The sequence below is a fragment of the Cyanistes caeruleus genome, chromosome 5 (assembly GCF_971803275.1).
Source record: "Cyanistes caeruleus chromosome 5, bCyaCae1.hap1.1, whole genome shotgun sequence".
NCBI classification, from domain to species: domain Eukaryota; kingdom Metazoa; phylum Chordata; class Aves; order Passeriformes; family Paridae; genus Cyanistes; species Cyanistes caeruleus.
This window is the reverse complement of record NC_141705.1, coordinates 32,215,385-32,492,359: the sequence shown is the minus strand read 5'-3', so window position 1 is coordinate 32,492,359 and position 276,975 is coordinate 32,215,385. Positions and strand designations below refer to the sequence as shown.

General features: G+C 40.4%; 5 protein-coding genes, 3 long non-coding RNA genes and 1 other non-coding gene across 29 annotated transcripts; 5 read left to right on the top strand and 4 right to left on the bottom strand.

Moving 5' to 3' along the window:
* Positions 1–7,456: 7,456 nt before the first annotated feature.
* LOC111927946 (uncharacterized) lies at positions 7,457–36,011 on the bottom strand. The gene is made up of 6 exons (XR_015287008.1): positions 35,075–36,011; positions 23,133–23,228; positions 18,763–18,958; positions 17,272–17,357; positions 10,412–10,501; positions 7,457–8,828 (listed from the first exon to the last, which is right to left on the bottom strand). It is a non-coding gene; the product is annotated as an uncharacterized LOC111927946 (long non-coding RNA).
* Positions 35,971–40,974, top strand: CDKN2AIP (CDKN2A interacting protein). Of its 2 annotated transcripts, none has more exons than XM_023925022.2 (3): positions 35,971–36,297; positions 36,395–36,494; positions 37,266–40,974. In XM_023925022.2, the coding sequence occupies exons 1-3, from the start codon at positions 36,292–36,294 to the stop codon at positions 38,858–38,860; spliced, it is 1,701 nt and encodes a 566-aa protein (XP_023780790.2). In that variant the 5' UTR covers positions 35,971–36,291; the 3' UTR covers positions 38,861–40,974. The 2 variants fall into 2 exon arrangements, with proteins under 2 accessions (XP_023780790.2, XP_023780789.2); XM_023925021.2 differs by having other exon boundaries at positions 35,977–36,297; positions 36,395–36,525.
* Positions 40,975–41,864: 890 nt separating this feature from the next.
* Positions 41,865–42,131, top strand: LOC147653025 (RNase MRP). Its single transcript, XR_015287630.1, has one exon.
* A 9,230-nt stretch (positions 42,132–51,361) lies between these two features.
* Positions 51,362–56,179, top strand: ING2 (inhibitor of growth family member 2). The gene is made up of 2 exons (XM_086889876.1): positions 51,362–51,630; positions 54,912–56,179. Exons 1-2 carry the CDS (start codon positions 51,441–51,443, stop codon positions 55,580–55,582), a joined length of 861 nt encoding a protein of 286 aa, XP_086746002.1. The 5' UTR covers positions 51,362–51,440; the 3' UTR covers positions 55,583–56,179.
* A 5,668-nt stretch (positions 56,180–61,847) lies between these two features.
* On the bottom strand, positions 61,848–71,649 carry LOC147653024 (uncharacterized). Its single transcript, XR_015286995.1, has 2 exons — positions 71,554–71,649; positions 61,848–61,997 (listed from the first exon to the last, which is right to left on the bottom strand). It is a non-coding gene; the product is annotated as an uncharacterized LOC147653024 (long non-coding RNA).
* A 15,856-nt stretch (positions 71,650–87,505) lies between these two features.
* Positions 87,506–94,880, bottom strand: RWDD4 (RWD domain containing 4). Of its 2 annotated transcripts, none has more exons than XM_086889878.1 (7): positions 94,733–94,880; positions 94,391–94,471; positions 92,245–92,354; positions 91,992–92,136; positions 91,103–91,217; positions 89,843–89,892; positions 87,506–89,675 (listed from the first exon to the last, which is right to left on the bottom strand). In XM_086889878.1, exons 1-7 carry the CDS (start codon positions 94,754–94,756, stop codon positions 89,517–89,519), a joined length of 684 nt encoding a protein of 227 aa, XP_086746004.1. In that variant the 5' UTR covers positions 94,757–94,880; the 3' UTR covers positions 87,506–89,516. The 2 variants fall into 2 exon arrangements, with proteins under 2 accessions (XP_086746004.1, XP_086746003.1); XM_086889877.1 differs by having other exon boundaries at positions 87,506–88,530; positions 94,733–94,877.
* Positions 94,809–118,085, top strand: TRAPPC11 (trafficking protein particle complex subunit 11). The gene is made up of 29 exons (XM_086889875.1): positions 94,809–95,477; positions 96,441–96,610; positions 97,031–97,101; positions 97,971–98,085; positions 100,130–100,229; positions 100,957–101,030; positions 101,261–101,357; positions 102,164–102,297; positions 102,612–102,759; positions 103,214–103,307; positions 103,658–103,737; positions 103,833–103,911; positions 103,996–104,050; positions 105,124–105,269; positions 106,312–106,373; positions 106,469–106,601; positions 107,216–107,346; positions 107,859–108,014; positions 108,492–108,679; positions 108,884–109,032; positions 110,411–110,532; positions 111,196–111,315; positions 111,681–111,746; positions 111,846–112,002; positions 113,620–113,728; positions 113,978–114,069; positions 114,955–115,088; positions 115,466–115,633; positions 117,106–118,085. Exons 1-29 carry the CDS (start codon positions 95,271–95,273, stop codon positions 117,148–117,150), a joined length of 3,402 nt encoding a protein of 1,133 aa, XP_086746001.1. The 5' UTR covers positions 94,809–95,270; the 3' UTR covers positions 117,151–118,085.
* A 16,044-nt stretch (positions 118,086–134,129) lies between these two features.
* On the top strand, positions 134,130–270,832 carry STOX2 (storkhead box 2). 19 transcript variants are annotated; one of them, XR_015287596.1, is made up of 7 exons: positions 238,368–238,822; positions 249,966–250,037; positions 250,361–250,494; positions 256,889–257,041; positions 264,028–266,293; positions 269,323–269,453; positions 270,530–270,832. XR_015287596.1 is itself a non-coding variant. In XM_023946710.2 (6 exons), the coding sequence occupies exons 3-6, from the start codon at positions 250,422–250,424 to the stop codon at positions 270,723–270,725; spliced, it is 2,688 nt and encodes an 895-aa protein (XP_023802478.1). In that variant the 5' UTR covers positions 238,383–238,822; positions 249,966–250,037; positions 250,361–250,421; the 3' UTR covers positions 270,726–270,832. The 19 variants fall into 19 exon arrangements, 13 of the variants coding, with proteins under 13 accessions (XP_086747747.1, XP_086747751.1, XP_086747748.1 ...); XR_015287599.1 differs by lacking the exons at positions 238,368–238,822; positions 249,966–250,037; positions 250,361–250,494 and adding exons at positions 170,661–171,084; positions 178,851–179,026; XR_015287600.1 differs by lacking the exons at positions 238,368–238,822; positions 249,966–250,037; positions 250,361–250,494 and adding exons at positions 170,672–170,875; positions 178,851–179,026.
* LOC147653023 (uncharacterized) lies at positions 235,521–238,628 on the bottom strand. Its single transcript, XR_015287602.1, has 2 exons — positions 236,560–238,628; positions 235,521–235,918 (listed from the first exon to the last, which is right to left on the bottom strand). It is a non-coding gene; the product is annotated as an uncharacterized LOC147653023 (long non-coding RNA).
* Positions 270,833–276,975: the final 6,143 nt, after the last annotated feature.

Sequence of the window (276,975 nt, the reverse complement as noted above, 5' to 3'; positions counted from 1 at the left end):
GAAAGCAGTATGCAATACACAGAACATGGAAGATGACCAATGGCTGGAATACAAACTCCAGTCTTTTTCTTAATTCCTATAATGGATATTACTTTTAAGAAGCAATTTAACTACATTTTCTGCAAGTACTTCATTTTCCTTCATCTAAAAAAACTATTGCACATTTAAGGTGTCCAGAAAGAACAAAATAGTTACTGTGGAAAATACTTGTACAAGAAGCAAACTAATTCTGCTTATTTATAAGGCAAATAATTTCACTTTCAAAAGAAAAAAAGCTATATTGGAGGAACATTTTAGTGCACAGTACATTTAGCAATAACTCTAGCAGTGTCAGTATTCTGATGAGGAAAGTGGTCCTAAGGGTAGATACATCTAATGACTATAGGAGAATTGATAGCAGAAGAGAATTCTTTGATGTTTTATTTAAAGGTTTTGCTCAATAATTCAATAAAGAGATCCATTATAAATCAGGAAAGAGTAAGAACATGCCACAAGTACAATCCAGTAATGAATAAAAATCAAACCTACACAAGGATGGCAAGTATCTGTAATTTAGGCAGCATATAATTCACTACTTAACCCTACCAAATTGAGTTATGCTGTGTATAAACCAAGCTGGATCTAAACAGTGATCCAGCTGTAAGTGCAAGAGTGAATAGATGAAAAGTACACAGCAGCTCCAATATTTTCCTTAACAGACTTACAGTGGTCTCGTTTTTGGATCACCTATTGATGCCATATTTTTTTTCAGTATTCCAGGTGAGGCAAATATAAAAAGGAAAAACAAGGGGTATTTGCTTTGTTTCTTATGTCTTTCCCTCTCATCTCTGACCAAGCACTGTCAGCTCAGATAGGTATCCAGTGCATAGTAATAAATCAAAACTATGTTGTGCATGAGTTTCAAGAGCAGGATTCAACAGGATTCATCCCAAAAAGGGCATGTACCTTTACTTAGTAGAAAAATTTGTTGCTTTATTGCTCCTAAGCCTCAAAAACAACATGTGGCATAATAGGATTGGATTTCTAGAATCTCTGGTGGACACCTTCACAGACAACTCATTTTCCCCCTATGCTGTCTACGTTTAGTCTCAAATGCAGAAGATTAGAAATACTAATTTCTTACATTCCAACATACCTAGCCATTCTGTACATTCTAGCAGGAGCTACAAAATTACTTTGCATAACCTCACAAGGAATCTGCTAGCATCAAAGAAACCAAATCAAATTAGGAAATTAATTTCCACGGAGTCTTCCATCAAAACACAGTAAATACGGACATTTCCAACAACTCAGCATGTTGTTCCATTGCCATTTGCCCATAAATTCCAGTAATACATAGCTCTGGGATCCCACTAGCATCCTAGAGAGTAAATAACAAGTGAGCTATGAATCTCAAGCCCCATAATCACAGTCATTTTGTTGCCCATCCCCTGTCTTTGAATCCTAAAGATTTTTTAAATTGCATTAGCTATTTTTTATTTTTGTGCCAAAATAAGCAATTCTGAATGAAATTACATGTTTTGGTGTCAACTTCAGGTGTTACCTTCTCATCAAACGTCACTCTCTGTAAACAAGAGCTCCAGGTAGGGAGTGAAAAAAAAGGAGAAAAATAATGACAACTTCAGTGTCTATTACAGCAGCAACATCTCAATTAGATATAGAGGGGTAAACACTCAGTGCTTCCTTCCTTCCCACAAAATAATATTGCCAATATTTATTCTATTCCAGATAGTCCTGATTGTCCCTTTAGAATAACATCATAATTGGTCCCAGAAGCTCCTCTGTAGGTATTGATTAATAGTAATAATAGCACCTTTCTTTTTGACTCAGGTACCACTGAAGCACCCAAGGTCAATATCAACACCAACCAGAACTCAGAAGGACATGACAGTGGTAACATTTGCAAGGATACAATATTTTGCTTTAATCAATCTCCTACTACTTTATATTCCTAATCTGAAGGCAAATGCCACTAGGTTGATATGTCTTCAGGTAAAGAATTGCTGCCTCCGTTTTATTATCCTAACTGGATTGTAAAAAAAAATCAATTAAGAAAATCCATGTCTCTAAAAGATTACTTAGGAAAAAGCTCTGAGAATTGTATAAACCTTCCTTATGCTACAATGTCAGGCATAACTCAGAAGCCAGATAAAATGAGAAACATAAGCCTGAAGAACTAAATGGCAGTGATGCAAAACTAAACCACCTCCTGCTAGATCTCTACTTCTTTCTCACTTCTGTAAAGCTATAGTAGAAACCTGTTCTGCTTTCATATATAGATGCTAGAATTTGTTATACTTGCCATTACCTAAATTCCTAAAAGTCAGATCTGACAGTCATCTAAATTATGCTAGAAGTTGGAAAATAAAAAGTTTTGTGTTGTAAAGGGTTGTGACATCACCTTTGAGCTTACTATAACTGTAGAGTTGGGGGTTTATGATAATGTTTTTATTGTCTCCAGATATTAATTTCTGTAAGGTTGGAATAATTTACTGTACCATGAACTGGCCTTGACTTGCCAGATTTATTTCTTCTCAAGTAGGGCTTGTTCTTTTAAACAAATCACGTAAAAACATCATTCACATACCCAACATTTTCTGTTGCTACATATTTGAATAAGCAAAGTGTAAAGGCATATTTTGCAGAACCATGATCAATCAGTAGTGAAGCGATGAACAACCATTCCAGGCGGTTTGCCCACAAATAAGTTTCCTCTCCACTTAAATAAGAGACAGTTGGGGGTTATTTCCAGATATAGTTTATATGTATTCATAAACAAAACCAAATAGTTACATACATCAGAGAAAGTTACAACTGATATTAACATTATACTTGCCTCTCCTACATTACAGTTTCTCTTATGTCATGACCTGAGCTGAGTGTTTTCAAAGATTTTCAATTAAATGCAGCTTGACTTCTTTAGCATCTGTGAGACCAACACCTGAACACCTTTATTATGTAGCTTACAAACATTTTATTGCTAGTGCAATAATGTGCCATGAGCTGATGTTTATAGCTCTAACATGAGAAGGGGCATATGGCTCCTGTCAGACTATTCTGTTTATTTCATCCTTAGAGCTGTTATGGAAGCAAACAGAAATTTTAGGTGGAACTCTCAAAACTTGAATTGGTTTCTGTATGCATAGCTATTTATGCTAAAAGCTTTCATTTAAACAAATACCTTAGTGCAGTTGGCACAACCAAAAGCAATTGAGAGTCATTCACCATTTGTTTTCCCTTTCATGATATGACTGCTCAGTGATCCTTCACGCAAATGCAGCAGTGCTCTGAGACATGCTATGACAGCATACAAAGTGCCAGTGCCTGATCCTCAGGACTTTCAAAAACAAAAGATTAAAATCTTCTGTAACAGTTTCCCTGCGGGCCTGATGGAAAAAGCCACAATTAATATCATTGCCAGAGTTCACTGGGGCTCCAAACAGTGCACAATAAAACTAGATGCTGTGCTAAGTAACAACACTTGCCTCAACTTTCTCTGGTCTTAAGCTAGGTCCTCATTCCTACCATGAGCACAGCTCACAATCAGATGGGAAGCCTGGGGCTACTTAAAGAAAACATTCATTCTCATCAACTCTCTGACAGCTTTTAAACAAGCAGATTAAAACTGCTTCCAACTTTTGAACATTAGAAATGGTCTCAACAAAAACAGATCTGTAAGGCACAGAAGGCTGCCAGCAATGAGAAACAAGTTGAATCAATGAAATTTACTGCCTTGCCATCTGATGGAAGATAACACATCTCTTCAGACTGTAGCAAATACATGCAAATATGTTCTATTCTAGCAAAATATTTGTTCATCACATCTGGAAAGATTATAGAATTGGTCCTTTCCTTACCAGCAAATAAAAGCAGCAGCCTGGTAGTACAGGCAGAGTAGATTCATGCCTGGAGTGCCAGCTTATGGAATCCTGCATTTTCATCCAAATCTGTGCCTCCAGTTTTTGATCACCAAACACAGCAATGCATGCTCAAATGTGCAGAAAGCCTAATTCAATTGCTTGGACAAACACATATCTCTTTTTCTCTGTACTGGGTTGTAACCTCAGGTCCACTGCTAGACCTACAGGACACACACGCCTCCCAAAACAGAGCTGTACAAACCCCATGGGCTCAACCAACACTGTGGCTTTTTAATCCACACACTATGTTTATTTACAGTAAAGCCTGCTTGCTATTGCTCCCAGCACCACTCTGCAGGGGCATTTGGATACATGGAAGGGCTTCACAGCTTGGTGTATGATCAAGCTTTTAGAACAGAATGCTCTTACCAATTGAGTGTGCCCAGCAAGAATCTGGGTGCATTTGTCATCAGCACATGTCTAGCAACCAAACATATCCTACAAAAACACATCTGCACCCAGAAAGGAGTATTAATAACCAGAAGGAATAAATATGCTTCACATTTCTATTAGAAATGTATTAACTTGCTGTAAATATTGAGTTTGCTGTAGTTTAGACAGCTAAATGCAAATTAATGGAAAGCTTATGGGAACATAAAGAGAATATGCTCTTAATGATCTTCTTAATACTATCTTTCAGCATACCAGTGGGAATTATGGAGAGATGCATTGTGAGGTAGTATTTCTAGTACCATTAGAGCATTAAGACATACAGATATAAGTATGACATAAGTATGCATAAGAAAGTATTTTAGTAACTCTTAATAACTTCTTAATCATAAAAGTATTTCTAATACAATTGTTTCCAGCATGTAATTTAAATTTAGTGTGTAACAGGAATAGAGGTAATGAACCAGTTTTATTAGGATTCCTTATTAGAATATGTTAGTTCTGAAAATTAGCAGAAGCTAATATTTTCAGTATCATACACTGCTGTGGTAGAAGACAAATTGTTAGAAGACATCAATGATTCATTGTTCAGCTATTATCTGTGAGAGAATTCAAGTACCTTTTCTAATATATGTCACTTAAAAACACTGAGAGTGAAGAAAGAAGAAAATTCCTATTTATAAATTAGTTGGGAAAAAACAGCTGAGTAACTTTATATTGTAAGACAAAATATGTGCCCTAGCTATAAGGGAGAGCATTTTGTTTTTGCAAAAGAGACTGTTGTTCTAGACAAGAGTGGGCTAGATCATCTCTAAGTAAATTAAATGCTTCTTTTTTAAGTTACTTCTAAATTGAACCAGAACAATCTGGCAAATTGCACCTGATAACGTGCAAGCTTAAAACATTAGCCTCTGTGATTACCTAGATTTCCTAAATTTAGACCTGTCCCATGCAAGAGTTTTGTGACAAGGCTCAGCCCTTACACCACAAAAGCATGATGAAAGACATGCTCTGTGTCATCAGTAATGAACTCAACAGCTACAAAAAGGTCTCAGGGAACCAAGAGACTTCCTCATGATGCCATTCTAGATTTAATTCATTTGCTTAGAAGAGAAAACTTTACATCATTTTTGTCTCTTTTTGAGAGTTGAAGCTAGTTAGAAGTATGCAGACAAAAAAAAATCCAGCTTCCTTACTTGCACTGACTGGTGGGTATATGGGGAATACACCAACAGAACTTTTAAGTTACGAATTCCAGGTTCAAATAGGCCTATGAAGCAAACAAGCCAAAAGTTCCCAGTGGTAATGACCAGTCTGTCAGCAATACTTCTTGTATCACTTCTGGAAAGCAGAGTTTCAGAAATCTCCATCTGAGGCATTAGAAATCCCTAAGCACTCATTCCACATACTTGGGTGGGAACAGAGAGGACACCATTTATGAATGCCAAGAAATAACTAAAAAAGATCTGTCTCAGAAATATGAATACCAAAGCTATGTAGGATCCACTGCCCTGCCATAGGCATGCACGGATCTTGCTACTTTTTTTTTTTTTTTTTTTTTTTTTAGGAAGGATAAAATGCTTAATAATGTTTGTGGGGCAAGTCATCCAAGGTATCAACCTCTTTCCAAGAAACCACTCAACTCTTCCATTTGTTCAATCTAATCTCGACGTGTAAACAAGTTTCCACACAAGTTCTGCCACACAAATCCTGCTGGACAGTGCAAACTGGAGCCTCAGTCAGGATTTAAGCACCACCAAAAAAAAGTGAGCCTCCTTCCAGGTGCCTACCAAGGCCTTGCTGCAACAGCTCTCACAGGGAGCACAGACTTCTAAACTCTCACATCCCTTGGCAAACACCACTGCAGATCAAGTAGGTCTGCCTCTCTCCTGACACAAGTCTCTGCAGAGCTCTCATTTGAGCCCAGCCTTTCCTAACTCAAAGAACAAACTGTAAAATTCCTGCCCTCAGTTTGGTTCCTCCACGTCCTTGTTTCGTCTCACTTCATGTGGATTGTGATTTTCTTGCAGCCAAGCACTAACTCCACTACAGGAGTTTTCTTCTGCCATAGATCTTTCCTGCCCACCTCCTCAGTTGTCTCCTGGTTCCTCAAACCTCCATGCTCAGCTGAGAGCTAACTAGGCCATCAGGCTTCATTAAGCTTCCTTCTTGATAATTAAGGGTTACACCTCTGCAACTTCCCATCTCTGTCATGACAAGAGGGCAAACTTCAACCCCTAATGTGTACAGATGACATTAAGGAATTTTTAGGTTGCATTTTACATGGAAGAATGCAGGAAACAGACTGCTTTCTGCCATTGCAAAGATTTGCATTGGTTTCAGAAAAACAAGTTTTTTTAATTTTTTTTTTTTTGCTTTGAGATGGACCCTTATGCTTTAAAAACTTACAGGAATAAAATAAGATTGACCTGTTCATTCCAGAAGAATAAATAGTTTTGGTTGTTCAGTTAAGATCAAAGAGACTCTGTTCAAACTGATGTTGACCTCTGGAGAAGCTTCCAGTGAACAGGTATGTTCTTGTGGAACTGCTGAGTTACCATACTAACCCTCCAAATAACAAAGAAAACCACTTCCCCCCGCAACAAAACCTAAGGTTTTTGTCTTAAATGCTGCAAAACTGAACACAAAGTACTTTTGCCACCACATGTCACCAAGTTCAGGAACAGCAGTGAGGAGCTGCTCCTCAACCCAGTATGGAAGTACACAATTGAATGTCCCAGTTCTTAAGTTTTGCATGTAAAGAAAGTAACCTCTACAGCCTGGTGCTTAGATCTGCACAAGAGTGGGCACATGGATTTCAGTCCTTCTTTTGGCAACTATCCTATATCAACTATTCATAAGAACCAAGCTCCCCCATCTTCCCTTTTCTTAGGGAGTCCTCTCACCAGCAAGTGATAAACTCACTCTTGCTGATCCAAAGCATACTTAATCATTTCATGCAAAACTTCAGTAAAGGGAATTCAGTAAGCACTATTCTTGAACATTTTATAGCCTCTCAATTAGGGCATTGCATTTGGAATTCCTGCAGGCAGTAAATTAAATGGACTTTGTGCACCTATTGCCTGCAAATGCTCTAATCATTAAGCCCTTGGATAAACAAGGAGAGGGTACAGGCCACTCTTTCCTTTTTACTAGTCTAAAAAATAAAACATTTCTATATCAACTTCATTTTAAACACAAATAAAAAATATGTGAAGCAAGTCAACCCAGCAAGCAGCAGACATTTTTTCTACCCTTTCTCTACCTGACCCTTCAGACCACTGTGTAGGAATGCCCTATGTCACATAGGCTCACCTGGATACCCACAGGTATCTGAACATCCATCCTTTCCAGAGACATTTGTCTTTAGACCACCCACTTCTCTTCGTAGACTGGTATCAAAATTACACAGTTAAGTATGAATTAGACACCCACAGATTGTTTTATTAAGTATTATGGCTGTTCTCTCCCAGGTCTGTAGAATACCCCTTGCTCCAAATTTCCTCTCCTAAAAAGTACCACTGTTCCTGAGCTACTGTGCTTTACAAGGACCCTAAGCTTGTTACATCCATAACAGTAACAGGATTAATTTCCAGTTATGAAGAGTTACCTCATTGTTGAGCATCATTGGGACCTATATAGATGAGAGAGGTCTCCAGCACCATCAAATGAGACACCCTTGGGCATGGCACATGGTCTGTGGTAACTTTATTGTCAGAGAAGCAGCACCTGTGGGTTACTGATCCTTCAATGCAAAATTTCAGTTGAGTGCAAATTTTAACATCACATACATAAATATGTAATACATACATAAATCCATTGGTGGGTCTAACCTTTGGGCCTTTAACAAAAACCCCGAAACTTAACCTCAGCATGTATATTCTCTTTTTGCTATGGTTCTCTTTCCCATCTCACCTGTGAATTAGCCAACTAATTTACAACTGAGCTGCAAACCACAGTTTGGGAATTAAAAAGACAGAAGACATATTTGCTTAATACCACTGGAATGAACCCCAAATTTGTTCAGCATTTATCCTTAAAGTAAGCTTGACAATGGGGCAACATGAGACTGAAATGCTCAAAGGCAAAATTGTTCTGAGATAATCGGTTTATGCTCATTCCCAGAGTGTGCCAGTCATGGTGTGCCCAGTACAAACTCCCTTCCTGTGCTAAAGGACAGAAGGGCTCTGGATGTTTACTGGTCATAACTGGAAGTCTCACTCCATATCATGATAAAAGCTAGCAAATCTATAATGAATCCATGCCAGTTCATTACAATGAAGGACAAAAATTAAAAAAAAAAAAAATGCAGACTATAAATTCATAGGATATCTGCTTCCCAGATACTGAAAATATCTAACTAAATGCTAGTTTCAAATCTGTGCAGCAGGCTTCTTGACTAACACTTGGCTCTCAATAAAGAGATTACTGTAGGATTAAGCCTTACCTTGGGAGGTAGAAAAGAAACAAATCTCTAATTATCTCTACTCTTGTACTCTGGCCATGATTTGTCTTTCTCTGGGGAAAAATAAGCTTTGAACAGTCTAAAGTTTAAGGTGTGTATTCTTTCCATTTATTTTAATATATTTTAAAGTTTTAATAAGATAACTTGTAACTTTTATATTCTAGTTTTCACATGTACTTTCTAACTGGAGTGTTTTTTGTGATTGTTCTTGCAACATATACACATGTTCATGCTAAAAAGCCTTTTTAAAAATATTTTACTCCATAACCTGAAATTCCTTTTTATGTGCAGCCTAAACCACTTGAACCACTGCAAGAGAAGGAATTTTCGATTTGCAATCACACAGTTTACTTTTTGTTACTATTTAACTAAATTATTGACAAATATTTGCAAGGCAAACTGTCTGTTATTGACTAAACACCATCAAGAACAAAAATAACCTTACAAATTTGGAGAGGAATGCCATCCAAGAGGCAAAACTACTATCTTGTTCTTCCTCCTAGGGGCAAAGTAGAAACTGGAAGAAAAATAACTGAGGAAAAAACCCACAGAAGTCTTGATCTAGAAAAATAAAATCATGGCTATGCTGAGTGAAGAGAGAAGGAATCTCAAGGACCTGCTTTCTAATAATGTGAGAGAAAACTCAGTATGTAATTCTGAGACAGAAAATGAGAAGTTAATGTCAGGCTGCAAATGGAGTTTAAAATAACATTAGAAAAACACATGAGAGATTACTTTTGGTCAATTTGATGAAGAGGAAAGAGAAATGCAGAGAAATGAAGATAAAAAAAATATAGAGAAATGAGGAAAACTAGTAAGGGATCACAGCAAGGTATAGGAAGATAGTAAGGAAAAAGTATCAAGAAGATGTGAGAGAGAAGCATGGATTGTTGCATGAGACAGATAACCAGATGCTGCACATGTAGAAATTAGAATCACCAGGAAAATTCACTAACCTACACTAAAGAAACAGAAGCTAGAAAAGGAAAAAAACAACATGAAAAATGAAGAAAACCTTAAGTTATCTGCCATTTTCTCATTTGTATTAAACCTAATCTAAATTATACAGAATATAGTTTGATTTAGAGGCAGTTGGGACAGTTCTACAAAATATTTTGCTTTTTTTTTTCCCTGGAAAACAAAGTGTCCAAATCACAATTTTCCTGAACTATTTCTATTCTGCTAGGGAAAGTTGAACAAAATCTATTATACTGGGTTAAACTGAATTGATGTTTAGTTTACCTAACCAATCAATCCCCTTATCTGGGGTTAATCTATAACTAAACTTCTCCTGGGTCAATTGTTGTAGAATTTCTGGGGAGTTATTGTTCAACTACCATGCTCTTTTCAATGGATTAGCTTTTCCAAGGAGAATTGCAGCTTTCCATCTGCCAAAACTGTTACGTTATACAGTACTTGAAGTAAATCCTTATGTCATGGGAGACATCACCTAAACAGACACCTAGTCTAGAGATGAAAATGGGAATAGGGCACAGAACAGTTTCTTTCATGAATGTCCCCATTTCCAGATGTAGTCATTATTTGATTCCAGTCTACAGCCTTATTATGGTTTTCTATTTCCTACCCTCACTTCCTTTCACATCCAAAGATATTTTTCTAGGCTCCATGCTCTTACCTCTACTACACCTCTTTCTACATTTCTGCTACCTTCTCTCTGTTCCCTCCTTTATTTACTGCACACTGCCTGCTAGGCATCCTAGTATGCCTGCAAAGAAAAGTAATATGTTCTCCTTGGAATTTTGGGCACATCATTCTGTCCAGGAATCTTCATTCTCATATGATTGTCACTCAAACCCCTTTCATGACCCCACAAAAAAAGGCCTCTTGGCTGATGAAAGGGTTAGTTAAAGGGTCAATAGAATAGGTGAGTAAAACATTAAGTCCTTGGTGTATGCTGGCACATAGCACACATTTTCATAGGGTTAAAAAAAAAATAAAAATTCAATGATGTGTTGTGATGTATATCCCCAGGTGTGTAACATGTATTTATATCTGATAGGTATGTTGATAATAAGAAATGCTTTCAGTTTCCACTGATTATTTTCCTTGTCACTAGGACTAGCTACAGAAGTAAACAGATTTCCAAAAATCCATTGCAAAAAACATAGCATGTACAAAAGAAATTAAGTATTGGATCACAGATCAATTGTAACTGGATTTCTTCTGTTTTGTTTTGTTTTCTTTAAGACAGTAACTTCATGTATTTTACAAACTAAAGAAGCTTATACGTAAAATTAACTTCCATGTATTGCAAATGTATAGGTCATTTTAGCCCTTCCTTCTGGAATCAGCTAACCTCACAGGAAAAACCTTTTCAAAGCTTCCCTCCAAAGAACATTAGTCTCTAAATTATGAGAGACCTAAAGGATGAACTAGTCAAATGTTCTCCAAATCCTGAGCAAATCAGCTTTGTGTTGGGGAGGAGTTGTCTTCCACCCCCACAAAGGAATTTCAAAGGTGTGAGTTACTCAATGTACTTGTATTTTTCAACAGAAATAACAGATGTTCTCAAGTTTCTCCAAGCTGTGACTCCAACTGTTGTGCTGAAAAAAGTCATGACCTAGCTCCTACAAACATATTAAAACTGATTTTTTTCACTTTAAATTTTATTAGCCAGTTGCTTTGCCTATTTATACCTTTAAACATGATGATTACAACTACAAAGAGACTCATCACACACTAATTGAAACTAATGTCAGCACTCCAACTGAGTGCCAGAGTCCTTTACAAACACTGGCAAGCATGCTCAATGAACCCCATGTTTTAAAAAAGTCCAATCTTTGCATCAATTCTAATGTCTCGTGGTATTCAGAATACCAACACAACAGGTATGGGAACTACAGAATTTAATCAAGGATCTGTCCCTTTCTAATTACACCTCAAAACTGCAAGGTTAGACACGCCTTCTTATTTTATAAAAGAGGTATTATTGGATGACATTGCTTGAATAAAGCACATATGAACTAGTGATGCAATTATGGTATAAATCTCATTAACTGCTAATTTAGGACTGGACTAAATCAAGTTCACATAGGATAAAAACTCTTTTAAAAATACACAGCTATCATTTCATGTACATTTTAGTTGACCATGTCCCCTACTTGTGAGCATGGTAAGACATAGCACATGATGTGCAATTTTAGACAGCAGCTGACAGAATGAGAGGACACAGCGTTAAGCTGCACCAAGAGAAATTTCGGTTGGATGTTAGGAAAAAGTTCTTCACGGAAAGAGTGATAAAATGCTGGAATGGTTTGCCTGGGGAGGTGGTAGAGGCACCAACCCTGGATGTGTTTAAAAAAAGACTGGATATGGCACTTGGTGCCATGGTTTAGTTGGTATTAGGGCATTGGTTTGACTCGATGATCTTGAAGGTCTCTTCCAACCTAGTCATTCTGTGATTCTGTGAATCTGAATTAGGCCTATACCAAATGGTCACCTAGTGTATCTAAGGAAAATGGCAATAGCTGAGCCCTTTCCAAAACCTTTGCACCATGAGAACCATCATGTGAGCTTCTCTCTAGCCACCTCTCCATATTCACAAAACTTGTAGGAGTCCAACTGGTTTTGATATTTAAAAACAATTTTCTTCTCAAACTTGACACATAAAACTGGCAACAATGGATGAGAAAAAGGCTGTTACTCAACAACATTTTTTTCCCTCAGTCTTCAATGGCAACCTCTTTTCCTACACTTCCTGAGTGGATGGACAACTGGATGGGAACTGGGGGAGCAAAGTCCCTCTGATCAAGTTCCTTCCAAGGAACCTGAATGTGCATAAGCCTGTGGGACCCAATAAGGTCCCACATCCCAGAATCCTGAGGGAATTGGCTCATGTAGCTGCCAAGGCACTCTCCATGATATTTAAAAAGTCATTGCAGTCAGGTGAAGTCCCAGGTGACTGGAAAAGGGAAACAATAGTGCCTAGCTTTAGAAAGAGTAGAAAGAAGGACCCTGGGAATTACCAACCTGTCAGCCTCACGTCTGTGTCTGGGAAGGTGATGGAAGAGATCATCCTAGAAACTGTGCTAAAGGCACATGGAAGACAGGAAGGTGATTTGAGACACCTAGCATGGACTGACCAAAGTCATTGCATGACCAGCCTAGTGGCCTTCTCTGCTGTAGTGACTACTACACGTGGACAAGGGAAGCTCTACAAATGTCATTTATCTGGAGTTTTGTAAAGCCTTTTACAGGGTCCCTCACAACATCATCCCCTTTAAATTGGAGTGAGAAGGATTTGATGGGTGGATTAGGAATTAGTTGGATGGCTGTAGGAGTCCCTTAGGAGTCCATCCTGGAACCAGCGCTATTTAGTATCTTCATTAATGACACAAATTAAGGGATTAAGTACACCCTCAGCAAATTTGCAGATGACACCAAGCTGAGTGGTGCTGTTGACACACCTAAAGGATGGGATGCCATCCAGAGGGATTTGGACAAGCCCCAGAACCTGGGCCACGGGACTCTCATAAGGTTTACAAGACCAAGCACAAGATGCTGTGCCTGGGCTGAGGCAATCCCTCATATCAAAACAAGCTGGGGGATGAAGGGATCAAAAACAGTATGGCCAACAGAGCAAGGGAGGTGATTCTGCTCCTCTCTTCTGGTCTTGTGAGATGCCAAGACCCCACAGGGAATGCTGCATCCACTCCTGGGGTCCCCAGCACAGGAAGGACATAAACCTATTGGAGTGAGTCCCAAAGAGAGATGCCAAGATGATCAGAGGAATGGAACCCATCTCCTACAAGGAAAGGCTGAGAGAATTGACATTGTTCAACCTGGAGAAAAGAAGGCTCTGGGGATACCTACTGGCAGCCTTCCAGTACCTGAAGGGGCCTACAAGAAAGCCAGAGACCTTTTATATGGGCATGTAATGATAGGACAAAGGGGAATGGCTTTAAACTGAGAGAGAGTAGGTTTAGATTAGGTATTAGGAAAAAAATCTTTACTGTGAGGGTGATGAAACATTGGAACAGGTTGCCCTGAGCAATTGCAGATGCCCCATTCCTGGAAGTGTTCAAGGTCAGGTTGGATGAGGTTTGGAGCAACCTGGTCTAGTGGAAGGTGTCCCTGCCCATGGCAGGGGGGTTGGAACTAAATGATGTTTAAGGTCCCTTGCAACTCAAACCATTCTGGGATTCTACGATAAATTGGTCCATATATTTAGAACTTGTTATGGACAGGTTAATAGACAAGGAGCATGAAACCAAGTAAAATAGTAACGTTGCACAAAACTGATGCAGCCCATTCTGCATACATTAAAACTGCCTGACTGACAGACCCTAGAAAGTAATTACAATGGTGAAATCATTAACTAGTACTGTGTTAACTCTGGGGAGCTCTGCAAACAAAGATTCTCTTTTAGTTTGTCAGAAACACAAGAGAATAGTATCTTTCTGTTCAGGATTTATGGGCTGAAATACTAAAAGAGTTTGTTATCCAAGTCAGACAAGCCTGTAACAGTAAAGCCTTCACTTAAAAGCTCTGTTGATAATACTAGTCACTTGCTGTGGACATATTCATAAGTTAAGAAACTTTCTTAAACACAATTCGGGTTGCACTTTGTAACTTTAGGAGATATCAGATTATTACAAGCCACTAAAAAGTGTATTTAATTTTGTCTCTCTCATAGCAAATTGCACCATTTTTAGTTTAATAAAGTTAAATACACAATGCCTGTCTTCTTACAGTATTGTCTCAATCAAAATATACTTTTGAAGAAAATGGAAGGTTTTGACTGCTGTCAATTGAATAGATCTTACAAAAAGTAATTTCTCTACTGCCTTGTTTCTTACGCTCATCAACCAAATATTCAGGGCCCCAGCTCTCTATACATTCATAACTAAAAAGACAATAATGTGTAGCCTGTGAGACATTTTCAGACAAAGGAGAGAGCCTTCCTCACCTGTATTCAGAGTTTTTGTCTGTGTGATTTACTCATACAGTAATGTTATTTGAATGACTTAAGTCAAAGGTCTTTTCACCATGTACCTGGTGGAATCAACACTTATTTCCCAGATGAATAATAGGGTTTGCAGCTTGGGAATCAAGTTTTCCTGAATACTAGAGTCTGCTATCTATAGGTGATTACTGGGTGTATACTCCACTTTTTAAAAGCATAAATACTCTGAAACTTCATGGCACGTCACCTTAATTAGTCAAACTACTAGACAAGTAAAGACACATTTTATTATCAGTGCTATTTGTTCCTGAGTGCCAGAGAAAAAAAAATGGTTTTGCCTTTCATTGCCTGCATGGAGAAATTACTAAGACATCTGCTGAGAATTGTGCAGAGAATTGTACTGACATCACAGATATTAAACTTTGTATAACTGAGTATCAGTGAATGGCATCAGGGACTCATCAAGCTTCAGAGGAGCTGAAGCTCTCTTTTCTCATCTGGCATATGTGTTCACACTACTGAGGGCTCACTCTTTCTCGGGGCTTTGAGAGAAGTTTTCACCCTTTCACTATTCAGTCCACAGATTCACTAAGTCACATAATCACTTATCTTGTGATTAGTCCAACAACATGAAAATGATATCTGGATATTTTTAAAGGTATATTTATCCACTGTGCACTGGATGGGGTCATGCCCTGCACTGGGCTCAGCAGTTCATGAGCTTTATTGCATGGTTGCATCACTGATTCATTCAATTAAGAACCTGATAATACTTATTTTATAAAACAGAGAAGACATGACTACCTTATAATTTTGAGATGTAACTAGAAAAGGATAGACAGATCCCTGACAACCTGCTTTGGTTCTTGTGCCCATTGTTTGGTATTCTGAATACTTCAAGATGTTAGACATTATGCAAAGACTGGACATTTTTAAACTAGAAGCATTATAAGGCAATAAAGTAAAAACACAGAAAGGAGGCAGGCATATTGCAGGGAGCTGTGACATGGCAAACCACCACATAGAAAAACAGTTTTTAATTTTTTTGCTTCCCATGCATCTCTTTTATGTAGGCTGCCACACAGAATAAAACAAATGCCCTACACAAACTAGTGTATTATGTCAATAGAGTCATCTTTATCAAATGTACTTGTAATCTTGCCAGAGAATGATATCAAAGCTATTTGACGAGTTTCATTTTTCCTGAATAAAACAGGCATTTTGTGGTCATGAATGAAAATGTGATCTTCTAGCTGCTTAATATTGAGAGCATGTAGATCTCATTTCTCTAGCTTTTTGTCCACCTCTCAGTGATATCTTAAGATACCACTGATCTTTAAGAATCTTAAATTGCATACCCTGACTATTTTTCTAAATTCTGCTCCAATCTTTACCCTTTTATTGGTTTTTGAAAGCTATAACTTACAACAGAATATTCACTTTAACTACACATGAGATGATAAAATAACAGAATTTCCAAAAGGAACAGAAACAGGGGTGAAAAAGCCTTTTTATATTAGGTCTTCATAAAACAGAATTTTCCAGAACCACTCATAGTTCCATGTTAAAAGAAATGTGGCCAAATGTTTGCCCAGTCAGCACTGTGGGTGAATTTGACTATGATCCTGGTAAGGGACCTGTAAAACACATCACCATGCCCCCACCCCACCATGCTGAGCATGGTTCTCACTGAGTGATTCTAACAGAGTGACTACAGCCCCTCAGGGTGCATTCTGGTAATTCTGCTAAGCCAGTAACAGTCATCTGTCAGCAAAGGCACAGTTCCAGTCCCCCTCTTTCTGTCTTAGTCCCTGCGGCAAATTTATTCCTGGAATCCACAGATTTAAGCAACTTTGGTATAGCAAATTAAACAGCCTGTGTTGGAACTACTACCTGGAAGTATCTTACAGACTTAGAAACAAGATAAATAATTAGGTTTACTGTATTTTTATTGTTAATACTACTCTTAAAATTACACCTAAACCCACCCTCACTGTAGCTTGCACTGTACAGACATAAAAACAACGAACTTTTTTGCCTCTGAAATGCCTTATAGAGAAAAGATGAGCAGGAAGAAGTTAGAACTGGTTCGTATGAACAAGCATCTCTAGCAAAACAGTTATGCTATTTGGACTCTGACAAAGTCAGAGCTATGCTTGGACTCTGACAAAGCCGAGACAGAGACTTGATGCTTGAAAAAGCAGAGAAAATTGCTCTAGGTTTAGGTTAGGAAAACCTAAAAGATTTCCTTAGGGAAGGTTTAGGGGTATAACATGGATATTTTGCTATGCAAAATCAGCAGCATGGTGAAAGCATGAAAGTGAATGTACAAGTCTTCCTTAAAATACTGGTATACTGGTTTGTATAGTGGCAGTGAAGGATCCTTCCTGGTGATGTAGATTAGACATTAGGTTAGGCTTGAAAAGTAAAGAAAAGTCATTTGTATTTCACACAGTGAAGAAAGGGAGCCAATGGCACTGTGCAAAAGAGGAGTGAGGGGACTGGGACAATGAGCCGAGAAAATGACCTTTACAATTGGGTTGAAAGACAATGAAAGCATTGTTAAGTACCTGTATGTTATGCATATAGCTCCCAGCAGTTGGTTTTCTAGGGAGGTAGAGAGACCATGGGAGCTGAGAAGGTAAGCCAAGCATACCTGAAAATGATAAAAAGCAGTAATGGGAAACATCAGCTCTTGAAAACAAAGCACAGTCCACAGATTAACAACTTGAACAGCTGTTTTGGATGAGAAAAGAGACAGCACAAGTGCATCTACCATTAAGTGAACTATAATTAAAGATTAGAAATCCTTGTAAGAAATTTATACAAATCTGAGACAGCAGTCTGGAAAGCAGCAGTAATGAAGACTATCTCAGAAATAGTCCTGAAACACTTAAGCACATACTGAATTTAAGGTAACCTGGACAGTTATTGGTGTTTGCTTTCTTAAAACAGAAGTGAATCTCAAATAAGTTTAAAGGAATTACAACATATTTACTGTCTTTCTCCCAGTGTCTCTGGAGTTTTTCCACTGGGACTTAAAAAATGTGAGCAAGCAGAGATGAAGGGCAAGTCTTAAGAAAAGGCCTGTCTTCTGCCAGAACTCTTGAGCACTGATTTGGGGATACAAAGAAGATGTGGATTTGGATTAGCAGGCTACCCACTGATTCTCCCAGCATACTGAGTCCCCCTGTACTGTAAGGGCCTGGATATAGTATAAAGTGTAAAGGAGTTCTTGCTTTGTCCAAGAAAAGAACTTTTATTTTCTCATTCTGTCCAGGTGGTGTTCTGCCATGAAAAAGGGATTTGCTGTAAGCCTTTAAGTGTTGTACACTGACCAAATTTTCTATTAAAAAGTTCCATGTGGACAAATCAGACTACAGCACACATTTAGGAAGACTCAGGAGACCTACAAGAGTACTTTTGTGCAGTGATAGCAACAAATACTGTGACAGCTAGCAAAATTCAGCTGTGATCTTCTAATTATTGTGTGCTCCAAACACTTTTCACAGACTAAAACCCTCTGCAGTTGGAGCTCTGCAGTCTCTGAAAGGCTTATCTGGAGTTTATCCTCTGGAGGCTGTGGGGAGAAAGGGAGTGACTCTTTCCTGACTAATTATGCAGCTTTATCTGCCTTCTCAGACAGAAGATGAAATGTCAGTTTTGAGAGCTTTTATATTTTTGGTGGGTTTTTTCTTTTTCATATTTAAAAAAATAGTTACTTGGTTTTGCACTTACTTAAAAAAAAAACAAAAAAAGCTTTCTGACATATAGGGCTCTAAGAAATGGTCCACCATTGTTTTCCCAGGAGGAGGAAAAATTGCCTGTGGGATAATGAATGCCTCTTTCTGCACTTGTATACAACCTGGTGGTGTGAGCCCAAGCTGTATCCAATCTTGGAAGAAATTATACCCCTCCAAGGCTGCCTTATAGTGGGGACAAGTGCCATCTTTCTACCATGGCCTGTAAGGAATCAAAGACAGGATTACCCTGTGATAATAGCTCACAGCACTAGTAAGATTAAATACTCCTGTAAAGCTTTATTATTCTACATACTATACCTTGTTAGGGTATTCCTCCTTTCCTCTTCTAGGACTAGAATCAATTTCTGTTTCATTCTGATCTTCAAGTCTGTGAACTTCCAAATACACAGCCATCAGGTCTTGTAATTAGACAGCTCTTCATGGCACTCCGTCTGGGTTGTCTGGCAGGCTTTCACATGGCACTGTCTTCTCAGCATAGTAATGCTTCATCTGTCTTTGGTGGAACACAGTTACTTGCAATATCTTTGTTTTCTACCTGCTAAATTCATCTACTGACCAACATCTCTTACCTAAATAGCACAGCTCAGTATTTGGCCTTCATTCCTTGCCAACAGATTCTCTTTCACCAATGGAATTGTTACATTGTTTTAAGTCTCTCTATACTGTTTCCAAATGCAATGTTTTTCTTTATGAAAAGGGATTTGCTTCCACAATCTTGTCTAGGTTAAATCTCGTAGTTTTTAAGCCACAGTTCTGCATTTAAATATGGGGACAAGAAAAAAAAACCAGACCCTTCTACAAACTCATCAAGAGTTTTTGTCTTGGACAAGTTTTACCATATTCAGCAAATAGAAAACCACAAGCTTGGGTATCAGCAGTCAAGTCTCTTATAAATGGAATTAATAACATCATAGCCATAAGTTTAATATTTTGCTTGTGTTGTTGCCAGCTCCCTGATCTCTGTGCACTCACTGTAGAAACAAACCCCTGGTGCTGGCCCAGAATAAGAATGTATTTGATTTTTGCCCCAGTGTTAGGTTTTCAGTTCCTGTCTGCAATAATTAATTATAAACCACTACTCCCAGGCCTTCCTCTCTATTACTGTTTTCTAAAGAGCAGCTCCTGATTTTGTATGTAGGATGATTACTATTTCTTCCCAGGTGTATTACCTTACATTTATCTATATTAAATCTCATTTCTCTTTCCTCTGTCCATCTCTCAAAAGTTGTCCCTAACTTTATTCTCCAGTGAGGAGAGATTCTTTCTCAGAGCTGCTTTGTTTACGCAATGCATTGCTAGAAGTGAATAATAGGAAAAATAGTTGTATATCTCTTCTAGACTTTTCATTTCTTCTTTTCTGCATTCCAGTTCTGCTCCCTCTGATGTAGTCATTGACTTCAATTCAATCAAGAACAAGCATTTAAAGAGCTGGTCCATTGTTTTGATAATGGCAGTAGTCCAGTTATTGAAATTTCTTAATCCTTTGTTTGGATTAAATTTCTTGTTCTCTTCTGAAACAAGCATGGGGGATGAGAGAAGAGATTAAACTATATTACACTGCATCCCAAGCCTACAAAAAGTATTTCATAAAAGTGATTTGTAAATAATCTCAGTGTCTGCTGGTTTTCTGCACCTGAAGGAAGTTGTGTAATTTCATGCCAGCACTTTCATTTTGGCATGTTTGGATTCATTTGTGTCTCTGCTGGATCCAAGTTTGACTTTTAGCTGACAGATACTTGGTTCTGTGCTAGCTTTTGGCACAGCAACCTCAGTACTGTACATCACCATTGATTTCTACCCTGATGTCTCTCAAGTCTTCTATAATTCTCTCTACACTTCAGCAAAATTAAGATGAATTAGCTGAGAGCAACCCTTTGGGTTTTAGATAGCCTTTGACAAAATCTTGCCCGGGAAGTAGATTTGCATGGTCCCAGCCAGCAGTCTAACTCAATCTGAGAAAGGCCCTCATACAGATGAGAAAGTGAATCTTTTCTACAAGTGTCACTTGAAATGTTCTTGAAATGCTCTACAGATGACAAGAGTTGCTGCAGTAGCTTCTCAGGGGTTTGGGAGTTCAGGCTCCCTTCCTGGCTTTGGCACTAATGATCATGCAGTCCCGCAGGGAGTCGGCTCAGCAATGAAGCTAATTAATTACTGCAGACAGGAGTTCAAAATCTAACATTGTTGAAAAATCAACTGCCTGTGCTGTTTTGTCTGCAGCTGGTCTCTAATGGCTGCATTTAGGGAAAATCTTTAGCACAACTAAGAGTAAAAATGCTCTCTTTCTTTCACTCTACTGTAAAAAAATTACATCAGTGAAGGATGGAATAGTACCAAATGCAACAAATTAGCAAGTGGCTAACTAATGTCAAATTCAGAAAAATTAGTTCTCAACAGTTTTAACACTAGGGTACTCTTAACAAGGGTACAGCTAAAAATATAAGACTGGAAAAGACCACCTGGGTCACTGAGTCAGTCCCTGCAAACACAAGCTGTCATTCAATCACTGAGTCCAGAATGATCCACAGAATATTGACCCTGCATGCTTCCATACAAGACAGGTCTCTTTCATCATCTTACAATAATCTTAAGACCTACTGTGAACACAAAAAGTCACATCAATAATATGCTTCAGGAAAAGAGCAAATGAAATCATGGACATTGTCCATGTCTGAGGACATAGATTCCCAATCCAGCCTTTCTCCCTTTCCCTTCTCTCACTACATGTAGCAGCACACCAGCATCAGGTCAGGTCACAAATTTAAAACTCACTGTATGAAAGAGCGATTCATTTTCAGATACATCAACTCCATTAAATCAGTGGAGGACAAGCAGGATTTTTTGGGGTTTAGTTCAAGCTTAGTTCTTGGCTGCAAAGCTCCTTGGACCAGCCTCCTGCTCAGCTGCAAAAATACCAGGACAGACCATGATAACTCCGACTTAGATAAGGATAAATTGCTATGGAACTGTACTTCAGAGATGAAATTTCTCATTGCAGCAAAGCCAGCTAAATGGGTAGCTGTCACTGAAAAGAGCAGCTCCATACAAGTCTGTCCCAACTGGCACTGCTATTCAATAAACTATTCAGTAATTACTTACTTTTTATGGTGAGGTTTGTTTTCTTCTAGTTCAGCTTGACATGGCTACCAAAAAAATGGAAATGCATGGCCAAGGAGGAGGGGGAGAAGCAGAATGATCTCACTTTTTTTTTGCACTGGCAAACTGCAAGCATTGTGGTTATATTACAAAGCTGTGCTGCATAAGCAGTTCCCCTTGAATGCTCCTATCTGCTCTTGTACCATTTGTGTGCTAGCATCCACAGTCATACAGCCTATGTTAGACAGGATCATTGCCTAATTAAACTCAAGAAATCTTGAGAAGTAAAAGAACAGGCTTTCTTCTTCCTGACAGCAGTGTTCCCTGACTGAGTTCATGTTAGAGTTGAATAGGATTTGCCTCTCTGATAGAAGAATAAGAAAAAGGTGTGGTAGATAAGGAGTCAGAGGAGTTGTGGACAAAATTTTCAGATTTTCCAAAGAGGTCCATTCCTAAGTGAATGTTGTCAACAGCCTGCATCAAGCACAGAGCTGGACTAGTTGATTTGCACATATCCTTCCCAAACAACATTTCTGTGATTTTATAATTCTCTACCACAGGAGTTAAAGTCATACACCTGTACTCAGAGCAGTTTTTAAATGAGATAAACAAATAGAGATAAACTTGCACAAGCTATTAATGACATTTTTTTTCTTACCAGTTTTGTATGTGTCCAGACATAAGCCAGCCAGCTCTATTAAATTTCAGCTTTTCTTGGGTAGAACTCCTAACTGGGTGCTATTTTCATCCCCCCTGATGCCCACATAAACAGTCACTCAGAGCTTTCACAGAAATCTGCCACCGTGTTCTCTCAGTGCTTCTTCACCCTTTTTCTTCCACTCTGAGCACAGCAATAGAATACTTCTCTTCCTAATGTAGGATCTCTCCTACAGGAAGAACAAAATTAACTCTTTGCAATGTAGCCTTTCCCTCTTAATTTGGAAAATGGGAACTACAATTTTTATGTATTAGTGGGATTTATGGATCATCTAAGTAGCTAAAAGGGACACTGTATGCAGAAAATCTGACAGACATTGCTCCTTGAATTCAGAGCATGAATTAGGTAGTGCAAACACACATTGCAAGTGTCAGACCTCCACAGTTCTAGGGACTTTATCTACCAGTCTATTGACACATGCAATGCATCAGCAAATGTCAGCTGTAATACATAATAACTGATTATCCTCTGTAGGAAAAAAGGGAGTAACTATTAGGATGTGACCTTGCTCTACACCCAGCATCAGAAAAAGCAGTGCCGATGATTCAGGGATATATATAAGCACTAGAAAAAAAAATCAGAGGGCAGAACAAATGATCCAGAGGTTGAAAAATAACACCTAAGGTATAAGGTTTAAGACATCTACTAAATCTGTCAGAGAAGAGTGGTGACTGGATCACTGTACCCAGATATACACACATGGAAAAGGCACTTGATTGTAGGGTGAGCTTTTCAGTCTTGCAGACAGAAACATAAAAAGATATAATGAATGGAAACTAGAGTCAGACAAATTCAGGATTGAAATTAAGGGATTTCTTAGCAATGGGGGTAACTAGACATTGGAACAACTTACCTGAGGAGGTGGTAAGTCACCATTGCTTGGAATCTTTCAGGCAAAATGAGGTGTTTTCCCAGGAGACATATTCTAGTCCAGCCTCTAGGAAACCTCCTGAAAGAGATTAGGCAAAATGATCGCTTGTTTATAGCCTACCAGACAGGAAGCTTTTTCATACAAGTGTATAAATGCACCCCAACAAAGTGCCTGCTATGCTGTTTGAGCTGGGGAACTGAGGCTGGGCCTACAGTATCAAATTCATAATGTCCCTTCTGGAAGAAATAGTGCCCTTGTATCCCAGGCACAAATTTGATTTAAATATTTATCATCTGGTAGCAACAGATGGATTTTAAAAATAAATAAATAATTTTTAAAAGAACAGAAATCAAACATATATTGCTTATAAATATTTACATAATTTTCATGGATAATGTTGGCTTTTGTATTTCTCTCTTTAAAAGCATTTTGCCAAGTGCCATGACTTTAAAAGTCAGAGATAGCTAGCTGTGCATGCATATATTTTTTCTGGCAGGCACAGTGGAAAAAAACCTAATTGAAGATAACATCAAAAAGACTAAAAAAAAAAATTAAAATACCAAACTTTTGATTACTTACTCTGTGTATGCCTTTTTCTAAGCAATATTATTTTTTAAAATCTATGCTCCTGCTATGTAGTGGGCAATATCACTGCCATACCTTGAACAAGAAAAAACTGGTTGATGACATTATAAAGTTTATAAAGATCACTCAAATCTTCAGGGAACTGGATCCCTCTTTGTGACATTAAACAATTAACAAAGTGCCAGGATCAACCATACCAATATAAAAAAGCTATGAATTCTCATAATTTTCATCATTTCACAGGTATCATATTTTACTTATGTCCAAGTTGTCCAATTATGTCCATTATGTCCAAGTATATTATGCAGCACAGTTGCTAGCTGACTTGCCACAGGTCAGTTGCCATAGATTATAGCACTCTTCGGGTTGGAAGGAACCTTGAAGATCAGCCAGTTCCAGCACACATGCCATGCACAGGGACACCTTTTACTAGACCAGATATCTCAGAGCCTCATCCAACCTAATCTTGAACACTTCCAGGGATGGGGCATCCACAACTGCTCAAAGCAACCTGTTCCAGTGCCTCACCATCCTCACAGCAAGGAACATTTTCCTGATATCCAATCTAAACCTAACCCCTTTCAGTTCAAAGCCATTCCCCCTTGTCCTATCATTACATGCCCTTGTGAAAAGTCTCTCTTCAGCTCTCTTGCAGCCCCCTTCTAAGTGGTAAAGGCCACAATCAGATCTCCCCAGAGCTTTCTCTTCTGTAGGCTGAAAAACCCCAACTCCCTCAGTCTTTCCTCATCCATCCCCCTGATCATCCTGCTCTCCTCTGGACTCACTCCAACAGGTCTATGTCCTTATGTAGGGGACCCCAGAGCTGGATGCAGCATTCCAAGTGGTGTCTAATGAGAGCAGAGGAGAGGGGCAGAATCCCCTCCCTCACTCTGCTGGCCATGCTGATTTTGATGCAGCCCAGGACACGTTTGGCTTTCTGGGCTGCAGGTGGCACTTTTGTCAGCTCATGTCAATCTTCTCATCCACCCACCTGTCCAGCCTGTATTCATGCCTGTATTCATGCCTGGGATTGCCCACACCCACAGCCTTGCACTTGGCTTTGTTGAATTCCATGATGCTTGCACAATCCCACAGCTCAAGACTGACCAGATCACCCTAGTGCATCCCTTCCCTGCAGTGTGCCAACTGCACCACAGAGTTAGGTGTTGATGGCAAACTTGCTAAGGGTGCCCTCAACATCCCTCTCTATGTTACCTTGCAAAGGTGTTAAACAGTGCCTGTCCCATTACCAACCTCTGAGGAACACCACTTGTCACTCTTCCATTTGGACATTAGGCATTGACAGCAACTCAGAACTGAGTGTGACTATCCAGCCACATCCTTATCTGCCAAGTGGTCCATCCATCAAATCTGTATCCCTTCAGTTTACAAACAGGGCTATTGTACAGGACAGTGTCAGATGCTTTGCACAAGACCAGGTAGATGATTTCAATTGCTCTTTCCTTACCCACTGTTACCTCACTGTAGAAGCCCAACAAATTTGTCAGGCATGACTTGCTGTTAGTGAAGTCATGCTGGCGGTCACCAATCACTTCCTTATTTTCTATATGCCATAGAACAGTTTCCAGGTGGATTTGCTTCATGATCTTGCAAGATAACAAGGTGAAACTGACTGGCCTCTAGTCCCCTATATCTTCCTTTTCCCTGTCTTTAAACATGAGGACTACATTTCCCCTTTTCTAGTTAGAGGGAACTTCACCAAACTGTCACAGCTTCTCCAATACAATGGGTAGTGACCTAGCCACTTCCTCTGCCACTTCCCTTGGGACCTGTGGATGTATCTCATCTGGTCCTATGAACCTGGGCATCTTCAGGTTCTCAAAACCTCATCTTCTCCTAGAGCAGAATCTGATCTTCCTTCCCCAGTCCCTGCCCTTGCCTTCTGTAACTTGGGCACTGTGACTGGAGCACCTGTCAGTGAAGACTGAGGCAAAAAAGTTGTTGTGTACCTTAGTTTTCTCCATATATTGGAAGAGCACGTCCCATTTCCTTATAGAAAGGGTCCACATTTTCACTAGTCTTTCCTAGTTATTACTGATGGCTCACAACATTCTGATGAAACCTTTGTCTCATCTGTCTGTCAAACAGAAATGAAACAACAGAGAGAAGTTGCCAGAATGACTACCTGAGATCCTTTAAAAAATACAAAAAAAGGAGAAAGATCTTGTAATTCCCTTTATCCCACAGGTCATTCTGAACACTGCCTCTTGAAAAAAGCTTCTTCAGCTTACTTTGTTCTTACTAATAAGCACTAACCTTCCTACAAACATCAACTTGAACATTTCAATTTTGAAAGAATGTTATATTTATAGATATATGAAGCAGTTATGTAAAAAGACAGCAATTCTGCAGTCAGTGCTTTGGTGATATATTTGCCATCCAGTTACATAGATACAGAATTTATGTTGTAGTCATGATCGTATCTCCAATCTGAAACATTGCTTTGTCTCACTGAAGGGGGAAGGCAGGTCTCCTGATAAATGTACTGGAGAAGAATGTGCTTGGCTCTTTGTCATACTGCTGTCTGCCTCCATGACCTTGCAGCAGATATGCACAATTTCCATAAACTTCTAGTGACTGAAAAAATTACCATCCCCTTCTTTCCTGCTCCTCTCAGTACTTACAGCCTTAATTAAGAAGTAAAACAGAACAGTTTTAAGAAGCAGCTGTGTTGGATGCCCATTATTCCACAACAACAACAACTCAGAGCCTGAAAAACACACTTAAAAGTGTGTCTTCTGTTTTTATCAAGAGGGAAGTAAACCTGGAACAAAGCCACATCTGACACCTGTATGTGGAAAATGCATGTTACTGAAGCTAAACCCTACAGGGGTAATGAACAAGTGGCCAAGAGCAAACCATTTCTCTCTCTGGATGCACACATATGGCCTCATGCAGCAGTTAGTGCAGAATGCTCCAGCCAGGTCTGAGCTGGACGCACAGGCTCTGTGTATTTGCATGACCACAGTGTTGTATCTAACCTAATTAGCACCACGTCCAACCTAATTAGCACCACCTACCACAGGGTTAAGTACTTTGGGTGCAACAGCACTCATACACAAGTCTACAGCTGCTGTCTCCTATTTCAAAAGTAACTCGATGAATATATGCTAAGTCTTATGCTCTGTTGCATGGTGTAGAGGTGCCCCCTGTCATGTTTGTGTTGCTTGTTTTTTTAAATAGCAAACACAGATAATTTTATTTTATTGCTTCCAAGGCAATATGCTGCTCACTGCTGTTTTTCTATACAGTTTCCATTTAACTGAATAGGAAAAAGAATGCTTAGCACACCAAGATACTAGGATGAAATATGTTTAGGATATGCTTCTACATGTGTCTAAAAAGAACCCAAACAGTAAAAACAGCTAGGTGAAAAGAAATCCCTAAATCTCTATGCTCAGCTGCCCATATAAGTGCTGACTCTCTACTATCATGTCTCTGGGGCAGTAATTTACAATTCTGTAAGATGTTATTGTAAACTGCTTAGTAGCAATGCTATGTCCATTTGCACAAGCATGAATGATGACTCAAGGTGTGAAAGCAACAGGAAATAATCCTCTGATATTTATATATGACCTTAGGGAAGTACATCTCCTCTAGGGCATAGCTTTGGGAATTTTTGCTCTTTTAAAAAAAAAAAAAAAAAAGAAAAAAGGTTCTGTTTAATCCCTTTTAGCTTCTCAAATAAACTGATAGACTATGCCTGTTTCAAGGTAACACATGGTTACGTTAAGTGTTGTAATGAAATCCAAAATTCCTACAAGCAACTAAACTGGGCATTATCTGCTGGCAGTTTACAGTATGTGTCATGGTAAGAGAAAATCTTGAGAGATTTGAAAGATGCAGCAATTGCTCCAGAGAGTGTATTCCATATGTTGAGGGTGACCAAAAGGACATCATTAACACAGCTATGAGAAAAACAGATGGAGTAGATACGGAGACTGAGAGGGAAGAGGACAAGCAATGACAGGAAAAGACAAAGTTGTGAAGCGCTGTGGTGCAACTGAGGCCAAAGTTGAGCTGACAGAGCTGCTGCTGAGTGGGTGGGTGGGCTCCATGGGCTCTTGAAACAATAGCCAGGAAAGCCCTCAGAAGAAGCAAGTGCTTCTGTGCTGGGTTAGCTCCCACAGCTGGCTCACTTGGGTGAGATAAGCACCTGTGTTGGCACAAGGGAATGGACAGGAACCAAGCTGTGCTGAGAGTGAGGAAGGAGGTGCAGCACTACCCTGTCAGCAGCAGGCAGCTATTAGCTTGGCTTATCATCAGAATCAGGTCACCTAACAGCTGGCAGCAGCCTACATAAACCAGCACAGGGCACGGCTGCTCTGCAACCCTGCATCTCTCACTGCTTGTCACTGCTGCAGACCCAACTGCCTCATAGCCTTGACTGGAGAAATAAGCTGGTTGTAAATGGCTCCTCTCCTCCCTTCCCCGTGCTATTTTTCAGCCAAATCAGGTTCCTAATCTGGTTTATCACACAGCTGAACAAAACAACTGTGCCAGCAAACCAGCGGGCATATCAAAGAGACAGGCAGGGATGGCTGGGAGCAAAAACTGTCTTAGGCCAGCACAGCTGCCAAAAAAATTGTCAAACTGCACTCTCAGAGGGCTACAGTTTGCAGAGACAGGGAAATCTATGGAGATACACTAAAGAGGTAAGTACAAAAAGGAACCACAGAAATAGGCCAGAGAGATAAGTGCAAGAATAGTGTTTCAAGGGACCTTCTTGACAGGTCAGGTCAGGCCTGGGAAAAAAAAGCTGTCATAAGCAGGATGAGAGATAACAAAAGCCTAAAAAGTATATCTGTGATGTGAAGATAAGAAGATACTTCAGAGAATAAAAGGAAATAAAATTCATATACATCAAGATAAACAGGTCAAAAAAAGAGTGAAGTCAAAGATGACTCCCATGACTCCTACAGGTCTGATTGACAGACTGTAATTGTGTGCCTTCCAGACAGGATCGCAAACTCCTTATCCAGGACAAAACAGGGGTCCTTGTGTAGGGACAGCAGATGGAGTTTCAGCTCAGGAGGTTCTCTGAAATAGTATACGACATTTCCTCAACAGGTGGAAGCTTTTAATCCTGAATGCCTTCCTATGTAGTTTTTTCAAATTAGCTTGAAAACTAAAATACTTTCATTTGCTCAGAAGGGTAGAAGTAGATAATATCAAAAGCATTGCCATGGAGGACAGGGGTCAAAATTTTTCAGGTGCTTTGTTAACCTTTACATAAGAATCCAGAGTGGGCCAAAGCCGTTTCTTTCAGTGTCTACCTTTGTTGGGGAAGAAGGGGTATTCAGATTCAGAAGCCTTTCCTCTGCCTCCACTGTAATTTTGCTACTGTCAAAATGTAGAACTGCAGCTAGGAGTGTCTAAGAGCTGATTTTGATGACAAATTATTACATCAGGATGGAAAATGAGTTCACATTTGTCTGTTTCAGTAACGGAATGAAAAAGTAAGCCACTCTCAATTTTTGGAATTATACCGAACTTCTAGACATATTTCCATGCAATCTTGTCTCCTTCAGTGCCATCCAGTGGAATTAATGTGAAATATCACTCTTATGCACAGGGAGATTACACAAAAATACAGCAGCACATGGCACACAAAACTGCTCTACATTTTCAGGAGGTGCTCTTCATACCAGGTAAATTGCAGGTTGTCAGGGATATTGGTATACAAGTAATGAAAAACAGAACCATGATTTCCAATAGCTGTAAGTCAAATTAGATCTGACATTGTTGCCTGAATTCTCAGGAAAGCTCCTTACATAATTTCTAAACTAGTTATTTGTGTCTGCAAAATATGTAGGACATACAAATGTCATACTAGTACATTGTGGTATAATGATTTAACAGCACCCATTTGCGTAATGCACCTATCCACAACTCAAACCAGCAAAATATAATTTGTAATTTTGCTTCTCCTCTGAGGTACAAATAACTTGACTGAAGGAGCAGGGATATCTGGATTTACAGATGCTCACATTATCAATAATACAGTATTTTTAACACATATTCACACACATCTAGATTGTATTATGTATGTGTGTATGCAGATATGCATACATGCTGTATACATATATATGCACACAGACATAAAAAAATGTAGGTAAGTTATAGCCTCACAACAGAGTCTCTTTATATAAAACCTCCTTTCCCTTTTAGTACTTTCCTGAATCCTCTCAAATTACAATGAACTTATTCCAGTATTTGCATTAACATTCCTAAGGCCATTTGCTTGCTTTTTCCAGCTCCAAGTTACAGCTGTCTGCCAAAGGCTTAAGGCTTCCTACCTAAAAATTCTTTAAAGGTGGCTTTCAAGATGGGTTTCTGCAAGCAAATGGAATTCTACCTCTTTTGTTCCTTTATAGGACACAGAAAATACAATAAAATATCTTTTACTAAATTAAAAAGAATATTTTCTTGGTTTCACTTACCTTAGCACATAACTATTGGAAATGGAAAAAAAGAAGTCACTGAAATGCTAATGTCTCTGTGCTTTTGAGTTTTACCTTTCCTTTCTCGAGGTCTCTGTTCAAATCCCAGTGGTTCCTCTGTCAGTGCTTCCCTTCCCATCATAGCTTGTCCCTTTTCTCAGAGTCAAGATTTGATTCTGTTTGACTTTGTGTGCTCTACCAATATGCTCTCATTCTTTTGGTTTCCTTACTGGCCTCCACATCTATTCTCGTATAGATTTCTTCTCTGTATGTACTTGTTCCATTGCCTTGAACTCATTCTCCTTCATTTCTCCTTGAGAATTTAGTTTCCTTCCTCACCTAATCCTGTCCTACCCCTATTGCTCTCATGTTAAGGTTTTCCACTTCCAGCAGTTTCAGTCTTGCCTCCATACTTACTGTTTCCTTCCCTTCTGTCAGGTCCTTGTTCCCTCACCATTCCAATAAGACACACTCAAACACCCATGAAAAAGAGAAAACAGCAGCCCTTGGGGAGCACAGGGGATGATTTCCATAGTCTGTCTCAGTCCACAAACCCACCCCAGCCCATAGGGGCAACCAGAGATCTCTTCTGGGCCCACAATAGGGGAACACTTGACTGCAATAGTAGTAAGGACGGTAGGGACACATGCTAATTCAGGAATGTGGAAAATTAATTTCTTTGAGGCTCATATATTATGCTTCATGAAGTCAGAAGAACAGACACCCCAATTCAGTTTTTTATGACATATTCTAAGTTTTCTCTATGATATAAAGGCATTTAAGAACCTCAAACATAAGATCTCCACAAAAAATGATCCTAGAAAAATCCCTTGTTTCTTAGATCATATTTGGTAGTTGTACAGTTGTCCTAAACTTCCATCCTCATTATGGAAAATTTCATGCCAAGCAGTGGACTTTTAGCAAGTGGCTTGCTACCTAAAGCATAGTTTAGCAAGACATTGATATGCTACCTTTAGCTGTAGTTAAGAAAACTGACAATGCTATTGTAGGCACTGTTATATATTTAAAGTATAATGCATTACTAAATGCAAAATATTTAAGTTAGTAATAAGAGCATGTATGTGTAGAGGAAAATTATTATGAATTTACCTTCATTTTCACCCTTATTTTTTATACTCTGTAATAACTCAATACATTTTTCTCAGCTAAGCAGTATCAGAAGAGTGGGTAATTTTGTCATCCAGAGCTGCTTAAGCATAAGAATAGTTGCACGACTGTAGTGAAACAAAAACACAGATCTACTCTAGCTTCCTTTGACAAGCCTATATAGTAACTAATGCTTTTATAGCAACTAATTTATTTTATTCCAAGGATTAGTTTACTGAATAGTAATAACAGGATACTTTGGCACATGCAGACACATCTCCCTGAAAATGCTGTCCCTTGCCCAGGTGAATTTCAATGATCTGCTCTAGCAGAACACATAACATGATATCAGGAAATGGCAAAACATCTCTTCCCCATCCTTCTTTGAGCTTCATTTCTAATAAACTTAAGACAGAGCTCTCCAGTAGTTTACTTATTACTTATAGTAGGGACCAACCTAAGATGGTATTCAGGGGATTTATTGTGCCAGGACAGTAAGATTCCACTGTTATTGCTTTTCTGTGGCAATAACTCTGAGCTCTCTTTGCATTGCGTGATGTTAAGGGCACAGTTCTCATATTAAGCTGAGTAGGGAATGTCACTATATATTAACCTTAACTGCACAGAACATAATTGAACTCAATGGGACATACTGCCCTCTGTGTTTCAGTGGGACTTGACTTTGAAGAAATAATAATTCACTGGTTTATAAAGGCACAAATAAACTTATTATACAAGGAGTGCAGGTGCAATACTGTGATTTATAGACACTGGTATGATTCACCTTGAGATTTTTGTTGTATCTTGCCAAAAGCAGCTATTATCAAACCCCAAATGACTCTTAACAACACTACTATCGACATGGCATTTAGAAGTTCCTTCCCTAGTGGGAACAAAACCATCTCTTTCCTTCCAATGTTGAAAATTAAATGCACAGCATTAGCACCATCAGTGAAGTGTTTAACTTCAAAATTGCCTTTCCTGGTGAGAATGAAAATAGTACTTGTTTTGTTTTTCAAAATTAACAGCAGTGTTTTTCTCTCTTTTCTAATACACAAACTCATCAAACTGAGATACAGTATGTCTCTTAGTGCTCATAGAGTACTACACGTATACATCTATGCTTGTCTGCACACCATCCCATACTCCAGGAGTAGGATTTATCCTGTTTCCAGTGGGATTCAAGCACACAGTAATAAAGTAGAAAGACTATGACTGGAAAAAAACAGGTAGGGAAGAAAAAAGGCTCATTTTTTAAAGTCATCTTTGTACCAACAAGGATACATTGACGCAGCAGTAACACCAAAGAAAATAACCCAAAATTAAAGCATAAGGTTCCAGAAAGGTATCAGACCAGAGAAGTTGTTCACTACAACCAAAAACTGTTATGAGCCATTCTATATGTATGCAAAACTGTTTCTGATTTTTCCCCAGCTGACACCAATATTTGTGTTTACACATATAGTCAGCGGGAAAAGAGGTGAAATGGTTCTCAGTTAATTTGTCCTCTAAAACTGGGCAGGAAGCTGTTCTTTTAATCAGTCTTTTAGCCACTCTTGGTCTAGATAATGTATTAAGCTCTGTAGCTCTGCTGGGCCTCCAACACTTCCTAGAACAATTATTTTGTAGGAACACAGGACTTACACGTGAGTCCATATAAACTTATGCACATGGGGTGACTGGAAACACTCACAAAGCTCTGAGGTGTGGAGTTCTACACCTGTGGTTTGGCTGTCATTAACCCACAACACCACAATACGACTTCTGGAGATCCCTCTGAGTGTATGAAATGTTCCTATCACCATCCTATGGAGTCTAACCCTCCCCAGCTCCACTCTTAACTGGTATATGAGCAGCTCAACATGGACTAGTCCTTAGTCCACTTGGCAATTCAGATGCTTGTGGAGGAGGACAGGGCATTCTTGTCTGTATTGCTTGCTCTTCCGCAAGAGTACAGACAGTTCTGCTGCAGCTACTCAGGCTTCGTTGAATTCCTGCTGTCTCTGAGAGGCAGATCTCAAACCTGGGTCAAGTCTCAACCAGCTTCATTAGAAAGAAAACTGGTTCATTCTTCAATGAGCAAACAGGCTGGCAGAATAGATGATCTTGGCCGAGGTACAAACTCAAACCTATGTTTGCTAAAGATTCCATTTACCATTCCCTTCTAAGATCTGTTTGGACCATGAAGTCAAGAACTGTGGTATCACAGAGGTCTAGGAGACAGGACCACCTCACCTCTACTAAGCAGAAACCCTAACGTGACAGATCATGTCTTTCCTGCATTTGAAGCTACATTACCTGACAACCACTCATGGGATTGATACAACTAATGACTGGAAACAGATGTGGTGACTACAGTTTCTAAACTTTCTGACACTGTCTTGTAACAAACCCATTGTTCCAAGACACCCACATCAGAGAGGGTACAAACTTTCTGCCCATTTCTTCCTCTATGTGCAAACACAAAACAACAGGGAGCCTGTCAGCCCCATCCCATTCATTACTGTTCTCTTGCTCTCTGTCACTGAACTATTGCCAGGACACAAGGTAACATTGTTTGGCCTAACCAGGAAAGCAAAGGAAAAGCACTTCCATTCTAGCAATAGATAAAGAGCAAAAGTACACTGGACTTCATTTTTCTGACTTCATTTCTTTAATCACCTAGTTTTTGGTCTACAGAGGTACTCTTTGTTAAGCCACTACATAACCACTTCCACAGAATAAGACATCTAAGTCAGTTAAGGAGAAACACTCCCTCCTTAAATGCAATCTACCCTGTAGTTCAGTTCATGATGACATGTAGGTGTTAAAAATTGGAAAGTCAAGCAAACCCAGACTTTCAATTCAGGAGGAAAAATCAATACAGCTCTCCAGGGACAGCCCTTCAGAATTCAAATTTTTTTCCTCTTTTGCACTGATTCAGCAAGCCTTATCTTCGCAGACTGAAACTTGTGATATTTTCACAGTGTGCTTATTACTTTTTCATAGAGAATTGTTCAAATGGTTTTGAAACAAATTCTTTTGCAAACAAAAGACAGCCTACAGAGCTGCAACAGCAATTAGCTGAACCCTTTAAATTCAGCAGTTCTCATTTAATGCTTCCTCCAAAATGCCACAACAACCCATGTACTTGCCACTACCTTCCTGTCATCCTTCCCGTCACATGCCAATGTTGTAAAACATGGAATATGTCAAGATTATTGTAAGTCAGGTTAAATTTTTGGTGCAAGCCATGAGGAAAGGAGACCTAATCAGGAGAACAGGCAGCAGCTAGCATCCCTTAGTCAAGGACATCCAGGAATTCACAGGCTTTAAGAACACAGCAAATCAAGATGCTGATGTACATCTATGTATACATTGCTAGCTTGGCAAGTACTCAAGGTCCATGTATCCTATACCTGAACTATCCTCATAATATTAAAATTTGTCCCTATAGGTCAAAATACCCCTGCCCAGGTGAAGACCCTGCCCCAGAGCTTGGATAGAAGTTAGCTGGGGTTACATCAATTCTATGGAAATTACTAACCAATCATAAGAGAGGGGCACCCCTTGGAAAGTAACTAACTCCAAACTTCTATGTAGCAATAACAGCACAGAAATTCTGGAGGGGCATATTTGTTTTGTGGAATACCACTGGGCACCCAGGCTTGTGCAACTCTGAAATAAATATTCACTGTCTCCCTCTTGAGTATGCAATTATTGTCCTGTTGCACATCAGGTAACAGAACTGATTGTGTGGACAACACTGAGGAAGAAAGAGGGGAGGACCTGAGGGTCTTCTTCCTTTCACCAGTGGAAGAGGATCTGGGGGTGCTGATCGAACATGAGCCAGCAATACATGAGCAAACGTTTTTCCCAGGTGGCCAAGAAGACCAGTGGCATCCTGTCCTGGATCAGAAATAGTGTAGCCAGCAGGAATAGGGAAAGGATTGTCCCTTTGTACTCAGCACTGGTGAAGCTACACCTCAACTGCTGGGTCCAGTTATAGGCCACTCAGTTCAGGAAGGACATTGAGGTGGTGGAGCAAGGCCACAGGAGTGAAATGAAGCTGATGAAGGGTCTGGAGCACAAGTGCTACCAGAAGTGGTTGAGGGAGCTGGGGTTGTTTAGCCAGAACAGGAGGCTCAGGGGAGACCTTATCACCCTCTACAACTACATGAAAGGAGGCTGTAGCCAGGTAGAGATCGGCCTCTTCTTCCAGGCAACCAGCGACTGGGTTAAAGGGCACAGTCTTAAGCTGCGCCGGGGGACGCTTAGGTAGGGCATTAGGAGGAGTGTCTTCACACAAAAGGTTGCCGAGCACTGGAACAGGCTCCTCGGGAAGGCGGTAAAGTCCCCATCCCTGGAGGTGTTCAAAGGAAGACTGGACGTGGCACTTAGTTCAGTGGTCTGACTGACAAAGTGGTGTTCGGCCAGAGGTTGGAGTCCATGATTTCAGAGGACTTTTCCAACCTAAGTGATTCTGTGGTAAAACGCCAACTGATCCCCCACGAACTCCGACCTCAGCAAGCCTGGAAGAATCAAACCTTAGGGCAGAACTTTTGTTCACGCTTTCACCAGTCACAATGCAGGGCTGGTAGCCGCGCCCAGAGCACCGCTTTTCCCCCAGCACCCCGCTATGTGCGGGCGGGACGGGGCAGCTCGGAGACAAGGCCTGAGGCGAGCTCTCGGCTTCCCGTCCCGCCCCGCCCGGCCCGGCGGATGTGAGCTCACAGCGCGCCGGGCGGAAGCAGCGGGGCGGGTGTTTCCGCGGCGGCGGCGGCAGCGATGGCGGGGAAGGCGGCGGCGGGCGAGCCCCTGGGGCGGACGGCGGAAGAGGTGGCCTGGGCAGAGACGCTGCGCGGGGCCTGCGAGCCTGAACACCACTGGCGGTACCGCCGGGAGTTCCTGCTGCGCAACGTTGGGGAGCTGCCGGCGGCGGGCAGCGCCCAGCTGCAGCGCCTGGTGTCCCTCTCCATGGTGTGGGCCAACCACGTCTTCCTGGGATGCCGGTGAGTTTAACGGGACGCGCCGGGGGACGGCGGGGGACGGCGCGGCGCGACCGTCTGACGAGGCCCCTTCCCTCCTTTGCTCTTGTCGCCCCTCCAGGTACCCGCCGCAGGTCATGGAGAAGGCGCTGGAAATGGCCGAAGGCATCCAAGTGACCAACGCGCCTGTCCGCACCACGAGAGACGAACTGGTTGCCAAGGTGAAGAAAAGAGGCATATCAAGTAGCAATGGTTAGCAGATCATAGCTGTGACAATACATAGGAGTCTAGAGAATGCTTGTTTCTGAATGTTCTCGGTTTGCCTCGGGCTTAGAAAGTAGTCGAAATAGTTTACTTTTTAAACTTCCGTTCATAGTTTCCTCTCTCTGTGCTATTCTTTTTCTAATATAATGTCTAAAATGGACGTAATGCATATGTAGTCCTTTGGTAATACAGAGCTGCTGTTTTGAATTGCTACAACTGGTGCACTTTAATCTGATAACTTGTGTGTTGCGATATGGGCTGCTGTGCTACAGCTTAAATACGTTCTTGTTACTTTGCCTTTGTTACCAGTTAGATGTTGTTGCTGTGTAAGAAACTGAATTTCTTGAAGTAATTATCAGAGTAATGTTTTAAAGATGTTTTGTGATATTAATAGGCAAAATACACTTCCTTTATTTTTAAATCAGATAGCCCATTTAATGTATGTTGGCCAGTTCTGGTTTGGACTTCAAGAATAGAAATACATACTTGCCTATGGGTCCAAACCAGCATCTGAAATCTCTCATGAGTATTTTCCGTATTTTGTCCAAAAACCCCAAAAATCTGAAATAGTAGGTTAATAATTGAAATGACTGTTTGAGGTACATTGCTAATATATGCCCCTTAAATTTACAGAGAACATTGCTATAAGGTTTTTGATGATTTCTCTCTGCGTGGATATTTTATAGTGTAGAAATCAAAGAGGATCACGTATTTTACTTGTTTTGCAGAAGGGGTAGAAGAGCCCTGCAAGAGACAAGCTATTGAGAAAAGCAGAGATTCTAAAGATGCTGGAAAGGATGTGAAAACAACAAAGGCAGAAGGAGTGAAGGAATCAGAGAGCACCTTACCCAAAAAGCAGGAAAAAGGTACTAGCAAAGATCCAAAAACTTCCCAGTCAACTTGCAGTTCAGATCAAGAAATGGTCATAGTCTCAGACATAGAAACAGAAGGAAAACCTGCTAATGCTGAAAGTACTGCTGAGCAAAAGCCACCTTCTTCTGAAAAAGAGCCAGGAAAGAAGCCTTGCTCAAGCCCACCTAAGGAAAGCAAGTGTGAAAATGTGCCATCACCTGAAAAGAAAACTACAGTGAGTGCAGCACCACTGGCTGCCGAGAGCACCCCTCAGCCAGATGCGGTGGTGGCAGCACTGCCACCAGCTGCCAAGAGCACTCCACAGGCAGCAGTAGTGCCATCAGCCTCCAAGAGCACCCCACAGGCAGCAGCAGTGCCAGCAACTGCCAAGAGCACCCCACAGGCAGCAGCAGTGCCAGCAGCAGTGCCAGTGACCGCCAAGAGCACCCCACAGGCAGCAGCAGTGCCAGCAGCAGTGCCACCAGCTGCCAAGAGCACCCCACAGGCAACGTCAGCAGCAGCAGCCGTGCCACTGACCACCAAGAGCACCCCACAGGTACCGGCAGTGCCACCAACCACCAAGAGCACCCCTCAAACAAGTGCTGCATTGCTGTCTTCCAAAACCCAAGTGAATGCCCCAGCATCAGTGTCCAAGAGTGGTGCTCAGGTGAGCAGCTCACTGCTTCTGGGCCCCAAGAGTGGCACTCAGGTGGGCACCTCGCTGCTACTGGCCTCCAAGGGCCCGGCTAAGGTGGGCTCCCCACTCCTGGCCTCTAAGAGCAGTGCGGAGGTGGCCGCCTCATTGCTGGCCGCTCGGAGCGGTGCGCAGCCGGGATCCTCACTGCTCGCTTCCAAGAGCAGTGCTCAGGTGGCGGCTTCGCTGCTGGCTGCTCGGAGCGGAGCTCAGCAAGGGCCCTCCCGGGGTGGAGCTCAGGCAGGCGCTTCCCTGCTGGCCTCCAAGAGTGGCTCGCAGGCAGGTGAAAGCCCCGCGAAGGCTTTGTGCAAACCACTAACTAGCGAAGATGCTAAAGAAAGACAACCTTTTTTCAACAGACTCTACAAAGCTGTAGCCTGGAAACTGGTTGCTGTTGGAGGCTTCAGTCCTAATGTGAATCATGCAGAACTTCTAAATTCATCTATTCAGTCTGTAAAAGCTACATTAGATGTTGCTTTTGTTCCTCTGAAGGAACTTGCAGACTTGCCTCAAAATAAAAGCTCACTAGAAAATATAGTTTGTGAACTGAGGTGCAAGTCTGTCTACTTGGGTACTGGCTGTGGTAAAAGTATGGAAAATGCCAAAGCAGTGGCTTCAAGAGAAGCTTTGAAATTATTCCTCAAGAAGAAAGTTATTGTGAAGATATGTAAAAGAAAATACAAAGGTAGTGAAATTGAAGATTTGGTGCTTCTGGATGAAGAGTCAAAACCTTCAAATTTGCCTCCAGCTTTAAGAAATCCTCGTGAGATCTTGTAGGGGAGAATCACTGTTTGTACTGTGTATAGTATTTCAACACAAGGACTGAAGGTTAATTTTGTACTTTGAAAATGTAGGCTTCCAGATATTTTGTATTTCTTTCTCAGTTTTGCAAGACAATGATAGCTCTTTCACTTGGTAGCAATTGTATAAAACTTGTTAGAGATAACAAGTGCACATTTAAAGGTATTGCCTTAATATACAGCACACTAGTGTGCTGTTGTATTTGCAAAATAGTCTACCTAACTCTTCTATTTTTAATTAAACTATTAAGGTACAATTTGCTGTTTAAAACCTGACGTTTTTGTAATTCTTACAATTTGATGGTAGTGTGCTCAATTGTCTACCATATCTTTTCTAGGCTCATAGAAGTGTGTACATAGGGACCATAATACTTGAATAATTGAAAGTTGTTTAAAAATTTCAGTCAAAAAGTTGAATCATCTGTTTCAGGCTTGTTGCTCATAATGTTCACTGTTGCTCATACTAGGAGAAAAAGTAGTTGGTTGACTATTTTTATGGGATGTTTTCATAACACTTGCAATATAAGCGACATCCTGATCCCATTTAACATTATACTATCAGGGTAGAGCCCATTTAATATCACATTGGAAAATTAGCAATTAGCAGTCAAGTCACAGCTATTTTGCCCACCAAAACTGTAAATTAAGATTTAATTTATATGGTGAAGTATAATTTACAGTTTCGTTTGGTATTTTTTTTCCCAAATGAACATGGATTTCTATACTAAGTATATTTTGACTGCTAGTAAAACAATAAAACCTCTGTGATAAGCTTTTATAGTACTTTGGTTTTGGCTACTAAATATTCCAGCCATTTCAATTACATTGCAACACTTTCAGTAAAGCTTTACTTTGAGTGGCTTCAAGGTGTAATCCCACAAGGATGAGTTGGTTTCCTTAGATGTGTAGCTGAAATACTGTAAAACTGATAGAGGAGATCTGTAGAATATCAATTTCTACTTTTGTAACACCAAGGTAAGCAAAATGAAAATGCTGTTGTCTGCTGGAGACAGTGAGTGTATTGTAAAGCATTCATTCTAATCAAGCCCTTCCTTTGCTACATTTTTACTCCCTGTACAGAATAGTTTGAGGCAAAGAAAGTGGGAGATTACCTTTTATTTTCAATGTTGCTGAAGTACCTGCACAAACTGCATGTTTTGGTATATTGGATAATGACATGTAATTGTAAAAACATAATGTCTTCAGTGCTATTTTGAATTAATCTTGTCCTATTACCGTAGTTAGCATCATTTAGTGGTGTCCTTACACTTGACTGACAGATCCATTAATCAAGTACTAAAGGAATGAATAGGAATTTCTGGGATCTCAGTAGTACATACATCCACTTCCAGTTATTTTGTAATTTTGGGACTAAACCACAGTGGTGTTTATGCTGTACCCTACGAGCTTTTGAACAGCAGTGGCTGTCCAGTCCACAGCACGAGAAGCCTGCGAGGCGCTCACACTTCCCGATGGTTGCTTGAGAACTTCCTCCACCTGACCCCTGTGCTTCTGTGCCCTCGGTAGTCCTTCGCCCTAGTTAGATTTCTCAGGAGTTCCCCCTTGGCATTCCTGGAGCACCACCCGGCGTTCAGAATGCAGAGTGCTAAATTGCTAATTAGTGCAAGAATTGGTGTCTGCTTCTAGCGCAGGGCAAGCTTCATGCTGTGCTTAGGAGCCGTGGTATTCATGATGGGAAGTGTGAGATCTGTTTTCAAGTCCTTACCCTGTTCAGGTAGATGGACACACATAAGAACTGTGCTTGTGGGACAGGAGTTGTATCCCGTGCCCTCTGTAGTACAGCTTTCTTTGCTGTTAGTTTGGTCATCTCCAGATCTCTGTTTCAGAATTGCAGCACGTGTTGTAATGTGAAAACCTGTGTTTCTCGTCTGTAAAGCAAAGCTCTCAGTATTCACTGACCTCAAGGGGCTGTTAGGGCAATTGTGTTAAAAGGCTGAGGTGCTAGATGCCTTTTTTAAAAGACCTGACTTAGGATTACTTTCTAAAAAATTTTTAATGTTATTCCTCTTTGATGTTTGGTTGTGAATCATTAAAGAACAAGTCTGTAGCTACTCTTAATAGAAACTAAAACCTGAAGCGTGTTATTTTTATTTCACATTCTGCATGGAAAGCAACTCAATACAAGGATTCACATACAAGTGAATAAGCACTATTCAAGTATTTGAATGAGAACTCATTAACATTTCATTAGCCCTAGAGAAAGGAAGAAAGAAAGAAAGAAATTGAGAGAACTGGCTGTGGCAAGAAGTGTTTATGCAGTCCTGTCAGTTGTAAAATCGCTGTGCCTCTCCTCCAGGTACCGTCCTGGTCTCTAGTGACTGGGCTGCTGGTCTTTACCTATCAGACCCCGCTGACGAGGGCCAGGGAGAACACCTGCACTTACACCGTAGGTGTGCAGAGTTGGCTCAGGGGGACAATGCAAACCAAGCAACCGAAAGGAAAACTGACCCCGTTTTTTCTACGGAAGTGTAGGAAATTGCAGCCATCAGAAAGTGCCTCTCGTTTCCTCCGGGGACTGCTAGCACAGCCTGGCACGCACGGCAGGGTCCTTGCGGACAGCCGCCCGCTGGTTGCTGTTAGCAGCTGTCGGGTGCGCACCAGCGCGGCGTGTATCGCCCGCCGCTCCCGCTGCAGCCTGCGGGCGCGGCGGCGGCCTCAGCGGGGCGGCCGCAGCCGCGGCCACAAGGCGAGGCTGGCGCGCCCACCCGGCTCGGGGCGGGGCCGAGGCGCTCAATTTGCATAGCGCGTTCCCAGGGCCGCTCCGTGCCACCGCGGCCGCTTTCCGCGGCCTCCCGGGGCTGCGGCGCCCCTCGGGGGGCGGCAAGGCCGCCTGATGGTTGTGCATCGCCTGCGGAAGCCAGCAGGGAGGCGAACCCTGGGGCAACACGTACTAGCCCTGACCGCGAAGTTGTCCTATCTGCTGACGTTTATATACCTTCCTCCGCTAGTAACGGAAGCCGGGATGTTCTGAAGACCTGCTCGCTAGGCCACGCACGGAGGACGTTGGTTCCTCATGGGCCCCGGGCCCGCCTAGGGGAAAGTCCCCGGACCGCCGGCAGAGAGTGCCGGGCGCTACCGCGCCCCCGCCCGCTGCCGCCTCACGCCATCCTCCGCCGAGACGCCCCCGGGCCGAGCGGGTGAGCGCGGGGCGGGCTCTCGTCACGGCCACAGATACGCAGGTAGCGCGGCAGGCGCGCCAACAGAACGGGGCTCACTCTCAGGCCATCCTCTTTTGCCGGGCGGGGCCTCCGCAGCGGCGCATCCCGCGGGACACTCAGGGCCGGGTGGTGCCTCCCCGGCGCGGCACAGCTCTGCGCGGGCACGGCAAAGCGTGTGCGGGGACACGCTGCTTCCCCGGCAGTGGCGCGCAGGACCAGCGGCCCCGCGCCCCTCGGTGCTCATACCCGCTGGACTTCAGGCGCCTCTTGGCGTGCAGGATCATTAAGGTTGGAAAAGACCATTGAGATCATCGACTCCAACCTTTGACCGGACACCATCTTGTCAACCAGACCATGGCACTAAGTGCCATGTCGTCTTTCCTTGAACACCTTCAGGGACAAAGGCTCCACCACCTCCCCGGGCAGCCTGTTCCAATGCTTCGCAATCCCTCCTATTGTCCAACGTGAGCACGTTCAATCGGGGAGGCACTTCGGACGGAGCACTTACCTGCCCGAAAAGGCTTTCCCTCCTTCCCAGCTCGAGGAAATAGCAAGAGGCCAGATGGCAGTACTCTGCCGCGAGCACTTGTACCACACAGGAGTTCATGGTGCACCAGCACGGGAGGCTTCGGTGGGTGTCTGGGCGTCGACACAAACACTGACACAGCACCGAGTACAAACCACACTCTTCAGCACCGCGGCCACTTACCCAGGCTGTGCCGTGCGGGGCATACCTACCCCCGGCATCCCCTGCTCCACCTGCTCTGCAGGGAAGGCCACTGCGTGCCTCCAGTGGTTTTTGCCCACTTTAATTAGATTCTCATGCTTAAACTCCCAGGTACTAACTATGCAAGATGCTGCTGCCTTGCTGAAAAACTGAACTAATTTCATAGGCAGTACCACTTTTGCCTCTAGTATGTCAAGCACATGGCACATCATCATGGTCAGCTGGAATAAAGCCCTCTGCTGCACTACAGTCATGTCTGCGTATGAAACACGACAGAAGAGCACTGGCAGAGATCCCCCAAACGACATAAAATTCGGGCATCTCAGACCCAAAATCAATGGTTTATTACCTTACCCAAATTATCTTTGTCGCTTTACCCTAAAAGCTCACAAGTGGCCCAGAGACAATGCTTCCTTCTGGTTCATTCCATCTTGGTGTGTTTGAAGTTCCTGTGGCGAGCCCAGGTCTGCTAAATGATGTCTTTCTCTTTGGTTGAGCGTCAGACCTGTGGCCTATATGCAGGCACAGGACAGTTTGCAAAGTTTGTTTAGTTTTAGTTTCAGTGCAGTGTTAGTTTCCAACACCTGCTGTTCCTCTTCCAGCAATATCCTCGTGGTGACCCCTTTCCAGCCATGCCAGAGCCCACACTAGGCAGAGGGGACAAGTGTGCAGAGCAGGGAGCACCTCTGCAGAACTGGTGGTGGCAGCTCTGACAGCCTCACATGAGAGCCCTGAAAGGGTGTGCAAGGGGCTCAGAAACCACCTGGCTTGAGCTGTTATTTTGATTGCTGTCTTAGCGATTTGAACTACTCATCTGTCTTTGTTTTCTCCTGTGATCCTGCATGGAATCACCTATACATCTATGGGGAAAGAGAGATTTCAAATTAAAATGCTGTCAAAGAACCCATCCCCAAAGAAACAGCTAAACTGGGGCACAGCTCTATGAAGTCTTGTTTTTTTGGCTGAGAAATTGTGATGAAATCTCAGTGTCCCAGTTTCAACTACTAAAAGGATATATCTAAAGCTCTGTGAAGCACCTGCTACAAAGGCTGAAGACCACAGTTAAGCTAGTGGAGACAAGCTGAAGCTTGTGCAGTGATTGATGTGTGCTTGTTTTTCTTTTTTGGTCCTAAAATTGCACTATAGCACCTTAATGACTTGAACTGGTTCTGTGCATGAGTGAACAAAATGGTTTCACCTGTAGGTAATGGTAAATGTTGGTGTTCAAATTTGTTAGTAGGAGAGAATGCATCAAACATCAAACTTCTCTTGCCTATAGGCTAAACTAAGCTGACACAACATGGTCTAGTGGTCCAGATGTTGCGGGGAAAAAGAATTTTGATGCTATCTCTCTTTCACTGGGCAAATCTGTCCCCGAGCTTGTAAGCTGCAAAATATAGAGAAAATAAAAGCAATATCTTTACTTTTAACGTTTTTCTTTCAGCTAGATGTTAATTTTTGCTATGTTTTTGCATAATGTATAATATGCCATGCTCTTTGTTCAGGTAACAACAATTAACTTGACTATGTGTATGTGCCCTCTAGATGGTTCTGTTAGTTGCCACTTCCACAGCAAATGTACTGCCATTAGGTAGGTTAAGCATTTTTAAGAAAATGCTGCCATTAAATCTGCTGTCAGGATGCCTCAATTTTTAGTCTGTGATTAATTAACATTCACTCACAGATGGGCATTTAGGAATACATGTTTTATGTTGATACCTGGTAACAATTTCAAATATGTTGTAGACTAATTATGAAAATAGTGCATGATAATTTCTGAGCACTACTGCCTGTTCCTAAGGTAATGGAAGAGTGAGTGACAGTGGTTACCACCAGTGTATTTTCCTCCTCTGCTAACATTCCTGCAACTAAAAAAGCATTATTCAGCTCCAACATCTGAGCTTGTAGCCTTTTAAAGTTTTCATTGCTACTGGTGGTCAAGTAACATTAACTGTTAAGCCCAAGTGGGCTGCAAAAGGAGCTTTCTTTTCAATATGAATATAGAGATTAATCACACTGGGCAAAAGATATTTTGTCACTAGTAGGAAAACTGGCCAATGGATTTATTAAATCCTCTGATGTTTTACATTTTACATTTCAAATCTTTCCACCTGGAGAAGAGAGAGCTGAGAGAGGATTTTATCAATCCTCTTTGTCTTTAAGTATCCAAAGGAAGGGTGTCAAGAGGATGGAGCCAGGCTCTTCTAGATGGTACCAAGAAATAGGACAAGAGTCAACATGCAGAAATGGATATATAGGAAGTTCCACCTGAATATGATGAAGAACTTCTTTACTGTGTAGGTAACCAAACATTGGAACAGATCGCCCAGAGAAGCTGTAGAGTCTCCATCTCTAGAGGGGTTCAAAAGCTGTCTGGACACAATCTGTGCAATGTGCTCTAGACCCAGCCTGAGCAGGGAAATTGGACCAGATGGCTCACTGTGGTCCCTTCCAGCCTCACCTATTCTGTTATTTTAACTGCAGCTAAGTTCTATGTTCAGTCAGATGTTGCCTATATTTTGACAGCAGTCTTCCAGCCTAAAGCCTGCTATAGTTTGGAGTAAATGCCACATTTCTCATTATTTTGAAGAAGAGGATGTTTGAGAGCCAGGAATCTATTCATATTGTTTAACCATTAATTTTTCTCACAATTACAACTGAATAATAAAACAAATGTAAACTCTGTCTGTTCTTGGAAAAAAAAAACAAACCTGTACATTGGTCATATCCTAATAGCAAAGGACAATACTTTTCTTTTTGGTAACTTGGAGTAAGTGATGGTACTGAAAAATTTGCTTAGCAGAAGCGCTACTAAAAAACCCCTAATGTGGGTGAATTGGTGCTACAGGGTTATTTTGAAGATATGAAATTACTCTCTGGTGCTATTTGTGGTGATTTTTCAGTTGCACTAGAAATTAATTATTTTTACTAGGCTAGGATAAGCAGGTTCCAAAGGAGAAAGAAACCCACACTAGCAGGGAAATAAAATGAGGCTTCCTCCTGTTTGTTGCAGAGTTTTAATGAGGAATGCCAAAACTCTGTCCAAGTTTTCAGGGGAACTCTGAATTTCATAAATAGTAATCATAGGCATGTAATTACCCCATTTTCGCATACAGAGTGGAATTCATTTCACTGACATCTGTGACAAGAGACCTGGGCTCCCCTTACAGTCAATGAAGACATTTTTAGAGCAAGACCTATTTATACTAAGATTCTCTCTCATTCCACATATTTAGCTGGATGACTCCCACTTTTATTTCCTGAGCTAGAAAGAAATAATAACAGCTGCATATGGGAGAGTATTATGAATGTCTTGAACTATCAATGACTGAAACTTTCTGCAGGTACACTGCCCACCCTCATTTCATAATCTTGATTACAGAGGTGCACTTGTGTATATTTGTTCCTCACAAAAGAAAGAAGTAAGAATGTGTTTTTCACATGACCTATGCTGAGAAGCAAAATCACAGAAATGCAGCATCCATCTCAGTATCTTCAGGTAAGAACACACCAAAAATCCTTTCTTTATTGTGTGCAAAAGGGTCTCAGTTCTTTTCCCTTAAATTCATGTGGATTCTTCCATTTATTAGGGTGGAAGAGGATCAGGTTCAGGGCTGAGGTAAAACAAGCAAGACAGTTGTTACCTTTGCAGTAAGATTACCTTGTTACCATTTCAAACTTGGCTTCCCTAAACATCATCTGCACACGTTTCGAGGTTTTTCACATGGTGATTGGTTCTAGAGCTGGAAACCAAAACCACTGATCATTTCTGCTTTATAATAGTAGCTGAGGAAGAAAGCAGTTTCCTGGAGAGAACGGCAGGGAAGTGTTATTTTGGACACAAGTGGACAGATCCATATTGTAAATGACAGGAAATTATCCATGTGGTGCTATCACTGCAGTGGCCAGATGCTGCCCCTCAGCTGATCAGCAGTGGCCTCTCCTCTAAGGAGCTGCAGTTCCTATGCCAGCCAAGCATGCTCCATAGCACCTGTGAGAAGCAGGTAGTGTCCAGCTTCCGCTGATTTCCAGAGGACATTCCAAACAGAGCTGATAGCCTCAAAAAGGAGCAGCGTGGCTCTACTCAAAACAAAGTGACAATGTGTCAGTATGCTCTGATGAATGCAATGAAGTCAAATGTAAGTGAATTTCTTAACACGTCATGCCTTGGGCCTAACAACTTCTCAAAACACTTTTTGCTGTGGCATTAGAGCATGGAAACTGAATGTGAAGAACCATAAAAAATAAATAAAGTTATTACAAAATAAAGCATGGAGTAAACTTAGTCTGCATTTTTTACTCCCTTTTTCAGTCCGCTCATGGTGAAATAAGCAGAATCTATCTGCTTAAAGAAAACATTGAGCAGGATATTGTGGCTGCCTGTGTTAATACAAGCCAACTGGTTACTAAGTCGGGTTCAGGAAGGGATTTTCTTTTATAGCATATTGGCATAAAACAGAGTAGATGTTGTAGATGAGGGACAATATACATCTCATGGTAAGTGTGGGATATTTATTACCTGGTACTGGAAAGCTCTTTGTAACAGTTGAGGATAAAGCTAACAGGGGAAAAAGCAGATACTAGTATTTTCAGGAAATCTACTCTTTAGTTTATCGTCTTATTGAAATGCTCTGATGTCAGTCCATGTCTTAAGTATTCAACACTTCTGTAAATGAAAGAGAAAAATAGTAATATTTGAATTAATATGATTTGTATTCTACCAGATAAATCAAGCCTAATTTTTAAGGAAAACAAAAAGCAATGTGTGGCATCACAGGGAATTTTTTGGATGACATGATGTTAGAGAAGCTTTTGAGAATAGCTTACCTGGTCCAACATAGTAGTATCTCTGGCAAGGATAGCCTCTTCCCAGAATATTGCCTGTACAAAACTCTGCTATGGCCTACAGCTTCCTTCAGCTGACTCTTAAGAAGCCCATACGGCTTGTACTCATTCTTTTTTTAATGGGTTTATTTTTGTGATATCTTGGATGATTCTTCATCCATTTAATCCCATGGAAGCCAGAGAAGCATTTCTGACAAGAAATACATATTATCAAAAATCAGTTCTTTTGCTTAAAAGAAGGACCCTGTTGTCATCCTTTGAGCATTTCTATTAAATGCTAAGAAGTTCTTTCACAATTACAGCCCCCCATGGACTTGTCCTCAACAATAATGCTGCTTTTTCTTTTTTCCACAGCCTGAAACACTTCCTGGGTTATCAATAGAAAGCAAGAAGAAAAAAAAAAAACAACCTCAAGCCAAACAAAAACACATAAACCAAAAAGAATCAAACAAAAAACCCAAAACAAAGCAAAACAAACAACACAAAAACCCAAACCAAAATAAAAAAAACCCTAACCAACTTGTGTATTGTTATGTGAAACAGGACAGGAATCATCTGTGTTTTGAGGATGTAAAATCAAGATGATGAAAGATGAGAGGTGAAACTTCAATTGGGGAAATTACTAGTTGAATTAAATCTCTGGTAATATTTTTATTGTAATAAAGTCTGTAATATAATGAAATAATCTTTCACAAAAAGAAGGGGAATACTCTGGTTGTGACTTTAAAAACCTACACTGATAAATTATAAAGAAACAAAACCAGTTGGGATCTATTCTCCACTCCATAAAAACTGGGATTAGTTTAGAGATATATATAAATAAATCTAAATAAACTGGGTATAGAACCTCTTTATATTCCTTACCCTTGCTGGACAACTATGGAGATATGTTTGATGCAATACACCCTAATACCACATCCCTGCATATGTCAACCTCAAGCTGACAGTTTCCCACTTAGCAGAGAGGGTTGGTGGAAACAGATGATCCTTCTGCCTGTTCTTCTCTACAATTAGCAAAGTTTTGCTCTACCATGCCTCTTCCTATCTCCAGATTATTCTCACATACAGACAGTGAAAGAAGGGACATAGTTGGATCAGTGAACTATCTATTAACCTGAAAACTTCAGCCCAATACATCAAAATTCTCCTGTGCTTGCTCCTAGCCATTTTGAGGCATGAGCAAAGCAGAGAATTTAGTCTACTCTTCTTGCTTTCCTTTTCTCTGAGGCTTCAATCATGCAGCAAGCTAATGCCACCTTTTTCCTAGGGAAATCTGGTCCAGTGCCATTGCTGCGTTCTTAAGATTCCTCAAACTTTAAATTTTTATTTTAGTGTTTGAAAGCAGCAAACAACACTTAAATTCAGAAATCATTAGCTGTTCTCTGTTGTACCTTAAATACTGTTCCCCCATAGTGACAAACAGCAAGCCTTTAGCACAGAAACCACTTGTAACAAATATTATGAATTATTTTCTTGGCTATTTCTTTACTGACACTGCATGCATAGTTTCTTGTGAGAAAGAAAAGAAGATTATGCCAAAATGTTTGGTTTAAATTCATACTTAATAGTAATTGACATTTAATTTAAAATAACATGTTAATTTTGAATTAACTTTTGTTTTATTTTTTATGCTCTATAGGGGAATCTCCTATTTCTTAGCTTTATTTCTTCATGAGATGGCAGAATGTTACACCCATTCAAACTTATTCTAAGCAGAAACACATTCCCTCAAAAGAGCCAGCACCTTTCTCAAGAATATTGTATCATTTATATTAATCCAGGTCCTTTTCACTGTCAAACAGTTAGTGCTTTTTGCCTGTACAGTAAGTGTTATCTGTTAATATTAGATAAAAAATTTTGATCTTCAGTTACCTCAGTTACTCATAAATGACAGCAATGAACACTACACAGTAAATTTTCAGTGAGTTAGTGCTGATGGTAACTAGGTTATGGCAACTTCCTAAATCTATTTGTGCAAAAATGAGACAAGTAGTGAAAAATTATCTGAGGCTTCATTAACCTCTGTTGTGACAGTGGACAAAAGAAGAAAAAAAAAAGCAGCTAGTTTTACAGGTGTTACACTGTAAATTAAAACTGATTTTAAGATGAAGGTGCCCTCCTAAGAACATGGACAGAATTACAGACTTCCTGTTTTTTTGGCCAAAGTGACATCAGTGTAGTGAAGGATGTTTTGAAAGTACTGCCTACAACTTTGTTTTCATTCATTTTATGACCTTGCCAACACATTGCTGACTTGGGCAAAGCTGACTGACTGCAGCTATAATTACTCAACAGCTTGGACATAGACATATGAAACTCCCTGCCATGTAGAACACACGTTCAGTGGCTGTGTGACTTGGAAGTTAGGAATGTTTAAATAGTTCTGTGAACTAGGGTCTTAAGAAAATAACACTTGCAGACTGCCATCATGTGAGACACATTTTCCTGTAGGACTAGCCCTGGAGCCATTTGGTGCAGACCACGTAGAGACGGAATCACAGGAAAAAAGGAGTCTGGATGGATCCTTGGGAGGCGATCAAAGCAGAGCCAGCTTCACAGCCAGATCGGTTGTGTCAGGCCTCATCCAGGGAGGCTCAAAAAATATCCAAGGATGGAGATTATGCAACTTCTCTGTGCAACCTGTGATGCTGCTTCACCACTACTCCAGGTCAGTAAATGCTATCTACAAGATAAGTATGGGTACTCTTTTAGTGCTGGCTACTTAACTACACATAAGAATGTAAGACAGAAGAGGGTCTGGGAATGTGAATTTCTTTCTTTTCAATTTAATTCCTGAATTCAATCATCTCTGATTGGTTTTTGTTTGTCTGCTTGTTTGCTACATTTACCATATGCATTTTCCCTGGATTTTTTTTTTTTATGCCTAAAATATAAATGAAACAATGCAAAATATACAGGTTTCCTCAGGGTGTTTCAAGACTCAACAAAATTAATTTTCTTTTCCTGATGCTTATCAATTACTATTCATGAAGTAAAGACCTGAAAAAAGTCTCAAAGAGGAGGTGAAAACTCGACATTTTAGTATATACACAAAAAGTATAATTTTTGTTTCCTTCTATAATTGTTGTGGCCAAGATTAGGGGGCATAGGAAAGAGAGGATACTCTCAAATTTTGGAGATTTGCTGTTTGGCGAGTGGGTTTTAAAAGGCCAAAGTTTCGTTGATACTTTATTTAAAGTACTTTATTTAAAGTACTCCTGAAATGATTTCTCAGGATTAAAACGTCACTCAGCTTCCCTAAATAGCAGCTCATCACAAATCATCACTGCTTTTCTTTAAAGATAAATCAGGTGGCTCTCACTGCGGGCAGGGACAGCCCGCGCTGGCTCTGCGCGGGTCGCGGCTCCGCCGGGGGGCGGAAGCGCCGGAGGCGCCGGGCGCCTTTAACGGAGGCTCCGCCCCCCGCGCGCGCTCCCGCCCCTCGCCGCGCGCCGGGCCAATGGGAGCACGCGCCTGGGGAAGGCGGGAGAATGCGAACCCCTGGCAGCGCCGCCGGCCGCGCCTTATAAGGGCAGGGCCTCACGCATGCGCGCTGCGGACAGGGGCGGGGGCGCCGAGCGGGGGTTTTGCTCCGGCGGCGGCACCGCGGGAAGGGGCGCGCGACCCGCGGGACCCCGCGGAGGGGCGGCCGCACCTGCCCGGCCCGGCGAGCGCTCACCGCCCCCCGGGCGCGGCTGCCCGAGGGCAACGGGGCGGCGGCAGAAGGAGGAGAAGAAGACGGAGAAGGGAGCGGGGCAGCCGCAAGGACCCCGTGCCCGGTGCGGGCGGCGCGGCGGCGGCGGCGGATGTGCTGCTGGCGCGGGGGGATGATGCTGGCGGGGCCACAGCTGGTGGCGGGGCCGGCGGCGCCGGGCGGGGAGCGGGCCCGGCTGCTCTCGCTCTATGTGCAGGACTACCTGGAGTGCGTGGAGTCGCTGCCGCTGGACATCCAGCGCAACGCGTCGCTGCTGCGGGAGATGGACACGCAGTGCCAAGGTGGGCGCCGCCGCGGGGCACCGGGCGGCGGGGAAAGGGGAAGGGGACGGCCTCCAACCCGCCGCACATGCGCCCGGCGCGGAGGAGCCGGGGCCGGGGTGAAACCCTGCTAGGGCCCCGCGGGGCTGAGCCTGCGGGGGCGCGGGGCTCCCGGCGTCCGGTCGGTCCCGAGGAAGGCCGCCCTGCCTTGGGGCCGGCGAGGCCGCGCTGCCCGCTCTAGGCCCCGGCTCCGCCGTGTGGGGCCGCTCCCGCCCCGCTCCGCCCCGCCGGGCAGCCCTGCTGCCCCAACCGGCGGCGGTGCCGCTGGAGGTGGCGTGCGGAAATCGGCCTCCCCGCGGCTCCTCCCGCCGTGCGGAGCCGGGGGGGCGGTGTCCCGGCGGAGCTCAGCGCCCGTCCCACGGTAGACCGCACGGTGGGGGCGGGGATACATAAAGCGCCAGCAGCGTTCCCTTGGCTCGTGGAGGGAGGCTGTGGAGCGGGAAGTTGCCCAAAACCTCATGCGAAGGCACGGTTCCTTCGGAAGGCAAGTTCAATGCCGATTAAAGACCCTGAGCCCCGCGGAGTTTGAGGGGCACATCGGTGCCCGGCAGCCGCCGGCCGGCCCCTGTCATGAGGCAGGAAGTTGATCCCGTGGAGTCGGCACTGGAACCGCATCTCCCTCCTTCGGCGTGGGCAGCAGGGGACCATGGGGACCGTCAAGGCCTCTTAGACATTGAAGGGCCGCCTCAGGAGGCTGCTGTTGTGAAGGGATTCTTTCAATTATCTTTCTAATTACCCGAGAAGACACATAAAAACAGGCTTTTGTAAATTGCCTGGGATTTAAAGTTTAAACGGCACAGACTTGCCTGCAGCATTTTGAATTCCTAGTCAAGGCTGGCTCTTTACCTCCTGATTCGTGGTGACTAGCCAGCACTCCTCACTCAGCCTTTAATAGATTAAATGTATTCTTTAGACTGTATCTCCTCTATGTATTTATCCAGCCACTAATACAATACTGGGCCATATAAGAAGTTTACTGATAGTTTTAACCAAAGCCTTATACTGTTTTAAAAAAGCAACAACAAAAATTCTTCAAAACCCTGAAAATGGGATAAAAATATTTTAGACCCAAGTCTGAAAATGTAAAAGCAATGCCATATTATTTCAGCTAATTTCAAAGCTAGTGATGGTCTGTGGAGAAGGGCAAAAGTCACTCTTGTTCTTAGAAAACAAATCGTTTTAGCATTTATTAGCTCCACCAAACTTAATCAGATTATCTGTAATGAACACTTGGTCCTGGTTTGGGTTGGAGTTTTTTGTTTGTGTTTTTGTTTTGTTTTTTAAACAGAGGTTTCAGAGCTGTTTATTCGGGGGTATGAATGCCTTGTCTAATCTTTGGGGATTCAGAAGAAGCTTTGTAAACTTCCATCACTGTCAGTCCAAAACTTCTTTGCTCTCTTTAGTGGATGTTGATCCATGTAAAGTTCAGCATATCTTTACAGGCTACATCCAGGCAATAAGCGATGTAGGATGAATGTTGTTCTCTGTCACAGTATGAACGAGAGAACAGCTATTGTGGATGGTTCTGGGTACGGCATTGCCAATACAGGAAATCTGTATAGCTGTATCTACACTCCTACCTCCAAAAAAATTAAGTAGGGGTGGGAGATGGTATGGCTGTACAATACTGTACTCTGGTTATGCCTTTTTTTTTTTCAACACCATACATAGTACCTTACTCTGTGTTTTTCAGGGGCTGAGAGTAAGATTTTTTTTTTTTAAATTTTATTTCTCTTGTCAGGGCAACAGGCAAGTGATGCAGCTGAAGGTACAGGGAAACAAAGTTTATGGTTTAAATAGTAGCTGGAATGCTGATCTTTAGAAAATACAGTTCGAGTTACTGGACAGGCAGAGCAGTGGTCTTTATCTTACCTTAGTGAAAATCTGGAACAGAACAAAATGCAGTTGGCTCCTGTTTTCATACAGGTTTCAGAATTTATAGTAAAAAGCAGCTGTTCATGCTTAAGCTACTGTTCCAAGATATCAGCAGGAAAAAAATCACTAGGAATGATGTTGAGATAACAAGCTTGAATCATTTCACAACAGTGCAGACAAAATCTTTTAAAATGAAAGCAAATTATTTATATGCACATCATTAGGAAGAGGTACATTTTACTGCATAATTTTTGCTTTAGAAGTAAATAATTTATTATCATTTATAAACTCCTTTCCTGTTCAAATAAAATCCTAAATTCTGACTAAACCAATACTGTACCTAACACTGTACATCAAGTTTCATGTAAGTTCTTCTAATTATTTCCTTTCCTCTTTGGAGCTCCTCTGTCCTTTATGTGTAGATCTAGTGTAACATTTGGCTTGGAAAATACTATTTTAAAATCCAGCAATATAGAACAATAGAGTACAGACTGATTTATAAGACACTTGCTGATCTTATATTCAGGTTCATTAAACTTGCTTCTTGGAACTAAATATAACGAAAGATTCACAGCAACTCATGCAGTTATTTTGCGTGACTTGGAAGGGGAAAAGCTTGGAAATCAAACTGTGAGCCACTCGTTTACTAGTTGCTTAAAAATATCCTATGAAGCACTGAAGAGAAGGTCACCTATTCAGAAAAGTTCAACCCTGATTTAAAATGCAGCTTGCTGTAATTTGTTTTGGTAATGGGGAAAGTATTTTGAGGGGTGTAAGTTGATTTTTATTCTGATTGTAAATTTGCTATTATGTAACTTCAGTTGTCATATTCCTTTTATAACTATGTCTACTTGAAAATGTAATGCCAAACCTTGATATGAATAAGAGGGGAAAGCAGAGGACCTGGATAAACTAATTTTGGAGTGTTATAGATCATGATACATGACAACTCTATGAATTCCAGGATTCTTCATGTGATAAAATAAGCTATTGCTTTGGTTTGTTGGCCAGGGTTTTGGAATTACTGTGGTAAGGACTCATAAGAGAAATTCCTCCTGTTTCAGGTGGAAGGAGGATTACCCATGCCTCAACAACTATGGTCTCCCCTCTCTTGGGTTGTCCTTTCTTTTTCCAATGGCTAAAATGAGCTTGCTCTTTTTAGAACATGAGAACATTTTCTTGCAACAGATTGTGACCTTAAACACTGATTTTATGACCACGTGCATTTGAATGATACATTCAATCCAACCTACTAGGGTATAGTATAATTAAGATTTGTCCTATTTCTCATCAGTTAGAAATATATTTGTTTTCTCGAGCATACTCCATCTTGTGTAATTATTCCTATGATTATCTTTATTTTATAGAAGCCTTAAAAGAAATAGATGATGTCTATGAAAAATACAAGTCAGAAAATGATCCTGTGCAGAAGAAACGCTTGCAGCAGCATCTTCAGCGTGCATTAATCAACAGTCAAGAACTTGGAGATGAAAAAATTCAAATAGTTACTCAGATGCTAGAACTGGTAGAGAATAGAGCCCGTCAAATGGAAACACACTCTCAGTGTTTTCAAGATCTGTCTGAGAACGAAAAGCCCCTAGAAAAGGCCAAGATGGAGTCCTGCCAGCCAGAGAGATCCTCCCGTAGACCTCGTCGCCAGCGAACCAGCGAAAGCCGCGACCTGTGCCACATAGCAAATGGTATTGATGACTGCGACGATCAGCCACCTAAAGAGAAAAGATCAAAATCTTCCAAGAAGAAAAAACGTTCCAAAGCCAAACAGGAGAGAGAGGTTTCACCTGTAGAATTTGCAATTGATCCCAATGAACCAACTTACTGCTTATGCAACCAAGTGTCTTATGGCGAAATGATAGGGTGTGACAATGAACAGTGCCCTATTGAGTGGTTCCACTTTTCCTGCGTTGGACTCACGTACAAACCAAAGGGAAAATGGTACTGCCCCAAGTGCAGAGGAGACAATGAGAAAACAATGGACAAATGTACTGACAAATCAAAAAAGGATAGGAGGTCGAGGTAGTGAAAGCAATTGTTTTAAAGATTTGGTCCTTTTATATTAAAATGTTTCATTTCCAGAGAACATTGTTTTAGGAAATGCATAAGACTATGCAATAATTTTTAATCTATAATATTAATGGAGTATTAAAAGCTGTTCTACCTTCTGTGATCTTTAACTTTCTGCACTGAATAACCAAATAATTGAAACAGGGTGGCTTCAGACCTTTCACAGAAGACATTACAAGCAGATGGCGCTTGGTTTCAATTTAACCCCAATAGTATTTTAAAGAACCTTGCGAATCCTGAAATAATGGTGATGGGAAAGATACTGAAGAACTCATGTTATGATAAAGGGGTTGAAAGGCCTCACATCTCTGCTAGCATTTTAACAACTACGTTTGTTCTTTATCCCAGGTTTTACATTTTCAGTTTTTGTGTTAACATCATGCATTTGGAGTTGGGGGTTTTGAATTCAGCTGTAACTGTAAAAGTCTTCCGAGCTATGAGCAGACCTCTCCAGTGACTTTCATATGACCCGTATGTTATTGCAAGGAAGAAAATACCACTAACTTAAATTTTTCTTTTTTGCCAACATTAAACTCTTGTCTTTGTGACTATACTTGGGAGTCAGTTTTTGGGTATGATATAATTATGGTGTGTATTCAGTTTTTGGTAATAGGTTTTGTCAAGCATCCTGATACGGTATTTATCATTTAACATGATCTCTCTATAAGCTTTGAGATGGTAGAAGGATCCCTTGAGAGGAGGGGATATTAACATTTCAGGGAACAGGAAATGTGATCGAATCTTCATTAGAATTGATCTGTAGAGAGCTGAGACATGACTGGTATTCTTTGGGGTGTAAACTTTGCCCTTCCTTAAGTAGTATTTGTGTGTGCATGTGGCCAAACCTGAGTTTAGGCACACCACCAAAGTTCTTGGACTTGGGCAACTATCTTAAAACCTGAAGGCAAAAGCTTTCAATAAAAAGTTAATGGATAATATAAAAAAACAAAACATAAGCATGCATGGCACAGAGCCAAACAGACAAATCCCAGCAAGTTTCTGACAGGTGATGTAATTGTGTTGTCCTGAAGTATGCTGGTAGTATCTGAAAACTACTTGGGTGGTACTTAAAAGTGAACTTCCTTACCCCCATGCCTTAAAGGAGAGGTGCAGAAAAGATGAAAACAGCTGTTGCTGCTCCTTTGCAATGGGAGATGCTAATGAAGTGAGTGGGGTACCAAAGCTCAGTCCTAGGGTTCCTGCTCTGTGGTGCTCTTGAGACTGAAACTGTGGGCTTGGCAAGGCAGGCAGCAGCTCTGCAGGGCTGGCTGTGGGGCTACCTGTGGGTAGGTTGCCAGTGCTCAGAAGTCCCTGTAGGTATCTCCCTTGCTGCTAAGGTTTCCCTTGACACTACAGAGGGAAAAGTGACACCAGCTCTGGCCAAGCCTGATTAGAAAGCAGTTGTGCTGAGTTGAGAGCAGCCCAGAAGGCAGGCAGATGAGCAAAAGCAAGCTGGGATGGATGAATGCCATCAGAACTCCTTGCATCTCCACTAGAGGGCCGTGCCAGCTGGGGCTTGAGGGTGGAATGTGCCATGCAGGATGCAAAGCCTTGGTGCTGTCGGACCAGATTGCACAAATCAATGCACAGCATGCTCGCTTTTATAAGGTAAGTAAAATACCAAGCCTGTTTCCTCAGGTATGATCTGACTCCTTAGCAGGATTGAGCATTTGCAAGTAGTTACCAGGTACTGGGGAGTATAAAGGCAGAGGTTTGGATTTTTGCTCTAAAATTGTAGATTTATGGAGTAGTGCTCCAGTAGGGACACTTGTACCACAGTGAGTAAACAGCTGCAGGAAACTCCTGTAAGGGCTGTGACCATCAGTAGGGTAGGACAGAGGGTAAACCTTGTCCCTACCTTGCTTTCCAGGCCTACTGGCTGATCTCAGGTTGCAAAAATAGTTTTGAGGGGCTGGATCGTGGCTATTGATGGAGAATGATCTGACCAGCTGTTGGAGATAAGTGGCAGTAAGTTGTCTTCTGAACATTTGACTCCTTTTTTATTTGTTATGGTTTAAGGATTCTCAAATTTCCTTCTTGAGAAGATTGATTTGAAGTCTTGAGAATTATATGAACATCTAATGTTTACCTAAAATGGACGTTCTCCCTAGTATTAAAAAATAAACATTGCTTAAGTAAGCACCAAAGTTGCAGAACAAAGTACAAATGAAATTGTAATTATTAATGTTACTGATTTATATGGAAAAGTAGCGCTTGAATTTGTACTGGATAAATCAAGACTACTTCTTTCCAATACAGAGAGGAAATCTGGGAGCCTTATATAATTGTTCATCTGAAATAATTGCTGAAGTAGGAAGTGTATGTTGGGGTGTTACAGAAAGGAAATTTTAGATTTTGAAAGTGGTCCAGATAAATATCTAATATAGGGATGCTTTCTTTTATGCTAATGACCCTTCTAGCAATGAATAGGAATTCTTAAGGCTTCCAGTGAAGGTAGTGCTGCAGAAATGGCATGTGCTTGCCTAAATACACAAAATTGCTTAAATGTAGCAATAGTTCAGTTTATATTGCAAATTATCAGCATCCCTCAAATATACTAGGTGCTTCTGCAATTACTTATTTTAAACTACCTAGCTAATTTGTTGTTAATACATACATGAGAAAAGATCTGATGTTATCTGGTATTTAGCCTTTCACCCCTTTCTTTTAACCAAACCTAAATTTTGTGGATTTCTATCCATTCCCAAAGAAGATCAATGGTAATTGCTGAAGATGCACATAAGATGCTTGTATGAAATCAGAAAGGTAAGTAGAGAATTCTTATGTTGCTTCTTAATGTTGAATTACTTTTCTTAAAGGGATGAACCTCATTAGTGAAGTCAAAATGGAAAGAAAATACTGTTAAACAGTTCCTTTTCAAGATACGTATTTGGTCTCATGAAGTAAGTCTATCTTTTTGCAAAAAAAAAAAAAATTAATCTGGGCAACACATACTTTGGAAATTGATAGAAGTATATGTGACTACACAGTTAACGGCTCTCTCTTCTGAAAATTAATGCTGAAAATTATTGCATCCTAATTCAGCCTAGTTACATCTTGTTTTCTTATAGCTTTTGAAAAAATGGTGCTCTTCTGAGTTCTTTTTGCCTTTCAGTTTTGAAGTACTGCAGGTTCATCAGCAGTAAAAGATCCCCATAAGCTATTTAAAATAAACCATATTGAAGCAAGAATGTTTCTTGATCACTGTCCTGTGGACTGGTTTGATTAATTTTGACAAAATAAGCTTTAAAGCAAAACACAAAAACACAAGAGAAAGCATATTGCTTTGAAAGCAAAACAGGCAATTTAATACTTGCCATCTATATTTATTTTAAGGCCATCTTGGTACCTGCAGCATTATGATAATACTTCTGTATTCAAACTAGTTTTAACTATTTTCCTTCCAAGATTTAACTGATCTACACATCCAGAAATGGTAATGTGATACTGACAGGTCTCAAAACTGGTTCAGAATAGAGGTGCCTCTTTCTTCCCTGAATTTATATGAGGGTTTTGTTTCGGTTACCCTTTTAGAGCTGAGATGGGCCTTTATAAGTTTGGCCACATCAGCAAGTTAATGGCTTGGAGTTATTTTTCCCTCTTGTCTAAATGAATATTTCTTTTATTAAGAGGTTTCATCTCCAGTATCTCTGCAAGTCTTTGATACTGACACCTCAGACTAAAAAATATACCACAAGTCTTTGCATTTGATCGTCTGAAGTTGATGAGCAGAGCTTTCACTCAAACCCACAATTGTTCTTCTGTCCAATGCTAGTTAGGTAAGACATTTTGCTGTCAGTGGTATAAACATATGTTAATGTGCAAGTGTTCAAGTCCCACACTTACATACTGTAGAAGGGAAAATATGTATTTTTTTTCTTTTCCTGTTATCATGCCTCTTTTATAGTACATGCCATGAAAGAGTTGAAAGGAGTTTGAAATTCTCTCCTGTGACAGTTTTCTGTTTACTCTGCAGTCTTTGGAACAGCTTGAGGATTATGCAGTGTCACTACAGCTGGGCAGTAAACAGTTTTATTTAATGAAAATTCTGGGAAATTTTTCATTCAAAGCTGTCATTTGCTTTTGAATCCAAGTCACAAGGTCAAGTTAAGATTTCATCTGAATCCTTTCTAATTTTTTTGGTGGGTAAGATTTCTAAAAGATCATTTTAAAAAATTCTGCATTTTTTCCACCTAGATCTGCTTTCTTTTAATTTACCTGGTATAGGGCAAGTTCAGGTTTAAGTCAACCATTAAGATTTAAATGCAAGTATTAAACTGAATTGCATTTCTGTTCTGCTGCAGCTGTGTTCCAGAAGAGCTTTACTGGCTATAGCATGGCCAATTTTGTACTTCTCAGAGATGCACTTCATGCATTGTGTGCTTTTGGGTTTTTTTCTTAAACACATCAAGGGAGTTATAAGTAGCACAGACATAGATTCAAACTGTAATTTCTGTTTCACAGGCCTGCTTTTCAGTATAGAGATTAGTGTATGCATAGAAAAATAAAATCTTCCCTAAAGCTTTGCTTTCGTATACTTACAGAATGCCTTCACTGCAAATGGAAGAACTGGTGAATGAATTTCACTGCAGTGATTAGCTGTGCACATTGAGATTAGAAGAAAGTTAGAGTTTACAGTTGAAGGAATAGAGGGGAACCAACTCAGGTACTTTTTGGGTTGAATGTAGCACGATCTAAGAATCTGGAAAGGAAACTTTCATCTCTTGAGGAAGAGAATAGAATGAATTCTATTCTTTGATAGCAATGTTCAGCAGAAAAATTAGGATTAAATCCTGCCCCAATTTGAATAAAATTCTATTGAGCAGGGTTCTACCCAGCATACTGATTTCCAGCTTGCTTTGACTAAAGCCTAAAAAAAGATTAAAGCTCCATGGCAACTACTATCTTAACTCCTGACAGCCATAGTATAAATTACATCTTGGAAAAACCTAATACTGAAAAGTTTTATTTAGGTCACCAGTCAGGCTCAGAAATGGAAGGCTTGTAGATAGTACCCAGAACTTCATTTTGTCCCCCTGTGGTATCAGTAAGGCAGATATTTTTGTGGGAGGCAAATTGGATGAGTGTGCAGTATAAATAAAAATCTGACCAATTTTAAGTGTGTAAACTTATTTTATACTTCTGGGGGAAAGACTGGCAATTGACTTGCAACTGTAACCTTCCAGTAAGGAATACAGCGAGGTTCAACTCAGAGACAACAGCCCAGATAGGGATAACGAGGTGGTCACAATAGTTGCATTTGCTGGCAGTGGAGGAACAGTACTGGGTTTGGATTTTTTGGGTTTGGGGTTTCTTTTTTTGTTTGCTTGGTTGCTCTTGGTGTTGTTTTGTTTTTTTGTGGGGCTTTTTGTCTGTTGTTTTCATTTTTCGTTTTGGTTTTGTTTTCACTTTCAGGTCTTTTTGTTGGTTTGGGGGTTTTGTGTGCATTTTGGTTGTTTTTTTCTTATTTGTTTTTAATGGATAGAGGAGGGAAATGGATGGAGGTTGTGAATTCATTTGCCCACAGGTGTTTCAGTTGTGCTGCAGAAGCAGAATCTCAGACTTGTATGGAGATACAGCTTGAGGTTAACAATGCACAGGATGTCAGTGATGGGAATGAATATAAATGGACATTAAAGTTTAGAGCAAACAGAACCCGTGGTAACCAACAACAGTGCAAGCCCCCAAATTTGTATTTGTATGAAGATTATCTGGTACTGCTATTTACTTAGTTCCATTTTCTTGTTCTTTGACCATTTTTGACCCTATTCTCTCTGGCCTATGTGTTTTTCAGGCCCTGAAGAATGCCCTTAATTGTCTAAGGAATGTCTTATTGGATCTAAAATAGCCTGGATAGCCTGGTGGCTGGCACAGGGGAGGGATTGGTAACCAGGATCATTGATTCAGTGCAGGGACAAAGCAGGGCAGATGAGGTGGTTTGCATACTCCCTAGCCTGTCGGCTCCCAAAGCTCTTTTTGACCACATCAGATAGCAAAGTTCAAGTCCTCAATATTCTATTTAAAAGACAAAAAAACTCAGTTTCTCAAATAAAACCAAGGCAATATCAAAATTAGATATGCACTAGATACGTACTACTTGTCAAAAATGTACTAGAGCTGCAGCTCACTACATTCCTACATTATTGCCTATGTATAAATTTTGCATTGAAAATGTTTAATAGTAACATACCTATTACTGGAGAAAGATGATAAAAAAGCACTGCCAGTATAATCAGTTTTATGTGCCTGCAAGTAGGATTGCTTTTGCCTTTTCCTCCAGCAGCTGGAGTTTGATGATCATTGTATAAGGTACTTCTTCATAAACTGGATAAATTTTATGCTGATGTTCAAATGGATCCCAAGCTTTTATCCTGTGAACAGATAACAAGAACATAAATACAGATAGTAAAGTGTATAAGAAAAAGGAAAACTAAAAATACTTTTTTTCCTAAGGGTGTAATATTGAGATAACTAACAATTGCCAGTTGAACACTGGAGTTGTAAAAGTTAACCAGTAGAGCTGGGACACAGGAGATAATGTCATTACTACATGGCTTTTGGGAGAGCTTTAAGATACAGTAAATGATTTTGTATTTCTGAGTATCAGATCATCAGAATTTCTTCATTGGTGAAGAAGTATTAATTTCATAAAACTTAAAAATGTTGAATAATAGATGAACTGATATGGAAACAGACAGTTGAGATTTTCTAAATAAAAATACATACTTTGCCTATGATTTTCAGTCCAGTAATCTGTAATCTAATGATTGTATGTACCAGCATGGCAAATTCGTCTACAGTATGATTACATTTCATGTAGCAATAAAAGGTAAGAATATTTTTTTTATTTTTTTCCCATCTTGCACAGTTAAAATATTTTTAGTAAACCATAACAGTTCTTCTGGATCATTTTATGTAAAGAACATGCAATAGATTTAGTGATTATCATACCAGAGTATTCTAGACTTGTGTTCAGAAGACTGACTTGTCCCTTCCCAAAGCACAGCCAGACTAGGTAAGTGAACAGAGATGTGTGTGACTTTTGGCTGTGCTCACTGTTGCAAATGGTCTTTAACGCATTATCTGGTGAAGCTTTACATTCACAAGATTTGTTTTCCTGTAAATATGCTCTGCACTTTTGAAACCTGCTTAAGAATAAAAGAGGATGCATTCTTGAAAAGTGACATTTTAAGTATGTAAACTTTTCTTCAGAAAAATCCCAAATGTTTTGTCACATGCTTGTGGCTGTTGCCACAGAGACAAAATTGGGTGAAGCAGGTCAGACATAAGTCTCATATTTAATAAATTTTTTTTTTTTTGCTCACAACGCTCTGTCTCGTATTTAATGTCTTGTCATCTGTAATTGCTGGCATGAGGTACAATAGCAGAGAAGAAAGCATCCACAGATTTTAAAGGCTTGACTTTGTGAAGTGTACCAGAGTAGCTGAACTGCAGCTTCAGTAACTGCCAACTGTAAAAGGCTGCTAAAACTTAGGAGAATTAAATTAACTGAAAAAAAATTTAAAACTTATAATAATTCAAATCTTGCAGATTCCTCAGAAGAGGAATGTCCTGAGAGTACCCAGAAACATTCCTGCATCAATTTTATTGCTGGATGAAGGATTTAAAAATAAATAAAAATCTCCTCCTATTTTTGGAATACAAATTTGAGACAGAAGTTTAGTCAAAAAACTCAGTAGGAAAAAGTTGTTAGTATGTTTGCCACTTGGTAGGGCACCTACTTGAGCTTTATGGCCAAAGTCAATCTGCATATAAAGATATATAAAATGTGCCCCAAGTATAGTTCTACTTTTCCTTTTTACTAAATTAGGCACAGATTTTTAAATGGAATCACCTGATGAATATAAAAATTACATTCTTCCATTCAAATCTTTGTAGCTGAAACCAAGTTCCTTAGGCTGACTGTGCTCTCGAACAACTTTTACTTTCCTACTTATGTTAACTGATATTTTCTAAGAGTTTGTGGCTTTTCACTCTGCCCCTTTCTCCAAAGGTGGTGTGTAGACATGCTCTTCATCAGGTACTTTATCTCCTATTCAAAAGCCTGTAACAGATAAGATTGAGGTGAAATTTTAAATCATGGCCTTGGCAAAATATGGAATCTGCATTTAGCAGCTTCTGTCTCTGATCAAAGACTAGCTCTATTTAAAAAAAAATAAAAACCATGAATGCTTAATGATGTTGGAACTGTTTTTGGTTTTTTTACCTTGAATAAAAAAAATCAAGAGGAAACACTGGCTCAAGCTCCTGAACTAAAGCCAGGCATGCAAATACTGAGTAATGAGAGGGTAAATTCATCCGGGTAAGATACTGCTTGTGTTTTCAGTAAAATGGCCAAGTTTCTACTGAAGGCTTGGTTGCATCCTAACTAAGGTATCCTAATTGAAGTCATCTAACTTAAGCTCTAAAACACGACTGACAGAATCCATTAGGTATCATGGGTTGCTCCATGGGAAGTATCTGAAGCAGTAATTGTGGTATTGCTATTTCTGCCATGCTTTTGAATGATGTAGGCAGATATTTAATGGAATATTATAAGTTTCAGTTGAAGGTGGTGCTGATATTAACAACTCCATTAGAATAGACTATATAGTAGTTTTGTCATAGTTTTATTTTAGTGTATCATTTCAAGCACTTCCCTGTTTAAACCCTAAATAAAACTCACTAGAGATCACCATATGAGCTGTTAGGCTTGGCAAGATCATGAGACAGTTAACTGGTCTTCCAATAGCTCTAAATACATGGCATGCATTATGTCTCTCAGCTGTCTCTCATTACTACTGTTCATGAATTAAAGACTAAATTTTTTCTAAGTATATTGTGAGATGAATATAGCCACTGGAATCACATCACCTTCTACTCAAATCTCACTGGGTAGCTGGAGATGGCTGGCTGCATTTATCACTACATTTCACTTGGGGTCTTTATTTTGGTTGATGCTTATATCTTCTTCAGTCCAGCGTCTCCCTGTGCTGTTTGTATCACAGTGATTAGATTTTTTTTTGTCCAGAGTGGAATGGTTAACACCTACTTCAGCTGGGAAAAGAGGGGGTCATTCACAAATAGTTATACCTAAAATGAGAGTCCTATGCACTGCTTGCTAAAGATGACACAAAACAAAGCCTAATTTCAAATAAATCATTCAACTCCTTATCAATGAGAGCCTGACATTCCTGCTCATTTCCAGTTTAGAAGATGAGAACATATAAGTAGATACTTACGCATTTGTGTGATGACTTAAAGTAGCAATAACCTGGTAAGATGACTGACCATGGTTTTATCACAGTGAAAGGATGCAAATGAGTGGACGAAAATGACACAAGAGTAATTTGAAAAGATCAGTTGAAGCAATTTTTGCAAACATTATAAATCCTTGCCTTATCAGCGGAAGCACAAAATCTATTAACTTATTCTTTGCATTTCATGAAGTTACCTTATCAGCACTAGCCAGCTTCCTCATTTTTTCTTTTTGACCAAGTGACATGGAGAAGAACTTGATGGTTCTGGAGTGTACCATTCATGTAAGAAAAAAGAGGAATATATTCAGGAGTTTACCCATTTTCCATCATGACTCCAAACCCAATTCTCCTGGTGTCATATGCAATTGACAAGCAGTACAAATCTGGCTCATTATTCAGTAATTTTTTAACTTGAAATTTAGAAAAAAATAGTAATTTTAAATGTCTGTCAGAAAAATGTATCTAATATTAATTTGATACTAGTGTTAAGGAACAGCACTTCAATGATTATTTAATATAGTACAATAATAATTTATAAAAACCCCTAGGATGTGAAGAGATTAAGATCAACATGTTGCTAACTTTGTGCCAATAGCGAAAAGAGTCTCAAAACCCCACCAAATCTTGTGAGATGACTAAATAGGAACTCTGTTTTCAGGTGTTCAGTAATTATATGCTATTTAATTTTAGAAATCACACTTAAAGGTGGAGGGAGCTCAAACAAACAAGATAGAGAAAAGATATATAAGACAATGACTTCTAATGATAGAGCCTAGAAATGAGAGGACTGAGGTAAGGAATCCTCAGTAATGTGAAAATTTGCTTTCAAGAGGTAAGGGACAATCTGTCTAAGTGAAAAGGACCATAATTAATGTCCCTTGGATGGAGCACTGGATGCTTAAATAAGACACTAGCGATAAAAGAAAACAAAAAAATGAGCTGTCTAATCATAGTGACAGTGAAGCACTGGAATATATTATTTTGGAAAGTAAACATCTCCAGTGACAACGATGCTACAAGTCAGACTAGACAACTGTGTTGACTTCAGTTTATTGTAACTGATCCTGTTCTTGGACAAGGGATCAGGAGCTCTTGAGCTGTGGGAAGACCGTGACATATCCTTGGAGGCCCAGGTAAAGTTCCAGAAAAATTTAATTTAGTATTTCTCTTTCTTCTAACCTTTTCCCTTAGAACTACTCTCTGTAAGTAATTTGAAGAATGTTGTACTTAGTCTCAGTCAGCAGGACAGGAAGGGAGCAGAGCCCTCAGATTCTCCCTCCCTAGGGGCACATTTTGAGCATTGCCAGTGGCCAGCTGTTCCATGTTCATTTTGTTCCCTTGGCAAAAGTGAACTGACCTGTGGGGAAGGTGATGCTACTCCAGCAGCAGAATGTGGGGGCTGACCCTTTCTTTCTAATGAAATTCAGATCCACTTCGGAGGAGCATTTAGAGGCATAGGATATGAGGAATGGTGTAATTTCCCAGGGTCATCAAAACTTGGGTTAGGGAGAGGAAGTTTCTATTGATACCTGGCAATTCAGGCAGTGGCTGCAGAACACAACTACCCAGGCACAAGATTCTAGCTATTGTACAGCAGTAGCACCCACATGCTGGACTGAAAATAGGGATGCTTGTATGCATCTATGCCATCACAGTAGAAAGATAGGCCCAATAATAATGAATTTTGGCAACATTGAAATAAATGACCTCCAGAAAGGATTTTCAGTTCCACTTTCTACTTGGTGCACCTAGTTAATAAATTAATAACAAAATTATATTCTTATAATTATATTCTCTGCAGTTCATAGAAAATCTGATGTTCAGGTATCTTAAGCAGAAATCCTTTGCTTTGCTTTGATTTTAACCTTTTCAAGAAACACTGGAATAACATTTCAAAGTATTTTCTTTGGTGTTAATTTTTGGTGAAGGGAGCTGGCAAATTGAGAATATGAAATTTTAGCAACTTACTCAGATAAGATAGTACGTAATCCTTACTGTGCTAATAATTTCTGAGTAGAAATGCAAACTCTTTTTTATGAATACAGCAGTCACTTTTCAACATGAAAAGTGTATTTAAACTTAGAAATAAGTAATACTTTGCATTCTAGTTTCTATGTTTCATGGTATGATACAACTGATTTTCTTTTCTTCAGTGTATCAGGAAAGCACCAGATAGGGGCAGTTGTAAATTAAGACAGTAATGTTAGAAGATAGATGGGCTGGTTTCAAGAAGGCAGAGTTGGCACAAGGCTTGCACACTGAACTCAGAGACATGGTGTACATGGCATGAACCCACTGATGTAAGGAGAGGCAGATCATGTGGTAAGTCAGTCACAAGCCCAAAAACTTTTCTACAGATTTGTCTGTACTTTTCTATCTCATTTATATCTAATTAAAAATATGTACTCTTTTTTCAATCTTAGCATATTTTCTTTCATAATTAGTTAAGTGGCACTGGTGGTGGTCAATGAACCTTAATACCAAATAAATCTCTAGACATAAATCCTTTCATATGGACATATAAATTTTTTTGTGTATGTACACACATGCACTGGTAGTAACTTCTTCAGCTGATCAGTCTGTTGACCAGATGCAATGATAGCTAAGAAAAATCAAAGTGAATCATGTCAAATGAACACAGGGCTGAGAATACCTACAGCAGGTCAGATTAAAATGCTCATGGTAAAGTCAAGCACAAGATCACTGGTGATATATGCAGGTGACAGTAAGTAGAAAAGATTATTAATAAAGTTTGCAAAGTTGTGAAAAAAGAAATTCTGCTTACAACAAAATAAAATTATAAGATTCTTAATAGAAACTATAGAATGAAATCAATACAAAAATACATGGCATAATAATTAAAAATGGAAGACAAAATTGGACAAAATAGCTTCTCAGATTTCTAGCAGTTGTTACATAACATATTCATCAGTAAACAAAACAATATTATGTGAGTTGAAACTGTATAAACTTGACCCATTAGGATATTGTTTTACATCTTTTCATCTTCACTAAGCAGGAAGGATGCAAATTTACCTAATAGGTCATCACTGCAAATGTAAGGCTTCTGGAAAACCTGCTTCCTTCACATCTTTTGTGTATTGTAAGCATGTGGTGGCAAACTGCACCTAAAGTAAGTACTGCATGCAACAGTGGGAGATTAAGTCAAAACATGCTGTCTGTAACTGCAGACTTCAAGAGGTGAATGGAAGTAGTGAGGAAAATTGTTAGTATGTTTACCTCCCATTAATTTGGGACTGCCATGTCAGTGAGGAAAAGTTATGCATGACAGATGGAAAAAAAGATTGGAAACTACCAATTTAGACTCATGTCTAAATGCTACTGAAATAGTATTTAAGTGAGGTCAGTCAAAATCCCTGCTTCCCATTTCTCAGGCAGCTTGAGTCTCTAATTCTTGCAGTTGAAGGAATATAATAATTGCACATCAGTCTGGTCTTCATCTCTTTGATCTCCTTGCTTCAATACAAAGACAGTCTGGCATTAAGAAAGGTTACAATGATCTCATTTAGTCATTCCAGTAATTCATATTTCAGTGTAAATCCATGGCCTGGATAACTGATGTTTCAGCTTCAGCTCTGCAGTGTTGCAGAAGTTAAAATTGTCACTTGTCTTTCTTTTGCTTTTTTGGGTGGAGCCTGCTGGTACAGCTCCCTGGTGGCCTTTGACTGAAGATGGCTTGCCTGAATGGGTTGCTCAGGAGTTTTCTTTGTACTGCAGCTCAGCCAACTCTTTGCAAACCCAGCCTCTAAATTCCCAATGACAAAAAGGTCCCTGGCAAAGCATCAGGATTCTTTGATATCACATGAACCATGTTCTGGGAACAGCACCAAAAGATCTTATCCAAACATTTCTCACAGACCTCACAAACACTACGGAAAACCAACTCAGTCTAACAAGCACAGGGAAGAATGAGTTGCATCTTTTTGCTCCAGTGAGGTCTTTATTGCTATTAGAAGGTTTTATCTCCAGAAAGCGACTTTGTCTCCTCCTATTTCTGGAAAATGGGGCCTTAGCTCTCATTTCAGATCCCACAGTAGCTTTAAAACTAAGAAGTAAAGCTGACCTTAACCAGTCTTAAAGTTTCTACTCAGTTTCACAATACACTATAAAGAATTGCTTATTTTCAGACTTGAACTTTGTTTAGAGATTTCTATGAGTATCTGATGGATTTTTAAACCCTTTATGCTAATAACTATTGAGACTCAAGAAAATAAGATGGTCGACTGAACAATCATTCTAATTAAAAGTATTTAGCAGTTAGTTGTAAGGAGAATGAACATATGGTCTGTTCTATATATAAAACTTTGTGGATGCTGTAGTCAGTGCCAGAGACAAACTCCTACCTATTCTCAGAGAGGCCAGGCAGTAGCCCTCCCTCAGGAATCCTGTACTCTTTACTTTGGCAAGGAACTATGTAATGACCTTGTTTCTTCACATACTTTTTCAAAAGGTCATAAGTTAAAGGAGTCTAGTAAAAACATATTTTAAAAATGTCTTGCCTGCTTTGTGCAATAAATTATCTAAAGACATATATTGTTTAGCTAGGTTTTTATAGAAATATATAAAAAAAATCCATAAGTGTGCATATCCCCTAAACTTGCTTTCTGAGTAAATTTGTGTTTAGTACCTGAAAAATGAGTATTAGAGAATCTGGGAGAGGCAAATCCCTTGTTTGTAAAGACAAAGAGTTTTGTATCCCTTATCAATACACAATATTGATAATATCAAATCAATATTACAATATCAAAGCTTTCTACCTTTTCCATTCTAACAGCATGGCATTCTGATTTCCCTGTGTAAAACCCTGTAATCACTCCAGCAATGAGATTCCTGCATACATCTCCAAGACAAAAATACCCCAAAACATTCATAATTTATGACTAGTAATTATTCTGCCTACAGTGTTGTCACCATTGTGTTTTAAAGTTTGAAGTAGCTTGGTTTATAAATCTTCTGAACCATTCTATGACAATGACTTCCAATTCCCCAGCAGAGTTGTATATGTATCCAGTTGCAACACAGGGCTGAAATCCTGGCCTGAAAACTGAAAAACTGAAAACCAGTGGGAATCAAGAGGTCACTTCTGGAGTTCTGAGCCTTCTTAATTAAGAAAAAAAATCCTTTGTTTTTTGCTATAATTTGGCTGAGACATGGACTAAAAAAGTCACCACATCAAGGTGTTACAAAGATGAGTCCTCTGGCTAATGCTATATGTTCAATTTGCTTTTAAAGGAGATGATTCCAGCAATGCTCACAATTTATGTAAGGTCTGAATCCAGCCCTTTGCAGTGTGTAAACAGGCAAGGCAATTCAGGCACAAATTGCAGAAAGTAGTACCTTTTTGTGCATCCTTTTTGGCAAAACCAACCTTTAAAGGTTTCAGTCATGTTTTCAAAGGCAACATCATGCTTTTCATGTTGTCTTGTCAGCTACCTGTCCTCACCTGAAAGGAAGGCAGTGCTTAAACATCAAATACCTATGTATTTTGAACTTGCCTGGAACAATTTGATATAGTCACAATTTCTCAAATTCTGTTTTGTATTTTTTGCCTTGTTATTGATCTTTGCAGCCAAGTTCCATTTGAAGGTAGTTTCTCAAAAAAGCAAATCACAAAAAGCAAAACAAAGAAGTTCAAGGGAAACACCTATATATTTGAGGTTAAACTGAAAAAAAAAAAGCATTTATAGCACAGGAATAGAATATTCTGCATTTAACATGTGTCTGTGGTTGTTCTACTGGGACTACTTTGGGAGTTTGCTTAACAGTTTACCTGAATTTTGCTGTCTGCCTTTTTGGTAAGTACACTAAAGCCAGATACACCAATGTTTGCAGTGGTGAACATTTCACTTTCTAGGTGAAATACAGGGTACTGATCACTATGTGTAAAGCCTGATGTAATGTAGCTTACAGAGAAAGTAGAAATCACCAAAACTTTCTCTCTTCAACTGTCTTACCACAACAGTTGTGTTCAAAAGGAATGTTTCCAGGTATCTTTTTCTTAGCCAAGCTGCACATGACATTATTTGAAATATGCCATGGTTTTATGACTTCAATGCCATCAAATACACTCATTAATCTCTTATTATTTATAAGATCTAAAATGTATATTCAATTATAAATCTTTGATATCAGTATTCAGTTTACTGGTAAACTATTGAGACAGAAACAGAAGCTTGAAGACGGCACTGAAAATCATACCTTGGTTTCCAGAATGTGGAGATTTTTAGGATTAGTATACATTTCATTGATCAACAGCATTCATAATATTTGGAGCTTAATTTAAATTATCTTAAAAATCCACATTAAATTTGGTTCATATCTCTTGTATTCTCACAAGAATGAATACACTTATTCACCACTTAAGCCCATCTCCTTTGTCACATGATTTATTCCAGGGCATTCAAATCACTTGGTATTAATTTCATTAATCAAATGGCACACTGATTTTCATTGCAACTTTGTTACAGATGTTCATCTGAAACGGTAGGAAGTGAAATAATGTGCCATGGTAAAGTGGAAGAGACTATTGAAATAGAATATGGAACAACAATAGCAATAGTTTGAAATTTCCATTTGCATGATCCTTTCAGAAATCAGAAACAATTCTCCTTTATTAAAAAATGGCAATAGAAGTGGAACCACTCACCTCCAGGATGAACTGAAAGTAACTGGGCCAGATGCCTATGGTCTTCACATTCCAGAGAATTATCTCAGTAGTGTCTGCAACATGGATTAATGCCATGAGATGATAACCCAGATGATTAATGAAGCAGGTGCAAATAAAGTCATTGCAGCAACCCTGGAGAGTGTGAGAGTAGACAAAGGTGCTAACACTGAAATATTCTACCTGCTGCTCTGTAAGGAACAGCAGAGCTGTTCATAGCAGGAGGGAGGCACTTTATAACAGCAATTGTTTTAAACTCTCTAAGACTATTTGAAAAGAAAACATGCTCCATCAATAATATTTTAGGGTCTACTTTACGTCAGGGTAAAGTGAAGTCAGCCCTGCTGACCCTTCTGAAAGAAATGGAGTACTACAGGATTTGCTGTTGGAGCAACTGCTGGGCATGATAGGATGCAGGTACCAGAATCTGGAAGGTTTCATGGAGGTGTAAAAGACCTGAAACCTCCTGCTTTCAGACAACATGGCTGGATGAAAAAATCTGTGGGTAAAAGACCAGACTTTTAAAAGCCCAGGAAGAATTAGACACTTCAAGTTGTTGAAAGGCTTCCAGTGTGATTTTCAAAAACTCCAGAAGAATTTAGAAAAGAAGACCTCATGGGCCACTGCCAAAATATTTTTAAAAACTGGGCACAAGTTCCTTTTCTGAAGAAGCAAGAATAAAGTTTCTACACATTTATTAGCTAAAGATCACAGGGAAGTAGTCATTAGTTACAGCTTCTCCCTGAACAGCGGCCACAGAATCCTAACATACTGATTTAACAACCACATCTCCTTTGCTAGCACCAAATACCCTGGCTTTTTTTCTATTTCTGTACAAAACAACAGTTAATTAAAACAGAAAAAAACATACGTGTAGCCTTAAAGTATCACACTACTAAATAAAACCTGAAGACTTAAGTGCATGTACGAGGAAGACTGAACTCCTTCCAGATGTGTATGCTCAACCCAGTGCAAGAGGTATGTGACAATGTCAGATCCTATACTGTCAGAATCAGCGCAATGAGCAAGGTACCAAATAACCCCCACATGCTCTGATGCAGCCAGATTTGCACTTTTCATAGCAGCTATGACATGACTGGAAAGGGGAGGACTGCTCTGGCAGTGACAGTTCAGGAATAAAAACTATCATATTGCTAAATATGTCAGTTAACTGCATGTTTTAATTCTATAAAAGGTTGTCATGTATGGTAGTTGGGATTTTTAATGTGGTTTGATTTTGCTATTTTCAAAATATTTTGCCCCATCTCCTGTCTCTGTCTGCACTGAATCTAGATGCAATGTTCATTATGATTTGCTGTCCTCTCAGTGTCATCACCATCTGCAAATCTAGTTTTATATATTTCAGATGTTCCAATGATAAAAGGACTGAATAAGGATACCAGCAGGCACTTTGGATGATTTCCTTTACAATCTCTTGTATGCATGGTCTATTGCTTCCTTCCTTTTTCATCCATTTCCTTTCAAACACTGTCTTAACTCCTAGCAATTAACTCCTGGATTTACTTTTGCAAATTATTTTTGTCTTTGATATAGAGTATTGCCAGTGACTTTTGAAAAATTAAATTAATGTGACAGACACTTGTCCTAAACCTCATCCTTCAAGTCCTGCATAAGCAACATACTGCATAAGAAATTATGACCATCCTTTCCTAGCATTATATGCTATAGAAGTGGTCACCCTTAGGAAACCCATTATTTTTTTTACATGACTACAGTATTTACACAGCAAAGATTTATAATGAACCCCCAGCTGACACTGGGAATATGACACCAACAGAGAGAACATTTCTGCATTAGCACAAATCTAGTACTCAGAATATTCAGTTTGACAATCTCAAGAAACATAAAGCTGCATGCCAGGAAAGAATGCCCTTCAAATTATGTTTGGAAGAAGTACTTGAGTAGCAGTTTGTTAGTGGAAGATATAGAAGGTTGCTGAAGAGACAAGAGAAATCATATGTACAAAATTTATCATTGGAATCCCTTATAAATTTGGAATTGGTTTATATAATGACAATATATCAATTATACAGCAATGGAGTAAATATCAAGAAATTATTAACAGACCTGACTTCTCAAAAATATAATGATGGAAGACTGATGTTCAATTGAATTATGAAGAGAAACTTTTTAATATTGAATTCTCAATGGTGAAAAATACTTTCTACCAGTCTATAAACACATAGAATATAAACTTTGACTGAATTTCCTGACATAAGTATGGAGAAATTCCTGTATATAGTTGTATCTGCTGAAGAAAGGGCTATTTCATGCATCAACTGACATGAATCCATCAGATCAAAACTTTGAAATAATAAAAAAAAAATACAGAGCTGAGTATATTTCCTGACTTTGTAGCTGGCATGTAGTCCTTTCCCTTTCCTGACTTCAGAATGAAGTATGAGGCAATAAAATTCTAAGGGGAAGAAAAGTCAAATAAGAAAACAGAGAATGTGAAAGTATAACCCACGCACAAAGCAAAAGAGAAAAATAAATCCGAACAAGAGAGGACTGAAACAGAGATTGAAATGACAGCAGGAATGAAGTACAGAGAGAGAAGTAACAAGCTGTCAGAAACAATTAGGAGGAACATAAAAAGTAATGAGAAAACCCCTAAAAAAGCAAAGTGAAGGGTCATTTTATAGCTAGTTAACTTGTGAAAGAAATTATATCTCATCATCCAAAAGAGTTGTGGAATTTTCTCCCATTATATTTTCTTTAATTAAGAAAATCCTTAAGTGGACATAAAAAGTGTGTGCAATTTATCCAACAGCCACTGCTGAGAGACACAATTGTAAACTGCATAGTTTAAGGTTCGTTTCAGTTTTGCAAGTAATGAGTCTTCTGCTAATAATTTTTAAATTTTTACTTTTCTCTTTTTATTTTCTACATTTGACAGATTCATTCCAAATGTTGGAAAATACTTATTAAAAGTCCTGACAAGTTATCCTATTATTAACTAAATTCATTAGCAAAATAAATACAGTAATAAGTCGTCCTCTCTGAAATGCTGAAAAAAAAAAAAGATAATGAGCCCTTCATAAGTTAGACATTTTAATAAAAGGTATTAAAACCTCATGCTCCAGTGTGTAAGGTAGCCTTTAACTGAGGAAGCCAGTTAACTAAGCAAAAGTTCATTAGACAGCAATTTGATATAAACTGTCTTGTACCTTCCTTTGAAGAACATGACAAAATCCTATCAAGGAACAGAAACCTGAGCTGAAACTGAGGTTACTTGATCAGACTGTTATTATTTTTGCAGGACAAGATTTTGAAACTGAAAAAAAAAATGCCTTAGGAAGTCTAAGAGGCCGTTAAGCCATAACCGGTGTTGTAGAAAGCAAATTTAATTACTACCTATGGAAGTTTCTGTCTCCTGTCAGTTACAATTCTCATGACCAATAGGTTAACCATGTTGCAGAAGTCAAATGATGCCATAGCACTGAAAATTACAAATGACTTCAGCAGGTACCATAGAAGCAGTAGGGACCAGATTTGTATAAAATTGCTCAGCTATAATTAGCTGTGTGAGCTTTCCTGCCCTTTTCATATAAAGAAGTCAACTCCACCTCTTCCTAAAGACTACTTTTGTGTGGTCAGCTACTACTCAGAAATGGTATAAGAAGCTGTTCTTGACCACCTCTCTGCTGTTAATCTCTATGTGTCAACATCCACTTATTTCTCTGTGGATGAGTTATTCCAAGTGCAGAAGGAAATGCGTAGAAAAAATTTCATTTGTCTACAAGGATCAGCACTCCTCCCATACTCTAAGTCAAAAGAAGATTTACTTTTTCAGTGAAATACAAATTGATCTTATGATTTTACAAACTAGAACAATAAATTCCCTTTCACCTTGACCAATTGTTTACCAAAAATAAACACTCCAAGGAGTTCCTGCTTCATTGCCCAAGTCAGTACTGTTTACAGTCAAGAATTTTGAGAGATTTCCTTTTAAAGACTCAGAGAACCTATTCACACTTGCTTCTACCTGGCCTAATTTTCTTAGGGATGACTATTTATTCTCAGTCATTCCTATTTTGGACAATTCTGGTGTCTTTATTCATGTCTCAAGAAGAACAGGATACATAAAAACCAAAGAATGACATGTACATCACAAGTTTTTGCTTTGCCTGCTTTGACACTATAGTGAGGGTTCCCAAAAGAGGTAATAACTTAGCACAGGGAGTCAAACCCTATTTTCCTACCTGGTTGCCATCTGCTCCCAAGCTAACTTGAGGACAAATGCCCAAATCCAAGGCTCTGTGAAGTGTAAGAGATGACTTTCACCTGGCAATCTCCTGGGTATTGAAAGTTGCTCCAGAAAATGGCAGATTGGATTTTAGGAAAAAATTCTTCACCAAAAGGGTTGCCAAGAATTGGAACAGGCTGCCCAGGGAAGAAGTTGTGTCACCATCCCTGGAGTTATTTAAAAGACGTAGCTATGGCACTTAGGGACATGGTGTAATGATGGACTTGGGTTACTGGTTGTACTCTGATCTCACAGGTCTTTTCCAATCTAAATGATTGTATGATTCCATGAAAATCAGACTGCTTTTTGGCTTTTTTTTGCTTCAGCTCCCTCTGGTGGGTAATGCACACTCCAGAGACCAGCAATTACTGCTAAAGGTAACCACCAAAAGTGAAAGAACCTGCAGGTTGCTATATTTTTCTTAAAATACACATAAATATACCGGATGAGCAATGATTACAACAGAGATCAGAGTTAAAGCTGCAACTTCACACATATGTGCTGAGAAATAGAAGATGCAAAGTTCCTATCAGAACAGAAGTCCCTTTGAATTCAGATAAGAGATGAGGATTTCAGTCCAGGCAGAAACTGGTTTTCAGCATCTAACACTGATTAAAATGAAGAACTAATTAAACACAGGGGTTTTTATGAGAACATTTGCTCGTATTTCTGTTGTTGGCTGATACTTTTGAGCTGTCCTGTTTTCAGCTGGGATGGAGTTAATTTGTTTCCTGGTAGCTGGTGCAGTGCTGTGTTTTGGATTCAGTATGAGAATGATGTTAATAACACACCGATGTTTGGTTGTTGCCAAGCACTGCTTACACCAAGTAAAGGATTTTTTGGCGTCCCAGGCTCTGCCAGTGAGGAAGTGCACAAGAAGCTGTGAGGGAGAATGGCCAGGACAGCTGGCATGAACTGGCCAAAGGGATATTCCATACCATGGAATGTCATACTCAGGACATAAACTCACGGAAAGTTGGTCAAGGGCTGGTCAGGGACAGGCTGGACATTGGTCAGCAGGTGGTGAGCAGTGAGACTGTGGACCTCTTGTCCTTCTTGGGGTTTATTATTCTCTCTCCTTTTCATTACAATTATTTTTATTATTACTATTTTTAGTTGTATATTTCATTCTTTTTCAGTTCATCAACTATTCTTATCTCAGTCCATGAGCTTTGGGGTTTTTTTAGTGATTCTTCTCCTCACCATGAGGAATGGATGGAGTGATCAAGCACCTGTGTGATTCTTAGCTGCTGGCTGGGATTGAAGCACAGCAATGGCATAAAGTTTGGTGCTCTTCCTAAAAAGCATTTTGTTGGCAGGATTCAGAAAATATTCATTATTTGGCAAACCTCACTCCTCAGAGATTCTTCATTTGTTAAAAGAAATTTAGTTTCTGTGAAAAAGAAAACTATGCTTTTAAATCTGTGATATCTTACCTACAAAACATGTATGCCCACATATTTACCTGCTAAAATAACTGAAACTTAAAGCATATTTTATAATTTATATGCTTGGGCACAAATATAAGTCCTTCCACAAGAACATTGTGCAGACTGTATGGCAGTATCCCAAATACACTGGTTATGATAATGGCACCTTGTGATAATTTTTATGTTAAAATAAAATCAGTAACCTCTCCTCCCTACAAAATAGTACTTAAATTTTGATTACCTCATAAAAATGCATGGAAATGTTGCAAACATCAGCAATCTGATAGAAAAGGCTTAGAATGAATCATAAATTTCTGCTTTCACAAGTGGAACTAGGAAATCAAACTTTAATTCTTCCATCCCTGTGTTGTTTTTTCTTTCATTCAGAAGCTTGTTTGTTGGTCTGAATCACATACTAACAGTTTTTTTGGGAAAAAACTCCCTCAATGGTCCTGTCAGAAAACTGTAATTGAGTATGAGAACATTTGGGACAAGAATGGTCATATAAATTCACATTCTTCAATGGACCACAACCATACTGTTCAAGCTAAGGACCAACTTAAACAACTGTATAGCCTATTCATTAAATTGCTTATGTAATTACATTACATTTAAAGACAACTCAGTGGATGAGAGGCTGGACATGACCTGGCAATGTGTGCTGGCAGCCCAGAGCCAAACATGTCCTGGGCTGCATCCAAAGCAGTGTGGGTAGGAAAGGGGGTTCTGCCCCTCTGCTCTCATGAGACCCCACCTGGAACCCTGCATCCAGCTCTAAGGTCCCCAGCACAAGACATGGACCTGTTGAAGCAAGTATAGGGGAGGGCCACAAAAATGCTCAGAGGGCTGGAGCACATCTCCTATAAAGAAAGACTAAGAGTTGGGGTCATTCAGCTGAGAGAAGAGGAAGTTCTGTAGAGACTGGATTGCGGCCTGTCACTACTTAGAGGGGGCTTCTAATAAAGATGGGGACAAATATTTTAGCAGGGCCAATTGTCCTAGGACAAGGGGTAACTTAAAGAGCATAGATTCAGACTGAATATAAGGAAGAAGATTTTACAATGGGGGTGGTGAAACACAGGAACAGATTGCCCAGAGAGGTGGTGGATGTTCAGTCCCTGGAAGCATTCAAGGTAAGATTGGATGGGGCTCTGTGGAAGATGTCATTGAGGGGGAGTTGGACTAGATGACCCTTAAATGTCCCTTCCAACCATTTTATGATTCCTTGATAACTAAGCTGCAGGCATGTGTTTTACATCAAAACTTCCATTCTGAAAGAAACTGTAGAACTTACAAAAGACATTTCTTTCTTATGAACATTTTTCTCTTTTTAAAAAAGGAAACCATCCAACTTTCAGGTACGAATAATAACCTGATATCAGAAGCTTTTCAGAAGATATGGAATTCTAATTGGAATTCTAAGCAATGGATAAAATACCCTAGAAACCTCTTGCAGAATTATTTTAATTAGCTCCTCTCCCCTTATGCTGCTTCGTATGTTTGCACTTATATTAAGTAACATAAGGTTTTTATGAGGTGAGGGGCTTACATGTAACATACTGTACTGTACATATACAGTACAGACAGACATGTTTCTAGACATGGAGGACTGAACCCTCCATGTGGTCTCTACTGGCTAATTAATCTGGAAATTTCTGAATCCTCCTGCTCATGTATCATGGACTGGGGACAGAGCACATTTGTATGAACCTGCTTACAACACTCATAGTCCTGTGCTAAGAAGGAAGTACTAAGTGACTTCATTAGCTCTGATGTACAACCACTTTGAACCACTCAGAGAAAATATCTGATTTTCCTTTGTTCTTAATATAAAACCCAGAAAAGATCCATTTTAAGAAGCTCATGAAATCTGTGGCTTTGCTGTTAAATTATTATTGTGTTATTAAGACTACTCTGCAGTAGTAATTTTATTCTCTGCAGTTAAATAGCATTTCACAGCATGTGTTTTGTTTGGCCAAACTCCAGGCTTTCAGGTCCTCTAGTCGTGCCTGAAGAGTTGCCTGCAGACTGTAAAAAGAGTTGCATATGTTTAAGTGGATTAAAAAGCACATTGAACAGGAAAAGGCATATAGGGTTATTGAGAAGCAACGTCTATATTACATATTTATTACAGTGGTGACATTCTCACTAAAGTATTGCTTGTCCTACCACAGGATTCTGAGGAGTACCAAAACCGATGATGTCTTCTTATTACCGAAACGAATCTGTCCCCTCTTTTAGGAAATAATGTATTGCTGATCATTCTGGCTGAATGCCCTTCTCCTAATTTTTGGTTTCTAGTCTCACCTGTCTCCAGAAGCTCAGCGGATGCTTCCTCTCTGAGAGCAAGGAGACCATACTCTTGAAATATGTTATGCAGTTTCTGGAAAGTGCTCAGCCATTTGCTCTTAGCTTGCTGCCTGTGCACAGCTCTCTGCTGAAAATATCCCTGAAAAATGTGTTATGAACATGACTAAAAGACAAGCTGTGAGAACATACTGGAAAGTTAAAAAGCTGCTCTAATCATAAAGCATGATTAAAGAACACCATTACTTTGGGTAGGTGCAGCTCTAGCCTACCAAATTGCTACACAATTTGGCAGATGGACAGATATGGGTTTGAGACTTATTACCTCTGTTTTAACAAGTATATATCTCAATTGGGAAAGTTACACCATCTCTAAGATGGGGATAAAATCTCATATGCCTATTTGATGGCAGTGTAACCAGCATCATCAATAAAGGCTCAGGGAATATTTTCCTTCAGATAATATCTTCCAATGCCGCACTTCATGCTATAATGAGAAAAGCACTGCTCATTTAAATATATGATTCATATGCACGATAAAATGTTGAAAGAAACTCTTCAGACTCAGTATTTTTTTTCATGTAAGCACTTAGCAATTAGATTTCCATTGATTAAAGAAGTGAATCACCTTCAGATTAATGAAAAATAAATTAATCTCTTAACAGATTGGAAGAAAAGAAATGCATATTTATTCTTTAATGAACAACTTCTGAACAGAAGGAATTCAGCATTCACTTGGTAGGCTGCAGTTTGTAAGTACTTGCAACAGAATGGACATGAGAAGAACACATTTCAGGTTTCTTAGGGGACTAGTTAGTGAAATCTCTTGGGAAAATGTTTTTGCAGGTGCTGGGGTCCATCAATGCTGGTCACTTTTTAAACATCACCTCCTAAGAGCACAGGAGCAACAATTCCCAAATGTTGGAAATCAGACAAGGCAGAAGGCTAGTTTAGCTGAACAGGGAAAGTTCTCTTGGAAATAAGGTGAAAAAGGGGAGGTGTAAGCCCAGCGGAAGCAAGGTCAGGTGACATGGGAAGAATACAAACATGTTTTTTGCCACTGTAGGGAGAAAATTTGTGTAGCCAAAGCTCAGGTGGCAATGAAGATGGCCAGAACTGTCGGGGACAATGAAAGATTTTTGTCAAATATATTAATGGCAATAGGCAGTGAAAAATAACATTGGCCTCTTACAGGTTGAGGATGGTCACCTCCCAAACAGGGACAGGGACCAGACAGAAGTGTTTAACACGTTCTTTGCCTCTGTCTTCAACACAGATTATAGACCAAGAGGGTTTCAGTGCTATGAGATGGAAGACCATGGCTCATCTCAAGAATGTTCAACTCCCAGTTGACCCTGAGCAGGATCTGCTGCTTCAGCTGGATCCCTAAAAATCTACGGGGCCTGATGGGATTCATCTGAGAATCCTCGAGGAGCTGGCTGATGTCATCGCAAAACTTCTCTTGATTTTTGAGTGGTTTGGGGAATCCAGAGAGATCTCAGTGGACTGGAATTTGGGTGACACTGTCCTGATTTTCAAGAATGGCAAGAGGGAATACCCTGCAAGCTACAGGCCTGTCAGTCTCATTTCAGTGCCCAGTAAAATAATGGAAAAGATTGTTCTGGGAGATACTGAAAAACACCTGGAGGACAGTGCAGCCATCAGTCCCAGCCAACACAGCTTCATGAGAGGGAAATCCTGCTTGTCAAATCTGATTTCCTTCTATTTTGGCTTCCCTCTATTACTTTCTATTGAGGGATGAAGATGACATATTAAACTGCTCATCTGAAATGTTTGAGTCCAACTCTCTGTTAGAATGAACTTCACTTATACTTTTGATGATTTGCCCAGCTCCCAAAAGCTGCTGAGTAACACCGGCCTGATTACCATCTGTCTGCACTGCTTTTTTGGTTAGAACTATCTCTTTTGATACCCCATGAGATGCAACACAAGTGTCTGCTTTTGCATTATTTCAGTTAAGTTAATTCTTCCAATTATACCTTTAAGTAATTGTAAGATTTTCTTTCATAATATTCCTGAGATGATGGGATAATCAGGCTTTTGCCCCATAAGACCCGAAAACAATGAAAAAACCCCACATACTCAAGGACACAAATACAAACCTAATCTACATACAGCACAAATGAACCAGGTTTCTTATGGTGTGCATCAGTCAAGACTTTGTATTACTGTCCCTTCCTCTTTTGCATTCTAGATTTACAATATGCCCTTTCTTCACATACCAAAAATAATAATGCACTTACGGTACCCTAAAAGTATAAATTAAATACAATTCCAAAATTAAAAGCAAATATCCGGAAAACCTTACAACAAATCTTTTATATCTCATTTTGATACTTCAGAATTTCCAGATGTAGCAAAACACGATGGTGATAATTTCTGACACCACCTGGAAGCCCCCCCCACCTCAGATCAATCAGCTGGAATTATAACTTTTATCTTTACAGTAGTTGTATAAACAAGGATAGTATTTTTCCATTAATGCATTTGTTTCTGCCTCTGATTCTAGCACAAATAAGCATACTAAGATCAGGTTGTTGTAAATAAAATATAATAAAAAATAAGTCTCTGCTGTTATGATTATTTTGCTGTGTTTGATGGCAGAAGCTTTGAATGAGTCAGAGGAAAAATATTTCTCAAATAAGATAGGTATTCTTAAAGATATTCTTAATCTTTGTACTCTGATACCTGAAGTGATTTGATATAATGATGTGCCTCACCAAGATTGTGTATATGCACATGCATGGCAAATCACATTTTAACCATTCTGCTTACAAGACACACATCTAACTGGAGATTTAAATACTGATGAGCTGGATTTAAATTTGCAAAATGTACTTCTAAACCCAAATTTTGTGCACTCCCCTTCCTTCCAGCAGATAAAATCCTGAGCTTGCAACACTCAAAATATTAACTACTCAGAATCTTGCAGAAAAGATGAAGCTTTAGATGAGGTTTTAGAGTTGTCTCCACTTCTTCACTTAACAGAAATTCCATTTGATTGATATTCAAGAATCCTGCAGCTTCAAATCAAAATTTCTAGATTGGTTCCTGTGTATAACTTTTTTCTGGTGACATTCTTTTCTTCCGTCAAGGGCTTACTATTAACACTTTAAAAAATATTTTCTCATCTTTTAAAATACCTTAAGAGGTATTTTAACATACAGAGAAACAACATATGTTTATCAACTGTAATTTTTAGAAGATTAACCAACCATGTTCTTAGGGCTTCAGACTCAAGCTGTTCCTTCCTCCTTCTTTCACTTTTGACTTCTATTGTCATCTTTTCTCCTTAAACAGATATTGAAAGAAGTTGAGTATATGCTTTTCATATTTAGCATGTGTCTCCTCATAGAATATCTTTCCCATTTTGTGATCCTGCAAGACAGTGACCTGCCCTGCTTCTTCTGTGTTCATGAGTACAGCATCTAACAGAGTAGAGCTTGTGTCTGTGAAACAAAGAGTGTTGTGATAATCACAAAGAGATTCTGCCCAATTTTTTACCAGTCAGAGATTGTAGTAGAGGTCTCAAGTACATACATTTAAAACAGGAGTGACACACTGTACCTTGCACATTATATTGTATGCAGCATGACACAAATTACCTCAATTCATTCCAGGCGTGAGGCATAAATAACAGTCAGTAGTTCATATTTTCTTCCTCCCCTACCCAATTCACCTTTCTGTATAAAAGCTATGAAGGAAACACACAGTGATGCTGAGTACCTTTTTTTGCCCTTGCTAGGAAGAAAACAAGTGAGGGATATTACTTGTAGGAATGCACCATGAAAAGGACTAGAGAACCATCATCATGCCATGAAATTAAAAAACACAAGGAAACTGTTCTTGTTGATCTGAGTACACAATTAGTTACTTTATACATATCCTCACCAGCTAATAAGACAATGTATCGCTTACACTTTGAGCATTTTAAATATCATAATAAGCAAGTTAACAAAAGAAAAGAAATACACAGATATAATGGATCCATTTTAAGATAAACTACTAGTTATCTTGTAGAACTTTGCCATTTAATCTCTTTCAGACCGATTGTAAACCAGGTCCAGACAGCCCTTTGTTGACAGCATACAGGTGAATTTGTTTCACCCAGAGCAGTAACACTGTATCTCCTCTCTTTCCCTGAAATGAAAAGGGTTGGAACTACAGCTCATTAACAGCGTGCTAGAATCTGCACTGACTTCTCTAACAGAAATTTATTGAAAGCAATGGTTAAGTCACATAGCTGTATAGTCAAGCTAAAATATCCATTGGCATTTCTAAGTCGCAAATTCACTACATGAAGATAGGCTCTAAAGTAGACTAAACCACTCAGATCCAGACAGTTTTATTAAGCAAATTAATTTGCCTTAATACCTGACCATCCTCTTCAAAGGTCCACTTTGTTCCAGGGACATTTCTGTTACTTTATTTATTTTCACTGTGTGAAAACTTTTTTCTCTTTTCAGCCTTAGGAGAGTACTAAAACAGTTTTTGTATTGCTTTCCCACTAACAGGAACACTAGGATGAAAAGCACTAACCATCTGTTTGGACTCTTCTAAGGGAAAAAACCAACCCACAAACAAAGCCAAAAAAACCATGTAGTCACAGAAAGAAAATCTTCCTATGAATTCTTTTTCATATAAACATCACATAGGCAGCTTTAATTTTGGCACATCCTCACTTCTGAGTAGGATTATTTCCTTTCCTTTAGCACAATTTAATTTTGGAAATAAATGTCTATATGACATCCTGTACTTTTATCATTTAAAGACATATGGCATGAGGAGGGGAAAGGAAAACCATAATTATGCAATATGCCAGTTAACTAAAACCTGGTAATACTCTGGTGCTGATCCTGAAAAATATAAAACTGATAATGCTGGGCAAAATTTGTTAATTATCTACAGAAGCTGTGTACTTTTTAATTGATGGGCTGCTACCTTTTCCCTGAGCTATTATAAAATCTATGTCTTCGAGGTCAATGGAAACATAATTTTCACTATAGGCAGAGATGAAACATTTCTCTACAGTGGAACAACACCTCTCCACGTAACAATGCTTTCTTCACTTTTACCTGCAGGAAGTCATAAAATGCATTACTGACAGAGATACTTGATTTAAAGTAAGGTTCTGCTCTGAGGAGCAAATTCATGCAAGACTGTGTTTATTGTCTTTCAATGACATTACAGCAAATGATTGTTTGAGCAAAAGATTCCTTTCTTCCTTCTGTATTGCTTCTTGAACGATAACTTCCAAACCCAGACTAGGTTAATTTTCCCTTTCTGATCATTAGCAGTAATACAGACACTGCAGAAGAAACACTGCCCTCAGAGACAACCTCACTCCTCTCCAGTATGGCTCTGTAGTTACAGCTTGGCTTTCCCTCTCATTGCTGTGACATTATCCCATCTCACAACATAAACAGCTTCACACCACAGTAAGAGTTTCCAAATTTCTGCCCTCTTTTTAGCATGAATACTTTAAACACAACATCTGTAGGAACCACAGGCATGAATGCTCAGACACAGTAGAGAGGGACAGCTATGTAACATTTTCAGTCTGATACAGGACACAAGTGTCTGGATGTAGATTTTCCTATGTCTTGTGTAATTAAGCCATTTGGAGTCACTCCTCACCTTGCTCTGGATGAAGGAGAGGACAAACAGTTAATGCTTTTCCAGTGCCTAGTCTATATATTTTGTCTTAAGTTATTTCAGAGAGTACACCAGGCTTTCAGAGACTGCTTACACAGGCTCAGAAAGAGAGCAACAGGAAACATAACAGTCAGGCAAACAGAAATTCTTCTCACAACCACAGAACAGACACATTCTGAGATGAATACATGTTGGTGAAAGAAATCAGAGCAACAGAAATAAAATCTACAATCCTCTTGTCCTTTACCATAGCCCAAACTCATGCCAGAATTTAGCTTTTGTTTTGTTGTGTTGTCCTGCAGCAATGAATATTTATCCCCTATGCTCTTCTAGTTTTGCATACAAGGATGTTTTCCCCCATCCACTTCCTCCTCCAATCCACCCAGAACTCTCACACTTCTGGTATTTTCTCTGTTGAATGAACATCTCCGCACTGCATTCTGCTGTTAACTGCAAGAGCTTAGGGTGCCATACTGTTGAAGGAAACAATTTCCAAAGGGAAATTATTTCTGGTTCAGACCAGTTCAAGGATTTTCACAGCACAAATTTCACAGTATAGCCCAAGATAATTTGTAGTGCCTTAGAAGACAGGAGGACAGTATCCTTACATTTGCACTTTTGCCACAGGTCCTCTATGGAGAAATGCTGGCTTTTTTCCTACTGGTCTTTTACTCACCAAAATGTAATTGCTCATCAGTTGGACACTCTTTATCTATCCACCCTACATAGAACCAGTCAGAGCAGGACTGCAGAAATCATCAGCCTTGATTTCAGTGTATCTAAGTCAGGCTGGCCAAGGAGGTGAGCAGGAGATGGTAGGCACACACTGCTGACTAATCACAGCTGTCACCTCCCTATTCAACATATTTAAGGGCAGTCTGCATTACTCCCTGGAATTTGATACATTAGAGTGCAATGGGGCATCTTTGGTCACGGTACCTCAGCATTCTGCACATTTGCTACCTTTAATTTACTCTTACTAGTACTGACACTTGTCTTCTCATGCCAAACAAAGCTCTAAACTGCAAAACTCATTAATTTAAATAGGTGGTGTAGCCCTACCATCAAGAGACTCTTGTTCTACTGAGTAATCACTGATTTTCCACTGCCAGTAGGTTCTTTATAAAAAGAAAAAAGAAAAAAGAAGGTGGCAGTGGATTTTTCAAGTGTTTAGAATTCCTTCAGGAGTCATGGTCTCTTATTTACAATTGTGCCTTGCTTGGCAAGAATCATTACATCTTTCCTTCCCCTCACTTATCACTGCTCAGGCCTCCCCATAATATCAAGTACCCCAATTCTTAAAATTATCTTGTTTCAGCCATCACAGCATATCGGAAAATGGTTCAAAAGACACAAATTACCCTTCACAATTTACACAGAAGCAAAAAATGGGTATAAGATTTTCCAATGCAAAATATTTCCTATGAAAGTAGACTTCAAAGTAAATACATTTACTAACAGAACCAGAGGAGACTCTCAGATATTTTCATGACAGCATGTGATTTACAAGCAGAATAGGAGATGAAAAATCATGCATTTCATAAGGTTAACAAATTACACACAGTAACACTATAAAAAGCAAGAGATCTGGTTCTTATTTGTCCTTCCCCCACCCTCCCTAACTAATCTATTCAGATAAATTGTCATAGCAACTTGATTTACGTACCAAGGATACCAGAAAACACATGTCAATTCCCCTTGGAGAACTTGTGAATAGAGCCCTGCCTGTCCTGGTGCTCTAGACTAAAGCTAAATGCCCTTCCCTGCTGCAGGTTCACTGTGTGCTCCAGAGCAGCTGCTTCTGGCACTGGCACGCTGTGCCGGGTGCTCTTGCTCAGACTGCAGCCGTGAGCCTCCAGTTCATGTCAAAGGCAAAGCTTTGGAAAAAGCCCTGCCTTTTGTACCTTATGACATTTTACTACACCAGAGTTCAAAAAGAAACCAGACTTTCTGAAATGATGGATGCTGTACACAGTGGAGCACACTCTTCTGAAGGGACACTGGGCTTGCTCTGTGTGCACTAAACACAATGGATACTGTCCTATGCTCCTGGTAAAGTGACTGACCCCCCAGCAAAAAACAAACACAGCCACCCTGAAGATCATGTAAACATATCACAAGAGGGAAGATAGAATTCTTTCAGCAGTTTTCAAGAATGCTTGCTTTGTAATAGAGTCCTTTCAATTTCAAATTTGCAAAGTGAAAAGTGCAGTAGGCAATGCAGAATTTAAAACAATAAACACATACCACAGCAGATAAATAGGTATTTATTAAAGTTCATCTCAAAACAAACAAAAATAATAAAGGACATTAAGGCATCTTGTATTCAGTAACAGTTCATACAGTAAAGATGACTTCTCCTCCTTATACAAGAGAGCAGATTAGGAAAAAGAAAGGAGCTCTCACGAAGAAGTTCTCCCAATACATTTGATGGGTTACTGACTTCCACTGTCCCACCACTTAGTCAGCAAATCCCTCCAAAGAATGCCTGTATCTCCAATGAAGCAGCTACAAAATCCCAGCACTCGAGACACGTGCAAGAAAGCACTTTTGCCCCTCCTCAGACATCCCACTGTCTGTAAAGATGCACATTGGAGAAATACCAACAGATGGGATATCGTGAAGAATAAAGAGGATGCACTCCTGCTATAACCACTCATTTTTGAGCAGACTAGAATATTTGGCCTTGCTTTCACTAGTATTTACTATTTCAGCCAGTAACTAGTGAAAACCAGGCCACAAGCTCTAGCCTGTTTTGCAATGCAACAATTTCTGTCTTCTCCTTCTAGTTCATACTAGATAAACAAATGACAAAGGTCTTATTTCCATGGAATAATTTATTTTGATGAATTAAGCTGTCAAGCAACCAATCACTGTTATAGTGCTTTTTTTCTTCAATTGGAATAAGAACATCAGGAAATGTTTACAGTATCATTGGGTTCACTTTAGCAGGATTTTACTACAGACTAAATATAAACTAATAAACACTTCAGCACTATTCACTTCACCACACTGGCTCTCTATACCCTTTGTCACATTCTAACCTTCATTTAAGGCAAGTTTGTTGATTTTTCTGAAGATGACCACATGGTCTCTAGATAAACTTGTGTGACTAGACTTACAAGTTAGGAAATCGAGCTTTATAAAATGTTTACTTCAACAAATATGAAAGTTATTAAGAGAGAGATGGTGACTCAGAATTGCACTGTTTTAAAAGGTGGAGTTTCCTTGTACCAAAGTCCTTTATTCATCATCTTTAGAACCAGTTTTGCTTAACTATAAAAGAGACACAAAAAGAAAGTATTCAAAGTTTAGACTGCCATTCCATTTATTAGGAAACAAGAACATTATTGCCATCTCACACTGAACACGTGTATACTTAAATAACAATACAGACTGATTTTGCTACTGTACCAAGAGACTGAAAATCACCAAAAGTTAATTCTTAAGCTTAAACACTGAGCTTATTTCCTGATCATGAAAGTTGATTTTAAAATAAACAAACAAACAAACAACAACAACAAACCCCAGAAAAACCTCAGGGCATGGTTTCTATTTAATTTGAAGGCTCTATCACAAGCTCTCCAAAAAGAAAAAATAACAATGAAATAATGGAACTTTATCTTCACACATCTCTGAAAGAATTCCCATATAGAAATTTAGACAATATGAAAACAGACATTAACTTAATATTTCTCACCTTTTAAAGCTAGGCTTACAGTTATTAAAAGTAGCATGCCTATCATGAAATCTATCTGAAAACCAAGACATCCACTATAAATAGCCACTTTTAACTCAGAAGGACTCTGCCTGAAACAACCTTCATCATTTACTTCCTCTTATTTAACAACTGGAACTTCTTGTTAACTGGTCTTAGGTTTTACAGTGAAAATTACTTCAATTGTGTAAAATAAAATAGTTTGCTTTCAAAATTGTCAAGCAGTGATTTTCACTGAATCAGAATGATAAGAGGGTGGAAGAAATCAATACTGAGAGAGCAAATAGGAAAGAATTATTCACTGGAGGAGTTGCAGCAGAGAATGAGGCTTGTAGGAGATAGCAAGGTGCTCCCACTTGGGACAGCTCCCTTTTATTTCTTACTTATCCACTGCTCTCCAGAACCTGGCAGCACTACTTACTTTATTTAAAATCTTCTTGTCATATGAAGACAAAATATTTGTAGTGCATTTGGTTAGCAAAGCCCTCTCATCATAAAATTAAAATTTAATTGCTCAATAAATTAAAAAAGGAACAAATGAAGTTCAAAGAGTGAAGTCCTTCAGACTAATATTCAGAAGAACTAGCATTTTAAAGCTTATGAGAAATTTGTAAATTAGAATCCAAAATAAGCAGCAGTTCTTACTCTTTCTTACAAACCTTTCTAACAGTAAAAAAAAAAAGAACTTGAAAATACTTACATGCTGGACACATATAGAAATTAATCAGACATCATAGTCAAATCCAAACATAGGAAGAAAAGTAAGAAAAAAAATTTATCAGATCAGTTTTCTTCAGATATAAGTACAAATATTTTTTAATTTACATACACAGCATATTCACAATACTGTATATAACACACTCACTTTACCTTAATTACATCAACCCAGTTCCATCCTCGTGGAAGCTCCCCTTTGTTATCTGCAGAAAAAGGTTTTAATTTCAACACACAGGCTAAGGGAAATATTTTATCTTTCTTCAAAATCAACCCACAAAATTCTAAATATCCAAAGCCCTCAATTTCTGCACTCTGAAACCATGAGAACAGAAACAGATTTTAATGTCTTAAACACCGTGTTCTTCAACCAACCTCAAAGTGAAAAGAGAAGATGAAATGGCCTTAAACTGTGCCAGGGGAAGTTCAGATTAGATTTCAAAAAACCATTTTTCACTAAAAGAGTAGTTAGGTATAGCAGTCCCCATTAGGGACTCCAGAGGTGTATGGATGTGGCACTTGGGGACAGATTTAGGAGTGATTATGATGGTGATGGATTGACAGTTGGATAGAGGAACTTGAAGGTCTCTTCCAACCTTGGCAATTCTCTGATTATGCAATTCAAAGTAATTCAGTTAAAATAAAAACACCTCAGTCTACCTGAAATTCAGTTTAGAAGGTAGCTCAAATATGAGCTGGGCTGACCAGCAACAATGAATTCTGTCAAAGAACTAAATTTTATGCAGCTTTTCCTTTATACACTTAACATTAAGCTTGCCAATTATTCATTAGGTTAGGTAGATTATATCCAGAAATCGCTATCACAGGATACAATTTATTGCTACAATAGGATAGTATTATCCAGATTATTATTGAAAACTGAAGGTGAACACCAAAATTAACTGAAGTAATCAACACCTTCAATCAAAATCCTATTTCATTGAAAGCACTAAATATCTGCAGAAGCAGTTGTATTTCTAGAATGCAAACTAAATTAGACATTTTACTTTGGGTTCCAAGAGAAATACTTTTGTTTAGAAACTATGTTTTTAATAATGTGAATTATTTATGAGGGTCCACTAAGAAACTGCATTTTTTGCTGAAAGTGAATTTTTAGAGGTCCCAAATTCTCTCCTTCCATAAGCACTTTTTGAAAATTTCATTTTTGTCACAAAATAATAAAATAAAATAAAATAAAGACATAATTGAATCATGACTCTATAGAAAGTTCCTGTGACCAAAACTAACATCTCAGGCAAGAATAATTCATCTAAAACAAATAAAATGGAGACCTTAGACTTAAAGTAGTTCATCTTATAAACAAATTCCTAGTTACTCTTTCTCTAGCAAGGTGTCCCCACTATAAAATTTGGATTTTTATAATGATCAAAGCAAAGATTATTATAGTGAACAAACCTGTTTTATCAGCTAGTTTTCGTTTCTGGGTTTTGGATAACTGCTCCTTTTTCTCTTTTTTCTTACTTGGTGGCACATCAGGAGTTCCAATTGAAATACTATTGCTTACTGAAGTCTGAGAAGAATAAAAGTGGTTGTAAATATTTTGCATATTATTTCCATGGATATCTCTGTGTGATGTGATTGCTGAACCTGACAAACTGAAATATCTTGACTGTCAGAAAGAAGTAATGCTGTAAGCATCCTGCAGCTTTTAATCAGCATATAATCAAGGGCTGTACTTTTAAAAAACATGTGTTAGGGACTGGAATTATTCTCCTCTAGTTGCAAAGGGCACCTTTTTCACTTTTAAGATTTAATCATGGAGTGTGATTTAGTCTGAATGGATTCAGACTTCTCAAACGTAAAAATCCTTCCTCCCTCCTCAAAGCAGATCTGCTGCACCATCATGGCAAACAATGGGCTTACACAGCCCAAAAGCCACAAATTGACCCAGCCTGACTACTTTAAAAGACACTGGAGGTACACTTATGCAGTCCCAGGAAGGCTGCAGTAAATTGCCACCCTTCCAATCTTCAGCAGACACATCTCTGTTTCAGCCTCTTTTAGTTTTGCTTCTGCTCAGTCTCCATTTTAATGTTATCCTGTAGGACATAACAGCAGGCTGAAAACATTTTGCTGTAACAGCAAAATAACTATCAAATTGAACAATTATGACCACAGAGCATTGTGGAACCATACTTTGTGTGCCACTTTCAGCCACTAACATATATAACCAATGGACTAATGTACAACTTAGAGAGAACTCCAAAGCATTCAGGTTATAATAATCAGTATTTTTTTTCCAGTTTGAAAAGCACAAAATTAAAATCAGAATTTATCTACTTACCACAGTGTTAACAGGTTGGTTTTCCATGAACACCTCCTTATTGTCTTTGGCATATTCAAAAAGTGTGTATGTCATTGCAGTTCCAAGATTTGCTTCAACTTCTACCATTAACTTATCCAATATACTTTGCTTAATAGCTGAAGATCTAAAAGAAATCATTAAACTCAACTATAAACTAGACAGAGATAAAAAGCTTTGCAAACAAAGAGCCCCCACCACAAGACCAAGGAGTGAAGCCATCACAAATACTTACATTGTGTTGTTGAAGAAAGCATCCATTGATATGACTGGTGCTGTTTGTGGATATGTTTCTGGCCAAGAAACTTCTATTAGAAAGGCTTTGGGATCTCCACTTTCACCTATCTGAAGAGAAAAAAAACCCAACTTTATAAATCAACAGTTTCCAGTCACTTTCTGAGGATTACAAAGCCAATACAGAAGTCGATTACTTCTTTTAGATCATCAAAATTCCTGGCGACAACTGTTTTGAGAGTTATCAGTTACAAAATAAACCTGTTACCTAGAAAGAGCATTAAATTTTGGACATCAATATTAAGATTTACCCTGCAGTTTTCATTCTTGAAGAAGCAGCAGAAACTGTCAAATCTCTTTTTTATGGTTGGGTTTTTTTAATTCCTTTGTTTTAAAAGCTATTTTGTAGTATCTTCACGCCAAATATTATACTATCACATATGAGAGCAGAAAATATGAAGCTTTTTTTCCTCCACACACATCTAAGCACAGAGCAATAAGAAAACAAGCCACAGGACAGAAATCCTTGAAATAAGGACGATAATAAACTAGTAACCTAAGATAGCAAAAGTAACGGGTAAGAATGTCAATATTTATATCTCATGCCTACAGATATTTTATTTCCCTGTACGAAAGAGTGAGTAGTAAAAGATTTAACAAGTCGGTAGAATGAGTCTGCATTAAAAAAAGTAATAAATTACAGCATTCTATAGACATAAAATCTGAAATAACTGTTTAACTCAAGGATTTGGAAGACTAGCACAGTAAGATTTCTAAAACCACCCAAAATTATCCCTTATTTGCCTCATTATAAAAATCAGCCTTCATCTAATTACATAGAATAAAGTGTGTCTACAAGAAAGGTCCTAATCAAGGTAAGGCTACGGTACTTGAAAATTTAAAAAAAAAAAAAAAAAAAGTAAACAAAAAAATGCTACTTTCTTATTTACAATATCTGTTTCAGCAGACTGGACTAAATGTAAAATGACACACTTTAGGCTTGTAGGCATGTCATACTTCCCCTTTCAGATAAATTAAATTTATTAAGAATGATCCAATCAATGAAGAAAGTCTGCTCTTACATGGCTGGGATTCTAAGTGCTACTAATTAATTGAGCTGTATCTCATTACAATTAGTGACATTATTCTTAAGTTATTTGAGAAGTCACAGAAAGGTGATTTTAGATGGTTTCTCCCTGAGACAGGTATATGGCACTTTCAGAAGTCTCCCTTCTGTCTCATGGGTGCCTAAGATGTTATCAGTAAAGTTTTCTGGACATCAAAAGATCTGCTTCAGTCTGTGCCCAGAACTTCCAGGTTTTTAAATTTGAGAAAGCTGGTGAGAATTTAATGCCAGAATTCAGTTGTGTACCTTGAGCTCAGCTGTATGTCTCTTCTGACCAGACTATCAGTGCACATGCCCAAAGCATTTTGTGGATTTTCTATTTAGCAGGTAAACAAGACATGACAAACAGTCTTTGGACAAGAGACTGGAACCTTGTAGGTAGCAGTTAACAAAAGCTCCAAATTGTACATAGAAGCATCTCTGTAAATCCCTCAATTTCTGACCTATTAGGGTAAATATTACACAGCAGGCTGGCTCCTTCAGAGGGCTTGACAGTTCTGGCTACACAGGGCACACATGTACTAGTGGGATGCCTGGCTCAGGAACAACTGGCTTGTGGTGCCAAGCAATAGGACAAGAGGCAATGGGCAGAAACTGATGGACAGGAAGTTCCACCTGAGTATAAGGAAGGATTTCTTCACTGTGCAGTGACCGAGCACTGGAACAGACTGTCCAGAAAGGTTGTGGAGTCTCCCTCGCTGTAGATTTTCAAGAACCAACTGGACTCAATCCTGTGCCACGTGCTCTAGGATGACCCTGCTTGAGCAGGGAAGGTTGGACCAGATCACCCCCTGTGGTTCCTTCCAGCCTGACCCCTCCTGTGATTCTGTAATAAACCCATGCTGGGAGCAGGCTCATACACATGATACCCTCTGCTATGAAGCATCGTTGTACCGAAGATCCTGAAAAAACCCCTGTGGATCTATCCTTCACTGCACATCGGACACGTCTTTGGCTTAGAAGCCCCTAGTACGGCAACTACAAGGCAGCAAAACAACTTCAAGGTGCAGCTTCGCCTTACCCTGTACTGGAAGGACACCGGGCTGAGCTCCCTGAAGCACAGGTCTCCCTCGTAGATGGATCGCAGCGCTTCCAGCTCCATCTGCCGCCAGGGCCAGAGCAGGGGTTACCGACCGCAGCCCCGGCACGACGCTCGCACCTGCCGCGCTCCCTGCGCGACGCCGTGCCCGGCCCGGCCCCGCCGCCGCCGCCCAGCTCCCTCCGCCCGACCCTCGCCCTCTCCAGAGGCCGCCGCTTCCCTCCTGCCCCCGCCACGGGCGGCCGCCCAGCTCCCCGCACGGCTCTATCCCGCCCTCCCAGCCCTAGTTCCGCTCTCCCTCAGGCTGCGCGGTCCGGCACTCACCTCCTGGTCCTCGTTGGCCGCCATGGCCGGAGCGCCCCGCGCCGCTCCCTCCGGCCCGGCCCGGCCCGGCCCCGCTGCGGCCCGGGCTGGGCGGGCCTGGCTGGCGCGGCCCCGCCGGACTCGCACGGACGCGCCTTCCCCGAGGGCAGCGCGGGGCAGGGCGGGCACCGCCCCCTGCCCTGCTATTGGCCGGCTGCGCGTCCCCCCGCGCTTCCTCCTTCCTCTCACTGGCTCCTTCGCAGTGACGTCCCCGCGCGGGCGCTCCTGACTGGTCCGAGGGGTGCAGCGGAGGCGCCGATTGGCCGCTCCCGCTGCCCTTCTGACGCTGCCCGGCGCTCGCTTCCTGAGGCGGCGGCCCGCCCGCGCCGCCTCCCGTGACCCGCGGCCGCTCCCAGCTGGAGCTTCCCGGCGCTTCCCGCCGCAGTGAGCGGCGTTACGGGGAGCACGGGCCCGGGGCAGCCGGGCGCTCTTGCGGCCGGTCTGGGCCGCCCTCCCGCCGCCGTCCCGTTGCCTTGTAGGCCGCCGTCCCGGGCGCAGGATGACCCCTCCGACTCACTGGGACTTCCCGGTGGAGCTGTGCTGCCGGCCCATGGCGTTCGTCACGCTCACCGGCCTGGACGTGGTGTACAACGCCGTGCACCGCGCCGTGTGGGACGCCTTCTGCGCCAACCGCAGAGCCGACCGCGTCCCCATCTCCTTCAAAGTGCTGCCCGGCGACCACGAGTACCCCAAGTGCAGGACGAAGGTAGAGAGCCGTGCCGGGCCCGGCTGCGCCCCGTCCTGGCGGGGTCCCGGCCCGCTGCCCCAGCAGCACGAGCCGCCGGGAGCCGGGATGCGGGACATGGTGCTCCCGCTGGGGAAGGGCTGTGCTCCAGTCTGCCTGGGGTGCAGCCGGCTGGCACCGCGCTCTGCGGGACCTCGGCTGCCTCTTCTCCCTGTGTTGGAGGGGAAGTGGGGGAGCTTCAAGTCAGGGAAATTGTGAGGTCGAAGGGGAAGCCGAGGTCGTTGTTATGGAGCGCTGTGGTGGATAGGAAATCTAGGGACGCCTTAGCTCATGAGCCAGAAGCAGAGAAAGCCCGTATGGTTTACTTTTTAAAGTACTTGCTACTCTTCTACATAGCATTAAGGTACCGTGTAAAATTTAAGCTTTAATGAAACCCAAAATTTAACTTTGGAGAAACTAGATACTTAATGTCTTTTGAAAAAACCCTAAACTAACCTGTAAAGCTTTTCTTTTATAAAACGTTTCACTTAAACTGAGTGAAACACAGCAGAAGGATTATCTCTGCTATTCTCTCTGCTTTGCAATAGTAAATAAGAAGCAACGTGAATGAGTTTAATTATTGGAAAACTACATTAATCCATGATGCTGGCAAAGAATCTGAACTGATGTGTCTTTGCACTGTTTGAGACCCCTGTTTTCAACTGAGCCTAGTATTTCATGGTAGTGTATGAGACATGTTCCTGAACTTGACGATCTTCTCCAGTCTTCCTGGAATCTGTTGTTTTTTGCTGCTGATATCTCAGACATCAGGCCCTGATGCCTGAGCTGTTGAGGGATATGGCTTAATAGGAAGCAAAGGCTTGAGGGGGACAATGTTAAAGGAAAGATGTCAGTGGGAAGAATGAAGAGGCTATGCCTTTTCTTCCGCTATAAATGTTTGTAAATGGATTTTGTAGCTTGCTTCAATATCCTCAATATTTTCAGAGGACGTCCTATGAGTGGTATATTCCAAAAGGAATCCTGAAGACTGGTTGGATGAACAAACACCTGAACTTGGTTCCAGCACTTGTGGTGGTATTCTATGAACTAGACTGGGATGAGCCACAGTGGAAGGAAAAACAGTTGGAGTGTGCTACTCGAGTTGAAATTGTCAGGTAGATTTTTTTTTTCATTTGTTTCATAATATACTGCAAGCTAATATAAGTGTGAGTTGCAGAATCTGTTTGCATTCTAGAACATATAATTTTTTTTCTTAAACATGAATGAAGGGGAACTTGAAATTTGAATTTTAATATACAACTCACAGTAAAGAACTTTTTTAATGGTTTATTTGTAAAACTTACATAAGTAAAAACAGCCCCTGAAATTTTACTTGCTGAACTCAGCACAATTGTTCTGTCCTAAAAGAGGGAAGACTGTGTTCTCTGAATGATGGAGCATATAATGTTGTTTGGCTTTTTCACCTTTGTAGCATTCTTCCAGTGCTTCCATCTAGACTGAAATCTTATTTTGTTCTGGTTATTCAGAAATAAGGAGTGAAACCTTGACACTGTGCTATGTTGTCTTCATTTTAGGCAAAGTTTGCAGGGAAGAAATACCAAAGTTGCTGTGGTTTTGATTCAGAAAAAAACACCATTGCCTCCAGGTACTTGAAAACTTTATGCACAGTTGTGAAGTTCTCATTTTTCAGAAGGCCCAGTGGACTGAGCTGATTTTGGTTTGTCACATTATCTGTGGTTCTTCATCTGATGTCATCTACATTCATTAAGAGCACTATGACTGCAGGAAGGTGTAAGGATTAAAAGAGCATTCAGAACAGTTGACCTTAAATATTTGATACTTTTATCCCTGACTTCTCCCTCCTAAGTCCAAGTGCATTTTTGATACACAGTATCAGAGATGGTTTATGTGATAATAATCTGACCTGCCTTCTTGTACGCAAGTTGCATTTTAAACGTTGCTTGAGATCAGGATAACCAGTAAAAAGCATTGAGAACTTAGAGGAAGGATATTTGGTACCTACAGGAGTCTTTCTTAAGACTTAAGATTTTAACTTGGTTTTAATTAATAAAATTTTGGAGCCACCTGGAACTGTGAAATGTGATACACTTTACATTCTGTAGAACTACTGCTTGCTTTCTAGTGTCTGGCAAACCATTTTTTGTTTTATGCTCTGCTGCTATATGTGTTTGTCTTTTCTGGACATGTCTTTTTTTTTCAAAAGACATGGGATATTTAATTCTGTGAGAGATGAAAAACTTACATCACACTTGTAATTTTTTTTGCTGAAAACTGATAGAAAGTTTCTGCAATGTGTTCTGCTGGGTGAAGCACATAGTACTCTGAAAGAAGTAAGAAAGAATGGGCTCTTTATTTTATCTTTATTAGATTTTTCAATACTGTTTAGAACTTTTGGTCTACTTAAGGTTCATAACCTGACCTTTATGCTTTTAGAGCTAGTTTGACATTGCAGCACCACGTACCACTTACTTATGGTTTCCTTGACTTTACCAGGGGAAGATGTTATTGCTTCAGAGAGGGCTGCAGCTTTATGTAATGCTTGTGACCTTTCTGGAAAATCACTCTTTGTACTTCCACACACTGATCATCTTGTTGGCTATATTATAAGGTAAGTGGCTGTAAACCCCTGTCTGACCCTGGGTTGGCTTACACAGCACCAGGCCTGCTGGCAGCAGATGGTGTACATTTGTCTCAAAGTGGAAGAAGGATCTGCACACAAGAGTTAGCAGAGCTTACTGAAGAGGCTTTAAACTAGACTTAAAGTGGGAAAGGGATAAAAACAGTTTCACTAAAAATAAGCCTGTGGTCAGCATACCAGTGTTGGACTGTTGGTGTGCTAGTGAGGGCCTTCATTCTGGTAGCTCAGTGGAGATAGTAGGTGGAAATCCATACGGTGCTGTGTCCCATTCTGGGCACCTCTGTGCAAGAAAGACCTTGAGGTGCTAGAGTGTGTCCAGAGAAGGGCCACAGAGCTGGCAAAAGGTCTGGAGCAAAAGCCTTATGGGGAGCAGCTGAGGGAGCTGGAGGTCTCTGGTCTGGAGAAAAGGAGGCTCAGGGAAGATGTTATTGCTCTCTACAGCTCTCTGAAAGGAGGCTGTAGTGGAGTGCAGGTTGGTCTCTTCCCCGGGGCTTCCCTTCAAGCTGTAGGACAAGAAGAAATGGCTTAAGTTGCATCAGGGGAGATTTAGATTGGTGAAGAAATTTTTCCTAATATCCAAAGGGATTATCAAGCATTGGAATAGGCTGCCCTAGGGAAGAGGTTGGGTCACCATTGAAGGTGTATTTAAAAGACACATAGATACTGTGCTTAGGGACAGTAGGATGGGCTTAGTGGTGGATTTGGTAACAGGTTGACAGTTGCATTTGATGATCTTAGAAGTCTTTTCCAATCTAAACAATTCCATGATTCTAATGGAGAATTTGAGAGGTCATAGCTTGAGATGAATGCTATGTGGCACACTCATTGTAGACCAGCGGTGAATGTTTTACCCATTTGCTGGAATTCGTCAGGTTATTCTGATTAATTCCTCACAATTTCATTTCTCTGTGAGGTTGGGTAATGGCAGTCAGGGATGATGCTTTTAAAAAAATATTATTAGATATCCCAAGATGTTCCCCAGGTGGAGGTGAAGTTGGCTTTTTTACTTCTACAGTGGTTTTTGCCCTGCTGCTTCTAAATTATTTTCCATACAAATATGATTTTAGGTTTAACTCTTAGCAGGCTTTTGGTTTCTCCCCTCTTCCACTTCTTGGCCATATAGTTCTCTCTTTTTATTTATGCTAAATGGCATCTATCTGGTTGCAAATATGATGTCTGTCCAATCCATGCTGCTCACAAGCTGACACTAGAATTGATCAAAATCGAGTAACTATTACTTCTAGCTTTTCATATTTTTTTTGGTGAAAAATTGAGATTATAATAACACAACTGGTGTTTCAGTCTTTATTTCCTGCCTGTGTCAGTGCTGTTGCATGTATTCCTCTCTTGAATTCTGATCTTGTTCTAGTTGATTTTGCTTCTTGGTCATACAACAAATGTTCTTTAGATCATTCACAGTCTCATATTGCCTTTGGTGTTCTTGTCTTCTTTGTCCTCTCCCCCTGTGAGTTGCCTTGGCTTATTTCTCTTGCAGACAAGTTCCAATGTTATCTCTGCAACTGAGGTAGCTGTTGATATTTGGACAGGCTGATGAAACCTAGTCTATACCCATGTAATTTTATTTACTGCTATTTTTTCCTTCACAGTCCTTCCCCTACAGTCCAGCAAATAAGATGCCGTTCAGACATAGTCTGTGAGCCTCAGCAGGATTTTTTTTTTTTTGACTTGGGGGCATCTCTCAACTTTCTATTACCTTGCAAAATCAGAATAGCTTATTCTGAGACTATCTTAAATATTAAAGTTTTTTGTATGAGAAGTTAGCATATAAAGCTCTCAAACGTACTTGTTCTACTTATTACTATCCCTTTTGTGAAAGGTTTTTGTCTGCAGACTGTTACCCTGTGTGGTAGTTTAAAGAGGAGTTTAGTAATACCACAAGGTTCTTTGCCAACACTAAAGTAAACTTGATTAAAAGTAACTTATTTTTAAGAACTTCAGAATATCATTGCATGTGGGAGAAACTTTGTGAAACTTATGAGCAACTTTGTTGCAGGTTGGAAAACGCTTTCTATGAGCACGCGCAGACTTACTATTATACAGAAATAAGAAGAGTTAAATCTCATAAGGAGTTCTTGAACAAAACCACTCATCAGGTAACATTACCCTATTTTTGAAATACTGGGCAAGTTATAGCGCATATTAAAACATGAAAATAAGGGTTTTTTGCTTAAATGTTTTTATTTCCCCCTTCCAATTTGAGATGCCCTCTAAGTATAGGACATAAATCTATATCTATTTTCTGCAATTTAAACTTTAATTTTGATTGCTTTTGTTCTTACATTTGTCTTTCCCACATCATCCTTAAAAGAGCTGTAGGGCAAAGTTGAGTTCTCTGACTAAAAAAAGAAAAACTTCTCATTTATCTACATGATTTAACCTATTTGAGTGTAGTATCTTGAGTTGTGGGATGTGCTTCCTGTAGATATTTGGTACTCAGAGTTACACTTAGTTTCAGTTTTTAACTTTTGCTTTTCAAATCTACTCAGACACATTCTGTTCTGTTGCGATTGCCAGCTTCCCTCTCATGGAAGCTGGAATCCAAGCGGTGAGCTCCAAACCACAATCAGCTCTGTTGGCACAGAGATTTTGGGGTGTTTCAAAGCCTCTCCCTTTTGCCAGGATAACAGGCTTTGAATAGATTAAATCTATCGAAAGATCACAGCTTATGGTGCCAGAACTATTAGGAAACAGGTGCACAGTCAGTTTTTCAAGTCAAGTGCTGTATTATGTAAACCTCTGAAGTTACCACCTGTATTTCTTTGTAGGTAACAAGGTATGTTTGGATGTTTGTGAATGGTGTTCACTGGTTGTGTTTTGCAGCTTTTGTTTGTTAGACACCAGTTCAAAATAGCTTTCTTCAGTGAGCTGAAACAGGATACGCAGAATGCTCTCAAGTAAGACTCATGTTATCTTCCCCCACCCTCTCTCCCCCAAATTACTGCTGTGCTATGCTATAAGCTGTGACAAATATTTTCCTGAATGCAAAATTATTTAAACATGTATGTAAGGGGCAAGTTCTTCACTGGGAAGAATGCTCTGGTTGGAAGGCTGCTTTTCACTGCTGGCAGTCCTGTTCTAGAACTTTATTATCATGTGTGATTTAACTCTAATTATTCCTGCTTAGGAATTATAGAACTGCATATAATCTTGTGCATGAATTGAGGGCTCATGAAACAAACATGCTGGAAATCAAGACCATGGCAGGATTTATAAATTACAAGGTAACAACTGTACTTCTGGTCTTTGACAACTGTTATGTAAAAGAAAAAAGTTGATGCTCCTTTAATGTGGAAAGGTTGTAAAGTTCAGTTTTATATTGCTTTTACAGAGATGGTTTAGAAAGAGTTATCATTGGAACACCAATTATGCTCAGACTTGCAGAGACTTCTGAATTCCACACAAAAGAAAGATCCTTAGCTGAAGTTCGGGATTATCTTGAAGAATTTGAGTTCATTTGAGATACAGTCTTCTGAAAGACTGGACTATAACTCTCACTCTGTGCAGGGAGAATGAGCACCAGGACTGCTTGTTCCTGGAATGTTTTTGTCTTCTTGCAAAGCTTAGGCCAATATAGTTCAGTTACTGTTTGTTAGGGGGAAAAAAGTAACTCTAAAAATCAGTCCATGCTTTTGTGGTATTTTGAGGGATTTTAGGTAAAGCAAAACTATTCCACCACTTAGAAGAATCTTGGAGTTGTATTCCATGAAATTCCATTTATGGACTGCAGGCTTCAAAGCAATGATCTTTCTAGAGGCTCTGAAATTCCCTGTTATATTTGGCAGTAAGTTATGCACTCGTGTTGATGTCTTGGGCAAGAAGGGGATGATAAATAGCATTAGATGAAATAGAGGACCACGTGGTTTCAGGTGTAGTACATTATGGTTTACATCTATTTTTCTTCCTTTGTTTTTTATGCAATTTTTTTCCCTTCAGAAGTATTTAATATTAGTTGGGGGAGTGCTGGGGTTGAGTGCTAATCCTTAGCAGCCTAACAGTGGTTTTTCATCTTATTTTTATTTTTTCCTAGATCTGTCGCCTCTGTTTTCAACATAATACTCCACTGGATGCTATTGCACAGTTCAGGAAGCATATTGACCTGTGCAAGAAAAAAATAGGAAGTGCAGAACTGGCTTTTGAGCATGCTGCCTGGATGTCTAAACAGTATGTTTTTGCTTAGTAGTGTTTTAGATAAACAGTGAACTTCGGAAGGTTTACTTACCTAGAGAAGATAAAAATTCTTGGTTCTCTAAGAGATATACAAGAACATAAAATACACTGTCCTGTTTTGCATTGATCATTGACTACTTTTCTCTTTGAATGGACAGAGTACAAACAAATGCAGCCATAGAACTTAGATGCAGAAGTTCAGAGAAATATCCCATGTCTTGAGTAACCAGAACTTTTATTTGTAGGGTACCTTTCAGTTCATATCGCTGTTCTGTACATAATCTTGGTTATAAATGTTTTTTAAACAGGTTTCAGGCTTTTGGTGACTTGTTTGATGAAGCAATTAAGCTGGGATTGACAGCAATTCAAACTCAGAATCCAGGTTTCTATTACCAGCAAGCAGCCTACTATGCACAGGAACGGAAACAACTAGCAAGTATGCTTTGTAACCATGATGTAAGTTGGGAGGGAAAAATGGTCTGTAATTAACCAGACAGTGACTTTGCTAATGTAGTCCTAAATGGAAGTGTAACAATCTGTAATATGTGTAAATGAAATCCAAGGAAAGTATATGTGTCTGTGATGATTGTTAACATTATGTGTATTTGTAATATATGGAAAAAGTCGCTCCAGAAAATGCATTAGTATTTATGTTATTACAAATAACTCTGGTTTATTTTTTAAAATTTGTTTCTAATAATGTACTTTCTACATCTCTGGATACTTGAAAACTCACTTTGTTTTTCCAGTATATTTATATATGCACTGTTGTCTGGTGACTTATAGGAAGCAGAGAAACAAGAGCATTAGTACTAGGATATGGGGGGGGGGTTTGTTTTAGTGTTTTTCCAGCACTTGCCTGGCAGAAAATTAACAGGAACCTTTTTAATTACCATATTTGAATTTACAGTCCTCTGTGACATATCCCAATCCGGATCCCCTGGAAACGCAAACTGGAGTGCTTGACTTCTATGGGCAAAGACCATGGCGGCAAGGAATATTAAGTATGTTTCTCTACTGCTACAGGAATATAAGATTGAATCCTTATTTGAGATAATATTAGAAAAGGGATAATTTGTGTTAACATACACATGTTAAATGTTAAAAGATGCAGTATATGGACTAGGTGGTTTAACTGTAATTTTCTGATTTTGGGTAGATTCTTTAAAACAAGGGAAAAGATAGTTGTGTCGTAGAATTTCCCTTCTAGGGAGATAGAGCTGCCTGTGAAGTAAAAGAATGTGTGATTGTGTTTGAGTTGAAGCTTGCATTGCATATTGCACATGTTATAAATTGTTCCCTTTGGGTCTGGACAGAATTCAGGTTTCATGGATTTTTTCATCATCTTATGCAGGCTTTGATCTTTCTGATCCTGAAAAGGAGAAGATGGGGATTTTATCTCTACAGTTAAAAGAGAAAAATGTTCTTCACTCGGTAAGTTTTATTCTTTAAAAAAAAAAAATCTGTTTCTTTAACATGGCACTAATGTTTGCATATATAATGATATCAGTAATGGTTTTATCTGCTAGGAACTAATAATCACTTTGTTGAGTAATGCTGTCGCACAGTTCAAGAAATACAAATGTCCAAGAATGAAAAGTCATTTGAGTGAGTATAGATAATCAGATGCATTTTTTAAATTTAATTTTGCACAGACTTTCAATAGTGATCTGGAATTTATTTTTTTTTCAGTGGTTCAAATGGGAGAAGAATATTACTATGCTAAAGATTATGCCAAAGCTTTGAAGTGAGTATCATTCATGATTGCTTCTTTTATGTGCTGTCTTCTCACTGAGACCCCCTGTCTTATTGCTATGGAATAATGTTGGAAGCTTGTGTGAGGTGCTCCTTGTATCTGGCTGTGATTGAAGCACAAGCTATTCAGTCTATGAACCCCACTTATATTAAAGGAAGTAAGACAGATGAGTCAGTTATTACAGCATAAAAACTTCCTGCTCTGAGCTGTTGTGGGAATTGGCATATTGGGCAAATATCTATTTCTAGCTCATTGATTGAGTGCTGTCTATCTGTCTCTCTTGTTTGAAGTAGGAGAGATTTATTTACTCGATAATAGCTGATTGGACTTTACATGGAAGAGAGTAATGATAGGATAAAGATCAATTTGTGTCAAGCCTGATTGTTCTATGAACAAGCATTTTTTATGTTAGGTAGATTTTTTTGAAGTAGGCAGAAATTCTTGTCTTAAATAGTTGAGAAGAGTTTAAAAGTTTAAAAATGTCACTTCTCTGCTTTGCTAGTAACAGCAAACAGTGGTCAGTATTAGGAACAGATTAAGGTGTGTATCAGTTTTGCCTGATAAAGATTGATGCAAATGTTTGGACCTTTGAAACCCTTGAAGGGAGATAGGAATGGGATAGGAAGCAGGAGAGAAAAGAAACATCTTGGCATAAGGAACATTAAATTTCTTCAGTTTGGAAGGGGACTTTATTGTGGGGGTGTTGTTTGCTTTTCTAAATACTTACTGCATATTCAATAGTAAGGCATATTTTTAATGCAATATTGGACTAAGGTACTTCTGTCCAGTTGCTGTTTTGCTAGTTCTGTATATGAAGACAGATGAGTTTGCTTGTTGCTCTCTTGTGAAAGTTTTTCTAGCTCAAAATAGAAAATTCAGATAATAAATGTTTCTTTATCATAGTTTCATGCTGTTTTTGATAAATCATTGCCTTGTCTAAACAGTAGACTTTTATCTAGCATTGGTATTAGTGAAGATGAATTTTGAATGATACCAGATAAATGCAAGCTTCTAAAAATATTGGTGAATATAACTTGTTTCCTCTCAATTTTGCTGTGTTGCAGGCTCTTGGATTATGTTATGTGTGAATATCGCAGTGAAGGATGGTGGACCCTCCTCACTTCCATATTGACAACAGCACTCAAATGTTCATATCTGATGGCCCAGCTGAAAGATTATATAATGTACTCTTTAGAGCTACTGGGCAGAGGTATTATTTTAAGAATATTTTGAAATATGACAAATCATTGTCAGACACAGTGCTTACAGTACTTCAAAGTATTTGACTACAAAATAACTGTGAACTTGTGCTGGATTTTTACTGCCTGCTGTGCTACACTGGGAGTTGCGTTGTCTTTCTCTTCTATTATCAAATTCCTTGCGTTCAAACAGATTGCGTCAGGGTATCTGAGACACAGAGCTTCATTTGACACTGTTCAAATAGTGTAACAGGAACTTCCTGAGGTTAGGGATGGGAAAGAACTGTAGTGTAGCTAAAAGAGAAAAACATTTTTCCTAGTAACAAAACTAACGCAATTTTTCTGGACTTTAATACGTGTCTCCCAGATTCTTTATAGAATTGTGCTGATGAAATATGTTTGTGGGATGTTTTAGGGAAAAAATGTAGCATTGGGTGGCTCCACAGTAACAATGTAAGCACTTGGGTCTTTGTAATGCCTGCTCCTTAACAGTGCAGAAATGATCCCTTTTGGGCCCTAAGGTGCTAATACCACTATTAGTGCAGTTGTGGTAAAAATGGGTTTACATCTTCTTAGAGCTAGCCAGGTTACTCTGCTTTGTATTGAAGATTAGAAAATGATGGAAAACTACCTTTATTCAAGAAAAGAATGGTTATTTTAAGTAGTCCTTGTTTCTTCCTGTCACCTTCTGTAGTTGTTTTTTTCTAGTATTATCTGAGCTGGCCTCTTTGCGTGTTCCAGACTTGTCTATGCTTTCTTCTGTTTTTAAACATAAACAATGGGGAGGTATAAGTATTATTCTTCTGAGACTTTGCTCCAATAAATTACAAAATGCTTGTCTAATCAAAAAATATTTTACTTGGTTCCAGTGAAAGTAAGAGATAACATTTAAAATGGGAATGTCCATTATTAGTAGATTCATGTTAGAATTTTTTTTCCTCTGGAATGTGTTATTTGAAAGATGCAATGTGAAGGAAAGATTTACTGTTAAGTTAAAAAAAAAAAGAGACCCTTGCTTCTGTCTTGTAATCTTTGTTTTGTTCTCTTTATTAGCATCTACTCTTAAAGAAGATCAGAAGTCTCGAATAGAAAAAAATCTCATAAAAGTTCTGATGGTAAGTGGCAGAATTTCCTTTTAAATAATCCTAAGAGTGGTCAGTGTCTGGTAACCTTCTTTTATCATTCTTTGTAATCCTTTGGCTGCATACAGAATGAAAGCCCCGATCCTGAACCTGATTGTGACACTGCTGCTGTGAAAGCATCACAGAAATTGTGGGCTGACCGTGTTTCCTTGGCAGGCAGTAATATTTTTACAATAGAAGTCCAAGATTTTATACCATTTGGTAAGTAAAAAAGCAAATTTACACCAGATCATAAATTTGGATGTAGTTATACCTTGAAAATAATTAATTAGGATGAAAATATGAAGGGTGTATTAAAACTAACAACACTGTTCCAGCCTTGCACTGTTCCTTGTCTAAATCAACAAGATGAGAAATAATGAGAGAAGTCAGTGGTCTCTTATCTCTGATATGGATTGCCAAAGAATTCCCTGCTTTTTGGGAAACCTCTGACATTCTGGTGTGCTTTGAAGTAGGACTGTGAGGAAAGAGGTCAGAATGCGTGCAAAGTAGTATTTGCCATTGAAAAGACATGCCAACATGAGTGGCATCCAAATATACAGGACTGTCTATTTTCTGGTGGGCATCTGCATCTCCTCTCCTGTGCAAAGATTTTGGCCAAGTGCTGTAAAGTGGATTTCTGTGATAGTGTTAGTAGCCAAATTTGTCTGCTTGCAAAACAGAGTTGTAAGAGTATACACAGAACAGTTCTTGCCACAATCATTTCAGGAGCGTGCTTCTGGAATTTAATGTTATAGTTTATCTGGAATTTAATGTTATAGTTTGTTTAACACTTCTTGTTTCTTTTTGCTTTTTCTATTCTTTTTTAATTCCAGTACAGTGCAAAGCAAAATTTCTTGCTCCTAGTTTTCATGTTGATGTTCCTGTGCAGTTTGATGTATACTTGAGAGCTGATTGTCCTCATCCTATCAGGTTTTCCAAGCTCTGCATCAGTTTCAATAATCAGGTACCTCTATTTTAAGTATGACTGACCTAATGATAGAAACTGATAATAAGAATGGAATAACATCTTATTGGTTTTAAACATTAAAAAAAAGATCAGAAGTTTTTCCAAAAATTATGTTACTACTTAAGCTGAAAGATGTTTGGGTTTTTAATGCATTATCTGTCGCTTTTGACAAGTATATTGATACTGGAATAAGACTCTGAAATGCAAATTAGTTCATCTGTCATATCTGGAATTTTTTATGAAACTTGCTAAGGTTTCAGAAGGATCAGGTTAATGTCTTATTTCTTCTAATTTATGAAGTTATATTAATATAATAGATATCTTGTGTCAAAGAATTGCAGCGTAATTACTTGCTAGTCTAACTTTGATACTGTGAAAAGTAGGAAAAACACAGTTTGATCCAGTAGCACAGAGAGCACAGAGCTTTAATATTTGCAATATTGCCATTACACTCTAAAGATGTGTTCTGTCTGAATATATCAACTTTTTTCCCCTCTCCTCCATTGTAGGATTACAATCAATACTGTGTTGTTGAAGAAGCCTATCAGAAAAGTGATATTCTAGAACAGTCATCACAAGGAACAATGTGCTTAGTGCCTGGCAAAACAAGAAAGTTCTCTTTCAAATTTGTTGCCAAAACTGAAGATGTAGGAAAGAAGATTGAGGTTTGTCCGTTTGTTTTTTACCCTTCTTACTGTTACATACAGTGAACTCAAACTGCATCTAATCTGGCACCAGTTAAAAAGTTACTGCAGTTCTGAATGTCTGAATTCTTGAAACTGAGTAACAAAAGTGAGTGAAACTATTGACAGTGACAAAACACAAAGACAATCAAAAATTGAAGGATTGTTTCAGGAAAATTTCTAACTTTTTTTTTTAATATGTGCAGTACTGAAAAAGGGAGTGGTGGTATACTACTATGGGAGGGTAGAAAATCTCAGCCTATTACGCTGCTTGCACCTGAACATGGATGCTTTTTCCACTGCTGTTTCATTAAATTAAATCCTAGGGTGATGAGGTTTTCAGTCCCCAAGCTTTTTGATGGTACATGTATTTATTATGCCTGTGTATGCTGGAGAGCTATTTCCTACAATAGGTGGTTGGAAGGCTCACCAATAGATGTTTAAATTTGTGTCTATCAGATCACTTCTGTGGATTTGATCCTGGGAAGTGAATCTGGCCGCTGTGTGATTCTGAACTGGCGAGGAGGAGGGGGAGATGCTTCCTCATCTCAAGAAGCATTGCAGGCAGCACGGTCCTTCAAGCGAAGACCTAAGCTTCCAGACAGTGAAGTGCACTGGGACACGTTGACTATTCAGGCAAGCACGATGTGAGTAATTGGGGTTCCAAACTGGTCTCTTTTTATTGAGTTGTTCCCATCATGTTGTTTTTCAGGAGTCTCATATCTCTTAGTTTAATAGGCCACCAGTTGTGGGAGCTTTCTTAAACAGTAGGGTGTTTTAGCCTCCTTTAAATTAGGCTTAAAAGCAGGTTATTTAAGAAAGATACAATAACTGAGTCTTTTCTCTTAAAGGATTATTTCTAGAGTGCCGAACATTTCTGTTCAGCTGCGTCATGAACCTCCAGCCCTGACTAATGAAATGTATTGTTTGATTGTGACAGTCCAGTCACATGAGGAGACAGTGGCCAAAGATGTCAAGCTTACAGCAGGTTTAAAGCCAGGTATTTGGGGATATTTTCTATTAATCCAGCAGTCTCATAATTGACTCCTTTTTGTGGATGCCATGCAGAGAGATACAATAAACTGTTTTCTTGCAGTAATTAAAAGCCAAACCAAAGTGAAAGTTGGGAATGATGAAATACTAGTGGTAAGAATAATAGCTAACAGATTCTTCCAGTTATGATTATTTCAACCACTGCTTGTCTGTGGTGCTTACATGGGTATTTTTAGAATATAAATCTTTACAAGTTTGAAAGAAAATGTGAACGCTTTTGAATTCCTTTCTAACTTTTCATTCAATTTGCTTGTAACTAAATTTTCCTTTTCCCCAGAGATCTTTTTCTTACTGAGCTGAAAGCGCTAGACAGTGATAGTTAAATGTTTTCTAAGTATAGACTTTATGCATTTTCTCACACATCCACCCTTCTTATTTTGTTTTCCCTGCCCTGGACAGAATGGTTTGGTTCTTAAACCACTTGAAATCTGGGGAGCAGTGGAGCACTGAGGCAGTACTTTTTAGAAAGCAAAGCAAAAAAATGCAAATATTGTATGTCTAAGTCCTACCTATCTGTATGTAGAAATTGCTGACAGTTTTCAGTGTGTGAAGCCCAAATGTTATACTCGGTATGCCTCTTTTTTAGCAATTATCCTGAAAGACAAAAGTATTTTTAAGCCACTAACTAGCATATAGGCTGCCATATGGTCCATGTATTCTGAAATAGAACCTTGTTTTCTATAGTGTTGTATGGTTCATTAAAGTCAGTGGAGTGTTTTTGAAATTTGTTTAATTGGATGTTTGGGCTTGGGTCCTGAAGCAGTGTTTAATAGATGGTCTTTGTTTTTCTTAGTTTTTTTTAATTTTCCTTGCTCGATCTAATTTCTTTAACATGGGATATGCAAGGTCAGTATGGGTTTGCTGATTGTATTAAAAGAACAATTGAAATCTGACATTTCATTTATAGGCAAGGTGATGTATTTTCTGCAGTTGTAACTCTTTGGCAAGATGTAGCTTGTTTTGCTTTGAAAATTATCCCAGGTAATTGCAGTAATGCCATTATTCTAGTTAAGCTCTGACTGAAGAATGGTGTCATTTAACATCTATACATTTCTTTTTATGTGTTTTCAACACCGACTTGAAAGAAAAGTTTTAAAAAATATGTGAAATCATTAAACCATGTTCTTGAAAACAAAGGAATCACAGAACAGTGAAACTTCCTTTCTACTTCATTATAGAGTATCAAGAAAAACTTGGATCATCAAGATTCTCTCGACAAAATGAACTGTGTTAATTCCTCATGCATTGCTTTTTGAGATGTTTTTGTTTGTTTGTTTTTTGACTTTTAGTTATTGTTAGGATGTGAACACTGTTTTTAATCCTAGGGCAAGATGCCAACCTGACTCAGAAAACTCAGGTGACTCTTCATGGAACAGATGCATGTGATGACTCTTTTCCTGCACTGCTTCCTGATATCCCTGTAGGAGACTTGCAACCAGGGGAAAAGGTCAAGGCTTAAAAAACCTTACTTCTATATCACACTCAAGAAAATAGGGACCAACTAATAAAAGACTCTCTTAGACAGACTTCAGTTTACTTTCTGATACCTGAACCAATAAATTAAATGCTTATGGCATATTTTGCCTACTGTTTACATGTAGTTTAATATTCCTTTAATGAGATCACCTTTTGGACTAAATTGGAGATTAAGGTATGTTCTGGGTTTGATGATACAGCTGGGAGATAGGAAATAAAGAGGTTAATTTCAACTGCTAATGAAATGCACTGCTTAATGGACGGTAGATAATAGTCAGCAAGTGTGATTCAAGATGGTAGAGGATCAAATATGCACTAAACTGAAGTGACTAGTAAGTTAGAAGTTGGTTGTGTTGTATATTACACAGTTACGGTTCTTTTTTTGTATTGTTAAGTAACAGACAAGAATCTGGAATAAACAAATCTGGTGATGCAGCTGGAGTTGTGCTGCTCTGGTTAAAATCATTCTCTGTATGATCCAGATTGTGCATTGTAGGAGATACATTATGGTCAAAATAATGCCCATTCTACTGTTGCCCTGTTGGACCAAGTCAGATATTAACAACTTTTGGGCAGCCCTTGGCCTGATTAATTTAGTTTAGATATAGCTCATACAGTGTCTTTTATTTTGCAGCTAGAAAAACCAGTATACATCCGTTGTGGAACAGTTGGTGCAAGAATGTTTCTGTTTTACATTTCTTACTTAATCAACACTGTTGTTGAGGGGAAAGAAATCCTCTGCAGGTGTCACCGGGTAGGTTTTAAAGATGCGCCATTTGCATTTTATAGAGATAAATTTGTGAAATAGAAGAAATATTCTAAAAGCTGAAATTGAATTGCTATCTTAGAACCCTTTCCAGAAGAGAATAAATACTAAATCAGCAGTATGGTAGTTCTTTTTAGCATGAGCAGTTCCATAATTATTATCAGAAGAAAAGTTTTCTATATTTATTTATAAATATCTTTAAAGATACGTTCTTCCCTTGGGAGAACTTGGTTAAAATAATGATTTAAAAAAAGTAACTTTACATTAATAATCTTTGACATCAATAGCCAGGCCTTAAGCTGAATATAACTTTTTTTCCTCTCTTCTTCCCATCCCTTTCATTGCCTCTAAAGGACGAAACTGTAACCATAGACACAGTATTTCCTTTTGATGTTGCTGTCAAATTTGTTTCCACAAAGGTATGTGTTTGAAAAGTTGTTCATGCTTTGGAATCACAGCGCTTTGGAGTCACACCCTGTTTAGTTAGAAATAGTCAGAGCTTGTGTGTGTCTTAACAGCTGGAGCACTTGGACAGAGTATTTGCAGATATACCATTTTTACTGATGACGGACATCCTGAGTGCCTCTCCTTGGCCTCTCACGATTGTAACAAGCCAGTTACAGCTGTCAGCTTCCATGACCCCAGTAGATCAACTGGAATCTTTTGTGGAGAATGGTAAGTTTTCTTAGAGTATATTCTCTATCAGGAGGATACTTTTTGCATTTATTGGGAGTAATAAAGGGGGACATTTTAAATAGTGTTTGCTTTTTGGACTGCAAGTAGAAGAAAGCTGCTTAGTACTGTAGTTGCTTGCCAGAATACAACTTGGACAACAGCATGCTTTAAAATGTAGTTCTGCTTCACTAGGTCAATTAAATAGACTTGGATGATGGATGGTAAATAAATAGACGTGAGGGAAAGCACCTAAAGTACTTCTGAAATGCAACTTGTTACATATCCTTATGAAAAGATATTCAATATTTCCAGTGTTTCTGCGCCATATATATTGCTTTCTGGAATGCAAACACTTTACCATGTAAAGTAATGTATGTACCATATGGTACAAACCAAGGTATGTCCCATAGAGGCAGTATCCAAAGGCCAGTCATCCATGTCCATGATTGCAGTCACAAAACTGAAAAATGTGAAGCTAGAAAGGGTAGGTTATAAAGAATAACAGGTAGTAACCATATTTTTTTTTTAATATTATTGCAGTTTAGTAACTTATTACTAGCGTTTTAAGAAGTTATCTTGAAGATCTCAGCCATTAAAACTACAGTGTGTTAGCCTTAAAGTTAAATAAGTGGAGTAATTAAAAGTAGAGCTGATCCAAAATCTTCCAACAAAACATTGTCTTTGCATTTGTGGCATCAGAGATGTGAATTATGTGTTTTGTCAAAACTCTTGGATCCAATGATGTATTCTGGGTGGCTGCCTGACTGTGGGGAAGTTGTCCACTCATGTAATCAAGGACTTGCAAGGATCTACTTGCTCTGTTGATTCAAGGGTTGCCTGGCAAAAAACAATTACTTCTCAGGTCCTTTAGTCTTCAAACTATGACATTTCATCTTCACCTCTGGCACCTTGTGCTTCATGGCTTCTGGTTGATGCTCCTGAAGGGCTAAGTGCCAGGACATATGAACCCTGTAGGTATCAACCGTTCAGCTGTCCATTTTTTGGTTGATGGGGTTTTTTTAAATATTAATGATAAATTTTGAAAGACTGAAACCTATTTTCTTAGTACTTTTTAAAAATCACTCTCTACATGAAAAGTACTTTTTTTTTTAAATTTGAGTGGAGAAAAAGGAAAAGAAGAAAAAGTGAGAACTCAGTTTCACTGAAAAGCCAAAAGAATATTTTTCTTGTATTCCTTCTCTTCCCCAGGTCTCATTTGAGAGGGAAAGGGGATGCGTCCGTGTTCATTTTAATTTTCAAGCATCAGAGGCATCTTATGCTGATGTCTTGGAATCTACTGTAGAAGTATAGAATTTGAATTGGAATTATTTTGCTTTTTGTGTGTGTTTATGAACTCTAAATTTGCAGTGACTCATTCTATGCGTACATTACAATATTATAATGCTGTTCAGAAGGTAAAGTGACATGTATTTGTGTATGTTACCCTTTCACGTATTGGAACACTTCCCAGTCTATTAGATTTATGCATTACGTAGGTATACTTTGCAAAGCACTTCAAAGGCCTTTCTGGCTGAATGTTTGTGTCATATTGCATTTCTAGACTTGGTGGCTTAGGCTGTTTTTATGCTTTGGTTTTAAACAAAATCTTGCTGATAGTTGTTTTACAGACAGGTGAGAGTGCCAGTGAGTGCTTTTGCCTTCGATGTCCTCCAGTTACTAATGCTAGTGGAGTGGCAACTGGATGTTATATAATTTCCTGGAAGAGGTAAGAATCTATTTGCCTTAATAAGGAGAGGAAGTAAGCTCATTTTTTTTTTTAGGAATGATAGTGGGTTGTTAGTTTGGGTTTTTTTGGGTGTGGGGAGGAGTGCAACAAACAAAAAAGTTTTGTATTTTCCTGTAACAAGCACCATCTAGACTTTGGACCTACTAATTATTATTTAGTTCATATACTTACTTGATACTTTATGTAGTATAATATTCAACATGGTCTGCATTTGACTTTTTCCTGCAGAAGTTCACCTGTGGAAAGTGTACCTGTTGTTAACACAGTCATCACTCTACCACATGTGATTGTAGAGAGCATTCCCCTCCATGTTAATGCAGGTAATATCAATTTGGCAACATACATGTCCCATTTAGAATTTTTAACACTGCCAAAATTTTTACAGCATGCAGAGATTCAATTTACTGTAGCAGAGTACAGAAAAGTGGTGCTGAATATTATGGAACTAGAGAAAGAAACTGCCTCAAGGCTTGCTCTTCTTTCCCCACTTGAAGGGAAGAGGAGGTAAGTAGTTACACAAATGTGTTCTCCTAAAAGCTGTCAGTGGAGCTGACATAGTACTGGACCTGTGTTATAAGGCAGCACATGGACTGGAGTTACCTCTGCTGGCTTCACAGTAGGTTTCTCTAGATGCCTGTGGCAACAGTTGTTCCATCCACCCACATTCTGGGTGTATCCCAGGAAGAAACAGGCTGGAGAGCTAGAGATGTTTGTTGGCAGGTGAAATGCTTCTCTTCTAGCACTTCACCTGCACAAAAGGAGAGGAGGATTGAAATGCCTACCAAACACACATAATTTCAATGTTTTCCTCTGCTTGGTTTCATTTGTACTGAGATTCTTCCACTATCCTCCTATCTTGTTACACTTTGAAAGAGCTTCCTGACAGTATCTGATTAGATTTTGGTAATATGAAAATAGTCAGCAGCAATGGAAGTGACTTCCCAGTTAGTATTCTTGGGCAGTGTTGGCAGCTGGGAGGCTTGTAACTAGATGTTGAAACATGGTACTGAAAAGCTAATGAAGCTGTGTTCTGTTGTTTAATCTGTTTTTTAAAAAAATTGTCAGAAGTGCTTTAGATGCCTAGTTCTTGTATTTTTTTTCCTTAACTTTTCACTGCTTTTTGCAATACCTTTTTTTTTTTTTGAGTGGAACTTGAGAAGTGTTTTGTATTTGAGATTACTTTCTTTTTTTCTTTCTTTCCAAAGATCTTCCATCATTTGGTCGAGTCCGAGAATCCTTACCTGTCAGATATCACCTGCAAAATAAGACCAATTTAGTCCAGGATGTGGAGGTGTCTGTGGAACCCAGTGATGCCTTCATGTTCTCTGGCCTTAAACAGGTACAGAATTGTCACATCCACTGATCCTGCTGGTTTATCTGGTAGTGAGAAATACATTGATCATACACTAATGTACAGATAGGACAAACTCATTGTTTTTTAGGTGTTTAAAGTATGATAAATTCTGTCTGGAAGAATATAGGAATGCAGACTCCATTTTAAAAAGGCCTAGATGGAAGCCTGTCTAGGAGCTATTTGTCATGTCATTGACGGCTAACATGGTGTTTCAGTATAGAAGCAATAGTTTAACTAGAACTGGAAATTAGTTGCATTCTTTCCAGCTTCAGAAAGTAACCAGTGCATAAATAGAAAGTAAACAGAGCTTTTGGACACAGAACTTACCTATGGTTGTGACTTTCTTTTCTTCTTTTTTTAAGATCCGACTAAGAATCCTTCCTGGCACGCAGCAGGAAATGTTGTATAACTTCTATCCTCTGATGGCTGGGTATCAGCAGTTACCTTCTCTTCACGTTAACCTGGTGCGATTCCCAAACTTCACCAATCAGTTGCTCAGACGTTTCATACCGACACACATTTTTGTAAAGGTAAGGGGGTGTGAGGAATGACTTGTTTTTAAAGGCTCCCCTTGGGGCTGCACAGGCTCTGGGGACAACCACCCAGCTATGTTCAAAGCTGAGTGTCTCTAAGCAGGCTAAAGTGTCCAGCTTGTAACAGGGTTACTCGCTTTGAAAAATCTGGTGTTGTGCATTGGTGTTGTCAGCCAAAATCTTCAGGAAATCTGTTTCAGTGCAGTATGTATTTGGTTAGCATTAGATGAACGAACTGAATGCGTTTGTCATGTTCCTGTTATTTTGTTCCTTGTCTCACTCTAAAATGAGTTAAAATTGCCTCTATTTTAAGCATAGTAGAGTGAGCTAAATAATCAAATACTTTTATTACCATAATTCATAGCACTTCTGAAATAAGTGTTTGAGCATTGCATATGACTAGGTTCAGAGACACTGTAGCATCCCACACCTCCCTAAATAACTTCTAAAAACACATTCTGTGAGTGAATCAGTCTAGATTTTTTTTTTCGTAAGTGGTATATCTTTGAATCAGTTCAATCATGCCATGAAAAACAGACTTTTTGACTCCTTAAGAATCATTTAAATCCATTTTCCTCAAACAGAGGTTTCTCATTCCACTGCTGCTGTCTCCAGAATATTTTGTTCACTGTTTATTCAGACTTTTAACAAGCAAAGAGCCCAAAGACTTGTTTATATGATTTGAGATGGGCTTGCTCAGACATCTGTAACCATGTTTCTAGGAAACAGGCCTGGCTTTATTTCAATTTTATTTTAACCAAAAGAGATAGGCAGAACTTACTTTTTGAGTATGCTGGCAGTCACTGGCTCTTCAAGACTGGTTGTCAGGGTATCCTCCTAGGTAAATAGAAGAGGCATTTTTTCTCAAAAGCATGGTGTTCATAAAGCTCCTGTGGACACCCAAGCTTCATGATTCTGTGCTTTACTTTGGAGTTCTCAGAACCTTAGAAAAACTTATTGTAAGGATGCCTTTTCTTCTTTAAAATTTCTTCCTTTCTCTTTCTATCTCTAGTGATGTTGCTTAAAATTCCTCCAAGAAACTGTCAGTCTAATTCCTGTTTTACACCTCAATAATTATTAGTTATCTATAGTGTAGTAGTCCTCAGAGCTCTGATCAGCCAGGCCTTATGCTAAGCTGTGCAGCTGTGTGTGGAGAAGGCATTTAGCGGGGCAGTTGAGGAGCTGAAGCCTCTACCAAGTACTCATGGGGCCAAACTGAAATTCCAGTTGGATGTCCTCTGTGTTTGTGCCACTACTGGAAACCTTTAGAAGTAGGGTAAGCTTAATGCTACACTTGGGTACCAGAGTTACATTGGCAACACGTTGTATTGCAGAGTTAGTTTCCTAGTAGTCTATCTTTTCTGTCTGGGTATGGGTTTTTTGATTGGGTTTGGTTGTTTTGAGGGGAATTTGTTTGGGTGGCTTGTTTTTTATTTTTTTTTTAATTTTCTGTCTTTATTTTCTTAAAGCCTCAGGGTCGTCAAGCAGATGACAACTCGATTGCAGCTGCATAACTTTGAGACCTGTACTTCTGCACTTAAAGAAATGGGATGTTGCACAGAATATGTAAAGCTCACTTTGGAAACATGGCTTTGATCAAACCATAAGAATTAAATTTTATTTTGAAATTACTACTCTTAGCAGAACTAATGTTTAAAAAAAAACCTAGTGTTTCATAGACTTTCTTTAAGGAATAAACACATGGGGAAATCTTGGTGCTTTATTTAATGGGAGCATTCTTTTGAAGTTAATTTTGAATGTCAAACTCTTTAAAAGTATTATTGAGGCATATTAAGTGTCTCGAGTATTTAAGTGAAGAAATGCTAATTCATCTGACCAAACCTGAAAGATGTTTTCACAGTTAACAGTTTAAGTGCAAAGTCTGTGTTTACTATTAAGAGATTTACAACATTGAAAATTACCATTTTTTACAGAAGTTTGTCCTGTGCCACTTGTGTTGAAGACAGAGCAGGTTGTGCAGTAGCACTGTAATTTACAAATGGTTCTGTCCTACTGTTGCAATTGAGCAGCTTACTAGTCCTTTAAAACCATAACTCTCAAAAGGCACTATTTCTCCTGGGTAAGCCATACATCCGATTTTGAATTCAGCAGCTAGTCTAAATAACAGAGATTCAGTCATACCAGTTGAGCTATCCAACCTGGAGCTGATGTGGTTTGGGGTTACTTTTACGCACACAGCTTCCAGGTTAAAAACATGTCTTGATAGTCTCCTGCTGTATGAATTTAAAAAATAGACATCCTACTGTTGTACAGCTCTGGATGAACTGGTGTGTAAAGTACAGTAAAATATGTATATATAAAAAATTGCATTGTGAAAATTTGCGTTGTTTAACTTTCTAAATAATTACATTTTGATTGCTTGGGAAATACCTTATTTATTGTCAAAGTGAAGTTCTAATAAACTGCTTGTGACAGAGTACTTCTGAAACTGTGCCTAACTGCATTGCTTTCACAGTTTTTTCCTAACTCTGATCTCATGTGTGGGCTGATGCATCCATCTATGGCGCTGAAGTCCAGAATAACAGCTGTGATACTTGAAGGAAAGCATGAGTGAAGTACTGAAAAAATATGTATGAGGATATGCTGTTTTTCCATGGAGTGCAGAGGTAGTTGTATTATGAGGGTTCTTCCAGTGTACAGATGGGGATAAGAAGATGACTGATGAACTGTGCTGGGAAGAACAAATGAAACCTTCCTTATTCTTTGCTTAAATGTACTGAACTAAGTGCCAGTCATGGAATAGGTATCTATTTTTTTATTATTTTTTTATTTTTTAAGAGTGGAAAATGCATTTCTTTTCCAGATGTTTTTTTTCTCCTAAGCAGCCAGTCAGGTTGCAGCAATGCTGGCACCTCTGTTACTGCTTCTTAAAAGGCGTGTTGGTGCAAGTAGTGCAAGTATTTGGTGGAGAATTGGGTGCCTTCCCCCACCCCCAAAACAGTCAAACAGTGTTTTTTAGCCCTTTGAGAAAGGGGATGGCCTAAAATACTTTCATTGTTACAATAATGTTGAAGTCTTTAAGGGAATTGTGTAAATATGTTCTTACTTAAAATTGTGAGTAGTAAGAATAATATGGAAATATGGAAATGCAGAAATGCAGGCATATCCCACACAATGGAAAATGCTTGCTCCTTTGCCATAGTTGCAATTCCTGTTCTTTCATTCGCAAAGGGAATCTTTTCTTGTTTTGTATGATCTTACTATAGCTGTAAACACTGCAAAGCAAATATTTTTGTGTTAATTGTCTCTAAAGTGCTAGGCACACCTTTTATGCTATGTAAATGACTGATGTGAATGAAAACATGCAGCAAGCAGGAACCACCTTGTTAAAAATGCTCGAGAAGTGATTAATGATGACTATCTTTCTGACTCATAAGATTCTAATGCTGAGGGGAATGTTTGTGATTCATAACCCAAATCCCTTCGCAAGTCTTAAGGAGATATATTCACATATATTTTAGTGTAAGTGCAATTTTTATTATTTACTGTATTTTGATGAACACCATTCACACTTCAATGTATACTACATTAATGTAGCCTAATTTAATTGGAACTAATTAAGTATTAAAGAAAAGAAGGTGCTTATAGACTGTTTTAAAAATAGCTTTCAGGGAAAAATGATTGAGATGAACATGTTAAAACTGCTACTGAGCTGGAGACCTAGCCCTAGCACTGTAGTTTCCTTATTTGCTACTTGGTGCATGAGGTGGGGAGAACTTGTCCCATCTCAGTGCTTGGGAGGGGAAGAACCTTTCCCATCATCTCTGATCTGGCCTACAGCAAAGTCTGGAGTGGAAAAAGTTCTCTGTTCCTTCTTCTTTTCTTTCAACCACTAAACTCTAGTTATAGGAAGTTAAGGAAAAGTGAAGGTTTAAAAGAAAGATTTTATTTTAGATTGATTTTTAGGGTCTTGTGTTAAGTATTCTCAGATTGTTGATTTGTAGAGGAGTTTGGGGTTCTACCAGCTTCCTTTTTGCATGTCCTAATGAACAAGTTGTTTCTCTTCATTCTTTCTCTGCCTTCACCTGGGAGATTGGAAGCCCCCTGGGGGTAAAGAATACTTCTGCTCAGACCCGCCTTCAGGTCTGAGGTTACTGTGGCTAAAGTAGGAAAGTTCTCAAAAGCACCTCCTTTCTTAAACCTCCCCTGGTGCTTAATTTTCTAAAAACAGTGAGCTCCTGCCCCTTCATGTCTTTTCAGGGAAGAAGTTAGGCTAAAGGAGAGCAACATTGGTATCTTACGCCAAAGTACCTTCACAATCCTCCTCCAGGGATGGTTATGACAAGACACTTCTACGGCTAAGAGGAGCAATCTCTGCTGTATTCCAAGGATTAGGCATGCTACTTGGTTAACTGAAGTGGAGGACAGGGAACTGTGCAGGACTGTATTTAGCTCTCTCAGATTCAGAATGCCCATGCAGAGTGCTTTGCATGTCTCAGCTTTCAGTGTATCATGTGCCCTGACAGACACTTGGCTTAATGGGCTACTGAGGCAGCTTCTGCCCACCAAGTAGTTTTGTCCCATTGCCCTGCCACACCGGGTTGTACAATAGTTCATGATTATACACACTTCTTACCTCACCAGGAATATGATTGTTCAATAGCTGTAAAGTGAGTTATGTTGTCAATAAAAAATAGTGTACATCTCAATTAATCATTGTGCTTAAAGAAAGTTCAGAAAATAAATTTATATAATGTGTAAAATAATTTCAGATAGTATCTTCTTTAGAGCTCTCTGCAGGGGTGGTTCTGGGTACTGTAGTCTGATAGAACTAGATAAAGGGAAAAGTAGTTTCATTTTCTTTGAAGCTTCTGCTGGAGTAAACCCTAGAGATTAAGAACATAGTAGAAGTGTTAAATGTCACCTAAAACCTGTTTAATCCTGCTAAATTTAAGGGCTAGCATGTAGCTAGGCTACATCTGTCTGCTTGTAAAAATCCACAGAGCTGACTTCAGGTAACATAGGTATAGGGTCATCCTGACTTACTGCAAGCTGGTCAAAACTTATCCCAGCTGTTCTCTAGTTTTGGACATCAGCAATCTTCTCTACTGGCAAGAATGTCATCCGTGCAAGTGACTTGCTGCCTTTGCTGCCAGAGAAGGCTCAACAGGATAGAGCTCACTGCTTTTCAAGAAAATTGTGTGTAGGTTCCCTTCACACTCAGGCAGTGGCCTTCCTGCTTTCTTGCTTGCCCATGCAAATGGGTGCTGACTTCCACAGGGCACTGGGCCCTTCTGTTTGGTGTTACTGTATTTCTTGACACATTTTTTTCTCAAAAAGTTCTACAGATTGCCTCTAGAATGAACTCTGATTTCTGCATTTAGTCTACATCTGGTCTCTGCCTTTCCAGGGCCCCAGAACTCTGTGGCTGGAATGTCCTTGGCACCTTGGTGCCTCAGCTTTCTGCTTGTTCAGGGCAAAGTACTCCTAGGAAAACACTTTGTTTCTACAGTACATTGTGTTGGAACCTCCTGTGAAATTGTGCCCAAGTATTTTGGTGATTAAAGCCTTCTGTGAGATAGCTCCCTCAGCCTCTGTCTAGAAGTGAATGCTGCTTAGCATTGTCCCACATGGGAACATGCATATGCACCCTTTTGCTGTAGAAATACCCAGGCATGGTGCAGGGCTCAGGGAAATTTGCAATCTTCATACAGCTCTGAGACCTGTGTTTGTTTACCCCACAGAGGGTGGTGGATGCTGTGACTGTGCAGTGCAGCAGGATGAGGTACAGCAGCCTTTGTGAAGCTCAGTTTTAATATGGGTTAGGTAAGGAATAAATGTTGCAAATAATAATAGGAATTAATAAGATTTTCGGAAACTAAAACTCTACATGTCTCGGTGCTTTTCTGACAAAGAGATGGAAAGTGTTGAAGCAAACCCAGACATTATGTATTTGAATAAAAGCTTAAAATACCCCAAAGATTTATTCAAGACAATAATAATTCCCTCACCTGAACAAAATGTAAATATTTTATTCTAGTTATTTTCAAGCAAATTATGTCGAACTTTCCATGGCAGACCTCTGTATAATCTGCTGAGGAACAAGGTACTTGTTGGCAATGTGCCAAATTGATCAAGTTTGTATGGCCATTCTTGTAGGATGTGTTGTATCAAGGCAAAACTATGTTAACTATGCATGTTGGTTACCATCATCTCAATTTGCCAGTGGGATGGGATGATCTGAGAGTGAGACATTTATCCCTGGAAAGTAAATTAAAACTTGTAGGTGACACTTTTTTGCCTGCTTTTAGAAGTAGCTAAGAAGTGTGTGATTCCATTGGAATGTTCAAAGCTGACCTTAAGGCTGAAGTTTCAGTTAATCTTTCTAGAAGTGTAACTGTTCCTCCTCCAACAGTGGTTTTACTTTAGAACATACACATACTTTCCCCACGTAAATCATTTTGCATACAAAAATTTAATTTTCTGTCTTATCTGTACTCTTTAGCAATTACTGTGGGATTTTAATGTTTTAAAGTAGGTAAGGGTAAATCTTGAACTTGTAATTTTTTATTTTTTTTTTTTACCTTTTTTTTTTGCTAACCAGTATTTAAACTACTCATTTACCAAACTATTTTAATAAGTAATTATCTGAAATATGTTGAATCCAGTTGGTTCTCATTATGTAGCTTTTATATATGCATACATGTATATGTACTCTTACCTATGTATGCCAGTGAAATAAATAAATTCCAGTAGAACAACAATGAATACCCAAATGAGGCTAAAACCCCTTATATTTCAATTCCTTGTCCCACACAGAAGACATTCCAATAGCCTGCAGCTTGGGATGAATTTAGACTGATTTTTCTTTACATTAGATTTCATGATGCCATAATAGAAACCTTCTTGGCACCTGTTTTAATGAGCAGTAGAGGTGGGGGTCTTGGGCTGTCTTGCACCCTCAGCCAGGGGCATTCCAAGTGTAAACAAAACCATGCAGCTGCTTTACAGCAGCCGGTAGTTCGTCCCTCCAGAGTCACCAGCTGGAAATGTGGTATAAACACATACATACACATATATAGATATCTACATCCTCTGTTTTGTAATTGACATCAAGGAATCCCACCTCAGCATCTCCTGGAAGCTTGGTACTGGGACATATGTGCTCAGTAATGGATTACTTTCTCAAAATAGTCTACAACTGACTGTGCAAACATTTGTAATAATAAATATCAAAACACATATGATAATTACAGAGGGAAGGAAAACAGAAATGTTCTCAAAGATATCAGAATGCTCCCTGTTTAGTTTTCCATACAATGGTTTCTCTATGCACCAACATTAGGAAGTTATAAAGCAAAATATAGTTGTTTTAGTCCAGCTTTCAAGCACCAGGAAAAATGCCAATTATTCTCTATCTACTACAAAATGGCCTTATAAGATGTTTATAAGATATTTACCTGGCTAGGAGGTTGCAGAGACGAGGTCAGACAGAAGTTATCTTTAGTAACATCTCACTCTCTCTTGGGGTCACTGCTCTTCCACTGAAGATTTTTCATGTGGCTAACATAACAATTGCTTGCATTAATTTATAACCTCAAAGGTACTCATCACTTACAGTGGATTTTGACTTGAGAAACTTTTAGTTCAAGTACTTTTATAGCCCAGGAACAAAAGGGATGCTGATAAGAATGGTTAATGAATTCAGTGAAGGACTTTTTAGGTAGTGAGAGAGGAATGCTCTTATCCCCTCAGCCATGTACTACTGTGTACACCAGCTAATTTTAACAGAAATGTTTTTCTAATTCCTGGGTTTGTTATATTTCCCTAAGAAGTCAGGCTTTTTGCAGGAGCAACCTGATATTGTTCCACTGACTGGAAAGGACCTGTGCCCATTTGCACCTGGGGGGAACTGGCATGATGTTCTTTGTGCCATGGTTACTCCATGATGAGATGAAGTGTGCTGAGCGGAGGACATGGGATTTATGTAGAGGATTGCTAGAGGAAAACCAGCATTAGTTATGTGCATGATCAGTTATGAGCTATCCATGATGAGCAGACAGCATAGTGTTTTCTGAAAGGAAATAGAGATGTACAGCTATGATTAAGTTTTGTGTTTGTTACTGTAATGCAAATAATTGTGGTGAACTTTGGCTTGTGATTGCTGTCCTATTTCTAGGTAAATTAATTTGATGTTTTATTAGTTTATCCATGTGAGAAGATATACAAATGCAGGCTATTGCTGCATGACTTCACTGGAAGTAACCTGTCTTCTTAGGCTGTAAAACCAATGGCTGTCTCCTGAAAATCATGATCAGAATGTCTTGGAGTTTCCTCTACCCCATCTACATAGGCTGAGAGGAAGATAGGTTTGATTGAAAGATTTATGCAGGGACAAACTGAATGCTGGGGTCTGTAATGGTTAAACAGCATGAAAGAAAAACCCAACAGGCCATGGAAAGAGGACTAGGCAAAGAATCCTAAGGAGCTGTAGACCAGGAGTAGTGATGAACCCTGACTGTGAAGTACTCTTGCCTGCTTTGAAGCCTGAAGAAGATTTGCTTGGGACTGTGGTCCTTAAGAAGAGGGCTGATCTAGCCATCCCCTCTTTACCTTGGCCTGAATGCCTCCTCCCCTTCTTATCCTTCAGCAATGGAGAAAAGGAAGTTAACCAATGGAAGCCAAACTCCTAGGACTACCTAAACCAGCACTAGTGGAGCAGTAGGTCTGCCAGGATATTCTCAAATTAACTTCTGTCCTTGGTTTTCAGTGCCTGCTGGGTACTCCTGTTGATGTTCTTCTGCTGTCAGCTGTACCCTTTTGTGCTTTCAGGTTTCCCCCAAGGCTGTCCATAGCTAAGGATTAGGGGCAAGACACAGTGCCACCAAGATACACTCCCACAGATGGCCACAGACTTCATGCGCATTGCTGTGTGTGTCAAAAAGATCAGGTTTGAAAACAAAAGTTGCTGAGGCTGAGATTAGCAGCAAACCCAACTGTTCCTGCTCCCCTCTGTCCAGCACCATCCAGTGGCACCTGCTGAAGCAGGATTGCCACAGTGACCAGCCAGTCAGAGCAGGGTTACCTGCAGCTCTGTTCTCCACGGGGGTCCTTCCAGGTACACCGCCTCAAGGGTTTTGAACAATGAGTTAGTGTGAGTTAAAAAGAAAACAAGGAAACCCTAGGATTTCTTCTCTCCATCCCCCCTTCCAATGCCTGGGTTGCTGTGATCCTCCTGGAAACCACCCAGCCTTTGAAAGCAGCAGTAGGTTGGCCTCAAAAAGGGTCAAAAGTCAAGTATGGGTTGACCACAGGCAGTTGCCGCAGCATTTCTGAATGTGTCCTTTCAGTGTGTGGAAGCAGTTAGTACAACAGGTGGCTGTTGGGGTTGGTAACTTGTAGCATTTCCTATGGCAAAGAGAAGGAAAAGCCTAAAATATTTTTTTCTAAATTTAACACATACCCTGGCAAAGATCTTCCCATAAACCATGGTAAAAACTACTCATTCCCACCTCTTCCTTGCAAAGAAATTATCTGATTTTTGGCTACTAACAAGTAATTCTCTTCTCCACAAATATGAAGCAGTGATGTGTCCATTTTTATACAATCAGGGAACCTGATTTCAAAACCAAGACAAAATTAATTTATAGACATCATCTTTATTACCTTAGCAGGAAACTGTATTTTCTCCTGAGTCAGACATTTGCCAATGGAGTGGGCTCAGATTTAGTTACTGAAAAGTGCATTGCCAAAGAAATAACCCAGGAAAGCTTACCTGATATGTCTTATGGTCTTGCTATTGAGCTTTGAGCTTTTGGTGAACTTTCCTTTCTGAGCTCAACCTAATCCTGGTGGGACTGGGATCTCTCCCCAGAACCACAGCACTACTGTGGTGATTGAGGTCAGCCCCTGCTCTCTTCCACAGTGTATCTCAGCTGCATTCTGGGAATGGCAGGAAAGCACATGGTGGTATTGCATAGAGGTCCCTAGGCAAAGCATGAAAATGGAGGGAGGGGAGAGGAGAGAAGAAAGACACTGCCCACCATGCCTGAGATGTTTAAAATATTATCAGTAAGCTGATAATGGCTAATAGAAGAACAAAAGCTAAACTTTCTGCTTTGGCCTGGTGTTGGGTCCATGGATAATCTTCAAAGAGGAGCTACAAAATTTAAAGGGAATTAAGCTCTGGGAAATGTTAAATCTGACACATCTGGTTTACAAAGGGGTTTGTTGTTTTTTTTCTGGATGCTGCTGTTTTCATTTTCTGTTGGAGTGCCAAAGGCAATTCTCTGTCAAATGTAGACTCTTGACCTTCTAGTCAGGATGACAAGAAAGTCATCCTTGGGTGTGTCCACACCTGTCAGACAATATTAGGCAGAAAATAGAGCTGTCTGTCTTCTTTAGCTAAAATGGTTTCACAAATAGTTCATAAATGCCTGTCTTCACAGAGAAGTGCCTGTATCTTGGTGCACTCAACATTGAGATTGATGACAACTGGGGTCATTGGTTAAACTGTCTAATCCTGACAAGCCAAAGCAAAGAGAAGAGGCAGGAAAGTAGCACGGTGGCTGCTTAAAATTACCTGCAAGAGAGACCAGTCCTGAGAGCAGGCAGGGCTAGTGAGGAAACTGGCAGGTCTTTGCTGTGACTCACCCACTAGATCCCGCTGCATGGAGACACTGCCTCACAGACATGTACAGGCTGTACTTGAGGATCAACACTTGGGACATTGGGCAGGTTTACCTCAGCTCCCATAAAATAAAAACAGAGCTCGCAACTGTAATTACAGCTATTATAGAAGGTCTAATACAAGGGAGCAATGTTCAGGAGATGGGAGCCAAATTGCTCTTTATGCAGAAGGTTTAGCTCTAATGAAGGGCTATTAAACCAGGAATAAATTCTCTTACATCCACCCCACCCCCCTTTTCACCAATTCCTTGTTGCCGAAGGGGACCTGAAGGCGAGCATCTAGCCCATCAGCATTCATATTTGTCTCTTTGCTCTCAGTGAAATTAAATGATGGAGGAGTGAAGCACCTAGCTGATGGCTGGCCAACACCATAACCTGAAAGTGTGCCAGTTCTTGGCACTCACCTGACAGGCACAAAACCAGTCCTGTGGCCACAAAACCAGGAAGAGCTGTGGCAGGTCCTGTTGGAGAAGGAGTCTGTTACCTCTCTCCCTACGCACATGAACATTTGCTGCACTATTCCACCAACCTTCACCAGTTAAAAGAGCAAGAGGGAATGTTTCACAGCATGGTGTAACAGGTATTGGTTTGTTTTTAAAAGTAATAGTTGTTTATTGTAGGCAAATGTAAGGTGCCTGTTACTCTCATATTTTTAAAACAAGCATGGCTTTGACTGAACTTCATCAAGGGCAAGCAGCTTAAGGCCTGAAGTGAAAAGACAGACCGGTGTTGAATTGAGAAAAATTTAAAAGAAATTTCTGTGAAGGAAGAAGAGAGAAAATAAAAAACCATGATGGTAATTTATTTCTCAGGGATACTTTGTCCCTTCCTAGAGGCATCTGTATCAAGTGAAGAAACATCAAAAATTGGTATTCTGATCGAGAAAAGACAGAGATGAGCTGGTGGGCTGGTAGTGGCTGGAGAAGCAGCAAGAAGAGCGGAGAATCAAAACCCAAGGTGGGCATGTTATCCAACATTCTTTGCTGCCTCCAGCGTTCCCCTACCTGCAAAGACAGTGGTAGGGGTTAGTTCTGCTTCCCACAGGCATTTTCCTATGCTTGATTGTAGAAACCCTCTTCCTGCAAAGCTCTGTGGGTGGGAAAGACAAGCCTTTGGTTTAGGGATGCCCAGAGGGAGGCTGTAAGCCAGGGTCACATTTTCTGAACTTGGTCATGAGTTAGAGACATGGTATTCCTACCCTTTTCAAGCTCATGTCAGCTCTTCAGCTCAGACCCATGTCTACTTGTCACCCACAGCTCTGTCACCAGAGGAAAGCAAACGCTGCTTACAAAGCCATGTCCAGCTCTGGTTCTCTCACCCTGTGTACTGATCAGCCTGTCTGCAGAGAGCCTTGTGGTGCAGAATCCTGTTTTAATTTTTTTTTTTTTAACCCAGGTGAGCATTGTAATAGCAGCTCCTGATTTAATTCTTCTGAAAAGTAGAAGAGTTAATTTAATTGTACATTTAGAAGTGGTCAGCTCTGCCTACCTGGCTTTCTTGCTTAGGCACAAAATGTACTTCACAAATGAAAGTGTGGAGTCACAGGTCATCATTTGCTCATTTTGGCTCACAGTCTAATGGGGTCCCTACAGGAAAACTGAGCCAGTACAGGTTGGAGCTCTTGGCTGTGCATGTTACATGAACAAGGATTTCCCTTTATCTCACTTTGCCTATGTATGCATTTACATTTGCATACGCTTAGGGGTACAGGTATCTCACTGGAATTTTGTTCTGAGTGCAGTTTTGCACTACCCCCAGCACCTACAGGACTTGCCTTGTACTACATGAGAAGGGACTGTAGGAGTAAACCTATTCAAAGCAGAGAAAATTCAGATTAAAATGCTAAGGCGGGGGAAGAACTTCTGATCTCCTTGGTCTGACTTTGGCATCATTAATCTGGCAATATGAGATCTGCCAGGGATCAACCACATGCCTTTTCTAGGCTGGCTCAGGCTGCAGGCTGTAAAGGGAAATATGAAAAATGGTGGAGAAATAGATTTTATTGCCCTTTCTTCCAAAGCACTCATGAAAATTAATGGCCATTTCATTCACAAGCTCTTTCCATTACTGGTAGGGGAATCATAAAAACAAACCCTAGTTCTTTTTGCACATCAGTGCCTGAGCTGCCTCAATGTGTTTTCAGTAGTTCTTGCAAGGCAATGTGACAAGCAGATATTTTTGAAGGCAAACTGGTGTGCCATTTCCACAATTAAAATTGTATGTTTCCTTCAAGTATTGAAACCTTTATGGCTTCAGTAGAGTACAATTTCAGAGTTTGAAATAAATCCAGTCTTGGTCAAATATATATTCTAAGCCCCCACCTTAGTGTCTGGCTGTAATCTGGCCAAAAGCAATCATCAATACTATAGCAGGGAAGAGACAAATATAGGTGGGAAGGCACATAAAAACATCACTAGAAAAAAAATTTGGAAAGTCAAGATATAAATATACCCTTCTCTTGCCTCTATTATTTTACAATTATGAATTTCCCATGCAGAAAATCTGTTCTGGCCCCTTTAACCCACACTGCTGTTGTCAGCTGTACACCATTTTTTTTTTTTTTATTCAAAAGCATCTATAAGTCTTGTTTCCCTCTTTGCAAATTCATACATAAATAAAATTAAAGGGCTTTCCAAACCAGGTGTTTTAGTGCTGTGTTATTTACACGTCTAAACATAGGCACCTGAGTTTCAATGTGAGAAACCTGTACCCTGTATTGCGCATATTCTGTGAGTAAAGTGGGAACTTGTTTTCGGTGGCTGCTGGGAGGTGATTTTCCTTCTAGCCAGTTGTAACTTCCCCAGTATGTGTAGGCTATTGTTAAGCAGACAATAGATAATAGTCTACCTACCAGCTCACCTATCCAAGCAGCACTCACCTAGCTGCAAATGTTTAATACTGTTGCCAAAGATTTTCCTGAAGAGGAAGATAGACACACCTGCCCATAACCTGGGATCTCCTCTCCTCCCTTGGGTCGCATCCTGCCCCCAGGATCCTTCTTGATGCCAGCGTGTCTGAGTCAGGTAAAAGCACAGAGCTTAAAAATTATGCAGTCAGCTATTTCCTGCTCTGTTTATTAGTTGGGTGTTTAGTTTGGACCTAGCTCATCACTCTTCATGCAGGAAACTCCCATTGACTTCACTGGGAACACTGTCTGAGCAAGGATTTCTGAGCAGGGCTTCTTGATGGAGGATGGCAGGACAGGACTGAGCACAGAAGTACTTGGCTTCTACCAGAGCAGAGACAGTGCTGATTTTTAATAGCAGGCCTCAAAGGACTTCATGAATCTGAGAAGTATTATTATCCCTGAATTGCAAAAACTGGTTACCATAACAAAAAGGCGAAGCTAAACAATATAGTGTTTCAGGAGTTCTTGGTGGCAAGTAAGTATCATCATGTGATGCAAACTAGGTGAATGTAGAGTGATATTTACCTACAAAGGATGTCACATTTCTGGGAAGAGTTTTAAGGAACAACTATTAATATGCCCCTTCCACCATTTTGCTTTCCTTAGGTGCAAGTTCCCACCACTGTTCATGACCTGCTGTTTTAGAGGATTTACTCTTCTAAGATTGCTCCTGGCTTTTCTCACAGTATGACAAGAAGAGCAGCATCCAGCCTGTGTGTTACTAACACATCTGCTCCTGGCCCTTCCCTGTGCACCTGCAGCAGCAAAGGCAGAGCCCGCTGACATTGACTCCATGTCCAGGAAAGTCTAGCCAGGCTCATGTAACTCTTGAATGGGGCAGGAGGAGGGCATAACTCTTCTCAAAATTTATTATTGAGGTCTCCATGCTCTGGTCTCATTAAAGCTGCAGTCAGTGCCGTTTCTGACAACGCAGTTGCACTGAGCTGTGCAACTGCACCACCAGTATACATGTTTAAAAAAATATCCTGTCAGAAATTTCCTAAAAGAACATCCTGTAGCTCATGGTTTTGTGCCAAACATGCTTCTACCACCACCTGAAAACCCACATAATGATAAGAGAATCTTCTTCCCATGAGAGACAACTGGGCTGGGAAGTATCCAGGATTGTCTTAACAGGTGGTAACACTGGATGGACAGTTGGAGGGAAGGAATCATTTCTACTAGTATAAAATGACTAGAGAGACTTAAAAAATATTTTCCTAATAGGAAATAGTCTTTCAAAACCTCTTCTGGAAGGCACTTACTAACATACTACCTGAGTACTGTGTCTGAAGCAGATCACTTGCTGACTTTCTGGGTAGGCTGTGAAATTCTGAAACTTGCCTTATTATGTACAATTCAATGATGCACAATCACTATATATTCCTCCTCAGCCTTGATTTTCCATTCTGTGGCTTTGGATGAATTCTGGGGGAATACCTTTTTCCCAGGAAGTTTTTAGTGAGGCAACGTTTGCAGCAGACAGAGATGCCACTCCTGAGCTATGGGTCAGTACAGACAGCCAGAGAACACAGCTCTGTCAGGCTTGTTTGGCTTTCTGCTCCCATCCAGAATGAACAACACCATTTGCTGCAGACCTCCTGCACCACTGATGCATTTCAAAGAGACATGTCTAAATCTTCAGGGATTTCCTCCTGCTGGCAACGTAAACTTCTGCCTTTCCAAACACTTCAGAGACACTTAGGAGTTCCTCTTCACCTGCTTTCATAATTTGGCCATAAGAAGATTGTAGGCTGTCTTCTCACTTGTATTTCTACTGGGAAATACCAGATGGGCTTTAGTCTGGCCGTAGATGTTGATATCTTGGAACAAGTCCCTTGAAGTGACAGAATGAAAACTAAAGAGATACTACTCAACACCAAACCCACAAGTCAAAAAATGTAAACAAACAAAAATAAACCAAACACCCCAAATTCTGAAGATAAAAAATGTTTGACTCAATAAAGAGATGGAAAAAAAGGGAAGTAATGAATGATGAACAGTTTACTCAGTTACATATTTGTTGTCCACAGCCTATCCCCTGGCCTGTGAGTTTCTTAACCAGACCCTCAAGATCTTTCTTAGGCAATCCTGGCACTGGCTTCTGTGGGGACAGTGCCTAACCCCTGGCACACAGTGTATTTTGGTTTGTGCCCCAGTTTCCTCTGACAGGTGCTGGACAAATTACTGCATGCCCTCTTTCATTGCCTTGTCATCACAAGTGTGTGACACTACATGTGTGCAAGCTGCGGAGAGGGGCAGCAAGCTGAAAAGGAGAGGGAGGGAGGGAGGGAGGGAGGGAGGGAGGGAGGGAGGGAGGGAGGGAGGGAGGGAGGGAGGGAGGGAGGGAGGGAGGGAGGGAGGGAGGGAGGGAGGGAGGGAGGGAGGGAGGGAGGGAGGAGGTGAAGCCTGTGAGCACAGAGGCCTGAAGTGGTGTGAGGGCAAAGGTGTTGAAAGCAGGGTGGGAGAGGAATAACAGGTTGGGGACAAGCCTTTATAGGAGAATGAGCCAGGGGCAGGTAGAGGCCCACAAACACTATTGCAAGGAGGAGAAAAATGACTGTATGGCACGTTTTGCCACACCAATTGCTTCAGAAGTCACTACTGAAGGGAAAAAGAGATACTGGAGAGAGCTACACTGATGCCATGACCAAAGGCTGACAGGCATGCGACACTGAACATGCGTTTGTGTCAGGGGCAGCAGAAGGATCACAGATTTGGCCAGCACTTGGGATTTGAGGGATGTAGGCAAAGTGTGGGACTCCACATCTAACTGTTCAGGATGTATCTGGTGCAAAAACTTAAAAACAGTCAAAAGGCTTAATTTGGCTCTTTTGTTCTGTAGTTAGGAATAAAAATGAAAACTCATCCGAGCCCTGAAGTTACCTGGTGACTCTGCTCAGCAGTTGAGATGTCAATGTGATGTGCTCCACATAAAAGCAACACAAAGGTGAGCCCTGCCCAGAGAACTGAAATGCAAGTATGATGGGCAAGATAAAAGGCTGATATAATGCAGAGGAGGAAGGCACAAGGTAAGAATAACATGAATATGACAAGATCATGACAGTAGTTTCAACACACTAAGACTAGGTCTTTCAACAGACAACCAGTGGCTTAGTTGAACTTTGGGAAGCATTTTGGAGGACATTGAGGGTGCCAGGGGTGTCCTCTTGCAAAGCTTAATAAAAGAGCTCCTTTGAAATCCTGACAGCAGCAACATTAAAACTATTCCTGGCTGTGGTGAGGGGTCTCTTGAGATCTTGCTCTGCTGGAGACTTGGGAAGGGATAGAGACTTTCAAACTGTGTATTAACACTCTCTGCTCCTGGCCCAAAACGACTCACAGTGCTTCTGGAAAATTTATTTAACCTCTGATTTCCCCTTTGGAAACATGTGTTTCATACAACTTGCTTTTTCCTTGTAAAACTCTTTGGGATACTGGTAAATTTGACCTTCCACAGTACAGTGACAGCACTGAATGTAACCCAGAGAAGCAATTGGATGAAACTATCTGGAAAGTGGCACAGGATTTGAGTAAGATTAGAAACAAATGGGTGATAGTTTAAGGGGGACAGATATGTCAAGAGACGTTTATGTGAATGATCTCAGAAGCAACAGGTAGAACATTGTTGTTTGTGCACAGCATGGAATGTTGCAGCTCTCATACTGCTGCCTGGCAGAGCAGCTGCTGCCTGCTCCCTCCTCTCACTCATCTCTGTTCTGCCTCCACTCTTGGCCCTGCTTCTCTACAGTGGTTTTCTTTGTGTCATTTGTCTTTCTGCTACATTCTCATGGTTCACTGCCTGTGGCCCAAGTGCCATAGTGCCCTGCTCCCTGGGGCAAGGTGAGAGCTGCTGCTGAGACCACCTATAGTTCACACACCACCAAGGTGTCCAACAGACCAATGGTACAGACCATTCCTCAAGCCCTAATTTCCGAATTGAGACTAATTTTTGCTGTGGGTTTGAGGGTTCATATAGAAGATAGGAGTGAAATTCCTAAATCTGGCTTCTCACAAGCATGGCCAGCACCTTGCTGCCAGCACCTGCAGCTCAGCAGCCACCTACCACCTTGATGCACACCCGGCTGCCAGCCTTGCACTGACAGAAAGGACCCCTCCCGTTCTGCTTGCACCTTGCTCAATTTTGCTGAGCCCTCCCTTGAGCCTCACGGGCAGCTGGTGATCCAGAACACAGAGGAGGCAAAATATTATATTGCTGGAAAAAAAGCTACAGAAGTTAGGAATGAGCCTTACACTTGCTCCACATTACAGTACGACTAAGACAAAAAGTAACTCAGAATTACAGCGAGTGCAGAGAGGCGTTTGGACATTGGAAGAAACAAAACCATAAGGAATTATAAAACTTGCTGGGATAATCTGTACGTGGCTGGGGAACGCTTCACTCGTGGAGGGGAGGGGTGAGGGTCTCCCGAAGGTGGGGACGGGGAGTGGTGCCGGGAAGCCTAAACCACCGTGCGGGACAGTGACCACGCTCATTTCCTTTCTAGGGACGATGCTCCCGTGCTGGGACAGGGAAGTGTGAGGTGGGGAGCCGGGCGTGCGGACTTCCCTGCCGGGAGACAGCGGCGCCGGACCGGGCCGGGGGTGTGCCGGGGGCGGAGCGGGCCGGGCCGGACCGGGGGTGTGCTGGGGCCGGAGCGGGCCGGACCGGGCCGGGGGTGTGCCGGGGGCGGAGCGGGCCGGAGCGGGCCGGAGCGGGCCGGGGGTGTGCCGGGGCCGGAGCGGGCCGGAGCGGGCCGGGGGTGTGCCGGGGGCGGAGCGGGCCGGGCCGGGCCGCGGCGGGGCGGAGCGGCGCGGAGCGCGGACAGCCGGCCGCGGGAGGCAGCGCGGCCGTGGGGAGGTATGTCCGTGTCCGTGCCCGTGCCCGTGCCCGTGTCCGTGTCCGTGCCCGTGTCCGTGCCCGTGCCCGGCGGCGGGCGGTGAGCGGCCATGCCGCGCAGGGCGGAGAGGTGCCTGCAGATCGCCCCGCACTCCCTGGCCATCGTCCTGGACGCCGCGGCCGGGGGGCGGCCGGGAGGCGACGGTGCCGGCGGTGCCGGGGCCGGTGCCTGTGCGGGGCCGGCGGCGGAGCTGGGCCGCCACCGCATCGGCTACGAGATCTTCGCGGACTTCAAGCGGGAGAACATGCAGCACTTCTGGGACCGGCGGGCCACGGCGGCGGTGGCCGAGACCTTCTTCCTGGGCTGGATCGACGAGCAGGTGCTGCTGGTGCAGGGCAAGGAGGAGCACCTGGAGGTGCTGCGGCAGGGCTGGGCGCGCCGCTCCCTCAAGCCCCCGAGCGGCTTCCACATCAAGTGCCTGGGTAGGTGCCGCCGGGCCGGGCCCGCGGAGCTGCCCCGGGGCAGCCGCCGCAGCTGCCCGGAGGCAGCGGGGGCGGAAAGGGGGGCCCTCCCCGCCGCGGGGTTTCAGCTCCCAAAAGTGGCTGTTCGCGAAAGGGCTGAGGCGGGATGGGAGCGGTGGCATTACGGGGATGCGGCCAAGTGGTGTTCTCCGGAAGAGCTGCCGGTCGCGGCTGCACGGTCTGTTGGAGAGGTGTGTTCTCCGGTTCCCTTCAGCGGGCGAGGGTAAAAACATAAACTGGAAGAGTTGGAATATACCCCCTGCAGCATGAAATGCCCGCCGGTCTCCTTCGGGCCGGCTCCGCCTGCAGCATGCTCCGGAGGCTGCTTGGCTCGGGAGTTAAAAGTTCTGTTTAGTATTACCAGGTGTGCTAAAAACAGTATTTTACTTTATAAGCGGCTCTGCGTGCTAGATCAAACTTGTATCACAGCGTTGCTGTGAAGGTGTCTTTCACAGGGAGAAGGAGTAGTAGGAGATGAGTAACATGCGGTTTTTTTGCAGTGCAAGGCAGGTGGCTTTTGGAGCTGTGAACGGCAAGTCTGTTATGCCAAGGTGGGCTGAAGTTTCAAGTTACAGTGTGATTCCCTAAGGGAGTCCATCAGTGCGCAGTGGCCTAGGACAAAGCGCACCTCATCCTGAATTTTTTCTAGGAAACTAAAAAATCCTAGCATGGAGAGCAAAAATGTTTCAGCACTTGTTTTGACATGAAAAGAACCCAACAAACATGGCCAAAAACCAATCCAACCCTCCACCACCACCCTACCACCCCAAACCCTCAGATACAAAGCTGTGGCTATACTGGTACATTGGTATATTGGTGGGTATTCTGGAGAGCTGTGAAGGACAACAGAGAAGAAATTTTTCTTAGGATTTAAGGCAACTCAACATTCATCACAGCTTGAAACATGCAGCTTCTCTTGTAGAGTAAAGGAAAATTGTGAGAATTTTCTTTATTGCTGGCTTAATTACTTGCCGTGGTTGCTGTAATGATGGTGAGGCAAACTGTCTTTTCCTTGTGTACAATTTATATCAGCCATGTCCTATGCAGCAGGCACCATGAGCAGGTCACAAAGCCAGAGATGCTCTCTCTCTGTGCTGGGAGTTTCAGACCTTGAAACAGGATGCTTCCATGCATTTATTTTTTTTTAAAAAAACAGCTGAGTAAGGTTCCTGGAAAGTATGGAACATGAATATTCGAGGTTTCTGAGTTTCCTGTTTTTAATCTGGCTTTTGAATGTTTTTAGTTACCTTTGTCCTTTAGAACAAGCAATGCAGACTCTTATAGTTTCTAGTTATTAGCGGTCTTGTCTCTTGCAGAGTTGTCAGACACTTGTCTGTCACTCACTGTTTCCCTATCAGACTTACTTGAATATTACCATTTTTTCTGTGCTTAGAGGGAAGGTCAGGACAAGTTGCCCTGTTAAAAATGAACTGATGGACCTTTTTTTCCACAGAATAATGAATTTTCCTCTGAACCTCAGGTGACAAGACAGTGTTGCAGAGCAGGTGGTTAATCCTCTTCTGGTGATAGAAAAGTTTTGTGTGGTCCACCACTATTTGGAGAAGGGAAGAAGTTGAGCAGTGGTTAGTGCTGGCTGCTCAGCCTAGCTCACCTGGGCTTTTTGGCTGCAGCTGGATGGAGGATGAAGAGCTTTTGAATAGGCCCTGTCACCTGATGGAGTATCAGCGTCAGTATTTAATTTTGGGGGTGTCCCTGGACCTTGCTCATTGGGTGACATTCCTCAGCCTGCTGCCCAGGAGGGCTGTAGAAAGGTGCATTCTGACCTTGACTTTACTAAAGCCATCCAAGGAATGTAAACAAGTCTTTGTAGCCTATCTTAAAATATGGAAACAAAACTTTTGCTAGAAGTTCACGTTAATAAGTAAGCTCACTGGTGTGCAAATAATATGCATTCCTTTGGGGGGTTATCTTTGCTGCAGATTTACAAAAGACTGGAGCCAGAGTTTTTTATTTGGCTTTAAAAATAACAAATGCCTTTCAGCATTTGATTAAAGGCTATGAAAGAAGAGCAGGGACCTGTTGGAGTCTTGCCTTGTTTAGCTGTGCTAAATATGATGGGAAGAACTGATTGACTTTTATTTTTTTCCACTGTTTTTTTTTCCACTCCCAGATTGATAATTCAGGTCTTGTATCTAAGTAGATTCAACCTGCACTTGCAGTAAAGTTAAAGAATTGTGAAAATAATGGGCTTGGCCTGTGGGCATGAGCATCTGCTTAAATGCATGTCATTGTATTTTCAACATAATTAGGTACCTAATGTGTAAATGGCTGTGACTTACTGAGGAACTCTCTCACACTTTATTATCTACTTTGTTTCATTAAAGCAGCAAATAACACACCGACAAAAAGAAGAAGTCCCAATGCTTTTCAGCTTTAAAAAATGTGGTTGGTATCTTAGGCTGATAGGAAAACCTGCCTGCTGGGAGTTGCAGAATAGTAATATTTTACTCCTGTTAATAAATAACTGGTAGGGTCAAGGGGGAAAAGTGGCATAGTGTTTTTGATGAAGGTGATGTTGTTTCTCTTGCTCTGGTCCAGCTGGTAGTTCCCATGCTGCGGTGGGAATAGGGGTTGCCATGCCTGGGCAGTTGCAGGGTGTGCATGGGGGGGGACTGATCAGGGGTGTCTTTCTCTGCACCCCAGGGCCATGGGAATATCTGGACAATGCTATGATAAGTTGTTGGGTTGGTTCTTGTCTCACTTCTCAGCTGGCTGTTTTTTTGCAGACAGATGGGGATAGATTTCTGCCTCACCTGCCGCTGGAGTCCAGCTGGGATGGAGTAGCTGGACGACCAGCTACCTGCCCCACGGTGGTGTGAGGGGAGCATCCCAACCTCCTGCTGCTGTCTAGCATGGGGCAAGGGACAGAAAAGTGTCCTCAGCTGCACAACCTCCATGCACAGGTCGTAGAGAGCCTTGGACAACACTTCCCTTCCCCTATGGTAAATGCTAACATGAGGCAGAAATCACAACTGCAGCCCAACTTTCAAACCTCTGCTGATGTTGCTGGTGTTTCTTTTTCACTGTGGTTCAGAGCCTTGGCTCTGGTGGGTTATGGTGGCCCTGGAGATAATAACTGGAGGAAAAAATAGCTGGTGAGGAGGAAGTAATACTGTATCTCTAGTGTGCATAGCATGTTTTCTGCTGCTGGAATTGTAAAATGTGAACAAGGAGAGACTCACTGCTGAGTAGTCTTCCCACCTTTAAGTCATCCTGACTTGATAATGAAAAGTTCATGAAAGTATAATCTGTAGTGAACAGGGCTGGATGGTCCTATTGTGCTCAGTGCAGGTGTACCTGAGCCACAAAGGGAATGAGTTAAAATCCACATGAGATTCCAGTGTCTGAATATTTGAATTATTAAATTAGACTTTAGAATTAAATGCAGCAGGAATATGAAGCACATGAGAAATTTGCTTATAGCACTGACATCTTAGAGCTGGAGGGTATGGGGGATGAAGTGATTCATGTGTGACTTTTAAACTTACTCCTCTGGCAGTTTTCTTAAACTGAGCGGTTACGCCATAAAAGCTTGCTCAGTGACCAGTTTTGCGGTGATCAAAGTTATTCGGATATTAGGAAATTGTTGGGTGTATCAAGGTTTTTAAGCTGGCAGATGGGAAACTTTGGGAAACACAAGTAGTCTCTGAATAAACAGAATTCCCAAACAAGCACTTGCTTGATTTAGGGGGTCAAGGAAGCCTTATGCAAATCTATAGGTCCAGTGATGAAATTCATTGTCTTCGGAAGCTCTCTTGTAACTTTGCAAGACTTTTGCAACTTAAGTCTTTAATGAGCGTTAGTATTTTAATAAGATTTCTTTTTTTGACACACCTTTTATTTGCACTCACTAATATTTGTCATCCTGGAAGCTGATTTTTTTTTTTTTTAAACCTTTCAGCTCTTCTGTGCTATGTGCTGTCAGAGCAGGATGTTCCACCTCATTTTCATGTCTTCATTGCCTTTTGTGTTCCCAGATAAGACTTCCTTCCGTATCTCTTGCTCTTGATTTCTGTGTCACGGACAATAGGCATCTTTGAGAGGTTTTCATACACTTTGCAGAAGGGCCATATCCTTTTGTTGCTTGAAAAGAAGTGACCAAACTTTCTAATTGCCCTTTGGCCATGCCCAGAGCAATTTCTCCAATTAGAAGCCAGTGTTCAGATGGGGTTTTTAAGAAATGTATGTGCAATAATTAAACTAACTAGCAGGAGTTATAATTCAGTAAAGTCGGCAGGGCTGGGCTGTTGTGCATTGTTCCTGCTTGGCCAAGCATAGGGGGGAAACTTTTTTTGCCACGCTGGGAGTTGGAGCTAAGTGCTCCCTTTCTTTTCTCTCTCTGCCATATCCTCTCATGCCACCAAAAAATTAAATTAACACCCCACCAGTTTAGGTTCGGCAGTTTTCACAATAAGTTTTGCAGTCATTAGTGGATGATTATGGTGAAGTGTAGACTGTTGGACATTAAACGTTATTCATCTATAGACACTTACAAATCATGAATTCCTTTCTTTCCTCCCAATTATCTCTTTATAGAATGAAAATTTCTCTTCAGTGAGGGAGCATTAGGTTTCATAGTAATAAAACCTCCAATGACTTTAGCACACACTCAACTACACCTTTTGTATGCCCTGTCGTATTACCATGGGAAATTCAGTGGATTTAAACTAAAATTTTTTTTTTCTCCTTCTCTACCACTCCATCCTAGAGCCAGATAGAGATTCACTGAGCACTTTTTTTATCTGTGAGGTGGTTATTGCAGCCTGAAACAGAAAGGGTAAACTTAAGCTTATGGCCAGGCTGAAGTGCTTATGAATTTTCTCTCAACTCTGAGTAAAGAACTTCACTGCTCACAAGTGTTGGGTTGGGCCTTTAATTTAATTTGTAAAAGCAGCTTTCAGAGGCTGGGGAGACAGAGACAAGAGCTAAATGAGTATGGACTGCATATAAAGTGCCTGATTTCTCAGTATGTGGTTTGTGCTTGTGTTGTGGGAATGAGGTCTTAGAAGCAGAATTGCTTTCTGCTCTATAAAGAAAACTGTGCATGGCCTGCAAAGCTAGTGCTAGTCATCAAGAACGTATTGTGAAAGTAAAAAGAACACAAGGGAAGAAAAGATATGGCCTATTTAATTTCATTTTTTCACTCAAAGCAGCTTCTCTTGAGAAAGCAAAGTCAAATACACAGATCTGTGCTGTTCATTGTGCAACTAAAGGGAAGGATTTATAAGGTTAATAGCCAGCTAGTACTGTCTCCCCACCTCCTTCTTCCCCACAAAGAACACCATTGTATAGGAAAGCATCTTTTCCAGTGTCAAAAAAGTCACCCAGCCTTGCAAGTTAAGTGCATGCTCTGTGTGAAAAGCAAAGCTGTAAGGGAACCGTGGCGGCCGAGAGCAGCCCTTGGCCATGGGGTTTTGACAAAGCAAGAGAGAGATCTCTCACTCTCTCCATCTCTTTGTTTGTGCATGAGGGTCCGGTCTTTAATTAAATGCTCCTCGTTCCTTTCCTCAAAGGGCCCTTGTCTTTGCTGTGGAGCAGCACTGTGGGTGTGCACTGAATGAAGCCCTTGTCAGGTGTTATTTCCAGCACTTAAGTGGGCTCCTGGGCTGCCAGCATCATGTGCCACCAGACCAGTCACTAAATCACCTTTCCATCTGTCCTACTCTTCTTTTTTATATAGTCATTTTTGGATTTAGGAAGACTGAGGTGAATGAGTTGTTCAGGGGCCATGCAATGGATAACCATGGAGCTGCTGGTCACAGGCACCTCCATCCTGCCTGCTCACTTTTACCATTTTGTGTCATGAAAACTCAGTTGTGTTTCCTCTTTTGTCCACCTTTGTAATTTTCTAATAAGAGGCATGTTGTTAAATACTTTACTTATCAAACTGTAATGATTTTACAGTTGACAAAGTACAGACCTTCTATGCATGTTGCCACAGTTTAACATTTTGCTTTGAATGAGTTTTGATTCACAGAATGGCTTGGGTTGGAAGGGACCTTAACAATAATCTCATTCCAACCCCTGTGCCGTGGCCAGGGAACCTTCCACTAGACCAGGTTGCTCAGAGCTCTGTCCAGCCTGGCTTTAAGCTCTTCCAGGGATGGGACACCCACAGCTTCTTTTGACAACCTGTTCCAGCACCTCACTGCCCTCACAGTAAAGAATTTTGTCCTAGTATCTATGCTAAACTTATTCTTTTTCAGTTTAAGGCCACTTCCCTTGTCCTATCACTACATGCCCTTGTGAAGTTCCTTTTCCAGCTCTCTTGCAGGCCTCCATAGGTACTGAAAGGTACTAGAAGGCCTCCCCAGAGTCTTCTCAGTCTGTCTCTACGAGAGGTGCTCCAGCCCCCAAGCCTGGAGAAATGTGCGCTCAGTGCACAGAGAAAGGCACTAGGAAGGGTCAACTGTGTCTGAAAACACTGCTGTCCCTGGGCTTGGCTGGCAGATTTTTGTTTCAGCTCTTTCGTAAAGGCAATGCTAACAAAGTTGGTGCTCTCTCCCAGCAGTTCTGCTGCTGTTCCCTCAGGCCATGATTTTGGATAGTAAATCTCTCCTTCTTTCTGCAGACCAGGAGAATCACAGCTTGTCCCCCAACAGGATGTGCCAAAGCATTACCACATTCTTGTCTGCATTTTAGGCACTCTTCTGGTGAGTGTAGCAAAAAAGGTGCAACCCAGGTGGATTGGGCATCCTCCAAAACTCCTGGCCTCAAAAGCTGCCTCCCAAGCAACATCACTCCTTCCCTTGGCTATGGCAAATATGATAGGCAGGCTTCTCTTTTCTTTTAGTAGTCAAGGAAAGTCTGAAGTGTTCAGAGAACATAAAAACTGCAAGCAGGTGGTGGTTTCCTCTGCAGAAGCTGAGGCTGTGAAATGTGAGGATGGAAGGAACTTCTTAATAGTTTTCTTCAATAACAGAGATTTAACAGGGTTCTGAAAATTCAAGCTGTCTCCAAATTTTTCTTCTTTGTTTTAAATACAAAAACATAAATGTTTTGATTATTTTCAAATTATGTTGACTGCTGGGAATGTTATTGCAGTCTCTGCTTTCCAATATTGAAACTGCTCCCTGGGTGGGCCAGATCTGGAAAAATTTTTAGGGATATTACCTTCTTGGAATAAATCCCTTCACCTAATATGTAAACATGCTTTCTTCTGTCTGCTGTACTTGATCCCTCTATTTATGACCTGGGATTTCACCTGAGACTTGTGATGAGAAGTATCTGAATGTAAAGAATGTACAAACACATATATTTTGATGAAACAAAGTGTTTTCATGTTGATATTTGATCAGGTCGTCACTCCTCATTTTTAAATTGGGGTCCTGTTCTGAGCCACAGTAGCAATTGAGCACACATTCAAAGGTCAATAACTACCCAGGGAATCTGAATAGGGGCTCTTCTAGTTGTGTTTTTTTTTCCCCTGTAACAGAAAAGCAATGGTGTAATATTACCATCAGCAACTTACTAAGCTATATTTGGTTTTCTTATGAAAGCAAGTTACTATTCTGTGCACTAAATTAATGCGCAGAGTAATGACTTCTGTAGTGTATTTTCTGGAGCTGGATATAATTCTAATCCATGTAATATAAGACTTTGTTGCTGTTCTTGCACACGAGTACAGGATGGGATACCAAAAGAGCAGAAGTCAGAGTAAAACACAGCAGCCTTTTAGCTTAACTTTGAATTCCACCGTCAGAAAATTAATAAAGATATATGCAGGTGTATCAAAGATTGCTCTTTTAGAAGTGCAAAGCAGTTCACTTAAGCTCTGGGAAACAACTCCAAATTTGGTTCTTTACAGAATCTGAATACTGTAACTGTGTAAAATGCTTCTACCTGAAGAGCTTGGTTTGGGTATATTCCAAAAGCTTTAGTTTTAAAGCAATTTTTGGTAACTGTTAGTGCTGCAGAGGGTACCTATGCTGGCTCATGCATGTCTTTAGAGGAGCTTGAGAATGCTGAAGGATGCACTAGTGGCTCCAGTATGGGGAATCCCACTGAGAGAGCAGAATGGACTGTTGGATGGTGACCCAAGGGCTTTCACAATGACATGGCCTAAATCACAGAGGCCTTTAGGATTGGGCTGGCCACAGGGCAGGCTGATTCCTCCTTCTGGTGCCAGAAGGAGAATAAAGGTATGTGCTGGGCTGGTCTGTGGCTGAGCAAGTGTCTCAGTTCCCACACTGGTAGCAGGGCAGTCACATTGCTGTGTCCATCCTCATCAGTAACTGCAGCTCCAGTAACTCTGCTTGTCTGCTGCCTTGCAGTTGCATGTGCTGCAATGTCTTCTCTCACTGGGTGTTCAGAGGCTCCTGGGAAGGAGCAAAACTGCAAGGACCATGTTTTCACTGGAGCTGTAAAACTTGCAATGTATTATTAGCATTGTAACAAGCTGGGTGCTGCCAGTGTATTTGAGATTTGGCAGCAGAGTCTTAGGTATTATTGAAGGGCTATAAAATGAGTATTTTTTTAAAATGGAAACATTTTTTTGTTCTTAAAAAAAGCCCTATCGCAAGTCTAGCTAAAGAAGAAAAATTAAAATTCATTTTTTCAGATTATAGTTGTATTTTCCACCTTGGCCAGAATATCCGTGGATATCTTTCTATATGCAAAGAATATGGGAGAAATAGACTTCTGGATGCAGCAGGCTTTCTCCAGGTTTTTGGGAGAAAGGCTTAATGGCCTAATAAATATATCATGTCTACTTGCCTTGTGTTGTCAGTATCCTTGGGTGCATGAGGTTGGAGTCCAGCTACTGTGCCAATAGCAGTGCATACAGTTTATTATTTGTGTCCTTTTACAAAGGGATCAACTTGACATAAATAAGGTTTATTATTGCCTGTTAATTTACTGTGTTTGAATTCTAAAGAAGTAACTGAAGTCCTGTAAACTCCACATGGTGCTGCAGTATGTTTGGTGGGGCTTTTTTGTAGTTTTGAATGTGGTGGTTGGGTTTTTTGGGAGGGCTGTTTTTTCGTTTCTGTTTTTTTAATTGCTTTTTTTAAGGGAGGTGTTTTGCTCAAGGAATTCATGATGGTTTTTTGGTGCCAGTAGTCCTTAGCCTGCCCTTGAGCCTTCCAGCCACTTTTCAGCATGTGTGGAATTGGACCATGCCCTTGACTCCCACTCTGGCAGATCGGCATTAAATGTTTGCGCTCCTGCTTGTGCATATTGCAGGGCTGGTGCCCAAACAAGTTCCCTTTTCACTGACAGATGAAATAACAATAGCTGGCATTAAGAGAAAGCCGAGTGTTTTCTTTGGGTTTCCCTGAAGGGCCTCCTTTGTCTCTACCGTCTCTGCTCAGGGAAACATGTACACATTGCTAAATCTGAGGATGCTGTTGAGATGCTCTGGCTTGTGAAGTCAGGGGTAGGTCAGCACCCATGTGAAGATTTCCATCCACTACGTGTGCCTGCTACTCCTGGGAAGGCTTTGCAAGTAGTCACTGTCCAGGGAGGTGGTCCAGGCTGATGTGGGCAATCTTGAGAGTGCAAAGCAGAGGGTGAAACATAGAGAGCACCAGGAAGGAGAGTAGAGGAAACGGGTCCTGGTGGACTGCCCCTTACTCAATGTTTATATGGCTCAAAGGAGGAGAAAATTATGGACAGCTGGATGAACCTGAACAGATGTTTACAGGTGCCTGATATTACCTGAGTGGCCCTAGTCTGGCTGGGTGAAGTCAGCAACTCACCTGGGCCATAGGGATGTCCTGATTAGTCACACGCTCACAAGGTGGTTTAACCAGTTGAAAACCAGGATTTTAAGATCTATTTTAAAGCAAATACAGTATCTAACATAGTAGTCCTGTTAGCAGAATAGTACCCTTATTAGCAGAAGGGGTTATTGAAAATAAATAAAAGTGGGCAGCAACTTTCTCTCTGGTTTAATCATAGAAGAAAGAGTTTAAAGGGGCCACATTAACCCACTGTCCCTGAAGTGGGGAGGGAAAAAGCTTTGAGGACACTAAACTTTGCTGCCATCATTGCTGGTTTATCACAATTATCCTATTGGATAAAAAAAACCAAAACAACCTTATTGGTGTTACTGATAGAAAAATCCTAGGCACCTTGAGGGAAAAATTAGGAAGCTGCAGAGAAGAAAAGTCACAAAGAGCTAAAGGATAAGGGCTAAGGGATAAAAATAGGGAGAAGAAAAGTAACTCCAAATCTCTTAGGTGTTCTAGAAAAAAGTTTGTTTTTCAGTTATGTTCAGACCAGATGTCAGCCTTGTAGGGAATCCTCTTATAGGAATATGAAAATCTGGCAAGAGTGGGAGACGAAAAGAGAAGGGAAGCCAGACAGCCTTTTAGTGAAATGAAAAGATAATCTTGGACAGTGCTTCATGTGGTTGGGAGGCAATGTTGATAGGTGTCAGGTCTGCTCTGTTTTTGAACAGTGGAGAAAAGTGAGAGAGAAAAAGTGGAGAAAAGTAGAGACTTTAATTGTACTTAATGCATTTTCTTAGGAGGTCTAGCTAGATGGTATCTCCATCTCTAAGGAGACTGGGACATGTCTGCAACATGGGAGTGGAAGAGCACAGGGCCATGAAGCTTTGCAGTGTTTTTCAAATAAATTTAGTGTGCTTATGTATTCCCTGCTGGAAGCTTAGGACAATTTTCAGCTGGGCTTGCTTCATGTAGACATATGTGTGAGGGTGTATATAGTGTTTCAAGTGCTGTATGAACAGAGGTTTTCTATTACTTTGAGTGGTCTTGATTCAACAAGGTACAGATACCCACATGTGCTTACAGTAAGTTAAGTTACTCCATCTTAAAGTTACTCTCAGTCTGGTGGGAGGACTCACATTTTTGAATATAGGCATGTCATATATTCTTGCATTTGCCTGACTGTTGTTAAGAGATTTGCCAGAGGAATCTCCTCCTGATTAATCCCAGAGTGGGTCATCTGTGTCTAAACCAGGAGCCCTTGGAGAATTCAGCTTGGGAATCCAAGATTAGTATTCTCTTCATTTTTATTTTGATGTACACAGTACTCTGAGAAATAAATAGCAGAAGAGCTTACCCAGCTTTTGTAGGTGACTTCAGGAAAATGTGAAGAGGAAGTATTAATTAATACTTCAAATAAAAGTATGAGGAGAAAGTCTGAATTAATACTCTGTCAATAAAGCCATAAAAAGTAGGCAACTTGACCTACAATCATTCTGATTTCTTTCCTTGGGTAGGAGTTGGTGGCTATCTTCTTGTCATTTTTCATTTATGGCAGTAGCTTGTAGCCTTTAGCTTATAGATTTCTTATTAATTCAAGGTCTTTGGATTTGTTTCCAAGGTACTTTTTATTGATAGTTTGTCTTTGCTAGAGGTGTACAGATAGAGCTCCTCAGTGAAGCTGATGCCAGATAGCTGTTGGAAGGTCTGTAGGGACTTGCTTCTTGGCTGCTTTTCAAGTGCAGTATGGCTGTAAAATGTTTTAGTGTCAGAATCACTACATCTATCATTGTTCTGCTTTTCTCTGTCAATAACTAGTCTCATTCAGTGACATATTTGTTCTTAAAGAGGGAAAGCAGATTCATCTGTCTGCCAGCACATGAGTCTTTTCAATTTTTCTGCTCAGATAATCATTTGGCTTCAGGTTTCAGTGGTTACTTAAATTAATCCCAGTGATGTCTTTCCAGTCTCTTCAATGTTTGTGTTGAGAGGAAGGCCGAAACAAATCCTGTCTGTTGGGAACCACTAGACACCAATCATCTGGGGAGATGGAAGAAAAGTGAGCTGCAATCTTCAATGTTGATTTTTGTGATGAATGACTGGGGTAAAAAGGAAATAATTTTGACAGAACTTTTCCCACTACTTAGGACAATATTTAACAACTGGAATGTGTTATTTCAATTTTTCCTTTCTTTTTGTGCTGGGAGTACTTTTGTTGTTGGCTTGTGCACCCATTTGGGTCATTTATCCTGCCTCCTGTCCTGGTGAGTGACAATCCACTAGTGTGATGATCCTCACCTTTCTTTAGTTTGCAGATTGCTAAGTTTCCAGTGAAAATACAGCAAATGTAAGTGGTGCTTTTCACTTTCATCTTTTGTGGACCATTTGGAAAAGAGTACGAATCACCTGGGGACATGCAGACTGAAAACTCCTGTTGAAAACTCCTGACCTCGCCAACCCCAGCATTTTATACCTGAATGTGCAGATACCTACACAACTGAAGCTTGTGCTCCCCTACCAGTGTGCTGCAGATTTACTAAACTTTCCCTTCAAATAATTCACAATTTATCATCTATGATAGCTACCCCGAGCCTCAGTGTTTGCTCTGCACCTTTTCCTTGTCACCTTTTCTTCAAGGACACCTGTGGTGGTAACTTTTGGAGCAGCAGGGATGACTGGGAGTTTGATGACTGCAGGCTGGAAAGCTTGGTCCAAGCATTGTTCTTTGTCTTGTGTTTGAGAGCACTAGTCCTTTGGGGCAGAGAACTTGGTGGCTCTGTCACACTGATGTTCTGGGCACTGCAGTGCTGAGCTGGGGCTAAAGTCCTTAGGTGCTCCCACAGTTCAAAACCTTTTATAGTGATACACACATGTGAGGTTACTTGTCAATGAGAGGTAATCTGTACACAGGCAGCCAGGCAAAGAATTCTTGCTCAAAACCTGCCTGGATTTGCTTTACCTGTTTTCTCACCACTTGGGCAATAGTAATTACTTTTTGTGGCAGTCCTCAGCCTGCTCCATGAATGAGTTGCATGCATAAGTCTTGAAAGCTTTAGTAGAGCTGTGGTGAGTTTGCAATCACAGATACTTAGACATGTGTTTGGCTTGAATCTGGAGCCATAAATCTGTAGTAGTTCATAAAAGGCTGTCCTTGCTTTATTTCTGTTTATTTCCTGTTGTTAACTAAGAAAATGAGAGCAGGCCCCAGTGGGTCAATCCGTGTAAGAGAAGACATGTCATACTGTCCCAGTCTGTGGTCTTGTACTCCTGGTATATGACATGTAAACACTACCTGTGATTGCACAGAAGGGAGCTGGAGCCTCTCATGGATTATATAGTGTTTCTTTCAATAAACTGCAAGATAATGATTCTTGTGTGACGTTACCTGTAGCTTTTAGTATGGCTGTATGTGGCTTCTTACAGGCTTGGTCTTTCCTAATTGTGGTAAGAAGAGATGAAATTTACCCCTCAAGGCATCTCTGTATCTTCTAGTGAAGCATGTTTGGCAGTGCAGTCCTTTTAAGGTTTGTTGGTAGTGGCAGTGCCCAGAAGTACATCTGTGGAAGTGACCTACTCTTGTCCTGGAAAAGCAGAGGTGAAGAGAGAAGTGGTGTTTTGTGGGGTATCTTTCTTTTCCCTTCCTGAAACCACAGGTCTCAGTGCTTCTGCAAGATGACTAAGGTTTCTTTCAGCCTTGGGCTCCTTGATTTTTCCCGCGTGTGTTTCAGTTGAACATAAATACATCTGAGTTAGTTTTGAAGTAGCCAGCTCAGGTGTGGTTTGCATTCTTCAACTCCAGCAGTAATTATGGTTTTCAGCAGTGTCTAACTCCCCTTGCTGCTCAGGGAGCCTGTGATGAGCTGCTACAGTAAGAGACTTGAGTTCCTAGATTAAAGCCAGCTCAGTCTTATCCAGACTGCAGTGCTGGGATACGGTAACTCTCCTTTACAAACTGAACTATTGCAGTGAATTCCTCAGGGCTTTTTCCTTCCTGCCTTTTGAATTTCTTTTTCTGTGAACTTAGCAAGCGTGGCTTTTACCTTTATCCATGACTGACCTTTTCTCAATGCTATCTCTCTGCTTAAAAGCTCATGCCAGCATGTAAGCTCTTGTCATCTTCTCCAGCAATGGCTTTGTGCCAGGCTCACACCAGTCTGATAAAGTGCCCCGATCAGCCTGTCCCTTCTCAGCCTAACTGCCTCACTGCTGGCAGCATCATCGTTCTTCTGTTGGCTCTGCTCTACCTGCTTCTACAAAATCCACCTTCTCTGGAGACATCTCGTCTCTCCTGATGGCTCCAGAAATTTCACTGGCTTCATTTTGTTGCTAGCTGGGGCTGAGCCTTGTAGAGTTGGCTCTTGGAAAGGGTATAGTGATACTGTGCTTTGAAGTCAGACCATGTGTTTTTTAAAGGGCATGTTTTTGATCCTTAAAACCATGAGATGGTTAAGGCAAGGCATGATGCCAAACAGTGTGGGAAAAATGGGGTTGAGAAACCAACCGCTGGGATGTACTAAGGTAGATGTGGGAAGTGCTTGAGTTGATCTGTGCCAGTGCTGTCCCTAACTTGCCTTTTTTAATTCTGTTTACACTTCATTGAGTAAGGCACAGGTCTGTTTCCAGGTGTTTGGCTGCAGTACTATAGCCCTCCTTCTTCCCAGCAGGAACTGCTTCCCTCTGTACCTGCACTGCCACAGTGATTTGAGCTGCTGTGAGTCAGCACCAAGGTCACACAGCCTTTGCTCTGACATGGGAGCCCACAATGAGCCATCTCAAAGGCAGAAACCTGACCTGGAGTGAGGAGAGAGGAAAAGAGAGTTCAGGATAAATTACCGTGGTCCAGCTGCCTTATCTTCTCTGCATTATACTCTTCAAACAAATATGTGTGGCATCATAAGGTAATTTTTGTAGGAAGAGACCTTCATGGGTCTCTGGTCTGACCTCCCGCTTGCAACCATGACATTGGGTAAATTGTTCCCATCATCTAACCTGTAATGCCCTGCTGAAGACAGCAGCAGCTAACAGCAACTCTAGTGGATCTTGTGGATGATTTCCCCAATTCCCACGTGTTTTGCTGTGGACAGGTCCTTTTGGAGCCTTGGCTCTGCCTAACAGGTTCCCCTGGTCTTTCTGCCTCCCGTTGTTCTGCGTAATGGGGGACCCGGGAGCACCCAGTGCCGTCTGGCTGTCTCTTCCACCCACGTTGTTTGGACACTGCCTTTCTTGAGGCAAATGGGATACCTTTTTGAATGCACAGCTCTGAACAAGATTAGGCAGCTGTTGCCATTAGTTGAAATGTGTTTGTCTAAAAAAAAGAAGTGTAACTCCTTCCCCAGCCTGCCTCAGATACATTTCTGTGTTTTGACAGATCCTTAAGGTGATTGACAGACCTATAGTTGCCAGCAGCTTTTTATAGGAGCTTTTTTTACCATTCTTGTCTTGGGAAAGACTTTTTTCTTTTGAACCACTTAATCCATGGTTTAAACTTTTTTAAAGTCCCAGCAGTAGCTGCTTTAGGTAATCTTGATAGATCTTTTGAAATGTCCGGTAACCCTACCCTTTCTTTAATTTTAAATGCTGAGAAATTAGGCTGTAATGACTTGGTGACTGGAAGTTATAGAAAACAAATAATCAAGTGCTTTTTCTTCCTTCTCATAACCTCATTTTCTCACTTCTTTTGTGACTTTTCTGTCTGCAGATGACCTGCTCCTTGTGCAACCACAGTCTTTTTACTCAGCTCATTAAGTCATGTTTTTCGTCAGAGTTTAGACTCTCAAACTACTCTTAGGCAACAGTTCCTTCTTGTTTTCTGTTTTATGTCAGCTGTGGCAGAAAGCGCTTAATGGAGTCTGCAGACGTTGAAGTTGGTCTCAGAGTAGAGGGGAGGAGGAGACATTGGTCATTCATACTTCTTTTAGTGTTTCTGCAGTCTGACAGATACCCTTTGGGCTGTGCAAACATGTGGTTCTTGGATTTGCAGAGAATTAATTGTCTGAATAAGTGACTTACAAAAAAAAAAAAACAGAAAGAAAAATACCCTATATATATATATTTGTATGGTAGCGTCAGTAAACCCACAGAAAACACAAAAAGTTAGTGAGTGTTTTTGCTCATCTGCTATAATTTCTAATACAACAGATCTATTGATCTGCTCCTAGTGAGACTGGCTGTCTTCAGTGTACCTGCTCAGTGGATTTGGGCATCTGCACCACAGCAGATCTGAAAAGGGTCTTGCTAAAGGAAGAAGCAAAGTAGATGGATGACCTTTGTGCTTTTAGAAGCTAGTACTTAAATCTTGGTGGGTTATTGGAAGAGGCAGGCTTTGGAACTATAGACCTTCCCATCCCATCCTACATGAAAGAGCCAACATTTATTTCCATCAGTGGGAATTTCCTGCTGATAGTAGAAGCTAGAAGATCTCTAAAGTGAAATGAGAAATAGAGATGCCTCAAGCTAAGAAGAACACAGAGGAAAAAGAATATAGGAAACGTAGACTTTGCACTTTGTCTGATTCTTTCTTTAATATCTATTTTCTCACTTTTCTATTTTTTTCACTATCTTTTGCACAAACTGTCGATTTCTTTGTGGTGGTCTAAGTGGCTGATTTCAGTGAATTGTAGAAGGGACAGTGGAATAAAACCAAGCACTTCTGCTCATGTGTCCTAGTTACTCTGTTTTACATTTACACAATTGAGCAGTTTATATGTGCAAGCAAAGTTTGCTGCCAACCCAGCAGGATTATAAAACTTTCCTGATGATGTAACTCGTACAAAATACACTGCCCAAAGCATTGCTAGAAATGTGATATAGTGGCATTTGCAAGCCCAGGCAAATGTATACAAGATTTTCTACATTTCTAAATGTAGAATCTAGAGCTGCCTGTCTGACTAATACATTGGTAAGGGCATGCCTAACTTTATTAGACAGGAGTCTGTGTTTTGGCTTTATTAGATGGCACTTTTTTTTTTCTTTTTTTTTACTTTCTGACTAGCTAGCAGTGTCTGGGCAAAGATATCTCACACTATTAGCTCCCGACTTCTTGAAAGTAAAAGCATCATTCTGTTTCTTTGGAAATTTGCAAAATTTATTACTATGCATTGTAAACAAGGAGAGGAAAATATAGATGTTATGTTAAAAAAATTATTGTTGGTGCAGTTTGTATTTCCTTCTTTCAGCCCACTTGCCACTCATTTAAACAACTTCCTTCCCCATCCCATGTTTGTGTTGGATGTCAGGTTGTCTGTTTTTGTTTGTGGTGGTGGCCTGGACACCCACACTCCTGGCACTCAGGAGTTCAGGCTGGACAATGCTGAGAATGCAGATGCACAACAAACGCAATTAAAATGTCTTTTTTCCTGTTAAGAACATGTTTGTTAGGTGTATTTAAAGGCAAGGGTGTGAAGCACCTTTGTGACTACAGTTAGGTTTATTTTTTTCTTTGAAGGTCACAGCTTTTCCATTGCAGGAGCTCTAGTGTTTATTCTGGCTGACCAGACAACTGGACCAAAGGTTTTTGCTCAGCCTTCTTTAGGCAGCGAAGTACTTGTACGTTTAATGTCTAAATAATAGGAAAATATTTGAGAACATACTCAAGTTGATAACTAAAAGATAAAAAGAATAGAAATAAATAGAAAAGAGGCAGGAGCTTAAGCTTCCTCTCTGATTTTTTGAAACTTGCAGTGTTTTGCCAGTTTGGTTTGAACTTAATGTATGCTTGGAAGTTTTTTTCTGATAAACTCGTGGTTTAAGAAATAAGTAATAAAATGGATGGTAGTAGAATACCAATAAAAAAAAGCTAGAGAACTAGAAAAGATGCATGGATAGGTATTCCTGAGGTTTGGAGAATCATTTTTGCATGTTGCAGCTATATTGTGGAAGCTGACTGAATTATGAGTCCTGAGAGAAAATGAGTTGAGCAATTATGTTTTTCTGTTTGGATTTTTTTTTTTTTTCCTGATATAACAATTCGGGAGCATCTAATTAAATTATTAGGAGGTAAGTCTGAAACAAGCAAAAGAGCTGTATTTTCAGAAAACATAATAAAACAGTGAAAAAGTAATATCTCAGACTTACTGTATCCTCCATATCTTACATGAAGGATTTCTCATAAAAAAACCAAACAACAGAATAGCTTTTCCCCATCCCCCCAACCTGAAACTTTTCAGAATAAATGGATACATTCACAGAAGAAAAATTTGGCACGCACAAGAATTTCTTTGTGTGCTGCCAGACCATTCCTGGCTCCCTGTGACTAATTTGAAGCTGGCTTTTGTAGCCACAGGTGGCTCCCAGCAGAGTTCACGGGAGCTGTGTGTGGAGATGCTCCTTTTTCTGCTCTGTGTTGTGCCAGTGGCCAGTGAGTCTGAAGGGCCAGGGTAGGTACCTGGCCTGCGGTCTCAGAGCCGTGCGGGTTTGATTTGGCTGAGAGGTGGGCAGTAGGCACAGGAGACGGGGACCTCTCCTCGATGAAAACCAAAGCACAGGGCATTGAGCAGAAGATCCCAGCCTGAAAATGCTGGTTTGAATTCCCATCGTGGGTTGAAGGGGGTCAGTGCACTGGTATGCCGCCTATTATACGATCTTCCTTCTACTTTTACAGACGCATCATTTTCTTCATCTGATAATTTGCTTCAAGGACCAGAAAAGTGAGTTTAAGGAATTTGCCCCCATTGCTGAAAGAAAAACCTGGGGACCTCCCAGGAGCTCATTACAGAGTTCTAAGGACCTACATGAAGCCAGAGGTTCTTGGTGTCAGGGGCTCTGTACAAAAGGAGGTATTTGCTACAGTATTGATTTCAAAATGGACTGTTTTATTTAAAAATGCTGAGCTTGGAACAAACTGCATATTAGTGGTTTTTGGGTCCTGATCTCTTCAAATGCCAGAAGAGGAGATGAAATGTCTCTTCATAGGGATACTTATAATGACTGTCATGTTTACTCGTGTGAATATTTTCCAAAGCGTGACCACAAAGTACAAACATTTTGAATAACATGCAAATGTAGGGAAGTGTAGAGAATTCTTTTGTCTTGTCTGTTGAATAGCATGAACAAGACAAGGGTAACAGCTCATTAACACCTCCAACAAAAGAAAAAAATACTTTATTGCTACCTGTGTGGAGCTATTTAACAATAAAAAATGAACCTGCTGAGCTTCTGTGGAATACAGGATCTCACACAGGGGCTCATTTAGGATTTTTTCTCATTTCTAACTGTTGCTTAATATTTTGTTTTTTAATTTTAATTTTTCCTGCTGGAAAATTCATCATGACAAATGACATAGCATGACACAGCCATAGTAGGCCTTTTTTTCTGTTGGTGCCACTCCTTAAGATTGGGTCAGCCAGTAAAGAATGACAACCCAATTTTGGCTTGTGGTATAGCACTGTGTGCAACAGGAAGTAGGAAGGACAGAAGTAGTTGGGCTCTCTATAAGTAATGGATTTCCAAGCAGCAAGATGCTCATTTGAGAGAGGCCTTGCTTACACCATCTTATGTGATGGTTTGAGAAGCAGTTACTTGGAAGTCTTCCTCTGCCCAAATCTTCTCAAGGATTGGTTGGACAGGATGCACTGAGCTGAAGCAAGAGCTTGTCAGTGTGCTCCTGGGACTTACCTAGAGCAGGCACAACCTATTTGGTGTATCCCCAGAAATTGCTTTGCTTTGCCAGCCCTAGAGAAAACAAACAGCTGAGTCATGCATATCCAAAAATGCCAGGTATGGCAGAGACAGAGGAAGGGCTCACTTCCACAGTTTAGGGAGCAAGGTCCAGCTCATGTTGAGTTGTTGGGGAAGTGATCTGAGCATGTTAGGGACTGCACTCTTAGTTGCTGTGCTTGTGTGCAAGACAGACTGATGACAGCTTTAGAAACAAGGCTTGCAGAAGCTGGTGTGGCAGACTGAGGAGAAAAAATTTTGGATTGTTTACTCCTTTGCAGTAATTTTTCCTTGCTATGGTGGCTTCAGCATTATTGAATAATTTTCTAAAAATCTTTACTTCTACCTGCTAGTGTGGCTCAGCCAGACCAAGGTGGCAAGGTACCTTGTGAAATGCTAGATCCTGGGAGAAATCTTTAAATCCCATGGGTGCTTTGGGATAACCACTCCCTTATGCTTCAGTCTGCTGGGCAGTGCACCAAACAGATTGTTGACAGAACATTTATTACACTGATACCTGCAAACATGAAGTAAGATTGTATATTAAGGAGGATTTATGCTGCAACTGCATGCAAGGAAATCTGGTCTTCAAGCTTAAGGAAACTAGAACTTTCAGAAGCAAATCCTAGTATCAGAGCTTAGTCATTTGCATGATCTGGCTGGCCCAGACAATCAGATTGGTGGCAGACAGAAATCATAACCATACGGGTTATGCCTGGTGATAGTATTATGGAGAACAGAGGGAAGAAAGAATGGAACAAAAGAAATTGGACAGAAACAGTAAAAGTGAAGAGAACATCTGGGTTATAGATTCATTCGGAGAGGAAACCCAAAGAAAGTTATCCTGTGTGTCTTATACATGTATGCGTGTATACTGTGCTGTGGTGATGGCAGTATGTCCTGATTGTGGCTGGGGTTTTAGGGCTTTGGCCTTTGTGTAAGCAGAATGTAAAAAAGATTCTCTGTCTAGAATATTTAGAAGTAATCTGTAAACATAATGTGATATTGAATATAGAGTATTTACTGATCAAAATGTGAACAGAATAGACAAGAGTGGCTTCTTGAGGAGGCGAGTTGCATTTTGGATTCCCATTCTTCTCTTCCAAACTATTCTTCCCCATTAAAAAGCCCAGATGAGGTAAGATGTATGAGTGTGGAATCCAGTGGGTCTCCTTGCCATTGTGTAAGGTTGCTTTGCTGTGTATTTTGGAGGATTTATCCCTGTGGTGTTCTGTTTGCATTATGGTACTTGCTCTCTGCTTCTAAAATAGTGGCAGAATGTCGTAAAATCAGGCCTTTATCTTTGCTGTGGGTAAACTTTATTACAGAGCAGCACTCCATCTTCAGCCTGCATCTTCACTTTGCATTGAACTACGTAAGATAAGCGTACTGGTTTCACTCTCTCTTGCTTCTCTCGTAGGTTGGACTTGATCTTGGAGGTCTTTTCCAACCTAATTGAGTCTGTGATTCTGTAATGGCTTTGTCCAGCTTATTAGTCGCCTTGTGGAAGCAAAGGTATGTGTGTCTTGCTGGATGACTGGTAAAGCCTAACTCATTTTGCTCTAAGCTATTTCTTGGGTTTATGTTACAAAAGGTAAACTCCTTTGACGCAGTGCAGAACAGAGGGTCAGCTATTACGGGTATAATTATCCCAGTGAAGAATGCAGGGTGTTTTAAATACTGCTGTCCAGCTGGGCTGTGTCTTAGACCTATCTGACAGGTAAAGAAGACTAAGAAATAGCTGTATTTTTCTCCCATGACCTTGTTTAAAGGCGATATGGGTCCTTGCTCCTCCTGCTTTTTCTCTCCTGCAAAAAATACACATATTTTGTTTAAGTGCTGATCCTACAGTCCTGTGAGCAGTTTCAGCTCGACAAGGAATGCTTGATGTAATCTTCTGAAATTAGGCATGTAGGTGTGTTGGGCTTATTAGCCTGCTAGTGGCCGTTTAGCTATTTTATCTCAGTTATAATTAAGATTGCTACCAGGAAAGGAGGAAGAGTATGTGGGTCAGGAAACTGAAGCTGGATCCAAGGCAGGATGTGCTTGGGCCTGTGGATGGGAAGTGTCTGGCAAAGGTGTGCCTGTGTCTTCTAGCTATCAGACTACATTTATACTGAAAAAGATGATTTTTGGTTCCAAAATATTAATTTTGCACTGTTATTTGAAGAGGTTTCTTACCCCTTGGTGCAAACATCTGCATAACTCTCCTCAAATCACCCCCATTAATGCACAGGGTGTTTTGGTCAAACTGAGATAAAGCACTTTCCTCCTGCAAAATTATTTGTTTCCCACACAGAGAGATGATAAGGTGCATGAATTTAAATGTGACCTGCAAAGCATATCTATTTGATTTAAAGTATTTTGTTTTAGGATCTCACACAGACCATATTTTTCTTTGTGAGTTGTGACTGACTCTTCAGGCCTCAGGAAAACAAACTGTTTTTGTTTCAGTCTTCTTCATCTACAAAATGAAGATGAAATAAAGTGAAGACCTTGTTGCATGTCCTTCTACTCTTATCACATTCCCTTGGAGTGAATTTGTTGAAATGTTGATGGGGAGCTCTTGAAAATGGCTGGTGTTCTCTGGCTCACTGTTTATACACCCCTGGAGGATCTGCAACGAAGCCAGTTCAGAATTGCACCAAGAGATTGGGAAATCCCTTCTGTCTAAATTAGAGCATTTGGAGTGATGGAAGTTTCTTTGTAGGGGTAGAACGACCACCCCTTTAAAAGTAACTGGTAGTGTCATGAAGGGAATGGTGTTGTAGCATCCAGTAGTGATGAGGAAGATAAACCAAAGCCATCCTTGCAGGGAACATGCAGCACAGTCCCCTTTGCTGTGCAGAAAAACAGGCAGCCTTGTGTTACTTGTGATGGGCCAGATAGGGCCTTGTGCCAGAAATTAGTGACAGTTTGAAGAACCAAATTTTGCTTCTGAATGGGGCAATAATTGTGTAAATGAGATTTTTGAATTGTTTTTAAAATTATTTTAACAAGTGCCAAGTGAATTCTTTTCTTCTGATGAAATTGAGGACTGAGTTGTTTCTGGTAGAAAATGAAAACCTACTTCTTTATGGAGGGGGACAAAGTGAAAAACCCATAAAGATGAAACCATCAGCAGGTCTCTGGTGAGGAAGGAAGCTCACTGTAGGTGTTGTCAAGGAAGGGGTGCTGCTTTTCATAACCCAGAGGAAAGGGTGTGAAATGTGGTAATAATTGTAGGAAATAATTATTGTCGTTGTTCTGGCTGGACTGTGTCCTACACAGCAAAGGGAAATAAACACAGGTCTCTCTGAATCTTGTTACTGTGCTAGTTTAGTTTCATGGTGCAGTAAGAAAGGAAATTATGAAGTAAAAGGGATCTTGGCAGGCTTTGGTTTTCCTCTGCAGAGGGGTGGGAAGGAGAGCAGAGTTTAGTCATACCCTGTAAAATGTGTATGTTTGGTCTGAAGTATTTCAGGCTCAGGCAGAAGGTAAAACACCTGTATAAACTCCTGACTTGTGCCTGTGGATTATGTCTGTTAGGGGTTCTGATATCAATGATACATAAAAGTTCTGGGGTTTTTCCTCTCTCTTCCCTACAGTATTTCTGCTGTGCATGACAAAACTTTTCTCCTTGAACTTTGATTTATCTTCACATCTTTTCTGCCTCAACACCCTTTCTTGGCCAGGCCACTGTGACCTTTTGCTATCTGTTTTGACTGCTTTGCTTTCAACCCTCCTCCTTCCTTAGCCCCTGATCCTCATTGGCCTCTCCAGATGTCCTGCTTGCCCTTGGTTCAGTTCTCCCTGCCTCTTTTCTGATCTACCCTGCAGATTGCTGTTGGATCTTGCCAGTCCAGTCCCTTGCCTGCTGTATGCCAGCCTGCTCCATGGTCTTGGCTACCCTTTCCATATTGCTCACCTGCTCTGCCTTGTTCATTGCTTCCCACTTAGCCTTTCATTGCCTTTATTTTGACGCTCCTCTCAGTAGCCTACTGGTGGTATGAGCCTCCCTCCCAAACACCTTTTCTTAATCCCGTCACAGTTTTTGCCTGCCCTATCCCATTTGGACACACAGTGAGTAGTTGTTCTGTCTCCTGCTCATCCCTCGCGTCCAGACTGCGTGCAAAATCCGCGGCTACAAACTTTCGAGGAAATATAATTCCATTTTTACGAGCTCCAACCTTTGCAGGCTATAATTACCTCTTGCCATCATCACTGAGACCTCTTTCCTGCCGGCTCACCTGACGCAGGCACGCACGCACACAGGTGTACATATACCACATCCCTTCAGCCTGTGCAACCATCGGCTCACCTGCACTGGGTACTTGCTGTCGCTGCCCCTTGGCACAACTCTTTCAGCTGCTCCAGGCTCTACCTCATTTTCTTCCTGTCTGCCAGGTATTGTTCCCTGCCTTACCCTTGCCCATCGAGCTGGTGAGGAAGGGTTCGCTTGTGTGTATCTGCAATGTCTTTCTGGGTTGGCTGGGCCTTACTTTTGCTATATTGAAATACCCTCAGTGGTTGTCTCCACTGGATATCTTCATTCCTTTGTGTGGAGATTCCATTTCTGTAGAAGGTCCAGCTCTCTGTCAATGCCCAGCCTTGACACAACTGCTCTGATTTTGTTGTTCCCCTTGGTTCTTCTTGTCTTGCCCTTCTGGTCTAAGGCAGGTGAGCACCTTTCTGCATAAGGGTGCTTCCACATTTTAGTCTAGTCTAGGAAATAAACAGCATCCTAACCTGGTAATGAAATATTTTTTAACAGCTCTGATGAACTTATCCATAGTGTGACATTGCATGTCAGTGAGGTTAAATTTTTATGCTGATCTTTGTAAGAAAATAAAAATAAAAAAAACCACTTTAGAAATTACTTGCAGGGTGTCTGCAAATTTATGGAGGACATAAAAAGTAAGCTTTCATGAAGAAACAGCCTTTTGTCATTGTACCTGCTTTTTCTAGCCTGGATGCACAGTTAACATTGTCACCACTTGTTTCTTGGGTAAAATACCCAAACCCTTAAAATACAGAGTAGAAGAAGCCCCTGGATGTGGGACATGAAGCTGCTTTCACTCTGGTTTGGGCACGCTTGTCTGATTTCAGAGTCAATGGAGCAATCATGGTATGTCCTTTTGTCTTCTCCCTGCTTCTCCTTGGAGGCCTTCTGGCAGGTCTTCAAGGGCAGAACTTGCAATCCAGGATTGCTTGAGTCAAGATTTGAGAGCAGAAGCCCAAGTAAACATAATTTTTAACATACAAAAAATCTCTGCTTATGCAGCCCATCAGCACAGGGCACCCATGTAAAGCCTTCCCTCTCCTGCACTTCACCCCTTGGCTCATTTTCCTCATTTCTTGATGTACATGAGTTCATCTACTTCAGGCAGTGGGGCAGCAGAACAAAGCAGTTTTCAGAGGAAACAAAGGCCGTTTATATCTGGTTTTCATTTCCTTTTTCTTCTATTTGGTAAACTGTACAATATTTAATAACAGAAGACTTGCTCATTCTTGTGTCTTAGACTCTGAATTGTTAAATCTCAGAATCTCTGATTCAGATAAAGAGTAATTAGTGTGTGCAGTATCTTCCTGACACGTGCTGGAGATGTAATCAGGAACCAAGGTGCTCTTGGCAAATGCTTTGTTAAAGTACACTGTAAAGTACCACATTACCAGGAATGGAAAGAGCCTGTAGTCAAAGGAAAAAAATCCCTCTTGGAAGCTGAAAGCTTTGGGAAGATGGGATCAGGTATATGTAGCATTAGAGACAGTGCTCATCTGCTGGGTTTATCCTTCATTAAATTTTCAGCATGGATCCTCATAGGGTAGTGTCAGCAGAAATGCAGGCAAAGCTTAAGGGATTACACTGATTAATATGTGGATGTAAGTTTTGGGTTTTGTTTGTTGCATTAGAGCTGAAGGAGTCATTTGGGTGCTTTGCTTGGACTCATGCCCACTTCTAACCATATGGTAGAGAAGTTGATGGAATGCAGATAATAACTTCATTTTCTTTGCTGTTTAGGTTCAAACTTGTGCTAACAGGTCCCCTCCCAAGCTTTGTTTCAACCCACTAGGTGAACCTAATAGGGATATTCATCTCTCCATGCCTCAGTTTCCCCATACAGCAAACAGCAATAACAGTAATAATACACTGCTTCTCTTTTAATGTGTTTGGAGTGTACGGATAAAAAGCGCCAAATATGAGCTTGCTATTTAATTATTTGGCCTACTACTTGTACTCAGTTTGACTGACCATGCAGTGGGAACACCCATGTTGGGAAAACCTGGACTTCCCCTATGTGTCTGGGCAGTGCTGCCAGCCTGGCCAGTTGGGCTGTGACCTACAGAATGGCAAATACAACTGGTGTTAGTCAGCTGGCCACCTCAAAAGATGAGGGGGAGAAGAGAATGAGGACTTGCAGGGGAAAACCATGCTTCAAACCTGAATAAACCAACCAACCTTTTTCTCTTCTGACCAGGGAGCCTGGATACACAGGCAGTGCCACTTCCTAGGTAATTTCAAGATGTATTCATATTTCAAAAGAGGAGTCAAACCAGCTAATCCATGTAAACTGTTGTCACAGGTATGTGGTGAAATCCACATCCGTCAGCCCTGAGCAGTTGCTGTGTGGGTCTGGGTCAAGGCATATTGGTGCCCCTGTTTCCCTGGGTGGTATGGGAAGCAAGTCACAGGCTGTGGGAATACCAGTCTATTTCCTTAGCAAATTAATCGTGAAGGACTTTTCAGATCTGGAGTCCTAAGGCACGCCCTGTGAGCATGGATAGCATGTTGTTACTACTTTTTACAGGATTAAATGTGTCCCAGGCAGAATCTGCTTTGGAGTAGACTTCAAAATTTGGAGGCAGGCTAAACGAGCCTCAGAGGGCTGATAGCAATGTGTGTGCTGTCCAGAGGTGTTCTGACCTTCTGAGAACAGATAAATAGATAGACATGTAGTAGCTAATATATCTACAATATCGATACCTATTTTAAATTTGAAATTTAAAAGGAAAATTTTCAAACCTTGAAAATTAACCAGTAGTTCAGAAAAATGTGCAATACGGAGCACTTCTGTTAAGAATGGTATTGTGTCATAGCGTAACACTAATTCTACCAAGCCTATAGGCAAAGGCTTATGCCTTGGATTTAAAAAGTATGTGGTGTGTTCTGGTCTCAGTGTAGAAACCACGTGTAGGAGGAGACAGTTTCAATGCTGTCATTAGTTGTTCCTTAGTCTTCTGACTCTAAGGTTGCTCCACCAGAAAGTGCCAGGCAATCACTTTAAGGGGTGCTGGAGCTGATCTTCAAAGTCATGTGATTTTTATAATGTTTTTAAGGAACAACTTGACTGCAGAGTCACATGTTACTCTGTGAAAATTTTGGGGAGATAATGGTGGTCCAAAAGTTTTGCACGGATACAAATATAGGCACAAAGGTAAAATGAATATTTAAGTGTAAGTGGTTCTTAGTGCCCTTGAATTTACAAGCAAATAAACATTTGATTTCAGAGCTCTTTCCAGTTTCTGCCAAAAGCAGTATCTTCCAGTAACAAAGTTACGGCCTCCAGATAGAATGGAGAGCACAGATTTCTCTTTTAAACAGCTGAAATATGAATTTCTTTTATGCGAGCTGAAAAAAGTCTGACTATTGGAGCATTCCAGCTGTCTGTGAGCTAGTTTCAGCCTGGCCATTTTCCTGTGTAGTGTAACCTACCTGACATATTATTTTCTTTTCCCCTTCTGCTTTTTTTTCCCTTTTCCAGTTTCATTGCTGTTTCTCCTGTTTTGTGGAGATGATGCTAATATCTTTTCTGTGTGTGTAAGCCACCATCTTCCCTCCTGCTCCATAGAGCTGTTGTCTCTTCCATTGACTGCCACAGCTTTTATGTGAAATGGAAGCTATTAAATGTAAATGGTATCTCAACAGCAATTAAAAGTTTAAGTACATAAAATGAAATTGGTTTAGCTGTAAAAGAACAAAGTGGAAGTGACCCTGTATTTGGTTTTATGCCATAAGCAATTTCTTTTTTATCTGAATGGCCCAAATAAATTGGATCTAGATTCAGCATGTGGTCTGCAGGTACCTAGGTTTTGGGAATTATTTGTGCACCAAAAAGTTCATGGTGATCACAAAGTTTTTGCAGGAATGGTGTTAGAACAGCTTGCACTAGCTTTTTCAAGCACCTAGCCTACATACTGTGATTTTTATTTTTTTTTTTTAGTTATGCCTAAACCCAGAATTTGTTTTTAAATACTGCATTTTAAATATTTTCTAGGTGTGTAAGCTGTCTAACTAATTCTGACTGAAGTCACTGTAGCATTAAATCACAGTGCAAAAAGCCAGAAATATGCAGGATCCAGGCCACTAGTTGTACATGATGAGGGAGGAAAACCCTGCACCGTCCCACACTTAAAATTTCCCATTCAGCAAGCCCTCAGTTTAATACCTGATGTCCTCATTTGTTTTATGTGGGAGACAGCTTACGTACCAAGAACTGGAGAAACTTGCTCTGGTCTATGATTTTGACATTGGAAAGAAAATATCCTTTCTGGTTCCTCTGCATACGTTTCTCCCAGTGAAGCGAGTCTGGTGGCAGCTCCATGCCTTGCTGTGGTCTAGACCAGATTATTCTTGGCAAATGCTTCCCACTGGTGCTAGCAATGATGAAGGTGAGCGTGTAAGCCAGGCTTACTGTTTTCTTCTCTCATTAGTCATGTCACATAGGTTATTACTGCTGACCTCAGGAGCTCTCCTTACTTATCCCTGCCAGCCACCTCCACCTCATGGCAGAGGTATGTTGGGGAAGTTGTAAAACAGTAGGGTAGAGGCAGTCTAGGCATGTACTAATTTTAATTTCTTTTCCCCCTTCTTAATACCTTTTCCAGTATTTTCCAAAGGTCGGGAACTACAGAATGCTTGCTGTCAAGCTTGCACTTGCTTTGCTGCTTTTGAAATCTGAGCTAATTTTACCTTTTTCCAGGGTTTCTGAATGACTGCAGGTCTTGGAGGTTTGATGTTTCACACTGCTGAATAGCTTACTGCTGCTTGTGCTATATTAATCCTGACTTTTGGTCATGATTCTGCAAGCTTGTTTCAATGTCTGCTGTTTCTGGGGGCAGCTCAGGAGGCAGCTTTGGTCCTTCTCTGGTAGGAAATGCCTCACATGGCTCTTGGTGATGCTGTTGGGGGCTTGATGTGGCCATCTTGGTATTCATCTGCAGGGAGGCAGAGTGAGTGAGGAGGTAAGAATTTGCCTTTTAGCATTTTTAATGGTATGGAGCTGAGTAAACACATCCCAAGCTCTATACCTTTTCAAGTCCTGAGATCCTGGGAATGCTGCTGTGGTTGCACACTGAGAGTCCTACGGCATCATGGCAAATACCATAGTCTCTGTGAAATGCACGCAGTAATGTTTACAGTTTCTGTGTGCTCTGATCGTGACAACTCTGGCAAGCTCTATGATAGCTGCTGGCTGCAAGTAGGTCTTGTAACTGGTGGGAACAAAAGCAAATGCCTCTGTGAAAATCTTTTGTAAACCTTCTTGTGTGTCCTTAGCTTGGTTGTGCCTGGCCTACTCTGAAATTCCAGAGCAGAAAAAAACCATTGAGCTGTTGAGGATGCTAGAGAGTCTCATGTTAACCCAGGGTTTCTGTGTTCGGGGCTGCCTGGGGCAGCCTTTCTGTAGACCATCACATGGAGGGGTCACTTCTGAGCAGGCTCAGGAAGATGATGTTGCCAAAGTGTCATTTTGCTGATTTCCATGTGAGCCCTCCTTGGTGGCAGCAGCAGGAAGGCTGTCCTTGGCAAATTGTTTGTGGTGAGGATGGGTTTCTTTTGGGTCTGCAGAAATCCAAACTGGGAGTGTGATGGGGTAAAAGCATCTGCCATGGGAAGGAATCTGGAGTCAGAATCTGGAATCAGACTTCACACAGATCCATGTGGGTAGTGCTATGACCATGACCCTTAAACACTGCTGTTTCCCTGCTCTTGGGTGTCATTACCTGCCAGGAAACAGGTGGAAAAATTGTCCAGGAAAAATGGATCAGGCTTTTGTAATAGGCAATGTGGGTTTTGGCAGCCGGGGTGAAAAGGCCACTTTCCATTGAGCATCTGTTTCAATGCGAAAAATGGCAGGAAATCTGTTTTTTCAATCCTTTTGACACTTGTCTATGCATTGACTCAAATGCCTCAAATATTCCACCTGAGGTATGAGGTAACACCAATAACAAAATAATGCTTAATTTCAATGTTGCAAATATCTGAAGCAACATTTTTTTTAAAAAATGCTCTCATCCAGAACAAGCATTGCAAAACCACCACTATGTGTAACCCTGCATCATGTGAAGTGGTAGCTAGAAAAACCCTTATCCCCTCTCCTCCACCCATTTGTCTTTGCCACCTGCTCCCCTCTTTGGATTTGGGCATCCCTCATGTTTCCCCATAACAAATCTTTCCAGTTCCCTTAATCACAGGAGAGACGCAAGGAGTTGAAGGGTTGTTAGTGGCAGCCCTGTCCCACACCTTTCCTCTCCCTGAAACTTGTGCCTGCTTAAATGTGCTTTGCCTAACTGGCAGATGGGCAAGACTGTGTTCCTGTGGAGTCAGGAATAAGAGGAGCGTCAGGAAACTCCTGTGTCATGAAGATGGTGGAACGTCTACAGTTCCTTGTAGATCAGGAAAATTTCAGAGCCCTAGTGTTTTTGTTCATTGATTAAAATGAAAACTAGGAGTGTGCAGCTTTGAGCCCTGTGTCATTTTATGTATGGAAGAATAAAGTGGGCACTTGAAGAGCAGGAAGCAGAACCCTGCTCACAGGCTACCTTGCTTCCATCCCTAGAAATACCTCACTGCGTATTTTTTACCTCTTCTGCTGTGCAAGGGTCCCCAGCTGCAGGCGTGTGCATGTGTGAGCTGAGCAGAGTGGTGGATGTCACACCCCCTGGCTCTGTCCCCAGGTAAGCACCAGCTTCCCTCTATCTTCATGATCTCCTGTGTGAAAGTCCTGGGCCCAGCTCACCCCTCTGCAAACCAATCCGTTTGGTGTTCTTTCACAAATCCCTGTGAAATCCTGATGCAATACAGTACAAATGTATGCTTTTTTAGTTCAAGACCAAGCCTGGACAGAATTTTGCTTCTTAAGCATTGAAAACCTGCAAATATAACTTAAATAAATAAAGAAAAAAATTAAAAATAATTTTATTGCTATTTAAGATCTATGAAAATTTCACATTTTCAAAATGCACAGTGTACAAAGCAGGTGCACTTCCAATGTCAAAGCTTTTTTACAGTGAGGAGGTCAGAGCTCTCCTGCAGTTTCCAGCAGGGCTGCACCTTTCAGTACAGATTTTTCCACCCTGTTTTTTTAGCTGTTTGAACTACCCTGGAGCAGAGATGAAAACCACTAAAATGACAGCATGACTGAAATACTCCACAAGTGAACAATCTAGGAATTTATTTTTTTTTAATTCTTATTTTCTCCTCCTTGACTGACAGCAAAAACAGCTGGAATGGAAAGAATCCAGCTTTGTGTTTGGAGAAAAGAAGTCTTTGGGTATTTCATCAAATAATTGCGGTGGCTGAGATTTTTAGCTGGTTGTAGGGCCCTTTGCTGCTCCTGTGTTCCTACTAGTCAGTCTGGATTGACCTCTGTATTTATGGCATGAACTGAAAGAAGAGGGTGATGGCAGAGCCCTCTTGTAGAGGCTGTGGGTGCTTGCTGGGCCTTCCAGTGCCACAGCCTTCATCCTCCATCACTTGGTGCTGAGCCACTGAGGCACCTGGCAGTGGGGTGATCTGTGTGCCTTGCAAATGAGAGGCCACTCCTCTCCAAAGAATGAGCTCAGGAACATTGGCCCTATTAATTTATTTTCATTGGCATTAATAGGAAAAAGACCCAACCCCAAACCCTCTGTTGTCAGGATTTTCTTTAAATAGTCTGGAAACAGGAAATTCCTCTGGAAACAGGAAACAGATCTGACTATTACATATTAGTCTTAAATCTTTCAATTATCCGCTGCTGCCCATCACCTCTGACTTTTTGCTGCTCAGCAAAATTCTCTATTTATTTTTGAAAAGCTAGTATCTGGAGGTGTTGTGCAAGTCTCAAGGGTATGCTATCATGGAATAAATCAATGTATTTAGTTTTAAAGCTGGCAGGGCTGGTGTTTTTTGTGTCTATCATATCCATTATATGTATGACCACAGGAAATTTTTTTCCCTGTAGTTTGATATAGGGGTGTACAATCTGTTGATTAAATAAAATAAGGAAGAAAATGAGAATTGACATCACGGAAGTCAATGAAGGACAAGGTTGTTGGTTTTTTTTTTTAAGGTTAATAATCAAAGCCTACTGTCAAGAAAGGGCATACCAATGGAACTGGAATACTCTTAGAAATTCAGGGCCAGAAGCGACTTAAAGATATCTTCTAATCCATCTCCTTGCCCCTGAGAAGGCTAGATGTTTATCTTCAAAACCTCTGATGAAGGTGGTTTCACAACCCATCAACAAATCCTATGTTAGGCCTTTACTCTCCATGTTATCAAAAAATATTTTCACAATACCCTCAAAAATTTTTAGGTGTATAAAAGTAAGTATATATATAAGTATATAAGTCTATATATATAGTAAGGTTTTGCTCTTCTTTGTGCAGTAGAACAATTGTTGACCATCCTTTTCAAACACTTATCTGGTCTCAGGTCTCTATATATTCTCAGGATGTATTTGCCACCTCTGTAACCTCTTAAGCAACTGAGTTTTTCCCTATAGATCATGATTCCAAATGTCTTTTGGCTCTTGTTGCTTGCTTCTCAGACTCTGTGCCAAACATGCCTGCCTTTTGTTTGAAAGGGTTATTTCCTAGAGTGGGCAAAGTCTTCATCTGAAGCTGCAGAGCTGATAGCAGAAGGAAATAGCTGCCTTTTGAACTGTGCCTGTGATACCCTCCTAGTCTGTGCTTTGGGGGTCCTTGCAGAAGCTTTGTGTCATCGATTCCTGACCCATTTCTGAACTGGTTTGTAACTTCGGTGTTCTGGTGCCACTGCTCACTGCCGCCTCTCTCTTTATTCCACTTTTGTTTCTGTGGAGTCCTTCTTTCTGAGCAGAGCACAGAGCTATTAACTGTTCTGGGAATGTGTTGGCTCTTAAATAATCGCAAGCAGAGGCACTGTGCCAAGTTTTGGTTTGGAGTAACTGTTTTTTCTGCTTCCAGACCTTGATGTAGCTCCAGAGAAATAAAGGTGTTTACGGATGCTTTATGAATTAGCACCCTGGTTGCCAGCCCTTTGTAGCCAGGTCCCAGCTCAGGCTGGGTGCTGTGACACCTCTTGTGTTGTGAACATGCTTGTGCAGGTGGAAGTCTCTCCACTGATCTGTTGTGTTTGTGTTCAGATTGTCTCCCTGTCACGGTGCACTGGGTCATTCTCAAAGCATTTTGGTAGCCTCTTGTGCACAGGGTGCGATTCATCTTTGTTCACTTCAGCCTTGCTGCTGCCCTTGACACTGAATTCATTACCTCCTGGCTGTTCCTTCCAAGGCTGGCAGGGCATCAGTGCCTCACAGCCTCTTCCCAAAGCGCTCCAAGAAGTGCAGAGCTGCAGGGGTGACGGGGGATCAGCAAGCTGCATCCGCTGTCCAGCCTGTGTGATGTTGGGCTGTAGAGATCTCAGGAACCTGAGAGAGGAAGGCTCCCTGCTGCTCCCCAGCACTGCAGCTCACCCTTGCAGACCCAGGACACAGCATTCTTACCCATACCATGCACATCCTATTTGTAACCATACTTGATGCTTAGCTGACTTCTCCTGCAAGAGTCTCAAGCAGAGACAGGGGTAGTGGTTAACACCAGCTGCGAAGTGACCTGCTGCTGATAAATGTGGCTGTTGATCTCTGTACACCCTCCTGGGTAGCCAAGCAGGAAGTAGCTAACCTGGTGAAATCAATCTTGTACAGTGAGCAACCACCCTAAACTGAAATTCACTTCTGGTCCATGCTTTAAACATCACATCTCTGCCAGGCACCATGCACAGCACTGCTCAGCCCTGCAGTTCCACCTGATCCCTGACATTGCTCTGGTCCAGGACACAGTGCTTTTGATCTTAACTTCATTAGCTCTCAGCAGAGGGTAGCTGCTCTTGGCAAAGGATCCTAAAACAGTTGACACATTAGTAATGAATTAAAACAAACCTGAAATAACTCTTTGTTTTAATTCCAGCATAGCATGTTGAAGCAGTTCAAGTATGCTTTGGCATGCTGAGGAGTAATGGAGATTTTTTTTTTCCTGTGTTGGTTAGTTTGAAAAATAACGACTGATTGCAGCTGAAACAATAAAGACGTGTCTTCCAAATCAACTGTAGGTCTCGAAGAGTCTGCACTGTTCAGTGACTGTTCTGATACCTTCTTGGTCTAAATAAGTGTGATGGCTTTACCTTTGAAATATAACCAACGGGGGAAAAAAAGTCATTAGCCATTAGTCGGAGAGAAGCTTCCAAGTGATGTCCCCAGAAATGTACGGGAAAATAACAATAAATTACTTTTTTTCTTATCCAAGAGTAGTGATATTAATTTTTGTCTTTGTTGAATTTCTCTGGAGGCTGTTGTGTTATGTTCTAGAGTTTACCTGAGGTCAATGGGAGCCTTGCTGGTGATTTCATCATATCTCTATGCAGCTCTGTCGTGGTGACAGCTCATCTTTCCAGCTTACTTGGGGAGGAGGCTGGAAATCCTGATTCTGATGTAGAGGAGTGGAATAGCCAGCTAACCAGTCTGGCTGGGTGTTTTTGGTGTCAGCTTCCTGGATTTCTAAAAGGCAGCTGAATCTGGTTTTTTTGGTGTCCCTGAGCTGGGGTGCTGTGTTTGTGCCAGCATTTGGGTGGCAGCTCTTGACAGAGTCAACTCAAATGTATGTACAAATGTAATTTTGCATAGAGGCTGTGTTTCCTACTTATGCAGCAGTGACTTTTCAGGGCCCCTGAACATGTACAAGAGCTGGGCTGGGGCTCAGTACTTGCTCTGACTGGCACTTCCTACCAGCTCTGCCCAAGGATGTGGCTTGTGGCTGTAGCAGAGGAGGAGGGCTGCTGCGAGAGTAATCTCCCCAGCTGGCCAGACACACCTCCTGTGCTTCTTTCACCTGGGAGTAGTATTCAGAGCTCATAATATTTAATTATTGCTGCTCCCATCAATATGTACAAAGGTCCTAATCATTCTTGTAGTGTTCCCCAATGCTGGGCACTGAGCACAGTCTCTGGGACTTCAGCATGTTACTTTCTAATATGACCTTCCTGCAAATAATTTACCTGAAACAAATGGTCATTATACTCCTGTTGGTATGTGAATCAGAAGATTCTTTTGGTATAAAGCATGCTAGCATTTTGGAGCATGACTTCTCTTGAAGGCATTAAGTTTTCAAGGAGTTAAGTATGTTCAAGTGTATTTCACAGAGAGCCAAGTGAAAAACGGTAAGTAGGTTCCCTCTGCTGCCTTGAAGGAGGGTTGCTTTTATTTTTTTAAACATAGATGGCCTCTGCTGTCTGCCTTTCCTTTAAATAAATGCATAGCTGGTAGGTTTGTTGCCTTTTTGTTGGAGAACTATTGAAATTTGGACCTGTGGCTTCTCACATGTATTTTAAACATTTTTGTTGCTTTCTATAGAATATGAGTGGCTCATTGTGTGAAACAGTCAAATGGCTGGGTTTCTGATGGCCAGGGGCCTGGGACATGTGCTCTGGAAGAAGAAACTGAGGGATAGGGGTTTGTTCAGCCCTGAGGAGATGGCTTTGCAGGAGACCTTTCTGCAGCCTTCCCCACCTATGGGAAAATTGATGAAAAGGTGTCACCAGCTCCAAGGGACAAGGATTGCAAACTGGAGTGGGATTTTCTGAGAGAATATTATGATAAGAATATCTCCATGAGGAAAATTGCACATTGATGACTTGCCTAAAGACACTCTAGGAGCTTTGTTCCCAGAGGTTTTTGAGGCCCAGGTAACCAAGCCCCGTGCAACATCACATGAAGCCAGGATTGGCCCCACTTTGGGCAGGAAGCTGCAGACTTCCTAAGGTTTCTTCCCACCTGAACAGTCTTATTTAGTGACATCATCCATAAATACAGGTCTTGAAAGTGAGTGGAATGCAGTGGGGCTTGGGCTTGCATTCCCTTTGGTATTCCACTTCTAAATGGGGTTAAAAAAATGACTCTATTGTGATTGTGCTGAACTTGGTATTAGTGGGAAATTCTCTCATAGCAAATGTTTCCGTGAGCAATTGACTGCTGCCTGCCTAAGTGCCTCCCCATCAGGGAACACTGGCAGGGTGTTTATCTGTTGCGCTGCAAATACAGCCCTGAAGTCATCCGAGCCTTCAGCCTCGCTGTTATCCCCTTTTTCCAAATCGATGGGTAAATGTTGCCATACTGTACGAAGGGACCCAGATCATGCTGCAAATCCAGGTTTCATTGCAGGAAACCGGAAGAAAAGTAAGATCAGAGTTTCCTGGGCCGACTGGAGCTTGCTCTCCCCAAGCATGCTGGTCCTCCAATTGCTGGGGTGCCTCTTCCAGAGGTCAGGGGCTGGGCCGTCCATAGGTGGGGACGGCAAAGCCTTGGCAAGCACCAAAGCCGGTGCCCGGTGGGCGCGGGACTGACGGCAGCCGCGGGTGGCTCGGCATCCTGGCCAGCAGCGGCTGGCTTTGCTGCTGCGTTTTCACCACTGCGGCAGCCTGGGGAGCGCCGGGCAGGGATGGCCGGGAGCGCGGTGCGTGCCTCAGGAGCCCGACGGGAGCCGCTAGGGGCCCCTCCAGGCGCGGCGATGGCGCGGCCGCACCGCCGGGCCGGGGGAGGTACCGCAGTCGGATCCGGCCTCTTCAAGGATGGAGATCGTCTCCGCAGAAGGGAAGAGGGGAGCTGGTTCTGCCCCTCTACTCCGTTCCCGTGAGACCCTCACCTGCAGTACTGTATCCAGCTCTGGGATCGGCAGCACAGTAAAGGCGTGGACGTGTTGGAGTGGGTCCAGAGGACGGCCATAAAAATTATTGGAGAGCTAGAGCACATCTGTGGGGACAGGCTGAGAGTTCAGCCGGGAGAACAGAGGGCCCTGGGGAAACCTTTCAGCAGCCTTCCAGTACCTGGAAGGGGCATGTAAGAGTTAAAGAATTAGTATCATCGAGTCCAACTCCTGGCCCTGCACAGAACCATCCCAAGACTCACACCAGGTGCTGGAGAATATTCAAAGATTTCTTGAACTCTATCAGGCTTGGTGCTGTGACCACTTCCCAATGCCCTATGAGTGAAAAACCTTTTTGTTAATATCTAGCTTGAGGAAGATGGGGACAGACTTTTTAGCAGGGCATTTATTGATAACGCAAGTGGTTGTGGTTTTAAACTAAAAGGGGGATTTAGACTGGATACGAGGAAATTTTTATGAGGGTGGTGAGGCGCTGGAACAATTTGCCCAGAGAGGAAGTAGAGGCCCCATTTCTGGGAACATTCAAGGTCAGGCTGGATGATGATTCGAACAACATGATCCAGTTGAAGATGTCACTGTGCGTGGTATGGGTTTGGACCTTTAAAGGTCCCTTCCAACCCAAAGCAGTCTGTGATTCTGTGAAAAGGGAGGCAATGCATTGTGGCCCTCTATTTTTTGGGGATCTTTGGCACCCGTCCCCTTACTGGATCCCCAGATGAACCCCACAGGAGGTGAGCTGAGCTGAAACAGCATCAATGGGTGCATGTCTGTCCCAGCAGTGGACCAAGGCAGATTCCTTTCCAAATCTGATCTGTGGCTCAGCCTCCACAAATCCCGTGTTTTGCACCAATTTTTGTCTTTCTGCTGACACCCAATGTGAGATTGCAGAAATGCAAAGCTGAAGGTATTACTTCTGCCTTTTCGGCTCTGGATTATTTTATTCTGCCTCTGCTTGTCATAGTCTTTGGGAAATCTGTGCCACTTCAGGTCTCTGGTACCTACTTATTCCTTATTTTCCTTTTTGTCCTGCCTCTCTACTTAGTCATGGGGATTTTTAAGGCAGAAATTACTGGTGGTCTGAAGACTTCAGCTGCATAAATTTATCATATGGATTGTGTTTGGCCATTGCAAAGTGTGTTTGACAGTACTAAGGGAAGTGGCTAAATGCCTTGGTGATTTATAGTCCACTTAGGGTACAAACATAATTATTCATTTACCTCATCAAAACAGAGAAGTTCAGCATTAATGAGGGTAGTTCATCACAGCTCAGCTGCCCTGATCTAGTTTAAACTCAGGGATCTCAGATGGGCTCTGGGAAGGATGTAAAGAGCAGAGCCTGCATGCTTGGTGTGTTCTCAAGCAAGGTGTTGCTGCGTGTTTGCCCTCTCCTTGCAGCCTGCTCCATTTGGCCTTGCAGTAATTGCAAGTGAAAGAAAAGGGAAGTATGTTTTTTTCTAACATGAATGCTCCTGGATGTATTTTTACGGTTTTTGGGTACTATTCTGCTAAGTGTAGTGTACATAGTCCATATAATAGCAAAGATTATGCATTTAAAATGTTGGGTAACCAAACAATATTGAGGTACTACTTCACTTTCAGAAGCTTTATTGAATTTTTGGCAAACACTTCTATGAAAATGGTATATATGTTGTCACTTAAAAACAAGTCACACGTGATCAACTGATGAAAAGCATGTTTTACTCTATTTTTCCTTTTCTGCATCTCCAAATGATATAAATTTTTATTTATTTTTCTTTAGTTTAGAGGCATGCCAAATTGGCCTTTTCAGTATAGACTCATTATTTTTATAACCTTAAGTACAACAGCACTGGGAATGTAGTTCTGAGCTGAAACTTGAGCTGCCAACTTTTTGCCTTGCAGTCAGATTTTGCATTTGCATTTTTAAGTTTGTAAAAAACTAGGGAGTTTAAAGTTGTGCAAATGGTGCTTCAGCATGTTTCAGTAACAGTCAGGCTGCAATGCCTGTCTACACAGCTCACCCCATCTGCCTGTCTCTTCCCCTCTGTTTTTTTTTTTTTCTTTATATTGTTTAGGTTTGACTGTGTCTAAACAACAGGCTGGCTACCTATACACAGCATCTTCTGCTATTTTAAAGTGTAGATTTACAGTACAGAAATACATGGGAAAGGCTTCAGAGGTGAGAAGAATGGTGAAAGGGAGGAAAACCCCTTCATGACCCATGATTTTTAAGAGATAAATGAAAGATATGTTTCTATTAGCTCTACCTCATGAAGATTTTAACACACCATTTCCCATCTTCTTACGATGGGAGGTCTAGGAGAGGAATTGAACTGCTCATTCATCAATCCATCAGCAGTAACCTGGTTGTTTCTTTCACAATCCCAGCTGCTCAGTCTGCAGCAGATGGGTTGCCCCTCCACAGCCTTTTTTGTTCTTTCTCCATTTTTTAGAGGTCAACTTCTGTTTCCACAATATCTCTTCCTTCAAAGCTGCTTTTCACAGAGCTGTCTGTCCTCATTTTCAACCTTGTCCTGCTCTGTAGCTCTCTTGGATGTGCAGTGCTCTATGGCTTGTTCCTGCTTGTATCCCATGGCTGTGCATCTTGTTCCTGGGAGGGGAAATGGTCACCAGGATCTAGTAAGCAACCTGAAGGAGTCCAACCAGCATGCAGCCTTTTACCAGCCTGCCAGGTGAGCGTACAGTGTCAAGCCAAGACAGCAGGAATGAAGGGCAGGAGGTGTGATGAAGACAGACAGGTCAGGGGGAAGGACTGCCAGGTTCTGCACACCTCCTTGCCCTCAGGTGTGGTCCCATCCTGGGATGTGCCACTAATGCCTTTCTGACCCTCTGGAGGCTTGTCTTAGCTTCAGTGTAGCAGGCTGAGACATAAATGCACAAAGGAGAAGAAAGAAGGCATTTTGAAAAGTTTTTCATTGATTTAATTGATCAAGATTTTCATTGATTTTCATTGACATGGCAGCAAGTCAGAACAGACATGGCCTGGAGCTCAGCCCTGATATCCCAGTGATCTTTACTTTTTAAAGCACAATAATAACAAACATAGCAAAGTGTGCAAGAGAACATGACAATCTCCTCTCCCTTTCCATCTCTCTCTCTACCTGTGCTTCTCTTTGGTCCTGGGAATGTTCCTCTTTTACCAAAGAGGGTAGAAATTATGGGATTTACTTCTGAGCAGCCTATAGAATAGCCTGGGGCAAGTCATTCCTAGAAGGTGCTTTCCTCTTCTTAAATGGGTCATTTAACATTCACAGCTAAATAGCAAAGCAGGGAGGGGAGAGAAACAAATGGGGAAATAGTTTCCTGAAAGGAGGAAGAAAGAGCTGTTATTCATATTCAGTCATCAGAATATTCTTAGATGTGCGTGGGAACAGCCTAACAAAAGCAGGGAGATAGAGAGAGGCAAGCCAGGTGACAGTGATGTGCCTGGGACAGTCATGAGGGAGTTTGAGCCATGTCATCCTTAGACAGAGACATGGTAGTTCTTCTCGAAGGAGGTTTCTTCTTTATTGTCCCTCTTGGTCTCCTTCATCTGGTACAGGGAACTATAGGAGAGGGGGTGTTTATAAGTTGTTAGTTGTGCTGTTGCTACTCTGGTGCAAGGTGCTCTAGAGAGCCATGCAAAGGTTCCAGGTGCACTCAGGTGCTGATCTCAGGTTGCACTCCTGGAGATGCCAAAGTGTTTGTCTGCTTCAGTGTGCTCTACCAGGATGGCAGGATTGTGCCAGAGGAGCAGGGGCAGTTCTTGTCAAAGTGATGGGAAAATGTGGCTCTCAGAGACCTGGAGAAGCACTCTACACAAGGAGTTTGTGTGGCCTGTGGGGAGGAGGACAAACTCCTGAGGGATCTGGTTAAAGGTTTGAGGCAGGTTGGGAGAACAGCAAAGGATTAGAGCTTACTGCCTCTCTCTGTTCCCTACTGTCAGATCACTTTAGACCCTAGTCAGATTTCATTACTTTGGACAGATAATTAGCAGCCACTCTCACTCAGCAATTAGGGGAGTGTGTGATGATATTGCTGAGGTGGGGAGAAAGTTGTGCCTGCAAAGTCCAGCTGGCAGTTCTGCTTTCATCTGTGTGCAGTACCCAGTGGTAGAAGGTCCTTATGTCCCTGTGCTTCATTCCCATGGCAGCAGGAGGTATTGTAGGTACTGTATTGTAGGTACTGTATGAGGCATTGCAATAGACTACTTGGATGTTGGTTTGGCTTTTTTTTTGCCACTGGCCATCTGAAATGAAAGACTGATAAAACAGATTTTAAAGGATGATATGCAAGGCAAGCAGTTTGTGGAAACTGTAGAAATGCTGGTGTTGCTCTGCATGGTTGGCATGGCTAAGGGAGGTGGGAAGGGTTGTGCTGAACTTCTGTGGCAAGAGAACATGAGAAGTTTGATGGTCATCTCTCCAAGCTTTCATAAAATACTAGATCTTGGATTACAGTGGCAGCATCAGGATTTAAATTCTGTGTCTATTATGCTGTAGCTAAAAGGAAACCAAGTGTATTAATAGGTAGCAAGGCTTTGCACCTGCTTAATCAAATTATCCTTCTTTGACATATTTCACTCCTGTAGATGCTCCTAATAGGTGCTGAGGGATCTAGTATGGCATAAGAAATAACATTTGTGTTCCCCGTTACATTTATTTCCCTGATCAAATGAGGCTACCAGGATGACCCATCTGACTCCTGTGATATTTCTATAAAGAACAGAATTGAGGACTGTCCTTGTGATTAGTGTATTAAAAGTATTAGATTTATTGTCTTAGCTGTGCTGTGTTTTCTCATGTTCTCTCTCATGCTGATTGCTAATGACAGGCTTTGGCAGGAGCTAGTCTAGGCAGTCCTTTCTGTGATGGGAACCAGATGGATGGTTTTGCTCTGGCTGCCCCTCCCATTGAGCACCAGGAGCAGGAGAGGAGGGGGAGCCCTTTGGGGGGGAGAGGGGGCATTTGTAGAAAACTCAGTGAATGGCAGAGAACCAGTTCTTGTCTATCCACCACTTCTCTTCCCTTGAGGCTTCCAGTTTTGCAACTTCTAACCTCACCCTTGGCTCCAACTTCTTGGCTTTCAAGCGATTGTTCTGTGTGTTACATTTTCATTACTGGTAAAATTGATGGAAAATCACATTTTATTATGTGAAAAATGCAGTGTTCTTGACTGTCAAAGCTCTATTCAGCTGGAAAAAATCTATGTGAGGCACTCTTTTATATTTCATGTATTTTGTGCATTGGTTGGAATGAAAAAATAATGAAAGGCTGTATTTTGTCAACTTTTGCATCTGTCTGACTGGCAGCACTGACTGATTTGTTTTTTAAATGTATTTATTTCTTGCAGTAAGCACTATTATTCTCCACCCTTTCACGATAAATGCAAATAATATGTGGAATGTGCAAATAATATGGGAAAAAGAGAGATGCAAATTATTCAGTCCCTCCAGGTAGGTCTGAGAAGAAACTGGAAATGTGACTGCAGCATGAAAACGTGCTGTCTTTATACCAGCTGCAGCAGTGATAACAGGGCTACTGTCTGTCTATGTTCCAGGTTTCTGTGAACACATCTATTGTATCTTTTTTAATTTGTTTTTTCTTCTTCTCTTTTTCCCCTTTCCTCTCCTGCTGTGAAACTCTAAATGGGATCTGGGCACTCTAAATATCTGAAGTACATCACTCACAAACCCTTCTGCCCTTTGTGGGACCACATCTGCTCAGGTGTGGTAAGCCCAAACTGCTGAGGCTCTTGGGCTGAGCACAGGGCATGAACTAAAAAACCTTGGTGTTAGGGAGGACAGGTGGATACTGCTCCTGAGATCCAGACTAGAATACCTTTTAGCCTGAATCAAGCTTCCCCTCAGGGGAGAAACGTGGCTTCCCTTCCTGCACAGCCATGTGCCAGCTGTGTTGGTGCGTGGGCATGAGTCAGATGGAAGGGAGCCAAACTGATTGGCATTGTGAGATGCTGAAGCTCTTGGGATGTCTTTGCAGCAGGAATGGGTTTTGTTCCTGCCTTGCCATTGTCCCTAACCATGCTCCTGCCTGGAAGAAGTTGTCATGCCACTCTGCACTGGATGTGACCCTGGGTGTCTCAGCCATGCTCTTGAACACTGTGTGAGGCCGTAACCAGGGGAGGACAGTGAAGTGCAGCTGACACACCCATCCTCTCAGCAGCCCGGGTGTGCTCTGTGGATCAGGCACACCTGTGATTCAAGATCTCCTTGCAACCTGAAAACAGTGTTTTCTTTTATTACATTTTTTGGCTTTTTTTTTTTTTTTTTTTAATATCAGAATTGTTTTCCTACTTAGATCACTGTAACTGCAATTTCAAGTGAAGGACCTGTGAAAAGAGGTGTCAGGGTGTTCCTGCCCAGCATTATTTCATTGTTGCCATGTGAAAAATTCACTCCCAATTCCAGTGAAGATTTTAATGTGATAACAAATTTTCAGTTATTCTAAATATTAAAAAAGTGATGTCTTTATTCTTGCTAGTTCTATATAGATTTTTCTATCAGTGCAGGGAAAAAAAAGTAAACTCTACAGTAAAAGCTTACAGACAAAATGGTAGAAGTAAAAGCTTACAGAAAGATCTAGAAAATCCTCCTTTATAACTGAGACATGCTTTATTTCTGCACTTTTTGACTCCCAACTCTGTATGTGCTAGAAGCTCTTCAGTGCGAGCTATTAGTCATTAGGAGAACCCTGGTCTGGAGAGCTTCCTGGCTGGAGGAGGGCACCTTGCTATGCTTTTGTAGTTAATTTGCTCCAAAATCTTGTGAGGGTGCTGAGCTTGTGAGGACTTGCTGGCTGGAGAGTCAGCGGTCAGCAGCACATTTGTTTGAGTGAAGTCAAAGAGAAGAGGATTCCAGAAGCTCCTGCTCAGAGCAGTGCCAGCTGTGAGATCAGACAAGGCTGTTCAAGGCTTGATCCAGTCAGGTCAGACTGGAAAGTCTCCAGAGATGTGGATAGCACATCACTGCTGGGCAGCCTGTTCTAGGAAACTCTTGATATTTTGATGTTTGTTACCACGTGGCACTTAGAGTGGTCAGAGGTAAATATGTGGCACAGCTCTCTCTGTAGATGATATTCTTGAGACTCTGTTTAGGAGGTGTGTGTGTAATGACCCCACAAGCCTAGGACATTTCTCCTACATGGTGCTCCCTGCCATGAAGAGGTGGGTACAAGGGATGAGGACCTGCTTTGTCCTTTTTTGGGGGTAGGTATGGGGTAAGCAAAGCCATCCTGCTGATCCAGGGTGCAAAAACCAGTTCAACCCTTTCTATCCCTGGCTTTTCTTGACCTTTTTGCCACAACCACATAAAAGTGATGCAATAGGAATGGTGGTGCTTCTGGGCTGTCCTCCTTTCTCCCCAGTAAGTGATACATCTGTCCTGGCTGAAATAGTTTGCCCTGGATTTGGCAACCTGGTAGCTATCACTGCAGTTAATAGCAGGGCTGAGCCTTGGTGTCCACTGCTGGCAGAAATAATTCTCACTATTTATGTTCCGGCACAGGGCTGGGACATGGGGGACATTGCAGCACCTCACTCAGGGCCTGAGATCCCCAGTGCAAGCCTTCAGAGAGACAGGCACCTCCTGCAGCTTCAGCTGGGGATAGAAAACCAAGCCTCACTGGCAGGATGCAGCCCAGGAGGTGCCTACAGGACTCCCTGCACATTTGCATTTTCTAATCTGCTGCCTAAAGCATTATCTTGCTTGTTCAGACAAGTTATTCACCACATCAGGAACGTGTGGGAAAATAACTCAGTCAGGATAACCAGAGGAAAATAAATGGTTGTGTAGTTGGCCATTTGGAGCTGAGCTAGCTTGGGAATTTTTTTTTCTTCAGCAACACCCTGAAAAAAATGTAGTGTGAATGGGTGTGAAATATAAAGAGAGTTTGCTTCCTTCTTGCATAGGCATATATCCAAAAAAAGACAGCAGTAAATATAGAGACATCTACTGCTAAATGCTTTAGCATAGTGGGGCTTTAAAGGATCTAAAGGCTCAGTGTGTTTGACTTGTAGGACATTGGACCTTCCCCACTGAAATGAGCTTTGAATACAAGGGAAGTCTCTGACACAACAGAAAGGAGAAGCCACAGTGATCACCCAGGGTGTTTCAGTGCGCCGCTCAGTCACCTAGACTCTGCTTCACCCCTTGATTCTCCATTTGTGCTTGAAGAGAGGATTCCAGACAAAATGTAAGTACAGAGGGGAGAAAACATGTCCTGTGTTAGGGGCAGCAAAATGAGACTACAGTGGGTCAGATCCCAAAAGACATTGATGTTTGTTGCTGGGGTGTGGAAAAAAAAATGTGTTCAGGCTACAGCACTTCTGAAAAATGCAGAATTACTTCTCTTCTGCAAGAGGTAAAGTGGATTTCACAGCTAGTGTTTCTGTTGCTATTTAGGAGACATCAGCGAAAAAGAAGAGGATAATGCCTTCTGCTACTGTAGAAATGCCAGTGTAAACGATTTATTTCCTAATTAGTAGACATTGCTCTAATGATAGAGATATTTAACAACAAGTTATTTGTATCATATCAAACCCTGTATTCTAGAGGTGGCTTTTCCCCCTCTGTTGGGTGTTAAAACAGTTGCATGGATTAATCACACTATAGTGCAGCCAAATAGCTCATCCCTGCTTGACTCGGGGAGAAGAGGCTTTTTGGCTTGATATACACATGAAGAAAATCACATCCTAATTCTGAAAAGTATATTTGAAAATAAAAGCTGAAGTTTAAATTAAAAAAACTAAACTAAACACCTTGTTCTTCCCCAGTAAATGAGGTCATGCAGCCTGATTGCCTGGCCCATCTGTTGCTGTTCATAAGTATATTATATTTTTAAAGGCAAATATTAACTGGTATTATGTAGTTATCTACTTTTTTTTTTTTTTAAATTTCTCTCGGCTTGTCAAGCACTGTCATTATATCAACCGCTGTTCTTAAAACAGGATTTTGGTTAAAATAGTATATACCTGCCATCTGGTTGAAAAATGTAAGCTTCCTACACAACTAAGTGGAGTTGAACTACGGTATTAGGAATAGCTCGTGTTCTCTTGAAAATAGCAGCTGATGGCAGATTGCAGAAATCAGCCAGTTATCAGTTGTCATTAAGCTATTTGATATCTGACACACATGGAAAGCATGCTATTTATAAGTATGCAATGTTACAGAAGTATTCCTTTTTTTTCTTTTTCTCCTTCCCTTTACCCGTTTAAATATGTTGGTTTGACTGGACTGGAAAGCAAAGTCTCCCTTAATATTCACAGAATAGATGTGGTGCAGACTGAAGGTGTGCCAGACTGTTTGTAACATTTATGTCGTCAAAAAGTGATCTGAGAGGGGTATAGCAATAAATTTGGTGCTCCTGTGCTATAGAGCTGTGTCTAAAGAGAAATGTCAGCTACAAAGAGCCAAAGAAACAGAAATATGTGGAACTAACTGGTAGAAGATTGCAAAGCTAGAAATCACAATGGAAAAGACGCATGTTACTTCAATATGCATTTGCATTTTGGCTAGCAGGAGAAAAGAGCTCAAGTCTTAGCATCAACTGAAGCAGAAACACTAAAGGCATAATTATTTGCTAACACTGGGCAAGGCACCAAAGACTCTCAGAAGTATAGGTTAGTCACTGTCATGAAAGCTTAATCCTAACCACTAAGCAAGGACTCGTAGAACACAGGGCAGAGGGTGCTGCTGGAGAGGGCAGGGAGGCACAGTGATGCTATGACCTGTTCCCTTGTCATACCCTGTGAGGTATATGGTGGCTACAGAAAACAAAGCAGAAACAGCCTGTTCAAAAAGAGGGATTAAGAATTATTTTGTGAGTGGAAATGTGAACAAAAAAAGAAGTCAAAATAGGATGGGGTGCTTTCAGGCTAATGATTTTATTCAGAGGTAATGTGAGGAGGTGGTATTTTCATGTGGGCTGAGGGTTAGACCCTGATTAATCTGTAGCAATGACATTGAAATCTTGTGAGCACATCCTGCAAGTCTTGGTAAAAAATAAATATATATCACCTATAAAAAAATACAATAAGAAATAATATAAATAATAATATAAATATAATAATATATAAATAATATCTGATTATTCTCACAACTTTTTGGTTATATTAGACCAGAAATGTTTTGAGTACAGTGAGGAGTTTTTTGACACCACTTAAAAAGCCTCAGTCTCTTCTCCTATATAAGTGTTGTCTGGAAAATTAAGGTCTGTAGTGTTCTGGCTTCAGCACAGTCTTGATCAGGTTTGAAACTGTTGGGTTTGAATCTGAATCCTCTTGCTTTTCAAATGACATCTGAAATTCTGGTTGTGAAAGGTCTCTAGTCATTTTGCTTTTAGAAGTTACTTCACCCATAACCATCTAACCATAATAAAAAATGTGTTCAGCTTCATAATTATAAGTTTTAGGTTTTACAGTCAGCAGAGGTATGTTCTAACAGAAAATTAGGTAGCAAAGGTGTAGGTCAGAGGTTGTGGTTTGCTTTTTATTCGTTGACTTTTCCTCACCAGAGAATTTGAACATTTTATTATGGAGACTAATCATGTCTCCCTTGCTTCAGGCTTTTGCAGACCTTCCTAGGCCATCAAAGCAGCTTCAGCAATCTCAGCATTTTGGCAACATTGCAACTATCTTGACCATAAAAAGACCTGTAACTGGTGCAGAGAGCGCCTCCCACAATGGAAGGTTTGCAGGAATGAGGGATGCCCAAGAGCGATTGCGGCTCTCCAGCGCTCCTTCCCAGGTGTGCATACCATATGCCAGCTCTCCGTGCTTTCCTGCTAACCAAGCTGGTGTTCCCAATCAAAAGCAAGGTCTGCAGCTGCTGAGGAGAAGCCTCCTGCTGGCACACAGGGAAAGCCGGCAGAGGAGGCAGGGGCAGACGCCTTACTGAGTGAAAAATGCAGATGTTCGTCAGTTCAGGGCAGTTTGACAGAAAGTGTCTCTTCCTCTCCACTTCCCAGACTGCATACAGTTATTTGCAATTCCAAGATGCTTATTCTCTAATTTAGTAGCTAATGACTCATCTGCCCTGGTGTGCCCCTCCTTCCCTCCCAAGTCACCAGCTCTCCCTGCTCGCTCACTTGCTCACCAGCAGACTGGAGCAAACCTGCTGCCTGGTTTAGCTCCCTTTGGCTCGGCCTTCACAGGTCATTTCAGCTTCCCCACCCTGGCAAAAGGTTAGTGAAAGCCCATTTATCTGCCTCTCTTTCTTTGATTTGTAATTTTTTCATGTGTTTATCTGCACAGCAGATGGCTAATAAAAAATCCCCAATCAAATAATCTGTGTCTTGTGAGGGGTGGTTGGCAGAGAAAATTGGGAGGGAGAACAAACACTCATGGATCAAAAGTAGCTGTGTAGGCAATTTTATTTAAGGACAGAACACAGTATTTTATTTTACTTCTCACATTTGAGGAAAAAAAAATATGTTAAAAATGCTGACTATAGTTGAAGAAAACATTTTTAAGTGTATCAAAACTTGTAAAGATTCATCAGAAGTGGTCCTTGGTAATTAGGTTTCAGTGTGAGAAGCATCCTGGAAGACAAGGATGTTTCTCAAAGGAGCTTGATGGTTTTGCAACTGCATAACAAAGTTTTCCTTTATACAGTAGGCAGATGCCAAAAGTACTGAATATGGTGGCATGTTACACCTAGCATTTTTATAAGGAGGTTAGGAAATGATGTAGCAAAAACCAGTTGTTTTTTCACATGGGTTCTAGGAGTACTGCAGATGAATCCATTGTGTCAGGTGTAAATGTGAGAACTTACTCTCAGCAGTCCTGAACTTACTAAACTTTTCCCAGCAGAAACTTGTCTTGACTTTCTGGGACATTGTTCTGGTGTTGTTCTCAGGTTAATTGTTCCAGGTCAAGTTTTCTTGTGGAAGCTTAAGTCATTTTCTCAGTTTCTCGGATTCTGACCTCTTTATGTCAGTGGGGAATCTGGTAACAGCCATATTTAGGCCACCAGATGCACTGCATTATGAGGACTTGGGGCTTTTCCTTTTTTTAGGGGAAGCAGGAGGTGAGAGAGAGGAGCTCTAAAACTGGTTTTGTTTGCAGCAGCATATAAGTTGCCTTTGGCTTAAGGGAGTATCTTGTCTTTGGCTTGGAAAGTTCTGCCTTTACAAAGAGAGAGAGCTAGAAAATGAAAGTTTTCTTACCGTGGCTTACATTCCTTGAGAAACTTTAGTCATGTCAGAAAAGATTGCTCTGTCTGACCACACAGCCTTTAAAGTAGCAGTTCTGGGATTGCTTAAGAAATTGCAAGACTAAGGAGATCTTCCCAGCACCCAGTGGATACCTCAGGTGCTTTGCTGAAGGGCACCAGTTGATAAAGCAGTCAGTTCCAACTGGGAACTCCCAGGAGCACGCTCCAGGCCTTTAGTGCTGGGGATGCAGCTCTCTCTTGTTCCTGCTTCCTCACAAGGTAACCACAGACTACCCCTCTCATCTCATGTTGCTCAAGATGAGAACACGTGCTGAAGTTCAGGATCAAGTTCCATGGACAACATCCAATGTAATCTGTCTAATCTGATTTTTTTTTTTTTTTAATTTAGTTTAAGTTTTATGTCATGTAGTGGTTGCTGGTGCCAACAGGTATTTTGCATATATATTACTCAGTATATTGCACAGAAAATTAGTGTTTTGGGTTAAGATCAGGAAAGAAGAAAGAATAACTTTTTAAAGTCTGTAAACTTGGCACAAAACACTCTTGGGGGCAAAAAATGGTAGAAGCAATACGAGGCCCATCAGGGCAATATGTTCTGAGATAGTGGCTTTCCACAATGTAAGAAGCAGATATTTAGGGCTGTATGCATGTAGTGTAGGATGTGCATGTAATTAACAGTCTTTCTGTTTTTCTTAAGATACCCTGGAAATTTATATGCTGAAACCTAAAGTTAAAATCTCTGAGGGCAGCTGCTTTCAGCTTAAGAAATGGCAGGTATTTAGTTTCTGGTACGACCTAAAGTTTTGATGTTTTCCTGCCTGTGGTTTATGATGGACAAAACCTCTTCTGGGATACATATATATACATATATATATATATATATATGGACTTTGCTATCTCTGTACCAGAATGTATGTGACATTTTTCCATCTCTGTGATCCCTAAAGGCCTTTAGGAAGGATATGTTAGTGTTGCCATTTTACAGCTGACAGCATGACATAATATGTGACTATGTTTTTCCTCAGGGCTTCTGTTTCATACTAGCTACACAGGTATATGAGGGAAAATACCTGGGGATTCAAGTGGGGGACACCTGAATCTGGCCTGTTATACTGGGAGGGGTGTCCTTGTCCACAAGGCAATGCACTTGTGGCATTATTGCCTCACCTCAGGGGTTCATACATCTTCTTGCCGACTGGATATTTTCGTAAGAAGGTACAGGGAGAACTGGAAACTAACATGCTTTACCTGAAATTGTGCCAGGATCCTTACTAAATACTTTCTTTTTGCTGTAGGGGAGACTTGCTTCGTGACTGTGGTTATTATGTGCAAAAATAATGGTTGTGAAGTACTCATTAAACCCTGCTGAAGAGGACGGTTTCAGTGGGGGGTGGGTTCCCAAGGGCTCAGGAGGCATTGTGCCCATGTCTTCGTGATTCTCTACTGTTCAGTGTGAAGGAGAAGTATTTCTGCTCTAGATAATATAAAGAGTTATCAAGAGGCTTCAGAAGAACAATGTCCTTTGGACTTTTTAAAAATGAAAGGATAATAAAAATGTTTCCTTGACTACAGGAAAGATGCAGGCATTCATGTGTACAAGTGGTGCATTGCGTTACCTTCTCAGGTAGCAAGCAGAATCCCACGCAGTGTTCTACTTGAGGACTGATTTGAGTTGCCCTTGGATCAAGGTCCTGTCTAGATTAAAGGCTCAAATTGAGTCATGTGAGGTGCTGCAACTGCACTTGTACTCTTTGCTCATGACAAATGTAAAGTTATTTGAATTATCTGGCATCTCAAGTAAAAGCCATGAGGTTAATAGTGTAGAGATAATGTTCAGCTGATGCCTGGTAGCTTCATTATGAATTGACCATTGAGGAAAAAGCAGGAGTGTCAGTTTGTACGCTGCTGGGTTGGTTTCATTGTACTGACCACTCCCAGGTAAAACCTTACTTAGCAATGAAATGCAGGTTAGCTTGTTTTAAACAGGAACAGCCTGAATTCAACCAGCCGACACAGATCTAAAGCAGACTTGCCAAATTCTTGAGGGTTGCCTGATGTGTGATGCTTCTCAGCCCTGATTTAAATGGATGTTTGGCATCACCATTGCTCTACTCCTGTCACCCAGCAGAGATTCCATGCATTCAGCAGGGCTGCAGGACAAGCTGGATGGAGCGGCTTGTGACCATGGAGCAGAGCCCCAGGCATCATCAGGAGGACTTGTAGGAGGCAGGAGTGATGGCAGTGATCTTTCCTCCACTTTGTGCCACCACTTGGTGCCTACCATGGTCTTCTTGCTTCAGACAGACCCTACTGGAGCCCCTGGATTTCTAATTTCATACCTAAATTCTAATTCTAATTTCATACCTAGAGTTTAGAACTGGACTATCTGGCACAATGCCAGCTTAACTTATGGGCAGGAATGAGAGAAATGGGAGGGATGGCTCCCATGCTTTCCTCCAGGGGGAAGGAAACTGGACAAAGGAAGCCAGCTGGCTGTACTTCCCTTTTCAGTTTATTCAAGGAATATTCAAAGGGAAAATGAAGGAGAAGCCTGAAATATGGCCAGTTACATAGATTTCTCAGGCAGAACCAAGCACAGCAATGATATTAACTGTCTGCCTGTACTCAGTCTGTATAAGATAGAAAAAGGACATATGAAATAATACTTCCTCCTTCTATGAAATCTCCTTTAACCAGGCTAGAAGAGGAATTATCAGTTTGGAAAAAGGGTTTTTTTAGAACAGCTTTACTACCATAACATCTTCATGCCAGATCAAGTACAGAACCTGGACACCTTGAATGCTTCATGTCTCATGCAAAATTAGATACCTTATGTTTCCACATCTTACATTTCCATGTCTGTGCACATGTGACATGCCTGTTTAAGGCAATGTGAATGCATGCAAAGGACATTTTTTTATGACCTAACTTCCTTGAACAGGTTTTAGTCATGATCAGCTTCATTGAATTTGATTTTGAGTAGAATGATAATAAACTATTTAAAATGCACAAACTTTGCTTTTGGAAAATATTCTTAGTTCATGAAATGGATCAGAAATAATAGCCTGCTGCAGAAGAATTTCTGTTAATCTTCTTAAAGACAGGAGATAAGATTTCAGAATCAGATTAAAATACTTGTATTCCACATTAGGAGACCTCCTTGGTTCTGTCTGACAATCAATTAATCCTCTTTGGGGTCGCAGTTTCTCTGGTCTGCATTTACTTCTTCCATGTTGTGCATGAAAGACCTTTTATAGACTTTTAATGCACATTTATTTGGTTGAAAATTGCATTGCAGCTTGACCTTCCCCTTTTGTTTGTCTTTGTTTCGTTTCTTTTAGCTGAGAGCAGGGAGAGATGGGCACTTCCCACTCCCTTGAGTTTAGTGGGAATGGCAGGGTGGTGTGCAGACCACGTCCCACTGAGCTGTTTAGCTGTCATGGGCGTCTCATGATTAAATCTCATGCTGAAGGTGCCGTATGCTCCCCCCACCCAGCATCTCGACTCACTCAGCATGAATTTCCCACTGTGTAAGATGTGGGAGACGAGGTGACAGCTTGCTTGCAGGCAGAACACAGGATACTACATGGGAAGAGAGAATGTAAAAAAACACCTGCTCTAAGCTGGTGCTGAAGATATTCGCATAATTTATTAGTATTTTTAGAAAACTAGGGCAATTAAGGAAATAAATATTTGTCATAGATGCAGCATATTGTGTTGTTTAATATCAGATGATGTCATTGTTCAGTGGTGCTTTGCATATTATCTCTGTATGCGGCAGAGGGCACTAAGTGGTGCTTAGTATTTTAAAGTACAGGAGAATTCTGCATTCTTTTCCTTCATCATTACCCAGATTGCTGCCTTATGAGTACTTCTCACATGTCTCAGTTACTGACTACTACTTTTTTTGTGTGTCTTTGTCACATTTGTTACATTTTCTCTTCATGAAATTTAGAGAGATGGCCCATCCAAGGGCAGTCTTTCAGCAGGTTTACATTCTGAAAAAAAAAAATCTAAAAAAATTAAGGAAATTAATCTAAAAATTAATTAGAATGAATTAAATTAATTAAATTAAGTGTTACGTCAACTCATTTTCTGAGTTGATTTGCAGTCATCACTGTCATTATGATTCTTCGTAAGTTTCCCGGAAAAATCATGGTGAAGCTGGGGAAGACCTAGACAGATTTCTCATCCTACAATGATGATGTAGGTGAACTCCTAGAAAATCAGGGCTAAAGTCTGAAGAACTTGCCAATGGCCACAAGACTGGAGACAGAAGTATTTTGATGATTTCAACAGTAATGATATTTTGCACAATGACGTAACCACTTCTCTCAATATCAAAATAATTTAAAGTTTTCTGGAAGCTGTGTGATATAAAAAGTGTGTGTGATGGTTCATTACAAGTTTCATAGCCCTACACTAAAAAGTAGTTTATATCACCGCCATCTTTTGAGTACATGCAATTTGCCTGGTTAAAAAATAAATTAAAATAAGTTCATTGTATTTACATACAACATGTCAGGGATGAAAGCATTCTTGATGGTAAGAGATGAGGTGAACTCCTTCTTCAGTTAAAATAGTTTGAGGGGAAGTAATACTGGAGGGAGATGGGTTTAAAAGGAAAAGGAGGTGATTCTTCATGCCAGAGAGAGAACTTGCAGGACTTCAGATGATGCTGTGAGTGCAAAAAGTTAACATAGGCTGATGGAAAGACTGGGCAAGCCTTTGGCAGAGAGGCCTCGCAGAGACTACTCAATAGGGGAACCAGAGCAGGCACAGCAAATCCTTCGAGCTGGAAATGGAGGGACACAGAGACTCTTATGAGAAAGTGTGAGCGCCACCTTATTCTTTCCTGGCTGTCTACTACTGGCCTCTTTAGTAGTCTAAATATTGGACTAGATTGTTCTGGGGATTGCTGGGGAGTTTCCTCTGTTTTCTATTAATGGACTTATAAAAAAAAAAAAAACCAAACCAGGCTGTGGAAAGCAGTTCTTGTGCAAATGAATCACAAATGTAAAGCAATTTCAGGTGCATGACAGACTACATTCATTGCTTAGTTATCAGACTATAAATCATATTTATAAACCCCCACCTCTGGAAGAGTTCTGCTGTATTTATTTCAGGTGGCTTTCAAGCCTCATTTACAAATGTATTCCTCCAAATGTTTCCAAATGCTACCTCCTTGTACTTTTTTTATTGTTGAATAACTTCCTAAAATGGTTTGAACCAAATAATTGTGCTATTTACATTTCATCCCTGATCTCCCATATTCAGTTGGTTCACTGATACATCTCCAGTGTGTAGAATGTTAGATTAGTAACGTGAATAGCTGCTTTCTTTTATGTCTTATCCTGACAGTCATGGTATTTGAGCTGGTTACAAACACCATCTGCTATTCAAATGACCAAAATGTAGAATGCTGGACTAAATTAACGTGCATTCATTGCACAAGCCCTGTGGCCACAGTAGTAGTCCAGTCCAAGTCAAGTCTTGTCTTCTAGCAGAAAGGCAGGGAGTTACAGCTGCACGTCTCACACTTGCCGCATCTCTGTCCAGCAGAGTAGTGGCGGTGTCAAAGACATGGCCCAGCACCTTTGAAGGAGCCTTTCACTCTGTCTTGGTGTGATCCCCCAGCCCTGCATGGGGAGCCCATCCTACCACAGCTGCTGGGTAGGGGTTTGCCCAGCAGGACCAGGGGAACCCTGCCCGAGCAGCGCTCATCTTCCCACCTCTGCCAGCAAGTGCCCGTGCAGAGCAGGGTGAGGAAGTGCCGGGGGGTACCGTAATGCTGTGGATGCTTGGAGCAAGCAGGAACTAGGGGCTGATGGGTGGTGGGTCTTTGCCAGCCTCTGGAGGACACATCTTTTCCCAAGGCTGGCTGGCCTGCCTGGGCTTGGAGGGCAATCAGAAGTACATATTCGAGGTTTGATCTGCAGGGCTTTAATCATCCCAAACAAGCCAGTCCTGTCCATATGCAAATACACATTTCATGTAAGAGTTTAGTATTTTTTCTTAGTTTGGCAACTTCTGTGTCTTATGAGAATCAGAAATAATCCCTTTGTCCTTTTGATCACTGCTGTGTTAGAAGTATGTTCCTTTTTTTTCCAATGCCACTCTTTCCCATGTCAAACAAAGTAGTTTTATCATGAAGTTGAGCAAAAAATTTAAATCCTTTCAATTATTTTTTTAAAAGACATGGTACAGGTACTTTAGCATTAAAGATAAATGAAAGATTGGGATCATTCATATCTGTGTGTGTCAAAAGCTACCTTGTCCTTCTGTCTGTGCTTGTTGGTTTAGGGAAAGCGGATATATAGCTCACAGACAATATATGAATGAGGAACATATTTTTAATCTCTTGTTAAGATGTAGGGTTGGCACTAGAAGATGTGAGGACTTTTTATAACTCTGCTCCCAGCGTGGTGCTGGGTGAATCCCCTGGGACTCTCTGGAGAGCAAGAAGTGTGCTGGGGTGTTTCCTGTTAGGACTCTCAGCTGGGGCCTGCTGGGAACTGATTTTCTCCTCGTTTTTTTCCCTGGGATTCTGAAGCCTAGTGAGAGCCAAGCAGTCATTTTTGAAGTTGTGGGACTTCGAACTTCTGTGAAAAATAAATTTAAAAATACCATCCTTCTCACTAAGAAAGACACTGCAAATCACTGAACAGCTTTTAAAAAGTGAGTATGCCTCTGTCTAACTAGCTGCCATATCTCCAAGAGTATTGGGGGACTATTTCAGTTACTTGCATTCCAAGCTACAGAAATGCTGTAAGTAATATATGTATTTTCTATAATTAATAGACCATATAGTTGTGTGTGGTTAATAAACCCCAGTGACATGACAGCCTAAGCACTTGGAATTTTTGTTTTCTTTTCATTTTAAAATGCAGATGTGAATAGGAAAATGATGGTTAGTGATTTCACATGTTTAGGAAAAAGGTTTTTTTCCTGGTCTGGATAGAAGTTTTTGTTGTGTTTGCATTAATGTATGAAATTCAGTGTTCTTTCTTTGTAATAGAATGAATAAAGGTACCATGGGAAAAAAAAAATAAATCGTTTCTTCTGTAGATTTTACACTACTGTGCAGATGTAAGTATTGCATATGTTTATGCCTGTTAATTTTTATTGAAATAAGAGTTTCATGCTCACCCAGAGTTTTATGTTTGTTTTTTTTTTCTTTTAAGAAACACTGCAAGCAAATCCAGTTAGAAAACTAAAAGCAATGTTGTGGGAGATCAAAAGTATATTTTGACTCTGTTTCTTGATTCATGACATAGAGACTTGTGAAATGTAGGATTGCATTAGTGCGCTTAGACCATCTCAGAATATTTCATGCTGGAGAAAGGGAGTCAAATGCCACAGTTTAAGCAGATGGTGTTCATGAGTCTGTCTGTGTAGCACTTCCTACACCACAGAGTGGGCGGAACGATGGGAGTAGAATTCTCTGCACTGTCACAAAGGCTCAGATGCTGTGCCAGATACAGCACCAGGCTGTCTTGCACCAGATGTTGGTGGATCAGAAGGGAACATCCTGCTTGGAGTTCAGCTTTCTTTCACTGTACCTGATTCCTTCTTTTGGGTTTCAGTCTCTGGACTGCTGCTGTGGGATCTGCTGCACCTGTGGTCCCACTCAGGTCCTCAGGACTGCAGAGGTATTGCTGCAGGAGTTGCTTGGAGCTCAGTAGTTTATTGAAAGACACTCCCCTGTCTATCCCCATGGTACTATACCCGTGAAGAGGATCTGATCTCTAACCAGCTGAGCAATGCAACCATCCTACATCAATCTTATCTGCACATACTGCTCTGTGAGAGTGCCTATAAACACATTCTGCATCACATTTACATCCTGGCAATTTGAAGAATCTACTGAAAAATGTCTTTCTCTACTTTCAGGACTCTTCCAGTATATAAAATTACACTGACTACTTTGAATCCTTAACTTTAGTTGCACCACAAGAACACAGTGAAACTTTGCTAGTGGGAAAATAACACAGAAGCTCTTTGTCCATTGCCTACTCTTTGCAGGCTAGGAGGTGGTTATCAGCTGCCTAGACAATTGTAAGGCTGGTGGTTAACCACAGCTGAGGGCAGTAGCATTACTGTAATTTCAGCTAGAAAATACTTTCTGGTGACGTTCAAGGGGGTTAAATGGTCATAGACTGAACTTTCCTGATTTTCAGCAATTTGTTAGCTAAAATATTTTAACTCTTTTCCCAACACTGTCTTTTTACATAATTTGATTTAATGTCCTTAGAAAGGCTGCATTATTTTTCTATGCCCAGAAGGTAATGAGAACAATTATAGTGAAGATAATGAGATCAGTCCTAAAGAAGGAGTGAGATGATCTAAGAGGAATCTGTATTTTCAAGGATGGTTCATTTGACAGGACTCACTGACACACAAATGGTGCCTGTTGCTTCAGGACCATATGACAGTATTTTTGTCATGCATCATGCAAGGTTAACATGGGGGTTGCATCAACAGAGAGTAGTGAACAGAGAGAGGTAGAGGTAGCAGTTCCCAAATGGTGTAAAGGATGTAGCCAGTAATTACAGTCTGGATGATATAAAGGGTATAGCCAGTAATTACAGAGTCACTTCCTTGCCCCTGAGGACCTGAACACTTCTGTCCTGTCTCCAGGCCAGTGAGCAGGGCAGTGTAAAACTGATTCTCTTTTAACCCTTTCTTAAGCTGTGGTGTTAGACATTTGTCATTTAACTCCCTAGCCCTGGGAAGGGTCAAGTATGACCTTTATGGTTGGAGGAGAGCCCATTATTAGAGGGTGAATACCTGATGCCCTTGTGTTGCATGTAGATAAAAGTACAAACGGCGTATTTAATAGATATATAATATACAATATTGCTGCTGCTAACATAAGGAAAGTTACTTTTTTGCAAATATGTGAGTAAATAAACAAGTTGAGCCCACATAAGTCATCAGATCAGGAGTGATAACTCACTGGCCATCTGTTTCTCTCTGTGACTCTGTTTTTGTTGCTTGCTCTTTGGATACAAAAATGTATCCAAATGAAGGCGCTTCAGCTTGCCATCTTCACGTAATTCTTTTGTTGCAGATATCCTTGTGAATATTGAGTGTCTATGTTTTGTTTCTGACTCTGAAAATCATGATATGCAGAAAAAAATTGACTTCAAAAAAGCCAAGCAAAACATGAACTTATACATGAATTATGAACATGATTTATCCAGTTTGTCTGAATAACTGTTTTGTTGCTGGAGTTATTTAATTTTCATCCAGAATGAGTAACCTTCATTACCCCTTTTCAGTAAATGTGAAACCCTACCTTGTGCAGGAATATCTTGAAACTTGTGTAAACATAATTAATAGGAGCATTAAGTGCCTGATAACTTGCCTTCACTACTTGGGAGGTGTTGCTGCTTGTAGTTCTTGTTGTAACTTACATTCACATTGCTGTATACATTTCTATAACTGACTCAAAAACTATGATTCTGCTTTGAAAAGGGATTGGGCACTTCTTGCCATTAAAGGTGCATAGTATCATATTTCTTCTTCAAGAAGGCAGAGATAGAATGTTTTCTGAATTTGTTTTTTTGGGGTTTGACCACTGAATTCACTTACAGTTGGTATGCTTAAGTCTCTTAGACATTATTATATGAATGATAAGGTTTTAATTTCTTACCTAAATGTTCTGGGGTGGTTGGGATACTGTCATCAGAAGTTGGATATGGCAAAATTTATGTTTCTAGCTGCCTTGTCTTGGACTGAAATCTATTGGTTCTGAAATCACTGCAGTGATCATGAAATCATGCAAATTAATAATTTGCACTGATTTTCAAAGTGTAGCAATCAAGGAGAATGCAATTTTCTGAAGTGGTAATGATAAACAGAAGTATGTTCAGACATCTTCTGAACCCAGGTCTTGCCACTTTTGAAATGGCCTGCTCAACATGACAGTTCACTAAAAGAGAAATCTGTGTTATTGTAGTCACATGCTCAATGTTCTTGTTTGGTTTAGTGCTTTTTTCTTTAAATAGGGAAAAAATAAAATACGTTGGAAACTTCTTTGACTGGTAACATAGAAATAAGAATACAATTTCATACTATTATGAAAAAAAATATTTTGTAATGTTAGTGGTATAGGTCTCATTAAAATGGACAAGTCTTATCAGAAAGATGCAATTTTAAAAAACCCCAATTACTATTAAGTCATCAACATTCTTTTGCAAGTAATGCATGGTTGGTTACTTTAGTTGAGCACATAGAGAACCAGGAGTTTCATTTAATACCAAAATATTATCTCTTTCTTTTGGATAAACAAGGCAGACTGATGGTATTTGGTACTATGTGCAATGTGAGGCAAGGTAAGACTGAACTGTGTCTGTTGAATCATTGCTTCTCATTCCTAGGAAGCTCTTTATGGACCAGATCTCCTTCAACAATAAATTACCTTCCTTCTAGGGTTTATTTAGGGATGCTTTTTTAGCTGTATGCTTTGCTGAAGCCTAGGTTCAGGTTACAGCTGCCTGAAGTTTGTTCTTACTTGTTTTATAGGGGTAAGGAGTCCAACAGACAGGCAGAAATCACTAGGTATCTTGAGCTGATTCCTGCCATGAAAAGTGAGGGATGAATGCAAGGAGCATTTTTGGCTGCCAGGGCTATATCCAGCAGTGTCTGTTCTCCAGATACTTCAAAGATTTTGTTCTGCTTCTCTGGCCTAAAGCAGGGAGTCAGGGCAGAGCCTCTGTTTCAGAAGACCCTCATCTCCTTTCAAACTATGGAGAGCCAATACTGCCTGTATGACTGAATTACTGAGGCATTTCTCTGTGTGCTAGTTTGGCATGTTATAAAAGATGTCTGTGATCTGTAATCATAGTTTCTGTGCTTGTTTAATCATCAAGGAACAATAATCCTGCTCACCCTCCTTTGCCTTTCATCCTCCTCTATCTCACCTTGCCAAAAGCATGTGATGTTCCTGAGCTTGCTATAACCTTTCAGTCTTTTTTTTGTAGCTGGAACATTTCAGTGAACAGGCTTGCCCTCCTGTGAAGGTACCCCAATATTATACTGATGTCTAGAAGTAGAGGACAGCAGCTTGTCAGACATGCATGTAAGTCACGGCAGTGACAGTTTCTGTGAGCTGGGCTATACTGATTTGCAAATAACCCAACATTAAACAGCTTAAATAATTTAGAAGTGCAGCAGCCTGTTCTTCAGGATCACCAGTGATTTAAGCATGCATTTGCTGCTGGCTGGAGTACTTGCTTCCATGAACCACTTCACCTAGTTGGAGGTTTTAAACTCCTGGTACCTTTCATGACACTGAAGTCCAAAGGCTCCTCAGACTGTGAACATCACTATGACAACCAGTTACTTTTCTCCTCAAGTACACAGTTTGTAAATTTGGGCAGGGATATTTTTGTGGATGTCTAGTGGAACATCTTGTCAGAAGCTAGTATGGATAGGGCTCATAAGACCTTATGAGACAAGCAAGCCGAACACAAGTTCTTCAAAGTGATTGTAAAAATGAATGTGAAACTCATTTTTTTCATTGAGTTTATGATACCCAAATGAGAAAGGAGAGACACGGAGTGTTCAGGGTGAGACAGGGAACAGAAATAAGGCTCCGACCACCCTGTTTACCTCCAGGAGAATGGAAGTGGGCAGAAAAATGTAACCACCTACCAACAGTTTTGAACCACAAAGCTTATTGTTTACAGCTGGGCCCTGTGTCAGTGGCAGGGCATCATTCTGTTTGCCTTCCATCCCACACTGCATGCAAGTCTCAGAGTTTGAGGTGACAGTACTTGGCAAAGCTGCTATGCTAAAGTGACTGATTTTTTTCCTTTCACGTACCTTGAAAATCCCATCCTGCATAATTACCTGGTTTTGTTGAGAAAAGCTGCAGTGGAGAAAAAGGCTTGTTAGTTTATGGGATAAGAGGGGATAAAACAGGTTTCTCAATCCCTGTTCCTTTTGTGTGCACTAGAAGGCTCTTGGCAGAAAGATAGCTGGATTTGCAGGGCAGCAGGGAGCCACACTGGCTTCTATTGCAGTAATTGGGCAGATGCTACAGAAGATGATGCAATAAAACCTATATGTTACTTTTACCTAACTGGGCTTTTGGTAATTGCTGTAGGACCATTTATTAGGTAAATAATTAGTTTTTTCAGAGAAGAAGTTGGATACAATATATTCATTGGAGAGATTTATGAGAGCTAAAAGGTAACAAATTTACATATTGGCAGCTGTTTATAACACTAATTTGTGTGCTTTATTTAATTCCTGAATATTATTTCAAAAGCTTCATACAATGCAGGATTGAGAAAACTGTGGCTGGAAGTAAAGCAACTGAGAAATGTATTTGAAAACCTTGCATATGATATCCATTCCTTTTGTAAAGAATATTTCCTTTATGACCTCCTCCTGCTTTGTATTTAACATTTCAAAGAACTTTGGGGGACTCTCTGTAGGCTGTGTCTTCACGAAGCCAGTAGCCAAGGATTTAAAGTATTGTCAGTGCTGGCCTGAAGCTGAAAACTGCAGGCGGTTTTAATCTCAGGGTGGGGGGTGGGTGTTTAAACCCAACCTTTTGTGTTCAGATTAGGGAGTGCAGGAGGATAGACTTAAGGGGTGTTAGTGAGAATTTTTTCACTGGCAGTTCAGTAATAGCATCAGGCTTTGGAAATACTTTTTTCCAATTCTTTGTTATTTCAGTAATTACTGTGCGGTGGGTAGAAATCCATAGGGTTTGTGGGTTTTTTAAGTACCTCAGAAATGACTTGGGGATATGGGCAATAAAAAGAAGTACTTGTTTTTATAACTTTTTACTCCTTGGACGACTGTGGGCACTTAAATGCCTTTTCAGATAGTCTATCATTGTTTCAGTCCTAATGTCTGTGTTTATTTTGTCTTGGTTCCATCAGCTGGGATAATAGTAAGATCCATCTTTAGACAGGAAGACAAAAACAATTTGACACTAGCATCGTGCTCTGACAAATCTGAACCCCGCCAGTTTTGAAAGCAGATTTCCTGATCTACTTTACACTATCTGAGGGATGGAAAGGTTACTAAACATCTCCTCCATTAAGAAAAAGATCAAACGCAAGTCACTGAGCACCTTGCATTTGGAGTTTACTTTGTACAACAATCTATGAAACGTTTGTCCTGAGTACTTGATTCCTGGAATAGCTGGGGGTACAAAGCATTTGAAATTTTTATGTATGGGAACATGGTGACTCCTTGCTAAAGTTTCTGAGATGATCACCATAACTAATAAGATTTACCACAGTTGGTTTGTATAGGTATTCAGTTCAGCTCAACAGTGATCAGTTTTAATGAAGACTAAAGAGTTTCTAGCTCTTAATTTTGTACATGATTCTTTCAAATAGAATCCTAATGCTAGGAAATTTTACTTTCATGTAAATGGTCTCACTTGAGATGTTTGTTTCTTTTGAGAAAGGTATTTTTAGGTTTCTGGAAATATTAAATGTCAGTGGTTCTCTGTGCCTTACAAAAGTTCATTGTAATACATAAAGCATTTTGAAAGAAATTTTATCCTGTGCCACTGCCACTCATGTGCTTTAAAGGATGTAAGTATGGTTTTGTGGTAGAAGTGAGGAGTACACTTCAGAATTAGAAAGGAATTTTCTTCTTAAATTTTCCACTTTGATATTAATTTACTTTTCCTAATTTCACAATTTTATTTTGATTATCACAATGATACTCCTTTGTCATAAGGGAATTTTTTTCTTCATGACACCTACATGTTTCACTTGTTCTTATCCTTGTCTCTGATCAGAAAGTTATAGGTTGAAAAATTCACAACAGAGATTGTTCTTGTATCTGATGTGACACTTCAGTGTTGTGTTAGAAACATTTTGATAAGGCTTTGGGTGCTGCTCCCTTCTGCTTAGCTCCGCAGAGGAGTCAAAGGACTGACCTGCAGAAATCTGGGAAGTAACAGTGCTCTCCTGGATTTAAACCTCTCTTTGTGTTTAAAACCAAATTAATTAATAACAAAGCAACTGACAGCTGCACAGTATTATAGAAGGATTTATAGAAAAAGAAAGTAGCAGAGCTCCCCATGGTTAACATGTTTGCTTTAGCAGATTGCTACTGTTGTGTAGGGTATCACTTAGTAAGACAAAAATTATTTTGTTGCACTAGACCCCTGAGAAAGAATTTAACTTTCTTACAAGGTGGTGGGAGAAGTTTATGACCCAGTGCTATAAAATTTCTTTTTCTTGTTCCTCTACTAGAATACAAAAATCTCAGCATTCAGAAGAAGTGCTAAGAACAGCTTCTACAGAGAAGCAAGTGCAAGTAGTGCCTACATAAACCTTCATCTGAACAGGGCAATGGGAAATTGTCTCTGGTAGCACACAGGTGGGTAATATCAGAGCTTCAAAAGCCAAGTGGAGAATGGCAACAAACTGTGGTAACCAGGAGTAGTCAGAGTAGGTGCAATTTTCCTTCTGATGGGTGCTACTGTGGAATCAGAAGAGAAGGGACAAGCTTCAGGATCCCACTGAAAACCAATAACTAAGAGTAGCACCTTCACAGCTGGTCCAGAGAACAAGCAGACTGATGATTTTGCATTGATTTTCCAGAAGCTTTTGAGTCAGGTATCTGGAAAGTGTAATCTAATTTCTGTCAGTTCTTATAATTCCTCTCCAGAGTTTTTTTTATGCCCAAACGTATGTGCCAATGTGGCAGCCTCTGAATCTGAGACTATAATAAAATATCCAAGAAGTGACTGAATTACTTTACTGTGAGGTGAGTAATTGGTGCTTTTTCACTTGTAAGTTTGTCTTGCTTACATTTTCTTCAAACTTATTGGTAGAAACCATACATTTTCAGTACTAAACCACTATTTTGAAAGCCTGTTTAATTTAGGCAGAGCTTCATGCACATATGGAAGTAACTGAATGACAAGAAGTTGTTTACAAAGGGTGGAGTAGCCTATTTTCAGGCCTCCCAATTTTTCTAAGGTTTTAAAGGTCTCTGCCTCTTGTACATGCTATACATATGCAACTATAAAATATACTCAATATACTGAACAGCTGTATAAGCAAGGATTTTGAGAGGGCCCTTAGTACTGTGTTATTCAGCTAATGTTCTGTGGTGTTATAGCAGCTGCTGGGATTTAGTTCCCTTGGTATGCTGCTTTTAGGACTGCCCTTCAAATATGTTCATTGTCCTCTTTGCAGGACAATGCAAGCCATCCTAGATTCAAAACACTGCCCCCTTCTTACTGCCAAGGGCTTTCTTTTCTTAATGATTTTTTTTATTAAAAAGTACCTACCTGACACACAGAATCTCCTTGTTTGTGTTGATGTAGCACAAGAGCACAAGGCCTGCACATGCTTGGTGCCATCTTTGCAACATAGGCTTTGCAGAGCAATGGGAGTAAATAGACACAGAGGTGTGGGACTTTGTCCGTAGGAGAATAATCTGTGATGGCTTTTACTGCTGGTGGGATCTACACTGGCTGTTCACTTCTTGCTCTCCATTGTTTCAACTCCCAAAGCAGAAGGTTAGGCTGTTATTCTAACTTACAGTACAGCTGGCCCCCATATATCAGTATGTTACTTAAATACCAGGGTACTAATGATATGTGACACCAGTGGAAAACAAGAAAGTTGAGGCCAACATTTTTGGCATATCTTTTGCTACTATATCCTTTGGAAGAACAGCCGGTGAGTGAATTGAGTTGTGATTTGAATTGCTGTAAGTCCACTTCTCCAAGTTCCAGAATTCCGTTATATGTGAGAGGAAATTTGTGCAGGATTTGCAGCTTGTCTCTCTCTCTCATTAGTTTTGTACACTGAGGAGTTAAAAGCCCAGCTTTCACCCATTTAAACTAACTTGCTTCGAGTCAGTGATGATAGGAGAGGGAAAGCATGCATCAAAACAAAAGCTGTATCCTACAAGTGTTCCTGCTTGTACACTGCCTTTTAGGTAGACTTGGGTATCCAGATTGAAAAACCTTCTGCATCAATTGTCTTATGTGCAGAGGAAGCACAAATGCAATCAGAAGGTCTGGCATGAAAAAATGAACCAAAACAGGGGAGCCTTTCTTCTCATTACACAGACAGGTTTTTCTTAAAAGTCATGCAAGTTAAAATAAATACCACAGCACATAAGGCAGCACACAGAAAAATTAATCGGTGAACTACAGCATGTGCGCAGCAGCAGCGCTGCATTCCTGTCATCACACATTCCCAAAGCATAACACTGAGAGAAATATGATCTGAAACTAGTTTAAGAGGTGCTGTAAGTAAGCCAGGATTACTACCATGGTATAACACAAGCTGATAGCAAGACTGAAGACTTGCTTGTGACAGGCTTTGAAACATTTTTCTTTTTTATATATTTGGAATTTTTTTCACTTATACCTTTGCCCTTGGGATTTTTTTTTCTTTCCTTTTCTGGTGGAGTTTCTCAAATGCTCTCTTCAAGAAGAGAGTTGTCTGGGCAAGCCCAGCTTTTTCCTTGCCAATAAATCCATCAAGAAATGCTGCCTCGTTTTGTGACCTGGACCACAAGCATTGATTACAAGTACTTGGCTTCTCTTGCATGTTTGAGTAACAAGTACTAGTGAGAGGTGACAGATTAATAGTGTTAGTGTCAGAAGTCTAAGGACTGATGTGAAGGGGTGTGAGTGAGTTTTCTGGATTGTTCTTGCTAGTGTATCTGATTACAAATATCTGGAAGGGAAAAGTAGTGCTTCCTACAGACAAGGTTACAGTGTATTGCTGGACCTCCTTAACCTGTAAAGGATTGCTTAAAAGCATGTCTTTTAGAGTCTGAGTTCTGCACCTTTGTTAATACAGAGATACAAGAATCCACACATGAAAATGGTGATTTTATGAAGTGGACAACTTTCTCCTTCATGGATTTATAATGTTAGAAATGCTGGCAATGTACTTTCTCAGGAACACTCTTATGCAGAGCTGTAAATCTAATAAACCCATAGATTACCAAGGTCTATGATGTTATACATGAGCTTGGGGTTTTTCACAAGTTCATAATTACATTTTTCCCACCTCTTCTCACACTCCATTTTTCCTCCTCCTCCTCCTCTGCTTTACAACTGCTTGTACTACAGGCTTTTTTCCCCACTTTATTTTTTGTTTATTCCTTTCTGTTCTCCCTCTCCTACTTTCAAGGACCCTGCAATTCCTTCACAGAATCTTGCAGCATCCTATCTCCAGCTTTTAAGACATTACAGAATGTGATGGTTTTGTTTTCATTGGCTCCAGAACGACCCTCTGCTCCCTGTTTTACCTGTTTGCCAGTGACTGTGGCTTTCCTTGGTGCAAAGTCTCCTGTGTGTCCCAGTATTACCAATGTTATTTTGTAGTGTTTGTTTCTGAAGTTGGGCATCAGGAAAGAACCCCTCTCAGACCTGCAGGGTGTGATGCTACAAAACTCTGTGTGTCACTTGGCATCTTGTGTTAGCTCCCCCAGTGGTGTTGGGTGCTTGTCAGGCACCAGCTCAGCTGACAGTAATAAAGTGAAGCCCTTCTAATTTCCTCCGTGTGGCAGCCGGTTCAGGCTGTGTGCAACAGGCAAGGTAGTGACAGGGTAAGGGAGAACCCAGGCTTTGAATGTATAGTTTGAGAGAAAATTCTTTTAGAGGTGTAGCTCGTCTTAGTCCAGAGAGGATTGCGTTCCTCCTTGTATGTCCTATTATTTTGCCTTTTTTATTTCAGTGTTTGGCTTGTGTGCTTATTTAATTTGGAAAACCTCATGCAGTCAGTCCCCAAGCCAAGGAAGTAGCTAAGGCAGTAACACCAGCCCACCCTCTTACTGAAGCCTGCTGCTGTCCCTATGGAAACTTGTTTGTCATAGGGAGGAAAAAAAAGTAGTCCCAGCTGAAACTTGAAATACTGCATTACATGAGAGCAATTACCATATATGCACAAGCATGCATTGACATACACATGCAAAGAAACATATATATACAGACCACCATATTGTACTCTGCTACATAGTTATTTTTCAGAGAAGGAAAAATAAACCTATGAAATGAGAGCTGAGACCCCCAAGTTTTAACAGTGCATTATTTGCCACTGATTTTCCACAGTCTTCTGGGTTGGTTATGTCCTTTTCTGTGTTTTTTACAAAATGGGAACAGATCTACTTAGCAGCTAATAAGTGTTTATGAAGATCACATTTAATAGATATTCCTAGTAATATTTGTTTTCTCACTTTTAAAAAGATAAAACAGATTTTCAGAAGCAAAGATTTTGAATTGTTTCTCCAAAAGACTTCAGGCTTCTTAGGAACTCGGACTGAAGGAGGGTTGTGATTGAACATAAAAAAATCCTTTGTAATGTCTGATATGGACCCAAGTTGCGTTTTTGAAATTCATAGTGTTAAATCTATACCTTTGAAATGACTACTGTTATATTGCCAACTCCTGATAAGGAATTGTTAGGTTATGAGAGAGGCAGGATGCCTAATTTTGGTTTAGTTCAGTGTCTTTTTCCCAAGATCTGTACGGTCTATTTATCCAAGTGTCATCTTTCCCTCTAGTAATCCGAGACAGAAATTGCTCCTGTTGGACTTTAAATACCAAATTATAAAAATTACTGCTTTATCTGATTTAAAAGCTTCTGAATTTAATCTTTCCCTTATTAAACAAAAAATCTCCAAAAAAACCCCAAAACCCAAACCAAAATCGTCTCCAAACAATTAGGGATGAATTTAAAAAAGAAAAAAAAAAGAAGCTTGCAAGCAACAAGCTTTGAAGCCATCTCCATTTTTCTCATCACTATCAAGAATTCAGATTTCCGTTGGTACAATTCCTGCCTGGAAGAAAAATTTTTCCTTACTTCTAGCAAGCTCTATCAGACAATTTCCATAGCTGAGAATTCTTTTTTCCTTTTGCTTCTTTGACATACCCATATGAATCCAGAAATTTATATTTCTTTATTAAAAAAAAAAAAAAAAAAGTAAACATAAATGTCTCAGAAAAAAATGTTGTGGATTTGATTGTTCATTTTGTGTTTGTCTTTCTTTTTTTGTCTCTCAAATTTGAGCTTTCAGATCACATGAAGAAAATAGTTTTATTTCATTTTGGCCACTGAAGCAAAAAAAATCAATTAAACTCACAGTTCTAGCTTATTCCAAGGAAAAATGCCAAAACTTATACTTGGTCTTTAATTATATATTTGATTCATCCCAGTAACAACACTTGACTTCAAACAATTCAAGAGCAGGAGGAAACTTGCTCTGAATTCCTCTCTTCAAAGAGGAGTACTTTTTCAGATACCATGTCAGAAGACTTTAAGCTGAAAGCAAACAAGATAACTGTGAGAGGACTTAAAAGTAACTTTACCTGACCACAGGAACAACATCTCAATACTCAGAGAGGGCCTCCAAAACTGTTTTTAAATAGATCTCCCCACATTTGGGAAGGGAAATTTGACCTTGCTAGATGGTCAAACCACCACAGGTGCTTATTTTTCATTCTCTCCTCCTTTCATAGTTGTAGGAGCAAATTGTTATTCATTTCAAATTACCACACAATGAAAATACATCATTATCTGTACCCAAAACTATAAACCAGTCTAATTCCTACAATTGACAAGTGGAAGATACCGTGTGTTAATTGTATGTACTGTATTACTCCTGTGATAATTCATGGAAGTGTACAAATTAAGTTAATTAAAGCCACTCAAAAGTCTTCTGTGCGCTATTGCCAGTTCATTAGTGCACAGCAAATTCCTTGAAAAGAATTGGGACGTGCTTTATCTGACAGTTGCAGAGCCATCCCATCTTTTTTTATTTGATACTTGTTAGAATACTTTAGTTGTGGGTAATTATACAGAAAGCCAGTGTAAAGATCACTGCGGCCTTCTTTGTTATCATGAGCATTTGTGTGTGTGTCCTGCTTTGTTCTGTCTTTCTACTTCTTGACCTCATTTTTTCCTCCTCATTGCTGATTCCTCTTTGTCTCTTGTCTCATGTCTTCTTTTAATGGAACAGATTGATATCTAGGGCTGTGTCTAGACTAGGAGAAAAGTTGAGTTTAGTTCAGCAATAAGTTAGCTGGCCAGCTATATTCAACTGCTTCTTGACTGCTGGAAGGGCAAAGCCATCATTCATTCAACATTCAGATAGTGCAATGTGAATTTATGCTCCTAGATAGAATTTAATTTGCTTCTGCATCTGATAAAATAGGTACATTTTTTAGGTTTGACTTAGCTAGGTAATGCTAACCCATCTACCCCAACCTCAGCCTTCGGGGAGAAAAATGGAACGATTCTAGAAGTTCTTATGGTTTTTCTGGTCTGAGGGTGAAAACATGCTCTATTATAAGCTTTGCGTAGGTTGATGAGTAAATTGCTAGATGAGTAAGTTTCATGATGGAAAATCTTATGTTTTTATTAGAGGAGCTTTAGGCCATCTTTTTTCTCATCTTAATTTTTCCTGTTGCTACCAGTATACAAAGCATCAGTGAAAACATATCTTTCCTATTAGCTCTTCACAGTTGGAAAAAGATGAGACTGAATGAGAAAGAACCCCACAGCATTTAGTTTTCAACGTTCTTGCTGATTTTCATTAATGTATATTCTACTCCTATGAAAGGGACTGCCCTATACAAACACCTGAATAGTTCTGCGGTGTGTGTGCTGCCCGCAGTAGCACAGCCAGATGGGTTGAGATGGCTGCTGAAGTGACTAACTCAGAGCCATACAGCAAGGCAGCTAAGGGATAATATCTCATGGTCTATTTGCTTTGATGTGAAGTTCATTCACTGATGGTCATCTTTTGGCTGGTTCGCCACTATTGAAAATTTCCAATTACAGAATTACAGTCTGTTCTTCAAAGCTCTTAGAAATGTGATACAAACCACTCTAAGAAGGATTAATTATCAAAATGTAAATTTATAAGTAATTTAACAAAGTTGCAAAAGCAACATTTTCACATCCCTGCATTGCAGTTGTCCCCATTGGTAACGGTGGCAGCACCTGACACCAGGCGTGCTCTGAGCTGTTTTGCAGAGGAGGAACCTAGTCCCTTTGCATAGTTCTGGTTAACTGGAGTTCATAAAATGCCCGGGTGGCCAGGCCCCACTCAAGGGGATGCCCTGGGCGTAGATGCGTGAGCCACTGTGAGAGGGTGGGCAGCCTCCTTCCAGCCAGTGAAGAGGGCAGCCCGGGTGTCCTGGATACCCTTGTGGAGTGTGAGGTTTTCAGTGTGGCGGTGTGACTGACCGGGCCCTCCTGGGGAGAGCCGGTTCTTCAGGAGCCGATGGGGAAAGGTGGCGGAGGATGCGTGGGTGAACCCCGCAGGCTCTGCGCAGGGGTGCCCCGGGGGTGCAGATCTGTTCCCGGCGCCCTTCCCTCGCTTGTGTCCATTCGCCCCGCGACTGGCCCGGGGCGGCGGCGGCACCCGAAGGGGCCGATAGCCGGGGCCCGGCCCGCAAGGCCGCCCTGCCCGCTGCTCTCCGGCGGTGCGGGCTGCCCAGCGCTGCGCACCCGGCCCCGGCGCTCCGCCGTCACTGCCACCGCCAGGAAGGAAGGAAGGACGGACGGACGGAAAGGAGGCGGGGCGGGAGGGGGCCGGGTCCCTGCCGTACACGGGGCTTTGTACGCGGGCGCCCGCGAGCCGGTGCCGCGCAGGGGAGCGCGGAGCCCGGCGGGACTAGCAGGGCTCCGGCGGGAGTAGCATGAGCCCGGGCGGCGGCGCGGCGCCCGGCGCTCCGGCAGCGGCTGCTCTTGGCGCGGCGGGGCGGAGGGCAGGCGGCGGGCGGGCCGGGCAGGCGGGAGGAGCGGCCGGCGGCCTCCCCGGTGGCCTCGCCCCCCGCGCCGGCCGCCCCTAGCGCGGAGCCGGCGGCGATCCAGCCCCGGGGACAGGCGGGCGGGAGTCGGCGCCGACCATGGCGAGGCGCGGCGCTGCCGGGGGCCGTGGGCCGCTGCCGGCCGCCCGGGCGCCGCGGGCCTGAGGAAGAAGGAGGCGGCGGTGGGGTGGGTGGGGGGGTCGCGGCTGCATCCGCTCGTCCCGCGGCCGAGAGGCGTCTGTGAGCCCTCCCTCCCTCCTCTCCTCTCCTCTCCTCCTCCTCCCGCCGCTCCTCCCGCCACGCCGGGAGCTACCGCCTCCTCCCCAGTGCCGGGCGCGCCGCGGTCGGGGTCGCAGCCGGCGGCCGCGGGATTTTCCTCGTTTGTTTGGGCCTTTTGTGTCGGGGCTCACAGTTGGCTAAGCACGGCCGGGCTGAATCGGGCCATTGTTCGGGACCCCCGAGCTCCCACGCTGCACATCTCTCGTCCCCAGCCCCCCTTCAGCCCCCCCCTCCCTCCCCCCAATTCCTTTTTTTGCCTGAGAAGCCACATAACGTGCCTTTCCTCCACGCAAATCTGGGAGCTATAAGCCGGACCGATTGCAAATGAAGTGTAATGCATTGTGGGACGTGTGTAAAATTGGATCATTCGAGGGGGAAAAAAAAAAAAAAGGAAGGGACCTGCGGCTGGCGCCCTAGAAGAGGGAGCGGCGAGATGCGCGCAGGTTGCGGCCCGGCGGTGCCCGCGCTAGGCTGATGCCCGGCAGCGCGCACCCCTGACCCATGCTGCGGCGGGAGGAGTAGGCTCGGGCATCCTCAGGATGAAGAAGACGCGGAGTACGACCTTGCGGCGGGCCTGGCCTAGCTCCGACTTCTCCGACCGGGCCTCAGACCGCATGAGGTCCCGCAGCGAGAAGGACTACCGACTGCACAAGCACTTCCCCCCAGCTTTTATTTCCCAGGCATCACGGGGCTACATGACATCAGGTTTGTAACATAATTTGTGTATGCGAGAGAGCTTTATTGCGAGGCTGCTTCGGGATGTGTGTCTGGCCGGGAAGGCTGTGTTGGTGGGTACGGAGGGGAGCCTGCGATCGGGAAGCTGAGTTGTTATGAATAATGCAAAAAAAAAAAAAAAAAAAAAAAATAGCATACATCCACCATTTTGTACCTCTGCAAGATTCACGGCGGGGTCCTCGCAATATGGTGTTTAAAATCTATTAGTCGAGTGAAATAAAATGTATGAGAGAAACGGCTGCATCTCTGTTGTGGAAGAGCAGACAAAAATGACTGGATGTGCAGAGCATGGAGCCCTTTGCGCCTTTTGTGCGTAAAAGCATGTGCTGGATATTTACTGCTCTGGCACACATTCCTCTTTAAATGCAGTTAACTCTAGTTAACTCATCAGGCTTTCGTGTTTTCCCATTTTCCAAGGAAAAGGGTTACTTGTGGTTGCAAACGCAGTTGCCTTGCTACAGACTCAGGCTTTCAGCTGCATGTTTCTGCAATGGCAAGGCATGTGGTGGTGAAAATGACTGTAAACACATTTGCATTTGTTTTTTGAGGTGTAGAAGGAGACCAGACCTGTGTATGTGGTGGAACATACTCGTGCATGTATATTCATTTGTCGGTGGCTTTCAAGGAGGGCTGTAGGGAAATAATGGACACTGCACCAACATGTTTGTGCATGGGAAAGAGAAAGCACAAACAAAACAAAAAACAGCGCAGGGAAAGGCAGGCATCAGGGAGAGGCTTGGCCTCCGACAGAGTGCTGGTGAGATTTTGGAAAACCTCAGTACTGTTAGTAGAATCTGCTCCATCCAGAAATGCGTCTTAATGGCCTTGGAATTAAGGCATTTCATAAACACCCAAAAGAGGACTTGGGAAAATGCCGATGGGGAGGGGGCCGGGAGCAGAAAATCCTGGAAACCTCCTTTGTTGTTCTGCTGCCTGTTTATTGTGATGATAGGACATAACGTTTCATTATTATTACGATGGCAAATTCTAATTTATCACAAAGGCACGTTTCTCCCTCTGAGGCACGATTTAGGTTGAGTAGGCAGATTCCTTTAAAGGAGAAAACTAAGGTATTTATAATACATTACTGAAAACGTCTCCAGCCCTGTATTGCTGTCTCCTCCCGCCCCATTTCTGCTGCAAAGATTGAGCCAAAGATTGTGGTTTTCAGTCATATGCTCACTTTCTTGTCTCTGGCCTTAATAAACATATCTCTTTAGTCAGGGTTGGTTTCTCATGTTTTAAAAAATGTCTTGTGACTGTTTTTTCTTTAATGCCCAAGTACAAGAGAAATAATACTAATTTTATTGAAAAATCTGCCTGTGTAAGAATATAGTGCCATTTTGGTAATTGGTGCTCTGGTTCCTGGGAAGTGAGTGAAAACAACAAGGATAATTTATGCTTGAACAGCTGAAGAAGAGGAGAATGGTTGTGGTGGTGGAGTGGTTGATTTGTTCCGTTCAAAGTGTCTGGACAGCTGAATCTGACAATAAGGCAAAGATTTTTGTTGTTCTTGGTGAATGTCCTGATATTCCCAGTGTAAGATACTCTGTGTCAGTTCTGTTGAAGTCAGTACTTTTTAGGCCTTTCTTCCAGTGTGAAAGCCCATATTTAAAGGAGAAGGAACTCACGTGAGCATTTTGTGCCAAGTGGTGTGGTTCTTGCTTGTTTTTAATTCTTCAGCAAAGTGCTCTGTGAAAGCTTTATGTTGGTAAGATTGGTACAGTCCAACCAGACAGTTGAACACCAGCAATCCACAGAATCAGATGTGTCACCCTGTGTTTTTTGGCAGATACCTGTGTCCTTGAGGGGTAGGAGGGGGCACAGAATTTTAATCTGCTATAGGTGTTTTAAAGTTATCTCCAGACCAAGAATACTTGTTTATGAATATAGAGGGCGTTGATTTCAATTGCAACAACTGAAGATGAAGGACAAATGTCATAAGTTTTACTAATTTGCTAAAGTTGTTGAAGGGAGAGCATATTGAAAAATAAAATCAGCAAATACGTGTTGGTTTTGTTGCGGTTTTTTTGTTGTTGTTGGTTTTTTTTAACCCTAACAACAACTTATTAGGCTTTTATCTGGAAATGTGTTTGTTCTTTCATAACAGATAGTTGGCACATTAATTTATTTTTAAAGGATCCTTGTCCACTGCCTTTCCAAATATTAGTTTTGGAAGGAATAGCTACTGTGTCTAAACATTTCTCACTATTTGAACTGAACTCTCTTCCATGCAGGAAATTTGTAGGAAGTCCACTGGTGTAAAAACTGTGGGGATCAGGAATACAAATACTTTCTTTGTCACCCAGAATGTTGTAGGGGAGAAAGTGTCCCGAAACACATGGGCTTTTCAGAGGGCTGCATTCTGTTTATCCAACCATTTAACCTCATCACCATTAGCATTGTTGTGGTTATCTTTTTAATTAAATGCCTCATTGTTTGGAATGGAGGTGGAGGGTGGGAAAGAAACCTTGGGGTTTTGCCTCAATTACTATGCTTGGGAAAATATGGAAATGCATACGATCAAACAACCTGCAGTAAGATGCTAAAAAGCTTGAAATGTTAATATTCAAGTATGCCTGAATTGAGCACGGAGGAGCTATATATATTTCTTTCAGCACAGAGAAACACTGAGTAATGGTGCTGCAGTCGATGCCATGGTGTTTTGTATGAGGAAAATACAGTTTCTAAGCAGAGCCATGTTCATAATGGAAGTGCAAACCTCATGTTACAGTGGTGAAGCACATCTGATTTTAAGCACCCTTTTCAGTAAAACTGAGTAAGGAGCAGTTTGATATTTGCTTGATTTGAAGCAGCATTGGTGGCTGGCCAGTCACATTTTCAATACTCGGGGAACAAACTGCCCATAATTATAGAAAATTGATGCAGATGCAATTCATATGAAATCTAAAGATTGTTTGACAGATGAATGGAGATTGAAGTAAGGAGGGAAAAAAGCAGACAATTTAGAAAATCACACATTTTTGCTTCTGAATAATCTCTTGATACGTGCTATTAAATAGGCTGTACTCCAGGGTTTCTTTAGGCCTCCTAGCAACCACTAGGTTCAAAGGCCATGCAAGGAGTTCATTGTTCATGCAGAATATTAATTTCCCAGTGGAAGACCCATCTTGGAGAAAAAACACTGAGAAAGAAAATTACAACAATGTAAAGCTTTGACCTTGTGTGGAAAGAGACACTGAAAGTTTGAATCCAATACAATTCATATACATGTATACAATACCCGTTATTGAAAAGGGAGAAATATACTTCAAGTTTTTGATCTACTGCTGCTTAATTCAAGGGAAAAAGAAAATCATATACAGCTGCCAAGCAGGATAAAACTTAATGCAACTTAGGAGGTCTCCAGACAGTTAAATGAAATAGTATATATAGCTTTTCAAATATTGGAAGCTTCTTGCTTATTTTCCCCTTTTTTCCTTCTAAATACAAAAGCAAGTCCTGGATTTTGTTTTAGCAGAGAGAGGAGCTGCACCCTGTGATTGACCCAGCCATTAAATATTACCGGAACAGAGTAACACTCTTGAAAGAAATAACTTTTTCCTGCAGCCTTCTTCAGTAACTTTAATTGACAATTTTGGTGTTGGAGGTAACATGTCAGTTTGAGATGAAGGTGGTGTAGGGTAACAGTCTAACACACACAGCATGAAGGAATGTGTGGAAGAAAGGAAGAGCTTTCTGCAATGGTAAAAACTAATTCCAGAGGATGATCATTTGGAGTTTACCTTCTGAAAAGTGTGTGGTTATTTTACTGCTCTTTGCTTTACATTTTCCTTGCAGAAGTTTCAGTCCTTCAAAGTTGAAGAGTAAAATTCAGTCTCAATGTTGCCTGCTGTTACCAGAGTTTGATTACCAAGTTCAAGCAGAAGGGAAAGGAGAGAAGTATGTAACCCTGCTATCCAACTGATGGTATCTGTATGCAAATTAGAATTTGTAGGAGGAAAAGATAACCTCATCCTCTCTTTCAGGAATGTTTGATGGAAAGTCTAGGACAAACTCTTCAAGCTCCTTGAACAGTAAGAAGGATTTTGGGAGCGATCTGAGCAAATTTGAGAGTCCAAAGTATTTTTTTTTATTTTTTATTTTTAAGCTTGAACCTCTAAATCTACAGAGTAATATTTGGAGATGGTTACACATGAACTGAAGAACTCCATTTAACGTAATTGACAAGTGCTAGATACATGCAAATCTCATTCAGTTCTCCTGTCCCTTAATTCACTTATCTAAAGGAAGATGTTGTAGCTTAAAAGCAGCTGTAATTAATTTTAATTGTAATTAATATTTAATGGAATAATCAGTATTGCATCACGTACTATTTTTTGAATTATGGTACTAAGAAACACCTTTCCATATATCTTCTTAACACTGATGTAATGTCCTTTCCTCCCTGAATTCTGAGTAGTTTTGTGTTGTTTTTGGCCAGACCCATTACTGGGACAATAAAAACTGAGAGTTTGTGGGTGTCAATGGCTAGTAGGACCAGTTTTAGCTCCTGGATCCTGCTCTATCTCCTTTGCTTCAGTCTATGGTGAACTGGTGAACCTCAAGAGGGTCACTTTGTTCAGTTAGTTCAGGGGCTGTGCCTGCTTTATTGCTTGGGAGGTTACTGTTGGACTCACTGTGTCTTTCCAATCCCTTTTGGTCTCTGTAGCATCCACTTACCTTGGCAGAGAATTAGGAGCTTTCACTGCATCCTGATATGGGGGAAGGATCTAAGTGTGCTATGTCTTCAGACCACAAACTTGGTTCAAGTTCACTGACCAATTATTTTTGTACAGTTTCTACTTAATTTTGTTTTCTCCCTGGTTTCTTGCCTAAAAGAATACAAGACGAGCTTTTCTCTGCTTCTGTAGAGCCCTGGTTTTCATCCCTGCGGTTGTATGTGCAGTGTTAACTCACGTACAGTGCTGTGCTTGTGTGTGTTATTTCACATGTATGCCTGGTCCTTGCCCACCAGATACCAAGACATTTTCTGCATAACCATGAGTTCACTTTTAGACTGAGCTGTGGGCACTGGCCTGAGCACTGCTTGTGTGTTCAGCTGACCAAACTGCACTTGAGTACCTGTTGCTCTTGCTGGCTGTTGTGACCTATGAGTGTAAGGATCCAGAGTCTCTCTTTTCTTCATGGCATTAGAAATGAATTCAAAGAGGAATGAGCATAACAAAGAAAGAGAAGACTGTGTGTGTGCCTATCTTACCTAGACCAGCTTGTGTTTCTGTCTCAGTTCAGAGCGCTCATCTCTGCAGGGCTAAGTTCCAGGTTATTTTTCCTTCCTAGCCCCTTGTTCCTGCTTGCATTTCCATGTTCTCTGTGCTGGTTTGCTTGGATCTTTGGCCAGGTTGGGGGTCACAGAGGTGCTCCAGGATCAAGTCACCAAAGGCCATCATTGACATTTGTATTGCAGTGTCAGTCTGCATCTGAGTACATTTCTAGTTGTGTTTTCTGGTAGCCCTGTGATTGAAGTAATTTTTCTGTATGCACACTCAGTATCATGATAGACTACTGAAGATACAGGAAGCTCCTCTTTCAAGACTAGACAAGGGTTCAGAACAAACACAGTACTGATTCATCACAAGTAGCTCCCAGTCTTTCACAGGTGTAGAAGCTATACCCTGTTGGCAACACTTGATAAACCTGAAGGGTGTTGAATATCTTGCCATTTTGGAATTGAATAGGAGCCACATCTTTGTAAAATGCACTATTTGTTGGAAGAGGCTGAAATGTGAGGATTCTGGAGATCACCTTGGGTTAGCTTGATGACCTGCTCAGTTGTGAGCAACAATAGGCCTTCATTTGTATGCTGGAGAGTTCATCTCGGAGTAAACTATCATCTTTGTAACATTGTTTGCACAGTTTAAAGACATATAAGTACAATCAGAAGACCAGAAAGATTCTGTTTTGCCAAGCATGTTGTAGAAATCCACCAAAAATTGAGGGTTTCTTTTCAGTTTTCTGAAGGTCCTTTAGCACGACTCTGCTTTATATCCCATAGCAGGTTGTAGAATATCTCTGTGAATAGCATTAAAACAGAATCAACATCCAAATTCTGGGCCATGGCTCAAGTAAAGCAGTGCTAAAAAAAAAAAATCAGGTACTATTGCTTTTGGATCCCCCTGAGCATACTTTTACATAGTTGGAAGTGGCCAGACTATATTGGAGTCATGACCAAAAACTGTCAGCTAAGCTAGAGCGTGTGCAAGAATTGCTAAATAACATAATGGTAATGACATTTGTGTTTTTTCCCTTGAAAAACATTATACTTTCCATTAGTTTAAATGACAAAACTGCTATTAAATTACCAAAACTGGATATCTGATGGGTTCGGTGGTGTAGATCTGAATCTTAGCATAGAAATATAGATTGCCTCTTGTAAGAAGTAACTAATTAATACTTCATGCAGTTCTGTCTAACCACTGGGTTAAAATTTTATCAGAAAAGGGAAAAAGGATAGTGACCATTAAAACTGAGACCCGAGTGCCTGAACTTAAACTGAATACTTTCATTTATAGGCCTTTTTTTTCTAGATGAATTAAATTGAACAGGAAGCAGAAGCAAGGGTTCAAAGCTTTTCTAAGAGTCTCAGAAAATTGTGCTTCTGTACTTGTTCTTCCAGAATTTTTGGTATCAAGGCCTGTAGCAACCAGAGTAGTCCTAGAGAAAATGCTTGAATATTGAAGTTGCAAAAATTTCCCAAACCAGAATTTGTTGTTCCTGAGTGACTGCCTGTAGCTATGAAAGAGTATGAAAGTTGTTTATAGCTACCAGCTTCCTTTTTTCAGCATATTTTATTGAGTTGGCTGCACTACTGATGCTGTTTTGTGTCTCACTCTTGGATGACATATAGGTGCTGGAATTATCTTGCTCAAACTGCCTGTGGAGGGGGGCGGGGAAAAAGGAAGACCTGGCTTTACAGCAAGTATATTTGGGTGTGCAGCATGATAGAGTGGGTAGAGCAGTCTAGTTTAGACAGAATCCTGATCTGTATTGGCAGCTTTTAAACAGGCTGCAAAAGGTAAACCGGAACAAGAAAACTTGATTTTCAACAGGCTTGAATTCATTATAAAGAGCATAGCAACTTTCCCTTTTCCTTCCCTCAAAGAGAGATTAAAATCACTGGGTTTGAAAGTTAGTAGATGAGGGAGGTATTCCCAGTTGTATCAGTCATTGACTTTGTTTTCCTGGGTACTTTTAAATGTTTCTATAGTTCTCTGCACTTCTATTGTAATCAGTTCAATTGAAGAATCTTCTCCTTTGTTTTATAATGTAATATTGTCCATCACAAAAAAGGATCCTTTCTCAACCCAGGCTTTGATTTGGTAATGGTGGATAATAAGAGACATCCAGTAATGGGCATGTTCAGTGTGAACATAGCAGTCCTCATTCTGCAGGTGAAATTCCATGTCCAGATCAACACTGTGTTCTTAGAATTTTTCATCTCACTTCCTGCAAGCCAAAAAAGAGAGCCTGTTTATAATACCAGCAGTAAATTATGTGGAATGAGTGTTATTTGGTACTGTTATTGCTTCTACCTTGTCCACCAACTCCTCACAACCCAAAAATAGTTCTGTTTTTTGTAGATTATGTGACTCCCATAATTTTTCAAGTGTACGAGTGTTTCTTGTTGCTTCAGTGGGAAATACTATCTGCAGAAGATGGCTACAAATGCACAGTTCACTAGAAATTTCAAGTTGTGATATTTTAAAACCAGATCTCAGTGTTTTATTGAATTTTACAGGGTATGAAAGCACCAGAGTAAGAATGACCTTGAGCTGCTTTTATTTTGTGGACCTTATGTGTGGGCGTTTGGGTATTGTTAAAAAGATTGAAGGAAAAGTTGATCTCATTTGTACTATGACTTTTTATTTAACTAAAGGAGCAAGGAGCTGAGACATCTTGCCAGTCTTTAATTTTGCATCTGTCTTGCAAAGTTACTCCTAACTTTTGTTTCTGTATGATACATTAAAAGTATAGGCAGTACAGTGCTTTCAGCTCTAAGCAATTAAGAACTAACTGCTTCTGTTTAGCAGTTTTTCTTTTCAAAAGTTGTCCAGATAACCTAGATGAACTGTAGCTCTCTTTTCCTATGCCTTACTGACCAGATTTTATTTTGAAAAGCATGTCTATTGTGGGAGTAGAACAGGCTCCCAGATACTACTTGTCATCTCCTCAAATATGATCAAGAGTGCAGGTGCAGTTTGGCTGGGATGCTTGAACTGAAGGAATATGAGAATGTCTTCTTATGTTTGGTTGGTATCTGTCCTCACTGTGGTATTTGTGTCAATGAAGGATCTTGTACAACCATTGTTGAGGTGCCAATAGTGATAAACCTGCATTTAATGATCTCAAAACACCTTTTCTAGTTACTATTTCCTTTCCCAGCTATATTGTTTAAAGAAAAAAGCCTGAATGGCTCTTTTTAGTGAATCTGACCTCCACATTTTGAGGCTTGGGGAGTATAATAGACAGTTCAGAAATACTTAATGTGGCCTGGAAAAGGCAAAGTTCAGTATGAAAACTGAGTTCACCATAACACAGGAAGCTGTGCTGGGAGAAGCTAGATTGTTTAAATTAGTTTGCTTGCCCATTTGTGTTCTTTTCATTTCCTCCATAATTTCCTATGAATTTCCTGTTGATGACCTGTGACCTAATTTGTAGATGAACTTCTGACCATATGTGATAATGTTGTAAATGCTATAATTGGACTGTTTACCTTATAAGCCAGTAAAGATGATGTACTAAATTTCATTGCGGCACTTAACTTTGCCTCTTAAATTTTCACAGCATTTTAGAGTGAAGTACCATTCTTCATTTTCATAGGACATTCTAAGTTCTGCTCTCATGAGAATTTGCATTCTTGGACCGTACTGTGGCCTACTTCACAACGTATAAGCCTTAAACTAAATATTTGTTTAATCAGAGTGAAATGGAAATGTTTTTTACAAGGTTTTCTTCAGATTTGTGTGTTTTCAGGTGCAATTACTGCATTGCTGGCCGGGTGAGTAGAGTGTCCAGAAACTTTGGAGAAGTTTATTGGCTTTAACATGAAGTTTGGAACAGCTGCGACCTCCACTTGTAAATTTGATATGTTTGCAGTACATCTCTTTTGAGAGATGGAGGACAAATACCAGTGGCCATGGAAAGTTCACCCAAGGCCCAAGTGATTCCTCAGCCTGTGTTTTCAGGGCAGTTTCACAGATGGAGAGATGGGATCACAGGTGGGAGCAGATTGGCTGGCTGTTTGTCCATGTACTGACCTCCTCCCATTCCACTGGTCCAGTCAAAAATTATGAATAAAGGAAGTCAATCTCCAGGGAATATCTAGGGGTTTGTAATATGTTACAAATAGATCTTTAGTCTTTGCTTTCATTATGGATGGATGTAGTTACTTTTCTTTCTCTTTAGATAGAAATGTTCCATAAGCATTGAATTTCAAGAGTGAAATCTTAAAATTGTATTTGCATGGGATGTCTGCATAGGAATGATCTGACTGAAATGTTTTCACAGAACAGAGAAGCAAAAAATGGTTTTCTGCATTCTTTTTTCCTTCCAGCTTTAAATGAAATCTCAGTTTCTGAACAACTTCTTCTAGTTTTGTTGGAAAAATATGTAGCCATCTCTAAATGAAACATTTTTCGGTTTTTGTTTTTTGCTAAAATCATGAGGCATTTTCCTCTGAGTCAATCTTAGGTTCAGTCTGTGTAATTATTTTAAATGCAGAAATATTCTTGTGTAACTATAGGTGTAAAATTCAGGCATGTTTTAGAAACCTCACTTTAAAAATCACATTCTTAACTATCTCTTTTCACAAGAGGCTGGAGTAGCTGTGTGAGGTATTGTTTATATTAGAGCCACATACAATAACTTGTCACCAGATGTGGTCAGCCGTATTGCCTGTTGTGCAGCACAGTAAAATATGATTTATGTACATTTATTAATTGTATACCTAGTGAGCCTGTGCTCTGTGTGCGTGTGCCAATGGTTCTACATAAGAATGTACCTTAAGGCCCCAAGGGTCTGACTCTGTCCTTCAGTGGGAAAAGTGCACAAAGTTTTGGTTGACTGTTGAGGTAGGAAACCTTAACACACAGCAGTGCTCCTTCCAAGAACTGTGCATGTACCCATATCTCTTGCACATATTCTTTGCCTACACAGGAGAATTGGAAAGGTGGAGGAGGGTGTAGCTGTAACTGCTGAGTAATGCTCCCTTTTAATTGAGGTCTGCCTTTGAATTGGGGCCACAGATTGGACCGCTAGAGAAACTGGGGCAGGTTTACCGGAAACAAGGGCAGGTATGATGGCAGAGCACAAAAAGAGGAGTTGTGGGCAGAGTTGCTGTTCTCCCAGAGAAGGCTGATGTGTTCTGGTCACAAGAAGGATGCTTCACTTTTACCAGCTCACCCTTAGATTTCAATTTTGACTTAGATTTCAATTTAAATCATTAAACTGGCTGTATTTAAACCAAGACTATTGCTCCTTCATTTGCATATCTCTGAGCTCATTTCAAAACTGATACAACATTTTTTCTGCCTACCAGATGATAATCTTGTTCGGTTTTCATCGCAGTGCTGACTGTTCCAAACAGACCAACAGGCTCTACAGTACAGTACATTTGGCTTTTCATGGTTATTCTTTTTCATCCTAGCAGTGATGCCTTTTTCACACCCACTGCAGTCTACTTAAGTACAGTGAAGTGTTTCACTGTGCATTTAGAGTTAAATCATGAGAAGGTAAGTTAGAAGAGTTGAGGTAAAAAGCTCAACATTGCTGTGTCATCATAATTCATTCACTAATTAATGTTGCAGTTGAATAGGATGGTGTGGATCAAATGGTGAGAAAGCATACAAAAAGGTGTTGATACTGAATTTTACTAGTGAGTTGGTGTCAAAGCAAGCTTTGTCAGTACTAGGTGTGTCAAAATTGTCTGACAGCACAGTTACCCATGGGAAGTGTCACTTTAATAGCAAATTAGCTTCAAACCCAGCTTTTCAGATCAGAGCATTTGACCTCTTATGTACTCCTGAATGGATGGATGCAAATATGTGATTGCTGTGCATAACTGTGGGAGGGCTATTTTGCTATGGGGAACCAGCAAGGAGAAAAATAACATCTAAAACCCACTCTGGTCTACGTTGCCAATCAGTAGCAGTTTTGGATTATGTTTTTCCAGCAACAAGTGTGTCTGGAAAACAACCTAAGAGTGGCTGTGCCCATTAAGACCCAGGTCTGTTTTGCCTACTCTGCTGTGTCCAACTATAACCACAAAAAGGTATCTAAGGAAGTGGAAAGAGAAGGCAAGTGTGTGTGGTGCTCCCCCCAGTATGCTTCCCATCCTTTGCCAGTTGGTGCAGGAATACCATTTGTTTGGCAGTCCCCATCATGTTTCACTGGTACACTCTGACACCAGGCAGTGGTAGGGGAGTGACAGCTGCTTCCCTTGCATGAGGGGAGCTGCCCTGTGGCAGCCCCGAGTTGTGTGCATCGTCAGTACTAAACTAGCATTAGGTTTCATCCTGTCCTCTTTTGCTGCTTTTCCTAATAATGAGGAATATGCGCACACGTGAGGGAGGTTTTGAGGTTCTTGGTATTTTTTGATGGTAGAAAAACAGCAGATCAGCTGTTAGGTCAAGAGGCAACATTAATCCCATCTTTCCAAACAGCATATACATTGCAGATTCCTGTAGCTAGGATATTAATAGGATTCATGTCATCACACATTCTCTTCTGAAGTCATGAAAGAAGCATTTGTTAATTATTTCTGTAATTCCATTTACTCCTTTCTCATAATTTTCTTCACTTAGTTCCTTCCTATCCTTTCCCTCTGAATTCTGAGCCTCGTGAGCCGTCTCATCTTGAAGGTGACACATTCCTAGATGAAAGGCTGTGCATTAAGTAGGAATTTCTTGTTATATCAACTCTTGACATTCCAAAAATGTCAACTCCTGATTCTAATTGCAAGCAGGATCTGGTGCCAAGGCATTAGTTGTTTCCAAGTCTTCTGCTTACTGGTAAAGCAGAACTGCTGTTTCAAGACAGCACTGACCTGAGAAAAGGATGCAGAAGTGGGTCCTAATGTTTCATGTCTCCAAGGTACCCCTTTTCCTTATTTTTGGAGGCGTTGGCTGGCTCACAGGATTAATCTTGTTTCAGCTAACAGCTAAAGGCCATAACTTTCCACCATGGCTTTCTGAGGTTGTGGTACATTGGATGTCTCCATAAAAGTGCAGTTTTTTGCAGGAGGAAAACGTTCAACATCTCTGAAGGCTTATAAATTGGACTGGATAAATTTCAAAATCCACATACCTGAATTTTCATATGGGCCTGAACTAACCCTATCCATGTGCTCAGTGGGTTGCCTTTGAAAATACTGGTGGAATGTAGAGCTGAATACAAGTCACCATTGTCTCTCTGCAGAGCTGCCGAAGTATCCATCAAAATTATATTCCCAAGCCCTGTCAGTTCATAGACAAGCATAACAAAAATATGCTCTCTGAAATAAATTTCAGGTATGTTGTGTAGAAGCGGATGGAGATAACTGTGTGTGGTGATTCTTCCAGAGATTGTCTGTGTATGCACTGCACATGGTCCAGCCCTCATAAGAGATCCTCTATGCACATTCAGTGATGCTCACAGGAATCATCTTTTTGCTGTGTATGTACAAAATAACTTTGCTGCATGTACTGAGTGCCATAATAAATTCATACATGTTATATTGAATTTTACTTTATACATATGTATTTACATGTACTTTCCTTTTAAAACTTCTCTTTTTAATCTCTACCCTTCTTCCGAAGATTTCTATATATTACATGTTAATATAACATCAGAGCACATCTCTTTAATACATTTTACTTGAGGAGGCTGGGTTTTATACCAGTATGAGTGTATTTTGTTTATGCTTTGTGTACATCTGCAGGTGTTTATTTAGATGTGCATGATATTAGTAATTGTAATTAATGTTGGTGTTTCCTAGCAAGAGTAAAATATAAACATTGAAAAAACAATGCAAATGGTAGACAATATGGGATATAAAAAAGTAAAAAGTGATAAAATTTTCATAATAGACTTCAATTTAAAAAGAAATTGGAGAATTTCCTCTCAGCAGTCTTTAAATTTGTCACTTTTTGTTTTATTTGCAGAAGTGTTCTTAAACACCGTAGTAGCACTGAGATTCTCACAGGACACTGACTTTTGTCCACTCCAGTCCATGATCCAATCTGTCTAGTGGGTGCTTAATCAGAGTACCTCCAAAGTCCATAATTTTAGAGTCTGAAGCTACTATTCCACATTTAAAAAAAAAAAAAAAAAGCATTTTAAACTCTAGTGCACAATGAAACATATCAAATGTCCTTTGCAGGATTTGAAACCTTTTTTTTGTGAATTCTTGAAAAAAAAGTATGTGCTTTTAATCTCTATTAGCCAATTTAGAAACGGCAGCAAAGGTCAAATGTTAAATGTTTAATTTGATTTCTCTAATTGTGGGATCATTAAAAGCGACCTAATAGACTATGGGGTCAGATTCTTCTTTCTATACCAGTCCAATTCTATTGATTTTTAACTGAGTTATTGCTAGTTTATTGTAGCATGAGAGCAAAAGCAAGGCTGTTGAGTCCATTGCTGGCAACAATAGAATGGTTTCTGTAGATAGAGCCAGGCAACAAAATTGGACTTCACTTGATGATGCTCAGGGAACACCATGGATCATTTGCAGTATGAAAATCAGCAGGCTGCATTTATTAGTAGTGTTGGTTTATTCCTAATTGTCTGATTTAAAGGAAGATTGCCACGCTGACATGGAGCAATACCATACCTATCTTTGCAGTAGCTATCATTGAAATGAGTGCTGTTACTACTGTGGCAGTGGTGCCCTCAGTGTGGTCTCCCATGTGCATGTAGGCTGGTGATCCCCTGCTTGCACAATGGTGAAAGGGTGGATCTGCAGCTCTTGGTGCTCAGGTGGAGGGGAAGACCCTGAGGCACTTATGTCAAAACCTGCAGATGACAGAAGGGGAAGAGCTGGAGCCAGAACTGGTTACTGCTGAGAATTACTTGTCCTAAAATCAGGGCAGGATGCCAGGTTTTGTGGCGAGATGTCATGCCTTGCTGACATCGCTGGTCTGACATCACAAAGCTTACCTTTCCTTCCCATGATTCTGACCTGTGCCTTGCTGTCATTGCAATATGACAGTCCCTCCCCTTGACTTTACAGCAGAAAAGCAGGCAGAAAACGGAAGTATCCAAAGAGATTTCTTTGAGTGGAGGCTGAAGGACTTTTCCCGGATAGTTACAACCAGCTATTAAAGTAAAAAAACCCCAAAAAACCAAGAAGACTTTGTGAGCTGTGTTTTCCATCCCTTTCTCTCATCTCTCCCTTCTAGGTAGCTTGATATCTTTTTGAATGTCTGTGCTTTTGCTTCAGTCTTTCCTCAGTACACTTCGTGGTTGATCACCAAGATTTGTAAGAATGTAAGACCTTGGAGGCTGCTCCCCTCTCTGTCAAGTTTGCTTGAGGCTGTCCAAGAGTTGTGATGCAGAAGAAGTGGCAGTGCAGTGCTAAGAGAGAGAGCAGTGTCACACCACACATTCCATTATGAAACTAAACTGTCCAAGAAGTCTACAAACATGTCTCCTTTGTAGGAGCCCTAATTTCAGATGTTTTCATTTACTTAATAGTTAGCTTATAGAAAAATTATGGTTAAACCCAAAGCATTTTACTAAATGCAAAAGCTATCTTTAATCCCGATTTCATGTTCTCTTCACAAATTAACACATTCTTTTCTGATTTTCCCTTTTCCTCTTTCAGCAGTGGAAAGGAATAAGCTGGGTAACTGCTAGAAACCTGTAGGCTATGCCCTCTGTTGTAAAGCATAAATGCTCCTTTCTACTTTGAAGCTAGGATAGTGTATTTAATTTGGCATCAAGGGGAACACTGGATGTGTAAATATTACAGGAGCAGGCCATAAATAAAGTTGGAATATTCAGCAGCACTTTACAACTCTGAAATGAAATATATGAAGTGCAGTGTTAGCAAATGTTTATATAAAACATGCTGCAGTATTACATTGAACAATTATACCTCTCTTATCACAGGCATTTATCTCCAGCTAAAGCCAAGTGGCTTGCAGGTTTTAGTTGCTCAGTATTTTTGAAGTCAGTGTGGTAATGACATATGCTAAGCAGCTGCATTTTGTGTGTGAGCATTTTGGGTATTTTTCTTGGCCTGACTACTTTATCTTTGAAGACACAAATGTAGTCAGAAGGAAAAGGCCAAAGTCTAATAAGTTTAATTGCGAGAACTGGTGTTGGTAGTTGGTTGGTGATGTCGATGTTGGTAGTTGCATTTAAACCTTCTCTTTAGTACTTGGATCTCAACTTTGCAGTTTTTGGAAGTCTTCTGTATAGAAATACTTACATGAGTGTAAATCCTCTACACACCCTCTTGTCACCTCTTTCACAGCCAAAAAGGGTATGGGTGACATAGTCAGGGGTAGCGTGGTGGGACTCTCAGACCCCTTGCACAAGGAGCTGATGGCCTGCCACCAAGCCTGTCTGACCAAGCCTTTGTGAAAGGATGGGCGTAGTGCAAGCTAATTTGTTGAATATATCATAGCTTCTGCTGTGTTGAAAAATTGTAAAAGCTGCCTGAAACCAGTTCAGAGCAGCAGTGACAGTTTATAAAGAGTATATATGTGGCTTCTTTAAAGTGATCTAGAAATCATAGTTATGCTCAGATATTTCTTGGTATAGATGGGTTTGTTGTACTGGTTTTGTTCTTCAAAAAGGAAAAGACATAACCTGCTTTTGTAGATAAGAAATTAATGTTTGCTGCATAGTTTTTTCTTTTAGTGTGTGAATCACAAAAGTTGGAATCTTATGTTGCTTGTCATGCTTTCATGATCGTACAAGATGACCTCATTGTGTTTGCAGCTATAGTTTACACAGAAGAACATTAAGGATCAAATTAATATGGAATTGATAGCTTTTCTTAGGATAGTTCATCAAACACGACCAGCCAGCTCTTCTTGTGACATTAGCAAATCTCTGTGCCTTGCCACTAGTGCAAAACTTGGAAATACTGTGGTCTGGCTTTGGAGGTCAAGGGTGGGATGTGCTTTCTGGTGATTCTCAGAGCATCAGCAGTATGGAACAAATGAAGCCAAAAGTACTGATGTGTGAAGGGATTTATAAGCTGGTTTTGGCAGGATTTGTAGCCATTTTTTCTCAAAAGGTCACTGACAAATCTTCCTCACACCAAGGAAACAAGCTGTATTTCAAAGACTGTGTCACCAAGATAAAGAGACCATTTTTATTTGTTTCCTTTACTGTTATCTTGTGGTGTCTACTCAAGCACCTTCATACATCTCAGGACTTGTGGTGATCTGATAGTGTTTCTATTCTGAATTATTTTCAAAGTAAAATAAAAGTTTTACGTCTCTTACGCACTTTACCAGCAACTTTCAGAGAGTTTCCTGTGGCATTTGTAGGTAGTTTGACCTGTAAAATGTCAGCAAGTATGAGGAAAATTTTGGAAAAGCATGTCAAACCACTGATTTTGAGCTACTAGTATGTCTGCTTTACTTCTGTTTCTCAGACATGAGAGTCCATCTGTGCAACAGCAAAACATTTTTGCTCCTGGCCTTTACTCTGAACCCTCCTGCCTTTATCTCACACTCCCCTCTTCTGGGTGCTTGGCCCCACCCAATGACCCTGCTTTCAGGAAAGCTCCTTTCCCACAACTCTGCTTTCTGCTGTTGTAAAACACAGGCAGAGCTAAAAGTATAAGCAAGACCAGGTTTATTTTACAGTCAAATCAAAGCAGAACTCTGACTAACTAACATAAGCAAGGTATCAAGATCTATTTGATTTGGGAGTACCATCAATTTCTCTTCAAGTTACTGTGAATATTAAAATACTGTATTCAGAGAGAGAATATTTATGGTTTTTTTATTACTAAGTTTTGTACATTTATGTATTGTCTCTATATGGTTTCACTTACTTATGCCCAAAAGCAGTGGTGCTTTGCTCACACATAGTCAGGATATTTTGCTGGGGTGCAATGCAATGCAAATCAGTGTCTTCTCAGTAGAAGTCAACAAGAAATCATAGCAAGTTCAATATATTTTGAGGTTTTCTTGCTATGTTTTTATTAAAACTCAGCTTAATTTAAAAATCAAAACCATATATTGTGCACTGATCATCAGCATGACTTGTTTTGTGATTTGTGTGTAAGTTGTTTTGTTGATGTTGCTGATTTGAAGCTTTATGGTTTGGGGGAAAGATAAGGTAGTTGTATTTAGTGTTTGCACAAGCAGTGTGATATTTTGTCTGGTGATGACAGTAGTACATTCAAGTAACAGTTTAAAACTACTTAGGCAACTTAGTAACCACTTAGTTTAAAACTACAAAGTACCTGTTTGTTAGGGAAAAGTCACTAGCCAAAAGCTGTAGCAAAATGATTTTGAATTTTTTGACCTAACTTCATGTAGCAGGTAACAAAGAAACATAATCCCAGAAATATAAATTCAGGTGTAACATCTGGGATGCTATTGTTCCCCCATTTTTAGGACATTTATTGGAAGAAACAAAATAAAAAAGTCAAAATACTCTGAATTTCAATCTAGTCATTCTTCTATGGAAAAAATATTTTTTAAGATCAGGTGGCTCACTTATGTTGCACTTAAGTTCTAGTGGCAAGAGTACTTGTTCCTATTTAGTGCATTCAGGATTTTAAAGTAGCTGACCCAGACTTTTACATTTGAACTAAAATAAATAGGCATATGGCAAGTGGAAGAACATATAACCACTCTGTTGCCTCAAAATTCTTTTGAGGTCAAGAATTTGAAAACAGGAACCTATAGTGTGGTTTGTGAACACAATAGGAACAGCTGGTGCTCAGCACTTTTGAAAATGAGGTCACTTTATTCTTGGTTGAAATGTGCAAAATGGGTCATCTGGGCATAGGCTTAAGACAAAGGCTGAGCACATGGCCATTTATAACCAAGTTGTCCATGTTTCCAGAACTAGTTGGTTAAAAGGATTCAGTGAAACAAGGAAACATTGAGATAGGTCTGCACTTTCCCCACTTTTGGAAGCATAGCTCCTTATCTTCTACCAGGAAAATAAATCACTGCCCTGTATTTTCAAAGATCTGCTCATGCTGAGGATGACATCATCCATATTTTCCAGAGTCACCCCTCCCTCTGATGCCTTTCTGCTCGTCCTTCACATAACCTACTTTAGGAAACACTGCTCTATTGTACAGTCCTTGGGAACACTGCCTCTCCACCAGTCTCAGCCCTGGGACTTCCCTGGTCTTGCCAGCAAAACAAAGGAGAAAATCCCAAACATGCACAAACTGTAGCATCACTAGCAAAATCTAACAATGCATTAGGAAAGATAACAAGAACACTACTTAGAGCTGGCTTTTGATTCCTCACTATAAATATTCTATTCAAAATATACATAAGTTAATGGCATTAAGGCCACATTTTATATTTCTATGATTTGAACAGCTGTTGCTAACACATCCAAGGTGATGGCAGGAGTCATAGGATACAGGTATACACGAACTGGCAAATTTCAGACTGATGCTGATTGCTGTTGAGTGTTGTATGACAGGCATAAGAAGTTTGGCATGGGAACTTATATTACATTCAATAGGAGTGTGCAGGCTCTCCCAGACCCTGCCTCCAGTCATCCCAATAGCCTGTACAGACTGGCATCTGACTGAACACCTTGAGTATCAAGATCATGGGAAAAATCCAGATTGGAAGGGATCCCAGGTGATTGTAGTACACTCTCTTCATTATAAGACCACACCATTCCTCTCAAGAGGAGTTGAATCTGTGCTCAAACAATGCTTTTAAAATCAAGGTAAATTCTATTCATTTACTTGGGGAGTACTACATGCAAATCACACTGGCTTCAAGCAAAAGCTGCACGCCCACGCTAAAATAAATTGCACTCCTAACTCAAGGACTACTCATTTTGTCATTAATGTTTTTATGTAGAAGAATATTTTGTTAAATCTAGCCTTTTTTTGCTTTAGTTGCAAAAAATGATGACTTTATTGATTGTATAACGCAAGTTTTGTGACTTGTTGATGGAATTACCCAAGAAAGTATGTAGTGACATTGGCAAGAATAAACAAAGCAGAAGGGGAAAACACCACCCTGTTCTCAAATCCTTTGTATTTTGTCTCCCAAGGTGGACTTGTGCTTGAATTATTCAGGGCTGCATCTCATAGCTAGCACCACATTTCAGATGAGCCTATGGGAATGCTTGTCATTATTTTCTCACAACTATAAGTTCCATTTACTGGGTCAGGCTTAAAGATTGCCTTTATATATGAGGCAATATGAGTGAGGTGATTGGTCTGTCTAAATCAGACTCACATTTTGGCTAGTCTTTAACACGAGCTGTCGAAACAAGCATGGAGGAACACAACAAAGTGGTGATAGCAGCAGTACAAGGAGTTCTGGACTGGAAAAACAGAATGCAATTGGACATTTCCATGGTTGGCAAAGTGCAGCAAGGACTAAGCTGGAATATCAGTGGAGTATCAGCACACATTGCTGCAGATCAGTGTTGCTTGTATCACATGTGTTATAGATTTGAATTTGAAAAGTGTTTCCATTGAAAAAATTTTCATTGAATATTGATGTGATGACAACTACGTACTTAATATGAAGATGCATAACAGGTTGGGGTTTTTTCTCTGTACCACAAGGCAGTCAGAAATACAACCTTTTGATACCATGTGGCTTTATTTTAGTTTTACCAGTAGAGGAAAGCACTTAAAAAGGAAAACATAAGATTCCTACATCCTATTTAAGTTGGATGAATTGCTGCACTGAAGTGTAATTTATCACTAGCTGCAAGATGGAACAAGGGTGGCTGGCATAGCAGATAGAAGAAAAATTGTCTGAAGGATGCACAGATGAATGGGCCATGTCTGGAGGAGCATTGGTGATGTCTGTCTTGTTTTCATGACATGAATTGTGTCTCCCTTTTGACTTCATCCCAAGTTCTAGTAGTTTTCAGGTAATGAGGGAGGCTGTTCCAGCTTTTGCAATCTCTGTAATTGATTCTGACTTTGTAGAAGAGATATTTAAAGAGTAATGGTAGTATTTACTAGTCATTTGTATTTCATTTCATCCTCAGCTGAAACTTTTGTTGAACTAATAAATACAACACTCTCTAAGCTACTTCTCTAGGATATCAGGTGTAGTCTTTTCAATTCTTGCAGAAGTTGCATGCTGAAGAAGTCATGTTTAATGAGGATTCCTTTTAGAAAAGAACCATTTCTGGCATCCCTGCAGTACCTTTTATATGACCATATTTTCTTTCTTAATCAGAGATGAAAGGTGTGTGCATGTGTTATGTGGATAAAACTCTGTGTCCTATAATAATGTAGCAGTGATTTAGGAACTCTGTATTTCCCTTGAGGCGAGATATTTTCTTTTAAACTTTCTGCGCAGCTGAGACTTGAAAGCAACCCCTTCAGCAAAGTGTAACTATCAATACAGGCGGGTTGCAAGCCACTTCTAGTAAATACAGTCATTGAAAACGTTTGGACTGCATGTGTCCATTTAATGTGGAACAAGAAGAGTAGAGCTGCATCTCAGGGCCTGTGATCTGCTTGAAAGTAAACTGTCCTCAGTGCAGAGACCATAAAGCAGTTTTAGGGATGCCTTTAGAGAACAGTACACAAGCTCTGAGTTGGGTGACTGTTAGGAAAAAAGAAGGTATATTCTGGGATAAGACTTCTGCATGCTGCAGCTTCAGGGAGACAGTTGTAGTCAAACCTTTCTGAGACCACAGAGCAGGGCAAGGGGAGAGGCCCAGAGGCAATCCAAAGTTGTTTCCACCAATCTTGACATTCTCTGGTAAGTGGCAACTAAAGGAGACTAGAGCATAACCTAGAGTGCTGGGTGTCTGTGCTGCAACAAGAAAGACTGTAAAATCCATTTCCTTGGATTGTAAACTTAGGCATTTTAAGTATAAACAACTCACTGCCTACCAACTGCTTAGGTCAAACTTAGGGCACTTTGCTTCCTTAAGGTAATGAATGTGTAACAGCTCTGATCTTCCCCTGTGAAATGCAGTGTTGCTGCTTGCCATACTTAGTGTTGGATGATGTATCAAACCCCTTGATTCAAATAATATTCAGGGTGTAATTAGCATTATCTGCAATGTTCTAGTATTAACTGTCGTAAGAAATATTACTGAACATTTTACCTGTACTAAAATCTCATTCACATGCTTCGAACCTTCCCCCCAACACTTATGTTGACTGTAGAAGAAAAGTTTATTTAAGTAATGCATCTTTGCATGTTTGTGTACATATCACAAATACACAGACATATTAGATGCTGCACTTTTTAGCTTTTCCGTGCATTTTTTGGTACACTTTCTACTATTTGTTTTAATGCAACTTACTGGGATACTGAACACTGCATCTCCTTTGTTAGGTTTTTGTAGTATTTTCACATTTTTAATTGAAAACTGTAGGGGCCTATGTAGATTCTTTGCCATGCATATGAGTACATTACGCAGGCTTACTTTATTCTATCTCCATGAGTCTTGTTTTAAGTGTTTTCTGTTTTCTGCTTTTTGTGCTGAGTGCTAAATCACAGGCATGATGCTTTTGTTTTAGTTTTGTGGACAGATGACTCCCAAACTCTTGAGACCCTTCATGATTCCCCTTGTAATTATGAATACTTTTATCAATGTATATTTTTAGAAGTATTTACTATGCTTTGTGTATCAGCACAAAATTCACTTGAATTACTCTTGGAGAGCATTCACAATGTTTTGTTTATATTACTACAGTGGATTTTCATTCTTATTTCATTTAATGAATACATTTTTGCCCAACAATAATATTGACTTCTTCAAATGTTTGGTGTCAGATGCTTTTGTCTTAGTGTTTTTCAATGGTATTTTGTCCAACAAACTTAAGTCTTTGCTGTTTTAAATTGATTTTCAGAGTAATTCTTAGATGTCTGTCACATTGTAAAAATACTTGTTGTTTGATTCTGAGGGGAAATCGTGGGAAGGACCCAAGAGACAATTTCTTAGGACCCATAATGACAATGAAGTTTTGATTTAGCCTGACCTCTGCTGGGTGAGTCTTGGACTTGGCTCTTCCTCACTATCCCAACACAACACGGCTCTCCTTTTGTATTGTCAGTGACCTGTCCATGACCAGCAATTCAGGTCTTGACTCTACAAGCACAGAGACTTCACCTAAATTCAGGTGCCTGATGTGTAGCTGAGGAGAAAATGCCCTTCTGTTCTTATAGTAATTTTTTTTTTTTTATTGCACTTCGGTACCTATTGTATTGGACACATAAAATAAAGCATTGTAAATGCTGCAAAGCCTTAAACTCTATCTGCTGAAAGAGAAGTAAGATGCAAAAGAGATGGAGGTGCAAAATACATGCAGAATAAAATGCTCTCCTATATTTTATATTGCCAGTAAATTCTGTCAGTGAAATAATAGTGCAGCAAAGAAGAATCCAGATTATTAACTGGATTGTGTGCAAGAGGAACCTCACTTTTGAATTTGGGGAGTGAGGAATAAATCATCCTTTGGGAGCCTGGGAGCATTTATTCCCTCTTTTTGCAGCAGAGCCATTACCTTCCCAATCCCTGTGTGGAACAGCTGAGTTAAAAACAATTTCTATAAATGATATCTAAATTTAATTGATTTTTGTTTTTGAAATATCAACAAGGCAAAAAGAGGTAGGAGTGATTCTTAACTTTGATCATTCAGCCATTGTCTGATAATGAGAACCTGTGTGTGCATGTGTGTGTGCGTGAAAACGGAGAAAACTGTTGGTGAGATAGGGCCTGTCCACTGTGGAACGAGTAGTTCTGCCAGCAGTGAGGCTGTAGGATGTTATTTAGTATTTAGGCCACATCTTTCTAGTGATGTGATGTTAATCCCTGTTTTCTCAAGATATTGGGAGAATAATGGACATTGCCTATCTGCCTCCCAATCGTTGTGGTTACCAGAATCACCAGAGCCGTCCTACTATAGTGGCAGGTGAAGTCCCTCATGACGTCTGCAAGGCAAGACTCCTTAATGTTTGCCTGAGGGTTGTTCAAGACAAAGATGGGTTACAGACCTGATACCTGTCATCACTAAGGATGGGAAAATGGAAAAATGGAAATGTGGAGTACCATATTCTTGCATGTCAGTTTGACTTGACTGAACAGTGCTGTAAGGGAAATGGTTTGCATTCGTGATTGTGGCACATGTTCAATATGGATCACTGCGCTGGTGGTGGGGATGTAAGTGATACTTGTTTTATGAGGTATTATGGAACTTTGAGAACTTGTTAAAAGCTGTGACTATAACTTGCTGATCTTTTTTTTTCCTGAGAACTGACACTTACAGACTGTGAAACTAGCTTGATTTGTTAACAAGTAAAAACACTGGATGGAAGGAAAGAAAAAAACCCACCAAAACCTTTTGAGGTTAATTCTGGCTGCTTGTACTCAGTTGTATTTTTCTTTAAGTATGTAAAGTAAACGATGTCCTAGTACATGGGGAAATAGGGCTTCTCATTTCTAACTAAGCTTTTATTCCTTGTGTGGAGGTACAAGCTCTGCTATGAAGAGAATGGGGTTCATGGAGATGAGGTGTAATGCCTGGCTGTGTATTCTCTCCCAGGAGACATTATGCCTGTGTAACTAAATGTTTAACAAGCAATAGAGATTGGTAACCCATGGAGGCAACCACTGGAAAATTAATTTACCTCTCAGGTAGATTACATGCCTAGACTGGGAGAGATTATGGGTAGCTATTAACAGGATTTGTAGCTGATTGCTGACACAGAGCTGGTTCCCTTTCTCTCTTGACTTTGAACCTTAATTATACCTTAAAGTGGAAAGTGGACCAATAAAGAAAAATAAAATATTAAAAAACCCTCAAAACAATCCTACAGTCCCCAAATCTCACCCACCCCCTCCAAACCAACTAACAAAAAATGACCAAACCTCCAAACCCCAAAAAAGTTTTTGAGAACCAGCTTTGGATAGCAGGTTGTGGGAATAAAGTGAAGGTTCTGCTGCCTGGGAGGAATTCTGACTTCTGCTGTAAACTGGGTAGAAGTTCTTCCTCTCCACACCACCAGGTTATCCTGTGATTAGAAGCGCTGAGAAGCATTTGGAGGCTATGGTTTCCACCCTGCTTCCAGTCCTGCCATCTTCCAGGCCAGCATCAGAGGCCTGTATCCAAACAGATGCTTGGAAAATGTGTTCAGGATGCTCTGCCTATTTAGCAGTGGTTTCCATGTCCCATCCATAAAGGGCTATCTTTTCATTCCCATAGCCAGGTGAAGAGCTTGTTAGTTCTGTCTCTTTGGTCTGGGTAGTCAAGGGTGCTGATGCTTGTTTACTTGTAGGTTTGCCCTGGTCATAGACTTGGTTTTCTTTGAGGAGGAAAGGAAAATAATTTTTGAGACACCTTCCCCTTTAAAATCCAGCACTTCATAATGCATGGTGTCAGCATCTACTGGAAACCCACTCAGGATAGGTCTCTCTCACTTTTTACTTTAAATCTTTTGTTTGTTTGCCTTTTATCTTAAATGTTTAAAAGTTGCATCCATTTCCGTAAAGCTGTAAATGTTTCTTCTCTCATGAGTTTTAAAACTGTCTCTTTTTTCTTCATAACTGTTTAGATCCCTTCCTGCTCCCCTTTTACCCCTGTTTCCTTCATTTTTCATCTCATTCTGGAAGAACATTTTCCCTTTCTTATTATATCATGTGTGCTCTTGTGTGCTCTTTTGCTGTCCCCCATCACTATCAGCCCTCCCCCCATCCTTTCAGGCAGGATAGAGCACACTTCTAATCACCTGTACTTTTTATCTTCTTTCTGAATCTTAAGCACAGCTTTTCTGATCTCTCTGTGTGTTCTGTGTGGAGCAGAACATGCCAGGATTGGGACAGGGTGAGGCTGAAAGTAAAATTACAGGAGCAATGATTAAGAGTCATCTTGAAAGTAAAAAGTTAACTGTCATTCATTATCTTCTTAACAAGAGCTGGAAGGTTATTTCCATGTTTGTACATTTAAAGTGCTTGCATCTTGAGTGAGCTCAGGAAATTATTTGAAGATGTAAGGTATTGGGATGAGAGTTTCAAATGCATTGTTCAAGTACATTTATGAGCTTTGGAGTCTGGCATTTGTCACATCAAACATTTAAATTGTTCTCTCTTTTTTTCTTTTTTTCTTTTTTTTTTTTTTTTGTTTTGTTTTGTTTTGTTGGGTTTTGCTTTGGCTTTTTTCCCCTCTTTTTAAAGGGTTGCAAGGGGCTTAGTCAGAGAATAGAGATAATGGCTTTTACAAATGGAAATAGTTTTTATTTTAATAATTCCAGAAGCAGGTCCTCATTCAAACATTATTAGAAACACATCTTAAATCACTTTCACCCATATATTGTTGTGTGCATCCTTTGGTTTAGAATAAAAAGTGGCACAAAATTAACTCCCAATATAAGGAATTCTCTTTCTGAAGAGGTTTCATGGTGGCATCCAGAGTATTCCTGAAAGATCATAATTTTCTTTTCCTTTTTTTTTCCTTTTTCTTTTTTAACTTTTCACATCCAGAGTATTCCTGAAAGATCATAATTTTCTTTTCCTTTTTTTTTCTTTTTTCTTTTTTAACTTTTCACATGCTCAGAATTTACCTGGATTATTGTGGCAGCTTTCTATAAAAGTAAAAAATCCAGTTAGATAAAGAAGAGGTTCAGGATGAAGTTTCTAGCTAAAATCCTTTTCTGCTTCTGAAAGTTTACCTGTGTCTCAGTTTACTGCACTTTCAGAAAGTTGGTGCTACTTTTTAATGGACATTTTATTTTTTTCAGCTAATAGCTGGTTAATGAATAGCCCTGACTGTTGCAAGGTTACAAGAATGATGCATCCAATACAAGAGAGGCATGGGGACATTTCCAGTGGTATGTCTACCTTGTTTTGTGAGACATTATTTATCATTAAATTGACATTTAAAACAGCTGGTGTTATGTGCTTCACTTTGTGTGAGGCAGGAATTTTGTCACAGGACTTGTCTCTTTTACATCTTGGTAATAGATAATGAATATTAAATGATGCTTTTATGGATCTGGGCTCCAATAAGAGGCAGTAGAAAGACTTGCAGATAATCTACTCTTAACAAGAGAGCTCAGGCCTAAGATAACAGAAGTGACAAATGCCTGAATGTTGTGTCCAGGTTTCAAGAACTTGTCCACCAGTTGGATCCCCTTTTCACAATACTTGTTTAATATTGCTATTTGGTATGTTCATGAGCAGTGAGGAAATGACAGCTTTTCATGGGCCTTGAGCATTGATGAGCTTTAAGACAAAACCATAGCAGATCTTTAAAACAATTTGGGAGCTTTTGCCATGCAGCAACCAAAACTCGTTTTTCCAGGGTATTTTTGTATACTTCAGAAACGAGTTATACAGAATACTTTGCTTAGTATGATTTGTTCATTTCCAGAAAGGTTACCCTTTCTGATCCCTTGAACATCAAAGTAGGAACAAACACAGAGCTGGCAGTCCCTTCCTACCTAAATGCTTGGTTAGGTGCTTCCAATCTTATTCCCAGGAGCAAATTGGCTGCTCTCGAGACTCTCACTTCATTCACTGAAGTTGCTTAATCTGCAGCATTGTACCAGGTCCAGCCTGACCTGAAAAACCCTGCTAGCTCCACATTCTTCCAGTAGCAAGCCCGTGCTGCTAAGCTTGACAGTGTCCTGAGCTGATAAGCAACTTGCAAGGTGGGGAGGATGAAATCATGCTCTAGACAACATTGCCATTCTGGTTTCTTTGCTTGTGGCATGATGTTATCACTTCAGAATCAAGATTGAAATTAAAAACAAACATTTTCAAAGCAATCTTGCTGCCCTGCAGGGGTTTGTCTTAATGCTTGCTCCTTTGTAACCTGTCTTCCAGGTATTCAGATGCTTTTCCAGCTAACATCCTTCCCACAGTTGCCTTCTGGTAGGGGCCTGGTTCTGATGATAGATGCACTGAGGTTCTTTGAGTCCCACCTCTTGCAAGTGTTGCAGGTGACCATCAAACCTTTCCCTAAGTGATCCATTTTTAAACCAGATTTTGTTCCCACTCTTCCTCTTAGAAGACTGTGCCATTACTCACTGCTATCATGTCTAGCAGTTTTGGTCTCAGTTCCAATCTGGATTTCCTGTTTGCTGAAACTGCTGTTTTCTGGGTGATGTATGGTGACTGTCCCCCCCAGTGCTGGCTGACTTGGTGTTTGTTAGAACAAACCTTAGTGTTTGTTCTGCCTGACTGCATAGCTTAGCTTAAAAAGTAGTAAATTTCTATGGTACAAAATTAGGTATTTTTTAAGGTTTATATTTTAGCATTGAAGAAGAATTCTTGAGATGCTGACTAAGTTTTTGGAGAGAATCTGTTCTATAGTATATCAGCTGTTTCCTTTAGGTTTCTTTTCAGTTTGTTTTCTCTGTGAGTGTGATGAACAAGATCTCTGTCTCAGACTTAAAATATTCCTGCTTTCTTCTTTTCTTCTTGAAACATTTCTTAAAGCTTTTTTTTCTTCTTGCATGCATGAAGTACTTAATGCCCTCCATCTGCATGAAAATGTTTTGTATATAATTCTAAAAGCTCCCTTAGGACTGTAGACTTTTTTAAATGAAGCAATTTAAACATTTTCCACACAAATGGACACTTGGGGCAAATGTCATTATAAAAATCGGAAGAATATTTGTTAGATATTTTCACCGTTTTTGGTTGAGGTTTTGTTTGTTTCTTTTTTTTTCTTTTAAGATCTGCCTCTCCAGTCACAGTGGAAATTGCAAGTCAGAGAGAGTCAGCATGATTTATGTTACTGGCAGAGCAGTAAGGCGTTCCTAAGGCTGGGAAGGCAGACATTAATAAGAAAGAGAAACAATAGACAGTCTTCTCTGCTTCAGTCAACATGGTGCAGGTGTTGAGGCTGATGTAATGCTGTTGCTGCTTTCCTACTCTGAGTTGTACATACATATTTATAAACACATGCAAGTCAATCAAGTCTTGTGTTCAAAAGATAAATTAATAAAACACAGATTGAGATGCAGAACAAGGCAAAAACGCTTCAATCCTGCTCAGACTAAATGAAAGTTTTAATTTTAAACTAATGTGTTAAGTATCTCAAGTTTCACGTGAGGAAATACATGATGCTGGATATTCTTGTAAGGACATATGTTGAAACTTGTTTTATAAAATTTGAGGCTTGCATACAGTTGAGTAGTAGACAGAGGCTCTATTTTGTGGAGGTTTTGGGATTCTAAGGAAATTATTTTCTGATTTGAAACAGAGCTCCAAAGTAGACAGATTTCATGTGGAAGAAAAGCTGAAACCCAGTATTTTTAGATCACATAATTTCAGCAGGATGGTTTGTTTCAAATTTGACTGTTTAAATGTTTTAAATATTGCTCTACCTAATGCAGTCTTTTAGAATGAACCAATTTGAAGGGAGAGAAAGAAACACTTCTTGCAGGAATGCCATAACAGGCATTTGTCAAAATATTTCTCCCTCTTTCTAAAATTAATACTTAAAAAAGTATGGTTTTCTGATACATTTTAATATCAGTGGAATTGTATTCTACACAGTAGGATGTCTGCCATTCATTGTGACTATGTCATCTGTGTTTTGGGGGGAGGTATTCTAGCAGTGGATGGAGAAATGCAGGATCCTTCTTGTGCTCTGCATGTTATTTTCTACTAGAAGGATCAGTATCTGATGTCTAATAGACCATATTCCTTGGGAAGCTCAGTTATTGAAGGTGATGGTTTTTACCAGATCTTTGGAACTACTCATGAAAATGGGTGCATGCTGTCTCTGTAAGAACAGCACTATTTTTAAACATATTCTTGGAATGTGTGTTTGCTACTTATATCCTTGTTTATTCCAGCTGCATGTCCTTACTTTGTTCAAGTCCTGATGGTCTGTCGGGTATGACAAACAAAGCTTGCTTTTGCAGAACTTGCCCTTTGTAGTTGAAGCCAGTGCTGATAGACCTGAATGCCATGAAAATGAATGGAGTTTTAAGCCCTTTGAAAGCTCTAGCTACCACATGGACCTGGTGTCAGGATGGTGACTGTGTCAGTCGTTTTAGTGGTGAGTGGCCATATTACCATGCAATTTTGTAATAACTGAGCAGTTCTTTCCTATAACTGCTGGCTCCCAGAGCAGGAGGTCCTGCTTCTCCACTGCCTGTGACAGACTGCCTCCTGCTTTGCCCTGAGACAGGATCCTCCTCTGTCTTGACAGGGCACCCAGTCAGAGTTTGTCATAATTTTTTTTATTTTTTTTATTTTTTTGGCAGGAGTAGCCAGCTGCTAGGTTAGCTCCCTAAACTAACTCATGAGAGTAGATCAAGCATAAATGTGGGCTGGCCTGGCCAGGATGAGGAGAGCAATGGATAGCCTTGAGGTTTGGTAGCTCTGATGTAGTTAGGCATCTATGGTGAATGCTTTGACAAATGATGACTTGTCTGTGCAAGGACTTTCATTCTCCTGTGAACAAAGGAGAAATACCACAGGATACCACCAGTGTGGTGATGGATTCCTCAGGCCATCTGAAGTAGCAATTATGATATTCAACAGTATTTTCCCGATTTTCTTGTCAGTTTTTAGCACAGATGAGTACAAAATTTCCATCATACATCTGACATGAGTGTTTCAAGTATGTTTCGTCTTTTTATTTCCTGTTTAACCTTATTGCTCTTTTATAAATGAAAGATTTCTGGCATGGAAGATACTATTTTGCATAAACTATTCAGTAAGGTTTTCTAGATACTTAAATTTCAAAATAAATGAACTGTAAGGGGGCCAAACGTACATCTAAGATATGACATGTACTAAGGGCTGTGTAGGCAGGCCAAAGCTCTCTGACCTGGGCAGCTTTGTTAATGTGAAGTAAGTAACTGCTGAACCACAGTGTTCAAGGCAGACCACAAAAGCTATGTGAATGGTCGGTGAGCTTTCCCACATGGGCAGCGTGAATCTGATCCAGATACACTTCTGTTAGTTCCAGCTTGTCCTTCCTGGTTGATGGCCAAATTCTTCCTCCTGTACTTGAGGGAAAAAGGGATCATAAATCTTTAATAATTGAAGGTAGGTGGTTGGGCCCAAAGTCAAACACCAAAACTGATAAAATCGTTATGAGCCTTTTTTTTTCTTTTTCCAAATGAATTTTTAAAATAGCAGTAATTGAAGAGTATGTTAAGCTGAAGATTGCAAGTGGAAGTGATCTTATTGCTTCCATGGCCTTACAGGTAACAATTGTATCTGAAACATCTTGGCTCTGTCTGGACTTGGCTGTGAAGGCCTTCAGGCAATGCCAGTCTTACAGATCTTCTAAAATGCAAGACAGAGCTGTTGTCATCCATGAAAGAACCATTTCCTCATATTTGACTTGTAGAGAAGGCAATGGATGTCAGTGGCATTAGTGAAGGAAATACAATTGCCAGCATGTAAAGGTCTTGTATATTATTGGCAGAGAAGCCAAAGCAATACTACATGAAATTGATGTACAGGCTAGAAAATGTTTCAGACACAATATGGTCATATGTTTTTTTGCACTGTCTTGGATTGTAGCTCCTATGCTGAAATTTTGGCCTAGGATTTCCTCTATGCCAGAGGTTGCATGATCATAGGAATCACCTGCTCTTGCTTTTTTATATTGCCTGGCATGGGGAAATTTGACTTACAGAGGAGTTTTTTGGTTGGTTTTGTTTGTTTTTTCCCACTCAGCTCTTCATTTTGTATGAAAGGGCAGTGTCAGTGTTCCTGTGGATATTGTGTATGCATTTCCAGCATGTAGTTACAGGGTGAGGGAGATTCTAGCACTTGTGCTGCCATCAAGTAGTTCTTGGTCTTGCTTGGAGGGGTTGTCAATTGCCTTTCAAAGTTGATATTACTCTGCTGAGTTACTTTCTTTATCTTTTTTATCCATTGTTCAAGTGGAAAGTTTCTATTTAGTTTACCTTGTCTGCAGTAATGGTTTGTATCTCAAAGTTTGGAATTAAAAGGTTTTTTGCATCTTCCTTAAGTAATTAAAACAGCAATAAGTGAGCTTATAAAGAGAGGAATAATGAAATTCAGGTTGAATGAGTGATTAATTGGCTTCTAGTCTGATCTCAGCTCCCTCTGTGCCTGAGCACTGGAGGAGGATGAGGTCATGGTGCTGATTCTTGACCACAGCATGCTGCAAACACCTCCTGTGTCTGACCAGTGTTTGCCCAGCTGTGTCCCAAACACCGAATTACTGTGACTGTAATACTGCTTTAGCTTTCTCCTAAATATCCATCAGCTAGGTGTGGTTAGGCTGTGCGTGTTGCTGATGCCTGAGGACCATGAGATACACTGGCCCTAAAAACCAAGATGCACATTACACTTTGCACAATCTTCACTTCTCTTGTGAAGAGAGCCCTCAGGTTCAGAGCCAAGTTCAAATTCATCTTCAGGATCCACAGCAGGCACCTATTGTTACCCTGTGATTTGCCTTCATAAACCAATTCTCCTGCTTGCTTTTGATGAAACCAAGGGAGATGGAGAAGGTGGTTTGATTTAGCTTTCTGATTTGTTCTGTAGCTGTGGTTTTCAGCATGTGTGCTGATCACTGTTTTGGCAAACCCTATTTTGGTCATAGAACCTTCTGCATCCATTAAAAATAGAGGCAGTAGATCTTTCTTTGCTTCTTGGGCAAAAAGATTTCTATAATGGTTGCCCTTTTAGACAATAACTTCCTTCTAAATGTAGCTGGCTAATCAGCTGAAGTTTTTGCACAAGTTCAAATCTACTCAATAGCAGCCAGAGAGGAGTATTTTGCTGTTTGACCTTTGACCTCCTTAAACTCTAGAAACGAAGCAACAAAAGCCTTGGATCAATCATGAAAAGTTGCATAAAATACTTGATGGGTATTTTGAAGTACTTTTGAAGCGGGAGGTGGATTTAGTTGCAGCAGCTGTTCAATTTATTTCTGGCATTAGCAGCACATGTCCCATCACACCACTGCCCTCAGGAAGGCAAAGGGTTTTTCGTGCCTGTACTGCTTTTTCGGAGTAGCAACCCCAGGGTTTCTTGTGAGGACAGAGTGCTCACAGATGAATGGGACGGAAATCTGCATTACTATCATGTAAAATCAACACCCTTATACAAAAACACAATGGCCCACGACCTGCAGGCCAAAGAAACCAATCCACAAAACCCCCGCTTCTTTTATTTTTGTTTCTGAGCTCTCCCTCTCTGGGATTTTGGCCGCCCCTGAGGCAGCAGCAGCAGCTCACAGGGGTGCACGTCCTGTGGGAGTTGCTCATGCATCCAAAATGGCTGGGACGTGGGTGGCCTTTGCTGGAAGAGAACACTGCGCCGGGTTTTGGTTGAAAATGTACAAAGGTGGGAGTAACGTCCCATCTTCCGCCTAGGCGCATATCGCTTTTTCTCCCTGTTTCGGGGCCCTAAAGCGTTGGCAGCTTTTCGGGAAGGGAGGGGTAGGGAACGGGCCCCGCGTTGCCATGGCAGCGGGCGGGCTGTCGCGCCTCAGCGCTGCCGGAGGTGCCGCTCGCAGGTTCCGCGTTCCCGGGGGCCCGGCCCGGGCGGTCCTTCCCCGTTCGGCTCGGTTGCTCTCCTCACGGAGCGAGGAAAGCTTCGTCAGCAGCGCGGGGCCGGGGAGGCCGCGCTGCGCTCCCGCCTCGCTGCGGGCGGGCTGTAGCGGCGGGGCCGCGCTTCCCCCGGGAGGCGCGGGTGGTGCCTTGCCCCGGGTGCTCGGCATTAGCGCGGGCTGGCTGCAGCGGGCCGGCAGCGAGTGACGGTGCTGGTGGAGGCTGAGCGTCTCTGCCGCGTTTCGGGGGCGCGGAGGCGGCCGGGGCGCTCCCGGCGCTGGCTGAACGCGGTGGTTCGTGTCTCACGGCATGGCTCAGCCCGGCCGCTCCTGACAGCCCTAGAAAGCTGCAGAGCTTAGTGGCAAAGCGAGTAAGTCTAGTCTATCAAAGCACTTCCTTTGAGGTTCTTTGTTGCTAGTGCTGGAGGGCAAAAGAAACAACATTTTTAAATAGGTTGCAAAATTTCAAAGCGTATTTAAAGCACTGTGAAACATCTCGTCGCTCCTGCTGTGTTGTTTCTTCTCAACGTTTTTAATAGTTGTCCTGCTGCAAAATAGAAATATAAATTTTCCAGACAGGTGAGTGAGAATCCAGGTGAAGCCTTGATCAGCTACTGCAAAATCTGTCCAGTGTTTTTTTCCAGCTTTAGAATGGAAATTGGTATTAGTGCCTACACTCATAATGCTGGAAATATCCTACTCCAGCTCCCATAAGCTGAAAGGAGGGCCTAAGTAAAAAATCTTCCTGAAGTGGCAAGATACTCTCACACTGTACAATTGCTTGTGCTGGTTGCATCACAGGTCAGACTAAAAATTACAAGCCAGGCTGTTTTAGGATTTTTAGATCTTAATCTTAAAATCTGGGGCAGTCCCTGAGGGATAAATTATGCATACATAGTACACCTGATGTGTTGGACCTGCTGCACATTCAAGATAAGACTATATGCGTATAGTAGCTAGTTTTCAGACATCGGGCAGCCTGAGTTTCCAGGCATCTAAAAAAGCGGGTAATTACTTCAAAAATATGGGAAAGGTCTGCATGTGCAAGCTTGCATGGGTCATGGGATTGCTGTGAATAATGTAGTAAGTCTGTTGCCACCCAGTATCATCCTTCCTTTCACCCCTCCTTCCCCCAGCAGATATTTCCAGACTTCCTTTTGTATTTTTTTCCTAGTCGCTTTCTGAAGCTTATTAATAGCTTTGAACACTTGTGCATAAACTAACCAGCAGACCACTTGAGGAGAGTGGTCTGAGTGATGTCCACACTTGCAAAATCAAATGACTGAGGATTCCAAAGATATGAAAGTTGTTTCAGAATTCATCTCCCATGTAAAAGCTCAGGAGGTAGCCTGCATTTCATTCCATTACTTAGGAGCTGTTAATGAAAGCAATACCTTATTTTACAGTATTATTGGTAAAACGGTGCATGCCAGACAAAGACAATTTACAACCTATTTATTTTCAGCATTCTCCTAATGCCCATTATTGGGAGCAAAACCCATCTCTGGACAGACCAGCTTCTTAGTTCCCTTAATCCTGCAACAAAGTGATAATCCTTTATTTGTGACCTCATAGACTGTTGCTACAGAGAATGCTGTGATATCAGAAAGCCAGTGCTGTGACTTCACTGTTGGTAGAAGCCATAGTTGAAGATGACCCACTCTGGAGGCCTGGGGGTCAGTTTATATATTTTTGGTATTCTGCAAGTGCTTCCTAAGGAGCAGTATTTGGCAAACAGAATTGCGTAATGTCTGTCTACCTAGGTGATGAATGAGACAATCAGAGGCTGCATGTGAGGGGAAAATATGTGGTGATTATGTTTTCAAGGTAATTTCTGCCCTTGAAAGAAGTTATGTTATCAGGAAGAAAACTGTCGCTGGGAAGATACACTAGGCTTTTGTATGCTCAGTCTCCAAAGATATCATGAAGAATACCAGTAATATATTCTCTAAAAGCAAGAACTCCTTACTCTGTATGCCTCTTAAGAGTATAATTTTGCAACTCCCAAACTTTCCTTGGAAACACTAATTGCATCAAAACTTCCATTGAATAATGTTTGTCAGGAGCAAGGCAAAAGACATGTAAATCACATTCAAACCTCTGTGCCCTAAAGTAGACTCTTAGGCTCTTGTTTGTAAACTGAATTGTGAAGATGTGTGTCCAAGACTTTCAGGTATTTCCAGATATATTACATGTCTGAATTCTTTTTACATTTGAGTGTGAGCTTTTGTGCCGTGTTCCAGAAATGAGTGCCTAAAATTAGGCTTCTTGGTAAGTCTTGATTTTAAGAAGTACTGATAGTACAGCAGCACTCAATGGAGATAAAGGGAAATTAAAATCTACATCAGTTTTGAAACTCAAGCTGTGACTATTATATTAGAAACAACATATGGCAATAGAAGCCACATTTGGCTCCTTTACTATCTCTGCCTTTTTCCATAACTGGGAGATTTTACAGAAATAGTACTTGCAACTCTAAATGTCAATGGTTATATACTCTGGAAGACTGAAGGTATCGGAAACCAGAAAAAGAAAATACTAGTAAAAAGTTAATTCCTTTGTTTAAACATCCAGTTTTTGAATGCTTATGGGATCATATGATTGAAAAACAGGAAGACATATGCTTGCCTGTAACAATTAGTATTTTATTTTTGCTATTGATAATTCAATTTTTAACTTTCACCTTTTTATGCATGATACAAAAGGTCATGCAGATGAATTTAGCAGGATTATGTGTGTACTACCAACCTCATTGATAAAACTTCTGGAAGTCATGTAGGCTAAATCAGGTTAAAGAAAACACTCCAGAATAAATTGCTATTTACATAGGTATAGCTACACCAAGATAGTTCTGACAGTAAATTAGTCTTTTAGACCAAAGCCCTGAGGTCAGCTTCTATCTTATCCTGTTACACATGTGTTCTCCAAATTATGTTCCAATCATGTATCAAACTGGATACTGCATAACAAACCTGTGTTGGAATAGCTCAGTTAAATGCAGTACCAGAAATGAAATACCACAGTTTAAAGCAAATATTCACACACATTATACATAGGCATTGCAGATCATGCAGGACACCCTTTGTGTTGCCTCACATTTTCAAGTTCTCGTGGATTACACCATCTTTGTATGAAACTACACGCGCATGTGTGTTTTGAAGCGCTGCTCATAAAGCAGCAGAACACTTCTAGACAGTATTGGTGATGACATGCTTAATTGCTTTCACATGTTTCTGTTCAGACTGCCCAAAACATTAACATACTCCCTTAGTGATGTTGTATGTGTGTCTTATTAGCATGCACACTACTAATTTACCCTCAGCTTTCTTTACTGTCCTGTAAGCTCCCACCCTTCCCCTAGCTTTGATCTTTCATCCTAAAAACTTAGAAGCAGTCTTTTGGTTGTGAAGCTAAATGTTTCTTTTAGAACAAAATTCTTAGATATTCTGCCTGTTGCAGACACTGGGAGGGGAGGAGGGCTCTTTCCAAGGCGGTGTAGTAATATGCAGGTACCCTTGGCAGGAGCCTGGCAACTCTGCTGGGGATGCTGCCTTTGCTGGGTCATTGGCACCTGGGTTCAGCCTTGGGGCTGCAGCGAAAGATTTGTTTGTTCTTTCGAGCTTTTAATTGAGACTTTGATTGGAGGCTTTCACTGAATCCTTTGTGTGACAGGGGCTGAAGGTCAGCCCAGAAAACAAAACAGGCGAGCATCAAGTGTATGCAGAGCACATGCAGATCAGCTGTCACAAAACAACTGTCCTTTGTTCATTTCTTTGCTTATTCCATCAATTCTGTAGATCTTTATTTTTTCCCCAGTCTTCTTAAGGCTGGAGGCACTAGTTTTATTTCTTACCATTTGGTTGTTATTTCTGCTTCCATTTAGCCCTGCTAAGCATTTAGATTCATTTAACAAGTCTTCTTTCAGAAGTAATGCCTCAGATGCTACATTGCCTGCTTCAAGAATCAAACAAAATCACCTCTTTCCTCACATTTCCTTTTAACCTTTCCTGTGTTCTTTCTTTCTTATTTTTTTTCTTGTTTTTCTCTCCTGTCTTTTTCTGCTGCTAATTCAACCTTTATATAGCCTAGGTTTTTCTTCAGGTAGCCTATATATCATCTCTTTAAAACTTGTTGCAAGTCAGATAGGAAGAACAACAGGGGTTTCAAAAAGTGCATTCAGAATTACTTGCATCTCCTGCAGATATTTCTGAGGGCTGGTCTGTGCAGCAGTTCCAGCCTCACAAAGGGGGTGGCCAGGTGAGAGAGGGGCATGTACCATCCCCTTCACCATGTGCAGTGCCATGTTTACTAATAATCAGAAATGCTTTTGAAACAGAGGGCCTTCTCAAGCTCTGGTTCTGACCAAGACATTTTTTACCTGTGTTAAGCAGGAGGTACCCTCAGGCCCATAAGATCTGGATGAGCCTCCATGCTGCCCATGGAGGTTGCTTTTTGAAAGAATATGATGGTTACTATAAGGCCTTTTTTCTTATGGCCAAGGGAAAGGAATTACAACATCGTGACAATATGCAAGAAATTAGTTATTTTGTTTTAAATGTGTATTAGAAAATAACTATCTTGCTATGGCATAAGATGTAGTAATTCGGATCTTGGGTTTATGTATCCCCTATGCTTTGATCTCAACAGTTTTTGATACCTCTTTTCTCACTGTGTCTTCTGGTTACTTGTGAAATCTGTTAAAAAAATTATCTTGATGCTCCTTTTGCTAGCCTTTTGGTTTAGTTCAGTTAAAGGTGAGATCATCATCAGTTGCTGAGATCATCTCAGTAATCTAGCCTTGATATCCTAGTTTAGGTCTCTCTATACTGAATAAGAGGGCAAAGAGACAACTATTTTTATGTGCTCTCATCTTTCAGAAAACTGGGTCATAGCGACACTCAGGGAGCACAAGAACTCCATGCTCTAGTGCTTTATAAATGCTTGGTTAAAGTCCAAAAGAAAAGTCTTGTCAAGCTCTGTTTAGTATACAGAGGAGAAAAAAGAAGGATGGCCACTTCTGGGCCCTCTAAATGGTTAACCGTGCTTTGTGCAGCCGGGAATCAATACCAAATGTTTGGGGTTTAATAGCTATATTAAAAATCTGAAGGATGGAATGGATAATGAAGTGGTAACCCTGTCTTGTCAGATCACAGTTGTTCAGGTTCATTAAGACTGCTGAGGAGGATTTCAGGAGGGACTAACGACAGCTGAGTGAAACAGCTGAGCAATTCTGCAGAATAGTGACATCAGCACTGTAGTATAAAGCAGTGCAGTGAGCACTGACAAAATAGTGCTTAAATTTGTTAAGTTTTGTGCTTTTTTAGGAGCATGGTCTCTGCGTGTTGCTGGAGTCAGTAGTGAATGCGTTAGATGAGTCAGGAGTGGAAATTAAAAAGCCTAAACTTCTGACTATATATGAAGAGGTACGTAAGAAGTCATGCAAGAGGGGTTACTCTGTGAAATTGGTAATTTTATCTTTTTGGATACTGTGTTTGGTTTTATTGCTCATGTACAGGGCAATTTTCAGATTCCTGAAATTTAATTTAAAAGTGATGGAGCAGTAGGTAGAGAGGTATTACTGTTTTAACAATAGTAAAACATCTGTTGTATTTTAATTTTAGTTTTAGGTTTGGTTTAGCTTAGTTGAGGTTTTAGTTTACCGCTTCCTGTAAATAAGTGCTCAGTAAAATTCAAAAATAAAAAATATGTGAAATGGATGGAAATATTTCATCCAGTGAGTTGTTTAATTGTGGGAATCCCTGGTTCCAGGTACTGCCACTTATTTGGGGGGGGTAAGTTTTGGTTGCTGCTTTTGCTGATAGCCATATGCATTGGCATAAATAGTCAAAATATGCCAGTCCCTGAAGACGTCAAAAGAACTGTTTCTGTCTGGAACAAGGGCATTTCCCTTTAAGATGCAGTATACACTAGTAGTAATGTGTGCAGTTGGATTTCTAATGCTTCCTCTAAGATGATTGATGAGCATGAGGAAGGCAGCAGATTTGGTGTGTTGCTGAATTGTTGTGCCATGGCATTTTCTTTATTCCCATCCTCACAGCTAATCCCCACACAGAAGAGACCAAAGGACAGAATTTGAAAGAATTTTGAACCACTGTGGGAAGCAGGGGTTATTGCATCTACTTCATGCAGGTAGAACTTAGAGGTAGAATATACTAGTATAGCTTCTTCATGTATTGAGGTGTAAAATATTTCAATTTCACTTTAAAGTACATCTTCTTAAAGGTACTCCAGCCATATTGAAAACTGCTTTCGACCACAGGGAAAAAAATGACCCAGTAAACTCTCAACTGCTAAGTCTTTGGAGCATCTAACCTTTTCTTTTTAAAAGCACTTTGGCACTAATTTAATTGATTCCATCCCTGGCCTTTTCATCAGTTCTCTCCTAGCCAGGAAAAACTGGGCTGTTAAAGGCTGCTGCAGTACCATGGGACTTGTGTTCAGTGTTGCAGGTTCTTATTTTAACCTCATGTTATCTGCCAGTCATCACTATTGGTTTGAAAAGCTGTAACCATGGCAGTACTGTCTTTGGGCTGAAAATCTTTCAATGGTTACAGCAGTCAATATAGATGAGAGAGAGTGTGCTATGTCTTTCGGTTGTGTTGCTAATTATCACTTCACCTTTCAAGAATTTTTTCTTCTGACTAGATTATTGCTGAATGTTTGCTGCAGCATCTCCAGCCACACTGCAAATGTGTTCTGGCTAAACTGAAGAGGATAGTGAAGAACATGTGGTTAAGACCTTCAACAGCCATGTTTTGTGCTTTCAGCAGTGTTTGGAAAGGAGTATTTTTCTATGTGTTTTTAAAATTTCCTCCCTATAAGAAAACATCTAGGTTTATCTTTGTTTGTTGGGTTTTGTTTCCTTTGTTTCTCATTTGCCTACTGTCTCTTGCCAAACCTCCTCTAGTGTCAGATTTTTTAAACGCTTCTATCTTTTCTTGCATTTGCTGCCAGAGAACAGGCAGGCTTTGTTTTTGAGGGGGTGTGATATTGGTGTGGTTGATTATAATATAGCATTAACATTAGTCAAATTAATTTGATAGTAGCAGATTTCTATGAAAAAGCCCCAAACCCTCCTCCCTTCTCATTTTGTGGTCCTAGCAACAAAATATGTTAGAGAATTAATCTCTGTGGTTTAAAATATCACATACTTTCTAGCGAGCTATAATTTTAAAAAGCTTCATTTGGTAGCTGAATTCTAAAAAGACACAATTGTTTTACCTAGTGGGATTTTTGGGGGAGGGAGTTGTGTTGGTTGCCTTGGTTCTTCCATTAAGACTTGATGTTTTCATTCAAGTGCTGTTTCCTGGGTGGTTGTATGAGCAAGTGTCACACTGGGTAGTGATTCTGTCCTGCACTAGGTGACACTTAAAGCATTGTTTGTTTTTTGTCTTAGGTTTTGAGATTCTTTTATAGAATGTGGTAAGCAGAGATGCTTAAAAATGGATAACAGCTGAGAAGAATTGGATGATCAAAGATCCTTAATCATATCCACAGAGTGAGCTATTAAAGATCATGGTCTTGGGAGTCAAAACTAAGAATATTTGCTTCAAACTCTCTTGCGGTCAGCATAAAAAGGTTAACTGAAACTGCTTGCTCAGTTGTAGGGTGACAGCAAACCACCAATAAAATACAGTTGTGGGGGAAAAAGCAGGGTATAAGGCAGGCTATTTCCATTAAAAGTAAGGAAATTCTAATTTCCTGGTACCCGGTGCAGGTGGGAGGTTAGCTGGAACACTAGAATATGGTGCAGAATTCTGGTTGTTGCTTTTAAAGGAAAGTTACGTAAGTTAAATGTAGAAGAGTCCTCTAACAGGATTAAAGGGACAGGAAGGGCAGACATACAAAAGAACACTAGAAGAGTGAGATTTTTTTAAAAGCCAGTGGAAGGAGATCTGAAGGAGGGGAGGTGTGTTCTTTGGTAATAAATAGGGGTGTAAGCAGCAGGAGTAAAAAAAATAAAGAGAAAGGATATTTAGCTCCTAGACAGCATTAGCACAAAAACAGATGGGAATTACTTGCTAGGATTTTAGTGAACTTAATACCCTGATCATGTTTCCTCTTGTGATTTCTTAAAGAACCAGGAGATTTGTTCAGGTAAGTCAAGCGGAACTTATTAGCATATTGCAAGTAAGTTGTTGTTAGTGGAGCACTAATATGTCAAAATTTCTAGTATTAAGAGAGTTCCTAAGGACGTGGAAGTGTTAGTTGGTATCTTTCTGATGTTCCTTAATCTGGTTTTTTCTGAGGCCACAAGGGTTCATGGACTGTGCTGCTAGTGTAGTGTCTGGGTGGTTCCTGCTTTGTGAAGTAAGTAGGTTCTTGTAGAGGTGATCATGATGACCAGCATGCTCAGTTGGTTGGAACATGTTTCTAGTAACACCAGGGTTGCAGATTTGGTCTCTTTATGAGCTATTTACTAGTGTTTGACTTGCTGATCCTTGTGGGTCCCTTCCAACTCAGAATATTCTATGATCCTGTGGTAGATAACTATGGTCCCTGCAGCTACGATTGCTGAGCGCTGATGGCTGATTTTAGCCTGTGAAATTTGGGTAGCTGGTACAGGCGAGATGGAATTGCACCCTTGATAACCTTCTTTGCTTCTTTTGACCATGTTCTTTTTAAAGCTTTTTTGTTTTCTGTCATGTGTTATCATGTGTGTGGGGGTGTGTGTGTGCCATTTTAGCATATTCCTTTCCTTATCTTGAGTTTCCCTTTAGTGATCGGGAAGTTGCTGTGGCAAAGGAAAGGAATCCCAGGCCCTGACTCAGGAGGACTGGAGGATATATCCAAGCTAATGTAAAGTTTGACAAAGGAGTGTGAGCAAAGAAAGAAATTGAGATTTTTAATTTATCTGCTTCCTCAGTGTGTGATGGAGATTGGCATTAGGCTATACTGTATTTTCTACTGGTGCATTTGGATGCACATGAATATGCAAGGAATTATACAGAAAGAAGTATGTGGTGTGTTTGTACTGTACACTGTCAGTAAGGCAGCTTTTGTTTTAGTACCAACCTCTGTTGTTCTGCAGAGGGAGATGTGGGATGGAGGAACAGAGTATCTGCCCTGGCTGGGGAGTGCATGTGGTATTTAAGCTAGGCCTTCCTCTTGTGAGGCCATGCTGCTGTAACATCACTGATGAAGGCAGCACTGATTTGTTCATCAACTTCAGCTCTTCTAAACATTCTCATTTGTATTTTCCCTACTGCTGGTCTCTCACTTTTGCTTTCTGCTATGCTTGAAGGTATCAGGTATTTGCTGTTGTTAATACTGATTAAAGGGCTGTGTAATGGTGCTGTAAACTGATGAATTTGAGCAAAGGCATACCTAGGTGCATGCACACACAATGTCTGTGCACCCTAGACACATGTGCATGCTTGGTGCATTCCAGGTACCTGGTAGGCATCACACATGCAAGAGGAATTGTCTCTGAAAGAGCTTGTAGTTGTATTAGTCTGTTCAGAATAGTTGAGTTGGTCCTGAGCATATAATATGGGTTCAAGTGCTAGAGGAATTTGTTAGAGAGAAAAGATATCTAGAATGCAGTATTATCTTTAGGATTCTTCTGCCAGTGTTTTAACTTTGGTGTTAGTTGCAAGACTACTGCCTCAAGAATTTGTCCATGTCTGTGAAAACAGTGCTGCATGCATGAGCCCATTTAGCTTTGCATGAAGGTTGTCTGATGTAAAGGGGAAGAAGATTGGAGCTGTTGTTTTTACTTTCAGTAAGTGCTTGTTCTAATTCACTTTTAAATTTTTCTTCATGGGGTTTTGTTGCTGTAAAATGGGTATGTACTTAGCAGGCAACCTGAATTTCCAAAGGACAATCCTAGGGAACCCAAAACATTGTAAATGCCAAGTTGGATTCATTAGAGGTGGTGTGGCTGATGCTGCAGCTCCAGGGAAGGCAAAAATACTGTAAAGCTGAAGGAAGATTTCCTGGAAGGAGGCCTTTCAGGCCAATGAAAATTGACTGTGTCTAGCAAGCCCTCAGTTTTTAATGCTGATATTATGGCTACTGTGTAACTGCCAGTGTGGCAAAGCATCCCGTTAACCTTACACTTGTAAATTGATCTGCTATATGGCTTTGCTGCCTAACAACCACCACAGACCTGTAACCAAAAATGACTGTTAGTTGAACCTAGCTATTCGCTTGTCCTCTTGAAATGCACAGATCTGTTTTAGGCTTGATTGGACTCCTTCTCTGCCAGGGTTGTTGTGGAGCCAGGGAGGTGGTGACTTTCATATTTAATTCAGTCCTGAGCACCTGGTGTGTTCATTTGGGGAAACATGTAGGAGAACTGCCTGTTCCAGCATAGAACAGGTGGGTCCTAAAATTCTGTGTTTCAAAATTTTATGGATTATGTGCCTTCCTTGCTTCAAACTATTTCAAAATGCTTGGAATGTAGGAACCTTTTAAAAAGTGCTTTGTTGCAAAACTTTTTCTTTTTGCACCTCCATTTTGGCATATTGGTCTGATTTTGATGATTAGGTCATGACTAGAAATAGTTACTTTTCAGTAAAGGCAATTTTAAATGTTTCCTCCTTTTAAAACATTTAAATCTCAGAACAACCAAAAAATATTCATCTGAAACAGCAGCAGCTGTCTCTCATCTCATACACTATTCCTATTTCTTCTGTGTCTTCCTGATGCTTTACCTTAGCATATCCTCACCAAGCAAAGGAAAATCCAGCCCTGGGAGTGAGATCCTGACACAGTGACCTCGTTCTGAGCCTTACCTTCTTTGTCAGTGGTAGCAGAAGCTGAAGCAGCTCTGCTGGCCCTCGGCACTTGGAGCAGTTTGACATTTTCTGTCTGGCATGGTTTCAGGGCTCACTTTGTTTTAAGCCCATATGGTGAATGGGATAATGAAAAATAAGCTCACAAGAACTTGTCCACTGCTTCTAATTTTTTTGATTAATAGTTCACAGAAGCACAACTTTGATCTAGTGTACAGCAGAGCTGCTTGTTACATTTAGGTCCGCAGCGTTCTTCAGGACTGACAAAAGAGAGTAAATCTTTCTTTTTGATTAATAGACCTAAAATTGGTAAGTGTCATGATAAATAGTGAATAGTTAAAGAAAATACTGCTCTGTGTAAGTATCTGTATGTCAACATATGTCTGGGCATTTATGTTTCTGTGTATAGGGGGAGTTGTGCATTACATCAAGAAGATATGTTAGGGGTGATTTTTTTTATCTTGACTAGAGGGTTAAAGCTTTAACTTGCTTTTGCTAATGCATGTAAATAGCTTTCTTGTCCACTTAATGAGAAGGCTGGCTTGTTATCCTGTACAATGCAGCTGGGCACTGTTCCAGAAGCATAGGCACCTCATTTCAAAGACAAAGAAGCCAGCGCAGACACAGGGAGAAACCTGGAACATTGCGCTGTGGATTTTTTCAGAGCGATGACTCATTTCAGTTCACAAAGGATTCTGGGCAGGGTAGTGAGAAGTCAGGTTGGCTGATCCATTCCTATGACTTCACTTTGCAGAGAGCCAGGGAGAAGAGGAGTGACACTGCAGAATCCTGAGGCACTGCAGTGGAGAGGTGCTTTGCAAAGACTGTGAGTGCCTTCGGAACAGGGGGTGGTATTAGAACGTGATTTCAGCCATTCCATGAAAACAGGGCAAAGAGAAAGAGATGTTTTCAAAACACTATGTGGGAGTTATATTTGTAGTCCCTTTTAGATTCTTCTCCACCTCCTCTGTAATTTCTTAACCATTTATTTCTCATGCTTATGTGAGAATTGCGTGAAATAATGTTCCTTTCAGTGGACCTGCTTAGATAACTGCATTTTTTTCTTAAGTATACCCCTATTTCCTGCTTTAAGAGGTGGGTGTTTAGCATATTAATGCCTAAAAGCATGCTTTGTTTTTCTTCTTTCAGGTCCTGTGGCACTGACCTATGCTGCATTCAGCCAGCTTCCACAGTGATATAAGGCCCCAATATGCACATTGTTTTTACATCACAGCTTCTCTGGATACTGTACTGGAGCATGGAACCAGACCATAGGGGTTCAGGTAAGTCCCCCTTTTTTAACATATTGTGTGCCAGGAATATAGACATGAACATTTATTTAAAAATGCATTTGAAAAATATTGTTTGGGGAAACACATTCTAAAGCACACAATATATTAAAAAAAACACAGTCCCACCCCTGCACCTCCTTCCCAGGACAAGCAACGCTACAGAAATCTCCTCAACTGAATCCTCTGGGAAAGTTCCGTGCTCCAGCAGAAACTTTTTATGATCATTGTTGTAACACGTGCTGGGATATCACTTTGGATCAGGAGGCAGCTGGCCACAGGACATGAACAAAGAAAAGGAAAATTAAATCACAGGAAATACACAGGATGAATACATGTAAGACAAATCTGCTGACTGTGGGTAATTTAGCACCTGTTTCTGAAAGTTAGTGCCACGCAGTGAACCTGGAGATCATGATTTTACCTGAGTCTGAATGATTAAAAAGATCAATTTGCACAGTTGAAGTTGGTAACTAGTAAGGAATTAGAATTCTGTTTAGGTTTGTTATATTGGTTATACTAAGTTTGACATGTTTTCTTCAGGCTGTGTAGATTTGGGGTGCTCACATTCTTGGAACTGTTCATTATTTATTTTGGTGGGTGTGCAGTTCAGATATGCAGAAGGAGCTTGCTGGTTAGTAAATGAATGTGTTACTGCATTTGTTGAGCCTTTGTTTAAGCTGCTCTTAAATAGGAATAAATGGAAAAATCTTTAATGTATTTTTTTATTGTTGTTACCAGTCCTCTAATATGTGTAGCTGGCCAGTAAACACAACCTGCAGCTTTTTTCATAAAATACTCCAGGAAATGTAGCTTAAAAGGAGGATTGGGGCTATGTTTGGAAACAGCACAAGCAACATTACTTCTAATTTTCTTTGTTTCTGATTTTATGAGTGAAATGTGATCTTTTCTGTGTAAGCATGCTAGTGCAGATTCAAGGTATTTCATAGTAGTATGGTCAATACCAGAGAAATCTGCATATTCTTTTTTTCTCCTTTTGTTCAATCAAATGGGAACACCAAACTTAAAATCATATATCCTTGTTGTGAATTCACATTAGAATAAGTTTGCTACATCTATGTAAGTATTCTTTAATTAGCATAATTCAGTCAAGTTGGGGTTTGGGGCAAACAGGGGGTAATTGTGCAGCCCAGGCCAGACATATAACTACTTCAGCATCTGTTGCTTCATTAATTAAGTCAATCTGAAAGTGTACTTTTTCTAGAAGAGACTTTTTGCTTTCAGTATATTGGGAAAAAATTATAATATTCTAGGCCCTCCTTTGCCCATTAACAATAGTTTTGTTTGAAAATGACCTTTCTGTAATTCCTCCCAGGGTGAAATCATAGGCAAGTGTTGATCAGAACAGGATGTTGGCAAGAAAATTTTTGTAGGGAATTTCTCTTGCAACCACCACTACAATCATGAGATGCCATGAAGTTACTATGCTCCGGCTCAATGTTTTCTGATTAATAATGTCATTCTGTAAGCAACAAAAGTAGTGAAGTCAGATTTCCCTTGACAGGTGCTTTTTTGACTGGATTCTGTCCCATCTAGTGAGAGGTTGCTATGCCTGAAGCTCTGTATAGATGTAAAGTGTAGCAAACAGTTGTTTTAGAATCACTACTCTTGTCTAGTGAGGCTCAATCTCCCTGACACAGACTGTGATTGTGCAAGTCTCATTTTCTGTGGAAACCAGGCTAAAAATTATGTTTAACGGTTGTCTTGAGTTGTAACAAACAAAAGATTAAAAAGATGTTGAGAGTCTGAAGAAGTGAAACTGGGCTTTGGCTTCCTGTACTTCACAGGATGCAGAGTGTGAATCAGGGGTCTTCTCTCTGTTTCAGAGAAATAGGGTGTATAAATTGTAATATACTATGATTTTGCACTGTAATTTCTTTAATTCATTCGCAATGGTTCTACTGAATTGGTTCCATTTGTAAGTCAAGAGGTGAAATTTCAAGTAATCTTTATGCAAACTTCATGAGACAAAGAGTTTGACTTCCAAGTCACTTCTTTCCAGCAGTAAAATTAGTAATAAAAATTCTGTCATCAGTATGTAGTTGATAGTTTAATTGCTGATATGTAGTACAGAATGTAGTCTGCCTCATTTTCTCACAAAATGTTGTTACCCAGACTTGCAGAGGACAGACACACTTGATACACTGGCACAGGAAAAGTTCTGGCTGGTATGGTTCAGGATGTGGGAATTTTTATTCCCAGCCGTGTTAGACCGTCAATTTCTCATCTGTATGTTAAGGATAGTTATGGTTCCGAGTTTTTCAGAGTATTTGAAAACCATTGAAGAAAAGTGCTATGTAAAAGCTAAGTGTTTATTTTATGGGCTACATAATCTTTTGTTCTAAGTAATAAAAATAATTTTTCCCTCCAGGCTAGTGATACAAATCCCCAAGGCATTAATGAGTACAATTCCTGTTCACTGTTTCTTATGTGCTTAGACATTCTTTAAAATTGAATGTCACTTAATACAAGAAGTCTAAAAAGCTTTTTTTTTTTTTGGTAAATTGTTTAGAGAGGGGTTTGGAAAGACATCGCAGAAACAGAGCTGAAGCTATTATATGTGTGTGTGTATATATATATATATGTAATATTTAAACAAAACATGCAGTCAGCTGGTGAAAACTTCTCTGTGAGCTCCAGTTTTCATTTAATTGGGAACACAAACATATGAAAGTTGAGGCTAGTAATTTGATTTCAAAACAAAGCTGCTTGAGACAAGCATCAGTTAGAGCTAACAGGAGCCATATGCTAGATGTTTTATGTAAGTGATGTGGTCTTCAAAAAAATTAGGAAAAGCATATTTGCTTTTTTTTTTTTTTTTTTCCGAGCAGATCTTTCCTAAAGAAGTTGTAGTAAACCTTCTGTTCAACAGCCTAACAGTACTTATGTGTGTAATTGATGTTAATATATTATATCATCTCATAGATGCAAGATATTTGCTGTTACTGTGCATCAAAGAAGTTTGTTGACTTAAGTATAACCACAGAGTGTATGTGATATTCCAGAGTCACAGGACAGTCAAGATAAAATCTGGCAAATTAGAGCTTCCCTGAGTAAGGGGAGTTTGGCTTTCTGTCACTAGGTCTGCTCAAAATATGTGCTAGCCTTTTTAAACAAGAGCTAGTAACTATCTCCAGCAGACAGTTAGGAACAACTAGCTATGGAGATCGTTCTGTCACAGCAGAGGGGAAACGACAGTTTCCTTGTCATAATGAAGGAGGTCAAAGAACACTCTGTGGAAAAGAATAAGGCTTAACTCACGATATTCCCTAACAAACAAGAAAGGCCCTCACATAAACCAATATTTATTAAACATTTCTATTTCATTTAAAGCCATTTAAATTGCGATTTTATGGGCAATTATAGTAATCTTTGTAGTTAATTAAATGGTTGTCAAGCTCCCAAATATTTGCAAGCAGGATGTGTGTTACCGTGGTACACTAATGTGCTGTGCTAGAAATTGTGTTAACATTAAGGAACCAATACTGAATATTTTGTATTGAGGAGTTATGTGAGGTATAGTTAGTATTTCAGTGGGAGTTCCTTGCTTGTTCCTGGTGACAAGAGTCCTGCAGGCAGAGGTCAAATTCAGTGCAGACTGAATGTTTTCTGCTCACTAACCTAGAAAGCAATTCCATGCTGAAGGCCTGCTTTAAAAGGAAGAATTGTGCAAAGTTACTAAGATCAGGAAAATTTTATTATTTCTTAGCTTGCACTTAGCCAGTTTTAAGTTAAGAAGTCCCGACTGGAAGTGATCTCAGGTGGATCTCTGCAGGCTCTTGGCAGTCAGGGGAGAGGGATGGGCTGCTCCTGGGCATGAGCAGACCAATTTGGTTTCTGGGTTCTTGTTCAAGCATCCCTCTGGGGGCTGCTACAAGCTGCAGAACGAAGCTTCAAGTATAAAACTTCTTGAGTCCCTTTCTCACTTCAGGAAGCTGTACAGTATGTACATTCTTTACATCCTGAGTATCATTCTGGTTAGCTGTGAATGGATCATTCCCATGCAAGGGAAAGAAAGAGGTCTTCCACCCACTTTCCCATCCTGGCACCTGTGTAGGTGGCACTGAGAGTTCATGGCTGGGAACAGGCACAGGGATATTCCTGCCAGGCTGCTTAGGTTTAAGAAATTGCCAGGTCTTTAATGATACAGATAAAACAATTAAGAAGTTACTGCCCTTTACCTGGATGCCCTTAAAGCTGCTCTATCTGAGGCAAAACCAGGACACCAGAGAGCCCATTTCAGTGCCCAATGAGCCTGATAAGATTAAACTTCCACTGTGGCCAATATATGCCAATTTGTCTGACATTGCACTGAACTCAATTCAGTAGCTCTCACAAGGATACCCATGACACATAATCTTTGTGTTAAAGATGGTAATTTCTTAAATTACTTTGCTAAATCTGCATAATTTTTACCTTAATTCTGATTTTTCTTAGACATGAAATTAATCATGAAAGAAACTGATCCCCTGTACAAAGTGTATGGTGACTGGTGATCAAAGTTGGTAAACTTATGTGTCTGTCTGATTACAAAGACCTGTCTGTGAACACGTTTAAACAGATAAAAGAACAGTTTAAGCAGATATAATTATTAGTAAATAGTAGTATAATAACTGCGATGTTCTTGATCCATACTCAAATGATGAGGGAACAAATGGTGTTGCTCCCAAGTCATATGGAAGCATATCTCTCATGTTATTCTGTAAGCTGTGTGTCATCTTCTTTGCCATTGTCTGTAACGCATGTGGCAGGAATATACTTTTAGAAAATACAATTTCAGGTGTATTTGAGTAAAAAATGTCCAGAGAATGTTATATTTTAAGGTCATAATTCCATGGTGAGATAAGAATGAGGAGGATCTTGGGCTTCACTTTGTTGAAGCTGGAAGAATGCTGTCGTCCTGGGAAGGGAATGCAGCATTGATCTGGTCAGGCCTGATTAAGCAAAAGCAGTCAGGATATAGCATAGAATGAATGTGTAGTTTCAAATCATTCTTGTGTCTTGGGTAATGTGTATCACTGTTGTAGAGCAGATTGTAGAGCTTGTGATTGAAAAATATTGCTCATAAGTCTCTCTGAGACAGCTATGCAGTTTACTACTCTCACCAATTTTTTCCCTCCAAAGCACTGAGTATAATGCCAGAGTAAATGCATTTTGATAATCAATTTCATAAGCTGCTGCTCTTGTTTAGTAGACATAATAGGAATATAGAATTAATGGGGCAGATATTAGATCTTCTGAATTAAGAATGAAAATTTGAATTAATTTCTAGTAATTTGATTCATGATTTGATCACAAGGTGTTGCTTTGTGACAGCAGAAATTGGTTGACTTTCCTGACATTTCAAAGCCATTTAGGTAGCTTTTAATCCCTGGCTATTGACTGACCTGTGGCCAGAATAGGATTCATACTTAAGCACCCTTTGTTCTGTCTGTTACTCTTTATCACTCCTTTTCCACTGGCAAGGAAAATATTTTAGCCTGTTGCTTTCCTCTTTTTTGAGATCACTGGGGAGCTGTTACCAGTTCAAGAAGAATTACAGAGCAGAATCAAAGATTTATGTACTTGGCTAAAGCATGTTAAAATGCGCTTGTGTATATGTAGTCATGCTAGTATTATAAAATTGTAATTTCTCCCATAACTTCAAGATCTTTAAATTATTTTTTTTTAAACTACAGGCTAATGAACAGTTTGTAAGACAACATGAGAGAAGTTACAACCAACTTAAATTTCAGGCTGTCCTGAAAACCATTAAAACTTTCTTCCAAAAAAATACGTAATTTGTACAAAGGCATTCGACATGTAGATTGAGGAGAGGTTTATTCAGGTTGTCAGTCTTCTGTATTTTGATGTTTTTGAGCCTATGAAAAGTGTTCTGTGCTTTATCAGCCGAGTTAAAATGTTATTCATTAACTTAGCAACAATTTTTTTGGTCTTTGTTACTATTAATAAAAAATACTATATCAAATGGAAATGGTGGGTAATCTGTACTTTGAAAGGGGAATGGAATTTCCTCTTTTATATCCAGAGAAATATATGCAACTATTTTGTTTGTGCAGTTACCTAGTCTGATGTTAAGCAGGAGGCTTCACAACCATAAGTGCTAATTTATTGGCATTTTTCTGAGTATATTGTACCCTTTGAGAAACTATGTCAGTATAGTGTATATCTCCCATTTCCCAAAGTTCTCTGTGTCTTAAGTTTTGAAATAAGCTGACGGATAGGTCTCCATTGTAAGAGTTTTATCCCCAGCTCAGTACAAAAACTAGAGATCTCTGAATTTTCACCAGCTGTATCACTTCCTCTTTGTCCTATGAGCAGATTTTTAAACAAAGTGCTTCATTGCACATCTTTTGTCTTTTTACAGGTGATGTATCACCCATCAGCATGTCTCCCATCACTCAGTCACAGTTTATTCCACTTGGGGAAATTCTTTGCCTGGCCATCTCAGCAATGAACTCTGCCCGAAAACAAGTCACACAAGAAGCATTAATGGAGCACCTAACCACCTGCTTCCCAGGTAACCGGTCATTAATAAATCATTGGTCAGATGAGCAAGTCTGTAAAAGGGCAGTTAAAGAAGCCCCAGTACCTTCTGCATGGGAAAACTGACTAATCCTGATGTTCTAACCAAAAGTAAAAGGAGACACTAGGGTTCCAATTTTGGAACTTTTTCTTTATTCTTTAATATATAGAGAATTGAGTTCTCTTTGATAAGACCATTCATGTGAAATGAATTTTGCAGGGCAAATTCTTGACTTCATGTAAGTAATAAAAATTACTTGGGGTACTAAATAACAAAGTATTGTCTTGTTTCTTTTTTCAGAGAGTATCAGAATAAGCTTGTTTGTGATTTTTCTCACAAAATAACCTTTTTTATCATCATAGTCAAAGGAGTACAGGGCTTCTTTAGTAGCTATGGAGACCAAAGCATGATGTGTCATAGCCAGACCAAACTCATTTCACCTTGTGGCTTTCAAGCCAGTTGTAGCTTGCCCATAAGAGTTCTGTTGACATCATTCAACCAGTTCAGGTGTCATCGTCCAATCTCCGAAGAGGTAACCTCATGGAGGTCTCTGTAGAGACCTCTCTCCTAAAGACCAGGTTTCCCACACAACTGCATGGCTTCCTTCACCTAGGACAGACTCTCAGTGTGTGGCCTGATGCAAGTAGTAGAGTCCAGTTAAAATGATGTGCCTGCTTCAGGGAGAGGTTATGTTTAAAGTGAAAGGACCATGTCAGCCTGCTTTCCGAGAGTCCTCAGCTCCTTCTTGGACACAGTTCTGGCTTTTGCTTCTGTACCCCCTTGCTTGGAAAACACACAAAAAAAGACATCTCTCTCCACAACTAAACTAAATGTTCTGGAGAGCCATAAATACACTTGCTGTGTTCACAAATGCTGGTGTACTGTTCAGAAGGTATTCTTGTCAGCATTTGATATTTATCAAATGGTAAGTGGAAATTGTCTTGGATTAAAGATACTGTAACATCACAAGACGGGAATCCTATAACAAGAATGTACTCTTGAACATGCTGCTTCTCTTCTGGCCATCTGTATCTGGAGTGGGTGAATCATGCAAAATGCATCTTGTAGAGACATTTTACATTGAAGCACTAAAGTGCAAAGCAGAGGGTTTACTGCTCAAGAGAGCAGAACTTTCTCATTTGTGCTTTGTGTGATCCTGTGCAAGATGTTTACCTATTCTGTGACTGAGTTTACAGTTCTCTAAAGTAGTTGAGAACCTTCTCCATCGTACCTATTCTATAGCTGCAAAAAAGTAGCTAATTAAATATACCTCAGTAGGAAAGCTACTGATGCATCTGTCTCATCTAGGCAGCCTAACCATAGCCATGTTTTGATGTCTGGAATTTTTTTGCTTACATTTTAGAGCAAGAGTTACTTAAAGCCTTGAAATTTACATGTCTTTTGCTATAACTGATACTGAGTTCTGAGAATTTAAAATATAAATCTTAATTGAGAGCTGTGTTTGGAATAAACAATTCTATCTGACATTTAATAATTGCACTTTGAAAAAAATACTGCAAGCATATTTTGTAAATACTGGCTTTCTCTCCCTATTTGTAGTTTTATCAGGCTGATTATGAAAATAGTGGTAAAAATTGTAAGGGTTAGAATGCAAAGAGGGCAAAGCTCATACAATGGTAATTCTTTTAATTCATTTTGATGATTTTTTTCCCCCAAGTTATCATTTTTATGTATGTTATGTACTAGAAGAATTTCATAAATTGCAAGTATTTTTTCAATTATTTTATCAATATTTTTATATAAACATTGTTGCATGGTCGAAATGCTAATTTATTGGTGGCATCCCTTGAATTTCCTGGGAGCATGATTATCAGTTCACTTGGTGTGTTGTGCTATTCTTGTTAGACAGAACCAAACATGAAAAATAATTCAACTGGCTGGATTATTTTGTAGACGTTGCTCAGACAAAGCCTGAGGCAAGTTAGCACATAGTCTCTTGCTGCCTTTTTTTTTTTTCCACTAGCCATTAACATGTGAAATTCTCACATGAGATTAAAAAAAAAAAAAAAAAAAGATAACCTCACTTCCCAAAATGTAGAGAAAATTATTTGAAGGAAAAAAAATGCACCCTTTGTTGCCCAATTTTTTTCTCCTTCTCTAGAGAAATGCCTTTCTCTCCCACCCATGACATATTTAACATAGGAAGTGTCCATGTTCTCTCAGTGCATGAGGATTATCAAAAAATTTTCTCCTTTCCAATAAATAGAACTTCTCATGATGACACTTTTCACTTTTGCCCAAACCCCTATAATAAATCAGCTGTAGCACTTTGAGGTTCTGTGTTCTTTGTGGCTATTGTAAAATACCTGATGTCCTCTCATATTCTGATAGTTTATTTTTCCTAAGTAGGTGCTGATGCTCTGAGGGAGAGAAGAGCATTGCCACTGTAGATGTGTCTGTTATTATCACATAACCTCTCTGTATCTTCTCTTGTAGCAGCACTTGTCTGCCTGTGTTGTTTGTGCTTTAATGAACAGATGCTTCACTGAGTTTCATGGTGAAGATAAATTTCCTAAGACCCCAGATGCTATTCTCAAAAGTGCCTAAGAATAATAAAACCTTTTCCGTAGTGCAGGGTCTTACAGTTGCTGTCTAGCCCTCTAGTTTGCTGAGCCATTGTGCAGGCATAAATCTGGGCCATGGCTCTATCTGAAATAAGGTATGCTAATTATTTATAACATCACATAGCAACCACTCCACATCTTTAACTAGTATTTCATGAGCCAATCAGAGTATTTCTTTTATCCCTTGTTAAGCCTTAGCATCAGCTCAGGAGAAAATCATTTTAGCAGATTTAACACCATTTAAGTACTACTTCAGATGTATTTTTCATGAATTTATTTTATTCAAAAAGCTTGTATTGATAATGCAGATCTTATTTGTTGTTTTCGTTATTTGTCAGATTTTTAAAGAAGCAAGAGAACTGCTCCTGCATGTGCTTCCATTATTCTAACTTAAACAATGAAATGGTTGTACAGCCCTACTTTGTAATTTATTGACCATGGTTTAAATCCCATACATTAAATGTAAATCTTTGAAATCCAGTATAAGGAGCTAAGAATGTAACCCCTGTTCTGTGTTTGGCAATCAGACCCTCTTATTTGTATGAACCTGGAAGAAGACAACATCAAGCCTTAGTCTGTGCTGCCTTTAAAAAGGATATTTGTCTTTTTTTTTTTTGCCTCCCCAATTTTGTCCACATACATGTTTAAATACTTTTAAGACATTCAGAATTTTGGTGTAGAAAATACTTGTGTATTCTCCTAGGTTGCTTTTGAAGCAAGCAGTTTTCTGAAAGCTGGCAAATTCCTCTGACAATCACCTTTATAACTTCACTCTTTAAATATATGAATTATATGTGTAGCACTTAAAAGAAGTGTCTTACATTAACTGAGTTCACTCTAGGTCAGTGTGCTTTGTGAGCAGCAAACAAGACATAATCTTCTGTCTGGAAGCTCAGTGGATGGCATAGTAGACTCTCTTGAGATACAGAAAATGTACATGTCTGATGATTCAGTGTCCAGACAGTTTCTGCTTTTGAATTATTAAACCACTACATAATCTTAAATAACAGCACTGCTGTCATGCAATATTTTATGGGCTAGAATCTGTAAGCCACTGGTTTTTTTTCCCTTGTTCTTATTTAATGGAGGAAGGGAGACCATAAGGAGACCTTTGAATGCAGGGGGGTAGGTCATGTATAGACATTATGTGGGCAGATTGCTTTAAATAGGAAAGTCTTGAGAAAGCCAAGAAATCTATATTCACTCTGGATTCCATTGTTCCTTTTTTAATGTCATTGCTCCTGTTGGCCACAGAGGAAAGCCTAAGCTGAGTTTGGGTCTGTTTCTGTTTTTGTAAGTACCTAAAAGAGCTTGGAATAAAACCCATAGTTACTCTTAGCTGACAGTGCTGAGCTTCCAAGATCTGTATCTGCTGTCATCACTGCTAGCTTAGTGAACCACAGCACGGACTGTATGCTGGGAGTGATAAAAATGATAGGCTTCAACTCCAGAGAGAAGGCTGACACAATTAACTTTACAGCATCATTGACTGCCTGGCATGCTAATTTTTTTTCCCTTGGTGTTTATCTGCACATTCTCCATTCACAGGAGTTACTCAATTAATGTAACTAATGTGCATCCAGTGTTTAAAGACTCACCCAACACATTGTAGCCCTTATGGTTTACTGGGTGAAAAATAAGCATTATTATTATTATTTTTACCATGTATTTGCAGTGGATTTTTGCCTAAATTGCTGTTAAATATCAGTACATCCATTTCAATCTCTTTCCCTAACATTTCTCTAAGCTCCCAGGAGAAATACTTTCATCCCTTTTATTTGTGTTGTGACATTTTTAAAACAGTATGTTAAGAATCTTTTTAGTAAAATAAGGATGAAGAACTAGGTTCTCACAGAGGTAAGTACATGTTGAAGTCTTTACTTGTAAGCTTCTGAAAAGTGCAGTGGATGGGACAGGTTGTTCATGCAGAGGAAGGAAGAGAGGTTGGTTGGCTGCTGCAGAGCCAAGTGCACCTGAGCTGGACCATGGTTGGACCCTGCAAGGGTGTATTCAGCACAGGATGGAGAAACAAATGAGCTTGAGTTTTGCGGTCATCCACGTCTTGTCATGATGCAAGTCATAATGTCAAAGGGGTGGCATTGGCCAAGCAGATACAGCAGCTCCACTGCAGGAATGAAGAGTTAGATGACCACTGGTTATTACAGGGAATGAAACCACTCTTGATGTTCCTGTGTGCTATCAAAAGCTCATGCAGACAACAGCCTGCTTTTCCTCATAATCCAGAAGAAGCTCACATATTGTTTACTTCAGTCCTGAGAGATTCAGAATTCTGGGCTAAGGATAAATAGTCCATTTTTTCTCCCAGCTCTCAGGATTTCATCTTTTCCCACCTGTTGCTGTTTCCGGCATGTTAACTCATTTAGAGGTTCTGAGGGTCTTTGTTACTCTCGCTCAGATTATTACAGAAATTGTGGACACCTGCATAAAAGGAGAGGAAATGCAAGCTCCTGATTCTCCATATTTTTTTTCCTAATTTTCATTCTCATTTATCCTCTCAAATTATATCCTGTATTGACCTCTCACTTCCTGCATCCAAAGTGGCCCCAATATTTCAGCTCTATGGACTGTGCATGGACTATATTAACTCTACCCCAGTCAAAACCAGCACATGTCCCTGTGTATTTCTCCTCAGTGCTTTCTGTGTTGTAACCGCTTTCACTCATGTCCATGTTGTTCCTAACCCTTTGCTGTTTCCATTTTAAGATTTTAGGAATGGATATGAGTAGTATGGTCTTGTCACTAAGTTGAAACAACACTCAAAGTCAGACATAAGAATATGTTGCCTCCAACCCAGTTGCAAGAAATAGGATGAGTTAAGGAATTAGTACAAATTCTCTTTTTCTTGTTGCTTTTAATGGGTGTTGCTGTCACAAGGACATCAGTGAGCTTGCAGGCTTTGACATGTTGGAGGAGAGTTGGTGACCAGACGCTGTGTGCTCCTGGAGATACTGTGTTTGTGGCAGGTATCCCAGCTGAGATTTCTCCATGAAGTGTTTTTGTAAAAAGCATATGCTTCACTGAAATGTTTTTGCATGCATTGAAATTCTATTCTTCAAGACTGAGTTTGACTTGACAAGGTCCTGTCCAACCTCATCTACATTGGCCAGGATTTGAGTGCTGACCAGATGAATTAATGAGTTATCTTCCAACTTAAGTTTCTCTCTGATTCTTCTTTTTTTTAAAATTACTTCTGTTTAAAACTAAGACCCAGAATAAATAGTATTAACTTTTTCTGTTTAAAATAGATCATCCCAGCTTTTGCAATAAAAGTCTCTAGTTCTAAAAATGTAAACCAGACTAGTACTCAGAATTAAAACATATTTTAGTGAAACAAAATGTATTGATTGAAGATAGCTTTTTCCACTGATAACATGGAAGTATTTTAATTTTTTATTCAGCATAAACAGACTTTTAAAAACTAATTTGTGAACTAAAGTTGTTTTTCCTTAGCTCTAGACGGAACTTACTTCTATACACAATATGCCAACTTAGTGTTTTATCAATAAAGTACTGAAGACTTGGTCAAGCACCACTGAATCCAGCAAGTGCACTGGTAATGGGAAGGATCTGGCTCACAATGCCAAGTCTACCATATGCCATTGATGCAGGGTAGTCATACTTGTCCCTCTCTCAGTATGCCATGCATGCACTTAGTGTCCTTTACATCTCACCTAAAGGACAAGGAACTCTGAGAAGCAAATTTTTGTGAGCAAAATCTGTAACTTCCAGCCTAATGGAAAAAACTTTCTGGGTAAGATGAACTGTATCATTCAGGATGTCTCTGTTTAGGAGCAGCTAATGTAGTGGAAACATATTTTAATGGGAGAGCAATTCAGTTAAACCAGGTTTGTGATAAAGGGACAGTTTGAGGACCTGCTTTTTTTTTTGCTTTTTTTTTTTCTGTGTAGTATTCTGTTGGAAAAACTGCTTAGGCATCCAAAGTAACAAATAACTACTGCTTTATATGTGACAAGGTGTTATAAGAATAGTTCTGGTGAATTTGGATGTAAATACTTCATTGGAAGAAGAATAAAAGTAGAATATTTCCCCTGACACTCTGATTTTCAGTGATTCCATCGTGTAGCTTAAGGTCACCTGCGCATTGGAAGTGACTCAAAATTCTCTTGGTTTTTTTTTTAGCACTTTATTAATGGCCTTCTCTTTAATTAATAATTGATATGTCTGAAGTATAGGAGATAAGTGGAGAAATAAACAGAGAAGAGAATGCCTAACAAAATGCTTTACTGTAGTTGTTTGTTCAGCATATTCCAGCTTGCATATTGGAAAAACTAGCTTTTTGTTGGGGAGGGGGGAAACCTTAGAGTCCTACACAGTTTTATGCACTTCCTGATATGTGTTTACTGTTATTTCTAGGCGTTCCAACACCCAGTCCAGAAATCCTTCGACATACTTTGAATATGCTTGTACGGGAGAGGAAAATATACCCAACTCCGGATGGTTATTTCATTGTAACCCCACAGACTTACTTTATAACACCATCTCTCATAAGAACTAACAGTAAATGGTACCATTTGGATGAGAGGATACCTGACAGATCTCAATGTACCTCTCCACAACAAGGAACTATAACTCCCTCCACCTCGGGTTGTGTCAGGGACCGAACACTACCCAAAAACCACTGCGACTCCTGCCATTGTTGCAGAGAAGACATGCACAGCATGCATGCATCTACCCTACAGAGGAAATCAGCAAAAGACTGTAAAGACTCATACTGTCCTCCTTCATTATGTCAGGTCCCACCTACTGAGAAAAGTAAAAGTACTGTCAATTTTTCATATAAATCAGAGACACTCACAAAGCCTAAGGATGTAGAAAAGCAGTCTAAGAAATTTGGACTCAAATTATTCCGATTAAGTTTTAAGAAGGATAAGACCAAACAGTTGGCAAATTTCTCTGCCCAGTTTCCTCCAGAGGAGTGGCCGCTAAGGGACGAGGACACCCCTACCACTATACCTAGAGAGGTAGAAATGGAGATTATTAGGCGCATTAATCCAGACTTGACTGTGGAAAATGTCATGAGACACACTGCACTAATGAAGAAACTTGAAGAAGAAAAAGCTCAACGAAGCAAAGCAGGGTCTTCAGCTCACCACAGTGGACGAAGTAAAAAGAGTAGGAATCACAGAAAATCTCATGGGAAATCGAGGTCGCACAGCAAGACCCGGGTATCCAAAGGAGACCCATCAGATGGTTCTCATTTGGATATACCTGCTGAAAGGGAGTATGAGTTCTATGATCCCTTGACTCGATCCCCACGGGAAGGTTGTTTTATAATAGAACACAAGGGAGATAATTATATAATGCACAGCAATCCTAACATGATTGAATCTCACTTTCCCATGACACCAGAGTGGGATGTGTCTGGTGAACTGGCCAAAAGAAGAACTGAAATGCCTTTCCCTGAACCTTCCAGGGGAAGCTCCCATTCCAAGGTCCATCGGAGCCACAGCCATACACAGGATAGAAGATCAAGGAATGAGCGGTCCAGTAAAGCTAAAGAAAGGTCTAGATCCATGGATAACTCCAAGGGACCTCTGGGCTCAGCTACTTTAGGCACACCTGAAGATATGGGTGAAGGTTGTAGCCCAGATGACCAAACAACTAGCCAAACCTACATTGATGATAGTACCTTAAGGCCATCTCAGTCGCTCAGTCATCAAAGGGCTCTGATTTCATCTGCAAGCTACAAAGAGACTTGCATTCCTGAAATAGCCGGTGGCAGTGTAGAGACCCCCAGTTCTTGTAGCCTATTGGAACAAGGCAAGCCTACAGACAATTTGCCATCATATAGTGAGCTCAACTCCTGCACAACAAAATCTGCAGTTGATGACTATTTTCAGTGCAACACATCCAGTGAGACTGTGCTTACTGCTCCATCACCACTGGGAAAGAATAAAGAGGATCATGATACACTAACAGGGACAGATGGGCTAAAAAAAATGGCTCCCACAGAAAGACAGTCTCAACATATTGCTAGGGAGCCTGGAGTGCACAAGGAGGAGTCCCCAAAGGGCCCGAGCAGTGGTTCAGTGATCGCTGGCCAAACTCCAGAGGTGATAGCTAACGGGCGGCTGGTTCAACACCATAGCACTGAGTCAAGCAGCCTTGATAAAAGGAAAGAAATATTCAGCAAGGATACACTCTTTAAGCCTCTGCACAACACTCTTTCTGTGAATAGTTATCATAAGTCTAACACACCTCTGCTAAAGCCCCATCAAAAAACCCCCTCTGACACATTGCCTGTCAGATGTGAGAAACTTGAACAAGCGATGGTAACCTCAGTCACACAAGTCATGCCTGTTTCTCAGAGACAGCAAGAGACAACCGGGAACCAGGAGGCCTCTTTTGACTACTACAACGTATCTGATGATGATGACTCAGAGGAAGGAACCAACAAAAATGCCGAGGAAGAAAAAAACAGGGATGATGTTGGTACGATGCAATGGCTCCTAGAGAGAGAAAAGGAAAGGGATCTACAGCGAAAGTTTGAGAAAAATCTTACTCTTCTCACCCCGAAGGAAACAGAAAATAGCAACAACCAGAGAGCCACCCACTCAGCCCGCCTGGACAGCATGGACAGCAGCAGCATTACTGTGGACAGCGGGTTCAACTCTCCACGGTAGGATTGTCACATTCATTGCAGCTTTACAGACTAGGAAGTTCCATTTATGGTTTTATGGGTGTATGATATTGGTGACAGAATGTAGGGCTGTATTAAAAAAAGGCACACATTTTCAGACTGTTTTTTCTACAGCCCTGGAATCCTCTATTCAGATGTGTGAATTTCCCACCATACAGTAAGAAACCAGTGACCATTTGCGGCATTGACTCTGTGTTAGTTCATTTTCTGTTTGCTGAAAGCCTCCCTGTATCCTTTTTTTTCTGTATTAAATTTGTATTTGCTTTAGAATAAAAGGGATGAGCTCTTGCATACTCTTCCCTTTCCCTCTAAGATACCATCAACCAGACTAATGGAAAGACTAGGCATGACCAGGTGGCATAACCTTTGGCTCAGACAAAAAGGAAAACAAATTATACTGGTTTGTGTTCGGGCTTCCCTGTTTGTTTTCTTCAGAAATTTTTAAAGTGTATCTAGTCACCATTTCAAACTGGTGAGACTAGAGTAGCCACTGCCCATACAAGTTAAAAGTGCTCAGGATGTTTGAACTTCAGGTGTGACTTAACACTGCTGAGAGAGAGGTGCCTTGTCTAAGATACTTGGGAAAAGAGTCCAGATGTTGATGTGTGGTGGTGCTGGTTAGTAATTACTATTTCAGGGATATCAGGAATCATGGAAGCCTCAATGTGCTAGAAGTCTTTAAAGTGTAGGGAGGAGAGAGTTGTTGGTGCATTCCCTGCCCTGGAGAATTCACAAGTTCATTTCCAGGTTAAGAATCTTTTACACCAGCCTTCTTCCTTGTCTGTTTGACCTTTGGCAGTCCTAGGTCCTTGATGGAATGGAGCATGACCAGTTTTGTTTGGCCTGCATAGGAACTCATCAGACTTCAGAATAATAACTCTTAAGAACACAGAAATAATTTACAGTAGTAGTTTTCTTAGAGTGGCCTACTTAAGCTTAAATTATTTATTGCCTGTATTTAAAAATAAAACCTCCAAGACTGATTTTTGTATTATGTGAAAAAAATGGGTTTTTTTGGTTTTTTCTGTCACTGTTTTATTTTCCCTTGTAAATGGTGTTCTTGTTCCTCAGAAGTATATATATATATTTTTTACATCTATAGCAAAGGCTCTCAGAAAGGCATGTGAAGGATTTCCTTTTTCTACACAGGACTATTCATTTCCAGTTGAAAATTTCATTTTCAGTTGAAGTCTTGTCACTCTGGACGAAATTCCTTTGGATTTGATGTTTACTCCCACTTATGTTAATGACATGACAGAAATTAGTGAGCCTGATGCAGCTTGCAGTGATGTATCGAACTAGAGCAGGCTTCTAGAGAATGTATATTTTTTCTGAGTAGAAAACCTGAAAAATAATTTGAGTAAATCATGCCACTAACACTGAGTCCACTCTAAAAAAGAAGCTTGAGAAGGCTTTCTGTTACTGATTGTTCTGCAGATGCCTGACATAGAACTGTTGTATTAAACTGTTTGCACTTTTTTTTTTAAATGTGATCTCTTCCAGTAGTTGAAGTGCTATACTTGGAGTCAGTTTTTGTAGGGGAGCATGTTGTGGTGTTTGCTTCTTGCTCAGTCTGTCTCACTCAGCACAGCATGAGAGCCACCTCCGGGATAAGATATCAACTGGATTAAAAATCAGTTCTTAGACTACTCTTTTGTATGCTAGCTGAATATCAAGCTTGTGTTTCTGATTAATGCAATGATAGACATTTTCTTCCCTAATTATTTACACAAAAGCTGAAATTTCTGTTTTATGTTAAACTTAGCTAGCAAGAGAATAGGATGTATTGAGCATACTGGATTTAGTGATGTTATACCACTTTGTTTAAATCAAAAAGGAAACAGATGAGCAACTTTGGCTAAAAAGTACCATGTTATTATTATCCTGCCTTATAATAAAAAATGTACTCCACAGCCCTTTTCCAGGAAATACAAAATAGCCATCCAGCATCTATCTGGTAAGATTCAGCTAGGTGTGACAGTGTCTTTTAGCAGATGCCATGGGAAGAATATAAGAACAGATCATGCATATGGTAATGTTCCTCAGGTATATTCTTCTGACCTCCACTGATGATGTAACTCTGCTTCCTGAGGTGGGGTGGTATCTTTCCATTCAAACTGAAGTATGCAATGTTGTTAGGGGAATCAAATTACCAATTTCACACTATAAAAAAGTAAAATATGTTTTTAAAGTCTGATAAATTGAAAAAAGGACAGTAAAAAAATTCAGAAAGAAATGGCTGAAGTTAAAGAGATTTGCAATGGTCATTTGACTTCCAAAGTATTTGTGTGCAAAATGTGTGACCATATTAATCACCATTGGGAAAAAAAGCCTCAATATTTCATGCATTGCTTTTATGCAAGTCATATATAGTAAATACTAGCTGTCAAGATTAATTTTATTCCTTTATTTTTAGGGCTTTTATAATACTGTTGCTCCTTTGTTACCTAAAGAAAGCTATTTTTGGCATTACTCTGCATGCAAAATTTTCAATGCAATTTTTGTGTATACATGTTGTAATGATCAGTTTGTAATACCAAAGTTGAGCATGTCTGAAGATCTGGAATTGGTGGTCCCATAAAGAATAATGCAGCACTAAATCATCTCTGAAAACTAAGATCTATTTTCATTAAAAAGCAGAGGGAGAGGAGTTAAAAAATAAGCAAGACAAGTGCACCATACATCATTGCAGCTCACAGGAATCATTTACTATGTGTGTCACCCATCATAGCTCTTTGGAGCTATGGAAAATAAAACAGTCATTGGCAGAAGAATATCAGTACCATCCATTTTGACCAGTTTAAAAGATCTATGAGAGTTTTCCTAAAAGGCTCATTGATTTTCCAGACTCAGTCAGTTTAAGATTATTTAAATCTGCCCTGTGACTAGGAAAAGTTTTTTTCCTTCCCCTATGCCATGCATCGACACATTTCCCCCCTGCCACATCTAAAGCTGTGCATCCCTACTCTTTCCTTGATGATAGCACTAATCTTTTTTTTTTTTTTTAGGGCTAGTATTTAACTGAGAGTGGTCCCTGATCTGTCTGGCTGCCTGCAAGGCTTAGTCAGGGAAGCAACAGAAACATGTGGCAGGGTCAAACCCACACAAGGCAGGCAAGAGCTACCCCTTTCAGTAGCAGGTAAATTTAGGTTGACTTTAAACTGACTGAAACTTTTGTCATTAGTATCCTTGTTTTTAGTGCTTATTTGATAACTGGATTCAGTCCTCTAGATGTATTCTGTAAACATCTCCATAGCAATTTTACAAAGTAGGGGTACAGGTGAAGGATACCTGACGAGGGGGCCACATGGATATTTGAAAACAAATCTGTTCCTGTACAGGCACACATTATTTAGAGATGAAAAATGATTTAATAGTGTAAAGACAAAAAAAAACAGCAGTACTGGTAAAAGTAGCCTTAGCATGTCATGGCTGAGCTTTTTAAAAGCTGTAGACTAAAATACAAGCTGCTCTGCATTCATAGTTAGATGTATCATTAAAAGGCTTAATCTTTAAAAGTGTTTAGTGTCCTGTCACTCTTGTGGTTAAATTAGATGCTAGAACTAAAGGAACATTGTCCATTTTTTGAATGAAATGGCAGCACTAGTTGTTATCCAGGGCAAGATCACAGGCCAGCCAGTTAAGATTTCTTATTGTCTTGGTAAGTTGCAATCATCTCAGCTGCAAAGCAAAACTGAAGTGTTGCACTTAGAGGCATCGAGGATTTAATGTAAAGTAAAACTTTTATTTAATATTTTGTGTACAAAAACACAGGTAGAAGAGGAGACAGTGGAGTATGCTGTTATATGATTGCTGTCCTAGCTCTGCCTAGTCACTGAGTTGATTTTATGAAGCTAGTTTTGTGCAAAACTGCACCAGTCAGGAAAACTAGCACATTCCAAGTGCAAGATGGAAGCTATTTCCTTGAGTGAAAAATCCAGATGCTTGATACTGGTTCAGCTTACAGTTTGTGTGACAGTCTCAGCTGTGCTTAGTGCAATACCTGTGTTAAGGTATGATGACTGCTGAGCGCCTCTGGGACACATTTTGGAGGAACATATGTGTACTGTCAAAATGAAATGATTCATTGACGTGACATTACATACAAACACAGGAAACCTATTATAAAACACTCTGTTCTCCTTTCCTGTCTGGTCAATAGATATATAGGCATGTCATATATGAGTGTGTATATATATTTCTTTTCCATTCCAGTACTCGTGAGAGCCTGGCATCCAACACTTCAAGTATTGTTGAAAGCAACAGACGTCAGAACCCTGCTCTGAGCCCTGCACATGGTGGCGCAGGACCAACGTTCAACTTCCGAGCCACTGCAGACCCACCCACGAGTGAAGCTGAGAAACTGCAGAAACCTGGTAACTGCCTGCAAGCTTCTGTCACTAGTGTCTGATAGTCAGCCTGCCTCAGATCGTCTGTCTCATCCTATACAGCAAAGTTTACGACACTGGGACTGATGTTTACATCTTTGGGGAAAATAAAACAAGCATCTCAACCACAGTTTTAGTGTTCACTTAAACTGTGCTGCTATGTAGACTAGGGGCAACAAAGAAGTATTTATTTCAAGGTATTGCTTTTCACATTTGAGGCTCTGTAGCAACAGAATAGCAGTAGGGATAATATGTACACTTTTTGCTTCACTTAATTGTAACTGAGCACATATATGAAAGTCTAGACACTGTAAGTGTAATCTGCATTTTCAATGTCCATGCAGTTGCCAACTTCATTTAAAAAAATGCCACAGATGTGTGATGCCCCTGGTCAGAGGCTAAACTCTGCTGCAGAGTTCATCATTTTTTTCTTCGAAAACTGAGCCACTGCTGAAAGTAACCAGCCAGGATCACCATGAGGAAAAACAATGCCAAACATGACAAGTCATGACCTCAGCTCTATATGTGAATTAATACTAATCAGTCATTTTCACTGTGCATTTTTGTGACACAATTTTGCAAATACCTGGTTAAGCAAGTAAAAGGAGGTTTGAGGATTGTTTTGATTTGCTTTTTTTTCCAGATATGGAGGGTGGGAAGGGAGGTGACTCCTCCATTTGTTTCAAAAATATGAGAGGTGTTTACTTAATGAGACTTGCTACTTGACCTTCCATAGTCACTGGTGAGGAGGTGGGCCTTTGCATAGAGTGGGGAGTGGGGAGGGAAGGGAAAGATGTTAACTGTCATGGAGCCACAATTTGTGGAGTGACACAAAATATATTAAATGTATTCAATATAATTCACTTATTTTAAAATAAGATAATTAATTCTCGTGTCACTTCTGGTATTGCAACTTGCCATTAATATAGGAATCAGGATAACTAATTTCTTTGAACAAAAATATCCTTTATGATATAAATGACAAGTATGGCCTGAAGAATTGATTTCTTTCTAGTGGAAGGACATAAATCTATTTTATGTAGCTTATTAAATAGAGTGCCTAAATTAGGCTATTAAAAATAGCATACAGTGTAATGATTATCAGAGAACAAAATTTAGAGAATTATAAACTTCTGGCCTTTTTATTCAGTGGATGTTATTTGCAATTTAGCATTTTATGGACATGCCTAGTTTCTAGAAATTCAATGTGTCCACTTGGTTTGCAGTAGAAATCTGAGTGCTGCAGACATGGTACATCCTAATTGCTCTCCCTAAACTGTTACTTCAATGTAATTAGTACTATGCTAATTACTGCAGAGTAAATTCTACAGATAGTTAAACTCCAAGAGTAATTTTAGGTACAGGGTCACATTCTGCTCTGTTACTCATGCAACCTGGTAGTGCAACAAACTGACTTTTTTATCAGAATAGACAAATTGGTGGAAGAATAACAAAGATACTAAAATGTGCAACAGCCCAAATTGTTTCACAGAAAAGGGTTATTTGCCCTGTCTAGCTCTTGTCGTACACAGGTATGAAACCCAACTGTACATATTAAAACCCAGTATTTTCATCAGGTTCTGGTGACATTTATTACTCTGTATACAAAGTCATTTGAGCCTCACTTATGTTCTCTGTTGTCATCAGAAGTCTTTACTGACGATTCAGCCTTATGTTACATCATCGGATATAGTTCATTTACTTCTAAAACAGCTTTCTAACTTTGGACACAATCGATTTCCAGTTCTGTCAAGATTACCCAGTCAATGCACAGGTCTGTTTTCATTGATTTCAGTGTATGATTTCCATTTCATAGGAGCAATAAGACCTTTCAGTGCACATAAAGGAAATTATTGTGCTTTTGGTTGGTTATCAAAGTCACTTGGCCTTTAGCCTTCTGCCTTATCATACCTTCCAAGATGTGCTCTAATTACCATATAATGCTTTGCATGATGCATCTTATTATTCAATATGTAACTCCAGCCGTACTTATTCCATGCAAACTGTAGAGTCAGAGTTTTTGTGGGGAATTGTCATATACTATGCAGTGGCTGACTGTGATTTTGTTTCTGAGAGGAGCTCTGGCATCAGTAGTATGTATCAATTCAGTAAATAAAAATGTCAAAATGGTAAAAAAATTTACAGTGATGATCTGAAGTACTAATGGCAGTATTAAAATGTGAAGAGCAGAAACAGGTTTCACCTTTGGGGAAACAATTGTTTGTCACAAGCTAATCAGAATTTGTGCAGGCAGCTGGTTGTACAGAAGACATAATTCCAACAAAATGTGACAGTACATACCTATAAACTGTATAGTATGTTATTTCCTAAAGTTCCCAGAGACCAGCAGACAACATAAATGTCATATTAATGTTGACATGGCATTGTACCAATATTAATGTGACTCTTGGAATATGGAATGTAAACAGAAGTTTCACATAGAAACGTTCTAATCTTGATTTTTTTTTTTTCCTTTTAAAATCAACAATGGAAAATAAGAAAATTCCATCTTGAGGTTCTGGTAACAAAACCACGAGAGTGGAGCTTGAGTGCTTTATGTCACCCTAATCCTTTGATGAAATCATAGCCTTGTATTATGTGGTTGCTTATCTATCATTCTTCTAATGTATCAATTTAAAGGTTTACAGAGTTAGATTAGGTTGAATCTGTGTTGTGTTCAACTGTAAAGGGTCAACACAAATCTGTCGGCATTTTGCACACTTAATATGTATTATTATAATACAACATGTTACTTTTATGGTAATTTTTTTTACACATATAACTACCTCCATGAATTTGATGAAATGCAGCAACATGAAAAGTGTATTGTACAAAGCAAGGTTAGAAACTTTGAAGCATTAGGTCATGGCGTTCTCTTGTGTGTCAAAGCTTGCATATGAAGTCATCATGTTTCCATTGCCACAGTTTCCTTCTACAATGTTAAAAAGATGGCTTTCAGATGAGTCACTTAAAGACTTTGACAAGGCTGCATAATTGGGATAAAAGTGAAAGGGAGGCTGAAACCTTCCATCCTCTCCCCAGTTACTGCTAAAATTTCTGCCTGGTAGAACTTGAAAATGTATTTGTAATTTAGCAAATTAGAAACATCTACAGTCTGTGAAATATGATTGACAGTTTGGGGTTTAACAGAAGACACTCTGGGTATTTTCTTGGCAGCCTTCAGATACTTGGGGCCCTATTCTGCCTCCATCTTTGTCAACATTAGTACGTCATGGTTTCTCTGAACAGGCAAGGGTGTTAAAACAGCTCTTCCTTTAATGATATGCACTCTGGTCTCTAGATTGTGTGCATCTAAAACATTTGCTCCTACAGAAATTACCAACAGCCTTTAATTTATGTTGCTGGGAGCAGTATCAGGGTCCCTACTTGAGGTATGTGCCTATTGTTCAAAGAACATGGGCAAGTTTCCAAGAAAAATTAATCTGGCTTTTGAAAAGTAGCCAGCTGCAACAAGCCACCTTTCAATAGGGAAGAAAGAAAGACTTTTGCAAAAACCAAAGGAAGAAAGTGGCAGTTGAACCTAAGCAGATTGCATTATATACAAATCCCGATTTATGAACACCTTTCAGCAAACCTAGTACCATTATCCTGATGAAAATTAATATACAATCATCAGTTGAGCTAATTTTGCCATTTTAAATATTTCAGTTAAAATTTAGAAGAAATCATTAGCCATTTGACTCCCAGGACCACTGTAAAATGACTGTTATATGTGAAACAATGTTCACTCAACTTTAAAAAAAAAAATGTATTGGAAAACAAATATTTTAATGAAAACCGTGGCCTAATTGCTTGCCAGCAGTAGTCTTCATTAGGAAAGAGAACAAGCAAACCAGTATTCAGAGGCCATCATGAACACAGATAACACTTTGCACTTAAATCACACCTTTTTGCCTGAGGGTCTTGAAGCACTTGCCTGTGAGGTAGGCAAAGTTCACTGATCCTACTTTTTGTCTGGGCCCATTGGAAAAAGCAAAAGCTAAGAGTCTATAGAGGAACTTATTAACTAGTTGCTTTTTTAAAGTTACTGAAGTAGGTTTAACAGTTACCAAAGTGTTTAATGTTTATATTCTGAAATTATTCTTTTGATGCATTCAGTTTGTTTAAGTAAGAAACTACTTTATGGCCCTGCAGACACTTTTGGATTAGCAGTTCCAAAAACCAGTTTGCAGTCCTACGAGTACTGGCAGCAGTGGTTTTAGACACAGTCATGTTAATTAAAAATTTGTTTTTCAAATACATTTTGTAGTGCTTTTCCCAACACAATTGTTCAAATTGTACAGAGAAAGCAAATAGCACTCCTGATCTGGTGTCATATCCACAGTTTACAATTCTCTTTGCTCTTCTGAAGAAAACTGTACAGTATTAGAGAGAAAAGTTCTATTTTTTACGAAATTCTTTTAAAAAAAGGCTATATATCTAAAATGTTCCCCCCAGCATAAGTAAAGTGCATCATTACTGCATGAGACACGTGCAGTGGACCCACCAAAAGCCAAGCTGGTGCTAGAAGAAAACGGGACTATCACACTTCTTTCATAGTGGCGCTCTAAACGTTGGTTTCAGTTATGCAAGTGTAAATCTGGCATAACTCCCCTGATCTCCGAGGATCTGAGAGAGACGGGAATGGGTCGTTAACTCCATTGAAGCTCAGTTCTGAGCTGAGGGTTTCCGTGTTCCTCCCCCCACCCTGAGACACTAAACGCAGAGAAGGAGCAGAAGGCCACACACCTGGCTGTGGAAGGGCAGCCTGGGCTGAATCCCTGCTGAAATGCACAGCCACCCAGCCGGGATCCGTGACAGCGCCAGTGTGCCCCACCTCGGAAGGGTGATTTTCCATGTGGTGCACTGCCCTCCTGTTGTATATCGGTTAGAGCCACCCAAAGGATACCCACCCAGAAGTATGAAAGGGCCCTTGGAGTATTTGGCACAGATGTTACTTTTATGTGTGGAGGAGATTTTAAGTTTAAAGGGATCATAATTCTGCAGGTAATTTTCTGTGAGTGACTGAATGTGGCTGTTGCATTAGGTTTAAATGAGTTAATAAATGCAAGTGGGACTTACTGTATGTTAGAAGGGAGTTTTGCAGCCAAGACTGCCTTGTATAAATGTGTTTGCACTGAAAAAAAAAATTAAAAAATTACTTGGTCTCTGGTTGCTGTAAAGGTCATCCAAGATGGATGTTCTGTTTATATTGTATAGTATTTCATATGAAATAATTGCAGTTCATGAAATGTCTTCCCTAACGTTACTGATTTATAACAGCACATTTGTAACATGGTTTTTATTGTGTCAGTGTACCATATTGTAAATGATGATTACTTGTCATGCTTAGTATAATAATTTAAAGGAAAAAAAAAGGACAGGGATTTTTGTAAGTCTATATTTGAAAGTCCCTCCATATGGTAATATTGTGTTCATGTTGTTTATGTAGTGTTGTGTGAAATATCCATTTTGGATTGTGTTACTTTTTAAAATATTAAATAACATTTGGTTATATGTTCTAAGTGGATTCTTTGCACTCATCGGTGGTTTTTAAAGAATATACTTATATTTCCATTTAACATTCTGTTTCTCTCCCTCACTTAGGAAACCTTGCACAGCAAACCAGAAGTCTCAGATAAACAAACACTGTAACAACTCGCTGTGTTCCCCTATGCTTTATAAAAACTCTTTGGGCCATTAAGAGTGCAAGGAAGAAATTTTTTTTTCTGGCTTAGACTGGACATGAAGTTGACAGCTGCAGGGGAAGTATGATCTCCACTGAATGTGAGTGCCCAGCTGAGATGTACCCAAGCTCCAGGAAATGAGACACCCATTAGGACCTCCTGATGCCAAGGGCAACAGGTGTCAGGTCCCTCTTTTACTCTCCTCTCCATCCTCATGAGCTAAAGGAGGACTTGGTGCATACCAAGAAGAGGGTTCTAGCAAGGAATTTTTTTCACATTCTTCAAGAAATCTGATAGCTGATTGGAAAGGCCCAGGTGAACAATGTAACACACAAGTGTCCTTTTCCAACCTTCTGCCACCACCTGGAAGAGGGTTTGGAGAAAATTTAGGGTCCAGGAGATTTGCCAGAGCTGTGCCATGAGAGCTGCTGTTTGCCAAGGTCGGCTATGGGAATTTGCAACATTTATAAGATAAAAAACAAGGCAGCATCTCTTGGAAGTAGGTGCTGTCTTAAGCACCTTGGCTTGTCACCTGCTAGTGGCACATACTTCTGCCACGTTGTTCCTAGTCTTAGCTCATACCCCT

Coding starts and splice junctions, on each gene's coding strand:
- TRAPPC11 (XM_086889875.1), top strand. CDS start 95,271: ATGACCCCTCCGACTCACTGGGACTTCCCGGTGGAGCTGTGCTGCCGG. Junction 111,747..111,845: donor TCAAATTTGTTTCCACAAAG/GTATGTGTTTGA, acceptor GTGTCTTAACAG/CTGGAGCACTTGGACAGAGT. Junction 114,070..114,954: donor TCCCCTCCATGTTAATGCAG/GTAATATCAATT, acceptor TTCTTTCCAAAG/ATCTTCCATCATTTGGTCGA.
- CDKN2AIP (XM_023925021.2), top strand. CDS start 36,074: ATGGCGGGGAAGGCGGCGGCGGGCGAGCCCCTGGGGCGGACGGCGGAA. Junction 36,298..36,394: donor CACGTCTTCCTGGGATGCCG/GTGAGTTTAACG, acceptor TCGCCCCTCCAG/GTACCCGCCGCAGGTCATGG. Junction 36,526..37,265: donor AGGCATATCAAGTAGCAATG/GTTAGCAGATCA, acceptor CTTGTTTTGCAG/AAGGGGTAGAAGAGCCCTGC.
- ING2 (XM_086889876.1), top strand. CDS start 51,441: ATGTGCTGCTGGCGCGGGGGGATGATGCTGGCGGGGCCACAGCTGGTG. Junction 51,631..54,911: donor GATGGACACGCAGTGCCAAG/GTGGGCGCCGCC, acceptor TTTATTTTATAG/AAGCCTTAAAAGAAATAGAT.
- STOX2 (XM_086891621.1), top strand. CDS start 134,145: ATGCCGCGCAGGGCGGAGAGGTGCCTGCAGATCGCCCCGCACTCCCTG. Junction 134,518..256,888: donor CTTCCACATCAAGTGCCTGG/GTAGGTGCCGCC, acceptor GTCTTTTTACAG/GTGATGTATCACCCATCAGC. Junction 257,042..264,027: donor CCTAACCACCTGCTTCCCAG/GTAACCGGTCAT, acceptor TGTTATTTCTAG/GCGTTCCAACACCCAGTCCA.
- RWDD4 (XM_086889878.1), bottom strand. CDS start 94,756: ATGGCGGCCAACGAGGACCAGGAG. Junction 94,472..94,732: donor CGGCCAACGAGGACCAGGAG/GTGAGTGCCGGA, acceptor CCCTGGCGGCAG/ATGGAGCTGGAAGCGCTGCG. Junction 92,355..94,390: donor CGGTGTCCTTCCAGTACAGG/GTAAGGCGAAGC, acceptor TTTTCTCTTCAG/ATAGGTGAAAGTGGAGATCC.